General features: G+C 36.9%; 3 long non-coding RNA genes across 4 annotated transcripts; 1 reads left to right on the forward strand and 2 right to left on the reverse strand.

The window, feature by feature from the left end:
* Window positions 1–32,200: 32,200 nt before the first annotated feature.
* Window positions 32,201–143,696, forward strand: LOC116568983. Its single transcript, XR_004276805.1, has 4 exons — window positions 32,201–32,215; window positions 117,126–117,397; window positions 137,345–137,438; window positions 143,576–143,696. It is a non-coding gene; the product is annotated as an uncharacterized LOC116568983 (long non-coding RNA).
* On the reverse strand, window positions 109,863–117,136 carry LOC116568984. Of its 2 annotated transcripts, none has more exons than XR_004276807.1 (3): window positions 117,046–117,136; window positions 114,813–114,969; window positions 109,863–110,522 (listed from the first exon to the last, which is right to left on the reverse strand). It is a non-coding gene; the product is annotated as an uncharacterized LOC116568984 (long non-coding RNA). The 2 variants fall into 2 exon arrangements; XR_004276806.1 differs by lacking the exon at window positions 109,863–110,522 and adding an exon at window positions 113,690–113,994.
* A 14,360-nt stretch (window positions 143,697–158,056) lies between the features above and the next one.
* On the reverse strand, window positions 158,057–177,256 carry LOC116568986. The gene is made up of 3 exons (XR_004276810.1): window positions 177,246–177,256; window positions 163,569–163,574; window positions 158,057–158,169 (listed from the first exon to the last, which is right to left on the reverse strand). It is a non-coding gene; the product is annotated as an uncharacterized LOC116568986 (long non-coding RNA).
* Between the last annotated feature and the right edge of the window lie 111,102 nt (window positions 177,257–288,358).

Consider the following 288,358-nt stretch of genomic DNA (forward strand, 5'->3'; position numbering starts at 1 on the left):
ATTGCTACTGTTTGAAAAGAATTTTTGTAGCTTCTTTTATAAGTGTTCCTTGGCTAGAAAAAAGAATTATCATGGTTTCATGGAAAACCTAAGGGTTTATATTTAAATAAACCTAAAGATAGGGAGTTTTGAGAAGAGGATTTGCATTTTACCTAACTTCTCTCTACTGTTAGTTGGAATCTATATCTATTTTTAGCTATCTTTCTTTTTTAATCATTCCTATTCTCTTACATCCCCTACTTTTTCATTCAATTTTACTTATTTCTCTTGCACACTGGTAAAATAGGTACAGCTATTTCTCTGTTTCAGACCATTTCTCTGAGAACCCAAGAGGGTTTTAATAGCAGAGGCAGCATGACTGAACTGACTGAACAGAGTTTCATAGAAGAGATGTTTCCAGGTTCACTTCATATGAGAATGTCAATTCACATGGCCATTCAACTAAGAAATCTTTTGTTTAAAACTTTAAATACAAAAGCAACTTGGTTATTTTCTAGTTGTAATGGGTAGTATGGATTCTTCAGTACCAAATGGGTATGGAGGGGTATATACCCTGATGTTCCTATACTCCTTTGCAAAGCAATGCTCTGTTGGAAGAGATAATTGTTTAAGGGAACCAGGTAAGTCAGAGGGAACGCTTGGAATGTCAGATCCACCACTACATTCTCAGGAGACGTGAGGGGGTCTGACAACTTACTAAGTGCAGATTGAGTAATCGAGTCAGTGTGAGCACTAAATTTCTTCTGCACTTTTCTTTGGAACTATAGAAAATGTGGTAGAATGTACAAACATGGTTTTTAAAATACAAGTAAACTGGAAAGAGCTCAGAGAACAACAATTAAAAAAATTATAAAGGCTTTGTACAAGTCATTCTCTGGAAAATAAAAAAAAATGGAAATGAGACATAATAACAGCCTATAAACACAAACACACAAAGATGTTAAATAAGAGAGATTCCAATTACTCTCATTAGTCATCAATGAGCTTAAGCTTTAGGAGAGTCGTAAAATGTAAGATCTTTGAAAACAATTATCTTCTAAAGACTCAAAGACAGAAATAATAATTCCTGCAGTTCTCCAATCAAATCAGCAAAATTAGAAGTTACACATTTAGGATTGGATATCTTCATCATTTAGGTTTATGGCTCAAGCCTAAACCTTTCGGATAAATAGGCATTGTGTTGACAAAAATTACAATTTGGAGGAAGGAGAAATACAAACTCATCACCATGGGGATGATTTGAAATCTTAGAGGCACAAGGAGTAGGACACAAGCCAAGCATACTGACATATTAATACAAACTAATCAAAAGTAAGGTTGAGAAACAAGAGGGAACTAAACAGCATGGAAATCATTATGATAGTGAGTGTTCCTGTAAAGAACGAGAGAAGTTATTCACTGCAGAGAAGAAAAACCCTTGTAAAGTCATTAAGGCAGTTAAAAGTTACAGATGCAAAAAATCTTAGACCTTTGCAAGAGTTCTCAAGCCCCGTGATGGTTGTGACAACCGTGCTGAGAAAGCAGCGTTAATGATCTGCAGGAGTCTAGACGGTAGGGAAAGTCAAGAAGGATGAATAAACCACAGTGTACTGCTGAAACGAATCCTAGAAGCTGAGCAGAAAGTGGGTCAAAAAATTGATCTTGACAGATGTGTCAATCAGATTGAAAGTCTCTAAACAAGCGCAAAATGGAGCCATAAGAAAATCACAGAAGAAAAGCTAAAAATCAGAAGGTTTTGAAAACCCTACAGGATGCTATAGAAAGGAAAGGATATTAATACACACCATTACAAAGGACGAGTCTGTAGGGCTGACCAAAATTACAAAGAAAATCTCTCTGGAGTGATAATGGTAAAAAGGGACACAAAGATTCGAGGATATGGGCTCAGGATATATAGTCAGGGGACTTCGAGTAAGCTCACCACATGCAGGGAATTAAAGAGAGGGTGGCTGACAGAAAAGAATAAAACGTTATTAGGGAATGTGTCTCTTTGTGCCAAGTGCTATCTTCTGAATCCAAACAAGTGGGTGAGTGAAGGGAAGATTTGCAGTTGGATGAAGAGCCTTTAAAAGGTACATGCCTGAATCACAGAAATCAGACACTGGCAAACGCCTGTTGGGTGACGGAGTTCACCTTCTATCTCAGTGCACTGTCGCTCCCGGCAGGCGGCTGGCAAATGCTGTGTCCAGTCGGGTTCCAGGCTAGCAGAGCAGAGTCTTGTGCACAGCAGGCAACCTTTCAATTACTATATAAAAAACGGGACGTTAATACTCATGTATTAACCATTTTGACAGATAGAATAGAAGTTTAGGCCCTTTGGAATAATAGTACAGAGTCTCTGAGGAGAATGCTCAGGGAGACAGCATACACTCACTGTAACTGAAGTGAAAACAAATAAAAGGCCAGGAACAGAGGAAGACACCTGAGGGAAGAACTAGGGGACTTCATAGGTGCCTTAGTGAAACTATGAAAGCAGGTAGATGTTTAGTAGAGTGGAAACCACTCCATCAACACTGACAAGTGACTTGAATGAAAGATTCACCCTTAAACAAAATAAAATCTAATTTGGAATACTGATGAGTTCTCTAATAGCTGGTCCCTGCATATTTACTATTGTTAAAGAGGATGTATCATGATAGAGTGTTGATTTAAAATGATGGTGGAGTGGGTGAGATCATGATGTGTATTTGAGGAATTTTTTTTTAGAAACCACTCCCCCTGGCCCTCCCGCTCTCCCCCACCCTCAGGTACGAAATAGAACCTCTTTTATTTAGCACAGTGGGAACTCAGAGGGAAATGGTTATGGCAGTGCTTGGAGCAAACCTAGGGCAGCAAACAGAGTCGGCATTCCCAGCCTGTTATGTAACCAGGACAGAATTTTTCTGAAAAGGTTAGGAAGAAGCAAACATCCTTATGAATACTATTAATAGATAAACCCTGCTTCAAGGGAACTTGGAGCAACTGCATTTTCAATGACTGAGCAAACCCACCAAAAATCACAAGACCCTGGCATGAGAAAGAAAATCAGCAGAATTCAGAGGAAACGAGAATTCAGATCTTAGGAATGGGTGCTTTTGTTGTCTTTTTAACTATGTCAGTCGCCTAGTGCTACAAATGAATATGTGAATAGGACAAACTGATTATAGAAGTCAAAATTCTATTATGCAGAGGCGCAAAAGCTCAAGAATCAATGGGTGACACTCCAGGTCATCCTGTGACACACTTTGACTAAATCCACAATCTTGCTGGTGGGAGGATCTCTTAGCAAAAGACAGCAGTGATTTTTTTGAGACTTTATTTTCACTTTTATCTGTATTAAAAATCATCCAGAGATAATTTAGAGATTCAGAATTTCTTCACTCAGAATAGAGCTTGTGGCAGAATTCTTTTGTGGTCATATCCCTATGTATTTATGTTGCTTGGTCTAATTAACCATGATTGGCCACACCTTTCATGGAGACCTGAGCCCACGCTTGCAGCCAACTGTCCTTAGTCATGTGATCAAGACTTTATTCTTGGCTATACTCCACTCTTGCTATATAATGGGTGAAAAAGAATCCAAGTGTGTACCTTAGTTTCTGTATTTGTTAACTAGATATGAGAAACTAGATATTTCCCAGCCTTGGAAAGCTGCAGTGAAGGCTAAATGGGCAAATATAAAGCACTTTTAAATTACAACAACAATCATAATAACAGAAACAGCAATGTGCCAAAAATGAAAATAAAACCAAAGAGAGTACTGTAACATTATAGTTTTCAAAACTACAATAGAGAGGAAAAGTTCACTTTTGTTCCTTTAAGCGAAGAGGAGTATTTCATCCTGAGAACTATGGAGGTTTTTCCTGATAGAATGTCCCATGATTTGTAAGTTCAAAGATTTTCTGAATGATTATATTAGCAAAAAGTAAATAAAACACATCAGCATCTGATCTTGGAAAATTATCAGATTCTACATGTGTCTGCTGAATATTTTTCAAAACTGGACAATTCTGTAGCTTTAAAAACTATGCCTTTCTGGAGGCTCCTGGGAGTTGCAGTCGGTTAGGCAGCCGGCTCTTTGTTTCAGCTCAGGCCATGATCTCAGGGGACTGAGCCCCATGTCAGGCTCAATGCTCAGTATGGAGTCTGCTTGGGATTCTTTCTCCATACCCCTCTGTCCCTCCCCAACTTGTGCATGCATGCACATGTTCTCTCTCTCTCAAATAAATAAAATCTTAAGAAAACAAAACAAAAGAAAGCTATGCCTTCTCGAATATACCATACCACCAGCTGATTTCTGATTTCATAACAAATGATTGCAATTTACCTGGTCCCTCTAAACATTTTTGCTAATGTTATGGCAAGCATTGTTGATATGAGTCATAAAAATGTAATAACATCATGATTTGATTTTCTTCACTTGTGTACAGTATTAACCAACTTCAGTTTTCTAGATATAATCATACCCATTTATATCATAAATATTATAAATGTTAGGTAACAGAAGCTAACTGGCTTCTCTGATTGGTAAAACCATTCTCAATTGGGAAACACAATTCTAACAGTGATAATATAAGCCTCGTATTACCTTATTAGTTGACAATTCTGATCTTAAGTACTCTGTTACATTAAGCCATAGTACCATCCATGTCCGTCCAATGAACTTTGCATTTTATTAGCTTTCCCATTTATGAAGTTTTTGCAAGTTGATGGGGTAAAACCCGTTTTCATAGTGAACCAAAACATTAATTAATCAATATGTCTTCTTTTGCTCCCAAAAACATGAGGATCACAAACATCAATATGGCAAGATAACAAAATTTTGTGAGAAATTCTCAATGAAAAGAAAAGATAGGACAGCTAATGGGTCGAGGAATGAACTAGAAACAAAACGTTCACTTCTAAGCCCTATTTTGTTGTGAAAAATGGGCTTCAAATTAGGTTCCATCCTTTTTAAAAGCCAATGCAAAGAAAGAAATAGCCTCAGCTTTGCATGCCTCGGGTCTCTATGATAAATTTAAGCACACTGACTTAGAGAAGCACAACCATTTTGCATACTGAGATTAGAAAGAAGTTTCCTAAAGAATGCACACAAATTGTCCTGAACAACATGCTTAACATCAATCCTGGGAACAAGTTTTCCAGGGCTGTTCCTTAAAACATCCAGTGGAATCAATTTAGTAAAATTAATTTCATAAAGAAGATGAGGAGTGGGGGTTAGTTTCCTGGGAGCTGCTTCCTAAGTGCTTCGAAGGTTCACAAGTATAATTGCTATAGACACATAAGGATATTAATTCTCACTAATGAAAGTCTCATGAAATAACAGTAAAACAGCTTTCTATGCATATGAGTTATATTTAATATTCATTGAAAAATAGTAAGTGCTATCATTACCACTCTTCTTGATAAGCTTAAATATAAGTTTTTGGCTTTTTAAAATATATTATCTACTTTTAAAGATTGTTTACAAATGCCTTAAAAAAATAAACAAGAGATCTTGTGAATCTCCTTAATTAAAAAAAAAAAATCTCATTTTCCTAAATGTACGAGAGTAGGGTTAGGTTAAATACTCTTTAAGGTTTTTTTGCTTCAAGCATTTAATGGCTTCAATATATGTCATGATATCACTTTCTTTTTTTTTTTCTTTTTTTGTTTAAAGCAAATAACTGTTCTTATTTTCTCAGAAGCCTCAAAAGGCAAAGTAAAAATCAGTGTATTGATCCCTACAATGGATTCCAATGTTATCCTAGCTTTAGAAGGTGTCCAGTTACAGAGAAACATTTTAGTAATCGTAAGGTTCAGACAGACCTTATGTGACCCTATTCATTCCTGACCAGCAAATAGTTTTTGTTTCACTTCGAAAGAAACCAGACAAACCCTGCAAGGTTACTTGTAATCATGACACCATTCTTAGAATTGCCATGTGCTGGGAACATGCCTTCTTGCTTCCTCCTTCTATCTACAGTATAAATCTGAAGGACTTTGTTATGGCTCTTATACTTGGCACATCTTAGGCCTATTTAGAACATCAACACCATCAATCACAAAATATGGGGCCGACCAGCTGGATGAACCCTGGCTATCATGCGGGGGTTATTTGTCATCTGGGCATGTCTGTTTGGTATATAACACTCCTTCAGTCCCAGAACAATTTTCCCTCTCTGAAAATATTCTCTTTGATTCAGGAAACACGTGATTAATAAAGGACAAGGGTTTAAAGCTGGAGGTCAAGGCTAAAAGTCTTAACCAAACAAGTGCATTGCTTACTAACGTTTGCATCAGCAGTCAAAAATTCCCTTGAAGAACTCCTGCACTGAAGAAACACACGTCTATTCTTAAATGCCATAAATTTCAAGAGACTCCAGCAACTATGTTCATCTTGAGGGATTTATTTTAAAATAATGTTGCACATTTGAGAAATGTTTTGCTGAAGAATAATAACAGTGCATCAAGCATTTAAAAGGCCCATTACAAACATTTACAATTTAACATAATAAATTAAGGTTGAAAAGATGTAATTTAACCAATATGATATGTAAAGGAAATTTGTACTATAACATTAGGACAATTTGCATTAAAAATAAATTTTCCAAGATGTCTATTTATACTAAAATGGATTTAAAAGCAACACTCCTTCCCTCATACTTTTTGTCTTATTTATATGCCAATCTACAATACTTTATAGTACTTTTCCATTAGATAGGTTTCTTTTATTCTTGTTTCTCTTCCTTCCACCAAAAGAATCTTGTTTCATGTTTACAGAATATTGCATTTTTTTTCTTTCTAGGCATATTGTTACACACTTCCATCCTGTGATAGTATTTATTTGATATTTATGAATTGTTTTTGTTGCATGATGACAGAAAAAAAGCAAATTTGAACAACATAAATTTAGCAAGTCATTGTTGATCAAGAGTTAAAATTATCCTAACACTGACTAAACTGGAAGTGGCTCTATTTCTCACACTGGAGAAATGGATTAAAGAATGTTTATTTCACTAAAATTGCAAAAAGAGTCACAAACTCTTGTTGGAAATTGAAGAGAGTTTCTCAGAAGTACTCAGTAGACCGCATTATAGTGTTGATGATGTTGTAAGGCCTAAGAAGCATATGTCAGTCATCACTTTATTTAACTGTACAGACTTCTAAGTTCCTACACACACACACCACCTGAGGTAATCAGACTTGTTGGAATTCAGCTTTCTTTACCTCTCTGTCAAATGCCAAAGGAATAAAAATAGAAACCTATTGTTGTACAAAACACACTGTATTAAGAATATGTTACTGTTGAAATTCATACTGGCAATACATTCAACCTGTAGACTGCCTCAGAACCATGGCTTTGAGGGCATAAACAGGCTTTTGATGTCATCTGTCCTGATTCCTCCTATTGCTGTGGAAACTAAGCCTTCAGAGAGGAAGTGGTGAAGGTGAGACTGGAAACCACATCTCCCATTTCCCTGTCCAGTGTCCTCTGCGCCATGGTATAGATCCTTCTACTGCTCAACTGTTGGTTGGTGCAGAATCTTGAGATAAGTCTGACTTACAGCTGGGCCATCTGTTGCTCCACTACTTATGCTAATATGATAACATTGTATATTTGACTGTTGATGGGGTCTTCTTGGCACTCTACATGCATAATGCTCTCGGTTAACTCAGTTGACCTTGTTAAACAATGACAATATGTGTGAAGCCTGAGTTTGTTAGCATTCACTGTTACAAAAACAGGGGTACTGACCTTGTCATATTTAACAGTGTTGAGCAGACACAGCAATGTGGATCCTGAGGGCAAATAAAGAATTTCCAGAGGTGATGTAAGAACTATGCTAATTAGTCTCCCCCCTCCACTCTGCTTTTAGGCACTGAATAACTGTACAATTCAGCTAGAAGACTCACTGAGACTTGTACTAATAAATTCCAAGAATTTTTATAAATAATAATAAAAAACGTGTTTCAACAGGTCATTTCCTTTCAGAACAAGACTGGCTTTTGCAGAGCAACGTGCCTGGGGTGGAGGGGGAGTGTTCACTCAATTTTTTGCTGTTGTATCCCTGCCCCCAGTAGAATTAAAATGACAATGTATGTTGGTCTCCCACCCCCTAGAAAAGCACAAAAATAATCTTCTATCTATATTCCCTTAAAACCATTTTCTTAAAAATGAGTTGTTACTTTCTTTCTTCCCTTTATTTTTTTTAATGCTACCACACTATGCTAATACAAGAACTGTATGTGAGGACTGGTTTATATATCTAAGCATTTGGATGTGGATATTCTTGCTTCAGTAGAATAGCAAGCTAAGTTAATTTTTTAACAATGCAATATTACCTCGGTATATCTTGTTCTCTCTTTCCCTCGGGGTCTTACACGAATGAATCAGAAAATTGCTCCCTTATGTTAAGCCTGAGTCTGCACCTGTGTCAAATTCACATGGAACTGGAATTGGGGGTGGGGATAAATGTCAGCAAAACTAATAGGATGATATATCTGAGTCTGAATTCTCAAATGGACTAGCATCCAATGTAGAGACCATTGATGGGAATATTTTTGTAGGCATATTGTTTCACATCTAGAACTAAAATTAGAGATATATAATCATGTTGATCAGCTGTCTTCAAGTCCTCAAGTTTAAGATTATTAGACACATCTGGCTCCAGATTTTAGAAAACTCAGATTACCAGGTATTCTGGAAATTTTGACATGCAAATTTTTTACTTTACCTTCCTGGGTATCCTGAATTACTTCCCAAGTATTAAAACAACCTCCATGTTTTATATATCTTAAGAGAAATCATAAAAAAATAAGCAAGTCATTGAAGCAAAATATAGAAAATTATGAAGAGTTGAAAGAAGGGAAGAGATTAATGACCAGTAATGTTTGCAAAATAGAAAAGAATCAGATATTTTGATGTTCTGGACAGGTGGAAAGAATATGGGTCAGTAAAAAGTGAGAGGAATTTAAGTGAGAAAAACAGATATTTGGAGAGAGTTGTGTCTATGTTCTAAGTCTCCTCTTTATCCATGAATGGAAGTGGCTAAAACAAGTCAGTCTGCCTCACAATGAAGCAAACTTGTTAGTGGAAAGTTTAACATCTGCTTGTTTTCTATTGTGCAGTGCAGCATTGATGTTTTTAGGCAGTATTGGCCAGCATTTGAGATGCATTCTGGATGAAGCCCACTGTGCATCTGAAAGGTTTTGCTATCAGAGAAAGGAAGGAAATGAGAAAGAAGTTTGGGGCTCTGATAATACGACACCTTAGCTTTATCAGCCATGAAGTACACACTATAGAGGATGATTATTTGCATATTGCGATGGAGGCTGGTTAAGGTCCAATCAATTGAATCCAGATGTGGGTTTTTTGTGAGATCTTTTTCTTCCTCAAGTGAGGGTTGGCAAAACTTGTGAAGCAGAGACCACAGCTTATATAAGCCAACGGACTCTCAAAGTACCAGGAGCGTTTTTGGTTTATAAGAAATCCGACTTTAAGCTTGGTGTCTGAAATAGAATAAGCTGGTTTATGGTAAATTAATTAAAGATATTTACAAATGGCTGGTCCTTGCCTAAACAAAATCTTCCAAAACAACTCTACAAAAAGTGTTTCTGATATTCTGTCTAATCACAAATTTAGGGAACACCATACTGGTGGCTCATGCTCTTCTGGCAGGAAGCAAGCTCTAAGACAGCAACTGATGAGAATCCATCTCCCAGCACATGGGGATAATGAATGGAATTTGAATAACGTGCCAAAGGTCTGTTTTAAAGAGATCTGAATATTTATAGGAATCTCAAACTTAAGACACTAACAAGAAATTTTTTTAATCTTAGAAATTAGAAGAATTAATATATCACAATAACAAAAAACCCTGATAATCTGATCAAAAAAATGGGCACAGGATATAAACAGACATTTTTTCCAATGCAGATATACAGATGGCCAACAGACACATGACAAGATCTCCTTATTGCTAATCATCAAGGAAACACAAATCAACAATAATGAGCTATCACCTCACATCTGTCAGATGGTTATTACCAAAAAGACAAGAAATAACAAGTGTTGGTGAACATGAAGAGAAAGGGAAAATCCCATCCATTGTTGTGAGAATGTAAATCAGTGCAGCCACTATGGAAAACAGTACAGAAGTGCCTCAAAAATTGAAAATAGAACTATCATATGATCCAGCAATTCTGCTTCTGGGTATCCATCTGAAGAAAAGAAAAACATAAATTTGAAAAGATACACACCCATATGCTCATTTCAGCATGACTTACAATAGTCAAAATATAAAAACACCTAAGTGTCTATCAGTGGATGAACGGATACAGAAGATATCACACACACACACACACACACACACACACATACATACACACACACACACATGAATACTATTCATCCACAAAAAAGAATGAAATCTTGCTACTAGTAACCTTGAGATTACTACAATAAGTGAATAAGCCAGACAGATAAAGACAAATACCAAATGATTTCACTTAAAAGCAGAATCTAAGAGACAAAAGAAACAAAACAAAACAAAAAAATAAAACCCAGATTCACTGACACAGAGAATATAGTAATAAACTTAAGCAATGAGGTAAAAGACTTGTGCTCTGAAAACTAGAAGACACTGAAGAAAGAAACTGAAGATGACACAAAGAAATGGCAAGATGTGCTCTTGGATTGGAAGAATTAAAATTGTTAAAATGTCCATACTACTCAAAGCAATTTACAGATTCAAAGCAATTTCTATCAGAATATCAACGGCATTTTTCACAGAACTAGAATAAATAATCCTAAAATTTATATGGAATGACAAAAGACCCTAAATAGCCAAAGAAATCTTGAGAAAGAAAAACAGAGCTGGAGGTATCACAATTCCAGATTTCAAAATATACTACAAATCTGTAGTAATCAAAGCAGTATAGTACTGGCATAAAAATAGACACATAGGTCGAGAGAACAGAATAGGAGAGCCCAGAAATAAACCCACACTTATATGGTCAACTAATCTATGACAAAAGAGGCAAGAATGTACAATGGGAGAAAAGACAGTTTCTTCAGTAAGTGGTGCTGAGAAAAATGGGACAGCCACATGCAAAAGAATGAAACTGGACCAATTTCTAACACCATACACAAAAATAAGCTCAAGATGGATTAAAAACCTAAATATGAGACCTGAAACCACAGAGATCCTAGAGGAAAATACAGGTAGTAATTTCTCTGACATTGGCTGTAGCAACGTTTTCTAGATGTATCTCCTAAGGCAAGGGGAACAAAAGCAGAAATAAACAATTGGGACTGCTTCAGAATTAAAAGCTTTTGTACAGCTAAGGAAATTATCAACAAAACTAAAGGGCAACCTACTGAATGGGAGAAGACATCTGCAACTGATATATCTGATAAGAGGCTAATATCCAAAATATGTAAAGAACTAGAACCCAATATCAAAAAACAAATAATCCAATTAAAAATGGACAGAGGATGTAAATAGATATTTTTCCAAAGAAGACATACAGATGGACAAGAGACACATGAAAAGATGCTCAGCATAACTGATGATCAGGGAAATACAAATCAAAACCATAATGAGATACCATTTTACACCTGCCAGAATGACTGAAGTCAAAAAGATAAGAAATAACGAATGTTAATGAGGATATGGAGAAAAAGGATCTCTTACGTGCTATTGGTAGGAATGTAAATTGATGCAGCCACTGTGGCAAACAGTATGGAGGCCTCTCAAAAAATTAAAATAGAAATACCATATGACCCAGCATTTCTGCTACTGGTTATTCACCCAAAGAAAACAAAAAATACTAATTTGAAAAGATATAGACACTCCTATGTTTATTGCAGCATTATTTGCTATAACCAAGATATGGGAGCAACCTAAATGTCCATTAATAGATGTATGGAAAAAGAAGATATGGTTTATATGTGCAATGGGATATTAGTCATAAGAAGGATGAGATCATGCCATTTGCAACAACATGCTGGACAAACAGGAAATCATGCTAAGTGAAATGTTAGAAAAAGACAAGTAACATATGATCTCATATGTAGAATCTAAAAAAACAAAACAAAGGAATAGACAAACAACAAGCAGAAGGAGACCTATAAGTACAAAGAACAAACTGACGTTTGCCAGAGGGAAGAGCAGTGGCAGGATGGGTGAAAGGGAGTGGGAGATACAGTCTTCCTGGAATTATGGAATGAATAAGTTATCGGAATAAAAGGCCTAGCATAGGGAATATGATACTGTAATAGCATTGTATAGTGACAGATGGTAGATACAATTTTAATGAGCATAGAATAACACAGAGAGGTTAAATCACTATGTTTTACACCTGAAACTAATGTAACATTGTGTGTCGACTATACTCAAATACAAAATTTGCTTTAAAAAGGAACTTCTTAGGGGGCGCCTGGGTGGCTCAGTGGGTTAAGCCTCTGCCTTCAGCTCAGGTCATGATCTCAGGGTCCTGGGATCGAGCCCCGCATCGGGCTCTCTGCTCGGCAGGGACCCTGCTTCCCCTGCTCTCTCTGCCTGCCTCTCTGCCATCTCTGTCTGTAAAATAAACAAATAAAATCTTTAAAAAAAAAAAAAAAAAAGGAACTTCTTAGGGGGAAAAAAGGGGGTACATTTGGACACACAAAATGATAGGCACACACAGAGGGAATACCATGTAAGGACAAAGTAGGAAGATGGTTATCTTCAAGCCATAGAAGGTGACCTTAGAAGTGACCAACCTTGACGACACCTTGATCTTGGACTTCAAGCCTTCAGAACTGTGAGAAAATAAATTTCTGTTGTGTGAGTCACCCAATTGTTGTATTTTATTAGGGTAGTCCTAGCAAACTACTATGTCCACTAAGATGAATCCATCAATCTTCTGCTGGTCTAAAATATATAGTAACATAATTCTATCAAGTGTTACAAAAATAAAGAGTCCTCTATAAAAAGACATTTGGTGGGACTTGGAAATTCTGCCAGACAGAATTCCTACATTAGTAGAATAGGAGAATGAGAGAGAAAATGAGACAAGTCAAAAAGAAAACATTTAGGATACTATAGGTAAGGAACCTTTTAGTTGTTGCCGCTCATCTTTATATACGCATTTTATATAAACATATAATATATGGATAATATATGTTCATTGTTAAAACATTTTTTAAAAGCCTGAATAAGTGGAGTAAAAAATCTAGGTTTTCCTTTTCCCCTTTATTCCGTATCTCATTTCCCACCACAAAGGGAACCCCTGATAGGTATATTCTCTCAGATTATTTAAAAAATACATTTAAGGATTATACATATAATATTTCTATATGTGCTTAATTTTGATTATAAAACAAATGTGATTATATAATATATATTGCTTTAAGATTTATTTTTTAAGCTTATTTTTATTTATTTATTTTTTTTTTGAGAGAGAGAGAGAGTGAGGTGGGGAGGGACAGAGGGAGAAGGAAAGAGAGAATCTCAAGCAGGCCCCATGTCCATTGTGGAGCCCAACATGGGGCTCAATCTCATGACCTTGAGATCATGACCTGAGTTGAATTCAAGAGTTGGACATTTAATCAACTGAGCTACCCAGGTACCCCTGTGATTTATTTTATTTAGATTTCTAATTGTTGTATTTCTGAGTCACCTGTCTGATTTCACTTTTACTTCTGGATTTCTTTTTGGAATTTATGGCTAAGATTGTCCTTTCTTATCTGAGTTAGGAATGTGAAAATAGACTGAGGTGCTTTTTCTTTAATACCAATACAACTGTAGTTTTGTGTAATTTCCTGTTTCCCTGGTAGAGCATGAAGGAAGTGATTTAACTGTTGAAGTCATGTAGCATGCTGCACCAGGGGCCAGGGATGCAGTGGGCCGCAGAGGAAAGTTTAAGATGTTGATCTTAATACATAAGCTCTCTCTGGTTTGAAGCAGAAAAACAAGAATACTTTGAGCTGGGGCATGTCTCTGTGTCTTCTGTGAAGCAAGGGGACAGTGCTAACTCGGGATGACACTTAGGATTCTCTCTGGGACATGAATGTATGGTCTTTACTACTGAGGAGGTGCAGGAATATTTCGTTATAGAGTTTTGACAACTTTTCCTGATCTTAATGTTCCAGTTCAAGAGGCCCCTGCCTAATGAATGATGGTGTATTACCTCATGGCTCTACATAGCAACTAGTGGGACTTTTCCAAGGATAGCCAAGTTAGTATGACTGTGATTGAATAAATACAGTTTGTTTTTTTTTTTGAGATGTTGCTGTAAATAGGATACAATTTTTTTTTGTGTGTGGTAAAATACCCACGAAATTTGTCATTTTAAACATTTTATTTTTTTAAAGATTTTATGTATGTATGTATGTATTATTGAGAGGGAGCAGGGGAGGGGCAGAGGGAGAGGAGAGAGAGCATCTCAAGCGGGCTCCCCCCTGAGTGTGGAGCCCAATGCACAACTCAGTCTCACAATCCTGAGATCATGATCTGAGCTGAAATCAAGAGCTGGACACTTAACTGACTCAACCACCCAGATGCCCCATTTTAACCATTTTAAGTTACAGGTCAGTGGCATTAAGGCCATTCACATTGTTGCGCATCCATTACCACCATCTTTCCATCTCCAGAACTTGTTAATCTTCCCAAACTGAAACTCTGTACTCATTAAACAATAACTCCTCCTTCCTCCCTCTCCCCAGCTCCAGGAAACCACCATTCTACTTTCTGCCTCTATGAATTTGACTACTGCATATAACCTCATATAAGTGGAATCATGTTGGATTTGCCTTTCTGTGACTGGCTTATTCCACTTAGTATAATGCCTTCAAGGTACATCCATGTTGTAGCATCAGAATTTCCTTCCTTTTTAGAGCTAAATAATGTTTCGTTATTTGTCTACATTGCAGTTTATCAGTTCATCCATTGATGAACACGGGGTGTTTCCAGCTTCTGGGTTTTGTGACTAAAGCTGCTATAAACATTGTTATAGCGTGCTATTGTCAAAACATTCCTGAATTCACAACAGCTTTTTATCATTATACATACTTTCCATCCATGGTCCTAAAACTAAGACCTACCACTATGTAGGGATCAGCAGAAAAACTCACATTACAGGTGTCCTCATGTTTAAGGTCATTTCTTTCCACCATACAAAGTTAATGCAATATTACCAATTCTATTTCTCACCTGTACATGATGTCCCCATGACTTATTTTGTAACTTGAAGTTTGCACTTCTTGACCCTCTTTCCCACTTCACCCTCCTTTCCAGCCCTCCCATAGGTCAATATCCTCCCCTCTAGCAACCACCGATCTATTCTCTGTATCTATAAGTCTGGGTTTTGTTTTTAGATTTCACTTTCTCTGTCAGATTTATTTTACTTACCATGATACCCTCACGGTGCATCCATGGTGTCATAAATAGCAAGACTTCATTCTCTTTTTTTGGCTGAGTAGTATTCTGTTGTTATAACATCTCCTTTCCATTCATCTATTGATGGATGCCTAGCAGCCAGTTGATTGGTTGCTTCCATTTCTTGCTATTGTAAATAATATTGCAATGAACATAGAGAACATATATCTTTACAAATTAGTATTTTTGTTGTTTTTGTTTTCTTCAGAGAGATGCCCAGGTAGAATTTCTGGATCTCATGGTAGTTTTATTTTAAATTGTCTGAGGAACCTCCATATGTTTTCCATAGTGACTGCATCAATTTATATTCCTATCCACAGTGCATGGGGGTTTCTTTTCTCCATATCTTCACCAAAACTTGCAGTTTCTTGTCTTCTTGGTAACAGCCAATCTAACAGATGTGAGGTGATATCTCATTGTGGTCTTGATTTGCATTTCCCTGATGATTAGTGATGCTGAGCATCATTTCATGTGCCTTTTGGCCATCTGTATGTTGTTTTTTGAAAAAAAAATGTCTATTAATATCCTCTGCCCATTTTTTTAAAAAAATCAGATTTTTAAAAATTGTATGAGTTCTTTATATATTCTGTATATTAACTATTAACTCCTCATTGGATATATGATTTGCAAATACCCTCTCATTCAGTTGGTTGCCTTTTTTCATTGATCGTTCCCTTTCTTGCGCATAAGACTTTTAGTTTGATGCTATCCCATTTGTTTATACTTGCTTTTGTTACCTTTGTCTTTGGAGTCAGATAAAAAAAAAAAATTGCTAAGAATGACACCAAGGAGCTGACTGCCTATATTTTCTTCTAGGAATTTTATGGCTTTAGTTCTTACATTTAAGTCTTCAATCCATCTGAGTTAATTTTTGTGTATGGTGTAAGATAGTGGTCCAGTCTTATTCTTTTGCATATAGCTGTTCAATTTTCCCAACATAATTTTTTGAAGAGACTGTGCTTTCACCATTGCATATTCAATAAATCTAGTCTTTTAGTTAAAGAAATAAATAACTGGAATGACTTACTCTAATAGCCTAATGGACAAGAGGCAATCATAGTAAAGGACAATATTAAAGATTATAAGCATTTAAAGATGTGTTAAATATACTCTATCACTAGACTTTGGGCCTTCCTTCTTAAGCCTAAAATGTAATAATTCTGAAACTCTTCTTAGTGTCTAAAACCTTCCAGTCTTTGTTGTCCTTGGCAGAACATCAGCCCTCTTGGCTTTAGGCAGCAATTTGTCAAGGAGGCTTGCCATTTTGGCTTGCTTCACCTTTATTTCTCATTTCCTCCATCCACTCAGGCTTCAAAAGCCTCTAATTAGCTGTTTACCTTAATTATTCCAGTTAGGACTTCATCTGGTCTTGGGTTCTCCTACTTCTGAAATCTAAAGTGCCTGCACCTTCCCTATTAGGAAATCTACTTTTCTGAAAACTGCACTTCTTCGCCTCCACTCTGTGTCATGTGGCTTCCATTGCAGGGAGAGGAGGCCAGAAAGAAAACTGGCAGTAGTTTTGAGTGTCTGATTCTGAGCCACATCTAGTCCATTTAGAGAAAACTGAAATTTCTTACATATAGCCCCCAGCAGAACAAAGGGCTTCTGCTCAGGCCAGAATTCCCAGATGAGCTACTGAAGCAAACACAAGACCTCAGCATAGTCTAGGCTTAGCTCACTTTGGATCCCCAAGACACTGGGGGAATAGTGGGTTGGTGCCCTTTTTCTTTACCAGATATCCTTTTCTATAGTGTCTCTTAGCTCATGAGCATATAAAGGCAAACTAAGCTGCCATGTAACTTGAGAACAATGTCTAGTAGTTCTAAACTTGTTTTAGATCAGGAATAGATAGAGACTCCTTGGGTGCGTTGCTACTTACCAAATAAATAAACATGTGATTCTGGCTTTCCTTAGAATTTCCATAGAAACTAGACTCAGTTTACATAGATGTATTTGTTTACTAATGAACCATTAGCATCTTGATGAATAACATTCTTCACATTTAGATTTTTACTTATGGAAATGTTTTGACAAAAGATTTTGTCATTAGCTTGAACTCTGATTAACCCAAGAACTACCTTTCTCAGTAGGTGCACTGAGTTGACACAGCCTGGCCACTTACAAATTGGAATCTGAAAGAAGCTTTCTATCATGAAGCATTTTCACATCTTGGTACAAAATTTGAATTTAGAATTGACTTAAGCCCTGGGCCTTCCAAAACTCACAAGACAGAGTATCAAATGCATCATTTAGACCTCCCCAGGCAACACGGAGCATGAGTCCTACTGGTTACCTTTAAAATAGGGTTATTCTTAAAAGAGACCAACTGCTTGGTCCATCATGAGATGGTCCAGTTTGAGCATTCTGAAGGGTAGTCTGCCAATCACAAATCACACAAAAAGGAAAATTTCTAAAGATTATTTTAAGCATGATAATGTATTTTATGTAGATGTTTTCTACCCCTAAGTTCTTTAAAAATCCTCATATATTTTAAAATTTATTTAAAATTCAAATTCTCTATTTCTCATTTTATCACCACTTTAATTAGGCATAACAGATTGAAATTAGGTATCATAGAATAACTTTGCATGTTGAGATAAACAATACTGCAATTTATTCCATGTGATGATTTTCCCCCTGTACCTGAGTCACCAGGCATAAATAAATACGCAAAAAAAAAATCCGAATACTTTTGGGTTCTCAGATTCTGAAATAAGAAAATTAGTCATCTAGTTCCAAGACTTGTGAACCAACCCCAAGTACAGAAGTCTATATTTTGTGTGCAATGACTAAAAATCAAGTTTCGATGTGCTGCTGAAGAAGCACTCCATAAAATAACTGGTGCAGATAAAAAAATAAATAAATAAAAGGGAAAATATGCCACAAGCTATTTGCATATGATAATTTCATAAAACACTCCCCTTGAGAAATACCAGAGTGAAATTAATTCACAATCAGTAGGAACCCGGTGGGAATGAGTTTGTAGAAATAAATAATCCAAAATTATTCTTGGGCTGTGAAGTTTGTTTACTGCCTTAACTGAAGTGTGTATCAAACATAAGTGCATTAGCATTGGCTGTGGGTTGGGGTAGTCAGGCACAGCTTTCACCTCCAATGTTTTTCATTCATTCTGCTGTTTGTATTTCTTGGCAAGAGGTCCAAGCCACAAAAGGGTTTGTCCCAATGTTATGTGTGAGTTTGTGCAGACATATGTGTGTATGTGTCTTGTTCATAGTCATGGGCATTGCTTCTTTTCAAAAGGAACCTCAAAAATATGGATGAATTCTTGACAACTGAATAAGAGGTTGCTAATTCAAAAATTATCTTAGAACTTAACAACTCTATAGGCAAAGAGCAATGGTTATTTTTAGTCACAGAAATGTTTCTTCCCACACAGAAATTTGAAGGCTGCTTACCACTCCATATCTGTTCAGACCTATGTGTATGAATGTCTTATTTATTCAGTACCTCATGCCTGGCATTAGACCACGAAGAACTTGACAGATATTGCTTCCTTTAATTCTCACAATAATCCTGCAAGATATGTGTTATTATTCCCATTTGAGAGCTGAGAAGACAGACTCAGAATTAAGTACTTTGCCTGTGGTCTCCCAGCAATGAAGTAGCACAAGCAGGATTTAAATCCAGGTCTGTCTGTATTCCAAAGTCAGCATTCTTAACCATGATACACTCATGCTTTCTTTCCACTTTTCTCTCGCTGCATAATTCTCTTTGCAGAAATGTTTCCCTCTTGGTTGCCTTTTTCCCCTTTCAAGGCTGCCTTTGACTTCAATGTCCATCCTGACCAGATTTCACTTGTATAACAATGTTGCTGGGAGGAGTCCTATAGTGAGAATCCTGGGGATCTCAGATCTAGATGGATGGCTAGAAAGATGGATAGAGCATGAATGGTCAGACTTGCTTTCTTGGGACAGAGTGGCCTAGGAGCTGGGTGGGGATAATGCTATGTCACAGCACGTACTGCTTAGTCAAAGGACTAGTCAATGGCAAATAACAAATAGTTCCTTCAAAATGTCAATGGGTAAATGACACTAACAGTGAGTGATCTCATTAAAAGATACTGACTGGAAGAAACCAATTAGCAGAGAGACAGAATACTATAGTGGCTAAGAAGATGGATTTTGAAGACAGGATGACTGTCTTCAGAATGACTGGGTTTAAATCTTTATAATAATGTGTGATCTTGGCCAAGTTATTTATCCCATCTGTGCCTCCATCTCCCAATCTGTAAAATGGATATAATAATTGTACCTACCGTATGGGACTGTTGTAAGGAATATGAATATATAAACTATGTGCCTGGCACACAGTATGTACTATTTAAGTATTTGCTGGTATTAGTAGTAGTATAATGCCTTGAACTTGATCACTCCTCTCACCTGATACCTGATTGTGGCCATGGGTATCTGATATCAATTAACATTTAACTCTTGGTACCTCCTTAGTTGTTTTTGGGTTATTGCACACCCAATGCTCCTGCTATCAGCCCCCAACCCAAATATTCCAATCAAACGCCGAATGTACGGCTGTTTTAAAATATCTGGTAATGAGTTCCTTCTTCATGCCCAAACTGGGAATAAATCTATGGTTTTAAGCTCTCTTTAAGGATGGAAAGAGTTCTTCTCTGTGAAATATGAACCAAATAATAATAACAATAATAATACTAACAGTAAGAAAGCAAAGGAGGGAGGAAAGAAGGAATAAAAAAGAAAGTGAGAGTTAGGAATGGAGGGAGGGAAGGACAAAGGAAGGAAAGAAGAAAGGACAAAAGAAAAAATATGTTAGAGGAAAACATAGGGAGCTTGCATGGAGAGAAAAGAGTCTAATGCATAGTCAATTTCTGTAAGTCTTTAATGTAAGATGTTCCGAAACACAAACCATTTTAAGTGAAACTATGTATGTGTTTTCATGATGATGTCCTCCTAGTTATCCGAAGAGTTTCAAAGGGAAACCAACACTTCCTTGTGCAAAACGTGAGTGTTTCTTTCTTATTATTCCTAACAGGTCCTTCCCCAAATAAACGTCCACTCAATCCAATAAAATAACTGGAGATTTGATTGAATAATGTGACTTCATAAATTTAAGAAGCTATCCAAATTTGCAGTTTGGAAACCTTGGAGGAATCAGAAAATATACTCCAGGTGGTTTACTCTTATTGACATCCAATTCCATTTAACACTGTGAAAGGGCTTTCTAAGAAAATCCCATTAATATATTTTTGCAAATATGATCATCAACAAATAAATGCAAAACTGTGTTTAGAACATCACTAAATGCTTCTTTTTTTCTGCTAGTGTTTATTACGTATCTAAGCAGAAAAAATATGGGGAAAAGGATGATAAAGTTATAGTTTCTTTTAAGACAATTGCATGACTAGGATTTACACATAATTTTTCTAAGACTGCACAAAGAAGTGTTCTCAGTTAATTTCATGTCTTTGTATTGTAGCTTTACTCAATCATGTAAAAAAGCAATATCATTAATTACACAAGTGAAAGAAGGCATTGAAAAAATCCTGCATCCTTTCATTAACTTAACAAAAATACAATTAGTAATTATTAGTGATTTCCTGGAGAAAGTCCAGAGCTGAGTTAAAAATATCACTTCACTGGTCCCTTAAAGGAAAAAAAAATTGCACTATCATGAAGCTTATCTGATGTACTTGCTTTTAAACATTAAAGAACTAATTCATAAAGCAACCATACAACATTTGTAATGCTTTTAATTTTCTTTTGTGATCTCTGGGAAATGTGAAGAATGTTCCCTTCTCTAAGTAAAATGACTTGTAGCATCTAGTCTAGAATGAGAATGGTTATTTCTTCATTCAGAAGTCATGGATACTCTGCTTGATAATGGATAATGGATAATATATGGATAATAATGAATGGATAAAGAAGATGGCACACACACACACACACACACACACACACACACACACACGGAATACTACTCAGCCATAAAAAATAATGAAAACTTGCTATTTATGACAACATGGATGAACCTAGAGGGTATTATGTTAAGGGAAATAAAGTGGACAGAAAAATAGAAATAATGTATGATTTCACTTATATGTGGAATCCTAAAAAAAAAATGAGCAAAACAGAAAGAGACTCATAGATACAGGAAACAAAAACTCTTGCTTGCCAAAAGGGGAGAGTTGGCAGTAAGTGAGGAATGGGAAGGGGATTAATAGGTACAAAACTTCCAGTTATAAAATAAATAAGTCATGGGTATGCAATGTATAAAGGGAATATAGTTAATAATATTCTAATAGCTTTGCATGAGACATACAGTGACTAGACTTACATGGGGATTATTTTGTAATGTATAAAAACATCAGATCACTATGATGTATGCCTGATGGGATACTGTACATCAATTATACTTCAGTAAAAAAGGAAAACGTGACAGGATGTCCTCTATACCTTCACCCATGCCCACATCCATCTCTGTGAGAAGGAGTGACTTAGTACCATAACTCATGGATGTGATCCCTATGATGGTCCACCAGAATGGTTCATCTCTAAATCCTTCACTCTGAGTAATTTGAAGTTTCCAGACCACTGACCTCACGCTGTGTGGTGTCATCAACCTCCTCCATGAACTTATCAGAAATGCTGGTCTCTGTGGTCTTGAGTATGTGAGGTAGATGTAGGAAGCATACAAGGAGGATGGACCCATTATGGGTCAAGACTCAGGTGTTGGAGAAGGAAGAGGGAAGGAAACAAGGGAGGTTGGGATATCTAGGAGCCTATCTGAGGCCAACTTGATATAAACCAAAAGACAAACTGATAAGAGATTTTACACTATCCTTTGGGCCCCTTGTGCATTTGAGACTGGATGGCTGACATATTTTCTTTCTGGAAAGGGACTGTACCTTCACGCACCTCCAGAGATCTGAAGGCACTGATGCAGGTATAGATATATCCCCTGGGATTCCAAATAAAAGCTTAGGACTGTGATTTTACTGGTCTCTGTCAGCAGGGAATTTAACAGTTAAAAGTTAAATCTGGGTTGAGTTATACCAGATATACCCTAAACAAAATAAATACGATGTTAAATGGTCAGGTGTAGAATTCTCCAGTAATGGCTAAAACTCACCAACTACACAGGAACTCCTACCCCATAGGCCTAGATAGTTGCTGGCAGGCTAACAGGAGAGTAGAGATGTAGAGTATATTCAGAACAAAGGCCTTTTTGCAACCACATTTTTAAAAATTTAATTTTAGGGACCAAAATTAAGGCTTCCTTAAAGTAGTTTTACCATTCTGAAAAGAAGTGATTGTTCTAAAGCCTCACCTTGGTTACTTCCTCAGCAATTATTACAATGAAAGATCATTGTCAGATGCATGTTCAAAAGGAGGAAAGATACTCACATTGTAGTTTGCCTAGATTCTATAGGGGCTGGGGCCCTGGGGCAGCATATTTCATACTGACCTGGCAGAGTCCTTTTGGGCATGCCTCTCAATGCTGCTGCATGCTCTGAAGCCTGTAGACCCTTAGAGTTGTGAGCAAGAGCTTTTCAGTTTCAGAAATGGGAAGTCATGAGTTTAGCCATTTTGGACACACACACGCACACACACACACACACACACACACACTCTGATTGCTTTTAGTGGAGAAAACATCTGATCATGTAGACATTACCCAAATGTCCTGAACCCATTACAAACCTTGTAAGAAGATGTAGCCCCTGCCCAAGAAGCATCTTTCTTTTCATTCCCCAGTGGAGATATTGCATAAAAGGGTCCTTAAAATGGTATGACTTGTTATGTAAGTTCCTACTTAGATAACTACTGGTTTTGATGAAATGAAAGAAATAATATAAAAAGGAAGCAACCTCAAGCCTTCTATGTGGGACTTTATGAAAAAAAAAATGGCGGAAAGGATACATCTATTCTAGATATCAGAGACTTCAGTTTAAGTTTCAGTTCTATAATGAACTGGTGATGATTTTTTTCTGTATTGTCCTTAAACTGTTCCTTTATCTGTAAAATGGGCACATCAAAAACCATTTAGCTACTTCCCAAAGCTGTCATGAGAGGGTCAAGTGAAGACCACTATATTTGTCTGGTACTCGGAGAAAGAAAGTCAATAAGAGATATGCATGTATCTATATATATGCATGCTTTATATAATATTTCCTTAGTTTATATGTATTTATATGATTTTAAATTATATAATTTTAAATTTATATATACATATATAAATTTTCAATTTGATATATATATAGAGAGAGATTTGTTATGAGGAATTGGCTTTCATGGCCAGAGAGGCTGAGAAATCCCATGACCTGCTGTCTGAAAGCTGGAGAACTTTGAAAGGTGGTATTGTAATTCCAGTCCTAGTCCAAAAGCCTTAGAACCAGGAAAGCCAATGGTGTAAATCCCAGTGCAAGGGCGGGAGAAGATCAATGTCCTAACACAAGCATTGAGGAAGGAAAAAGGACAAATTCCTCCTTCCTCTGTCTTCCATAGTGCTCAGGCTCTCAGTGGGTTGGATGACGCCCACCCATATTGGAGAGGAGAGTCAACATTACTGAGTTCACCAATTCAAATGCTATCTAATCTGGAAACACTCTCACAGACACACCTGGAAATAATGTTTTATCTGGGAACCCCATGGAGCAGTCAGGTTGACATAAAATTAACTATCACAACCACTATATAAGGCACATGAATGTAAAACACTGGGATATAAATTACCCAGGTTGAAGTACAAATAAGTTGTCTGTGTTCAGTTCTAACTTGGTAGTAAATGAAAATGGCTGAGAAAGCAAGAGTGGCAATTTATTCTGCTGTAATTAGATGAAGCCTCCAACATACTTAATGCAGTTACAGGGAAGTTAACTTTGTGCCGTGAGATAAAAAAATAAACAAATATCCCCTCCCAAACAGAGTTATTCATCTAATACTAGTCTCCAAAATAAGTAAAATCTAAAGCTCTTTTTCTGTGATTTATTGACTTGCTAATAAAACAATTTTATCTCTGACTTTTGTCATTCTGGTATGTAATGGCCCTTGCAGACATTGTTGTGTGAAATCATGTATTTTTTATTCATTGAGCCAATCCTTGAAATATATCCTCAACTGAAGTAAGGACGCCAGACTTTATACCCTCTAAGCTGACCAGTCAGCACAGGTGGCTGCCCCAAGGGAGGGGACATAGCCTAGGGTAAGGCAGCATCCTTTCGTGTGGGAAAATTCCTGAAAAGGGACACAGCTGTGAGTTATCAAGAAGCAACACTCCTGGCAGCTTAGGGGAAAGAATTTTCAGTCCTAGTGGGTGATTTAGGGGAGTGCATCACAGCATCCATAGCAAAGTTTTCCAAAAGTTGGATTATAATTAGAAAGTATATATTTATATTTTAATATACATTTGCAGATTATTTTCCTTGAAAGTTATTGTAATTTGCACTTCCATCAATAATATAAGAGAATGTTTATTTCCCTGAATACTCACCAGCACTTGGTATTACTGCTTTTTAAAACATTTGACAATGATATATCATTATTTTAAGTTGCATTTCCTTGATAAATACTGAGTTTAAAGGTCTCTTCATTGGTGGCATGGGTTTTTGCTTTGGTGTTACTTATATGTATATCTTTAGTAATTTGTATGTTGTGTTTCCTTCTACTCAATTTACTAATCCATTGTAATGTACTGAGGTAGAGTTTTCTGGCTGTCTCTGAAAACCTGTCCCCCACTTCTTTGCCTAGGCACATTCTAGAACATATTCCCTAGTCTCCTTTGTACTCAAGTGTGATTATGTTTTAGATAGTAAATTATGAACCAAAATGTCTGTGCTATAATTCCTATTTGCATTTTTATCCTTTTCTGCTATGTGCAAGCAGGTGACAATGGGTAGGGTAAGGTCATGAGACAAAAGCCTGAATCCCTGAATCACTGTGTGAGATTGCTGCCTGCCAGCTCTGCATCCCCACTCTGAACTGTTAAGTTAGCAAGAAATAAACCTCAATTGCACTGGAAATCCAATATGTATTTGGGATGAACTAGCACAGGTGTATTGTCTACTTTTTCCCTAGGCTATCATTTGTAGTTGACCACACATCCATGGTATCTTTTTAAAGGCTGTTTAGAGCAAGTCTCAGAAGAGAGGCCAGGGAAATTGGAGGAAAACTAGGACAGAGGAAGAATCTAGGATCTAGGAAGTATCAAGGAAGCCAAGGGGAAAGATGCTTTAAGAAAAAAGCCATGATCAGTCATATTTCATGCTATAGAGAGGTATGTCTAAGAGGGTCTGAAACCTAACAGATGCTTTGATGATTGCTTGGTGTAAAGATGCCTCTGGAGGCAAGATTCCAACAGAGAAGTATTAGAAAGTTGACCTGCATTGAAGATATCTTATCTGGAAAAATGAATGCTGTCCTAAATGTCCATCTTCTGCTAATGAATGTGTCAAATCCATATAAGTCTGAAAGAAACCCACCCATGTCCTTGAATAAAATAAAAGCATAATTCAGTTCTAAAGTTTGATCCACACTTACCTGAAGCCTGGACATCTGGGTGATTCTAGCTCAGCCCACTAGGATGCATTGCAGGCAGGTCAAATGAACTGCCATTAATAAGTGTAGAAAGCCAAGTTGGCCATTCATATCTGAACTACCGCTGCCCTTCCTAAAAAGCACAACATTCATGAGCCTACTATTCCCTGTCTGAACATGACTTATCAACTTTACATTTTTCACCTACACCTCTCTTGTTTTCTCAGGTGAGTGCCTAAAATTACTTCTAGGAATAGAACATTCTGGGTTACTGAATCTCAGGAAAGAAATAAGTTCTCTTGTTTACAAGGAAAAACACTGTAAAATTCTACTGTACAATTCCAGCTCAGGGATTAAAACAAGAGGAATTATATTTTCATTCATCTTTTAAATTAAATGACCACAGAGATAATTTGCCCATCATAAAAGTGAGAGATGGACAGATATTCAGACATGTTGAAAGACATCAATACACGCATTTATTAAAAGTATATGGTACTGTACTTTAAAAACCTAGAACTAAAGGTGACTTTTCTAATTACCTATGACATGTGAAGTCAATCGTCCTTAATATGTTCAGAATGACACATTACGAATGAATAGATATTAGAGCTTTCTGCTCTGCTGCTCATAGAAACATCTGATGAAGGATAAGCAGTTGGATATGTCACCTTATGTCTTAGAAAAAAAGAAGAATGAAAAGATAACGATAGGAAAAGGTAGAGTCACTCTATGCTACATGCTTTTAGTAATTCTGAGCATGAAATTATCCTTTGAAGAAAAATTTTGTTTCTTAATTTAAGGTACATAACAAGTTTAAGCTACCTGAAGTTTAAGAACCTTCAATCCTACTTGATTCAAAATGCTTATTAGTTCCTGGCAATTAAACAGTTTATATGCTATCCATTTTAAGGTAATTTATCTCTAATTTATCTTCTAGTTTTTTCATGAAGACATTTAGAAAATCAAGGAGAATCTAGCAGTAGAAATAAAAATAGGGTTATTGGACATCTAGGTTCTTTCCATAGTTTGGCTATTGTGGACATTGCTGCTATAAACATTCGGGTGCACGTGCCCCTTTGGATCACTACGTTTGTATCTTTAGGGTAAATACCCAGTAGTGCAATTGCTGGGTCATAGGGCAGTTCTATTTTCAACATTTTGAGGAACCTCCATGCTGTTTTCCAGAGCGTTTGCACCAGCTTGCATTCCCACCAACAGTGTAGGAGGGTTCCCCTTTCTCCGCATCCTCGCCAGCATCTGTCATTTCCTGACTTGTTGATTTTAGCCATTCTGACTGGTGTGAGGTGATATCTCATTGTGGTTTTGATTTGTATTTCCCTGATGCCGAGTGATATGGAGCACTTTTTCATGTGTCTGTTGGCCATCTGGATGTCTTCTTTGCAGAAATGTCTGTTCATGTCCTCTGCCCATTTCTTGATTGGATTATTTGTTCTTTGGGTGTTGAGTTTGCTAAGTTCTTTATAGATTTTGGACACTAGTCCTTTATCTGATACGTCATTTGCAAATATCTTCTCCCATTCTGTCAGTTGTCTTTTGGTTTTGTTAACTGTTTCCTTTGCTGTGCAAAAGCTTTTGATCTTGATAAAACCCCAATAGTTCATTTTTGCCCTTGCTTCCCTTGCCTTTGGCGATGTTCCTAGGAAGATGTTGCTGCGGCTGATGAATGGATAAAGAAGATGTGGTATATATACACAATGGAATACTATGCAGCCATCAAAAGAAATGAAATCTTGCCATTTGCGACAACGTGGATGGAACTAGAGCGTATCATGCTTAGCGAAATAAGTCAAGCAGAGAAAGACAACTATCATATGATCTCCCTGATATGAGGAAGTGGTGATGCAACATGGGGGCTTAAGTGGATAGGAGAAGAATCAATGAAACAAGATGGGATTGGGAGGGAGACAAACCATAAGTGACTCTTAATCTCACAAAACAAACTGAGGGTTGCTGGGGGGAGGGAGGTTGGGAGAAGGGGGGTGGGGTTATGGACATTGGGGAGGGTATGTGCTTTGGTGAGTGCTGTGAAGTGTGTAAACCTGGCGATTCACAGACCTGTACCCCTGGGGATAAAAATATATGTTTATAAAAAATAAAAAATTATTTAAAAAAATAATAATAATAAAAAAATAGAGTTATTCTCTTACTTATGCCTGTCCACTATATATTAAGACTTTAAGGTATCTGTTTTCTTCCATAATCATTCTATAATTGATTCCTATTAATTATTAGCAAAGTAAGTGTTATTCACATTTTGAGCAATGGGAATTATCCAGGATTCCAAGACACTCATTTATTTCATATCATTTTGGATGGATTATACACAAACTTGCTCTGTTTTTGCATCTATAAAACATCTATACAATGTGAAAACATAGGCAAACAATCATAATATCATTTAAAAATCTTCAATCTGAAAAAAAATAAATATTGTCAATGTTTCTAGCCTTTATGTTTATCCTGGGCATTTGGTCAGATGTTTTTTGTATTGATCAGAATATCATGTAAGGAAACCAGGATAGTCTGTTGACTCTGGTACATCTGACACATGTACCATGTTGGTAAATAAATACTATTCTCTGGAAACCACCATACTTCATCTCTCCATCTCTTGCAGTGACTGCCCTTTCCTACTCTGTATTCTTGTTACTGCCAAATTTTTCTCCTTCTCTGGAGCATCAGCTTTTCTAGACAGACCCATATTTCATACCTTGCTCTGTCCCCCAAATCCCCTGAATGTAGCTGGCTCTCAACACATTTTGTTCAATAAATGACTTCTAAATTATCTAAAGCATATTCCATTTTGTTTTTTAATAAAATTAACACAAATAATTTTATATAGGAGCAATTCCCAATGATTTCCCTAGCAAATTCATTAAAACACTGTTTCTAGTCCTAAATAATTGGATTAGGAACAAGGAGGAAAACCAGAACAAATAATTAGGCACTGCAGTATTAATTTCACACCAGGATAGAAAACAGTTTGCATAGGATTATAGGGGAACCTAATTCATGGAGTTGATTTTGTCAATACTTAACATTTCCACACTGGTCTTTAGAAAAATCCTAAACAGGTGTACACAGTATATAGAGCTACCCTTTATTATTTGTGGTGGTTTTTCCAAATTCTTTGATAAAATATTACTGGTTTTATACACACAAATAGAAATATAATGTTTTTATTTAATATAATTCTTTCATGATTCCCTACTCTCTTCTGAGTCAGAATACATCTGTCTCCATGTCTATCTTTACATATTTAACTTTCTAAACACTCCTCTTGACCCAAATCCAATATGGTTGGATTTTTGCTCTTTGGAAGATTTTTATAAACAATGCAACTAATTGATTAATATACAAAAAGTCTTCCAGATGTTATTTACTCTCTTTACACCTTAATACGTTCTCTGTAATATCCCTTTTGTAGACTAGAACCATGAATGATGGATGTTTTAGAGGACAAACTATAACGTTTTCCAGCACTTCTTATAAATAAAGGTCATTGGCTAGGTTCCAATAAAATAAAATAGAGATGTTAATGTATTATGCCAAATTTCTTCCTAGGACAAATTACAGTACAGAAAAGATTTGACTTTTCCATTGACGTTCCTTTTGAATGACTGAAACATTGTTGTGTTGGTAGCCTTGAAATTACTTTTCCATGGCTACATTTACAAGCTGTGAGGACACCCTATAGGAGAATTGTGGCAGTTAATTTTATGCGTCCATGTGACTGGGCTAGAAGGGATGCCTAGATAGCTTAGTAAAACATTATTTCTGGATGTGTATGTGAGGGTGTTTCTAGAAGAGATTAGTATTTTAACTACACTGAATAAAGAAGATCCACCCTCACCACTTAATCTGCTAGAGGTCCAAACAGAACAGAAAGGCAGAAGAACAAATTTTCTCTCTCTGAGTTGGTCATCTATCTTCTCTTGCCCTTGGACATCAGAGCTCCTGATTCTTGGGCATATAGACTCTGGAATTTATACCAGTGCTGCCCATTCTCTTCTTTCTCAGGTCTTTGATTTTGGACTAGAAATTACACTATCACCTCCCCTGGTTCTCAGGCCTTCTGACTCCAACTAAATTATACCTACAGCTTTCCTTGTTCTCCAGTTTGTAGATGGCATATTATAGCATACCTCAGTCTCTGTAATTGTGTAAGCCAATTCGCATAGTGTGTGTATGTGTGTGTGTGTGTGTGTGTGTGTGTGTACACACATCTCATATTGGTTCAGCTTCACCAGAGAACTCTGACTAGTACAGGAATTCTAAGCTATATGATTCCACAGTTGAGCATGCAAGATAATTGGTCACTGGTGGCTATGAACTATACCATTCTTTTATGCATCTTTAACAGCCCTAAAGCTCATACAACTTCAGGCCCAAATGGAATCTGGAAGGTCATAAATTTACCCCACCTAATGTCTAAATAATCCAATTTTCACACGACAGTCTCATCTTTAAAATATTCAAAGACTTCATCATGTCATACTACCCTCTTCAGAGACTTCTCCAACTCAGATTAGCAGGTAAAATTTTTAACTTTTCCTCATGTTTTGTAGTTTTAATTCTCCTCACTTGTGGTTTACTGTCCCTGGAAAGCTCTCTAGTTCCCTTTAAAACAACACACTCTGGACAACTAGTAGTACCTTCACTTGCTCTTGATACCACATTCATTCTTTTGTCCAACAGCTGTTGAGGGTGCTGTGCTGAGTACAAGAGAGACATATATAAACACAACAGGTTCAGCATCTGTCATGATGGAGACCTCGATGAAACCAATCTGCTAATATAGGGCAAGAAGTAAGCTGAAGTTTGGTCACACATAGTAGTTTGAGGATTAAATGGTAAAGTTAATAGAGTAGAAAGAACGCAGGTCTCTGAATCAGACTGACCTAGATTAGAATGTTAGCTTTATAGTTTGCTATAGTGTGTGTTGTGTGCATGTATGTGTGCACACTCATGTGTATGTTTAACCTGTAAAAATGGGTTTAATAATATTTATCTCATTGGGTTAGGAGGATTAATTCCAATAATCAATACATGTAGTTGGTGCTTAGTAAGTATTCATTTCCTTCCCACTTTTTTTGTGATTTATAGAATGCTAATATTCTATGAAGAAAGGTGGTGTGGTCAAATTAGTTGGCAAAATAAATAGGGTTAAGCAAAGTTACTTAAGTTTTCTTTTTAATTAAAGCTCTTTTTAGAGCTTTTAACATGCCAATATGTTTTATGAATCTCTAAAAAAACATCGTTTCCAGCATTTCACAAATTTATTTGACCACAGAACCCTTTCTGGGTAGTACACAGAATAACATCTTGTGTTTTTTTCTGAATGTGGTGTGAGAAACACTGTCCTAGTGGGATCTTTGGATATGTTGCTCTGCCCCCTGGGCACGTCTGGAAGTAGGATTATCCCTCTGGGTCCTGGGAGTGGCCCGTGCAGGAAAATTTATTCTGAGCAAACACAAAGAGGACAAATATGTTCTGCTTTAAGTAAGAAAATGGAGTCAGCAATGAAGGAAAGGCTTTTAAGTCTTTTTGTTTCATCTGTGATATGCAAGTATAATCCTTAGGTTTCGGAAACCCTGAAAAAAATTATTGTTATGAAAATACTATGAGAAATAAATTAGCAGGAAGGAGGAAAAACTGAAGATATTATGTGGTGGGTTAGGCAGAGTCAAGCACGCTGTCCCCTTTCATGAAATTAAATATTTCTGTTTATATGATGGAAAATCTGTGCTGATTCATTCTCATTAAGGCTCAAGCAAGTTCATCAGAAAAGCTTTATAGAGACCTTGGGGAAAACTCAACAGGGGGGAATTTCCTGTTGGGGGCTGGAGGTGGGGAGAGAGTATTTTCCCTTTATTGGGGTTTGCATTGTTAATTGGTGTTTGAAGAAACCCCATTTCTTTCATAGTTGAAGCAAAACAGAATTAATGTTAATTTAAAAATCATGTCAGTGTTCCCAGAGCACACTGAACCCTCTAGTTGGGAAAAGGACTTGTCCAAAACACTGTTCTCATAGCTTTGTTTGCATGGGGAACTGAAGGGTGAGCAATTTCAACAGGGCAAGAAGAGGGAGCTGCCAGTTTATTTCTGGAACACAGCAGGATGTGTTTCAAAAGACACTCAAAATAAAGAACACACTACAAAGTACCCAAAATGATCTGCATTTTTTTTCCTTTTAAACCAAGGATAGAGCCAACTTTAGGTCTTGTGAAACAGGACGCTGTGTGAGAGTGTGTGTTGCCGGGCAGCCATGGGTGCAAGAAGGTAGGTGTTTATATTCATGATCTTCAGTATTCTAAAGAATGTGCAGTTTAAAAATCTTACTAGCGAAAAGTAAACTGTATTTTCATTTTCTTGTATAAATCTGTACCAGGGTCTTTCCACTGAATATTCTTTAAGGACTATTCTACTTCATCCACAGAGGACTTCAATAAATAGATACATTGCTATCAAATCCCTCAGGTCTGTGGACTTCCTCTGGGTATAATTAACTTCGATGGCTCACTAGATCTAAACAACTACCTCAAAACCGTACAAGGGGAAAAAGCAAAATACTGTATATAATTTTCTGCAAGTTCTGGAAGCCTCTGATTATTTTTTTAAGGTGTGAGTTACATGCTATAGAATAAGAATGTCTAAAATTGAGTTACATTTGGGTACAAGTAAACTATCACTAACAGAAATTCTGAAACATGAAATGACTTTCAAATTCAATGAAAATAATTATTAGGTTATTTGTTTATTTATATATTCCTCATTCTTTCTTAAAACATATGAAGTGACTTATAACCAAGATCACATATAAAATGAGTTTGATGAAATAAACCCAGGAATTAGAAATGGGATCCGTGGAAAGAGGTGATAGTAAATATGCTAACTTCACAGGCTGGTATGGCTGTTCTGACTGAGCATGGATTTTGATCTGAGTTTCCTGAAAGTCAGAATTTAAAGGGAAACATCAGAATGAAGTATGTCCGCAAATTCTTTTTTTGAAGGCAAAGTTTTTCTGGCACTAAATCCTAAAGGAAAGAAATTTCTTTGCACGTGGTTTTCTTTCAGCACATAATTTTTCTTTTGAAAATGGTTTTTCAGGTGCACAAAAGATTCTTGGGTATATTTATATAATGCAGAAATATACAGTTTAAAAAAGTTCAAGTTATCCTTCACCCTTTCAAACTCACTGTCCCATTTAGAGGCAATCTCTACTAAGTCTGGTGTGTATCATTCCTGACTTTTTTCTAAGGCCCCATTTCTGTCCCTCTAGTATAGTATGTATAATAATCAGACCATTTTTATGGATTATCCTTTAGCTGTCTTCCATTTATCAAAATGAGTTTATCAAAAAATTCTATGTTTGAGTTGCTTCCAAGTTTTCAATATTACAATGCTATAAGAACCGCCATTTATGCATTTAAATATTTTTGTGCTGTAGATATAATTGATACTTAGAAATGGGAAAACTGGATCAGAGGGTATGTGCATAATAAAATTTATAATTTTCAGACTTTTTGTGTGGGTGGTGTTCCTGTAGTGCCAGTGCTCTTTGGAGGATTTTCTTATACATTGCTGGAGATATTTCTATCATATGAGCACTTTTTCTATCATACAGCATGACAACATTTTATGTAGGTGATGTGACAACACACTATGAACTCACTTTTCAAAAAAGCCAAGCTGGCACACAAGGATCAGTTGTTTCTGGGGGTTTTTGTTTTTGTTTTTTCTCCCCTGCCCCCAGCTTTATTGAGATATAAGTGGCATATATCATTTTGTAAGTTTAAGGTGTATAATGTGGTGATTTGATACACTTATATATTACAAAATGATTACAACAATGTTAGTTAACATCCTCATAACCTCACATAATTACTTCTGGTATAAGTGTGTGTGTGTACGAGTGTGTGTGTGTGTACAAGTGTGTGTGTGTGTGTGTGTGTGTGTGATGAAAAGATTTGAGATCTATGGTCTTAGCAAACTTCAAGTATATAATACAGCATTAGTAACTATAGTCACCATGCTATACATTAAATCTGCAGAATTTACTCACTTTATAACTCAAGGTTTGGAGCACTTGACCAACATCTCCCTATTTCCTCCACATCCCAGCACCTTGCCACCACTATTCTATTCCCTGTTTCTATGAGTTTGGCTTTTTTAGATTTAACATGTAAGTGATATGATACAGTATTTGTCTTTCTCTGTATGACTTCCTTCATTAGCATAATTATTAATTCATCTGTCAATGTGATCATTTATTTCTTTTTAAAATTTAATTTAATTTATTTATTTGACAGAGAGAGATCACAAGTAGGCAGAGAGGAAGGCGGGGGGCAGGGGGGAGGGGGAAGCAGGCTCCCCCCCCCCAAGCAGAGAGCCCAATACAAGGCTCAATCCCAGGACACTGAGATCATGACCTGAGCCGAAGGCAGAGGCCTAACCCATTGAGCCACCCAAGTGCCCCTCATTTATTTCTTCACTTTAGCCTTATGAGCTATTTATTAACAGTATTAATAAATAAGAAGAAAAATGAATATTTTTTTATTTAGAGTGAAAAGATCCCTGTTGCTTCATTTTAGCAACAGAAAAATCTAAGTTCAGCATGTTTCAAGGGAAAATAGTTTGAGAACTAGTGCTCTAAACTGTGTCACAAAAATGAGAAAAAAAAATTTGTTTTACACATATCACCACTGAAATACCCATTTTATATTTTTATCCAGTGCCCCTTCAAAAAGATGTGATGTCCAAAAGGAGTTTATCATGTATTTTAGATGAACTCCAGGCTGAAAATATCTTTAATCTTTTCATAATTGTTTATATAGCTCTGAAATTTAATTTCTGCTTCCAAACCAGTCCATTTGAATATACACAAACAGGTTTTGATTCTGCATAGACAAACCCATGTCTTTAGCTGACATTTCTGACTTTTTTGTCAATGCCTGAGGAGCAGAATGACTTCTTCTAGCCAGGGGTCTAAACAATTCAAAAGAAATACTGAATAGAGAGCCACTGAAGCAAATTATAGCTCGCTTAAAAATCCTGGAGTTATTCCTGGTACAATTTGAGCATAAAAGAAATAGAACTTCAATCTTAAGGTAAAAACTAGCTTCTTCCAAATGCATGTTTCTTACACTCTCTGAATTTGATGTCTTCTAAAACAGAGATTCAAAGTGAGTTGTAATCTTCAGAAATCTTTGGGATTTAATGGGCTCAACAATTCCACTGATCCAATTTCCCTCTTTTAGCCACTTCATACCAGCTTTCTATATTAGCTTCATCCATTAATTATTCAGTTCATACTTTGAGTAAGGGACAAAATGCAATGGAGTCAGTCACTTCAGAACTACAGGCTTTACAAAATAGACAAGTGATGGATATCTCCACCAGCATATTTATTCACAATGCCCATAACCATAGAACAGCTACAAACATATGCCCTTGGCCTTTTTTTCCCTCTATACTGGCATGTAGTTCATTGGATGCTTTTAAGGATTTTGAATATTAATAGGAAAGAACACATCTCTTGTCTCTTATCCTATCCACATTTCCACAAGATATTTTCAGAGATTTTTACTTGGACGATTTAATGTGGGGAAACTCTGATTCAGGGTCTAAGACTATACTATACTTTGACTAGATTGACCTGGATTTTGCCTTCATTCCTAGATCTCTGATTTCTCATAGAAATCATTCTCCTAATAAAAATTTAGAAAATGAAAAAAATAGTGAAAAATAATAAAAATTTAAAAAGAGGGGCGCCTGGGTGGCTCTGGGTTAAGCCTCTGCCTTCGGCTCGGGTCATGATCTCGGGGTCCTGGGATTGAGCCCCACGTCAGGCTGTCTGCTCAGTGGGGAGGCTGCTTCCCCCTCTCTCTCTGCCTGCAGCTCTGCTTACTTGTGATTCTCTCTCTCTCTCTGTCAAATAAATAAAATCTTTAAAAAAAATAAAAAAGAAATTACTCTCATCTGGTTAGCCTTTTAAGATCAGAATCCAACAATGATCATCAGGAACTAACAAGAGAAAATTGTACCACTAATTCCTTTTCTTCTCAGATTTCCTTGGATTTAACCCCTACCTTGGTAATTTGAATCCCAGGACACAGTATTCCTGAGAACTGATTTTTACATCTATACAGTTTGCTAACATTACTTATGATTCCCCTGGACTACTATACAGGCAAATTGAACCATATATGTAAAAGTTGATCTGGGCTCTATTTTAGATGCCCTATGAATTCTCCATCATGTTTTCCACCACAACCACTGCACTGAGATTGATATGGATCCTAGCAGATCTCGTATATTGCCTTATGGAATTGACTCTGCTGACTAGCAAATTCCAAAGATTCCTCATGGGTATAAAGGAGCTACTGGCCATGTATTCCTCAGAGATTGCTGTGAGGACTAAATGAGGTAATGTACACAAGAAGCTTAGCACAGTACCTTAAAAGGGGTAAACATCTAACAATAGTAAGCCTGGAGATTAAAAAAAAAAGCAGATCCAAAGCAACTCCTGAAGTTCACTGAGGCAAATTTGTAGTGAAGGCTCATTTCCCCTTCTCTCTTTGCTCCTTGGATTCTGATTCATCTTATGTAATATAAAAGCGAACAAAAGGAGTTATGAAAGATTACTGATTCTCATCCCAATCATCATCTAATGCTCTCCCATCATCATCTAATGCTCTCCAATTTCTAAGACCAATAATGTACATTAATTGTCTATACCAAATGACCTCTGAGAGGCATACAAACTAGTTTGAATCTAGAGTGAAAAGCAAAGCTACCTTAGGACTCAGTACAGTCATTATGAGTAGAATGCTATTAGGAATGATGCAATACACTGGCCTTGCTCCAACAGTTTATAAAGGATCCCTTTGATATTATCTTGATTTACTCAGAGGACTTGGCCCAGCACATCGTGTATGTCTGCATGATTTGGGCCAGCCTCCAGTAGTGCAAGTTGCAAGGCAGGCTAGAGAAGTATTTACCTGGCCAGCAGAAGACCAGTTTCTGCAACACAACATCAGCCTGATGGGTATCCAGGGAGATCTTACAAGATCCTTATCCTCCTCTGACTTTAAGTCTAATGTGCTCCAGCAAGTTCTGGATTTCATTGACTAATGCAAAGAGTTCCTGTTCTACTTCTTCACCATGACAACATTCCTCAGCATAAGAATAATTATGCCTTTTTTTAGTCCAAAGCCTGCTCCATTTGAAGACCTGAAGAAACTGTGCCTCTGACTTATTCCTTCATTATGATCTGCAATGCTTCTTGCTGGTAAAAGTGTATAGTGCTAACATTGTAGCATGAGCAATCTTAACCCTGAATACAACTCACTTTCAATCTTTTTATGAATTCTTTTTCTATCACTTCATCTTCATAGAACAATGAACTGGAAAAAAATATTCTTGGAAACTAAGATCATATTAGAAGCCTGGCATGGACCATTCTATGTTCAAAATGAGGAACCTCCATACCATTTTCCAGAGCAGCTGTACCAGCTTGCATCACTATGAACAGTGTAAGAGGGTTCCTCTTTCTCTACATCCTCACCATTCATTGTTTCCTTTCTTTTTAATTTTAGCCATTCTGACTGGTGTAAGGCAAAATCTCATTGTGGGTTTTGATTTATACTTCCCTGATGCCGAGTTTGGTGGAGCATTTTTCATGTGTTTACAAAAATAGTGATCCAAAAGGGCAACCGCACCCCAACATTCATAGCAGCAATGTCCACAATAGCCAAGCTGTGGAAAAAGCCCAGATGTCCATCAACAGATAAACGGATAAAGAAGATGTGGAACACACACACACACACACAAATATTACTCAGCCAACAGAAAGGATGAATATTTACCATTTACATCGATATGGATGGAACTGGAGGTATTATGCTGAGCAAAATAAGTCAGTCAGAGAAAGACAATTATTATATAGTTTCATTTATATGTGGAATATAAGAAACAGCACAGATGATCACAGGGTAAGGGAGGGAAAAGTGAAGGGGAGGTCATCAGAAAGGGAGAAAAAACACGAGAGACTCCTAACTAAAGGAAACAAACTAAGGGTTGCTGGAGGGGAGGAAGATGGGGGAATGGGGATTGGGTGATGGGCATTAAGGAGGGCACGTGATGCGATGAGCACTGGGTGTTATAAGCAACTTATTTTATATATATTTATATATAGAGAGAGATATCTCTATATATCTCTCTCTATATATAAATATATATCTCTATAATATATATATTTATAAATATATCTCTCTATATATAAATATATATAATATATATAGAGATATATATCTCTCTATATATCTATAAATATCTATAAATATCTATAGATATATATACACTTTAAATATTATTATATGTATTATTATATTGAACACTATATCTGAAGCTAATGATGTGCTATATGTTGACTCATTGAACTTAAATAAAAATTTTTTTGGGGCGCCTGGGTGGCTCAGTGGGTTAAGCCGCTGCCTTCGGCTCAGGTCATGATCTCAGGGTCCTGGGATCGAGTCCCGCATCGGGCTCTCTGCTCAGCGGGGAGCCTGCTTCCTCCTCTCTCTCTCTCTGCCTGCCTCTCTGCCTACTTGTGATCTCTCTCTGTCAAATGAATAAAATAAAATCTTTAAAAAAAAATTTTTTTTAAATAAAACATAGGGATGATACAAGAGAAGAAATAGTGGGAGTACATGTCAAGAAGATTTCCTGGATCAGGAATGTAAGTATTCCATGTAGCCAAAGGAGAGGTTTAGGGAGGGACTTGCTGGGCAACGGCAACAACAATATATAAAAAGACTGAAATCTGAAATAGCAGAGTGACCTATGGCTACAGAATAAAGTGTAAAGGTCGAGTGGCAACAATGTCGAGGAGGCGGCAAGGGCTGCATCATGGAGAGTCCTGTTTGCCAAGTGACTCTGCGGGTGAAAGGCAGTCATTAAAAAGGTTTAAACAGGAGAGTTACACTTTTGTACTTCCAAATTATTCTTTTGGTGGCAATTGGGAGAATTAATTGAAAATAGGGAGGCTACAGGCAGGAGGTTGAATTAGGCTTCTATGTAGAAATCCAGGCAGGAAGTGGTGAGAGAATGACCCAAAAAATGGAGAGGAGCGGATGCTTTTAAGAAACACTTAAAGACAGAAATCAAGAAGATTTTGTGACTGCGTGTGGGGGATGAAGAAGAAGGAAGAGTTTGGGGCAAAGCTAGAAGTTAGGTCTAAAACACAAGAGTAATTCTGACAGAACTCTGACAGGTATAATCAGGTATAATCATCTGAACCAGGTATAATCATCCACCTAATAAATTAATAAATTTATCTTCTCTATGACCTGGCAAGAAGTTGGGTGGATTCATCATAGACCCCTTTCTTATCATCCCAGGCATCACACAGTACACATTTTCAACTTGACAACACTGGAGATCTTTTTAAAAATACCAATACCTTAGGGTGTCTGGGTAGTCAGCTGAGCATCTGACTCTTGATTCTGGGTTAGGTCATGATCTCAGCTCTGTGCTGAGTGTGGCACTTGCTTGAGATTCTCTCTTTCTCCCTCCCTCTGTCCCTCGCCCACCATTTGTGCTCTTTCTCTCTCTTTCTAGAAAGAAAAAAAAAATACCTTGGCTGTACCACAGTCTTATCTCTGCAGGTAGTACCTAGATATTTGTGTTTACTAAAATCTCAGTGACTCTAAAATGCAGCCACTGATTCATTGGTTTCCCTAAACTCAAAAGGTCTATAAATTGTTTTAATGCCTACTCTTTTACTTGGCCAAACACCATATCTACTTCTTATACTAGTAAGATAAGAAATAATTTGAGGTATAGACATTTGTATGCTCTAGGCACATAGATGAGCACACAGAAATTGATTCTGTCACAGTTAGGGAGCCTAGAAGTTCAAAATCAAGGCACTGGAAGTTTCATGCTTCCTCTGGATGTTCCAGAGAAGAATCTTTCTTTGACTTTTCCTACGTTCTGGTGATTGTAGGCATTTCTTGGTGTTCCTTTGTTCCTTGGCTTATAGTCACATAATTCCAATCTCTGCCTCCATGTTCACATGGCCTTCTCCTCTAATCCATTATGAATTCATCCTAACCTGATTACATCTGCAAAGATCCTACTTCCAAATGAGGCCACATTTATAGGTCCAGAGGTTAGGATTTAGATATATAATTTTGGGGGACACAATTCAACCCACAACAAAAGGATTACTTACGTATTCTGCTTCCTAGGAGAAATCCCTCTTATTGCCTTTCACTAACCTCCTGACTTCTCAGGTTTTGACATCTGCTAACTAACTATATAATTGCCTTTCCTGTCTCCCTCCACCCCAACTGACACTTCCATATCTCAAAGCAACAGATTTTCTGAAGTAGAATATTCTCGTCGGAACTTGAGCACACCATGGACATCTCTGTCTCAAACTCCGCCTCATTTGGCCACCTCTTCTTTTTTGACTCTGCTATCTTCCCACCCCTCCTTCATATAGCGGTTAGTCAGTATGCTACTTGGGCGCTTTTCATTAATCCATTAACCTCTCTTCTGAGTACTTACTGGCAAAACTTATTAATACCTGAGATGGGAAGTCTTAGTCTACCTTATACTCCAGGCCAAATCACAGTTTTCCTATAATCAATCTAGGTAGAAAGTCACAAAGATAAAAATTAAATGAGATCTCATTTCTGTGGTGACTCTATGCTATCAGCTTATTTTACCACACAGGGCATAAGAAAGCATACAAAGACGTGGGCTTGTTCCATAATTTGTATACCCCATTGCCTTGAACCCAAACAGGTTTCCTCTAAGCCAAATCCGCTTCCTCCTTGACCCCGGGTCCTCTGCTCTGGTTGCTGCTTGGAATATGATTAGATAACTTGGGATTAACTACATGAAAAGCAGTCTTCTATTTTTATGTTTGTTCTTTTGCATTAGAAATCCTAGGGGACACTGTGTTCACGCCTCACTGGGCCCATAACTGAAATACCACTGGGAGCTTTCCCCATATTTACTGACAGTTAGATTAACTGCTGTCTATTTTTGGCACTGAAATGACTTTTTTTTTCCCTGTGAACTTGAACAAATAGCTATTGTAAGTATTTCTCTTTCCTTATAAAATGATATGCTTATTGCCTGTGGATGTTGTTAGTCTTAACAAGGTTGTTACCAAGTGAATATACATTAGCCTAAATTATAAAACATTTTATGTGTATTTTTATTGGTTGTGCTGTAGAAAAGATCAATTCAGAAGGCATTTATATATTTATCTGGTACCTACTATGTAATAGCATTGTGCTACATGTTGTTGGTAATCTATAGCTTGCTAGGCAAATAATATATGTCCAATATATACTTGATCGATCAAAGTATAAGATATAGTCTCTGCTTTTAAGCAATCTAGAGCTTCTGTGGTTAGGAGTATGTTGCTTACCTTGAAAAAACAGCAATTTACTTAAAATGTTCTCAGACAAGTCTTGGCATTAGCAAGGATAAAACAAAGGGAAGGACAAGGAACTAATATTTAGTAAGTATTTAATGTTTACTAAATATTTTATCAACATTATACTTTTTTTAAAATTTTTTATTTTTTATAAACATATATTTTTATCCCCAGGGGTACAGGTCTGTGAATCGCCAGGTTTACACACTTCACAGCACTCACCAAAGCACATACCCTCCCCAATGTCCATTATCCCACCCCCTTCTCCCAACCCCCTTCCCCCCAGCAACCCTCAGTTTGTTTTGTGAGATTAAGAGTCACTTATGGTTTGTCTCCCTCCCAATCCCATCTTGTTTCATTGATTCTTCTCCTACCCATTTAAGCCCCCATGTTGCATCACCACTTCCTCATATCAGGGAGATCACATGATAATTGTCTTTCTCTGCTTGACTTATTTCGCTAAGCATGATATGCTCTAGTTCCATCCATGTCATCGCACATGGCAAGATTTCATTTCTTTTGATGGCTGCATAGTATTCCATTGTGTATATATACCACATCTTCTTTATCCTTTCATCTGTTGATGGACATCTAGGTTCTTTCCATAGTTTGGCTATTGTGGACATGCTGCTATAAACATTCGGGTGCACGTGCCCCTTCGGATCACTACGTTTGTATCTTTAGGGTAAATACCCATTAGTTATACTTTAAAGTTTTTTATTTTACTGTGGTAAGTGCACTTAACATGAGATCCAGTCTCTTAAATTTTTTGGTAACTTTTAAGTCAACAGTACTGTTGATTGTAAGTATAATGCTACAAAGTTGATCTCTAGAAGGCAACCTTTTGTTTAAATGAAAGTGTAGGGCTGTTGATTAGGAATTCACATTTTCTCCTTCTCCCATCCCCTGACAACCACCATACTACCCTTTAATTCTATGAATTTGGATATTTTAAATACTTCTTATAAGTGGAACCGTTCAGTGTGTGTCTTTTTGTGACTGGCTGATTTCACCTAGCATAATGTCCTCAAGGTTTACCCATGTTGTTACATATTGCGAAATTTCCTTATTTTTAAAGGCTAAGTAGTATTCCATTGTTCATGTATATAATACGTTTTCTTTTTTTTTTTTTTAAGATTTTATTTATTTATTTGACAGAGAGAAATCACAAGTAGATGGAGAGGCAGGCAGAGAGAGAGAGGGGGAAGCAGGCTCTCCGCTGAGCAGGGAGCCCGATGTGGGACTCGATCCCAGGACTCTGAGATCATGACCTGAGCCGAAGGCAGCGGCTTAACACACTGAGCCACCCAGGTGCCCTATAATACGTTTTCTTTAACAATTCAACTGCAATGGATATTTAACTTGTTTCCATAACTGTGAATAGTGTTATAATTAACAAGAAATGCTAATATCTCTTTGGGGTCCAATTTCAATTCTTTTGGATAAATACCCAGAAAGGATTGATGGATTATATGGTAGTTATATTTTTAATTTTTTGAGGAATCTCTATACTGTTTTTCACAGTCGCTGTATCATCTTGCATTCCCATCAACAGTGTGTAAGGGCTCCAATTTCTCCACATCCTCACCAACACTTCTTGTTTTTACTTTTTTGACTTTAAATAATAGTCACTTTGACAGATGGGCAGTAATATCCCATTGTGGCATTGGTTTGCATTTCCGGGATGATTAGTAACATTAAACACTTTACATATACCTGTTGGCCATTTTACGTCTTCTTTGGAGAAATGCCTATCCAAGTCCTCAAGCCATTTTTAAATTAGGCTATTACATTTTTTTTAATTGAGTTATAAGAGTTTTTACATATTTTAGATATTAACTTCTTATCAGATACATGGTTTTCAAATAATTTCTACTATTCTGTAAGTTGCCTTTTCATACTGTTGATTGGTTCCTTTGTTGTGCAGAAGCTTTATAGTTTAATATAGTCTCATTTGTTTATTTTTGTCCTTGTTGCCTATGACTTTGGTACCATATCCATAAAATCAATAGCAAGACCACTGTCATGAAGCTTTTCCTCTGTGTTTTCTTCTAGAGTTTTACAGTCTTAGGTCTTACGTGTAAGTCTTTAATTCATTCTTGAGTTGATTCTTTTGCAGGTGTTTATCTAGTTTTCCCAGTATCATTTGTTGGAAAGACTACTTTTCCTCATTGTATATTCTTGGCTCTCTTGTTAAAGATCAGTTGATCATATATGCATAGATCTATTTCTGGTTGCCCTATTCTGCTCTATTGGTCTATATGGTTTGTCTGTATGCCAGTACCACACACTGTTTTGATTCCAGTAACTCTAATATATTTTGAAATCAGGAAGTGTGACGCCTCCAATTTTGTTCCTTCTTCTCAACACTGCTTTGACTATTCTGAGTCTTTTGTGGTTCTCCATGAATTTTTGAATTGTTTTTTCTATCTGTAAAAAAAAAAAAAAATGCCATGAGCATTTTAAAAAGGATTGTAGTGAATCTGTCAGTTACTTGAGTAGTATGTACATTTTAACATTAAGTCTTCCAATCAATGAATGAAAGCTGTCTTTCCATTTGTTTGTGTCTTTAATTTCTTTCATCAATGTTTTATAGTTTTCAGGACAAGTCTTTTCATCTCCTTTAGTTAAGTTTATTCCTAAATATTTTGCTTTTTGTTCCATGATTAATGGCATTGTTTTCTTAATTTCCTTTTCAGATAGTTGACTGTTAGTATATAGAAATGCCACTGATTTTTGTATGTTGATCTTGTATCCTGTGATTTTACTGAATTCATTATTTCTAACAGTGTTTTTATGCAATCTTTAGGATCTTCTAAATAAAATATCATGTCATATGCAAAAAAGGCACAATTTTACTTCTTCCTTTCCATTTTGCATACCTTTCATTTCTTTTTCTTTCCTAAATTACTTTGGCTAGGATTTCCAGAACTATGTCTCATAAGAGTGGTGAAAGTGGGCATACATCCCTTGTTCCTAATCTTAAAACTTTCAGTTTTTTACCATTGAGTATAAATACTAGCTGTGAGCTTTATACATATGGCCTCTACTATATTAAGTTTGTTCAGTTATAATTATGAAAAAATGTTGAATTTTGCCCAATTCTTTTTATGCATCTATTGAGATTATCATGTGATTTTTACCCTTTGTTCTGTTAATGCAGTGCATCACATTAATTAATTTTCAGATTGAAATGTCCTTATACCACAGGAATAAATCCTACTTGGTCATGGTGTATAGCTCTTTTAATGTACTGTTGTGTTCTAATTGCTAGTATTTTTTTTCCAATTGCTAGTATTTTATTGAGTATTTTTGTATCTATATTCACCAAGGATATTGACCTGTCATTTTCTTTTCTTTTCTTTAAAGACTTTATTTATTTGACAGACAGATCACAAGTAGACAGAGAGGCAGGCAGAGAGAGAGAGAGGAGGAAGCAGGCTCCCTGCTGAGCAGAGATCCCAGGATCCTGGGATCATGACCTGAGCCGAAGGCAGAGGATTAATCCACTGAGCCACCCAGGCGCCTTGGCCTGTCATTTTCTTTACTTGTGGAGTCTTTCCCTTTGGTATCAGAATAATGCTGGCCTCATAAAATGAATTTATAATTATTCCCCCATCTTAAATTTTTTTAGAAGAGTTTGGGATGGGCTGGCATTAATTTTTCTTGAAATGTTTAGCAGTATTCACCAGAGAAGCCACTGTTTCCTTTGGTGTTAAATTTCTGATTACTGATTCGCTCTCCATATTAGTTATAGATCTGTTCACACTTCTATCTCTTCATAATTTAGTCTTGGTATGTTGTGTATTTCTAGGAATTTATCCATTTCTTCTAGTTACTCAATTCATTGGTATGTAATTATTCTTAGCAGTCTTTGTGATCTTTTTTATTGCTGTGGCATCAGTTCTAAAATCATCTCTTCCATTTCTGATGTTATTTTTTGAGTTTTCTTTTTTTCTTAGTCTAGCTAAGGGTTTGTCAATTTTATCTTTCAGAAAAACCAACTCTTATTGAATTGATCCCTTTACCATCATGTAATGCTATTCTCTATCTCTTGTTACAGTCTTTATTTTCAAGTCTATTTTACCTGATATAAATAATGCTACCACAGCTTATTTTTCTGTTTCCATTTTCATGGACTATCTTTTTCCATCCCTTCAGTTTCAGCATATGTGTGTCCTTAAATCTAAAGTATTTCTCTTGTAGAAAGCATAAAATTGGATGGTTTTGTTGTTGTTTTTATCCATTTGGCCACTCTATGCCTATGTTTGGATTGGAGAATTTAATCCATTTAAAGTAATTACTGATAGGGTAGGATTGACTATTGTCATTTTGTTATTTTCTAGTGTTAATAGTTCTTTTGTCTGTCGTTGCACTCTTGTTATGTTCATTTGTGTCTTCTTGATTTTTTTTTGTATTGATATGCATTGATTCCTTTCTCTTTTCCTTCTGTGTAACTTCCTAGGCGTGTGTGTGTGTGTGTGCGTGCGCGCACACGTGGTTACTCTGGGGGTTACATAAAATATTTCATAGTTATAATAGTCTAAGCTGATAACAACTTGCATTCAATTGCATACAAAAACTCCACTTTAACTTCTCCCCTAACATACACTTTTGTTATTTTTGCCACAATTTACATGTTTATATTGTGCATCATTTGACAATTTTTCAATTGTAGTTATATTTAATACTTTTATGTTCTAACTTTTCTATCAGAATTAGAAGTGATTTACCCATAATTGCAGTTAACATGGTATTCTCTATTTGTCTATAAATTTGTCTTTACCAACAAACATTATTATACTTTTCCTCAACATAATGCTCTGGGGCAGGTATTATTATCGTTCCCATTTCCAGATAAAGAAATGAAGCTCAGAGAAATTTGGGGACTTGCTCAATTTACAGCTAGTAAGTCAGGAATGAAAGTTCAAATGCACTGAATGCATTGAATACAGGTCTGTTTAACTACAAAGCTGGTGCCTTTATTACTATACTAGTGTGCTAAGGCTGGATGCCAAACCCTGGAGCATGATCCCATTGTTTAGTCCTCTTTGTTGCTGTTGAATTACAGGTCTTCAGAGTCTCCTGCTAATACATAACCATTCTCTGGAAACAACAGCTTAGTGCGCCTAAAGCATGATCATCCAGCTTCTTAGCTTTATGGTGCAATCTTGTTTTCTTGTTTTACTGGATGGCCCTTGCTTGTGTCATCTATCTCAGTTATTATCTCTATGCTGCCTGTCCCCATATCTCCCTTCTAGACATTCTGCCTTGAGATTTTTCAAATTCAGCACTTTAAAAATTGAACTCATTATCTTCTTGCCTCTCTAACTTTTCAATACCACAGTTAGGGAAACCATGCTTCTTTTCCTTCTCCTATTACTTTCTAGGTCAATGCAACCACTAGCCAAGTTTGTCCAAGATGGGAACGTCATTTTTGGTTCTTTGCCGTAGCTCATTCCTTCACTCATTCAACCAATCACCAAGTCCTATAGATTTTACCCATGATAGTTCCTGCCCCACCCATCCTGTTCCATGTCTTACTACAATTACCACAGTTCAGGCTCATGGACAATCATGAGAGTTTCTGCGTGTGAAATCTCTCCCTGTTCCATTCCACCACTGATCAACTCCACCCACACTACACACACTGCTGCCCTGGCTTACATTGCAAAGCCAGACCAGAGTCAATCCCAATCAGTTTTACCAGCCTTAGCACCCCACCTGTACCTTGACAGTTCTAAGTTCTAATGAAGCCAAAATTTCTTGCTGTTCCTTGAAGGCACCAAACTCTTTTGTACCTTGACCTTTGTCTTCTTAGCCTCAAGTAAATACCCCTTTTATTTTTCTCCTGAGTAAACATCTATATAACTTCAGAGATTGAACTCAAATGTAATCAGCTAATGAGGTCTTCTTTTACTCCTTGAGACAGTTCTTCTAAATAGCAGAGCCACTTCTTAGCATCAATTTTATTATGAAATATTTTAAGTATCACAGAAGTATGGTTAATAATATAATGAATATCAATGGACTCCCTTCTGGTTTTGTCATATTTGCTTCAGATCTTTTATAGTAAATAGAATATTACAGATAGATTGAAGACCTCTGTATACCTTCTCCCATCCCACTCCCTCTCTTGCCAGAAGTATTCACTACCCTAAATGTGCTGTCTCTCATGCCCACACACAGTTTTATGTTTTCTATATATGTTTGTATTCATAAATAATAATTTTGCAAGTTTTTAAAAAGGGTTTTTAAAAAAGATATCATCCTATATGTAGCCGTCTGCAAATGAATTTTTATTTTTGCTCACTATTGCGTTTTGGGGGCTTAGCCACATAGGTTGACAAGGTACTCCTTTACTTTAACTACTGTGCAGTATTGCTCTATGAACATAGTTTATCTGTTCTTTCATTGATCTTTAGGTCTTTTATGATTCTTAATGTCCATGTTCCCAAACACATATGAGAGTTTCTCTAGGGTTTAGGAGCACTGGGTCATAGGATATGAATATCTTTCACCTCAGGAGATATGACCACATTGATGGTCACAGTGGTTACACTTAATTTATATTCCTTCCAGCAATGCAGAGAATTTCTCCTGGCTCCCTTTAATCTTTATTGCTTAGCAAGAGTCTAGCATGCAGGAGATACACTGATTTGCCAACAGTGGCTAAATGAGCAAATAAATGGTATTGAATATATATATATATAGTAACTAGAAGCAGAAATACAAGTACTTTTAAATGAAGTCACCAATAATACAAGGTCTAGACCTCTACTATTCAAATAAATCAATTACAAGTAAAATTAGATTAAAAATTCAGTCCTTCAGTTGTGCTAGCTACATTTCAAGTGTTCAAATGTGGCTACTAGCTAGTGGCTACCAAACTGGATAGCATGGATATAGAACCTTTCCACCATGACAGAAAGTTCTATTGGACAGCTCTGGTCTATACTATAGATCTTTCTCTTTTCCCCTCCTCCCCTCACCTACCTTCTATTCTCCTCCACACGTAGTACTTTCATAGCACTATCTGGATGTCAAGAATTTCTACCACACATGCCTTTTAGGCTGGAGTCCATAATTAATAATTTCTTATCTTTTTATTCATTTCTTAAAATTGTGGTAAAATATACATAAAGCCTATCTACCATTCTAACTATTTTTAAGTGTACAATTCAGTGGCTTTAAGAACATTATATACTGGTATGCATCCATCACCATCATCCATCTCCAGAACTTTTTCATCTTCCCAGCTAAAACTCTGTAATCATTAAGGAATAACTACCTTTTTCTCCCTTCCCCCATGTCCCGGCAGTCACAATTCTTCCTTCTGTCTCTATGAATTTGACCACTCTAGGCACCCCATATATATGGAATCATACAATATTATCCTTTTGTAGCTGGCTTATTCCATTTAGTATAAATGTCTCAAATATCACCCATTTTGTATCATGTGTCAGAATTTTATTCCTTTCAAAGGCTGAATAATATTTCATCGTATGCACATAGCATTTTCATCTGATTTCACCTTTGTCTTTGTTCCCCAGGTACTAGCTGGGTGACTGCCTTGCCAAAAAAATGCAAATCACAGAATTAACAATGGATGAACATTTAATATTATGACCCTCCCAGATCCAACAGTGAAATGTAGTATCTTGGGAAGCATAAATATCCATGAATGAGGAGACAGGGATTCTGGTCCCCAGTCTCCTAGATGACGGCTAAGTTGCCTTGGAAAGCTATCTTGACTTTCTAAGCATTAGTTTTCTCATCTTATCTAAGAAATAAGACCTTTCTGTCATTCTGAAATCCTGCAGGTTTAAGAGTGTTCCTCAACACACTTGACTCAAAGTCAAGAAGGAAAGTGGATTTAAAGACATTACATCAAAATGAGTAAGGGAAAAAGTGGCTTCTAAAACTTTCTATTTCCACAAAGAGAGAGAGAGAGAAACAGCTTATATTAGGAACAAGGCCATAGTACATTAGATACTTCAGTGTCTAATGTTTCCTAGCTTAGAGTTATAGGCTGAGTCTTGAAGAATTCTTACATATTTCATTTAATTTTCAACTTCCTATTAGGGCTCTGAGATCTTCTATATATTAGTCCCACAGAATTTTTTTTTTAAGATTTTATTTATTTATTTGACAGACAGAGATCACAAGTAGGCAGAGAGACAGGCAGAGAGAGAGGAGGAAGTAGCTCCCCGCCGAGCAGAGAGCCCGATGTGGGGCTCGATCCCAGGACCCTGGGATCATGACCTGAGCCAAAGACAGAGGCTTTAACCTGCTGAGCCACCCAGGCGCCCCCCACAGAATATTTCAAAAGAATTGAAGTTTGATATATTTTGTATAGAATTGATTTTTTTATTCTATATTATTACTATTCTCTAGTTTATTTCCTTTTATTTTTTTCATTTATAAATTATTATGATTCTCTTATCATTACCCTTCGGAGATATGGTTATTCCCAAAAGCAGTTAAAAAAGGCCCTACAAAATAAACAGTAGTGATGTGGCCAAGAAAAGAGCGTGGATTGATGACATTCCCCTGACTATAAGCCAGCTAGAGAATGACACGGAAAGGAAGGAAAGAACTTTGAAAGTCTCACCTTCCTACACTTTCTAAATTTCATACCTAGTTGTAGTATTTACTTGTGTTATCAATGCCTTAGTTCAGGGCATCATGTTGGTCTTCCTGAAATAGTGTGCTTGGCCTGAAAGGGGGAAGAGAAATGAGTAAGAACCAGTTTAGTAAGGAATATGGGGTTTGGGTTGAGGCAGGTGTGGGAAAACATGGTAAGCAGAGGAAACAGGAGGTGTATAGGTCTTGTGCTGGAAGAGAGAGTGGTTGTTTTAGAGAGCAGGCCTATTTGGCTGGAACAAAGAGTGAAGGGAAAGAAGGCTTGAGCAGAACTCGAAACAATATAGGCCAAAGTACACAGAACTTTTTGGCTTTTACTCTAAGGTGAGGGAACACCATGGGCTTGGTTTAAGCTGGAAAGGGATACTATCATATTTGGCTTTCAAAACAAATTCAGGGGCTTCTACATGGAAAAGTCTTTGTTGGGATCCCTGATCCAGTTTTTGCTGAATCTATGAGGCTGAAGCTGAACATCTCATCACTGGCAGGACTCAGTCATTCTCTTGAAGAGTGATCTGAAATGAAGAAATGCTCTTCTGTAGAAGTATCTGCTTTTAAGGCAGGACGCACAGCAGAGTGAGTGAAAAGGCTTGATATCTTCTATGAAGTGGTATAAATCTTTAGCGAAAAAGAAAATGTAAAAGAGAAATCAAGATAAGGGAGACTCTACCTAGAGAAGAGAAAAAGAATGGGGAGGAAAGAAAGGCTAAGGGCCTGGCTCCATGAAAATTCTCTTGGCCAAGCCACTGGGTACAGAGATCAGGGTGAGTCAGGCAAAACACAGAGAGAAGGCACTAACAGAGACGTCAGTTGAAATTTTGAAGGAAAACATGGTTCTTTTGGCAATCCAGAGTGGACCAAATAGCTCACAAATTGCACAACACAGCAACTAAAATCCTATAGCCTCTGGGACTCAGCCCATGATTCATTCCTCCTCCTCCTTAGAAAATCAAAGGCATGATATACAGCTTATGGTACCAGTACTTTGTAATGGGTCCTGCTGGGTAACTAGCAAGCACCACTCCATGCCCCCCACCCCTAACTCTGGTCCCTGACTCAGTTCAGAAAACATACTTCACAACACTATGATGACTCTTAAAGAACCAACTTTCACTCCCCCTATTATTTAGCCCTGTGTTTTCTTCTTGTGCTTTGGGTGGGCATTTAGTTTCTAAGACAAAGAGAAAAAAAGAGTTCTGAAACTCAGTTTGCAGTGGGGGAAATACTGTGCAATCAGAGGGGTGAAAAAACTTTTCTGGAAAACAATGATTTTATTTGGCTTTTTCCAAAAGTATGAATAAGCATAAGAATGACTCAGACACTAACAAAAATACAGCCTCAGAGAAGAACCTGATTGAAGCATAATTGATTATGTTGGACAATTACAAATGCCGTTATTAAATAATTGCATTTAAACCACATGATAGTTTTATAACTGATTTATAAAAACAAAATTGTGAAAGTTTAAGTGACATAATTGTTCTCAGTATCACTACAATTTTCAAATGAAGCAATTTAGCCTTAGAAGCAATTTCACTTCTCATTGTAATGTTATTTTGGTGTCAAGCTGCAAGCTTTTGTTCCACTTTAGAGTTCTAGGAATAATGATTAACCCTTCCCTCTCCTTGGCCAAATCAGTGATGCATGTTTCTAGTGTATCAGTCTTTTGCCTTTTGCTGCAGACTCACTAGGTCATTAAAAAAATGGTTTGCAGGCCTCTGACTATGTATATGGTTTTAATTTAATGAGAATGTAGTAGCTTCTGCATGGATGTGGGAAATGTAAATCTTTCCTAGATTAGGGATACATGTGAATTCAGAATACAAATGGCAAAAACAAACTGCCTTATGTTTGAGGGTTTCAACAAATTAATACCAAGACTTTGCAGTTTTCTCTCAAAATTACATTCCCTACTGGAAGCAATCCAGGAAATGGCCTGGTATCTCTGGCACAACTCCTAGAACATTAATCAAAGGTCTATATTTTCAGGTGCATGAATAAAGGACCTTGGGACATTCAGCAGATAAAAGCCAATACCATTAACATTCCTTTATTGAGTTTATGTGAATTAAATAGTTTTATACAACTACTGTCTCAGTATCACACACACAACTCCCAAGGCATGTTCTATACTGGTAATAAGAGCTAAACCTGCTGTATTTCATTTCAGTCTTGCTGATAGCATTTATCAGCAAAATCTGGCTAAAAATGGAATATGCAACTTAAGCCTGATCATAACTGGGCTGCAGAGAAGGAAAGTGGGGGATTATCTGGGGACTGGGAGCACAAATATAAGATTGTATAGTCATTGTGTACTATAGGCCTTTTGGCAAACTGTAGTGTAAGCCCCAGCTGACAGGCCTTTTCACAACTGACAGAGGAAAATATGAAACTTAAATTCTTCATGACAGATAAATCTGCTGAATGAAAGGAAGACCAACAGGATAACTGTGGGACAAAAAACATACTGCTTTTGGGTAACTCCCTTAAATCTACCTCCTTTGTGAATATACAAAATAGGCATTCAATGAATATCTTCTAAACTCCTACCTACCAGCTTTGCTAAGCAAGCTGTTAAGTTGGAATGATAAAATAAGCATCTTTTCTTCAGCAGATGAATACAAAGTCTTATAAGACAGGGGTGGCAGATTAAATTTAATATGTAGGCATGAAAGACATTTCCTGGATGACTATCAACTGGAGTGGATTTCTTGAACCAAAGTTGACATGTTACTATTGTAGAAGGCTTATTTATTGAGATATTAAATGTACCTAATCCACCATGATGGGGATCTTTGTCAAATTAAAAAAAATATATGACTATAAGTAATTGTTCTTTTCTTTCAGTGGGTCCCAAGTCCATGAAATGTAACCAGAGACCATCTCTTAGGATTAATATCATTGGCCTTTCTACTGGTGATACATACCTTTTACCCTAGTCAAGGGCCTTGGGGCCTCCAGGGGTCTAGGGCTCTTTGCCTTTCCCATGCTGGTTTAGCACCATTTTTTTCCCCCTTGTTCATTCTGATCAGCTGTACTAGTTCTGTCCAATTCCGGTGGCAGTCCACGGAAAGCTATCTCAAACGATGAGAAGCTAGATTAAACTAAAAATTAAAGTTTCTTGTACAGTTGTTGTTGTTTTTTAATCCTTGCAGTTATTTAGTTATTTAGTGTATGACCTTACTGCTCTTTGGCATCTCCTCGAGAAAGCTTTCTGAGCAGCACTGCTTCTGGGGGAGAGGAGGGATTAATACAGCCTGCCTCTTTTATTAATGAATGGCTGGACTGCCTTGGCAAATCCCAGGTCAAGTTGATAGATGATACCTTGCTGAGATAGCCTGAAGCAAGTTTCAGAGCCCAAGAGCAGGTCTGCCTTGAACTGTCACTTTCCCTGGTTGCCATGCAATTCATGGCTAATCTCCACAAAAAAAAATCAAGGTAAGAACTAGACAGCAGTGGGGAGAGAGTGAGGGAGAAAGAGACTGAATGAGGGAAAGGAAAGAGGAAATTGATAAGAGATCATTTTTCTCTGAGACTTCACGCCCTGACCAGCGTGGATTCTTCCACCAGTCAGAAAGTTCTGGAGTGTCTGGCAGCAGGACTAGGGCACAGTGTTAGGCCATGGGAATCACCCACCAAGTCACAGGGAGGAAGAAGAAAGACAGTGAGAGGCAGAGTTAGAAAGACTATAAAAAGGAGGAGGAGGAAGAGGAGGAAGGGGAGGAGAAGGAGGAGGAGGAGGAGGAGGAGGGGAGCCAGCCTGGAGTCTGAGAGAAGAATCCAGGCGCCACGATGTTAACAGCTGCCTCAGGTATGCTAGCCAGTCTCAGCTCGTTCCCAGCTCTTCTTGGCAAGGCCAAGGCTCAGGCGCACACACGACATTGGCGCCACTGCGCCTGTGCACACACTCTGGGCTGTGTCTTGTAAAGAAGCTTCTGGCCTGTCTGCAGTGGTGTCTTTCAGATACTCACAGAGAGAGCTGGGCTTGTTGGGCACCGCTTTTCATAACTGTGGTAAAATTGCCTAAGACCTTGGTAAATAACAAAATCTACTCAGATACAAAAGGATTTAACTTACTCTAAAGATTATTATGTTTTGTCTGCTGGATTAGAATTGCTTCCAAAGTCATCAGAGAAACTCAACATTAGCACTTACTTTTCTATAAAGAAACAAACCACACACACACACAAAGGTGCAGCATTATACAGTGATTATCCAAAATGCTACCGCTTGGAATAATAAGGATGCTGTATGTTTACACATCATCTTTCTTCTCCTAAGAATTCAAATAGCTACACCACCCATACCCCATTATTCCTATCAACAGTCTTCAATGAGCTATGCGGGTGGCAAGGATAATTATCTGTATTACATAGCAGGAGTAACTGAGGCACAGAGAGGCATTCAGGATCACACAGTAAGGAAATAGCAATTCTGGAGTTACTATATAAAACATTAACTGCTAAGAGTTTTGATGTTAAAAATATATATTCCTCTTTTCCATCTTGATTTTCTTAAAACAATTTACAAAGAACATTTCCTCTTTGGGACTCATCTCTGACCCCTTCTTTGTGTGCAGTCTCTACCTTAGCACGTAATAGTGTGCTGTAATACTTCATTTATTTGCCTACGTCTTTCCTGATAATACCTTCTTGAAGGCCAGGACTTGCTCATCTCTGTATCTCCAGTTCTTGGAATATGGTTGATATTTCTTAAATGTCTACTGGTGAAATGAATGAAAGGAAAAAAAAATGAATGAATTAATGGACAATCTTCTAGGAAAAATTTCTGACAAAGTAACAATACATGCAAATTTGGGCCTAAACTAAATATGTCTGATCTGATTTTATCTTTGCTGTGACAAATATGTCCACCTCAGGAGCCTTCTTTTAAAAATCCAGTGCATACACTTGGAGCTAATTCCTTCCCTGCCTGGGCTGTTGAATTTATTGTTTAGAACAATAAACCGAGGCTCATGGAAATACTAGGGCTCCAGATGGTCTATTGTAATTATTTTCACCATAGCCCCCTCCTTTTTTCAATATCTAAGGGAAAGCATTTTAGGTGTGGAGGTTTTGAGGAGTATTAATATATAGTTATTACGCTGTCCCAAAACCCTTTCCTCTGTGTATTGAATCTTAAAGCCAGATTGTTTTGGGGGGAGGGGGTACAGACCCCAAAATAACAATAGGAACAATGATTGCTCTTCAAGGAGACTACAAATTTAACTCTCTTTTATACATTTTTTCGGTGATCAATACAAAAAAGGCAAGGTAATATATGTTAATCTTTACCAGATGTACTTTATGTATCCCCTTACGTTGGAAGCCTAGCAGGAGTAGAATGTCACAACAGACATTTACTGAAATACCTGGGGAAATGTAACAAAAAGTGTTAGAGGAAAATGGTCTTTCAGCTAAATTACCTAATATATTTGCTAATGGTATCTGATTTAAAAGCCATAAAAATACCAAGTTAAAAGCACATTAGAAGATGTGTTATATTTATAAGTGTTTGTCACCTTGGCAACAAAAGCTATATTCCAAATCTCACACTAGCTATGATGGGCCAAGACCTTTTAAAATTGGTAAATACTTCTTTATGGCAATGATCTGCTTTCAGCTACTGAATGTTAGAACTAGAAAAGGCAAGTTCTTCATTGCATAGCAAGTTTTTTGCTAGCTTTCTACTATGGATAAGCTTTTCTTTTCTATTAATAAGTATGGTTTATTCTTGACAGGAAAAACAATGCATTTTCAAATAAAGCATCAGCCTTAATTGCACTCAGAAATGCAGATATAATAGCTTGAAGATTTCTAAAAGTAAGAGTTTATCTATCAACTTCATATTTCAGTTTATCAACCATAGGACTGACCTTGGTTCATGTATGAAGTATCACTGGTGTATTCTATAAAATCGACCTTATCCTACAAAAACCTATCCTCCTAAATGACTGGGTGGAATATGTCTAGTTTCATAGGGATGATTTCCACATATCTTTACCTTCCAAATGAGTTGCAAGAGGACTGAAAAATTATCTGTCACCGTGTCTCACCAGAATTGTGCTTCCAAATTATATCTAATAAAATTAGGTGATTTGGTAATGGGAACTCATGCTTTAAAAGGTAGAGTTCAGGCAGACCTGAAAGAGGTTCAGACTGAACTCTTACTATTCTTTCCTCATTTTTTAAGTTGCAATCTGCTTTCCAAATCCTATAAAAAAAATGTTTGGGTTACGTGCCAGTCAAAGATTATAATTCCAAGAGTCTAACTAGATTCCCATGCGGTTGAACTAATTTTCAGAAGTAAACCATGGAAAAGGTCTGGGTAAACACACATTCTCTGTGGGCTGTGGCTGTTCACTGGGAGCCTAGACAAGTTGTCTCTACAGCCAGCTTGGGAAAACCCAAGCCCAACTCGTGATCTATAATCATGCTCAGCAGGTTCTCAGATAGAGGGGCAGATCAAAAGGTTAAAGACCATCACCCCCATGTAACTTTTCTAACACAAGGAGACCATATCCTTCCTCTACCCAGAAAAAAATCAATAAAAATTCCCTACCACATCAGCCCAAGCTAAATATTGCCAGGAAGTGTGTCATTGCTTCCTTTTTATTTTCCAAGAAATAAGGTCTTCTTGGGGAACATAAGAAAAAGCTTCAGTCTATGTGATGGAGATAATAATAGTGCATAAAGGGAACGTTATAAAAGACAGATGAGCGCCCAGTCTAGAGCTAATAAATCAAGGTAGCACCTTTGAGTTCAAATATAAATTATGTGAACAAAGCTGACAAAATACATTAAACATAGTTAACCAGATTTACTTTTCACATGGATTGACATGTATTCTAGTACTTAAACATATTTTTCTTCGACTGATAAATGCAACCCCTGAGAATGTGTTCTGATTATATCACCTTACCACTAAACCCTTTGTTTAACGCCTAATGAGTCAATTACTAAGCCATAATCTGTTGGTAAATTTAGAAGAAATTGTCTGTTTTTTATTATCTAAAACAAGTTTTAGATAGTCTAGATGGAAATTAAAGCCTCGTTTACAAATTATCATATATTATATTATTTAAACCATTGATTATATAATCTCATTTCACTCTCCAGAAAATATAAGCAAAAGACTATGGCCTGAATTTTATCAAGTGTAAAGACACAAGATAATTCGTAAAAACTACTTAAGCAGAGTGAAAATACAACATGCAGTATCACTCAACTTTCTTCCCAGGGGAATAATGGGCCTAAAAGGGAAGGGACTATTTTTCCCTCAACGTTATATCCTCTGCCTAGTAGCCAAGCAATAAATATTTCTACAATTATAAATTTCACACAAATGAACTTTATTAAGTCTATTTTATGTATTCCCCATGATATCCACAAATTGAGGAATGACCATGACCATGAAGAATGACCAATGACTACCTACACAAATAGGTAGCTAAGAAAAACTGTTAGAGGTAGAAGTAAAACAAAATAACATGGTTTATTTCCATTTTCTTGATATTTATGTGTAGATATGTTTGCTTTATGGACCTAGAAATGAGTAGAAACTAGGTAAAGAGAATGGGCCCACCAATATAACCCAAATTGGAAAGTAAGAATTAGCATGGCAGGAACATTAAGGAGACTTGCCTTGCTGGAGGAATGAAAATTGTAGGTTTAGAAGTGAGTAGGAAATGTGGTTAAGTAGGTAGAGTGGGGTCAGTTGAAAACCAAGGAAGGAAACTAACATGTGCTGAATGCCAGGCCTTGCATAGAGGTTCCCTCAGGTTGTTCTTCAGGACAAGACTGTGAAGTGGGTATGATTATCCTTACAGACTGGAGAAAGGCTCCAAAAGTTTAGATATCTGACTCAGTGGCTCTCAGAAAGTATGTGGTAGGGGCGCCTGGGTGGCTCAGTGGATTAAGCCGCTGCCTTCGGCTCAGGTCATGATCTCAGTGTCCTGGGATCGAGCCCCGCATCGGGCTCTTTGCTCAGCGGGAGCCTGCTTCTCTCTCTCTCTCTGCCTGACTCTCCACCTACTTGTGATTTCTCTCTCTGTCAAATAAATAAATAAAATATTTAAAAAAAAAAAAAAAAAAAAAAAAAAAGAAAGTATGTGGTAAAGATGAGCCATTTTCCTGTGATATTACATTGTATTGAAAACTGGGCAGAGCATCATTTAAAAAAAAAAAAAAAAGAAAGAAGTAAGTAAGAAAAAAAATAAAAGAAAAGAAAGAAAGAAATCTTGCCATTTGCAACAATGTGGATGGAACTAGAGGGTATTATGCTAAGCAAGATAAGTGAAACAGAGAAAGACAATTATATGATCTCTCTGATAGAAGGAATTTGAGGCAAGGTGGGGGTTGGTGGCAGAAGGGAAGAATAAAACAAGATGGGATGGGGAGGGAGACAAATTTAAGAGACTCTTAATCTCAGGAAACAAACTGAGGACTGCTGGGGTGGGGGACTGGAGAGGGACAGGTGGCTGGGTGATGGACATTGGGGAGGGTATGTGCTATGATGAGTGCTGTGAATTGTGTAAGCCTGATGATTCACAGACCTGTACCCCTGAAACAAATAATACATCATATGTTAATAAAAGAATAAATTAATTAATTAACTAAAATAAAGAAAGAAAACTGGGCAGAGGGATGCAGAGATTAACACACACAGAATGCAACAGCTTCTAAACCAAGTCCAGAAAAGTCGAATCTGAATAAATGATTTAAAAATACAAATGGCTTAATAGGACCCCTAACTGCCCTGGGATTTTTCCATGTGTGAAATGAGCAACATTATCACATAATCATGTTCTTAACCTCAACAGGGAGACTTGATTAATTTTCAGTTACAAATTTCAGAGTAGTACTGATTAAGAGTTTGCTGCTTAGGGTGTTACTGTTCATCATTCCAGAAAACCCCAGGTCTGATTTGGAAAACATAAAATATTCTAAAGGCAGATCTAGTTATGGAAATGCAGACATTGTCTTGTATTGGCAACCTGACAAATGTGCTGCTACCCTCCTCCCTTTGTGGTTTACATGCTGCTTCCATATACGACACTGGCATCCCATTTGGAAGTTGATTGTTGTGTTTTGGTTTATGTTTCATACAACAACTGCCCTGAGCCACTTCTAAGAGAGGATAATAATGACAAATTTGAAATTTTCTCCCCAGGAAAAGAGGCTGTGGTGAAAACACCAGACGACATTTAAGCAACTACCATTAAAGGCATTTTAATTTTCTGTTGACAAACATGATTTTCCAAATGATTTACAGTGAAGTTTCTGGGCTGACAGCCATATAGCCTGTCTAGGACTATGTTTTCTGGCTCTACAAAAGTGCTAATGAGATCTTCATTCTTCTGTGAGAGACTTAATGTCTTGAAAGCCACAGTGCTATTTAGGTTCCTGCTTCCCCAGATTCTGCTGTCACCTTCCTTCAGAGTCCCTTGGCTCCATATCTTAGATCAGGCTCTCCCAATCCCAAACTCCAATGTCAGACTCAAGAAAGATAGAGGTGCTTTGGGGAGCATTGGTTCCACAGTTGGCAGCAAGTCCATCTATCAGAGAAAGCAGCCTCCTTCTTAAACCCCCCACTTCTGCAGCCTGGAATTTCATCTGGTTCAAGGGATTCAGTCTCCTCTAAATTTAGTGTATCTTTTCCTGTCTTGAATGCTGTCTGTTTTATTAGCTTGCTAGATATTCAGTTTCTCTGAAGAGTAAAGCTCTGTTGTGCTCTAAGTTTTCCTCTCTGACTTGCTATTATACTCAGAGTCTGGAACTTGCCTGGTGCTTAAGGCCTGCCCTTCTGTTTGTCTGGATTTTCACTTTTGTTTTTGATATCATTTTGTACAATACTCTCATACTACAGACAAGAAAATAAAAATGTAATGAAGTTGGAAATTTGTCCAAGTTCTCAAGACTATTTGAACACAGGTCTACTAATTTTGAGACCTATATGCTTTTACATATTCAGACTAAGGTTATTAGATATCCTCTTTTAAGACATTATCCCCTCTATTTGTTATTTTATCTAACATGTAAGGAAATCTTTAAGAAGGAAAGCTGTTCCCCAATTTTTAAAAAATGTTAAAAAGCAAAATACCTGTCCTTGTTCAAGGATATTAGTCTATGCAAGGTTTTGTTTATGATGTTTTAAGAGATGCAGTGGTTTTTTTAAACATGAACTTGTTTTATCAGTCAACCTGTTTCTACACTGTTATTATGGATAGACTTCCATTTTATTAAAATGGTTTATTTTCCTTGGAAGAACTTTTGCAATAGTATAAAAACTGAAAAATAATTTTCCATGTCAAGGACATGGTTTTTGTTATTCTCGTACATGAATTCTAGCTGAGAGATTGCCCATTTTCATTTCTCCACTTCCATGTCTTGCCTTACAATTCTACTCTCCATCTCACCTACAACAGTCCTTTCATTCCAAGGAAGGGATCTGTCACCAGTTTGTTCCCCTCAGTCCTCAAAATGTCAATAGAGCCTTTTTTCAAGTCCATTACATTTTAAGATATTTTACATTATGCTGAAATACAGTAGACACTCAGTGGTTAAAAAAATCAGTAGCTATCTTAATGTTTTGAAGGACTCATATTTATGGGAATATATTTATGTATAACCATTATGTTCTACAAGGGTTTTCATTAAATAAAATTTATATTAAATAAAGCCACAAATCCATATTAGGTATCATATGACAGAAAATAAAAATAAGACATTACAATGAGATGTGATATGAAATTCCATGTTGAATTTTATCCTTCCTATACATCTTCTTTTTCTGGAATGGTAGTAAGTCTTCTTCATGTGGCACTCATCTGGCTGCGCTCCTACACACCTATTCTATACAACACCCTCTCTCAGTCTTTCACTCTGTGTTCCTGTTATGTCCCAGTCATTTGGACATGATTCTGCTGCGAGTATGATGTACCAGGAAGGACCAATATCTGAAGCATCTGACTTTTATCTGACTGGAATTCAGTGTCTTTCAGTGTCTGCAGTGAAAGGCAAGGCAAATCTTTTCTTTCATGGTTTTTAATGTTGCTATCTTATTGTCTTCTCTACTGAACCCTATCCAGAAGTCTTAACACTATTCTCTTTTCAAAGTTTTAAAATTTTGGAGTTTTGCTATTCATGGATAAATCACCAAACCATTCTGAAATGTGTGTGTGTGTGTGTGTGTGCACACATGTGTGTATGTTTGTGTAGAAAGAAAAAAAGAGTAAAGTATGACCCATCCTATAGCTAGTTTTCTCAGCATGTTGAAGTGGCTAGTTTACCTTCCACAGATCCTCATTGCCAGCCCTTCATATATGAAGTTTCCATATTGTGTGAGTCTCTATCTAGACATTCCATTCTTTTCTGTTAGTTTCCCCAAAGTAACAATACCACTTTACCTTATTGATCATTGCTCTGGAATAAATCTGTATCTGGTAAATCAAGTCTCTTTACCTTGTTCTACTAGTTCTTCAGGAGTATCTTGACTATTCTTAGTTTTCTTTTCTTCCAAATGTGTTTTAGAATTAACTTTTCAACTAAAAAACTGTCTGTAGTAACTATATTAATATTAGACAAAAATTATTATAATGAAATCATCTTATTTTGCCAAATTTGAATTCTTGTAACTCAGCACTTATTTATGTCTTACAAATTTTATAGTTACTGTATTCTTGATGACATAAGTACATTTCTGCTGATGATGAAATAGAGAAATTCAAGTACAAAATTAATTTGACCATCCTTAAAGTGCTCTTTGTCTTTAACTGGCTTTCTCATATAGGAAGTATATTTTGTATCCTCATCCATATATAACACCTATGAACCATACTTTTCAGAGAGCAACCTGATTTACACCTACCTGCCTTAGCTAATGTTTGCATCCATAAGGCCTGAAGCTGTCATGATGACAATGTGATTAAAAATTAATGACAAATGGAAATTCACAGGCCCCCAGAAAAGTTTCTCCCACACTACTCAGAAAATACTTCATGCCAACACACTGGAAAGTTGCTGACAAAGTGGAGATTGTAACCTACCACAGAAGTGTTCACCAAATCACCACCTTATTAGCAAGAAACCTCCAAAATAAATTCTAATGAAGATTCCAACATTTTGAAGGGTCAAAACCATTACCAATATGAGTTCCTTATTTGCTTGGCCATCAGTTGGGGAAGATCTAAAGGAAATTGCTTGTTTCCATACTCATTACCCCTTCTGCTTTCATCCTTTTTGATGATGGAATTACTGCTCCCAGTTCTTTGCTCTCTCTCCAGGATCTCCTATTTCCCCACCCCACTAATGCTCAGACTATGTGACCTTCTTTGACCCAGTGAGATATTTACAGATGTCATGGCATTTAGGCTTTTGACTGTTATTGCAGTGGAACTTGCTCTCTTTTGGGCCTCTGTCTTTGCCATGAAAAGAATATGGCATCTTTCTTAGATGGGAAAGATGGGGAGCATAGCCCCCAGGCTGACCTACAGATCTGCACCTTAAAGCTGAGAAGCCCAGTAGATCTCAAATAGCCTAGGGCAACTGACCTTGCACATGCATGAGCAAATCCAGCAGAAACCAGCAGAGTTGACCGAAAGATGCATGGTGAATTCATATTTACTGTTGCATGCCACTGGCACTTTGTTTTGTTTTATCCAGTGTTATTACAGTGGATAATGGGATTCATTATCCTTCTAATTCCCTCCCTTCTTTCTCTCCCTTTCTTTTTCTCTGTTTTTCTCCATTTTTCTCATCCTTGAGAAGTCTCCCTCCTCAGCTGGTGCTAGTCCAGTAGACATATCAACTGTCTACTAGATAGTAATACAAATCCCACGTAGTCTATTTTGAAGTTTATCACAACAAAGAAAAGAAGTCCATATAAAAGGATTTGAGTAGGCAATTCTTGCTAGCAATGCCTCTTCTCTAACAGGCATTTTTGAAATGTTTTTATTATTCACTTATGTATGTCACTATCATTGTGAATAACTTTCACTATAACACCATATATGACAAATTGAGTCATATAGTAAAAATGGTATTGAGAGTAACTGACTTGTAAACCATTCATCATCCCATATTACAGGATTTTCCAAGAGATAATCAAGGGAGAGGAATCTCAAAAGACCCAACCCCCACATGCAATATATAACATCTTTTCTTCTCCTTGATTTCTTGTTTGTTCTTTTTTTTTCTTTTTTCCCCCCAACCCATTATGGAGCAATTTGCCAGGCACAGAGTTACCATTCCCCCTTTACCATGTAAATGTCAGTTGAAAATATGCCAAGTTCCAGATACAATATAATCATAATACTACCACTGTGCCTCTGGATTAATTAATCATAATGAATGAAATTTTTCTTGATTTTGTATGCCAAGCCTGGAAGCATAATTCAATTTCATCTTTGACTTCTATAGCCTGAAGCAACCACTTAAACTCGGCTGTCATAAAGCTTTTGGAGGGAGATCAAAAAGCACTAAATAAATTTTAAAAAGATCCAACTTGCAAAAAGGCATAAAAGGAAGTAGGAAAATATTCTGTAACTATCTCAAAAGAAGGACATACATGTATGCATAAAAGAAGGGCACAATGAAATTGTTTGTTTCCAAATATGAGAATAAAATATGATGACACTGCCTTAAAAAAACTTTGGTTTTCTTCATTCCAAACCATCTGGAAATAGTGTTAGATATAAGCAAAACACACATTGGAACACTGGATGGGAACACTGAATAGGAACACTAAAAGTCTCAATGAAAACTAACTGAAATGTATCAGAACTTGTTTTCACCTTGAGAACCAGTAAATCATTATGAAGCCTCTAAATTACTACTTTGGAAACCATACAACTATAACATGGACTTTTTGTTCTGTTTGTTTCTTATAAGTCCAAACCCCTTGGTGGCCCTCTACATATGAAGTCAAATTGGCTGTGGCTTAATTTATAATATATATAACATTGTTTCATTCACTGTAAGAACAAAGATAACCATAAAGAAAAATATAAGAATCTTCTGTAATCCCAGCACTTAGAGATATCCCCGCTAATGTTTCGGTGTATGTTATTTAATTCTTTGTTCCCTGGGTTATGTGTGTGTGTCTGGTGTGCACGTAACAAAATTGGCGGGTCATAAAATGCACAAAGAATATTCCTTTAACAAGGTAGCAGGAACATCATTCCTTGTCATAAGGTTCAACTCCCTCCTTTTAATGGCCACCTATTTCAATGATATTTCATAGGGCCCCAAACTAAGATATGCTCAGAAAGAAATAGGTGATATTGATGGACATGTAGCAGAGAAGAAAGTACCAGGATGAATGCAGTTTGTGCTTGCACTTTGAGGATATATCTTGATCTCCAATATTCTTTGAATGACAACTACAAAATCTCAAACTTCAAGCTCATTCACTATGATTACAAGTCCCTGGACACTAGAAATTAGTAAGCTTCATATTTCTTGGAAAACAGTTCTACTCTGAAGAGGCTTTTTCTGAATCCTCTGAGGATGGTATTTCTGCATTCTTTGCCACTTCACTGCTGACACAAGTTAGACACAGCTTTCAGTATTACTCAAAGCATCCACCCGATCCCAGACATCCATTCTATTGTGACATGACAGAAGCCTAGAGATTTAAATGAACATCTCCATGCTTCTTAGCAGTAAAGAACTGGGGAGAGGCAGTAATAAATACACAGAAAACATATTGAACAGTCAACACCTTTTTTTCATCCATAGAATGATTCCTGGGCGGGATTAGTAGGGAGGAGATGAGAGGGAGTGCGTGCAAGTTTAAATCTTGCACAACAAAAGAGATGATGCAAAGAAGCATGAGCAAAATGGGATGGGAATAATTATCTGATAAGAACGATGAAAATAGAACACAGGAATCTTTTAGAGTTTAAGGGGGGAAAGTGTCAAAGAGCCAAATCAGTTACATTACAGGAATAGGGCTCAATACAGAGATTAGAGGTGATTTGGTAGTGAGTGGGGACCCCCCAGTGAAGCAAATCCACTCAATCTTTGATTACCAACTCTAGCCACATTGGAATAACTGTGGATTTAATTTTAGGTTGAATCTACAACTTCAGGAAACGTATTTGTTTCAAATTTTCACCCCATACAGATTTTTTTTTAAAGATTTTGTTCATTTATTTATTTGATAGACAGAGATCACAAGTAGGCAGAGAGGCAGGCAGAGAGAGAGGAGGAAGCAGGCTCCCTGCTGAGCAGAGAGCCCGATGCAGGGCTCGATCCCAGGACCCTGGGATCATGACCCGAGCCGAAGGCAGAGGCTTTAACCCACTGAGCCACCCAGGCACCCTCCCCCATACAGATTTTTAATAATTATTTTATAAAATGGTATGAACCCTGCCTAAACCCTTTCTCTATTGATGCTAGCACACAAAATACTGAATATAGAAGACATTTTCTCACGCTTTTTAAAAAAATGAAGAACTAAGTATCAGACTAGTATAGTTACATATGTATCCAAGTTCTCAAGGAAAAAAAAAATAATCCTACTGGTTTGTAAATTAGGAAACAACCATTGTGGCATTTCCCACCCATCTACTCCATAGTAGCTGTGAACCAATTCATTGTTCATTTGATGTAGCAATTTTCACAATACAGAATCCTATGGAAATCTGAAGCTGATTCCCAGTGAGATCCATGATTCTACGAAACTCAAAAACAAGTCCCAAAGAACACTGTTAAGGATTAGAAAAGTCTTCCTCTACCTCCAATGAGATTATTTACTTGCACTGTTCTTCTATCTGTTTCCAACAGAAAATAGCAACCAACAGTATTGGTAACTAACTAGCTAACTGCCCCTGGCAGGGTCTTTTTGCTACAGCACTTTTGTAGGCATTTCTGAGACATCATACCCATAACTGAATGGAAAATCCAAGACAATACTTTTCCCCATGGTGAATGGTTGGTAGCAACTTTAGCCCTGTGATCACACAAGACTTGGCAACAAAGTCCACCATCAAACCCACTCTGGTCTCATACATAATTTTAGAGGCCACTTCTTCTCCAGGAACACATGGGCTCTCTTTTCAGAGTTTCCAGAAAATTGGACTTTTTATTCTACTGCACTTGAAGTGGAATTTCAGTTTAAGGATAGGTGCCATAGGTTAAATTTTCCAGCCACAGTTGTTGATGTGGGCCAACTTAGTTACAATGTTCTCATTGTGATTACTCAGTGATGCTATGTCTTACATGTGATGCCTCCCTTCAGCATCTCCTTCTCGGTCCATCCTGGGAAAAGCAATGCCTATTAGATGCTAGATAAGCCACTCTTTACTGTTTCTGTCAGACATCATTCATTGGGGGTCAGTAATGTAGTTTGTGGAGACATGGTGAATTGTCTGCTTCATGGCACTAATCTGAAAGCACCCTTGAATTCAATTCAGTAGTCTGAGTGCCAGACATCTCTTGAAACCGTGTAAGAAAAAAGAAAGAATGAGATTCTTATCTAGGAAGTGCCCTACTGTAAAACTACAAGCATAAGGTGCTGACTGACTGACCAACTGATTAGTCGGTGGATTATGTTAAAGCCTTAATAGCAGAAACAGATTTGTTGGGATGAAAAAGAAAATGGCTTTATTTATTAAAATTTGCCTACCTGCATGCTTTCTAGTTTAATAGATTTTTTCCATTTTTATTAAAAAACAGATGGTTTTACCCCAAGCAAAACTATAAAGTGGTTGAATTTACCTCAGTCACACATCCCCTTTCCACCCACTTTCCTACTCAGAGAAGTCACTCGTTCACATCATGTTCTTTGTGGTTCTCCCACTTTATTTTATACTTTATTAACTGGCCCCCCTCCTACTTAAATATCATTTCAGGGAAAAATCTGATACTTTCACTCACATGGGAAATACAAGATCACTAGAAAGTGAGCTTTACAAGGGTGAGAGGGTGTCTTGATTATTTTATTTATTGGCAATCCCAAGCACCTAAAATGTACCTGGCACTTAGTAGATCCTAAACAAATACTTGTTGTTAAGTGATAATTGCCCAATACTTTTCCTGAACCATAGGAAAATGCAGGTTTTTTTACATATTTGTGTGTGTGTGTTTGCGCGCACACGTGCACACGTGAAAACACACACATGAGGGAGAGAGAGAAAAAAGAGGTTATGTGGGTTACAGAAGCTGAAAGCTTGAAATACCTTGAATCATTTACCTTTAGTGGTAAAATCAATGTGTACAAGACTAGACTGGGGGAATTTTCTCTTTTATAGCCTAGCCTGTTCTGTTACTCCTCAGAGAGTAGAGTGCTGTCTCAGGGTACCCCTATGAGGAGATGAGGCCACATTATGAGAAGCTAATGGGCATCCATGCTGTGGGCCTTTTCAAACCCAATAAAAAGACTGTGCCTGAAATTATGCCAAAGGCTGAACTCAACCTTTAGTATATCATGACCAAAAGTCCAACAAAAATCATGTAGGGGATAAAAAGAAATATTCTGGAAAAACTCCTTGGTACCACCTAGAACCTTCATTTCTGACATTGTCTACCTCTTCTTGGTTTCTGACTCAATTTCCCTATAAGCTTTGGATTTCTAGAACAACATCGGACAAAGCTCATGGTTTTTCTCCCATGATTCCCTTTTCCCCTCTCATGTCTCTGCTTCCTGGATTACAAATGTAAACTGACCCTGGTGATGTAGCTGTGATACTGTAACATATTCTAGGGCCTTGGCTCTGCTCCCATTCAGTGCAGGGGGCAGCAGGCAGGTGTAGGAACATGGACCTTTTGTCTCTAATTCCTGAGGAAAGGATACTCAAAATACTTTAAAATTTCATTTTCTTATAATTATTTGTGAAATGATCAATGATTTCAAGTGTAAAAGGGAAACTCGTGTAAATAAGGGCTACTAAAAGTTAATATAACAGCTAATATAAAAGTTAATATAACAGAAAAAAACTTAAGAAAGACTTATAGGAATAATTCATAGCTGTAAGCTTTTCTTCAAAATCTTCCCCTAACCCCAAAGTGGAGTGCGGATTCTGTTTGCCCAGCATCACTTCTCTTGGTAACAGAACCATTCTTGCCTCTTAGGGGAACTGCCTCTCCCCTACAAAATACTCATGAATAATACACATAGGTCTAAAACTAATGTAACATTGTGTGTCAACAATACTTGAATTAAAAAAAATACACATAGGCACTGCTCTGGTCCCTCACATGATCCTAGCAAACCTCAACACAGCATTTTCCAGGAAGACTCTATTTGCTTAGTATTTAATCTAAGTCCAGATGTACATGTCTTTGAGCTGGGGTTTTAGTTTACATTTGCCTTCTTAGTGCTTAGTGCAGTAGTTGGCACATAGTAGGTATTCAATAAACATTTGTTAAATAAATGAACGAATTCTGAGAAGATGGTGTGATGTTCTTGAGTTACAGGGGGAAGGCAGAATTATTTCTTATTTATTTATTTATTATAATTTTTATTATGTTATGTTAATCACCATACAGTACATCGTTAGTTTTTGATGTTGTGTTCTATGATTCATTATTGTGTATAACACCCAGTGCCCCACACAATACATGCCCTCCTTCATACTCATCATCAGGCTTACCCATCCCTCCATCCCCTTCTCCTCTAAAACCCTCAGTTTGATTCCTAGAGTCTATAGTCACTCATGGTTCATTTTTAATTTTCCTTTATCTTTTTTGGCAAGGAAAATGATTTCCAAACAAAGTGGCAGATGCGACTGATAGAGCAGTGGTTCTCAAAATATGGTCGTGGGACCAGCAGCATCACCATCACCCAGGAGCTAATTATAAATAAAAATTCTCAGGCCCCATCTCCGATCCATGTTTTTGCCCATGAGTCAGAAATTCTGATTGCATCTATGTTTTTTAAAAAACTCCATAGATGATTCTGATAATGCTAAAGTTTGAGGACCACTGGTCTATGGAGATAAAAGCAATAAGATAAAAAAAAATACAGCATCTCTCCATTTTTATGAATGAATATATCTGTGCCTAGACACTTTAAACTCCAGGGTGTGAAAGAACTGCAGGAGTGGTTTTCATGTCAACAGTCATTCTTTTGGGGACATCACGGAAAATAAGTGAGAGTCTTAAAGGGTCTTGATTTTAAAAGAAGGATGAAGATGAAAATTTTTGGAAATTGTCTAAAATGTGAAGTTGATTTCTAGTAAAATTTTAGAGTTGTTTGCTCTACAGATGATGCATGAGCACTCAGGAAATGATGGAGGGATCTGGGACTCAACACAGCTTAACTAAGAAAATTGATTCCTCAGTAATGTATCTTTTTTAATAGGGTTATACTGCTAGTCCATAAATCTATTTAACAGTAAATATGCCAAAGAATCTAATGATTTGTGTTCATTTGATCGTATTTTATTTTAATCTTGTTTTGTTCTCTTACACATCTCTCTTCCCCACGAGGCTCCTTTGTAGTCCCAATGTTAGCACAATTTCTGGCACATAATTCACATTCAAAATGTTTATGTAAATTGAATCAAGAGATATCCTTAGTTAGAAGATAAAAAATATAGGTTGGATAATCATAAGTGTAACTGAATTTTAGGCTGATTGAACAATAATAACCCAAAGTATTCATGAATATAATTTTATGTTTGGTACCTACTAAGTGTTTGATAAATAGCCATTAAAGAAATTATGTCAACATGAAGCTAGTTAAGTGTCTCAACAATTTTTGATCTGGTATTATTCAAATTTATATAATAACCTGGATATAGAAGATTAACTTCTCCATTGGTTATGGGACTTATTTTAAAGATGATAAAATAAAGATTCATATTTATTCCAGTGCCCTAGAATCCCAGTAGAAAACCAAGTAGGTGAAATTTAATAGGGACATATGTAATTAGTATTTGAAGACAACATGGCACAGTAACAAATGAAAAATATTAGGTGGCAGATATGGACATTAGCCTTTTTGCCTCCTATTATTGGTTCTCTATGGAAACTATCCTTTCCCACTCTTACTCCATGTGGTTCAGGTGGGGCTGAATCCACCTGTGAATTCTGGTAACTGACCAAGACTCAGGTCTGGCCCACCAGAACATTTCAGTCTCCCAGCCAGTATGCTCAGTTCAGAGATAGGCACATGACCCAAGACAGAACAGGGATAATTAGGCTATGATTTTTAATGTTCACCATGCTCGGCTATTAGTTGTATATTCTCTATTTGGGGATGATGTGCTCAGGGAAGCTCATCTTTAAAAAAATGGCAGAGCTTCTTGAGCTCATTTCCTAATTAAACCATCCCTTAGTTCTTTTTAGATACAAGATTACATGACTCTAAGGGTATAGGAACGAAACTATTGGTAGATGTGTGTGTGTGTGTGTGTGTGTGTGTGTGTGTGTGTGAGACAGAGAAAGAGAGAGAGAGAGAGAGAAAGAGAGGGAGAAAGAAAATCTCTTATGCCATCATCTGAACACCTGAAACCAGACATGTCTGAATATACACAAAGCCACCACACAACTACACAGGATGTATACTGCACAGGCTGCACAATTATATGTGGTAATTTTGTTTATAGAAGAAAATAAATTTTCTTTGACAATATGCAAAGTTCCATGTGTCTAAGAAATGAGGCCCATTACAATGTCTTGCTAAGCAGCATCTGCCTAAGAATCATCTTACTCTAGATATACACTGAAGTCCATAAAAACATGGTAGAAGCCATGCAATCGGAATTTAGTATTTCTCAGGAGTTTTGTCTTTACATTGAGTTAGGTCAAATTTTGGAGCAAAGCCTCTCCTATCTCCTTCCCCTGATCCTCACTCCTCCCCAACTCTGTAAGAGGAGGAGGGCAGCAAAATAATTCAATAATTCTTTGGAGCAAATTTCCAAAGAGTGAGGCAAAAAGTGAAGTGCTATCCTACTTACCCTTTGAAGGATTCGTAAGTTGAACGCTATTCACATTTATAGGCATTAAAAGAAGCTACTGAAAACCTGAGTGGAGAGAGCTGAGGGGACTATTCATCTGACATTTAAGTCAACTTCAAGTTTAGAGAATATATCTGAAGATTTAAAATAAGTGGGCCTTTATGCTTCTGTACATAACAGCTTACAAGACATTGTGATTTGGTCAGTCATCTGAGCGACTGGTCCTATCTTAGGGAGAGACAGAAGTGGGAGAAAGAAAAAGCAGTACCATCTACCTGATAAACTCTACCACCCCCACACTATCTTTCTTTTCTTTTTAGAGAGACAGTATTCGTGCCCACATGAGTAGGCTGGAGTTGTGGGTGAGCAGAGGGAGAGGAAGAGAGAGAATCTTGAGCAGGCTGCACACCTAGCACGGAGCCCGACTCCAGGCCTGATCTTACAACCCTGAGATCATGATCTGAGCTGAAATCAAGAGTTGCAGGGTGCCTGAGTGGCTCAGTCAGTTAAGCGTCTGCCTTTGGCTCGGGTCATGATCTCCGAGTCCTGGAATCAAGCCCCTCATTGGGTTCCCTGCTCAGCAGGTTGCCTGCTTCTCCCTCTCCCTCTGCTGCTGCCCCCGCTTATGCTTGCTGTCTCTTAAATAAATCAATATTTTAAAAAAGAAGAGTTGGACACACAAATGCTCTTATCTCCTCTCATTCTTAATCTAATTCCCTAAGAAAATTATCCTCATATCTGAAAATTCCAAAACTAATCTCTTTCCACCAAAATACCACCAATTAGACTTTTTAGGGCTCTTCCTGCTTGAATGAATTTAAAAGCAAACTTTTGAGGTTACTCTTCCTAATTTTGAGTAAGGAATTCCAAAGATGTTCATCTTAGTATCTTTCCCTACCACCAAGTACCATATCCACAATAGAAACTCAATAAATGTGTAACAGACAAAGGAAAACCCTTTCCATTTGGCTAAACAACCTCTTATAGTACCAATGATCTCTGAAAAAATTTTAACAAACATTACCATTTTTCTTACTTTTTACAGCTTCAATACATTTATTTCACTGAAAAGCCAGTTAGCTTTGGGGAGTTCAGGCCCCAATATGTTACAGAACAGGAATGATCTATCTCTGCCAGATATAGAAAGGACTCAGATTCAGAGGTCTGCAGTTACAAATGAATACAAGTCTCTTGGTGTTGAAATGTATTTATACTTGGCACATCATTGCTTCTTGTTTTTAGAATAAAAGTTTCTTTAAAAGGCTCAAAAAGCTTCTTTGACATCAACCAGCTTATAAAAAACACCATTTTGATTATTTAAATTTAAATGAATCAAAAACACATGGCTTAAATTTCCCTTAAAATACATATGGTTTTTAAAATGAGAGGAAAAGGTGCTTGGCAAAAAGCAGCTTGGGTTTTATTGAACCCAAAACTTTTCAAAAACAGTTTAAACTGCTTGATGAGCCCAAACCATGGTTATTTAACTTATGATTTTTAAAAAATGAAAGCCAAAAATATATTTAATAAAAATACTCAAATTCTGACCGTCTATAAAATATTGTTAATAAACAATTCGACTTTAAGAGAGTTCACACAATTTACTTAATGGATTCCACAGACTTACAGAACTCTTTGAAATTGTGACCCAAGAAAATTACATATGGCCTAATACCTTCAGACCTGTTCTTTTTTGTGAGCTATAGATTATCTTTAGCCTCTTTAAAGCATGGCAACATGCATTATCATTGGAAAGATTCCCAGACAAATCCGACACTTTGTGAAGCTATTTGGAAAGACATATTAGCTGTTATATTTTGTTGTCATCTACCTTTTAAAAAAAATTGTTAATTAATCCAAATTGCTTGGCTGACACCACCTAGTTCTCTTTATCCTTCACCACTGCTCCCTTCCCTTCTCATCCTATTTCTCCCACTCAACCAAAGAGTCTCTAAGAATATTTTCCCTAGGAAAATATCCATGGTGTTAATTTTATAGATTCATCATAACTCAGGGAGAAAAAAGTCTCTGTTTTCTATGGTCAGTGTCATCAGTCATTCGTTTGTCCAAACATAATTAAATGTATATACTATTTGTTTTATTGGGTTAGGCCTATTGGTGGTACAAAGATAGGCACAGACATTCAATATTTCACAAGGGGTCCTAAGTGAAATTTGAATTGACCACTGGCTCTCAAAAATGGCAAAAAGTTAATCTGGAAGTAGACTCAGACTTCTGGTCTTTTTTACCTATCAACAGCATCTTCTCCCTATCTTCTCCCTGACTCTCTTCCTCTTAGTTGAGGTTATTAGTGAGAGAAGCCTTTTTAAAAATTTGAGACATGTATCCATAGGGCTGGCCAACATAAGCCCAATTTTGCAGAGAGCACCACTATATATGATGTGTGTGGGGGCGGGTATATAATGTTTATGTGTGTTGGGGGGCAATGTATAATGTGTGTGTGTGTGTGTGTGTGTGTGTGTGTGTGTGTTGGCATAAGTTATGTTGCAATTACAAGAAATCTTAAATTCTCCATGGCCTATCCAAAAAAAAAAAAGTTTATTTCTTGCTTCTACTATTCATCTGTCACTGGCCACCTGTGACTACTCACTCTATTTTCTTCATTCTAGGACCCCAACTGAAAAAACAGTTCACCATCTGAAACATAACATAGTCTTTAGCAGAGGGAAAATAAAGAGGGCAAAGCCAAATAGTGGCATTTATTTATTTGTTTATTATTTATTTATTTATTTTAAAAATATTTTATTTATTCACTTTAGAGAGTGAGAACATAAGCAAAGACAGAGGCAGAGGGAGAGCAAGAAGCAGACAACCCCACTGAGCAGGGAGCCCTATGTGGGGCTGAATCCCAGCACCCTGGGATCATGAGCTGAGCCAAAGGCAGACTCTGAACCAACTGAGCCACCCAGGCGCCCCTCATCTAATGGCTTTTAAAGCTTTTGCTCTGATACGGCAATATCACTTTCGCCCATGTTTCACACTGGCCAAAGTCAGTCACCTAACCAGGTTTGACATCAATCTTCATAGAAAGAAAGTATTTTGAAGAATGATATACCTACCACACTATATGTAGATCTAGTTGTGGTATTTATCATAGTTAAAATACAACCAAAGATATATCTTAGGCCTATTTTTCAAAGGGTTTGGGAATTTGTATTTCAAAACTATATCAAAACTCCTTCTCGGGTTAAGTCAATGAGGTGTTATGGAGCTGGTTACTGTATACTTTTGTACAGGAAAGGATTTCTTCATGGACAGCTGCTTTTCCACTAGTACCTTAATTGTTCCATAGAACAATGTTGTTGTAAGAGATTTTTCTATTTGTCATCTCCAGTATCCTATCTTAACACTAATTTTTCCCTTAAGAAGCTTAAATTTAATTAATTTAAAGTCAGTAAAATCCTAGTTGAAAAAACCCTCTATTTTTCCAAGGTTGCTAATTTAAGTTTTGTCCTCAAGAATCATTATTATGCCAAACTGAACTTATTTTATGTTTCCACTATTCTTTATATACTTCAATGAGGTTGTTTTTCTAAAGCAATGAAAATTACTTTTTCCCCCTATTCCCACAACTCAGCAAGGTTTAACTGATTTTTTATTCATTTGCCTTAAAAAAAAATCCAACTCATCTTTTTAGCTTAAACCAAGCATGGAAAATTTTAGCCCCAAAGGAATATTTTGGAAAATAGTTGTATAAACAAAAGAAAAGAAAGAACTTGGATTAAAAAGGATTTTCACATTTAACTACAACAAACCAGCTAACTTAAGACCACAGAATAAACAAAGAAAACACAAGTTTGTTCTCAGTGATGATAATAATAAAAATAGTTAACTATATATAACACTATTAATAATAACAAAGTAGCTTTTATTGCACACTTACTGGGTATATTATCTCATTTAATCCTAATATCAATCATATGGGGTACCTTTATTATTTTATCACCCCTATTTTATTAAAAAAATCAAAGATTTGAGAGATCAAAAAATGCAACCAAATTTGCACAGTGAAAGAAACCAACGAAATGAAAAGGCAACCTACTGAATGGGAGAAGATGTTTACAGACGATATATCCTGTAAGAGGTTAATATCCAAAATATATAAAGAATTTATATAGCTCAACACACACAAACACACAAAAACTACTCAAATAGTCCAACTGACAAATGGGCAGAGGACCTGAATAGACATTTTTCCGAAGAAGACATATAGTTGGCAAACAGACACATGAAAAGATTCTCAACATCACTAAGGATCAGGGAAAAGTAAATCAAAACTACAATGAGTAGTGTCATAATGACTAGAAACAAAAATGACTACATAATGACTAGAAACAAGAAATAACAAGTGTTGGTGAGGCCATGGAGATAACAGGAACCCTCATGCACTATTGGTGAGAATGTAAATTAGCATAGCCCCTGTAGAAAACAATATGTAGGTTCCTCAAAAAAATTAAAAATAGAAATACCATATGATCCAATAATTCCCACTATTAGGCATTTACTCAAAGAAAATGAAAACAGTAATTTAAAAAGATATATGCATTCCTATGCTTGCTACAGCATTATTTACAATAGCCAACACATGGAAGCAACCTGTGTTCACTGAGAGATGAATGGATAAAGAAAATGTAAGATCTATATAGGTATCTATATATGTGTGTGTATGGGAATATCTATAATATAAATACATATCATATATATCATATACATATAAGGGAAAATTATGCAGCCATAAGAGAGGATGAGGTCTTGCCTTTTGTGACAACATGGATGGACCTAGATGGTATTACGCTAATGAAACAAGTTAGACTGAGAAGGACAAATACCATGTATTTTCACTCTTACAAAGAATCTAAAAAAATGAAACAAAGAAACAAACAAAAAAGCAGAAACAGACCTATAAATACTGAAAACAAACTAATAGTTGCCAAAGGGCAGAGGTGTGGGGGATGGGGAAGGGGAGTGGGAGATAGAGGCTTCTAGTTTTAGAATGAATAAATCATGGGGATAAAAGGTACAGCATAGGAAATACAGTCAATAGTATTATAATAGAATTGTACGGTGACAGATGGTAGCTACATTTGCAGTGAGCACAACATAACCTACAGGTTTATTGAATCACTATGTTGTACACCTGAAACTAATGTAATATTGTGTGTAAAATACACTTCAAAAAAATAAAATATACTTTCTAAGTGTCTACCAGTGGATTTATAATGCAATAATGGAAAACCATCTCTAAAAAGCAAACAAAGAAATATACTGACTTGTATTTTTTTTTCATTTTTTAAAAATTTCTTTTCAGTGTAACAGAATTCATTGTTTATGCACCATACCCAGTGCTCTATGCAATACATGCCCTCCTTAATACCCACCACCAGGCTCACCCAACCTCCCATACTGACTTGTATTTTTAAAAGAGAGAGAGAAATGCAACCAAGATTTCAAACTGAGTACATGGCTTGAGTAGATTTAACTAACCCTAGAATCTAAAACTAACCACTATCCCAGTGGTTCTTGAGAGCAGGCTATAGCAGTAGTAGTAGCAGCTGGGAACTTGCTAGAAATCCACATTCCTGGCCTCAATAACTGACCCAGCAATCAGGAATTCTAGGGGTTGCTTCAACAATCTGTGCTCTAACAATACAGACCTTCGGGGCACTTGGGTGGCTCAGTGGGGCCTCGGCCTTCAACTCAGGTCATGATCCCAGGGTTCTGGGATCGAGCCCCGCATCGGGCTCTCTGCTCAGCGGGGAGTCTGCTTCCCACTCTCTCTCTCTCTCTGCCTGCTTCTCTGCCTACTTGTGATCTCTCTCTGTCAAATAAATAAATAAAATCTTTAAAAAATTATTAAAAAAAATACAAACCTTCTGTGTAATCCTAAAAGTTTGATACACACTATATTCTATGCTTCCTACAGCAATACTTTTTACCAAAAATTCTTTTATCTTTTCACTTTATTATTGAGATATACATAAAGAGTATAAAGTATACTGTCTCTTGATTTTGACATGTCTAAGAATTTTTTAATGTTTGTCAGTTTCTGTAAATATTATGTTGTTTAGTGTTGGATTTTGCTGCCTTTCTTTACTTTTTTAATTATTTTATGTTAGTCACCATAGAGCACATCATTAGTTTTTAATGTAGTGTTCCATGATTCTTTGGTTGCATATAACACCCAGTGCTCCATGCAATACATGCCCTCCTTAATACCCATCAATGGACTCACCCATCCTTCCCCACCCCTACCCTCTAAAACCCTCACTTTTGTTTCTCAGAGTCTCTCATGGTTCATCTCCCCATCCAATTCCGCCCCCCTTCATTTTCCCCTTCCTTCTCCTAATGTCCTCCATGATATTCCTTATGTTCCACAAATAAGTGAAACCATATGATAATTGACTTTGTCTGCTTGACTTATTTCACTTAGCATAAATCTCCTCCAGTCCCATCCCTGTTGGTGTAAACCTGGATATTCATCCTTTCTGATGGCTAAGTAATATTCCATTGTATTTATGGACCACATCTTCTTTATCCATTCGTCTGCTGAAGAGCATCTCTGCTCTTTGCACAGTTTGGCTACTGTGGATATTACTGCTATGAACACTGGGGTGCATATGGCCTTTCTTTTCACTACATCTGTATCTTTGGGGTAAATACCCAGTAGTGCAATTGCTGGGTCATAGGGTAGCTCATTTTTAATTTTTTGAGGAACCTCCACACTGTTTTCCAAGGTGGCTGTAACAACTTTCATTCCCACCAACATTGTAAGAGGGTTCCCCTTTCTCCACAGCTTCTCCAACATTGTTTGTTTGTTGTTTCTTGCCTTGTCCATTTTTGCCATTCTAACTGGTGTAAGGTGGTATCTCAATGTCGTTTTGATTTGAATTTCCCTGATGGCTAATGATGATAAACATTTTTTCATGTGCCTTTTAGTCATTTCTATATCTTCTTTGAAGAAATGTCTGTTCATGTCTTCTGTCCATTTTTTGACTTGATTATTTCTGTTTTTTTGGGTGTTGAGTTTGGGAAGTTCTTTATGAACCTTGGATATCAGTCCTTTGTCTGTGGTGTCATTTGCAAATATCTTCTCCCATTCCCTGGGTTTCCTCTTTGTTTTGTTGACTGTTTCCTTTGCTGGGCAGAAGCTGTTTATCTTGATGAAGTCCCAAAAGTTCATTTCAGCTTTTGTTTCCCTTGCCTTTGGAGACATGTCTTGAAAGAAGCTGCTGTGGCCAATGTCAAAGAGGTTATTGCCTATGGTCTCCTCTAGGATTTTGATGGATTCCTGTCTCACATTGAGGTCTTTCATCCATTTTGAGTTTCCCTTTGTGTATGGTGTAAGAGAATGGTCAAGTTTCATTCTTCTGTATATAGCTGTCCAATTTTCCCAGCACCGTTTATTGAAAAGACTGTCTTTTTTCCATTGGATATTTTTTCCTGCTTTGTCAAAGATTAGTTGACCATAGAGTTGAGGGTCCATATCTGGGCTCTCTATTCTGTTCCACTGGTCTATGTGTCTGTTTTTGTGCCAGTTCCATGTTGTCTTGGTGATCACAGCTTTGTAATAAGCTTGAAACTAAGCAACAGGATACGCCCAGCTTTGTTTTTCTTTTTCTTCATTTCCTTGGTGATTTGGGGTCTTTTCTGGTTCCACACAAATTCTAGGATTATTGTTTCAGCACTCTGAAAAATGCCGATGGTATTTTCATCAGGATGGCATTGAAAGTATAGATTGCTCTGCGCTGCCTTTCTTTAAAGAACTTTTAATTAGTTCTGGTAGATTGTTAAATTAGTTGTATTTTATTTCAGTTTGATCTTTATGAGACGTGTTTTAAGAATTTTTAGAATGTGTCTACAGTAGCTGTTAGTGTTAGGATAGTTTAACCCCACCGTAATACAGGTGACCCTTCCAGGATCTCTATTGAATATTCCAATTAACTAGTAAGGAATGCCCAATTTCGCTGGTGGGAACTCAAACAATTCTAAACCCTGTGTGAATTCTGAGCAGTTTAGCTCATGGCTCCGTTGTTCTTTTTCTGAGCTCAGCGAGTTTTATCCTATGTGTGCAAATATTAGTGTTAAGCAAAAATCCAAGGCGGAACTCTATATAGATTTCTGAAACTGCTTCTGTTTAGCTGCCTCTCTTCTGGAATTCTTCCCTGCAAGATGCAGCTACTTCAGATTCCCAGAACTCTCATCTCTGTGTCAATTCAGCAAAGTTGCTGTGTTCTCTTTGACAACCTTCTTCCTATTCTATAATTCAGAATGTGCCTCTGAGGTGATTACCTGGCTCAGTTTATTTATTTTCCTTCTCTTGGGGACCACAGTCCTGAACCATCTGTTCTTCAGCGTCTGAAAAATAGAGTTGTATTTTGTAGAATCTTCCATATGGTTTCTTTTTTCTTCCTTCTTTTTTCCCCACATGGTTTAAATGAAAAAATAAATGTCATGCCTATTACTCCTTCATGAACAGTAACAGAATTTCAGCATTCAGTTTTAGAAAGGCATTGACAATCTGATTACAAAACTTATCATAAAACAAAGGATAAGAACAGCCAATACAATTTTTAAAAAGAACAAAGGTGGAAGACTTATACCATCTCATTTCAAGATGGATGATAAAGCTACAATTTGGTATTAGTATGAGAATAGATAATGCATTCTCAATGGGAGTAATATCACCTTCAAGCAGGTAGAAATTGGTTTTTGGAAGAAAATGTTCTTACTCTTTTCACATATAAAGCATACGTATACCTATGGTGCATAAAGTAATACACAATATGCATCTGACATTAAAAGTTCATGAGAGAAAGTGGTGATTAGGAATAAAAATGTCTAGGAAGTTTCGTTGGAGGGTAATAATAAAAAGGTTAAGAAACAATGAGTGGACAATCAGATAAATAGAAGAGAAAGTCCAGAAATAGACTCACATATAGTAGTCAACTGAATTCTAGTCAAGTCACCAAAGAGAAAAACATTTTTAACAAATATTGAACTAGATATTCACAAGGATGAAAATGAACCTCAACTCCTATCTTACTCTACCCACAAAACCCACTCAAAATCATTCATCATTCAAAATATAAAACTTGGAAACCTGAAGTTTCTCTAAGGAAACAGACTAGAGAATATCTTCACAAATTTGGGAAGATAAAAACAAAAGATTTTTTTCTTTTTAGAACACAAACGTATTAACCTAAAAAAAATATATCTCCACTAAGAAGGTCAATAAGTCACAGAGTAAGAGAAACATCTGCAACATATATATCTGATGAATGGATCATATACAGAACATGCAAAGAACTATAAAAATAATTAAAAGAACAATAACAATTGAAAATTGAGTAAAGGACAATGACTTAAAAGGCAAATATAATAAGAACACGATGCTCAATAGCATGAGTAACCATGAAAATCTAACAAGACACTGTTTACCTTCACTATAATTGTTAAAACAGAAATGATAGTACCAAACGCAGGCATATGTGTGGAGGAGTCACTATGACTCTCATGCATTGCTCTTGAAAGTATAAAATGGAACAAGCTCTTTGGAAAACAGGTTTTCAGTTATTTATAAAGTTAAGCATACATTTACACTATGACCCAGCAATTCCACTCCGGTATTTACCTAAGAACAATGAATACAAATGTATATAATAGTTTCTCAACTGAAGGTGAGTCTTGACACTCCCATGCCCCCCAGTCAAAGAATACTGGCAAGGTCTGGAGACTTTTTTTTTTTATTGCCACTACTGGGGAATACTAGCATCTAGTAGGTAGAAGACAAGGATCCTGCTAAAAATCTTACAATACACAGGCATAAATTAACAAAAAAGGTTTGCCACACTTAAAGTCAATAGTTTTGAAGCTGAGAAACTGCAGTCTACACAAAAAGTTGAAAATGAATATTTTTTAGATGAATGTTTAAATAGCCTTATTCTTAGAAGCCCCTAATGAAAAATCCCAAATATCCCCCAGCAGGTGACTAGATAAGCAAATTGTGGTGAATGTATGAATAGCAATTTGTAATATAAAAAAGCAATCTACTAACATATGCAACAATATGGATGAATTTGAAAAGCATTTTGTGGTTAAAAAAAAAAAAGCAAGACATAAAAGAGCATCTATTTGATTCCATTTATATGAATGTCTAGGAAAGACAAAATGGGGAGCAGATCAGCAGTTTCCTAAAACTCAGGCAGAGTGGTGACTGTAAAGTAGCATGAGGGAACTTTTGGGAATGATAAATAATGTTTTGTATCTCTTTTGAGGTGGTAGATACCCTGGAGTCTACTTTTTTTCAAACTTATTAAAATAAGTTGCACACACTTAAAATGTGTGCATCTTATTCTATGTTAATTTTTTCAAACTTATTAAAGTAAGTTGCACACACTTAAAATGTGTGCATCCTATTCTATGTTAATTTTGCCTCAATAAAGTTTATTTTTTAAAAATAGTCTTTAGGGACTGCATTGCATTTATAGATCAATTTGAGAAGAATGGATATGTAAAAAATACTGAGTCTTTAATCCACAGGTATGGTTTATTTTCCCACTTAGTTCCTTAATTTCTCTAAGAAAAGTTTTATAATTTCTAGAGTAGAAGTTTTTAAGTATCTTTACTAGATTTATTACTAGATATTTGATATTTGATGATGCTATTATAAACGATATTTCAAAAATTCCCACATGTTGTTAGGTCTGTTTGCTTTCACCTTACAAAGTTGTGGAGAACTAATGATAGGAAATTTTAAAATGCTCTACATAGGTATGGCAGCACTTTTTCAAAAACATGGATGAAGAGATCTGGTCTTTTTATAAGATGTGCACCAGCAAACATTATGCATTATATTTTATGCAACGTCAGCCAGGTTTCCAGTACATTCCCATTTCCTAATACACCAAAGTGTATTAGGTCACCTCACTTGTATAGTGAGGTGGCCTCACTAAAACAATGGTATTTTGTGTGATAGTCATGGGGGTTCCCTGGTCGTATCTCCCTTTGAGAAGCAGCTTCCCATTCATCTGCAGGAAACATGCTTAGTTAACATCTTCTGGCTGCAGAGCCTTCAGTATTCTCCTCAGTTTTTGTGCTGAGGCCATGTCTTCCGGGAAGTATTCCGCCAATGGCTGGGCATCGTTAGAGTATTAGGGCCTGGCCACTCTGCCTAACTCAGCCTCCTAAAGCCAGTTACTGGTGCTTGGAAGCTCCCTGCTGGGTGAGCCAAGACACTGTTAGATTTCTATCATGGTCTGAGGTTCTTCCTGCTGAATTCAGTTTCCCCAGATTCTTTTCCTCGTATAGATGTCAGAACCACATTTTAGTCTGAAGGCTTTCCCTGGCCAAGTCAGCTTCCTCCCTCCTTTATCTTCCCTAACTTATATTCCTCCTCCATTCCCTGGCCTGCCAATACCACTAGAACTGCACTTCATCTTAGCATCTGCTTCTCATGGGCCGCAAATGACAATTACACAATACGTTTAAAGAAATTAGAATCTTTGCTCCCTGCCTTCAAGCCCACCAAATTTTAACATTTCTTTTACAATGAAGCAGCCTTTCTCTTCCTTTGAACATAAAAGCTCTTCCCCTTCTTAAGCATTTATACCCAAGCATGTGGACAAACACAGACCTCAGTTCTGGGGTTACTGTGTGAGATTCCTGCTCTTTTTCCAGAAGAGAGCTCTGAAGAGTTCTCCTGCACAGATTATAAATCTCATCCAATGAGTCTGTCTTGCACATGGATCCTTAGGTCTCTTCCCAAAGACTATATTTTATATTACCAATGAGTCAATTTATACTACATAGCTCCCAAATTAATATCTCTTCCCATCATGCTACAAAACCACTCTCTTGTTGGCCGGGAACACTGTTGAACTTTCTATCTTTCATCACAGGAAGGCTTTTTTTCTCTTTAAAAAAAAAAAAAAAAAAAAAAAAAAAGTACTGCCAATTCTTTATGCTTGGTTTGAGTTGTAAGGCTAAGATTAAGAAAGGGAAAAAAAACATAGTATTTTTCTCTTCAAAAGTTCTTTCTTTAATGGAATACGTTGTTTGAAGGCTTTTGTCCAAGTCTCTGGGGTCTATAGAAGTAAAAGATTTCTGGATTTCTCATTGCTCATTGAGTTTCTGAAAATGCCTGAGACATATATTGGTTCTTATTTAGACTCTAACAACATTGCCTTGCTCTCCTTCCATTCCTGTGTGGTCTTTTCAGGAAAGAGTAATTGCCCTGTGGCTTCCCCACTACCATTCATTCATTCAACAAATATTTATTCAACGCCTATCGTGTGCCAGGCATTTTAATGCATATTTCACTTTATTAGACAAAATAAAACTAAAAAGAAAAATTAAAGCATAGCACAATCGTCATGTGAATTTTAAAACTTGGAAGAAAAAAGTTTTTTTTGTTTTGTTTTATACCAACAGGTCAATGGGAGGTTGTATAATGTGGGGGGAGGGCAGTTAGGGAAAGGAGAATTAGAAGATCTGGTGTTCACTCCATGCCTTGTAGTGTAGAAGCTTCTATGCCAAACTGCATCTCAAAATTCACTTATCCAAAATGGAGCTTCTGATATGCATACCCCAAGTCCCCTCATCTCACAAAATCCCCTATTTTAGTAAATGTAAACTCCACAGTTGCTGCTCAAAAAATATTTGTTGAGTGAGTGAATCTAAGATAATATTAGCAAAATCCCAGAGTGGAATGTATTTTGATTTTTTGTTTATATACTGCAAGCTCAAAGTCATCTACTTGTTTTTGTTTTTAAACAAAATCAAAATCAATGCTTTATAAAATTTATATGCATAGCACCTTGCACTATACTTATAAGTCCTACTTTTAAAAATCTCTGTAGGAGATCCCACAATTCTCTTGCTCAGGCCCCCAGCCTCTAGTGACTTGACTTCTAGAGCGGCCACCCTAATAGTCCTGCCTCATAACAATCTCCACACTGCTCACAATGGCCTCAGAAGAAAAAAAAAAGTCTAGATTCTTCTAAGCAGTCTAGAAGGCATTTCTTGATCTGGCTTCTACCTCTCTGTCCAGCCTAATTCACCACTTAATCCTCCCTCACCTTGTACTTCAGATTCTGGTTACTGAATTGACTATAGAGTTTTCTGAGTAGACCACAACCTCATACTTTATTGTTTCTGTTTACGATGTTTCCTTTGTCTAGACTGTGTTCTCCCAACTCATCTGCCTGATTTTAATATTTGGGAAAAGTAGTCTTTGAAGAGACTCAATATAGAATATCCCCCTTCCCTACCATCTGTTCTGGATAAACTGAAAAATAAAATAAAGGATGAAAGGGTTAAGATCAAAATAGTCCTCTGCTTACTGTTGGAGCCCTAATCGGAGGTCATGGCTTTAGGTGTGTGAACCTAGTTAGGACGCTAATGAAGAACCCTTGAGTTGGGCAGCTCACCAGCTGAAGTGATGGGACTGGATTGGATTAAGCTTCCCCCCATGACTAAGGAAGACCCTACAGAAGACCCTACCCTGGTGACCAAGGAGGACCCTGGAGAAGTACTATCACATGTATACCCTGAAGGCAGCAGATCCCAAGATGAGAAAAAAGAACCTGAGCCTGTTAAGGCCAGGGATCTTTTGTAAACTTTCCAATCAGGCCAGTCACTTCATTTTCTTTAGGACAGAGTAAATAAATAAAGAGGCAAGGAGAGGCCAGGAATGTGAATGTGCTTTTACAAATCCTTCTACATGGACACTAGAAGTGGGAGAAATGCAGTCCTTCCTAATATTTTCATGTCTTCCTCTAGTCTTTATTCCTGTGTATTCCCTAGTTTTTGCTAAGAGATTTAGAGGCGCTTTTCTCTAGTCAGTGTTTTTCAACTAGGGGTGAATTCCCACCCCCTCCTCTACAAGGGGACAACTGGCAATGTCTGGAGACATTTTTGAGTATCTCAGCCTGGAGTGGGGATTCTACCAGTGGTTAGTAGGTAAGATCAGGGATGCTGCTAAACATCCTACAACCCGTGGGATAGCTCCCCAAATAAAGAATTATCCAGCTCAAAATGCCAAGGCTGGGAAACCTTGCCCTACACATATACTGCTCCTAATTTGTACTTTCTATACTTACCTTATCCTTACTTCCTTACCAAAGGCACACTATGTGTTTCAACTTTGGATTCTCAATACTTACTAAGGTGATCAATAAACATTTGCTGAATGACTTAATGAATGAATGAGCCAGGTTATAAACATGAAAACTGCAAGAAAATAGTCAACTAACCCTATGGATGACCTAGAGATCATTTATACCTTTAGGGTTGCTAATTTGGAGGCTGAATGCATGGTGTCTGTAAACTTCTAAAATTATATGTAAAATGGTGTGTGTTCATACTTGTACTTTCCTGAGGTAGAAGGACTAGATTTTACCAGATTCTAAAAGAAGTCTATTACTCCAACAATATTAAAAACCACATTTAAGATGCCAGTTAAAAAACTCATACCATGAGAATCAGTGCATCAGCCCCTCTCTCTAGGAAAGGTCTGGTCATACCTGTTTGTCATGGAAAGATTACCTTGTGGTTCTGACTCATTATACCCAAATTTAAGAACCACAATTGCTTGTTTTTAAGCCCAGAGCCTCTTGCCTTTGACTTTCTCATTGTTCTGTTATTGTTCATGAGCCTTATGTTACATTTGCTGTGCTGACACATAGATAGCCTTCAAATATTATAACCTGGGCATTTTCTTAATCTCATTCTATTTTGCTTCTAATTATGCATTAATTTACCAGGAGCACATTAAACTTTAATAAAGACATTAGAAATTATCTGTCCAGGGCAGTCATTTTATAGATGACAAAATGAAAGCCCAAAAGAGGTAAACCAACTGCTCAATACCAGGACTGCAATTATCTCCTGTTTCGTGGTTTAGTGAGCTTTTTAGGACATAAACTAGGGTTTTAATTATCATGACTTCCTGATATGATTGTCCATATACATCTTTCTCCAATGGTCATAGCTTCTTAAGAAATTTTAGCTCTGGTACATAATGGAAACTGCCCAACATATTTTAAGACTTGCTCACAGCAAAAATAAAATGAGAGAGAGAGAGAAAGGAAAGAAAGAGGATAATAGAAAACACAATGACTAGTAATAACTATTGACCTTGGAACAAACCCCAAAGAGTTACTTGCACAGTGTAGTGTCTTAACTCACAGTTCTTAGAAAATAGGGTTGCTTGGATGCTCTCTCCTCTTGGGTGAAAACAGAACTTAGTACCAGACCAAACAGATCCCTAGGGCTGACAATGCATTGAAGTCTGGCTTGAACAGGTCTAATGAGCTGGGGCCTCATATCATGAGTTCCAGAGGGCTCGAAAGGCATGTAGAATGGAGGTCAAAATTTTGATCAGGTAAGCTAATCGGCAGCAGGGGAACAGAAGCTTGTGCCTACTGGGAAGAGGCATGACTCCACAAATCACCTTCTTTTCAACTTAGAGTTAATACTACAGTTCAGAATTAGCTCCTCTGCCATTACATACATATACAAAGGATTTCCTGTGAGAGAAAGGAAACACCTCTTAAATCTGGTTGTTGTTGTTGTTTTTCATCATTTTGGCCATTTAGTAGCTATATAATCTCAGCTAAATACTTTCTATTTCTAAGCCTCAGTTTCCTCATTTGTTAAAAAAAAAAAAAAGATGATAATAACAACCACCTGATAAGGTGCCAGCAGGATGCTCAGCTATTGTAAGCTCTTAATAAATATTAACTATTCCTACTTGAATATTTTAATGGTATTGTTTTGGAAAGTAGCAATACTCCAACTAACTGTATTTTCAGTTTCTCAAGTAGTTAATAAACTCTGCTTTCTCTTTCGATGATTTTGATGAAACATCTTCTTGACATTTTAGACAAGAATTTTACCACTGAGCAAAAGTTTGGGGTTTAATTTCCTGTTGGCATCTACTAATCGAAATTGCTGCTTGCTTACCTGATTCCCCAAATAACCTGCACCAAGAAGGTTCAGTACATGGAGTGGGTATATTTGACCAAATTAATTTGAATTTTATCTTCACAAGTTCCTTTTCAGCCTTTAATATTATTGATTCACTAAAGTTGTGGGGAGTAACTGATGTGGGGTGTGATGCTGACAGGGCAGAGAAATCTGTGTAAGGAGAAGAGGAAAATAAAAGCATAAACCAGTTTAACTGCATTAATTGATTTAACTAGTTGTTAGACACAAAAATAAGGTCTTCCAGGTAAGGCTTTAAAAGCGTTTTTGTCTGGTTTGGGTCCTTCAGGGTGTGGGTGTGTGTGTACATGCACATGTGTATGTTTACATCTTATATTTTGAAATTGTGGGAGAATTTGTGTCAGCAACCAGACAAGGCATCGGGACTTTTTTTCTTTGGGACACCAGAAGCACTTTTGTGTTCATTACACTCAATTCCTGGCTCTATGCCAATCGTCTCTCTTGTTTTATTTCTATTTTTTTTTTTTTTTTCCCTTTCAACCCCAATGCCTGCTCCTTCACCAAGATCGCCATTCTACTTTGCTTAAGATGCCCCTGGATATGCACATGCTTTTGTCACTTAACACTGTGTTTTTAGGATCTATCCATGTTGCTGTATGTACACTGAGAGTATGCTTCTATCCACTGTATGGTATTTTAAATGCATCTGCTACATTTTATTTATACATTTTCCTGGTGATTGCACCTACATCCCCTCCAGGCACTTACCAAGTAACTTATCACATACCACTTCATATGAACATCCTTATATATAACTTCTAAAGATCTGTGAGTGTATCTTCTTTTTTTTTATTTTAAAGATTTTATTCATTTATTTGACAGACAGAAATCACAAGTAGGCGGAGAGGCAGGCAGAGAGAGAGAGGAGAAAGCAGGCTCCCCGCTGAGCAGAGAGCCCGATGCGGGCCTTGATTCCAGAACGCTGGGATCATGACCTGAGCTGAAGGCAGAGGCTTTAACCCACTGAGCCACCAGGCGCCCCTGTGAGTGTATCTTCTAAGGTATAAACTCAGGAATGGGATTGATAGGTCAGCAAATAGAGAATATAGATGCAATTTATATAATTAAATATATGTTTTTTAGTATTTAAACATAAGTAGTGACAGACTATTCTCCAGAATGGCTATTCCTGTTTCCATTCCTCCCAGCAGTGCTCTTGTTTTCCTATTTCCACGTATATCTCACCAATACTTAATATTATCCTATTTCTGGTTTTTGTCTCTCTGGTTAGTAAAATATGACCTTTCATGTTGTTTGAATTTCCTTTGTTTTCTCTTGATTACTAATGAGGTTGAGCATTTCTTCATCTATTCATTGGCTATCTTCCATTTTGTGTATCACTTCTATAGGCATGATTCCTTTTCTATATATATATATATATTTTTTTTTTTTTTTTTTTAGTTACTAGAAACTCTCTTTAGAGTTAGCAAACATTTTCTTCCAGTGACCTCTCTATTAGCCTTGTATATGGTGCCCTTCACTGAATAGAAATTGTTAAATTTTATACAGCTATGGACATCAATTTTGGCAATATTGTGTATACTTCCTTGATCCAAGAAACCATTCCTTAGGAAGAAGTTAGAAAACATTCCTTTACATTCTATTTATTAGCTTTATAGTTTAATATGTAAGCTTTATAGTTTATAGTGTATGATGTGAAGTAGAGAGCTACTTTATTCTTTATATGGTAAATCAGCACAGTCAGAATCATATGTTAAAAAATCTAGCTTTCTCTACTGCTTTGTAATGCTTTCTCAATCATATTCTAGTTTTTATATGTTCATGGGTCTGTTTATAAACACTCTGTTCAATCCTACCAGTCTCTGTTCTTCTACCAAAACTGTATTGTTTCTATTGCTAAGAGTCCACGGTTTATCTTAATGTCTGAGGTGAGTCATTTAAAAATGACTTTGCTTTTCCTTTTAAAAATTTTCCTTTTAAAACTTGGGAACTTGTATTCCTTCATATATCTTATAATCAGTTGCTTAAATTCCTAAAAACATACTGCTAGAATTTTATTAACACTTTCAGGTCAATACTGAAAGAAAAAAATGTTATGTTGTCATTTTATCTATTTACTAAGATTTTCTTTTACATTCTTAATAGAATTCTAAAATTTTCCATTAAGTTTTACACATTATATACTTTAGTTCTTAGGCACTATGGTTTGAATGTTACTGTAAATGGCATCTCCTTCCTCTTAATATTTTTAAGCTAATTATTGCTGGTTGAAATTTCTAAACTGTTTTTGTTTGACAGATTTGCCAAACTCTCAAAAAACTCCTAATACTTTAATATTTTGTCTGCTAATCCCTTTGAGCTTTTTTTAATGTAGATACAAAAAAACAATACTTGTTTTTTCCATTTTAATCCTATACCTCTTATTTTGTTTCAAATATTATTTTTTGGCCGGAACTTCTGGTATTGTATCAAATAATGGTACACTGCAGCCAACATCCAAAATTTCTCTATTCAGTATAATGTTGGTTGTAAAGTTTTAGTAAATAAACTTTATTTAGGGAAAAAAATTTTAACAGTTTTTAAAAATCATATTTATCAAATTCTTTTTCTACAGCTATTTGAATGACATAAATCTTTTTCTTTTAGTCTCTCAATGTGTACATTTTCTTATGTTGAATGACCTTTGTATTCTCAAGAGAAAAACTTATTGCGATGGTATTTTTTTTAACAGATAGAATCCTTCCATTAGCTAATAATTTTATTTAGAATTTTCTTACCTATATTCATAAGTAAGGTGTATCTACATATTTTTTTCTTAAACTGTTTTCATCTGGGTTTGAAATCAAGGTTTTATTGGCTTTACCAAATTACTTGAGCAGTTTTCCCTCGTTTTGTATTTTCTGGGATAACTCATAAAGTTTAACAGTTCTTTAATAATTTAGTAAAACTCAACTGTAAAATTGTAAAAAAAAAAAGCTTTGATTACCACAAAAAATGTAACTGTATCAGTCTACTAAACTTTTCTATTTCTTCTTGGGCCAATTATGCTTTTTTTGTGTGTTTTTTTTCCCCAAATTATAAATTTTATCCAGGTTTTATTACTAGTCTCTATTTCATTGCTTTGTTGTTTTTTCCCCTTTGATTAAAATTCTTAGCTCATGTGTTTTTAGACTTTCTTCTTTTCTGATGAATATATTTAAATCTATTTCCCATATTAGTTATGTTTTGATTGCCTTCTGGTCACCCCTTTGGTGAGGGAAGGATTTTCCCACCCTAAATTAGTATGAGATGGCCAAACAAAAGACACCTGACTTGAGACATATGAGATTGATAGCAGTGTATTGGACATATATTCACAAACCAGGAGAGGAGGATACCACACACCACTGGGGGCCACAAGAGTTGCATTTGGGAGCAGAGTGATCGATTTTTTTCCTACTGGAAATATCTGTCCAAGGGTACATTTTATGGGAATATTATCATTTTATTAACCTTACATTACTGAGAATATCATAAAACCCTAAGTTCAAGGACTTCCTTTAATACTCTATGTTAACTGTAACACAAATATTACTCTACTGTCTTCTTCCATCTAGGAAAAGTTTGATAATAAAATAGTTAACACTTAAAGAATGTTTACTATGCAAGGGAATGTTTGATGCAATTTACATACATTAACTCATTTAATGTTGGTAATAGCAACCTCATTCTTGTTTCTTGATAGGTATAATACCCTGTGTCTAGCCCTCACCCCCATTTTAGAAGCTTGTAGAGTTTTTCTTTTTTGGTTGATGGTCTTAAATGTTAGTATATTATGCCTAGTTATGATTTCTTTTTTCATCTACTCTATTTAGTAGTTCATGGTGATTTTTATCTAAGGTCTTTGACATTTCTTCAGTTTTGAAAAATTTTTGTTATTATCTCCTCAAATATTTCCTTTCCTTCATTTATTTGGTTTAGTTCCCCACCCCCAGCTTTACTGAGATATGATTGACCGGGAACATTGGTTTAAGATGGATGTGATGATTTGATACACATATATTATGAAATGATCATCACAATAAGGTTAGTTAACACATTCATTACCTCACATAATTACCTTTTTGTGTGTGTTATGAAAAATTTAAGATCTACTCTTAGTAACTTTAAGGAATACAATTTTTTTTTTAAGATTTTATTTATTTATTGGACATACAGAGATCACAAGCAGGCAGAGAGGCAGGCAGAGAGTGGGGGGAAGCAGGCTCCTTGCTGAGCAGAGAGCCCAATGCAGGACTGGATCCCAGGACCCTGAGATCATGACCTGAGCTGAAGGCTGAGACTTAACCCACTGAACCACCCAGCCCCCCTACAATACTGTTAATGATAGTCACCATATTGTACATTAGATCCCAGAATTCACCTTATAACTGGAAGTTTTTACCCTTTGACCATTTTTGTCACTCCCAGCTCTTGGCAACCATCCTTCTACTGTTTCTATGTGTCTGGCTTTTTTAGATTCCACATGTAAGTTATACCATACAGTATTTGACTTTCTCTGTTAGACTTATTTCACTAATCACAATCTAAACGTCTATCCATAGTGTTGCAAACGGCAAGACTTCCTTCCTCCATTTATTTGTTCCCTCTTCTCAAGACTCCTATTTATAGATCTCAACTTTTTTTTAAACTTCTATTCTCTGTATATCTTACCTTTCCTTTTATATTTTCTTGCCTGTTGCTTCCTAGGAGAGTTCTTCAGCTAATCTTCCAGTTCACTAATTTATTTTCAGATATATTGAGTTCTTTATTTCAAGTTTCATGTTTTGATGCCCAGCTTCTTTCACTGGTTCATTTTTATAATGATTTTTGTTTGTTTTGTGTTCCTAATAATCTCCCTTATTTTTTTGAAAATCTTTATCATGCTTTAAAAATCTTTTTCTTCTACCTGGTGCATTAATAGTGCTTCATCTAGCACAGGTTGTTAAGTTTGTCTTCTTTTATAGTGCTTACATCTTGGAAAGTTTCTGCTTTGGCTGGTAATGTTTCCACGCTGAAGCAGCAAAAGCCTAGGCCCTGTCTAGCACTCATCTGACTGTATTTGGCAGTGGGGAGGGAATGCTCTTCTTAGAAGGTCGTTGGTGTAAAATTCACCCTCTATCACTCATCCCACTTGTTCTCTCCACCATCAACTTGGCAACTGGCTTTGAAACATTCCTATCCCTTGGCCTATGGCACTATTCTTTGTCAAAAGCTAGCTCTCTGAACGACAATCACCTCTCTCATGGCATATTGAAAGGAAAGGGGGAGAGGGAGAGCTCAATGATTAAGGACTAATCTCCGGTATGTATGAGTTTTGTTCATTGGCTTGCTTTTTATCACTCTCCATCCAAACTAGAGAGCATTTCCCTATCTGACTCTGATCCAAAGCACAGGATGGCCCCTTGCTTTTGAGTTGATATGTTCCTCACACCTGGACCTAATCTCCTTCTGTCTCCCAGGAGCTCCTTAAGTTTCAATGTCAGGTTCTAGGATTCCTCAACCTTTTCTCTTCTCTTTTGGCATCCCCAGAAGTTGGTTAGGGGAAATCCAGCTCCTTTACTCTCTTAGAGCTACTTTACTCTCTTAACAGAACCAGCTGAGTACTAGGTACTCCCAGCTGTATCCTAGTCTTCATTTGTAAAATACGTCTAGGAAAATTTGTCTAAGAAAGACGTTAAAGCTGAGTTTTTATAATGATAGAAGAGGGTATTTCACAGACTTGAGGTGGCAGTTTTGTGCCAAGGTGTGTGGCTTTTAGAAGGAATATAGCTGGGGCACCTATGGTGGCTTAGTAGGTTAAGCATCTGTCTTTGGCTGAAGTCATGATCCCCGCATCCTGGGATTGAGCCCTGCATCCAACTCCCTGCTCAGCAGGGGAGCTTGCTTCTCCCTCTCCTCCCTGCTCCTGCTCTCTCTCTCTCTCATAAATAAATAAAATCTTAGAGGGGAAAAAAAGCCCAGAAAGAACATAGCCAGGGTAAGACAGTATGACAAACCTTGATACATACACCTCAGCCATATTTATTGATCTCCAGTAACCCTATAGAGAATTTTTCATTCATTTTCCTCTTTTTCTCTTTCTTCTCTTCTCCCCACTCCCACCCCCCTTCCCTCCTTCCTGCCCTTTTTTTCTGCATGTGAAATAATCAGAAGCTGCTTGCCCACAGCAATATGAATCCACACAGTGGGACACAGGTAAAAGCGGATTTGCAGCAGGAAGTTTGGTGGAAGGGCAAAGAAGCACTTTCCTCCATAGTCAGAGGATTATGTCTAGACAAGGATGAGTGATTTGACTTCCAAATTAAAATATTGCAATGCAATTTCCCCAGCAACAATAGGTGATTCTTATAAGCAAAGCATTATATAGTTCTTCCTTGCTCTTCTAATTGTAATGTCCCCTCTGATTTCTTCTATTAATGTGCTTCTTGCCAGAAGCAAGCCAGATAATTGAGTAAAGACAGCTGGATTAGTCACTCCAAATTACCTATAGTCTACAAAAGAAAAAAAAATTACCAGAAATTGGCAGTCAATTTTTATTTTCTCCCAAAGTAAAAATGTGCAGAGGACTATTCAAAAATGTTATTTTATTTGCATTCTACGTTTATGTAAATTCACAAGAATAAAATGTTTTCAAGTGACATCATCTTCCCTCCTAAGTAGATAATTAACTAACTGGTACACTTTCCAAAAGAAGGATTTGACCAAATAAGGACCATTGCGAATGCAAATGCATAAAGGAAACACTTGCTGAATAGAAAAATAAATCTACCCCCAGAAGAGAAAGAATATACCTAAGTGACTGCTTCTTAAGAATAATAATGTTATTCATTTACTTCAGATTTTCTTATTCAGATAGTCTCGATTTATTCAATAAAGGAAAAAAGGTTTTTAAAGCTATTCTTTTCCATTTTTTAACATAAATTTATTTCATTATGGCCAGAGCCTGTTTCAACCAATTAATTTATCCTTTAAAAATATATCATAATCATTCCCCTCCTTCTTTCTATACCACTATCACATCCTTAGCCCCTGTATCAGCTACTATTGCTGTATAACAAACACACCAAAACCCAATGGCTTAAAAAAAATATTTAGTATTTATCATGTGTTTGTGGGCTGCCTGAGGTCAGCTGGGGCTCAACTGCTTCCCACCTCTCTCTCTCTCTCTCTCTCTCTCTCTCTCTCTCTCGGCTAGCTAAGACATGTTCTTCTCTTGATGACCGCTGAAGTAAATCCAATCACACAAGAGCTTCTCAAGTCCTACTAATATTCTAGCAGCCAAAGCAGATCATATCATCAAGTCCTGAGCCAAGAGGTGAGAAATGTAGGTTGGAAGAGAGAAGGAATGAATATTTGGAATAGCAATTTAATTTACCTCATCTCCTTATTCATATGTTATGGTACATTGACCTCTTAACTGCCTTTCAGTATGTAGAACCATCCTTGTCCAGTGTTTTCTGTATACATTTCCCAGATCAATCTTCTTTAAAAAGTACTTTTATTAAGTCATTCATTTGTTCTAAAATCATGAATGGGTCTCAATTTCAACTATACTATGTCTAAAAACCCTGTCTTTCAAAACCCTTCATAATCTGGCCATTCTTCATTTTCTCAGCATATATCCTCCACTCTAATAAAGCCAGATTCTTCAATATTTTATGAACATCTTTTACCTAGTCTCATCTAGATACTTTTGTTCAGACAGTTCCTCCTGCCATAAATGCCACCCCATCTGCCCAGTCCTAATTTCATCTTCTCCACAAAGTTTCTGAGGTAATTTCCCCTAATTTGTGTGCCTTTTCTGCTGTTGAATCAATATGTTACTTCTCCCAGGGGAAGATCTGTTTTTCACTTATGGATTCAACAAGGTTTTACTTAGTATTTACTAGGCATTGCCAGGCATTATAGTAAATGTTGGGGATAACACAGGGAAAAACACCCAGTCCCTATATATACAACAGTAAACTGGATAACCTAGAAGAAATGGATAAATTCCTAGAAATACCCAACCTTCCAAAACTGAATCAAAAAGAAATAGAAAGCCCGAATAGACTAGTTACAAGTGATAAAACTGAATCAGTAATTAAAAAGCTCCTAAAAAACAAAAGCCCGGGACCAGACTACCTCACAGGTGAATTCTACCAAACATATAAAAAGCTAATATCTATCTTTCTCCAATTATTCCAAAAAATTGAAGAGGAAGGAACACCTCAAGGCCAGCATTATCCTGATACCAAAACCAAAGACCCCACAAAAAGAAAATTACAGGCTAATATCCCTGATAAATATATATGTAAAAATTCTCAATAAATGAATGGATATGCATATACCTATTATATCTGTATGTATGTATGTATCTATCTATCTATATATACACATACATGCAACACACAATGGAATATCACTCACCATAAGAGAGACCATAAAAGAGAATGAAACCCATAAAAAGAGAATGAAATCTTCCTGTTTGCAACAACATGGATGAATCTAGAGGGCATTATGCTAAGTGAAGTAAGTTGGAGAAATCTAGATTTCTAAATATGTAGAATCTAAAAAACAGTTGAATAAAACAAAACAGACTTGTAGATAGAGGAAAGAAACTCCTGGTTATCAATCGGATCAGGGTTTAGGGAGCGGGCAAAACAGGTGAAGGAGATTAAGAAGTAAAAACTTCCAGTTATAAAAAAATAAGTCATGAAGATGTAATAATGTACAACATAGGGAATACAGTCAGTAATATTACAAAAACTCTGTATGGTGACAGACAGTAACTAGAATTATTATGAAGATTATTTCATAATATATAAAAATAAAATCTTCATGATATATACTTGAAACTAATAGGATATTATATGTCCATTTTACTTCAATAAAAAGTAAAATATAAATAAAAATCAATAAATACATTAGTTTTTTAAAAAGTCCCAGTCACTGGGATATGCTGGTTCACAATCTCTTAGGAAATATTAAGGTGTGATAGAGCTACAGAGAGGTGAACATACAGGGAGGCACAGAGGTACACAGGAATGGCATTTAATCCTGCCTTGGGGGACTATGGAAAGACCTGGAGAACAAGTTATCTAGAGTTAAATCTACGTGGTAAGTGACAATTATTCAGTTGAAAAAGGATCAGTAGAAAGCATTAAGGTTGAAGGAACTAAGATGAAGAAGAAATAGCCAGCATATTTAAAGTGCTTCCCATAATTGTGTGTGGCTGGGGCACTGAATGTAAAACAGAGAGAGAGGAAAGCCATGTGGAGGGAATATGAAACTCACTGAAGTCAGCAGGAAGGTAAGCAATGTGCTTAAGAAGGGACTTGACATAATCAGGTTCCTGTTTGGATTTTTAATTTTATTTTGCTTTCTTCGATTGAGATATTATTAAAATATAACATTATATTAGTTTCGGGTGGACAACATAATGATTCAATTTTGTATATATTACGGTATGATCACCACAAATCTACTTAATATCCATCACCATACATAGTTACAATTCCTTAAAAAGATTTTTTTATTTGAAAGAGAGAGCACGTGCATGTCTGCTCAGGGGGAGGAGCAGAAAGGGTGAGGGACAGGGAAAGAATCTCAAGCTGACTTTCCACTTATTATGGAACCCATCGCAGGGCTCAACCTCATGACCCTGAGATCATAACCTGAGCTGAAATCAGGAGTTGGATGCTTAACCAACTGAGCCACCCAGGTGCCCCATTCTTAATTTTTTTCTTATGATGAGAACTTTTAACATCCACTCTCTTAGTAATTTTTACAATAGGGTATTGTTAACTGTAGTCGCCATTCTGTACAATCACATCCCCACGTCTGATTTATTTTATATTGGCAGTTTTTATCTTTTGACCTCTTTCACCCATTTCACGTCTCACTACCACCCACTTCTGGCCATCACAAATCTGTTCTCAATATTTATGAGCTAATTTTAAAAATTCCATCTATAAGTGAGATCATATGGCATTTGCCTGTCTTTGACTTATTTCACTTAGTATAATGACCTCAAGGTCCATCATGGTATTGCAAATGACAGGATTTCCTTTTATATGTCTGCATTCCATTTTATTTATATGTATATACATATATACATATATATATACACAAACTACACATTTATGTTATAATTACATATATTATAGCACATATAAATATTATAGATATATTATAAACATTATAAGTTATTTATATTAGATATATTATGATGAATAATATAATAATCATACATAATATACATATAGCATTTTCTTTATCCATTAATCCATTGATGGACACTTAGTCTGTCTTCATGTCTTGGCTTTTGTAAATAAAGCTGCAGTGAATACATGGGTGGAGATTTCTTTTTGAGTTGGTATATTCATTTCCTTTGGATACAGAATTCCAGAAGTGAAATTACCAGATCATGTGCACAAGTCCACAAGTGTTCTCTTTTCTCCATATTCTTCCCTGTTTTAAATCTTTTAACACAGATTAGTGTTTTAAAGTATCTCCTTGGCTGCTCTGTGGACCACGGATTAAAGGGAGATAAGAAGAGAAGCAAGACCAGTTCAGGAGGCTGTTGTAATAACCCACGAGAAAGATGAGTGTGAATCAAACTATAGTAGTAGAGAAGAGTAGATTATTTTAGAGATATTTGGAAGTGGATTTAACAGGTCTTGGCTATTAAAATGAAATAAGGGTAGAGAGCAAACAGCAATGCCCCCAAATCGTTTGGGGAGCTTGAGAGGAAAAAGAGAAGATACAAGGAAGTAGAAAGTAGGATGGGAGCAGGATGAAGAGGTGGATGATAAGAGCGGGGGGGGGGGGGGGGATGATGTCACACCTTGGTGCTAATTAAAGAAAGATATTTGTTGCAGATATGGCCAAGCAAGCAGATAAGGAGGACCTTCCTAGCACCTCTGAAATCACTCCACATAGGTGGCCACCTAGCCTGCTCATGAATGGGTGTAGGTTCAAGTTGGAATGGGTCTAGGAGGAGTGCTATGGCCCAATGTTGCCTGAGATCCAGAGCAGCCCAGTTGTGGATACTACAGCAGGGGTACAAAGTTGCTGAAGCCAAGACTATGAATCTGTGTGCACCTTCTCCCTATTTGACTTAAAAGAGTGATAGTTAACTATTCCTCATTCCTTAAATACACTGGTTGGGTTCCTGAGACTTGCAGCTAATCCTTACTCACTCAATGTTACTAAACTAATAGCATTCTACCAAAAAAGAAATTAAATAATTAACTCCAAAAAGTCAAATTTATATTCCTTTTAAAGAAACTGAAATTAATAATTAGTCCTTTATATCTGGAGAAATAAAATTTTCTTTGCTGGAAGAATGATCAAAATATATACACTGGATCTTAAAAACAAAGACAGACATGGAATCTTTATGGTAATATCAGTGATACTGGAAGGTTGCCACCCCCCCCAAAATAGTGCCTATGAGAATGACAGTTACACACTCAAGGGAGGGAACTGTATACCTAGTGGTTTACAATGTGTTCAATTACTGGGTAGAACAGCAACTCAAGTCTCTTAGCAGTGCAAAAGTCTATTAGATCACTTACCACCCTCCCCCCATACTTCCACCACTGTAGGATTCTTCTCTCTGGTATGTTCATAAGGACTCTGTTCAGTCTCGTTTTAATCACCTTCTTTAGAAGACTCTTCCCTCCTACCATAGGAAATATGTCCTTAAGGGAAATTGACTGATACTTAACCCATATTTTACTTGTTATAATTTCCTATTACTCTAATTAATACCTTTCTCTGAGCTTTTCCTTGTGACTCACCTACCATGTATCACCTCTTCCTCTGTGGTGTTTTGCTATTTAGATCCCTTGCATGTGGACAGTTATTCTGAGTCTCTAGTCAGTCTTAATAGTTAGGAAATGTTTAAGCCTGTAGTACTAATAAATCAGCTCAAGGTATAATTAGAGGCTTAACTCTGTGAAGAGAAGATGTAACCCATTTGTTAATAACATCACTTAGGTCTTTTGAAAACATTCCTACCTAAAATAACTGAGTCAAATTAAGAACTAGCCTTAGACAAAATGTCAAAATAATGGCCTTCGAGGACATTAAGAGCCCAATTTCTCTATTGAAAGCATAGCTAAGAATGCTCTGAAGCTTTCTGCTAGTTATTACATAGGCAAGTTGACTTTCAGCTTCTTCAGAGTTGATTAAAATCCAGATGAAATTAATATTAATTTATGTGCTAGATGCTTTTATTTAATCCTTACATTATAGTCATCTTACAGACAACTACACCACAGCTAAGAGATGTTAAGTAATGTTTACAATGTCACACAGTAGATAATGACAGACTCAGGATATAGACTCAGGCTATAGACCCAGGTCTTTTGACTCCAAATCCTGAGCTCTTAAAGTCATTCACCTGATTCAGAGATGATAACACTATTACTTAGATTTGAGTCTCTCCACCACACCATGAGGCTTTAGCAAAATATCTGCTTTGTATTTTCTGCTGTGCCATAAAGCATATGGGCATGAAAAACAAACATGTTTATAGATGTATAAGAGCTATGGAATTCATATTCTCCACCTTGTAGTAATAATGCCTCCTTGCTCAACCTACTTCACATTTAATCCTCTTGTGTTCTTATACATATGCCCACTGCCCCCTTTTATGGACAAGATATTCTCAAAATTTTTCCAAAGAGCACTTATTAGAAAGTGGCTAAGTTCAAAATCAAACACAAATCTCTCTAAAGTCCTTCCTTCATTTGTTGAAAAGTGATTGAAGGAAGCCCTACTTCTCTTCCTCATTAGGAATGGTTGGGGGGGGGAGATAACGAAAAGGAATTGCAACATGTTTTGCAAAGTAAAATATGCTAGTGAACTGATTGTATCAACCTGCTCCAGAGGAATCCTGTACATGATAAACATTAAGACTCACTAAACCAGTTTTTCTGTTGTGTAATTCCTCCTCCTGTCACCCTCCTAAATATGCAATGTCATCTCTTATGTACTCTAATCTGTTCAGTGATCGCTAGTTCTAATTCTATTGCTATTTGGATAAATTATGTTTAAAATTAAAGTTAAGAATTTTTAATAACAAGAATATTCTCTATGATCAAATGAAAATTTAAAAGAGCATGTAACCTGACAAACACTACATCAGCTAGGTGGTCAAGGTGATCAACAGTGATAAACCATGGGATTAAATTGGCACTTTCTATCTGTGGTCTTGCTTCTAAATTTTGTTAACTTCCATCTAATTAAGAGAAAAAATATTAGAAAAATCTCAATAGAAGGACATTTTACAAGATACCTAATAGAGATATAGATATAGCTGAAACCAAAATACCTAAGTATTCCTCAAAACTCTCAAGGTCATCAAAAACCGAGAAAGTCTAAGAAATTGTCACTGTCAATAGAAGCTTAAGGAGACAGGATAACTAAAGGTAATGTGACATCCTGGATGATATCCTGGAATAGATAAAGGACAATAGGTAAAAACTAAGAAAACCTGAGTAAAGGACAGACTTCAATTAAAAATAATGTATTGATATTGGTTCACTAATTGTGACAAAAAGACCATACTAAGGTAAGATGCTAATGACAGGGCAAACTACTAGTGGGTTATGTGGGAATCTCCATGCTCTCCTCATGATTTTTCTATAAATCTAAAACTGTTCCAGAAAATAAAGTTTATTAGAAAAATAACTAAAATGAAAGAGCATGTAAATAGGGTTTTGTTTTGAATAAACTCCTTAAAAGTCATGTTCTTCTCCCATTCTCATGTTTTTTAAACATCACAAGCACACAGAAAAAAATAGCATTTTAAAAAATTCATCGGAAATGTTTCTATCATGGAAGTATAATAAATTACTTTTCCCATCTTGCCATCATGAACAGAGATTAAGAAATTCAGGGTTATTTTTTCTTTAGGTTTATTATTGATTATGATCTTTAAAAAGTCATGTTTCCATTTGTAAAACAGATAAAATTTTACCTCATGGGAGGGTTATAAAGTTTAATGCAAGGATGCAAAGAAATAGATAAACAGTTTATAAAAAGAATTACTTTAGGGCTAACATTATAATATCAGAGCTTTTTAAAATAAAATTTTCATCCATCTCACCCAGTGACCAGAGTATTTGACTTTCCTGACAATGATGATGTCTATAATAATTTTATTCTTTTGTTGAATTTTCTTCACACAAATCAGCATGCACTTAAACTTTGCTTAAATACCAAGACATGCTGACACAGGCTGGGGACAGAATTACATAGATAGTCCACACCCTGGCTCCTGCTCAGTTTTTTAAATCCAGGACACGGTGTAACCCAGCAAGTCACTGTTTCATGAATCAGCCCCTCGATGTGAGGGAAGAAAGTCTTTGGCAACCTCACTGTGCTGTTCTAAGGTAAGAGAAGTGATTGCCTAGGGACAAGACATCACGGCCACCACATGTACAGACTTGCTCTGCCCAGGATGTGGGGAATTTTACTTTGCTTGGAATCAGCCCCAGAATTCAAAATTAAGCTAACTACAGCTTGCTTTTCTAATATCCTAAAAATGCATGCTTTTTCTAAGACCCTAGGTCCTGGCTTTCACTATCCATGCTTGCTTTGCCTCTGCTCACCATCCCTGAGCCACTGGAGTTGATACACCATTGCTTGATCTTGTCAGGTAACGTGAAACAGAGTGAGGCAATCAGCTATTCAATTCAGTCACAGGTCTGAGTGTAGAAACAACCCCACATGAAATCAGAAGTCACAAGACAGTAAAGGTGACCGCAGGCTCTGAAAAGAGACCTAAGTCTATACCAGAAAGTAGGCAGCCAGGGGTATGGTAATCAACTTCTGTGGTGTCTGTTTTCTTACGGTTTGTTCTATCACTGCCTAATTCAAGAGAATCTCACTTGGTTGGCCCAACAGAAGACAGGCAGGCTATTCTTCTGTGGAACCTGCTGGGTCCAGTCTCTGGCCTAAGGTAATTTCCAACTGCGCCTTTTCTTCCCTCATGTAGGTCCATGGAACTCATGGTGATTAAGACTTAGGATGGTAGCTACTGACCAAGAATTTTATGGAACATAAATTCATCACATGATTTTAAAGTTTTAAGACTTGAATTCCATAGCTTGCATTCCTTTTCTCTTTAATACTGCATCTATCCCTGGAGATTCCTGTTTCTTCTCATCTCTAAGACTGGCTGTGAGTGGATCATGTACTCCCTAGTACTTTCTTGTCAACTGTATGGACATGAACACCATTTTTGCTTTAGAAGTTTAGACTTAAGTACTATAGGAATGCTGACACCAGAAAAGAATGTAATAAGCATGGCAGAAGTTGTAAAAACTAATAAATTAAATAAAAGTCTTCCATTCATAGTTCCTAGTCTGCAAACAAACCCTTTGTTTGCAGTTCTTGTTCATAAGAGTGAAGTTCATAAAAAATAATAAGGAAAAATGTTGATTGGATTCTTATTTGGGGGAAATGTGTATTTTTCAGGAACTTTCAACCGTATGTTACCAAATTCGGTGGGCATTTTCACAGAAATAGGTATTTAAAGAATTACTACCTCCCTTAAACATACTGAGATACTTACATCTCTATACAGAATTCTTTGAATGCTAAGGAGTTATTAATTTACTCAAAAAGAAGAATCTGACTCCAAATTTTATTTCTATCATTTGACTCATTATAGTAACTAATGATAATTTTATTAAATATATATGTGATTCTGAAACAAATGTACAAGGCTCTGTGGCTTAGTTTCTAATTTCATTATCATATTCTACTCAGCAATGTTGCTTGGACTAAATGCTAGTCTAGGATTTTTTCCTTAGTCCTTAGATCCAGAACTTCATCTAATGGAGTTTAGGTTTAGTTCCACAAAGTCACTAGAAAACTTTGTTCATTTATAATGCAAACCATTTACACTAAGAATTTTTTTCTCTCCAGATATCAACCTCAGAAATGAACCAAGGACAGACATAGGCTTAATGACTATGGAGGCAGGGAATAAAGCAAAAAGAATGCTTTAAAGCTGATGATGAAACTTCCCCTTAGAATTATGGCACCACAGACATATATCTGCTTAGGAGCCTAACTATTCCTGTCACTGGTCTGGGAGCCCTTAGTCTAGGGACACACCAAAACATTCTTACTTTAAAATTCTCATCTCTCTGGATGCCACATGTACCCACACCTTTGTAACTCTATATCTTTACCCTTACTGCAACCTTCTTACAACATTTGGACAATGTGTTTTATATTCCATTTAGCTGACTTCCTATGGAAAGGAATTATCTACATACATTAATTGCTGTCAGTCCCACAATAGGACTTGCCTTTTTTCTTTCCTTTCTAAAACTTTTTTCCCTAGCATTTATCTTATTCTTGTCTCTTTTGTATATTCATTACTACAGTAGTATATAGCAATAACTCACCACATTTCAGATTTGTAGTTATATCAGATGAATAGGTACCATAAGCACAAACAAGAGCGAGATGGTATTATAAAATCACAAAGGAGAATCATATAGGATAAACATTCCTTTTTCCCTCATCCTCTATATGCAAATGGGAGAATTAATACAGGTTGACATAATGGCAGGGATGTTGGTACTTTAATACGTAACAGTAAATGAAGAACTGCAATTGAACAAACCTATCTTGTGGTCAGTCATTACCGACTTGAAGTTTTAGTTCACAGGACATTTGTTTTGTTCTACATACAGTGTTTACAAAGCTTTGATAGAATTGCAGAGAAGCACCAAGAGGGGAAAATAGTATTGTAATTAATATTAATAAGTAGCCATAATTAATACCACCTCTGAAATATTTTTATCTAAATTTTAAAAGGATCCTATGATCAACAAATGGTGCTGGTATAACTGGATAGCCATATGATAAAGAATACAGTTGGACCCTTATTTCACACCATGTATAAAAACTAACTGAAAATGGATCACTGACCTAAACTTTCATGACCTTGGATTAAGCAGTGGTTTCTAGATGTGACCTAAAAGCACAAGTGATAAAAAACAGATAAATTGGATTTCATCAAAATTAAAAACTTAATGATAACTATGTGAGGAGATATGTTATTCTGTTTAATTGTAGTAATCATTTCACCATGTATATGTACACCATGTATATGTACAAAATTATCATGTTGTGTACTTAAATATATATAGTTGCTATTTTAAAAAATATATAAATTACAAGATTAAAAACTTTTTGCTTCAATGGACACTGTCAAGAAAGTGAAAAGACAACCCACAGAGTGGGAGAAATTGCAAATCATATATATCTAATAAGGAACTTGTACCCAGAATACATAAAGAATCGTTCTACCACAAAAATAAAAAACAACCCAATTTAAAAATGGGCAAAGGATTTGAATAGACATTTCTCCAAAGAAGATATACACATGTCCAATAAGCATTTTAAAAAAAATGAACATCATTAGTCATCAGACAAATGCAAATCAAAACCATAATGAGACAATACTTCATACCCACTAGGATGGCTGTAATCAAAATGACAATGACAAATGTTGGCAAAGTTATGGAAAAACTGGAGTCTTCATATATTGCCAATGGTAACGTAAAATAGTACAATGGTTTAGAAATAGTTTGATAATTCGTCAAAAAGTTAAATATAGAGTTACCATATGAGTCAGCAATTCTATTCCTACTGGATCCACTCCTAGTTATATCCCATGAAAAAATGAAAACAAATCCACACAAATTCATAATAACCAAAAAGGGGAAACAACCCAAATGTGCATCAACTGAGAAATGGGCAAAATCTGTGCAACACAAAAAATGGTACAATTTTGTATTATTTGGCCATAAAATTAAGTATAAATAGATGTTAAAATATGGATGAACCCTGAAAACATGATGGTAAGGGAAAAGAAGTCAGACAAAAAGACCACACATTATATTACTTCATTTGCATGAAATGTCCAGAATAGGCAAATCGATAGAGAAAGAAAGTATATTAGTGGTTGTCAGAGCCTGGGAGAGAGGGAAACGGAATGACTGCTAACAGGTACTGAGTTTCTTTTTGGAGTGATGGAAATATTTGGGAATTAGATAGCAACAATAGTGGCAAAATCGTAAACATACTAAAACCGTGGAGTTGTACTCTTTAAAATGGTAAACTTTCTGGTATATGAAATATCCACAGTTTAAGGTAAAGAAATTATGGTTCGAAAAGGCTGAAGACTCCATTAACATTGGAGGCTGGTGGTATAAGTGCACTGAATTAGGCTAATGGTTCTCAAAATGTGGTTTGTAAATCAGCAGCATCAGTGTCACCTGGAAATTCGTTAGGTATGCACATTCTCAGGTTACACCCCAGATCAAATAAGTCAGAACCTCAGGAGAGGGAGCTCAGCAATCTGTGTTTTAACAAGTTCTACCGGTGATTTTGATGAAAATCAGGATTTTGACTCTCTCAAAACCTGATTTTGACTCTCAGGTGTTGAGAGTCACTGGATTAGTTACAACTTTAAAGCCTTCCTGCTCTCCTGGTTGCTAGATGTGTAGCCTTTGGCAAGTTTCTTGACCTTTCAGTGCCTCAAATTACTCAACCAGAGAAATCATTCCTCACAGGGTTATTATGAGCACTAAATGTTTAAATACAAGTAATCTGCTTGGAAGAGAGTTTGCCACTCAATGAGCAGAGTACTCATAATAAGCTATTATTATGCAATAGTACTGAGCTGACACAGGAAACAAATACAGATCCCCTCTTTTGGGGAAATTAAGCCACAGATCTAAGTTTAAATTTTCTAGTAGCCACATCTAAAAAGTAAAAAGAACTAAGATAAAGTAATAGCATATTTTATTTAACCCAATGTATTAAAAGTATTATTATTTCTTTGGGTACCTGGGTGGCTCAGTGAGTTAAAGCCTCTGCCTTCGGCTCAGGGCTCAGGTCATGTTCTCAAGGTCCTGGGATGGAGCCCTGCATCAGGCCTCCCTGCTGAGCAGGGAGTCTGCTTCCCCTCCCTGCCACCCCCCCCCCCACCCCGCCACCTCTCTGCCTACTTGTGATCTCTGTCAAATAAATAAATAAAATCTTTTTTAAAAATTTAAAAAATAAAAATATTATCATTTCAACATGTAATCAACATAAAAAATGTTTAGATAGCTTGCATTCTCTTTTTCAAACTGAATCATCAAAATCCTGTATATTTTTTACTTAGAGAACATCTCAATTTGGACTAGCCACATTTCAATTGCCCAGTAGTCACCCATGGCTGATGCCTGGTGTATAGGACCACCACAAAGCTCTTAATTCAAATGCAGTGCTCTTTTCCTCGCCTAAAGTTCCTAAGACTTCAGCATGTTGTCTGCCTGAGGGGAATAACTAGATGGGGAAAAGTCACAAAGCATCCTTTCTTGACATATTCCATCTTAAAAGGTGATACTGGTTTGCAGATGAGCCTCCAACCTATGTCCTCAACTGCATATTGTTACACAAGGATGATCTGGTGAACTGCCTGAGGAGAATCTTAAGGGAGAAACATAGTAGGCTGCAGGCTTTCCTGAACTGCTCCCTCTTTTATCCATAGAGTCTAGAAAACTTGTCAGATACAAAGCAGGCACTCCGCACAATTTTTTCAATTAATGAATAAACATTAAGAGTGCTTTTCTAACTGAATTTTTAATTTTATAATTTTTCAAATACCTGAAAACATCTAATAATTTCTTTCATAATGTCTTTACTTCTCATAAGCAGATCCAGTTTTTTTTAATTGATTTGCTTATGCTTCTCCTTAAATTTAAATATTCATCAAGTGCTTAATAAAGATTAGGTTTCAAAAGCATGAGCCCATAATAGTATTGCTGATATTAGGGGTGTATTTTCTGTTACAGAAGACATATTTCATATATATGTAAATAACATACAAATATCACAAATATAATTTTGTTTGGATTTTTTTATTGTGATCTAAGAATAAACAGAAGGAAATATCCAGAGTTTCAGTATTGATGAGCATTCCTCATTCTCAGTAGTAGTAACTACAGGACATATTTTTACATTAAGGGGCCATATACCTGGATAAAGCTGACATTACTACAGCAAGTAACCTGCAGAAACACTGTTGATATGTGGGTGGAGTGGTTTCCCAGGGAGGATGCTACCTGGCATAAATTAGTTTCTTACTGAGTTCCTAGGATCCTAGAAGCAAGATGTTGTGGGTAGTTGACTCAGAGTAAAAGACAAGGTCCTAATAACAACCCAGAAGGTTTCTTTGACTCACTCTGTACTTTTCCTTATGCTCGTTCTCCTCCAGCCACACTAGCCTCCTTCCTGTTCCTCAGATACACCAGGTTTTCTCCAACCTTCCTGCTATGTTGAATGTTCTCCCCCTGCCACAAATCTACCTGGCTACCTCCTTTCACTTTCAACCTTGCTCAGATGTCACCTCCCTGAGTTCTATCCTGATTGCACTATTAAATACAGTCACTTCCCCACATTCCACCCCCAACCCCTCATTTTCTTAAGCCTACTTTTTACCCCACTTAGCACTTACCACCCCTTAGTATATGACACACCACCCTGTGTCGTTCCTCATATAAGTATCTCAAGGTCAGAGATCTTGTCTGTTTTGTTCACCTGTACCGTTTCCTAGAGTAGTGGCTGGTGTACAGCAGGCACTCCATAAATCCTTGTTGAATGAACAGTTCACTCACAGAACAGATTCTTTAATAGATTTTTTCTTCCTTTTCACTTTTTAAGCCTGCTCTGGTATTAAGATCATCTGGGAGGTTTTGCAAGCCTGACTGAGAAGTTGAACTCTCCCCACTTTTTGGTTGGGCTTGCTCACTGAAGGGTCCTGTCTCTGGAATTCATTTCTCTGGGCAGGTTGCCAGAGCCTGAATTTGTCGTCTTTGGTGTATGATGCAAGATTTAGGGTTTTTGTTTTTCTTTTTGGAGGGGCGTGTTTTAATTTTGGCTACCTTTATTGTTTTGTCTGGGGTTTTATTCTTGTGCTGAGTTTTGTTTGTCTGGGTTGATCAAGCAATTTAGCAACTATTCTTCAGAGCTGTGGAATACTAGAAATTAGAGCTGGAAAAGACCTCATGGTTGATCCAGTCCATCCCCCTTGCCATTGAAGTCTTGCTCTCCATAATACAATGTCCATGGCTTTGTTCAATGAGGTTTTAAATGTCCTCAGAGATTCCTTTAGGCGCCGACTCAACTAACCTAATACTCTCAACAATTAACAAAAATTCCCAGAGTATGTCTAAACTCTCCCTTTCATATTTTCATTTTATTTGTATCTGTAGTCCAAGGTAGCAGGCCTTTTCTCTTACAGGATTTTACATCTTTCAAAGAAGTGTGGACTTAAATTTCTGCTCTTAACAGTTCTTTAGCCGAACTCTACATGTGTTCCTACTTTTCTTCATTCTCTTCAATTTTGGTTTTGCTTAGTAAATTCTTTCAAACTCCTCACCTTGATTTTTAGTATGTGTAGTTTCACTAGTCATCCACTGAATGACTGTAAAACAATGATTTTCCTTCTGAAACCTTAAGACAATGCACTGCCATCTACCATATGAAATTGCAAATATATCCAATTTGCTGCCATAATCAAGCTAGGCTGTTTTTATTTTATTCATCAGAATACTAAACAAGTTCTGTGCAATGCTCTTCCCTTGCCTTTAAAATTTTGATGGTAATTGTGTAATATCAGACATCTCACTTAAGCCCTTTGTACTTTTGTTTTTATATCTGCAAAAGGAGAGAATAACAGCAGCAGCCTCCTTTGCTATAATCTTACGAAAATAAAGATGTTATTATAGGGCTAGAAAGAGACCTTTCAGAGATAAAAACCTTTCATTTCCTAGCTTTCAGACAGAATCACATAGGATAAATTATTTTCAATACTATGAAGTTCAAATGGCACTTTTTTCCTCCTGGTTTATAGTAATTTATGCTAAATCAGTGCAACTCAAACTAATTGAAGTGAAGGGCAAATTTCACAAGTTTCCAAATGCCACGGACTGATTTTTGTAAAATACAAAAATCACAGAGTTGGGTGAAGTGGCAATGTCAAAGTGCTCTAAAGAGTCACTTTTTGTATTTATCTTTTCCTAGACAGGCACTGGTCCACAGACCCTATTTTGAGTGGCCCTAACAATCATTTTCCTCATTTTCAGATTCAGATACTTTATAAATATTTCTCTTCTGAAGATTAACATAATACTTGCTTTTACTTTTCAGCTTGTTTTCTGCCTCACTTAAAAATCAACTTTTAGAAAACAGAAGAGCCAATCAATTAATCATTTTCCCAAAACATTTGGTTACATATTTCCCATTTATTTTCACTTTTTCCAAAGTGTAATAATCCCTAGTTTACTTCGTAAAATCAAATCTAATGAAAAATACTTTTACAAAAGAAAAAAAAAAAATCTCGGGGTTTATACCAAGTCAGTACTCTACAGGACAGTCTCTTGGTCAAACAACATCAGCAGCCTCACTTCTCAGACTGCCCCTAGTCTCTAGCAATCCTGACCGATGCTAGAGCAACACTGTTAACAGCAGAAATCCACCAACCCAAGAAGGTAAAAAACACTCTCACTTATTCCACCCTGCCTGGCACTCTGCCATCAACCTGCACTTTTTGGATTTAAGACACAGATTATATGTCAGCAATAACTGGAGTAGCTATTACATAAGCTGGTTATGAGATGCCATGTGCTTTCAACTGGCATCTTTTATAGTTTGGACATTACAAAAATTTAGTTTTAGCACTCTTTTCTGAAATAAGCTTCTCTTATTTTTAGTGGGTTTTAATTACTTTGAGAGGGAATTAAAGAAAAATATACTGAAATATCATTTCTCCAGGGAATAAAAAAAAAATAAAGTTTATAGGAAAACATGAAATGTGAGGAAATATTAAATATAGTAAACTGCACAAATGTAATACATAACTTACACATTGGGCCTTTTATGATCTAAAAATCTATTCCAAGAAAAAGAAAAAGTGAAATTTGAAGACTTAGGAGCTTGTTTCAAAAAATACTAAAAATAAGTTCCAGCTGGTGTGAGAACATGGCAAAGGTATAACATGGTACCAGGGTAAATAATAGCACAGGATGGGTGAGGCACTGGAGAGGGAAACTTTAAATGCAGAACATTTTATACTGCTTTTTAAAGGAATTTTTACAAAAGTAAGAAAACATATATACACACATCAATAGCAGAGAAAATGTACTAAAACAATGTATCAGATGATGTTTTCTTTACACAATTTTCCAAGGGTAAGCACATGGCTAATATGGATTAATCACTAATGAATTTAATAAAGTGAATAGATTATTAGGTCCTAGAGCCAGTTATTTCATTTTCTAATGTTTCAATGTGCCAGATGTTTCATAAAAATAGTTTTTACTATTTAAAATGATTTATGAAGCTAGAATGCCCAATTTTTATTTCTGTGTTAAAATGTAAGAGTTAAAAATCATTAACAAACAGAATTTGCAGTTCAGTTAGCAGTCACTGAATGTAAAAAGAGTTCTTAAAATGCTCCTCTTCAGAGCCATTCTCGTTCCCATAGAAACCAATGTGAGATCCTGGAAAACAAGGTAAGTTCTAAAATAATCACCATTATAAATACCCATTATATAAATGTAAATACAGGCAATTGAAATGATTTAGATGATTTTGAAATTGCATATCATTTCCCAAACCATAATGATTCCTTCAGAGTGGTTCTTGTCTGTCATATAAATACAGCATTTACAAAATTTTTAAAATTCTTATGATTTACTTGTAAGACCATAATCGCCTTTTCAAACAAGTCTTGGGCATGCAAATATCGATTTTTGAACATGTATTTTGGTGCAAGATGGAAATTTTGGCTGGGCTTTTCCTTTGTGGTAGATTAAGTACTTATCATTATTAGTATTTCAATTTTATATAACCATTTCTTTATTCATTATTAATTGTTCTACAATGAGATCTAGATTTTTGGAGAATTATTTTACAATTATAATTTTCACATTTTTACTTATGCAAGCATTTTGTCATATTAAAAGAGCCAACAACTCTTCTTTTATTGAGATAGTAATTCTTCCGAGAGTCCAGAACCAGCCACTGAGTATACAGCACTCATAATATTAATGAAGATGTGAGTGTGTGTTCACAGATATACATACACATCTAATAGATAAGCTCCTAGGGATAGGAGCAAGAGCATTTCAGGGGTAAAGCTCTAATACCAAGAAACAAGCATTTTAATTTAGTATGGCTGTTGAAGGAGTTCTGGACATGCCACTCCAAAACATGTCACTTTGGTATAGTGATTATTTTGAGGGAAAGGCACCTGAAAAACAACAGATATAGGGGGAGGTTTCCTTTGAACTTCCCTTATCGGCCTAAAGACAGAGCCTTCAAAAGAATTCATTTGTCATAAATCCCCTTCCTGGGATTGACTCCTACCACTGGGAGGGAACTAGAAGTCAAGTCAACACACAGACACACTTTGTCATAAATTATCATATTTCCTATCTATTCTTCTAACAGCCCATTCATCTTTCCTAAAAATAACTTCTTCTCTCCTAAATTGCCTATATCCCCGCCTTCCACTGTTAAAGATGGCATACAAGCTCTCAAATCTCACCACTTCTTTGGGTATTCACTTTTTCTTTTCCTGTGAGGCCCTGGTGTGCATAATAATAAAAATTAATAAGTTTGTTTACCTTTGCTCCTGTTAATCTGCCTGTTGTCAATTTATTTTATAGACCCAGTTATTGAACCTAGGAGAACAAAGGGAAAGCCTTTTCTCCCCTACACCATTAAAAGAGCAAGTTATAGACTAGTCATGCAGTATTGTTAGCTGGATCAATGATCATAAAGTCAGGTATTTTCTCTTAATTTCATCTAAACACTTGCTTCTTAAATGTAGTCTCCAGGCCAGCAAAATGAAAGCTTGTTAAAAATGTAGAATTTCAGGGGTGCCTGCGTGGCTCAGTGGGTTAAGCCTCTGTCTTTGGCTCCAGTCATGATCTCAGGGTCCTGGGATGGAGCCCTGCATGGGGCTCTCTGTTCAGCGGGGAGCCTACTCCCAACCCCCCGCATCCCGCCGCCTCTCTGCCTGCCTCTCTGCCTACCTGTGATCTCTCTCTCTCTCTAATAAATAAATGAATAAAATTTTTTTTTTTTAAAAATGTAGAACTTCAGGCCCTAGGTAGACCAGCTGATTCAGAAGCTGCATTTTAATAAGATCGCCAGAGCTGAATGCATATTTAAGTTTAGAAACATAGCCAGTCTCAAATATTTGCTCCAAACAAATTCTAGCTTTATTCCAGGTGAACTGATGGAAGCTAAAAAACCTACTAGGATGTAAGCTCTAAGAGGGGAGGGGCTATGTCTGTATGTGGCATCTGCATATCATATAGTTTAGAGCAAAATCCATAAACAATGTTAAATAACTTTGAGAAAAGAGAATGGAAAATATCCCTTTATTTCAAAAATGACATATTTCAGGTTTTATGTTTGAAAAAAGTTCTTATATTTCATTTTGTTTTTACTCACTCCCTCAAACCAAACCATTATACATACATCACATACAAAAATCAACTCAAAGTGGATGAAAGATTTAAATGTAAGACCTGAAGTGGTGAAATTCCTGAAAGAAAATGTAGTCAAGAGCTACATGACATTGGTCTAGGCAGTAATTTCTTGGATATGACACCAAAAGTACAAGCCATAAAGCAAAAATAGAAAAAAGGGACTACATCAAACTAAAAAATTCTGCACAGAAAAAAATAATCCAGAGAGGCAAGTTACAGAATGGGGGAAAATATGTGCAACCTATAGGTAACTAATAAGGCATTAATCCCCAAAATATATATGAACTCCTTACAATTCAATAGCAAAAACCCCAAAAACCAAATTAAGAAATGGGCAAAGGGGGGCACCTGAGGGTGGCTCAGTCAGTTAAGCTTTTGACTGTTGACTTTGGCTCAGTTCATGACCTGAGTGTCATAAGATCAAGTCCCACACTGAGTTCTGCATTGGGTGTGGGGCCTGCTTAAGATTCTCTCTCTGCCTCTGCCTCTCTCTCCACCTCATACATGCATGCTCTCTTGCTCAAAAAAAAAGAAAAAGAAAAAGAAAAATGAGCAAAGGACTTTAATAGACATTTCCCTAAAGAAAACATACAAATGACCAATCGGTATGTGAAAATATAAACAACATCATGAAACATCAAGGAAATGCAAATAAAAACCACAATGAGATATCACCATCTCACATCTATTTGTCAGGGTGGCAATAATAACAATAATGATAATGATGATAATAATAATAATAATAGTAATAATAAAAAAGTAACATGTATTGACAAGGATGTGGAGAAAGTATAACCCTTATGTACTGTTCTGGGGAATGTAAAATGATGCGGCCCCTAGATCTTTCCAAAAATTACAAATAGAACTATTATACAGTCCAGCAATTCCACTTCTGGGAATTTATTTGAAAGAACTGAAATCAGGATCTCAAGAAAATATCTGCATTCCCATGGTTTTTTGCAGCACTGTTCACAGTAACGAAGATATAGAAACAACCTAAATTCCCATTGACAGGAAAAGGGATGGAATATTACTCAGCCTTAAAAAAGAAGGAAATTTTGCCATATTCAACAACATGGATGAACCTGGAGAACATTATGATAAATAAAATATGCCAGTCACAGAAGGACAAATATTCCATGATTCCACTTACATGAGGTGTTTATAATAGTCAAACTCATAAAAACAGAATAAAATGGTGATTGCCAGGGTTGGAAAAAGAGAGAAATGCGGAATTGCTGTTAAAGTTTCAATTATTCAAAATGAGTAAGTTCTAGAGATCTGCTGTACAGCACCATGACTATAGTTAATACTGTATTGTGCATTCAAAAATGTAAAAGGGTAGATATATTAAGTGCTCTTACCACAATAAATTTAAAAAAGTAGATCACAGCAGGGCTTACAGCTAGCTGCAGGTGTTCAGAGCCTGACCTCACAGTTATAGTCCACTTTTCTTAAAGACCTTCAAGATCTGTTTTAGGGGAAGGTGAATAAATTTTAAAGGCCCAGAAAGAATGAAAATGTGAACACGGAGCTATAGATTTATATGAAATAAAAGATGTTCTACAAAAGATATACTGAAGTCTACTTTCTATATCTCATCCTTTCTACATTTCCTTGCTTTTAGGTCCCTTGTCACAAATTGTATATGTTTTAGTATGCCCCACCCTTTCAAATTTCCATTTTCTCCTAACAGACTTACACTTGCCTTTATCACAAATATATGTAAAATTTTGATGATCTTGTTGGTTAAATGCCTGAATGTTGTGACCTGGTGGGAAGAGAAAGGTCCTGAAGGTCTGCTTTATGGATTTAATTTCATCTAGGACCTGTCCTTTGGACACTTAGAGGCTCTAGCAAACAACTGTGTTCTGGAGGTTAGAAAGGACAGATTAAAAGATAGATAGGGCACAGCAAAAGCTGAGTTTTTCTTGATGACAAGCACAGCTGGAATTAATTTTTTTTCTAACCTCAAGAAGTGGTGTGAATTGCTAGAGGGTAGGAATCAACATCGTCATTCTTTTGATTTCAAACTATTACTTTTTATTGCTTCAAACTCTTACTATTTATTGTTCATCGTATGTCAGGCATCCTTCTGAGTGTGTTTTATATGAAATAGTTTATTTAATCCTTCCCACAACCTCATGGAGAAAGTAATTGATTACTCCCATATCAAAGATGAGTGAACTGAGGCCCAAGAGGGAAAGTAATTTTCTAGGGCCCCATAGCTGGTAAGCAGCAGAGCCTGAATTAACTCGAGTGATTCCATCACCAAAGCTTTTTACATACCCGGGAAGGACATCCTAGAAACTTGATGTGTAGACCTGTCTCCTCAGTTCTTCATGGCTGGCTAATTAGCTGTACCTTCCTGAGGTCAAATGAAGTGACTCTGAAATCAGTCCTTCCTCCAGATATCAGGCATTTAGCAGTCCCTGGCCATTTCTCCCTGGATAGAGATAAATATTAGAAAGATCAATCTTACAGAATCCATTCTGCCTAGTTACTGATAGTCATTCTACAGGAAACTTAAGGATTCAGGTATTTGTGGTATAACTATAATTATAGAGATCCCAAACAGGACTTCGAGGAAAAAAAAAAATTTGCTAGAGACAAATTCAATCATCTACTATAAAATATGCTATCTTGATTTCTTGTGAAGTTAAATATAATCGACCAGTTATAGATATGATATATAGGAAAAGGCATAATTGTGACTGCAGTGCTTCTCTCTAATGTTATAGAGGGTTTCCTTGCTACACACAGCTAAGACAATCTTAAGATTCCATTTTCTTCCTCATTCTACCTCTTTGCCCTCTCTACTTTTGTCTACATTTATGTATTTCTGCCATTTTCCTACAAATGTACATGTTCAGTAGTGTTAGAAAGAAATGATTTCAGGGGTTCTTGTGTCAACTATCTGTCTCTACACACTGAGGTGGTTTTTTTTTTCTTTATTCTTTAAAAAGCCAAATTTTTTATAGCACTTTAAAAAATTCAGATACACTTCACATAACATAAAATTTATCATTTTAAAGTGTACACTTCAGTAGTTTTTAGTATATTCACTGTTTTGCAGCCATCATCATTACCTAATTCCAAAATATTTTTATCATCCCACAAACCTCATACCTATTAGCGGTTAGTCCCAATTCCCCCCTTCCTCATCTCCTGGCAGCCATTAATTTTTCTGTCTCTATGGATACATCCTCAGGCAAATCTTTTATCTCTGTGCAAAATGGCTGTCTCAGATCTATGATTTGTTTTTTATTCTTTGCTGCCTAAATCAAACCGCCTGCCCAAAGCTTTACCTTGGTGTGTCGTTTTCAGTGGCATATGTAATATATATGACAGACAGCATGAAAGTACAAAATTTTAAGAGGTCCCATCAGAGTTAGCAAATGCTGCCATACTTAAAAATTTTAATATGAAGAAATATACCATATATTTTCTATATTTCCACTGTCCACATTTACTTAGAGTTTTAGTTTACTTCTAATTTTAATTCCAATTTTAGATTTTCCTCATCTTTTCCTTCTCTTCTTTTGGTGTTTATTCATATAACATGTCAAATTACATACATTTTGAACTTAATTTGAAGGCTGCTAATGTTTTCAGTAATCACTACAAATCAAAATAGTATTAATAAGGGACATCTCATTTTTTTTTAATATTTACATCTAATTGAGGTTCCCAAATTCTGGTCCATATCTGTGCTATATTTACTTGCTGTATTCTCTGTACATCCATACGCTCTGTTCATTTCTCAGATAATTTCCATTTAAAATAGAAATTCAAATGTATTACTATGTTCCACTGTGATTTATCTGTTTACATGTCTCTGAGTGGACTCTGAACTCCTGGAACAGAGGGACTTTGTTTACACCTGTTTGATTTCCAATATGGTGCCTGGTGCATGGCATGAACTAATACACCTACTGTTGTTGAATGAAGGAACACGATTTAAATATACAAGCAAGCATATGTGTCAAAATTTATACACCTAATTATATGTTATATTACATTATAATATTACATACACAACATACATAAGTTTTATAAGCTCACAGCTACATTAAAAATACTTAATATTTGAAAAATTCAAAATGATATATGTGAACACCATAAAGTATTAAATATATCGATTTTTACATTGTTTGACTTTATAATAACCTTAAAACTAGTTATTTCACACAGAAACACACAGCATAATTGCAAGATGGAGGAACGACGGAGAGGGCAGAGTGGAGATGCAAGTCAGGTAAACAAACCTGTATTTGGACTGTGTAGCACTACTTGACTGACTTTGGCTATTTTTTTCTGAATCTGAATTTTCTGTGACGTGGAGATATTTAATACGATGCTTAGGAATCGGTTTAAGATTGGGGCTAATCAGTATGAAGGGCCCGACACTTAGCAGGCCCTTCGGGAATCTTATCGGGCACTTTATCCCTCAGACTTAGACTAAGTAAAGGTGTTTAATTTTTCTACACATTGTGAGTCTTTTCCAATGAGAAAAACCTACCCGGATGCCAAATTTGCCAATTCAGAGAGCCCCGATAAAACAATAAAGGTATAAAATGATCCATCTCTTAACTCTGACAGATTGCTACACCCGCAGGAAGCGCTGGGCGGACCTCCAGTATCCCAGCATTCCTTGCGCTGCTCCCGTAACTCTTCTACCGCGTCTCGATGGTAGAGCCGGCCTCAGAGGCGCCTCGGCGTTGGCGGCTTCGGTGAGGAAAAGTGAGAGTTCCAACTTTCCTCTTGGCCTGAGAGGTTTTTGGCGCAGAGCATCGTCATGTCAGAGAAAAAGCAGCCGGTGGATTTGGGTCTCTTGGAGGAGGACGACGAGTTCGAGGAGTTCCCTGCCGAAGGTAACCGGCTGGGCCCCGGCCTCTGGGCCGCGCGGGCGGTGACTCAGGCCTCCGGGTAGAGTCGGCGCGGATGCTTGGGCTCGGCCCGGGGGCGCCGGCGGGAAGTCCAGACCCCTGCGGCCGGCTCTCGAGGCTCTGCACGCGCGACCTTCAGTGCGACCGGCTTTGGGTTCGGCGTGTCTGGGTGGGCCTCGCTAGTGAGGCTGAATGCCTTCTGCTTCCTCATTGGGAGGAGCCATGGTGACCCGAGCCTCTAGCTCCGAGTCCGGGATGGTTGGTCTTTTTTTTTTTTTTTTTTAACCCGTCACCTCGTTCATATCTACATATATCTCTTTTTTCTTTACTTTCTTATAGTGTAGCAGCGTTCCTTTGTCCTTAAACCACCCAGAATTCAATTGCTGTACCTGGTTAGGCCAGTATTGCTTACTTTTAGGACTTCACAAATGAAGCCACTTAAGTAGGATCAGGTGTTGGTGGATAATAACACGTTGTTACCTTATCCTTGTTTCTCATTTTTGATCACTTCAAACTAACAGAATCCTAAAGCTTTATATTTTTATTAGTTTCATGGTTACCAAGAGTAGTTTTCTCATTGTAAGTGATAGCAAATAGCTAATATTTATCGAGTAATTACTTGTCTAAGTGCTTTGCTTGTATTCATTTTAACAATTCTAGCAACTAGGTACCGGTATTACCATTTTTCAGATTAAAAAAAAATTGAAGTTTGGAACTATTAAGAAAGTTTGTCGAATGTCATATAGCTGGCTAGAAATGATGGATACCTTCTAGGAATGATGTACTGTTTCTGTTTATCTTTTTATAAATAAAGACCAAAATTTATTAATTGTTGTTTCCAGGTAGGTTTCCAGAATGACTTCCTTTATTATTTGTTATGTGTAGGATAAATATTTGTTCTTGTAAATAAAGGCTGCTATTGGTAGCCTTTCTGAAGGTGGTAGGAAGAGAATTGTGATTAATAGTGTACCGATCTGTTATGTTAAGCAATTACAACTTCGCTAAAATTGTCCTAAGGTGTCTACCCCATTGTGATCCTATTGTGCATAAAAAACCACATAGCTTGAACATTTTTTCTTCTTATTTATGGTGTACTCTGTTATTTTGCTTAGTGGAAGAAGACATTAGTGTTCATAGGACCCCTACACTAACCCAAAGCACATTTCAGTTATGGGATTCATTATGTATTGAGAGTTTTGTTTTTGTTGTTGTTGTTGTTGTTGTTTTGGTAGTGATTTATCTGTCCAGACATGTTTTCTCTCTCTCTCTCTTTTTTTTTTTAAAGTAAGATTTTATTTATTTATTTATTTGAGAGAGACTGCACAAGTGGGGTTGGGGGAGGGACAGAGTGAAGACAGAGAAGCACACTCCCGGCTGAACAGGGAGCTGGAGCAGGTTTGGATCCTAGGACCCAGGACCCCAGGATCATGACCTAAGCTGAAGGTAGATGCTTAACCCACTGAGCTACCCAGGCCCCCCAGACATGTTTCCTTTACCTCACTGTCAAGTTGGTTTGTAATCTAATACTGAGCTCTTCAGTAGAGAACTGGCTTATTGAGGGCAGGATCAACTTTTTACTCAGACTTCATATTTCATATAGCTTTTACCCATTGTTTATCACATACAAGGTACAATGGTAGACACTTTGTTTACATTTTATAGTGTAACTGTCACTACAGCTGTGAGGAAATCCATGCTTAGATTTCAAAAGCTTGCCATTAAGTAGTAAAGCCAGGATCTGAAAGGTCTGTGTGACTCCCCAACACAAGCTTTATTTTTAACATTTAACAAAGTGCCTGACACATAGTAAGTGGTTAATAAATGCTTGTTGAGGTGCACCTGGGTGGCTCAGTCATTAAGCCTCTGCCTTCGGCTCAGGTCATGATCCCAGGACGCTGGGATCAAGTCCTACATCAGGCTCTCTGCTCAGCGGGAAGCCTGCTTCTCCCTTTCCCACTCCTGCTAGTGTTCTGTCTCTCACTGTGTGTCTATCTGTCAAGTAAATAAAATCTTTAAAAATAAATAAATAAATGCATGCTCGTTTAATGAATAAACTTGCATTTTAAAGTAAGTAGGTGAGGGACACCTGGGTAGCTCAGTTGGTTAAGCCACTGCCTTTGGTTCAAGTCATGATCCCAGGGTCCTGAGATCGAGTCCTGCTTTGGGCTCCTTGCTCAGCAGGGAGCCTGCTTCTCTCTCTGCCTTTGCCTGCCACTCTGCCTGCTTGTGCTTCTCTCTCTCTCTCTCTGACAAATAAATAAATAAAATCTTAAAAAAAAAAAAGTAAGTAGTTGAGAATTGACTGCTTAGAGAGTTCTAGAGATAACTGAGTACCTAATGATACACATTTTTCTCAGCAACTTTGATTTCAGCAGCTTTTTGCAGAATATGTAGTTTGTTCTTATTTGAAGTTTATGTTGTGAGGAGCAATTTGTTCAAAGTCTTGGTAGTTATATAGTAAAGAATTCATTAAAGTTAAGAGAAAAAGCAGAGAATGTTTTTTAGGAAGGAGGATCTTAGGGAGAGAGAATTTTAAGCAGGCTCTATGTCCAGCACAGAGCCTGATACAGGTCTTGATCTCACCGTCCTGAGATCATGACCTGAGAGTCGGTTGATTAACTGATGGAGCCATCCAGATACCCTGAGAATTCTACCTATTTATTTATTTATTTATTTATTTTTAAGACAAGAGCCTGTTGAGATCAACCAGTTTATTAAAATTAAGTAACTCAGCACTTAACTGGTCTTTATAGGATATTTGTTGTCTTCAGGTTTGAATGTGTAAAACCCAATTCATTTAGGAATATTTCCATTTAGAGTAAGAAATAACATTGAAATGCCATTGTTTTGCTTAGGTTTCTGTGTTTCTTCTATGGTTCATAATTTAGACAGGTTTTCCTTTCATGTTAATTTGAATTAAGATTTTGGTGGGTACAAAATTAGCCCAATAGGTGAAACCAATAAATATTTACTAATAAAAACTGCTCTTATAAAAAAAAAAAAACTAAGAGAAAAAACCTGGGAAAATATCACCAAGGAATTACTGAATTATTTCCCTTTTGAAACTGTATGGTTTTTGTTCATTTTTTATGGCCAAGTCATGTTTCAGTCTTCATTGCTGTTCATTGTGATCCATAGACCAGCAGTTTTGGCATTAACTGGCGGCTTATTAGAAATGCAGTTTCTCAACCTAGGCCTACTGAATTAGTGTGGACTTTACCAAGATCCTTTAAAGATTTGTATACACTTTACAGTTGGAGAATAACTAAATGGCCCATTTTGAATTTTTTAGTATTTGAATTTTCAGTTCAGTGATTATGACCTGAATTATTTTCCAGGTTCTCTGCTTTCTTTGGAGATTCTCTTTCTTGTGGTTGTCTTTATAGTAAATGTGCCATTGTCAGACATAGTAACAGATACAACATAAAATGGGCTATAATCCTCTTTTCTATCTGTAGGAGGTCTGATTTTCACAGGCCTTGTTGCCTCATTGCTCCAGAAAGTGGGTGATGGGGGATACCCATTGTGTAGGGTAGCTCGCAGTTACGAGAGACTGCTGCATGAATACCATTACTGAAGTTTGGTATTCCTGGTTTGAGTAATGGATTATCCATCTATCCCAGATAAGAACTTGTTTGGTAGGATGTCATTCAGTCATTTTAAGGAAGGAGAATTTCTGTTTTAAAACGGAAGCTACGGTAATGTGTTTTTATGGAGCCTCTTTGTTTCTTTTGAATAGTGTGAGGTATACTGGTGGTGGGAGGGGTGATTCTCTGAAGGTCCAGAGAAACAAATGCTTCTTTTTAAAAACTTGTTATTTAGTCTGTGGATCTGTGTTACATTGGCAGTTCCTCACAGTTACTCTAACTGATGGGTATATAATCTGGTCATTAAGAACTGTTTAGGAGCACCTGGGTGGCTCATTGGATTAAAGCCTCTGCCTTGGGTTCAGGTCGTGGTCCCGGGGTCCTGGGATCAAGCCCCACATCGGGCTCTCTGCTCGGCAGGGAGCCTGCTTTCCCCTCTCTCTCTCTGCCTGCTTGTGATCTCTCTGTCAAAAGGATAAATAAAATCTTAAAAAAAAAAAAAAGAACTGTTTAAAAATCATGTTTAGGATCTTTGTGAAATGCGCTCTGCAGCTTTTTGGCTATTTAAACTGAGAATAGGCTTTGTTCGGAGGACACTCAACATAATGTGTGTGATTGATTATAATTAATTTTGGAGGCTTTGGCATGATTAGAACTGGGAAGCAACTTAAAATCTAGAGAAGATAAAACTTGTCAAGCTTGTATGGCTAAGTTGGTAGTTACTAGAGCAGGGTCTAAAACTGAAATACTTTATAATTTATTTCAAATGTCAAAAAAAATTTCATCAGAGAGATATTAAAAGGATACTTAAAATATTTTCATTAATCACCTTCCTCTGACAATCAGAAGTGGGTGAGAAAAGAAGAGTGGAAAGAACAAGTGGGCCTTTTGGTTCTTTTTAATCTCTTCTTTCTGTGCCAGAATTGAGAGGGGTTTTTTTGGGTTTGTTTGTTTTTTTTTTTAGGGGAAAACTTTTTAGAATATTTAAAAGGAAACTGAGTTTGCCTCCAGAAGTAATGATATTTACAAGAGAATTCTATTATATTAAGTATTCTATAATTTTTCTATGATCAGTGAAACTGCTTTGTTATCTGATGAATTCAAGAGCAGTGTACTACCTGCCTTCCAACTCTCCTTGAAAAATTGCTGGGTAAGAGACTGTTACTGATGGAAATCTGTCTGTTGAGGCAGACAATAAAGAAGCTGGTGGTTCCCTCTGGAATAACTGAGCTACTCTCACCTAACAAAGTAAGACATCTTACACTGGTTCTTATCCAGGAAAGTATTTTTGGACATCACATTTACCTGACAGATGCAAATGTGAAGTAATGACATTTAGGGGTTAGAGGCCAAGGATTTTAAATGCTTGTTTTGTATAGACCAGTATTGCATAAGAATTGTCCAGTGAAAAATGTCATGGAGAAATATTTACATTGATTGGATACCAATTGGACTAAATCATCAATGGGATTCCTGAAAATTATAAATATAAGGATAGATAAAACTGATAATGTGTCATATAATATATTAGTTAACTAATGCTCAGAGGACTCTGCTATTTTCAGTTATTAAATGTAATATAGTGGACACATACATAACACTATCACACATTTAAATTAGTTACGTGGTGGTGGCAAGAAATGGAGAAATTGTGTTACTAAAAATAAAAAATAAATATGATGAATGGCAGAGTGCTTGTTGCATGTCCATTCATGGTAATTATATGCAAGAAGAAAGTTTTTGAACCCTAGGGTAGAAAAAACACAGTGAATCTAAGATCAGACCTAGTTTCAGAATCCATCTCTCATCAACTTGTAGCTTATCAGTTCATGTTAGTTACTTAATTTCTTTAAAATGCTTTTATAGTATTACGCATATGATAATTGTACAAGTAGCTGCTTATAGCAAAAATTTAAACCTATAAAAGGGCATAAAGTAAAAAGTAAAAGCATTTACTTGCCTTTCCCCCAAATCATTCGCCATACACCAGGGATAGCCACTGTTAACTAGATTTTTTTAGCATCTTTCCAAAATTTATGTATATATTGTGTGTGTTTATATATATATTTTTTAAAAATACAGAGGACCATATTATATATAGTATTTTTCATTCTAGAGCAATTCTCACTTTGTCTTTGACTTTCATGATTTTGACACTTTTGAAGTTTACAGACCAGTTATTTTGTAGGATGTTCCTTACTTGAATTTCTCTGATGTTTTCACCTGATTTCAATTCAGGTTCTACACCTTGGTTATCAGGAATATCATAGTTGCGATTTTGTGTTCTCATTACATCCTATCAGATAGAATATGATTCACATTTGTTGTATTACTGAAGAAGTTCACCTCAATCACTTTATTAAGGTATTTTCTATGAGGCTCTTCCAAAATTAGATTACTCATTTTCCCTTTGTAATTAATAGGCATTTTGTGAAACTATGGAAATACTAAATTCCACTCATTATCAAACTTTCAGTTTATTAATTTGGTTATTTATATCCATACAGACTCGGATTATCATTTAAGGGGTTATAATATGGTGCTATTATTTATTTTGATCCTCAGATTGTCCTATATTTGAACATGGGGAGCCCTGTCATACCTTTGACCTTTTGACATTTCGCCATCAATTGTGCGTTTCCAAGCATTCTGACACAAAAAGATATTCAAAGTTATTCTTGTTCTTTCCCTGCTCTAATCCTTGAATCAGCTCTTTCTCCAAGGAGCATTTCTTTTAGTGGAGAATAATATTCAGAAAGCAGGATCTCAGCTCCAGCTGTGCTAGTTGCTTTGGGGACCCTCTCAGTGGAAGGAACGAAGTACACAAATGTGTACATAAATTTATACACTTGTATTTGTATGTGTGTATATATAAAACCATAAGTTCACACAGTGTCTCCAGTTACAATTCAGCACTACGGGGTTCATTCTAGCTCATTTTCTTTCCGTATTTGTATCTCCCTTCCCTAACAGGGAGAAATCTGGCTTTTACTGTCTTAAATATATTGTCTGTTTGGTCATCCTGCTCCCTAGCCAATCTTTGTTGATCCCTCCACCCACAGTTACCTTCCTTATGTCGCTTGGGCTTCAACATTCTTTGCCAGACCACCCTCTCCTCTCCTCGCTAAAGCACTGCATGACTACTTATCCGTGTTCACTCTATGTTCTGCCTCTGTAGGAATGCCCTCTTGGCTCTGCCACCTCATTTGCTACCAGGTGCATTTTGAATTTTGACATAGAGCCTTAAATTGCCTTTGAGAGTGGCTATACCAATTAAAATTTCTATCACAGTTTACTTTTTCCCTCATAAGGTTGCCTATTGTCCATATTTAGCATTTTAGTCATTGTGAACCTGGGATGAAAAATGAAATGTCATCATTTTGATTTTGGGATTGAATTAAGTGAGATTGACTGTTATTTTTTCCTTGAATTTTTACTGTCTTTTTTTTTTTTTAAGAGTTTATTTATTTATTTGAGAGAGAGAACGTGCCTGCACACAACCAGGGGGAGTCGCAGGGAGAGGGAGAAACAGACTCCCAGCTGAGCAAGGAGCCCTGTGCAGGGCTGGATCCCAGGACCCTGGGATCATGACCTGAACCAAAGGCAGATACTTAGTGGATTGAGCCACCCAGGCACCCCAGCTGTTACCATCGAGGGGCCATAGCAAAATACTGTAGATTGAGTGACTTAAACAATGGAAGTTTATTTTCTCAGCATTCTGGGGGCTGGGAAGTCCAAGATCGAGGTGTTGGCTGATTCAGTGACTGATGAGAACTCTCTTTCTGGCTTGCAGACTGCCGCCTTCTTATTGTGTCCTCACAGGGTGAAGAGAGAAAGAGTGAGCTGTTTGGTGTCTCTTCCTGTAATGGCAGTAATCACATCTTGAGGACTCCACCCTCATGACCTTACACAATCTTAATTACCTTCCAAAGACCCCATCTCCGGATACCATTACATTGGGGTTAGGGCTTCAACGTAACTGTTTCGAGATGGAGAAGGACACACACATAACAATGATACATATGAAATGGCATAGCACAGAGTTTCATACAAAATGGTATTCAGTAAATGTTAGTTCCCTTTTCTTCCCTCCAGTCTCCTTAGGGAGTTGGATTTTGGATATTTGGAATTTACTTAGAATTTGAATTGACAGATATTTTATTTGTAATTTTAGGAATATCCAAAATAAAGCTTGACTTCGTTGGTTATTTAAAAATTGATTAGTTTTCTAGTATTGAAAACTTTTAAATTAATTTCCAAAAGTGCTCTAAAAATAGTGTATTCATATAAAATATAAAGATACATAAAATAATAGCAAACAGTTGTTTAAGGATGCATACAGATGTGCAGGAGGTATAAAGAAATACAGTGAAGTTAAGAAAACAAAAAAATCAAGATACTGGTGCTTGGGGACACCTAGGTGGCTCAGTGGGTTAAGTGTCTGCCTTCAACTAAGGTCATGATTCCAGGTTCTAGGATTGAGTCCCACATTGGGCCACCTGCTCAGTGGGGAGCTTGCTTCTCCCTTTGCCTGCTGTTCTCCCTGCTTTTTGCTCGCTCTGTCTGACAAATAAAATCTTTTAAAAATTCTTAAAAAAATATATATATATATAGTGCTACACACACACACACACACACACACGTATATGTATGTGCTTGGGAGGATTTAGTGAGAGGCGTACTCCAGGATATTAAACAGTAAAAATTACTTCGAAAAACTATTTGGATTAGCTGTTTCACTGATCCTATAGAATAAACAAGCAGTAAGCAATTGCAACTTCAGTATTTAACATTATTACTGGATTGTTGTTAAACATCACTCAGTGAAAGATGTGATGAATTGTTGAAAACATTGAGGAGAAAATAAAAGTTTCAAAGACTATATTTAAACTCTTCTGAAGTATTAAAAGTTCACCAAATACATTTTTTTCCTGTGTTGTGTACATGTAATGTTTGGTAGAAATAGTATTGTCTTTATTCTGGAACATGTTTTCCTTCTTACTTTCCTTACTCCACAACTTCTTGTGAGGTGATTGGTGCATAATAAGTGATTTATTCATTCAGTATGTATTTGTTGAGTGCTTCCTATAAATGTGGTAGTGAATGGTGCAGAGAGAATGATGTTAGCTGCCATTTATCAATAGTAAGTGCTTTAGATACATGGTCTCACTTAATTCACATAGCAGATTTATAAAGGTTTTATGCTTGGGGCTCTGCAAAATTTGGTAATTTACCAAGTCACAGTTAACTAGATGCTGTACTGAGGCAAATTTGACTCCTTAGGTGATAACTTACCTTTGAACTTAGAAATACCATGGAGTCAGGGCACAGTGATTTTCATAGTAAGCTTGAGATTTTTAGTATTTTGGAGGTGCTTATCTTGGGAGTGGAACTCTAAGTCCTTCCCTCAATACTCCCAATTAAATCAGAGCAATTTTGCTTTTGCTTATCTTTATCTGTTGGGCTTCTGGGTAAGATTTCATTGAGTTTCCTTCCAGTGGTGGGGGCCGGGATAGGGAGGGCAGGGAATTAAACAGCTGGTAGTAAAGTGTAACTAACAGAAGTTGAAAAGAAGGGGAAATCATTTCCAGTTCTGTACAAGCTGAGATAGCAACATTTGAACAAAGCTTTCGAAAGACAGAAGTGTAGAACAAGGGTTTCCAAAAGAACGGGAAAAGAGTAGATACTTGGAGGTGAAAAAATAATACTTGTGTTTTATTTGACTATGAAATAGTGGTTGTAAATGCAGGTAGTTTGGGGCCTAATATTGTAAAATTTTAAACCAAAAGTCCAGTTTGGACTTTATCCTTTAGATACATGAGAAGTAGATTTTTGTTTGTTTGTTTGTTTGATATGTGTGGGCCTCCTTTAAGCTGTAGGTAGTTTAAGATCAACTCAGCTAAATTAATTTGGAAAGATAGAAAAGAGACTTGAGTCAGGGAAACTGATTAGCAAAATGTTTAAATAGCTTGACTGAGGATTAAGGGCCTGAGAAAGGTTGTTATTAGGAAAGAAGTGAAGAGAGTGACACAAGAATAACAAGTGAGCTTTGGCAACTGGTTTGATAAGGACTGTTGGGAATAAGAAATTGGAGGTTGTGATTTTGCACTTGCATGTCTAGTGGAAGACAGGTGCTGGGGTTCACATCTTAACTCATTCATATGAAGGATCAGAATGAGGGAATTGCGACAAGTGTGGGCATGAGGCCTTGCAAAAAATGAGAGTAATGGCTTTCGGCAGTTTTATAAAAGTACAGAGAAAAACTAAGCGCTAATAAAGAGAAGCAAAGTCAGCATGACTTTATTGTGGAACCATTCTCCCAGAGGCATGTATTTTTAAATTATCGATGAAAGGAATTGTGTTTGAATTTCCTTCTTTTAAAATATATGAAAAATTATAAATGATTATTTAGCTTATTTTGAGCCTCTTTCAGACTGCTGACCACAAATAACTGAAAGCTTACCAGTAGTCTGGTAGCAACATCATTTATGACTTGCATTTGGTTGGTTGGTCTAAAGTTCCTCACTGACATTTTTGGTCCTTATTGGAGAAAATGCAGTAATAATATGGTGCTGTGCTAGGTACTGATTTTTTAGCTATTGAATAAACATTAGATCTCTAGGGTACAGTTGTTTTTGTATCATGATAACCTGTAAAACTTAAATTTTTGTTTTAATCTATTTTATACAGTTTAAGCAGGGACATGTATATTCATCTCAAAATGACTAGATTTAGGGTGTCTTCATTGTTGAATTCATGAGCAGAATGATGGTTTTGTAACGTTGCTGTTCTCTTTCACTTACCTATGATGGTAGGTAGTTCTCTGTATACTCTACTGTGATGGTAAGTGTACAATTAAGAATTTTTCAAACTTCCATATGTTTTTAAAAATCTTTTTCTTCATATAATGTTCTGCATATAAATGCTCAATTTTTATTTGAAGACACTTTGTTGAAGATTAGTTTGTTTATACTGAGGGTAGCTTTAGTATAAAGGATTAAATGAAAATTTGATGCTCCTACACATTGGTATAGAATAAGGCATTTGCAACCCTATTTAATATAACGAGAATTTCTTTTTCACTTTTCTTCAAATAGTATACTTTATACTTTTAGGGAAATTTTGAAATGTGTATTGGAGAGTGGGGAGAGTAATTTCAAAATACTAAGTTGAGAGAATTCCCTTTCCCATACTTAAATTTCAAGGTGATACTTAGAAGAAGTATGTAGGATCTTTGATGGTTCAGATTTGTGAAACTTAAGGCTAGTCACAGATATAATTCTCACTGGCAGATGTGAACAAAGCCATATCTGGGGGAAAGTCTTAAATAATTTTCTAGAATTCCTAGAAACTTATGTATTAGGCATCTGTTACTGGTTACTTCCAATTCTTCTTAAAATATTTTTTTTTTTTTTTTTTTTTTTTTTTACCAGTACACATCTGGAGGCCTGCACACTGAAGTAAACACAGCTGTGGTTATTTAAATGATTAATCACAATCCTGGCAATGCAGTTAGTGTTGAAGATAAAGTATATACTTTATAAAGTCAGCTATGTATTGAAGGAAAGCATTAGACATGAATCAGGTATCCTTTGTTTCATTTTATTATTTTGCCCTCTATTTGGGTTTAAGCCTTTAAAAAGGAGTGATTAAATAAAATTACATAGTTATCAGTTTAGAGTTATAGTTGAAAATTAAAACACAAATCAGGGATATATTGCAAGAAATGCCAGATACTGGAGATTACAACATCATTGCTTTTTAATTTACACATTCACTTAGTATGAGTATACATATATTGCAATTTATAAATAATGTAACATATGTACAGTATGGAGGATTTATAAGTGTTTGGAAATAATACTTGGGTGTTATTTTACCTTATAACTTAAACTTTTTACATAATATATTCAGTACATTTGTTAATAAAATCTTTAAAGTTTCCACCTAAAATAGATTATGGATTCCCATTTGTCAGTGTGAATGAACACATATTTCTTCATTGGTGCTTTTGTTAAATAGTTTAAAGTGCTTAATAAGTTGTAATTCAAAAGATTATATATTGGATTCTTCACCTGTGATAATTGGAAAGATAGTTCACTTCATACAGAGTTCAGTGTGTCTTACTCCTAAGATAAGGCATTAAGGTTAAAGAGTAATACATTGAATTTCATATGATGATTTGTGAAGAATTTAACCAGCTTTTCTAAATTTGTATATCTGTATACTCAATAGTATCAAAATTATAAAGTACTGTATAATACTACTAAAGAAATACAGAACTATCATTATGAATATTTTTGTGTGTATTCTACCAAAAATTTTGCTCACAGTACTGTCGTGCCCAACCCTCATGAGCTGCTTTCCTTTTTTTTTTTTTTTTAACTTTATTTTTACCTTCTTTTTCCTTTCCTTGCCATTAAAATAGCACAAGATGGTTTTTAAAGGAGGGAGAGATACTTTATCTGTATGCTAAATTATCATCAGAATTCACCTCTTCTTTTTTTTTTTTTTTTAAGATTTTATTTATTTATGACAGAGATAGTGAGAGAGGAACACAAGCACAGAGTAGTGAGAAAGGGAGAAGCCGGGTCCCTGCTGAGCAGGGAGTGTTATATGGAGCTCTCAATCCCAGGACCTTCGGATCATGATCTGAAGCTGAAGGGAGACACTTAACTGAGCCACCCATGCATCCCAGAATTCAACTTTTTAAACCCAACCTTGTACCACTCTAAGTTTTTAAGACACTCTTCAAACTAGTGTCTTTCATGGTAAGAATTTTGACTTTTTCTATCCTATGTAGAGTTAAGAATTGGGAGCTTCTATAAAACAAGTTATTGAATCTGTTGTTTCTTATTGGTGATTCTCTGAGGAAGTTGGATAGGTATTAACAATTTGATTTTGTGTTTTGTTTTGTTTTGTTTTTGTTTTTTTAGTCTCTTTAGTTAAAAATTCTTTTTTTTTTTTTAAAGATTTTAATTATTTATTTGACAGAGAGATTACAAGTAGGCAGAGAGGCAGGCAGAGAGAGAGAGGAGGAAGCAGGCTCCCTGCTGAGCAGAGAGCCCGATGCGGGACTCGATCCCAGGACCCTGAGATCATGACCTGAGCCGAAGGCAGCGGCTTAACCCACTGAGCCACCCAGGCGCCCTAGTTAAAAATTCTTGAGTTAAAAGCCAGCTTGAAGACATTTGAATGACATCAAATAATAACAGTACTGAAATCAGCATTTTGAATCAAGTCATAGTAAGATTAAAAGTTCCTGGGGCAGGGGGAAAACTATGTTTTTACTCTTCTTGAAAGGGTAGGCCTACAAGATTAGCAGAGAAATGTGAAATAAATATTCTTTTATTTTATATTTCTAACAAATCTTTTGACACATTATTGTTTATTAGGGAGTAGTATAAATAGAAATAACTTGGTTATGTTTAATTAGAAGTATTGTGGGCTGGTAAGAGACTTTGTGTCTTAGAACTTTAAAACAGTTCAGTTGTTACTTAGTTATATCACCCCCTTTCTCAAGAACATATTATTTAGTCTTAATATTTTCAGATTATTTTGTGGAACATTATACCCCATTAGATATCTTTATGAAGAATGCTTAAAGTATCAGTAAAATAAACGTAATTTAGCATTTCCTGTTTCTTGGCTCAATACAAATATCAATGTTTAAAGCCTAGGATTTTGAAATATTGATAGAAAAAGTTAAATATTTTCTTGTAAACAATATTTACCTTCTTGTAGTGGTAATGGCGGTGGTTTTCAAATGAAGGGGGGTATGATGTGCTGTGATTTCCAAGAGTTTCTCTAAAATTCTGATTTTAAACAGTACTTCATCTTAGACATTTTATAAAAAAACTTGAAGTGTAGAGCCATATCTTGCTACATTGCAGTGTAATGATATAGTTAGTTTTATGTGGATTTTTTATACTGGAAAGCCTTAGTGTGTGCAATTAGCACAACACAAGAATCATAAAATCCTAGACTGTCCATTAATACTGTTAGGTAGTTATGGAACTATAGGTTATAGTAAGACTGGAGAGGATGTGGATGAATGCATATAGTCAGTGTTCACTTGCCATAAAATGAATTATGAATTTAGTTGTCCCAATACAAGTTCAACATACAAGAATACATATTTCTATGAAAGTTAAATTTGAGATCATTTGAAGTGCTTTATTTAGTTTTAATTTTAAAATGAAAATCATTCAGTATTGTAGAGAGATATATCTACTGTTTGAAATGAGGCTCCTTTTTAATTTAAAATTTTATCTGAGCTACACCCAGTACCACCTTTACTTAATGTTCCTCTCATGTACTTAACATTGCAGTTTCTGCCCCTTTGTATTTCCCTTAGAATACCTTACTTTCTGAGATTTTCCTCTTAGAAGAATAAAAAGTTTATTCATAATATTATGACGTATATAATGAACAGTTTATTATTGATTGCAATGGCAGTATGGGAATTAACAATACTATTTTATCCCAGTACCTGATGATTAACTCTTAACTAAGTCACTTTTCTGGTCTATAAAGGTGCAAAATGTTTTTCTCTCAGTTTATTTTAGCTTTGGGAGTGCGTGTGTGTGTGTGTGTAAAAATGGGTTGGGTGCCTTGGTGGCTCAGTTGGTTAAGCATCTGCCTTGAGCTCGGGTCACGATTCCAGGGTCCTGGGATTGAGTCCTACCTCAGGCTCCCTGCTCAGTGGGAGTCTGCTTCTCCTTCAGCCCCTTTCCTTGCTCGTGCGCACTCTTTTTCTCTCAAATAGATGAATAAAATCTTTTAAAAAGTAAAAATAAAAGTGGGTTGCAGTAGCTTTCTAATCACACTTCCACAGACTAAGGGAATGTGGCTCCTTTAATGTGGTTCCCCAATTTTTTTTAACGTCTTAATCTACTCATGATAAAATATAGTTAGTTTTACAAACAGAATAAAAATTTTCAGTTTGAGTTGCAAGGTACTATAGGAAATGTAAGGCTATTTCTAGCCCAGTCATTTGAGATATAATTAATACTGCTGTTAAGTATTATTGTTGTTAAGGACCTCAGAGAATAGTTAGGATATGAATTTAGGTAATTATAGTATTCTCTGCTTGAGAATAATATGCTAAGAGGTACATGAAAATTTATTTGTGTAGGGGCGCCTGGGTGGCTCAGTGGGTTGAGCCGCTGCCTTCGGCTCAGGTCATGATCTCAGGGTCCTGGGATCGAGTCCCGCATCGGGCTCTCTGCTCAGCAGGGAGCCTGTTCCCTCTCTCTCTCTCTGCCTGCCTCTCCGTCTACTTGTGATTTCTCTCTGTCAAATAAATAAATAAAATCTTTAAAAAAAAAAAAAAGAAAATTTATTTGTGTAAAAATACTTTTGATTATTGAGAACTTTTATTAATGAATATACATTCACTGCCCTATATCCAATAATTAAAGATGGGTATACATCGTGTGTGTGTATGTGTGTGTGGGGGGGGTTAAGATTTTATTTATCTATTTGGCAGAGAGAGATCACAAGCAGGCAGAGAGAGAGGAAGAAGCAGGCTCCCCACTGAGCAGAGAGCCCGATGCGGGGCTCGATCCCAGGACCCTGGGATCATGACCTGAGCTAAAGGCAGAGACTTTAACCCACTGAGCCACCCAGGCGCCCCTGTGTGTGTGTGTTTTAAGTAAGCTCTGCACCCATGATGGAGTTTGAACTCAGAGATCAAGAATTGCATGCTCTGGGGTGCCTGGGTAGCTCAGTGGGTTAAGTGTCTGCCTTTGGCTCAGGTCATGACCTTAGCGTGCTGGGATGTCATCGAGCTCCCTCCTCAGCAGGAAGTCTGCTTCTCCTTCTGCCACTCCCCCTGCTTATGATCTTTCTTGCTCTATCTCGCAAATAAATAAATAAAAATTTTTTTAAAAATCACATGTTCTACCAACTGAGCTAGCCAGGTGCCCTAACGTTGGGTATACATTTAACTGAGCTTCTTAACAATCTGAATTAAATTGCCTAAGGAAACTTTTTCATGTTTTCAGGCACTAGGGTCTTAAGTTTCCCCCATGATTTTTCCTTGGGGAGCATTGGATGAAGTTATCACTATTCTCAAAGACATTCTCAAAGTATAATTGAGAATTTTACATTACCAGTTCATGGCTTTACTGAGATCACACTGGCCTCTGTTTTCTTGAGATTGACCACACAGAGGGCACTTGAGAAATATAGTCCATTTACCCAGTGTTTTATTGAGTGTCTGTGGTGTGCCCAGCACTCAACTAATCATATCAGAGTTGCAGATTTAATAAAATGTGGTTCCAACCTGTAGGTTTTGAATTAGTAATGGACAGAAATGGCAGTTGCATTTTAGGCATTGGTGGTGGAATGGTATAAACTGTGTACCACTGGGGAGGAGGGGACAGAAAGAAGACTACAGTATTATTTATGAAGGGAATAACCCTAAATTAATAAGTGGCAGTAAGAATAGGGAAGGGGAGACTTATTCTGGAGATAACTGGGAGTTGAAATGGAAGGGTCATAATGAGTGATTGTGGTAGTGGAAGGAGAAAGAGTAGTTACGATGCCTCCTAAGTTTTATCTGGTCCTGTCTTGGGGGACCAGATAAATAGACGTACTTTCTTCTATTCTTAAATCATGATGATGACATGTATTGCATTCAAAAATTTTTGTTAGGTATATAACATAATGAGTAATATGGGCATATTACTCATTATGTTATATACCTAACAAAAATTTTGTTAATATGGGTATATTACTCATTATGTTATATACCTAACAAAAATTGTTGAATAGATTTTAATTTATATGTACAAGAAAAACCTAAATCATACGTTTTGTTATTTTTCTTTTCAAGTTGAAATGTTCTTAGCCATGTCTCTAATAATTAATTACTAAAGTGAAACTTAGGCTAAGACATACTTACGAGAGAGTATAACTGTTTTGGGTAGGGAGGGGGTTATACAACAATATACAAGGTCTGGTTTAGAGTTTTATTTTTCATAGCCATTTGTTGTGCATGACGCTAGGTACTGTTTGTAGTTTAAGAATACAAAGGTAGGGGTGTCTGGGCGGCTCAGTGGGTTAAGCCTCTGCCTTCGGCTCAGGTCATGATCTCAGGGTCCTGGGATCGAGCCCCGCATCGCATCGGGCTCTCTGCTCAGCGGGGAGCCTGCTTCTTCCTCTCTCTCTCTCTCTCTCTCTCTCTGCCTGTCTCTTTGCCTACTTGTGATCTCTGTCAAGTAAATAAATAAAATCTTTTAAAAAAATTAAAAAAAAAAAGAATACAAAGGTAAATAACACAAAGTTATTGTTAAGGAGCTCAGACTCCAGTAATGGACATAGACATATAAACTGATCATTATGGTTGTACAGTATGTAATTGCTGTAATAGAGATAGACACAAAAGAGGGGTCCTAATCCCCGAGGGTAAGGAGGAGGAGATGGGCATAGGGAAGGCTTCCAGAGTTGATTTCCAAAGTCATTTTTTTTTTCTTTCTGTTATTTGACACAGAGAGAGATCACAAGTAGGCAGAGAAAGAGGGGGAAGCAGGCTCCCCACTGTGCACAGAGCCCGATGTGGGGCTTGATCCCAGGACCCTGGGACCACGAAGGCAGAGGCTTAACCCACTGAGCCACCCAGGTGCCCCCAAAGTGATTTTTTTTTTTAACTATTTTCCCCACCATTTAATTTTGAAACTTTCAACCCTATAGAAAAGTATTAAAAAAGACAAGGTGGGGCTGAGCAAAATGGATGAGGGGTCAAAAGGTACAAACTTCCAGTTACAAAATAAATAAGTCATGGAATTTACTGTATATAGCATGGTGACTATAGTTAATAATACTGTATTGCATATTCAAAAGTTGCTAAGAGAGTAAATCTCTCAAAATTACTCATCACAAAAAATTTTGTAACTATGTATGGTGATGGGTGTAACTATACTTACTGTGGTTATCATTTTGCAAAATATACAATTATTGAATCATTATATTTATACCTGAAACTAATGCAATGTTATATGTCAGTTGTGTGTCAGTTAAAAAAAGGCAACAAATACCTAAGGATTATCAGTTGCTAGTATTTTGCCCTGTTTACTTTACTTGTATCATATATATCAAATATATTTGAGAACCACCTGCGAATAAACTGTTGACAAAATGACACAACTCTTACATATTTTAGCATACATGTTTTAGTGGGGGACATGTTCCTCTAAAACAGTTTTACAGTCATGTTTAAGAAACTTAACATTAATTCATTGTCATCCAGATACAGAGTCCATATCCAGATTTTACCAACTGTTGTAGAAAATGTCTCATCACTTTTCCCCCATCCAGTACAGCCCCTTCCTTTTTTTTTTTTTGTTCTTTTTTGTTTGTTTGTTTGTTTTTTATCACATTAACTTATTTGAAGGTACCAGTTATAAAGAATTTCACATTCTGGATTTGCCTGGTATTTCCTTCATGATTAGATTAAAGGCCAGCATTTTTAATGAAATCTACATAGATGATATTTATTTCTCACTGAATTACATCAAAAGATACATGTCAAGTTGTCAAAATTTATTGGTGATGTTAAGTGTAATCATTGGTTAAGGTTGTGATTTCCAGATCTTTCCAATTTTCCCCTCATTTAGTAAGTACATAATCTTGTATAGTTTCAGCTTTTTCACTCAATAGTTTTAGTATCCGTTGCTGATCCTTGCCTGAATTGTACTGAGGGTTGCAAAGTGGTGATTTTCTAATTCTGTCATTCTTTCTCCATTTATGTACCTGAGAATTGTAAAGAGCATCCCCTTCCAACAACCCATCCCCCAAAATACTGCTATGGACTCATGGGTTTTTTCATTTAATTCAGTATGTCATTCTTTGTGATTCTAAAGTTGCTCCAGATTTGGCCAGTAGAAACAACTTTAACCCAGTTTTAGTACCTTCTGACATGTTTATAAAAAGGAATCCCAAACTTACCTGTTAACTTCCTTATTCCAGATCTGATATTAGCCATTTCTTCAGGGATCTATTGTTCCTTTTATTGGGGAATGGTATTTTAACTAATTAAGGTATTTTAATTAAGTAGATGTCAGGCCAACTAATAGGTTCGAAAGATGGCAGAAAGTAAAAGAAATGAGGAACAGCATATGTTTGATGACTAGAAAATTTTAAGCAATTTCAAAATGTGAAGTAAAGTTAGAACTGAATAAAAAGGAAAATTTTGTGAATTGCTCTTCACTGTTATTTTTTACAAGGGGGAAATGTGTATAAGAGGGTACTTGAAGCTGCATGACTAACATGAGTGAATCATCCCAGTGGATTTAAATTTAAATAATTAAAATACTTGTTTTAAAACAAATACATTATGCAAAATCATACAATTTTTTGTAATAAAGCTATGTCAAGATTATAGCAGGCGGTGCATCTTAAATAGGACAACATACTCTGTTGCATAAACTCTCTTCTGGGATGGTTTGATGACATTAAAAAAAAAAAGAAGAATATATAATGACATTATAACCCAGGAGGCTAGATTTTTATCAGGATCAAGAGAGTAGAAGCAAGAAGAGCCTGATAGAAGAATATTGCCATTATATAGGTAAGAAATGATAATGCAAATGTCTGAGGTAGTAGGGAAGGAGATGTTAGTTTCATAGGTTTTCTGAGTATTCTAAACAAAAGCTAAAATTTAACCCCTCTCCCCATCGTCAAAAGGGAAGAAAGCAAAAAAGGAAATTGAGAAAACTAAAAACTAAAAACGGAGATGTTAGTTTCATAGGTTTTCTGAGTATTCTAAACAAAAGCTAAAATTTAACCCCTCTCCCCATCGTCAAAAGGGAAGAAAGCAAAAAAGGAAATTGAGAAAACTAAAAACGGTAGCATTCCTCTTTGTACATATCTATATTTGTCCTCCCTTTAAAAATTTTCTATTGTTGATAGGCAAATGTTAGTGATGCTTGTAATTTGGTCCATTTTTTATGTATGAGTTATCATTTTTTATGTTTAGCAGTTTCTCCTCAGTTTACTTTCACATCCTTGGTGCTGTATTTTAGAAGTTTGTGAAATAGACCTTATAAAAATTAGCCCAAGGTAAAAATCAGGAAAGTAAATATCCTCTTGAAATTACAATACATTTTCATGGCAAATAGAATTTTTTTTGTATTAACTTCTGCTTTAGATTTTCTGCAAATTCAAGAATTGAGAGAACACGACAGCATAAATTGAGATTTAAGGAGGAGGGTTACCATTTCTTATAGATATGGTATTAGATGTTTTGAATTGTGTCTTAAGTGGCAAACTTTCTGAAGTTTCTGTATTTATGGAAATAACATGTGAGAAGTATTTAGACAGCATCTGTTTCTGTTTTTAGACTGGGCTGGTTTAGATGAAGATGAAGATGCACATGTCTGGGAGGATAATTGGGATGATGACAATGTAGAGGATGACTTCTCCAATCAGTTACGGTGAGTTTTAAGTCAGATTTTATATAGCTTAGTATTAATTGTAAAGATGGAATATGTAACTTACATATGATGATTGACCTCTTTAAAAGATCATTAATCTTTGAAATACATTTTTGAATTACGAAAAGGAAAATCTACTACCTTCATCTGTGTTTCTGAACATGAATACTTTGTGTAATTGCATAGAACTTTTATTCTTTCTAGTTTCCTTACAAAGGTAGTTAAATAGAAGCATATTTGCTATTTTTTATTTTTGTGGGTTTAATTCTGTCAACATTAATTTTCTACCAATGTTGAATAACTCCGCAGAAATTAGAACCAGAATGCCAGGACCAAAAGATTGGTGATTCTCAAACTGGAAAGGAGATTGGGGTGATGGGAGTGTACTTTTTCATATTCATGTGCAAATTTACCTAATATGATTGATTGAAGTAAAATTCATATATCACAAAACTGATCATTTAGTGTATAATTCAGTGGCATTTTGTATATTCACACTGTTCTGCAGCTATCATCTCTATGTAATTCCAAAGCATTTCTATCACTCCAAAAGGAAACACCATACCTGTTAAGCAGTCACTCTGCATTCTTTTCCTGGCCCCTGGCAACTACTAATTTCCTGTCTATAGATTTGCCTGTTTTAGATAAGTCATAAAAACAGAATCATACAATAAGTGATCTTGTGTGTCTAGTTTCTTACAGTTAGCATAATGTTCTCACCTTTCATTCATGCCACAGCATGTATTAGTACTTTGTTTCTTTTAATGGCTGAATAATATTTCATTGTATGATATGCCACAGTTTGTTTATCCATTCATCAGTTGATGGACTTTTGGGTTGTTTCCAGCTTTTGACTACTGTGAACTGTGTTACTATGAGTATTCATGAACAAGTTTTTGTTTGAATATCTATTTCCAGCTTTGGGGGATATAATCCTAGGAGTGGAATTTCTGGGTCGTATCATAATTCTCTTTAACTTTTTGAGGAACTGCCAAATTGTTTTCCACAGCAGCTGCACAATTTTACATTACTACCAATAGTGTATGAAGGTCCTAAATTGTCCACATTCTCATCAAAACTTTATTTTTTTATTTTAACCATCCTAGTGGTGTGGATTGGTATCTCACTGTGGTTTTGATTTGCATTTCCCAAATGACTAATGAAGAGCCTTTTTTCGTGTATTTGTTGTCAATTTTTATATCTTCTTTTGAAAAATAATCTAGTTAAGTCCTCTGCCCATTTTTAAGTTGGGTTGATATTCTTTTTGTTGTTGAGCTGTCAGAGTTCTTTATATATTCTGAGTACTAAGCCCTTATCAGACCTATTACTTACAGTTATTTTCTCTCATTCTGCTCATTTCTCTTTTCATTTTCCTCATAGCGTTCTCTGTACATAAGTTTTTAATTCAGATGAAGTCCAGTTTATCTACTTTTTAAGAATTTATTGCCAAATTCAAGGAAAATTTATCCACATATTTTCTTCTAACAGTTTTAGAATTTTAGTTCTTACATTAGGTCTAAGATCCATTTAAAATTAATTTTTGGGGGCGCCTGGGTGGCTCAGTGGGTTAAGCCTGTGCCTTCGGCTCAGGTCATGATCTCAGGGTCCTGGGATCGAGCCCCACATCAGGCTCTCTGCTCAGCAGGGAGCCTGCTTCCTTCTCTCTCTCTGCCTGCCTCTCTGCCTACATGTAATCTGTCTGTCAAATAAATAAACAAAATCTTTAAAAAAAAATAAAATTAAATTAATTTTTGTACATGGTTTGAAATGAGTCTAACTTCATTCTTTTGTTATACCAGTACCATTTGTTGTAGAGATAATTCTTACCTCCCCAATTTTATTTTGATTCAATCCATAGTAGCTATCTTGGCCACAGAGTTATCTAAGTAAACTGTCATGCTTTGCTCAAATCAAGATCTAGCAGTTCTCCTGCAGTCTTCTAATTTTCTAGTCTAGTACATTTATTCAAAAAGAGAGATGTTTTATAATAAATTTAATGATGCAGTACCTTTTGTTCTACACTGCATTTTTCACGGGCTCAAAAACCCTACATTCTAAAGATATTTTAGGATTTTGCTGGAGACTAATAACAATTTTATCTATCACCTTTTTCCCCTTTTTGGAAATAGCACAATTTACCTTTCCCTTTTATTCTGGTACTTTTACAATTCTCCATGATTTCTCAAAATGGCTGACTCTTTTTTGACTGTGTCTTTTCATTCTTTCAGTACGCTGAGATGTAATTATTCAGAGCCTAGAGATTTTAAGCTGCTTTAATTCAGTTTAGAGTTATCTAAACTGTCTTAGTTTTCAATTTTGTATTAATTATGTTCTTCCTATTGCAGTTTTATGAACAAGATAGGAACAACACTGTTGAACAATAATTCTGCTTTTTCTCTGAGTCTGTTAATATTACATCTCTTCCAAGCATTGGATCTGTTCTCATTTCTTTTTATTCATATATGGCTCTCACCTTTTTTGTTCTTTCTATAGCTCTCAATCCATTCTGGGGTTAAATTCTGTGTGCATAAGTTCTTGCCACTTTTTGCATTAATTTTTGGTTCATATTTTAAAACTGAGCAACATCAGAGAACACCCTGCTACTTTTCTTTTCTTTTTTTTTTTTTCTTTTTTTCTTTTCTTCTTTTTTCATTATTTCTTTTAGTAGGCATCCCCCTCTTTCTTCCCTCACTAGAATCACATTATACTCTTAGAATATTTTCAGGCCTTCCGGCTCTGTTGATCCCCATTCGGAGTTCTTATCATTATCATTTGTTTTCTTTTCTGTTATCTTAAAACTTTTCAGGTTGGAGCTGAATGAGTTTTCTTCCTTTGCTATTCATAAATTAAATTTCTTCAAAATGTTTTCCTTTTTTATCTTTCAAAGTCAGAAAATAGCACTTTTCTCGTAAAAAATTAAACTAAGACATTATTAAATACTGGGTCACCTGGGTGGCTCAGTCGGTTGTGTCAGCCTTTGGCTCAGGTTATGATCCCAGGGTCCTGGGATTGAGCCCCACATTCAGGTTCTCCACTCTCCCTCTGCCTCTCCCCCTGCTCATGTGTGCGCGCTCTCAAAATAAATAAATAAATAAATAAATGATTTTTTTAAAAGGCGTTATTAAGTACAATGATCTTACCAGGAGACTTTTAGTAGTAAATACATTGATAATTGGATTTCTTGCCACTACTGCATCTTACCTTTTTTCTAGCTTGGAAGTAGAGCATTATTCATATACTATTTGTGCCCTGTTGTTTTTATAATACACTTACACAATTCTTATGTTCTCTTTTGTTCTGCCTTTATGTTTGTGGATTTCTATAAGAGTATAAGTTTTGATACCTTTATTAGTGAATAAGATTTATTAGTGAATAAGATTTTTCTTTTTATTTTCCTGTTTGAATCATGAGTTTTTTTTTCCACATGTGGGTTGATACATCTCATCAGCACTATAAAATAGAACTTCTTATATTGATAGAAATGTTTTGTAAGCTGCCCTATCCAGTACAGAAGCCAGCAGTCACATGTGGCTCTTGAGCACATTGAAATGTAGCTAGTGCAGCTGATGAACTGAATTTTTCATCTTACTTAATTTTAATAAATAGCCATATGTGATTTCGGTATTGGACATTGCAGTGTCAGATAATATTTTTATCTTTGCTTTAAAAAGGTTGTCTTGATTAACTAGCTCTGCAAAGATGTTCTTCTTAGTCTTTGTAAAATATCTGGAGGTCCTTAATGTGATATTATAAGCCATAATAAAGAACATATTTTGCTGTGTTCTGATATTGTAAATAGGTTCTAATCCCTAGCTTTGGAGAGGCAGTACATTTTCTAGAGTCACTGTGATTCCCTGGGTTCCAACTCTGAATCTGCCTTTTATTAGCTACATGTCTTAGCCTTCTGCTTTCCATGTTTTTCTCTTTCACTGTAAATATCTGTAACAAGTAGAAGTAGAAAGAAAAAGGTCACCTGTATCTCCAAGTAACTAAAAGTCATAGAGAAACAAATAATCAGAAGCAGCAAAAACAATGACTCTTAGTTCTTCTTGGAGTTATTTAGAGACACATTCAGTAGAAATGGGTGGGATTAGTTTTCCTGACCTTGCATCACATGTTACATAAAAAAAGCCAAGAAGCCAATATTGTTCTGATTTCCATGTCAAATATAGCCACTGTCCTATAGCAGTGTAGTTTCTTGGATAATAAGAGAGTTCTCAAACCTACCAGTGGCTATTTGTCTTTCTGTTTTTGTTGAAAAAGGAAAGGTGCTGTTTTTGTTTCAAATAGTGTGTAGTCACTATATGTGTCCTGTGATCCTGTTCCAGTTGTGCTGGATTTCTTTCTCATCTCTGTTAGATTGTATAGATTAGATTGTATAATTTTGTGCTTTGTACTTAGTACCTTGATTTGTTTTTCCTTTTGATTTTTTATATGTCTTAAATTCTAGCAAAAAACCTTTTCATCTTTAAAAATAGAGAAGCATATCATATTCTCCTTTGTATGTGTTAATAATTTACAAATGTAATTAGTCACTACCTCCTTTCAGGAAGGCAGATGCAAACCTGGACAGATTTGGTGTACCTGTTAACTAAATTGTAGGCTGACTTTCCAGGATTTTTGTTGTTGTAGAATAAGAGAATTTGAATAATCCACATTGATTCTGTTAAAGACGGCAGAAGACTGTTAAGAAACTTTAAAAATTATTTCCTTTTTAAGTAGAAAACATGAAGGACAGATAAAATCTTTTAATCTCCTGGAAGGGGATGGGGTGGGGGGGCAAAGGAAGCATTTTGGTTAAATTTAGCAAAGGAAGGAGCAGAAACCTGGGCTGATCTGGGCTGATCTGTTGACTTCTAAAGGGGTGATTTACCACTGGCCCATACTATTCTCTACACCTGAGCAGAAGATAAAAATGTTTTTTCTGAATAATCTCTGGATTTAATATTATTCATGGACTTTAGATCCATGTTTGTATTATAAGTAACTGTAAATATTTTAGTGACATTTGGGTAAATGAATAGTAAATATATATCATTCCTACATGTGTTTTTTTTGTGTTGTGTTTACATTGGAGAGTGTGATAGTGTCCAAGCTAAATTATACTTGAGAACAAATGTCAATTTATCTTACTAGATATAATGGCATGGGGCACATTAATCATACTTTACATTTATACAGTGTTTTATCATACTTTGGCCCTGAAATAATTTTGTTATAAACTTCTATAAAATTGGATTGTGTCAGAGAAGTTACCGATCATATTTGGAGTAGTAGTTTAGCTGAAATTGACTATAGAGCTAAACTTTTTTGTGCATCTGTTTTATGCAAAGCAGATGAAAAGTTGCAGTATATAAGGACGACTGAAAGTTCAGGTTGAATAAATTACTTAAATTATAAAATATCTATATTTATATAAAATATAAATTAAATTTATGTTGCATATTTATCATATATATTTGTATATATTGGGTATATATTTATAAATTTTTGAGGTCTTTAATACACATTTAAAAATTTTTTAAGTAAAATCTTGTTTAGTATTTTATAACTTATTATATATGTTTTGTCTACATAAAGTTAATGCAGAATAAGTCCCATGTACTTTTAAATTTAATAAGTTTTGTCTGGGTTAGAGCAGTAGATATATGTCAATATGGAAAGCAGTCTGTTTATTCTTTATGTGTAAATAGCAGTAATACCTACTAGGATTATAAAATTCCTAAAAATTTGATACCAGATGTCTTGTGTTCTTAGCCTTATGGTTGATAATTCTTAAAATTTCTTTAAATATTAGGAACAGGACATTTGTATGGTATTTCAAAGATGTTTGGAAGATAGTAGTTAATCTATCACATCTTTTCCTTAAATAGATTTATTAGAAAATTAAGGAATATAAAATTAGGTTTACTTATGGGAAAGCAGAATTTTATTAGCATTAATGTTTATTCACATTCAGCTTCCTTCTTGCACAGATTTCTTTTAAGGGTGTAAAGTAAAAGTTACTTGGTAGTGTTTTATATTTGTGCCTAGGCTTAGCTCATTGTTTAATTAATTTTATTTCTAAAAACATTGTTTCTTTAATTTATCATAAAGAATGTCCAGTGATGTTGTTCTTCTTTTGTGTTTTATTATAGAGCTGAACTAGAGAAACATGGTTATAAGATGGAGACCTCATAGCATCCAGAAGAAGTGTTGAAGCAACCTAAACTTGAACTGTACTAAATTCTAAGTCAGAGAACCCAGGATGGGACACTTAAAAAAAAAAAAAAGTTTATTTCATTACCTGCTGGGATTTATTTTTGTTTTTGTAACACACAAAAAAATAAATGTTTTGATCTAATCTTGGTTTGGTTCAGAAGTCTTGATCTTTTGCTTCCCGTCATTAATTTTCTCACACTATTTATGATTTTCTAGGACTTTATTATATAGAGACAGTAAATTCATCTGATCCCAGATTCAACACTTTTTTTTAACCACATCAATTTAATGTTGATCTTATTCATAAGGTTACTTCTTTTAAGTTACATTTAACCTTAATCTCATCTGTATTTTGAAAGCTTAGGAAACATGCTGACATCTCTAAGATGACCCTTTAAAACCTGTGTTTTAAAAATATTAATCGTTTTCAATTGATGTAATTAGTTCCTGAGCCATTAATAATAGTATTAATAGGTGATAGAGTATTATTAGTACTGAAAACCAAGTGGTTTGATCAGAGTCAGTGTCCTCTGTCAAAATTGGTGAAGTAGGATCAAGAGACTTTGTTAACAGGCATATTCTCAGGTACTACATAATAGATTCATTTAGTATAAGATTCTACAAAGTGATTATCATTGCCACATTTACTTTTGTGAGTGGGAGATATAATTTAGTTGGTAAAAGGATTCTTCCTCGTTAAGTCTTAGAATGAAGCCAATGTACAGGTTTTATGAGGAATATTTTCAAACTTGAATGTGTTACTTATTTAGAAGGAGAATTAGCAGAACTGTTGAGTAATTTAAAATGTAAAATTTATGTAACATGATGTATTAACACCAAAATAAAATTGGGTGCCTGAAATACACTTTAAGTTATGCCTCAAAATGATTTTGAACATGTTTTTCTCCTAAGACAAGCTTATATCTGTCTTGCCTACCTGGAGAACTGCTGGGTGATTTAGGTAGACTAAGGAATAAGAACGAACTTTGGAAAGTGTAAAAACATCTTACATTTTTGTAATCCTGTAGTGCAGCACAGGCAGCCATGCTACTGTTGTGGCAAGTGAAGAAATATTTTGATTTATATGTTCTCAGTACTCTGGTGGGTGGTTATCTTTAGATGCCATATCAGTAGTCACTTTGACAGTGTCAGATATTACCCGGGAGGGTTGCCACCTCATGTGACTTTAATTTGGTGCAAGGTACAATTTTGAAACCTTATTGGAATTGGGCAGAGGCTTTAATGGGCTTTCATTAGTATCTGGTGTTTTGTTCTTAATGAAATTTCAAAATTTAGTTTGGGTATTCTTTTCTGTTAAGGATTGAGTACCTGAAAATTGGTATTTAGTATCAGGATGATGAAGCCGTCAATGGTAGAAAGACAAGCAGCTGAAGAAAATTATTTTTGTGGGACTTTATAGTTAATAGATTTCTTTAATTTTGATCTTCACAACAGCCCTGCCAAGGCAGGTAGGAAGGGCCTGTCTATTGTAAACATTTCATCAAATAGAAAACCACCTTGGAAAATAAGGCAGTGAAAAGGGTTATGGTTGTATAGCTTGTAGGTGTCAGATAAAGCCTAGCATCCAGGGTTGTTTTTTTTTTTTCTTTGTCGTTTTCCATAATCACTTAATTCCACTTGAAATAGTTTTGAATTCAAATTGTAGATATAATAATCGTCAGTATTTTTCATCAGGCCTTGGATCAGAATTGCCACCGCTGGATGCCATGTCTCTTCTTCCTATTTCTACTAAATGTTTAATTTAAAGAATTATAATAATGAGCCAACACTCTTGAAAAATTGTATGGTATGTTAAAAATGCCATGTTATGGCGTATCATGATCTATTCTGTACTTTTTAAAGATAGCCATATCATTTCTGCTCCACAGCTAAGTTGAGAGAGGGAACATCTTCCATTCTTTTAGCAGAGAGCTAATAATTTTCGCCACTCTCTGTCTACTCACACAGAAGATGCTGGGAGTTAGACTTGAGTTTTCTAGCTGCCTTAATGGCTCTAGTTGTATTCCAACTTTAAATCTTGGCATAGGTCTAGATTCTATCCTGTATCTACTTCTTGCTCTATTACCCATACTATATTCTCTTCAGTAATTTTGTCCAGTCTCAGTTGCTTAAAAAAGAAAAACAAAACTGCATATGTATGATTTCATTCTCTATTTTCAGTCTTTGCCTCTCCTTGAAGTCCTAAATTTTCTTAACCACTAACAACTTGATCACTTGATAAAGGGTATCTCAAAGTTAACTGGGTAGAAATGGAAGAAATGGTAGAAATGGAAGATTTGATTACTCTTCTCTAACCTTATCTTTCATCCAGTCTTTACCATCTCAGTAAATACCCCATCTTCTTCCCAATTGCTGAAGCCAACACTATTAAGAACTGTTCTTGAAATCTTCTCTTGGTATTTAATCTAGTGGCAAGCCCTGTCAACTCCACCTTCAAAGTATATCGGGTTGATAGCACTGCTTGCCTACCCAGCATCCATTTCCCCTTACTCTTCAAACAAATCATTTTTTTCCCCCACATACTACCTATTCATATATGCCATCTAACTCAAGGCAAGTCAACTCCATTCCCAGTTCATGATGGGCTCTGCTTTAGTCAGTCATAACTCCATCTCATACAGATGAGTGGATGATGGATGGGCAAGTTTAAATAAATATGGGCCAATAAACAATTGGCTAGGGGCATCTGGCAAAGAGGGATCTTGGCTTTTGAAATAGCAAGCCTCTCTATAGGTGTGAATAAGGAGCATGAAGTCTTAATTGCTAGTGGCAGTTACCTAAGAACTATTCCACTTTGAGGCCAAAGATAATTAGTCTGGAAGAATGTGATTCTTCGATAATATCCTTGAGGCTGCTCTGGCACTAAGCTTCCTGCAAAATAAGCAAATATAAGGCATCTTTGGTTGGATATTTGGTTACTGGTATCCAGAAATAACTGATAATTTCAGAATCTATCTACTCCCACTTTCTAGTACCTTAATCTAAACCATCATTCACTAGGATTTTCTATAATGATCACCTGACTAGTCTCCCTGCTTTTACTTTCTCTGCCCTACTGTCTTTTCCTGTTAAAAATAGGGATCTTGTTGAAATTTAGACCATGTCATCCCTTTCTTTAAATGCCATCAAGGACTTCTTAAAGCATCATAAAACTGAACTCAAAGCCGAATATAATTAGCCTCTGCCTATCTCAGCTTACATCACTTGATTTTCAGTTAGTGTCATATTTTGGTCACTTTTGAAAAGTAAATGAAAGTTAAATCACTAAGCAGAAAGTCATTATACTCAATTGCTTGACTGCACCAGGGGCCTTTCCACCAGTTGGTACCTGGAAGGCTTGCCCCCCCTCATCCTCACAAGTCATTCCTGAGCTCAGAAGGGTCCAGCAGAGTCAGTATAAATGAGGAGATAGAGGAGAGACTTTTTTTTTTTTTTTAAACAGAGAGATGACTTTTGCCTTCCTTCTTGCTTGTAAGACACAAATCCTTGTAATTGGCCCATGTCATCTCATTGGTTGTACCTAGACAATTCAAAACTTGTATCTTGCCAGAAGAGGTCAGTAGGATCACCAATGACTGAAATATATTTTTTTGTTATTTCCTGCAGTGAATATCTTACAGAAAAATCTTCATAACTTTTTACTTTGCCCAAAATATGACATCATTTTTCACTAATTATTCAATACATTAATTACATGAATCTTATGTTTTCAAGAGTAATCCTTTACCTAAGGTAATGTTCTCTTCTGTACATTAGTGTTAATAAAGATAATAAGGATGGGACACCTGGGTGGCTCAGTGGGTTAAAGCCTCTACCTTCAGCTCAGGTCATGGTCTCAGAGTCCAGGGATCGAGCCCCGAATTGTGCTCTCTGCTCAGCAGGGAACCTGCTTACCCCTCTCTGCCTGCCTCTCTGCCTACTTGTGATCTCTGTCTGTCATATAAATAAAATCCTAAAAAAAAAAAAAAAAAAGATAATAAGGATGTTTGAACTTTGCAGATCTCATACTCAAATACTCATTGCATTGTGTGTGTAGAAACCTGTGGTCTAAGTTGATAGGGTATATCTTACTGATTTTGATTATCATATTTCCAAGTCGAGGAATGGATAGATTTTATGAGAAGAGCAATTGTTCTTTGGTAGGGCTAAGGTCACTATCTAGTCACAAAGATGACAGTTTGTGTTTATGTCATTTAATATTTTTCAGTAATTTCCCCTTTGGTGATAAGAACAGGATGTTCTCTACATATAGATAGAGATATATACAGATATATAGGTAGATACAGATACATAGATACAGATATGGCAAATTACTTTGGCTTTGGAGATATGCATCTTTCCTCTGAAGCAGGACTGTAGGAAAAACATTTAGTGGGATAAAGAAGTCATGCTGTAAGTGTACAAAAATTGTAAGCAAAGTTTTAAAATACTTACGATTTATATATTGGAGAGGTTTCTTCTTACAATTTAGCTTGTTAAATTATTAAAACATTTTGGAAGCTTAAGTTTTCACTGATAAAATAGTCTCAATCTGTGTATTACTAGTTGACAGTAGCATAGGAGATTAACTGCTGTTAGGTTTTATTTTGTTTTCAAATTAAAATTGCTGATAGACTAACAATTATCTCTTTTAATATCATTGAAACAGAGCATATATACTTTTCCTTAATTTTTCTTGCATGAATGAAATTGGTAATCTCATTTTAGAACGGTCACAATGCACAGAAAAGTCTAGGATATTCAGTCAAATTTGATGAGGGATTTCTAATAGTATTCCTAGGAGCTTGTGGATTAAGGCGTGAGGATAGGGGTCCACAGATCCCTCTTTGTTTCATTTGGACCTTTTTGACCTTTACTTGTGTTAGACATTGAGATTCAATGTAGGATTTCATTTGAAAAATCGGTTTCATTGCCTTTTTTTAAAGTTTGATAACAGTGATCTAGATTTTCTATGATATTGGCAATTTCTCCTAAGTACTACCAAGTAAGTTAGGTTTTGCTTTCTGTCCAGATTCAGGGTAAAACCACTACATACTGTGAAAATTATAAACATTTTTTTTTCTAAATTTGCTGAGTCTTTGTCATCTTTATATTTCTGACCATGATGTTAGATTTACAGAATTGGACAGATTCTTAAAGAGCATCTACCTCTACCACTTCATTTTGCAGTTAAAGAAATAAACCCAAAGCCATTATGACCTGTCCCCAAGGTCACATAGGGAGAAGCAAGAAAAACTCCAGTACTCTCCTCACTGCATTGAACTTTCTTTTTTGGGGGTTCTACTTCATCAATCTAGAATAAGGGATACTTAATAAAAGGAAATATAAATGGCATAAAGGAAGGATGAGAACAAATAGCACTGAAGAAGAAATTCATTCAAAAAAATATTTATTGAGGGATGCCAGGGTGGCTCAGTCATTAAATGTCTCCCTTTGGCTCAGTTCTCGATCCAGGGTCCTGGGATGGTGCCCTGTATTGGGCTCCCTGCTCTACGGGAAGCATGCTTCTCCCCTTCCCACTCCCTCTGCTTGTATTCCCTCTCTCTCGCTGTCTTTCTCTCTGTCAAATACATAAATAAAATATTTTTTAAAAATTGAGTAGCTACCATGCATCAGGCACTGTGTATTCGCTGAAACTAAGTTGTGCTCTTTGGGTCAAAAAAATTTCTGTTTTAACGCCATAGTGGACATTGTTTTCACCTTGGCCACCTACAATACTATGCCCCTTATGTTGATAACAATACCCAAAATTCTTTATGGGTAATTAACATCACCACCTCTCCACCATCCCCCTCCAGTCTTCATGAAACCAAGAATTGAGGTCCCCTGTTCAGTCCAAGCCAAAAGGATGAAAAGTCTATGGCCAATTCTAGGCCAATTAGACTCTTTTCTCATAATTTCTATCTCAGATCAAAAGATGGGGAAAACTGTCAGAATTCATTCCTGCTTCTGAGACTCTTCTCCCTAACAGGGCATCTTGGATTCTTTTTCAAACTTGGGAATTCAACATCGTCTTTGATTCTCTTAACTCTCACTTCCATTAAAGTCCCTTTCAAGTTAGGTAAAGTTAGTTTCTTTAACTTAGAACCTGTTAACCCCAACTGGTGTCCATGTTTGTGAAAGATACTGCAATTCCTTATTGCATATGACAACACAAACTGCTAGAGAAGAACGGGACCTGTGAAAGCTTAGGCTCTTTGTCTCAAAGTCCAGTACCTGAGTCACTGTACTGAGAGATGGTAACCCTAACCTCCAAATGAAACTTTTAGCTCTTTGTTGCATGAACTGACTTAGTACCAGAAGACCTGCATAATAAAGATAATTCCCTTCCCTCAATCATCCCCATTCCTGCTTAGAGGCAACTTCATAAGAAGCCATACTAGGCCTCTTAGGACTGTGAAGCACAGCCAGTTTTTCCCCCCAGTCTTGCTAAGTACTATTGCACCAATCCTCTGTGGAGTGTTGTTGACCTTGCTCGCTGATTGCTTTTAGTGATTCTTTTCGTGATTGGTGGAATGACTGGACAGTAATGAAAACAAAGTTGGTTCACTTTATCTTACCAGGATTAAAGCCTGAAAACAAATCTAATTTCCTTTTATGGGAAGGAGAAGTAGAAACAAAAGATTTTGATCATCTTAAAGTAAATTGAAAAGAAGAATGGAGGATTTAATGAAATGGTAAAAGGAAAAGTAGCATAACTGTTAGATTCTTAATGGAAGAACTGGTGGTACTCTAATTTCCTTGTTAACAATAAATGTCATTTGCATACCAGGTATGGTATAAATGCTTGAGAGTCTCCAGATAAATCTGTGATCTAAAAGACATGTGAGAAATGTAAAAAAGTATCATGGGAATTGAAGAGATTAGGATAAGAGTTTGGACAGCATAATTGGAGAATTTTCTCTTTCTACAGTATCTCTATAAAATTGGAAAAATTTAGTTTATAGGAAATTAAAATACTTGGGAAGTTCTTGAGTTCTTTGAGTTGTTTTTCTACCAGTGGTGATGAATATGAAGGGTTAATTCAAAAACTGGTATAACACAGAATGTTAGATATTTGTAAATATATTTTTAATTAAAATTCCAACCATATTAATACTTGAATGCAAATTATAAGTACCTGGGACTGTGGTAAGCTCAGTTATAGAAAGATGAATTGTACAAGAACATTCTTGTCCTTTCACATTTACCTTGCAGGAATAAATAGGTGGTTCAACCTACAGGTAGAGAGGCAGCAGAATAGTCCATTGTAGTATTATTGCATCACTGTAATCATAGTTTATATGTCAATGACTTAATCTCTAGGCCTCTGTTTTACAACTGAAAAAAGGGGATATATCAGTCAGGGGAAGGGCCCCTGCCCACCTATAAATGCCTCTAAGGAAATTGGAAAATGCCACCCTTTCCTTTAGAAGAATATAGCCCCACAAACTCAGCAAGTGGAGCACAGGCTGGATTTTAGCCACACTTTCTTTTGCTGGGTTTGCTTGTACAAAGTAAAATTTCGATAGCTGTATATAGCAGCCATGGTCTGAGTTCTTGGCTGCCTGCAACAAAGATCAACCCTAAATATCTTAAGTCAAAGGAGAATTCACTGGCAGGGATTTGGGGCTGTAGGACTATAAGAAAGTGACAAGAGCTAGGGCATCTCTGGCATCAGTATCTTAGTTAACCAAAGTTTCAACTCAGGAGCTTCCTGATTCTTGGGCCCTGAATTTGACCCAATGAATTTGGCCTCTGTTTGTGCCCTCTTCCTTTTCATTGCTCACTCACTGGGATTTACAGCCCTAAGAGTGATGTTTAATTGCCTGGTACAGGGTGTACCAGGTAGTTAGTGAAGGAAGGAATAAAGGAAGAAATAGGCTCCCTCTTTGGAAATGGGAAATGGTAGTGAGAGATGGCACTCGGTGCCCCATAAGACTACACACCACTTGAATTATCCCCAAGGGGAGATGCTATTAGGAGGGTGGATATATGTGGATACATTTGGGTGCTAGATAAATACAAAATGGTAAATGTCTGGTATAGGACTTAGGTATTTATATTTGCTTTTTTTGCTTAGGTTAACATATTATCTATTCCCATCTTCTATCAGATTCAGAACCTTCCAAATGACCCTGTCCCCACTCCTTTCTACTGTGAAATACCACTAGTGCTTGTAGACAGGGTTACCAAAATGAAAGAATAGTAACAGTGATCTGGTTTTCAGTACTAGCCCAAGACTTTGATGATTTTCCTCTTAGATGTGAATTTTTTATACCCTTGAGTTTCTTCTGTGTACAGAACTTTTGTAGTCAAGTCTCTGTACAAATTTCTAGCCTAGCACCTAGTCCAGTGGGATTTGTCTTTCTAATGCCATTGCCCATATTATGGAACAACAGACTTCCTTCTTCTTACATGTAATTCTTTTGACAGAATGATGTTCATTTACTAAAAAAACGAAAAGCATTGTTCTAAGACCTAGTGATGTTCTAAGTTCTATTTTATCTTTTTTTTATTTATAAGACCATCTAGGTTTTACTTATTTTTTTAATAAGTAAAACCTAGATGGTCTTATAGATTTCTTGTGTGTTACATTCAGTCTACTGATAGAGACAAGAAAAAATAAGTGGACATATTTATAAATATGCAAGTATAAATTATGAGGAGAATAATTTTAAGTAAAAAATGGCTCAAAAATATAGGATATCAACGGTGAGATCTTAAGAAAGGATGGCCATTAGACTTCTCCAAGAACAGATGAGTCATGATCTGAAGATTGACAAGAAACCTCTCAGACAGGTGGGTGGTGAGGTAGAGGTCAAGGATGTAAGGAGTAAGTTTAGGGTGGGGTTGGGATGTAAGTAGTGTATATTATTCAGTGTGGGTCAGGCTTAAGCTATGGTAATAAGTAGCACCAAAATCATAGTATCTTAACCCTTGAAAGTTTATTTCTTGCTTATGCAAAGTCTTTTCTCTGGGACAACTATACACTTTTGGTGACTCAGGTCTATCACTTGGACCCCCATAAACACACGTGGCTGTCATGTTCTCCACCAAAATGGAAGAGCAAGGGGGAACGTTATGCAGTGCTTTTCTCCACTGTTAACAGACCATTGACCTGAATGAGTTCATAGCCCTATTTAACTGCAGTAAGCTGGGATGCTGAGGGATGAATGGAAAGCTGTGTATTGTGGGGCATTAGTTATGCTTTTCTCAAAGAGTATGAGCATAAGGGGGGAGCTAGAGCATTCCAGGCAGAAAGAAAAGCCTGGAAGAAGGTCTGGAAATAGGATTATGATTAGCATACTGCAGTACTGTTGGATTGTAAGAGATCATGCCGCCTTCTGTAGTCATGTAGAAAGTGCACTTGAAGAATTGTTCCAGTTACTGGAATTCAGTGGAAAAATCACGTCTTTCATATAAAAATATGGCTTCTAGGACTTCTGGGGAAGATGACAGAGTAACAGGATCCTAAGCTCACTTTGTCCCATGGATACACCTAGATAATGCCTACATTAGTGTAAATAACACAGAAAATGACCTGAAAACTGGCAGAACAGACTCTGCACAGCTAAATTAGAGAAGAAGCCATAAATTAGAGAAGAAGGGAAAGCGGAGATGTGGTTGGAAACCAAGCTGACCTGTGAGAATATCCACAGGAGGGAGAGACATTGCAGGCACAGAGAAGGAAGATGAGCAAACCCCACACCAGGCACCCCATGCCAGGGGGAACCTGTATTGAGAAGATGAATCCCATAACATTTGGAGGATTAAAAAACAGAGGGGATTTAACATCACGAGTTCTTAAAATCAGTGACACTTAACACCTAGAATGTTAAAAATCAGCAGGCTTGGCTCTGGAAGAACCTGAAGGTGATAGGAAACTGAATCCTGCCGTTAAAGAGAGAGTAGAACAAACAGCCTTGCTGAGATGCAGCATAGAAATGTCAGTTTGGAAAACACTTGGGATATATGGGAGGGAGATTTGTTTACTAATCTCAGACTCTGTGTTGGAGGGGCAGTGATATTGGGAGACATATCCAAGAACAAAGGAGCTGGAGGGCACCGTTTTCCTCCCCTACCTCCCAGACTAGATACATGGACACCTGTGGGAACCAGCACAGGGCAAAATTTCTCTAACTAGTTTGCTAACAACATACCCTGCCCCTGTGCTTTTTTATGGACCCATCACCTCCAACCCAACCTCAGAAAGTGTTCTCCAAAATGGCTATAGAGCCCCTCCTATACCAGACCTGCTCAAACATTACTAACACAGGGCATCGCACCTGTGTGTTCTCTTGTGGACCCACCCCCTCCAACACACCCTTGGCAGAAGCCAATCCAAAGCATCTCCACAAGCCTGGCAGTGTGTAAGTAGTCACAGTGGGGCCAGCACCAATCCAAAGTAACTCCTGTCCTGGGGAAAGAAGAGGATAACCACACACATTATTTAGACTGCAGCCCTAACAGTGGGCTGGGGCAGATGTCTGGTCTGACTCCAGGCCCTGCCCACTTACAAAAGCTTCTCAGGAGACAACACAGGGAGAGCTCCCTGCAATTTAGTGTGTCTGGAGTTCTGTCAAATGCCTCGTCTGACCCAACTCAAGCCAAAGGTAGCCCCAGACTGGCCCATTAACAACACAGGGATGAAACCCTACTCACAATAGGTAAAGAGAGCATTGCAGATGGGACTGAATTGAAGGCAAACACAGCTCAGCCACAATAGTAGGACACATGCAATACAAACAGGAGACACCCATGAAATTCAGGGTTCTGGTGAACAGGTGGCATTGCACTGCAGGGCAGTACAAGACCTCTATTTCTTGAATCCAGTACTTCAAGAGCAGGAGACATAACTAATTTACCTAAAACATAGATAGAGACCTAAGGAGTTAGACAAAATGAGAAGACAGAGGGATATGTCCCAAATGAAAGAACAGGACAAAAATCACAAGAGAATTAAATGGAGATAAATAATATGCCTGATAGAGAATGTAAAATAATGGTCATAAATATATTCACTGGACTTGAGAAAAGAGTGAAAGATCTCAGTGAGATCCTCAACAATGAGGTAGAAAATATAAAAAAGGATGAGTCAGAATGAAGAAATAAATAACTGAAATAAAAAAATACATCTAATGGAATAAATAGTAAACTCGAGGATGCAGAAGGATGGATCAGCAACCTAGGAAGATAGAGTAATGGAAAACAAACAAGCTGAACAGGAGAAAGAAAAAGGATAATAAAAAATGAAAATAGATTAAGGGAATTCAGCAACATCTTCAAGCATGACATTTGCATCATAGGGATCCCAGAAGGAGAAGAGTGATAAAAGGGGGCAGAAAATTTATTTGAATAAATAATAGCTGAAAACTTTCCTAATCTGGGGAAGGAAACAGGGATCCAGACCCAGGAAACACAGAGAGACCCCAACAAAATTAACCCAAGAAGTCCATATCAAGACACACAGTAATTAAAATGGCAAAAAGTAGTGATAGAGAATTTTAAAAGTAGCAAGAGAAAAGAAAACATTTACATTTAAAGGAAACCCCATAAGGCTATTAGCTGATTTTTCATAGAAACTTTGAAATGCCAGAAGAGAGTGGCATGATATATTCAAAATGCTGGAAGAAAATAAACCTGCAACTAGGAATACTCTCTCTAGCAAATCTATCATTCAGAATAGGCAAGATACAGTTTCTCAGACAAAGTCAGAGGAATTCATCACCACTAAACCAACCTTATAATAAATGTTGAAAGGAACTCTGAGTAGAAAGGAAAGGCCATAAACAAGAGTAAGAAAAGTAGGAAGCACAAAAGTAAAATGAAGTATACCTATAAAAATCAGCCACGGGGTTCACAAAATGAAGGGATATAAAGTACAGTACCATATATTTAAGATGTGCAGGGGACAAAGAGGTAAAAATTTGGTATTTTAAGAATGGGTCCAAACTTAAGGGACCATCAACTTAATATAGACTGCTATATCCATAAGATGTTATATACAAAATTAATGGTAACCACAAATCAAAAAATAGACAAGGAATGCAAAAAAATAAAGAGAAAGGAATCTCTATATCTCTATAGAAAGCCAGGACACTGTGAGAGGAGAGAGCAAGAGAAGAACTACAAAAACAATCATGTAACAAGTTACAAATGACAATAAATACATAATTATTTTGAATGTAATGGACTAAATGTTCAATCAAAAGATGTAGGATGATGAAATGGATTAAAGAAGCAAAACCTATCTATATGCTGCCTACAAGAGACTTATTTCCAACATAAAGACACATGAAGATTGAAGGTGAAGGGATGGAAAAGCATTTGTCATGCAAGTGGAAGTGAAAAGAAACCTGGGGCAGCAATACTTACATCATACAAAATAGACTTTAAGACAAAGACTGTAACAAGAGACAAAGAAGGACACTATATAATCATAAAGGGAACAATTCAACAAGAAGTTCTAACAATTATAAATAGATACACACCCAACATGGGAGTACCCAAATACTTAAAACTGTTGATAACAAACATAAAGGAACTAATCCATGCTAATACAATAATAGTAAGGGACTTTGGTACCTCACTTACATCAATGGATATATCATCCAAACAGAAAATCAACAAGTAAACAGTGGCTTTGAATGACATATTTGACCGAATGGATCTATATGCAGAACATTTCATCCTAAAACAAGAGAATACATAATTTCATGGAACATCTCCAAAATAGATCACGTATTGGCCCACAAAACAAATTGAAAAATGTTGAAGTCTTACTATGCATCCTTTCTGATCATAATGCTATGAAATTAGAAATCAATCACAAGAAAAAATCTGGAGAGAGCACAAATTTATGGAAGTTGAATAGCATTATACTAAACAATGAATGACCAACCAAAAAATTAATGAGGAAATCAAAAATACAGAGACCATTGAAAATGAAAGTACAATGGTCCAAAACTTTGGGATATAGCAAAACCTGTCCCAAGAGGGAGGTTTATAGTAATACAGGTGTACCTCAAGAAAAATCTCAAATAAACAACCTAATCTTACACGTAAAGAAGCTAGAAAAAGAACGACAAGCAAAACCCAAAATGAGTTGAAGGCAGGAAATCAGAGATTAGAGCAGAAATAAATGAAATAGAAACAAACAAACAAACAAAACCACAATAGAAAAGATCAATGAAACCAGGAGCTGGTTCTTTGAAAAGATCAACAAAATTGATAAACCTTTAGCCAGGCTCATCAAAATAAAAGAGAGAGGGAGAGTGAGAGAGGACTCAAATACACAAAATCAGAAATGAAAGAGGTGAAGGCCCCCTGGGTGGCTCAGTTATTAAGCGTCTGCCTTCAGCTCAGGTCTAGATCCCAGGGTCATGGGATCAAACCCTGCATTGGGTTCCCTGGTCTGTGGGAAGTCTGCTTCTCCCTCTGTCACTACCCCTGCTTGTATTCCCTCTCTCACTGTCTCCCTCACTCTGTCAAATAGATAAAATAAATAAAAGAAGAGAAATAACAACCAACACTACAGATATATAAAGGATTATGACAGAATATTATGAAAAATTATATGCCAAAAATTTGACAAGTTTGAAGGAATGGGTCAATTCCTGGCAACATATAACCTTTCCAAATTGAATCAGGAAGAAATAGAAAATTTGAACAGACCAGTTACTGGCAGTGAAATTGAATCAGTAATCAAAGAACTCCCAATAAACAAAAATCCAAAACCAGATGGCTTCACAGGTGGAATCTACCAAACATTTAAAGAAGAGTGAATATCTATTCTTCTCAAACTATTCCAAAAAATAGAAAAGGAAGGAAAACTTCCAAGTTCATTCTATGAGGACAGCACTACCCTGAGACCAAAACCAGATAAAGATACTGCAAAAAAAAAAAAAAAAGGGAGAGAGAGAGAGAGAGAACAACAGGCCAATATCTCTGATGAATATAGATGCAAAAATCCTCAACAATTTTCAAGCACTTAATATTTGAAGTAATTGAGTTTCTATTTGTCTTTCCTGGTATTACAGCAAGCTTTCAGTCAAAGATGGCACTGACCTGAGAGCAGGCAAGAGCCATGTCACCAACCAGGAGAAAAAGGAGCATTTTAGTTTTCTAAAAACAAATCAAGTTTTTATTTTATGTTCACAACACAGTGGTTTTTGATGTAGTGCTCCATGATTCATTGTTTGCATATAATACCCAGCACTCCATGCAGTACATGCCCTTCTTAATACCCATCACTGGGCTTACCCATCCCTCCAGCCTTCTCCCCTCTAAAACCCTCAGTTTGTTTCCCAGAGTCCATGGTCTCTCATGCTTCATCTTCCCTCCGATCCCCCACCACTTCATTTTTCCCTTCCTTCTCCTAATGTCCTCTGTGCTATTCTTTATGTTCCACAAATAAGTGAAACCATATGATATTCAACTTTCTTCGCTTGACCTATTTCAGTTAGCATAATCTCCTTCAGTCCTATCCACGTTGATGCAAAAGCTTGATATTCGTGCTTTCTGATGGCTAAGTAATATTCCATTGTATTTATGGACCACATCTTTATCCATTTGTTTCTGTTCTTTCCACAGTTTGGCTATTGTGGATATTACTGCTATGAACATTGGGGTGTATATGGCCCTTCTTTTCACTACATCTGTATCTTTGAGGTAAATACCCAGTAGTGCAATTGCTGGGTCATAAGGTAGCTCATTTTTAATTTTTTGAGAACCTCCACACTGTTTTCCAAGGTGGCTGTAACAACTTGCATTCCCACCAACAGTGTAAGGGGGTTCCCCTTTCTCCACAGCCTCTCCAACATTTGTTGTTTCTTACCTTGTCAATTTTTGCCATTCTAACTGGTGTAAGGTAATATCTCAATGTGGTTTTTATTTGAATTTCCTTGATGGCTAATGATGATGAATGTTTTTTCCTGTGTCTTTTAGTCATTTCTATCTCTTCTTTGGAGAAGTGTCTGTTCATGTCTTCTGTCCATTTTTTGACTTGATTATTTGTGTTTTTTTGGGTGCTGAGTTTGAGAAGTTCTTTATGGACCTTGGATATCAGCCCTTTGTCTGTAGTGTCATTTGCAAATATCTTCTCCCATTCCCTGGGTTTCCTTTTTGTTTTGTTGGCTGTTTCCTTTGCTATGCAGAAGCTGTTTATCTTGATGAAGTCCCAAAAGTTCATTTCAGCTTTTGTTTCCCTTGCCTTTGGAGACATGTCTTGAAAGAAGCTGCTGTGGCCTATGTTAAAGAGGTTACTGCCTATGGTCTCCTCTAGGATTTTGACAGATTCCTGTATCACATTGAGGTCTTTCATCCATTCTGAGTTTATCTTTTTGTGTGGTATAAGAGAATGATTGAGTTTCATTCTTCTGTATGTAGCTGTCTAATTTTCCCAGCATCATTTATTGAAAAGACTGTCTTTTTTCCATTGGATAATTTTTCCTGCTTTGTCGAAATTTAGTTGACCATAGAGTTGAGGGTCCATATCTGGGGTCTCTATTCTATTCCATTGATCTGTGTGTCTGTTTTATGCCAGTATCATGCTGTCTTGGTGATCACAGCTTTATAATATAGCTTTGAAATCAGGCAACATGATGCCCCCAGTTTCATTTTTCTTTTTCAGACTTTCCTTGGTGATTCAGGGTCTCTTCTGGTTCCATAAAAATTTTAGGATTGTTTGTTCCAGCACTCTGAAAAATGCTGATGGTATTTTGATGGGATGGCATTGAACGTATAGATTGCTCAGGGCAGCATAGACATTTTAACAATGTTTATTCTTCTGATCCATGAGTATAGAATGTTTTTCCATACTTTTGTGTCTTCTTTGATTTTTTCATGAGTGTTCTGTAGTTCCTAGAATATAGATCCTTTACCTCTGTGGTTAGGTTTATTCCAAGTTATCTTATGGTTTTTGGTGCTATTGTAAATGGAATTGATTCTCTAATTTCTCTTTCTATAATTTCATAGTTAGTGTATAAGAAAGTAACTGATTTCTGTGCATTGATTTTGTATCCTGCCACATTACTGAATTGCTGGACGAGATCTAGTAACTGGGGCATGGAGTCTTTTGGGTTTTCCCATAAAGTATCATGTCATCTATGAAGAGAGAGAGTTTGACTTCTCCTTTGCTAATTTGAATACATTTTATTTCTTTTCATTGTCTGATTGCTGTTGCTAGGACTTATAATACTATGTTGAACAAGAGTGGTGAGAGTGGACATCCTTGTCATGTTCCTGATCTTAAGGGAAATTCTCTCAGCTTTTCCTCATTGAGAATGATATTCACTGTGGGTTTTTCATATATGGGTTCTATGATATTGAGGAATGTTCCCTCTATCCCAATACTCTGAAGAGTTTTAATCTTGAAATGATGTATTTTCTCAAATGCTTTTTCTACATCAATTGAGAGGACCATGTGATTCTTCTCTCTTCTCTTATTAATGTGTTCTATCACATTGACTTGTGAATGTTGAACCACCCTTGCATCCCAGGGATAAATCCCACCTGGTCATGGTGGATAATCCTTTTAATGTACTGTTGGATCCCATTAGCTAGGATCTTGTTGAGAATTTTGGCATCCATATTCATCAGGGATATTGGTCTGAAATTCTACTTTTTGATGGGGTCCTTGCCTGGTTTTGAGATCAAAGTAATGCTGGCCTTAGAAAAAGAGTCTGGAAGTTTTCCTTCTTTTTTTTTTTTTTTTTTTTTTTAAAGATTTTATTTATTTATTTGACAGAGAGAAATCACAAGTAGGCAGAGAGGCAGGCAGAGAGAGAGAGAGAGGAGGAAGCAGGCTCCCTGCTGAGCAGAGAGCCTGATGCGGGACTCAATCCCAGGACCCTGAGATCATGACCTGAGCCGAAGGCAGCGGCTTAACCACTGAGCCACCCAGGCGCCCCAGGAAGTTTTCCTTCTGTTTCTATTTTTTGAAACAGCTTGAGAAGAGCAGCTATTATTTCTTCTTTGAATGTTTGGTAGAATTCCCCGGGGAATCCATCAGGTCCTGGACTCTTGTTTTTTGGGAGGTTCTGGATCACTGTTTCAATCTCATTACTGGTTATTGGTCTATTTGGGCTGTGAATTTCTTCCTGTTTCAGTCTTGGAAGTTTATAGGTTTCCAGGAATGCATCCATTTCTTCTAGGTTGCTTAACTTTTTGGCATATAGCTGTTGATAATAATTTCTGATCATTGTTTCTATTTCCTTTGTCTTAGCCGTGATCTCTCCTCTTTCATTCATAATTCTATTAATTTGGGTCCTTTTTCTTTTCTTTTGGATAAGTCTGGCCTGTGGCTTATCGATCTTATTAATTCTTTCAAAGAACCAGCTTCTACACTTGATCTTAGCCCAAAGAACCAGCTTCTAGTTTCATTAATGTGTTTTACTATATTTCTGGTTTCTAATTCATTGATCTCTTCTCTAATCTTAATTATTTCCCTTCTTGTGTGTGGGTTAGGCTTAATTTGTTGTTGATTATCTGGTTCTTTGAGGTTTAAAGATAGTTTGTGTATTCGGGATTTTTCTGTTTTTTTTGAGTGAGGTTTGGAATACTATGTATTTCCCACTTAGGACCACCTTTGCCATATCCCATAGGTTTTCAACTGCTGTGTGTTCATCCTCATTAGTTTCCATGAATTGTTTAAGTTCTTCGATTTCCTGGTTCACCCAAACATTCTTGAGAAGGATGGTCTTTAGTTTCCTAGTGTTTGAATTTCTTCCAAACTTTTTCTTGTGATTGAGTTCCAGTTTCAAAACACTGTGGTCTGAGAATATGCTGAGAATAATCTCGGTCTTTTGGTGTTTGTTGAGACCTGATTTGTGACACAGTATGTGGTCTCTTCTGGAGAAAGTTCCATGTGCGCTTGAGAAGAATGAGTATTCTGTTGTTTTATGGTGGAACGTTCTGTATATCTATGATGTCCATCTTGTCCAGTGTGTCATTCAAAGCTCTTGTTTCTTTGTTGATTTTCTGCTTAGACGATCTGTCTGTTGCTGAGAATGGAGTATGAAAGTCTCCTACAATTAATGTATTACTATCAATATGTCTCTTTATTTTGATTAACAGTTGGCTTATGTAGTTGGCTGCTTCCATGTTGGGAGCATAAATATTTACAATTGTTAGAACTTATTGTGGATAGACCCTTTAAGAATGATACAGTGTCCTTCTGTATCTCTGACCACTGTCTTTACCTTAAAATCTAATTTGTCTAATAGGAGAATTGCTAGCTCAGCTTTCTTTTGTGATCTTTTGGCATGAAAGATGGTTCTCCATATCTTCACTTTCAGTTTGGATGCATTTTTATATGCAAAATTAGTCTCTTGTAGACAGCATATGGGTGGGTCCTGTCTTTTTATTCAATCTGCAACCTTCTGGTGTTTTATAGGAACATTTAGGCCATTCACATTGAGAGTGATTATTGAAAGATATGATTTTATTGACATCATGTTGCCTGTGAGGACTTTGTTTCTATGGATTGTACAGTTCTGTTCTATATCACTCTTGGGGTCTTTCTCCTTTTATAGAACCTCCCTTAATATTTCTTGCAGGGCTGGCTTAGTGGTCACATATTCTTTCAGTTTTGTTTTTTTTTAAGATTTTATTTATTTGACACAGGGAGAGAGAGAGAGAGAGAGAGAGATCACAAGCAGGCGGAGAGGCAGACAGAGAGAGAGGGGGAAGGAGACTCCCCGCAGAGCAGAGAGCCCATTGTGGAGCTCGGTCCCAGGACCCTGAGATCATGACCTGAGCCAAAGGCAGAGGCCTAACCCACTGAGCCACCGAGGCACCCCTTCGTTCAGTTTTTGCCAGTCTTGGAAGCTCTTTATCTTTCCATCCATTCTAAATGACAGCCTTGCTGCATGTTCATCTCATTTAGTACCCTGAATATGTCTTGTCAGCCATTTCTGGTTTGCCAGCTCTCTGTGGACAGGTCTGACATTATTCTGATATTCCTCTCTCTGTACGTAAGGAATCTCTTCTCCCTACTGCCTTTAAGATGGTTTCATTTGTTTTAAGATTTGCAAGTTTTACTATTACATTCCCGGACATCGGTTTAATCTCCTTGATCTTGGAAGCTGTTCTCCGTGCCTCTAGGACACAAATGCTTGTTTCAGTCCCCAGATTAGGGAAGTTCTCAGCTAGGATTTGCTTAAATATATCTTCTAGTCTCTAGTGGAGGTCCCTCTCCACTCCCTCAGGGATCCCACTAATTCTGACATGGGAATGTTTCATGGCATCATTTATTTCTCTAATTCTGTTTTCATTGATTCTAAGCTGTTTGTTTCAGGTCTCCTCCTGATTCTTCTTTTCTATCAGTTTGTCTTCTAGCTCACTAATTTATTCTTCTGCCTCATTTACCCTTATTAGAATATCCATTTTAGATTGGATCTCATTGATAGCATTTTTAAGTTCTGCCAGATCAGGTCTCACTTCTGCCCTTAGAGAAAGTATGTTGCCATTAATGGTTTTCTCCAGCCTAGCTATTGTCCACATAAATTTTATGCTGAAGTCTATTTCTGACATCTTGCTTATATCCATATCCATCTGTTTTGTGTCAGAGGTCATAGTCTCTGAATTTCTCCTGTATTGGGTGTTCCTCCTCTTAGTCATCTTGTTTAGGGGTGGTTGAGGGAATATACAGAGTCCAGATTATTGACCACAACCCAAGCAAGATGCACCTCTTTTATAGGGACCTTAGAATCATTAGCCTCTTGATCTTTCATCCTGTCTTCTGGGGGAGGGGTCTATGGTGCTGTTACTTAGGCAACCCAGTTTGGGCAGAGTTGTCTTGCCCCCTGAGGGGGCTGTTGGGCTAAATGAAAACCAGTTTGGGGGGACTTTTGTTCTCTGGGGTCTTTCCCTAGTGACTTTCTGCATTTCTTCTCAGAGTCAGAGCAGAAGTAACCATAACCAAACTTTCATCTCAGAACAGAGAGATTGCAGATGAGCCCTCCAAGCCACACTGCCTCTGTTTTTGTCTGTGCTGCTAAAAAACTGCAGCATCCTGGGTTGTGTACCCCACAGCAGCACTCCCAGCCCTCACTTCCGTCTATAGGTCCAGGGTATGTCTCTGCCCTTTGTGCTGCTTCTTCTTCCTCTTCTTCTTTTTCTTTTTTTCAATAATCTTTCTAATGTTGAATTGATCAAAAATTTTTTGAAGGAATATAAACTTCCTTTTTTTTTTTTAAGACTTTATTCACTTATTTGACAAAGAGAGACACAGCAAGAGAAGTAACATAAGTAGGGGGAATGGGAAGGGGAGAAGAAGCCTTCCTGCCAAGTAGGGAAACTGATTTGGGGCCCAATCCCAAGATTGGGATCACGACCTGAGCTGAAGGCACATGCTTAATGAATGAGCCACCCAAGCACCCCTGCCTGCCCTTTGTGCTTCTAAAACCACCAGTTGTCCCCTGTTTGCATACATGCCCTGGCAGCTCCAGGTTTCGTTCTGTGAGGCTGCCCTAAAGTCCTTTCCCTGCCACTACTGGTCTTTGAGTCTGTGCCCAGTGCCCAGTGGGAGAGGCTTTTGCACTCTGGCAGCGCAGGATCCCAAAGGCTCCCTCCCCCTTCCATTTATCTTCCAATATCTGCCCACAGAATCATGACTCCCTGCTTCATACCTTGAAACCAACCGCCGGAGATATTCTACTGGTATAGATCAGGATATATCTTCTTACATTTCAGGCTGATTTCATGAGTCTTCAGAGTGGTCTGGTAGACATCCAGCTTAATTCAGGGGACCAGTTGAAATAGGGTCCCCTACTCCTTCACCATCTTGCCATATCGTCAAAATAAATCAATTTTCATAGACGTTCTAGGACCAAATTCTTCATCCTGATAAGGGCATCATATAATAATGATAGGTTTCCCAGTTACAGCTTATCCTATGAATTTAAAATTTTTAAATAGCATTGTCCAGACACTTAATTTTTCGTATTTAGGAAGGCCATGAATTAGAGTTTTCAGGCCAGTAGTTCTGGTCCCTTTTCTCAGAGCACACTCTCCCAACTTTCTTTGGTGTTGTCCCTTCTCCTGCAGTTTGCCAGGCTGTGATACTCTTTCCTTTTTTCTTTAACTGGCTAAATCCTTTTGCCCCTTCAGGACTCCTTTTAGGCATCATCCCCTCCTGGAGGCCTTTTTTGGACTTCCAGGTTGTGCTCAGTGCCCCTCTTCCAGCTTCCCCTGGCACTCAATACCTTTATCTTATCCTTTAGCTTCACTTAATTGAAATTAACTGCTTTGAGAGCTCTTCCTCCCCCTTCATTAGAATCTCAAGTCCTTATGTGTAGGGTCTGTCTTTATTTAGCCTTTTCACTTCTAGATCTAGTAAAGTCCTTAATAAATAGCAGTTGAGGGGTACTGGGGTGGCTCCATCAGTTAAGCATCTGCTTTCAGCTCAGGTCATGATCCCAGGGTCCTAGGATTGAGCCCAGCATTGAGTCCATGTCTGGCTCCCTACTTAGTGGGGAGTCCCTCTCCCTCTGTCCCTCCCTTCCCCTGCTCATGCTCTCTCTCTCTCTCAAATAAATTAATCAAATGCTTAAATAACTAAATAGTTTAAATAAATAAATAGTCAGTTGAACCACATTAAGTGGGCAAAAGCTGGTTTCCAGTAAGATGCTGTGAAAGTTCCATAATTCTGTTGTAGCTGTGGAAGTGAGAACTGATTATATATAGCCATCATTGAAACAATGAAGTCAAAACTAAGCTTCAAAATCTTGCCATCCCAGAGAAGGTAACTAGAAGACACTGAATCTTATTGCTGACTTTAATTCTAACCTGTTTTGAAGCAAATTGTTTATTTTGTATGTCTTAATTTGCACAACTTCAAAATAGCTGTGAATATTGCAAAAAACATAGCACATACAGCTTAATCAATGCAGAAGACCAAGAGTCTTGGATCAGTTGTACTGATTTGACATTTTCCTGGAATCGAAAAGGAGGATGTATTTTCATGTGGCAAGCTGCTAGATCTGCTCCCCCCTCCAAATTTCAAGTTATAAACACTCTTCTCGTTGACATTTATTAGAAAGTAACACAAAGCAGATTGCTGTGTTTGCACTCTGTGGACATTTTATATAAGGCATATTGTGTGTTCTCTGCATGCCAGGCATGATGGCATCCTTGGAGGTTAAGCCTTCAAATCCTGTTCTACTATTTTAATAATTTCATTGACTTAACCTTTATATAGATGAAGTGTATGATTTCCTCAAAGAATACTTTGCTGCTCTGTGCTTGCTGAAAGAATGCTTCAGGTTAGAAATTTGGTCTGTGATCTGTCAGGTGATGATACAAAAGGTTTAACTTAAACACAAACACTAGGTCACAGAGGGACAGGATCCAGATGGTTTTGTATATGATTACAACATCCTCCCTCTCCCTGGCATCTCTATCCTTTCTTCTCTTTTCTGCCATCTGTCAGTGCACTTGAATGAGGAACTTAATCACATAGGGTAACAAGAAGTTGGTTGTTGTTGTTGTTGTTGTTTTTCCTGCTAACTGTTCTTTCATTGGGTGGTAAGAAAAGGGTATACAAAATAGTATCTAGTTTTACATATGTATTCTGTTTTCCTCAGAAAAAAAGTAGTTTAAGACCAAGGCTGGGCATTTGCTTGTGTAATTCCAGTATTGGAGGCAAAGAAATAAAATGTTACATTTGATCTAATTTAATGACTAGAATGAGGTACACTTCTTTATTCTTTGTTGTTTTCATGATTAGTAGATTTGATTATTTTTTTCAAGTTTTTATTTAAATTCCATTTAGCTAATATATAGTATAATTTTAGTTTCAGGTGTACAATACAGTGATTCAACACTTCCATACAACACCTGGTGCTCATCACAAGTGCACTTCTTAGTCCCCATGTAGATTTGATTATTAATGGTCATTATTTATTTGTTATTAATAAAATTGTGGGGTTCATTATTAATTATGAGAAATTATAATTTATTATAGTAAGTTACAATATATTTTTGGAATTTGAACATTTAAAATTAACCTTAACAAGAAACTAACAACAGTATATAAAGCAGTTTAAATCACAAACCTAATAGTAGGAATCACCTGATTTATTCCTGGCTCAGTTATGTATTAACTATGTGGCCTCAGGCAAATTACTTAATCTTTCTAAGCCTTATCTCTAAAGGGGATAAATGACTGTGTAACTCAAGGGATTATTGTACAATTAATGAGATAACTGTGTACAGCATTTAACAGAGTAGTTGGGACTCTATAATTATTCAATAAATGGTCATATTTGTTCTATTAAACTAACTTTTATCACTAAAGAGATAAAGTAATGAAATGTAGTTTTTTAAAAAAACTATTATGTAGCCAAATTATGGAAAGAGCCAAATGTCCATTGGCTGACGAATGGATAAAGAAGATGTGGTATATATATACAATGGAATATTACTCAGTCATATAAAAGAATGAAATCTTGCCATTTAAAATGACGTGAATGGAGCTAGAGAGTGTTATGCTAAGTGAAATAAGTCAGAGAAAGACACATATGATTTGATTTCACTCATATGTGGAATTTAAGAAACAAAAACAGATGAACATAGGCAAAAAAAGAGACAGAGAGAGAAAGGCAAACCAGGAAACAGAATCTTAACTAAAGAGAGCAAACTGAGGGTTTTTAGAGTAGAGGGGAGTGGGAAGAAGGGCTAAATGGGTGACGGGTATTAAGGAGGGCACTGTTGTGATGAGCACTGATGTTAAGTGATGAATCACTAAATTCTACACCTGAAGCTAATATGACACTGCATGTTAACTGATGTTTAAATAAAAACTTGAAAAAATATGCATTTTAAAATATGATAGTTTTATAAAAATAGTTTTATTATGGAGAAATATAGTTTTCTGATCATAATTATCAGCATCCACATGAGGTCATGTTGCATAGCTCATGTATCTTGTATAAAAGGTTGCATATAGATTTTCTATTATGCTTTCTACCAAGTTGGCCAAATTTATGTTAACAACTTGAAGCAGGGTTTTGCAAACTGTAGCCTGCAGACCAAATATAATCCCCTGCCTGTTTTTGTGTGGCCTGGAAGCTAAGAATGATTGTTGTATTTCTGTGTGGTGGGGAAAATTTTCTTTTAGAGAACAGTATTATGTGATATAAGGAAATTAAATGAAATTCAAACTTTAATATCCAATAAGTAAAGTTTTATTGGAACACAGCCACACTTGTTTATTTATTTATTGTCTATGACTTTTTTTTTTTAAGATTTTATTTATTTATTTGTCAGAGAGAGAAAGAGCACAAATAGGCAGAGTGACAGGCAGAGGCAGAGAGAAGCAGTCTCCCCACCAAACAAGGAGCATGATGTGGGACTCGATCCCAGTACTCTGAGATCATGACCTGAGCCCAAGGCAGCGGCCCAACCGACTGAGCCACCCAGGCGTCCCTGTCTATGACATTTTTGATCAGCAGAACTATTTGTGACAGAAACCACATGACCTGCAAAACTTAAAATATTTATTACTTGGCCCTTTAAAGAAAAAGTTTGTGGACCCCTGAATTCAAATAATAAATGTATATTTGTGGATGAATCTTGCAGAGTCCAGCCCTCTCAGTTTAAAGATTGTGTTTGAATTTCCTAGGGTTGCCAAAACAAAGTATTACAAACTAGATAGTTCAAGACAACAGAAATTTACTGTCTTTTAGTTCTAGAGTCTAGAAGCCTCAAACCAAGGTATGGACAGGGCCATGCTCTCTCTGAAATCTGTAGGGGATTCCTTCCTTGCCAATTCCTAGCTTCTAGTTGTTTGGTGACAATCTTTGGTGACAATCTTTGATATTTCTTGGCTTGCGACTCTTTAAGTCCAATTTCTGCCTTTATTGTCACATGGTGTTCTCCATGTGTGCTTGTCTTCAATGGTGGTCTTCTTATAAGGATACTAGTCATGTTGGGTCAGATGTTCCTCCTAATCCAGTATGATCTCAACTTAACACTAAATAGGGCAAGGGCCCTATTTCCAAATAATGTTATATTATTAGGTAGTGAGGTTAAGATTTCAATATATCTTTATTTCTATAGGGTTGGGGAGTACACAATTCATGCCATAACTGTCAGGAAGTTGGATCCCCAAAATGTGAAAGGATTCATCCCATGTCACAAAGAGAGTTAGTGACAGAACCAAGATGAGACTTGCAAGTCATATGGGCTTTTTTTTTTTTTAAGATTTTATTTATTTATTTGAGAGAAAGAGCTAGCAAGCACAAATGTAGGGGAAGGGGCAGAGGCAGAAGGAGAAGTGGATTACCCACTGAACAGGGAGCTAGATGTGGGGGCTTTATTCCCAGATCCTGAGATCATGATCTGAACCGAAGGCAACCAACTGAGCTGCCCAGGCACCCCTGAAGTCATAAGGACTTTAACCAGAATCTGGGAAGCTGAATTTCTAATTGATGAATAAGCTTTCCGCTATACCATAGGGGTTCAAAGTGATTTAATCTCTGATATCTAATGTATATGCAATACAGAACTGTTTTAAGTCCTTTTAGGACATATATATTTATGCATTACTAATGAAAAACACAATTTAAAATTGTGGACTAAAATTGGCTAAAATAGTCAGTACTGTAAGTTTTATTTATTCATACCAAGGGAGATGAGTATTACGAGTTCTTTTTTTTTTTTTTTCCCTTTCTATTTCAGGTGTCAGCTAGCCATTCTAGAAAACAGAATAGAATATATTCCCAACCTACATTAGGTGGTGACACTTTAATATTCTACTAAACTGTCAAAAGTTTATTCTTATTCAAAAGTGACATGGGTGTGAAACAATATTAAGAAGGAAAATCAGTAATATAAGTAATAATTTATTTAACTTCTCTTAGGAATAGTGTATCTGCTAGCTGCAAAATTTCTTTCTTTTCCCAATGGCTATCATTTTTATCAACTATAAAAACTCAAGCTTAAAGTAATGTCTTTCTCAAAGCAACTGTAAAAGTAGTTTTTGTAGGTGGAGTCCTACTTATGTAACTGTTCATGATTATATGCAAGGAGCAAGTAAAATTTCTCAGTGTTAAAAATCATGAAAATATGGAGTATGGGAAAAAGATTCCTTTAGGACCCAAAGTAATAGAAAAATGGGAAATAATGAAATATATTGGTGTTAACCTTAGGACTAAAAGCAGAGATGGACTTTGTTTACCTGTGAATATCAAACTAATATTCTTTAGAATATTTCTCAAATGGTATCAGATTTTAAAAAAGATTTAAAAAAATGGTATCAGATTCTTATATTATGGGGAAGCCTGGACACTTTAAAGAAAGCCACCAGGATGATTTAGCAATGCTATTCTCTTGAACTGAATCCAGGCTTTTGGTTTAATATTTTGGAAGATGCTGTTGCCTCCATCAGCCAGCCCTAAGGCATTTGGATATGTGGCTTAGTAACCCTAGAGGGAAAAAACCCCTGAATGAACCTCCAGCTGTAATGTTCAGACATCCCAAACCCAAAGTATCCTAAAGTATTCCTATACTTTGGAGGAAAAAAGCTGACAATAGCTTTGTTACTACATGGAAAGTTCTGAGTTTACTGTGGCCATGGGGTTAATTAATTGTCATAACATATGCCTTTGAAGTAGTTGGAAGAAAGGAAAAATTACCCCATTTGACTGATTGAAAAACTGAGACAAGGGCAGCTAACTTGTTTGTGGTCACCCAGGGAATAGTTGGCTGAGACTCCAGGATTCCTGACTCCAAATTCATTGCCGTAACCACCAGACTGAAACCGGCCGCCAAAGGCTGTAATTTGGTCTTGAGGCCGTGGCTATAGTTTAGAACCACAATAGTGAGGGAAACACACTTTAAGGAGGACCTTGAAAGTCTCTCAAGGGGATTATGTCTCTTTATCTATGTTGATTATGCAGTGATTCGAATAAATGAGCGTTCTGGCCCCACCATGTTTGTGGCTTTGGGTTAGACTGGAGTCCCTCTTAGGAAGCTGGGAAAGTTTACCTTACCCTTGAACGTAAATTGTGTTGAGTTTATGATGCACAAATCAATGAATGTGTTAACATTATGTTTTTATTTGGCAGAAGTTATAGGATTGGTTACCATGGATATAGCAGGATGGGCCAGAGAGAAGAGGATTAGAAACTTGGAGACTGTGACAGCATCTTTCTTGGGGGTCACGCGGCGATCTGGAACAGACTTGAGGTGGGTGATCTGCAGGGATCTGAATGGGCATAGTCTTTGCTTTGAGATACTTCAATTATCTCCAGAAGACAGAGCATAGCAGAAGTGGGTTGTGACTGTGGGTACCAGGCTAACGTTCTAGAGGGCAAGCTTCAGATGCCATAGGGGTTGGGCTGTACATCCTTGGGGTTGAGGATCAAAGAATGTGTTTCAATGGCAACATTGAAGCTATTTTTGGAAAGAATAAAAACACTGTTAATTGGAACAGGGGTACCGGGTATATCATTATATTCATATCAATAATAACTATGTCACATTTATTCTTTATTGAATACCTACTATTTATTATCTTGTTCATTCATCTCTACAGACCTATAATATAGATTTTATTTTTTACATTTTATAAATGTAGAAATTGAGACTTGGAGAGGTTAACTGACTTGTCCAAAGTCACAAGGATGCATAGTAGGGGGAAAAGGTTTGAACCCAAGGCTCTGATCCCACTGCCCATGCTTTATGCTCATATTAACTGGAAATAGGGGACAGGTCAATACATTGGTCCATAAAGCAAGAGCCTAGTTAACAGGTCCCAGTAATAAGGTTGATGTATGCACTGGGCAAACTTCATATTTCTTTAAAGAACAAGATTGGTCCTAGAGATTAGGCCTTGGCTATGTCTTCATGTAGGAATGGAATGGCTCTAGAATGGGAAATTGAAATTGTTAAGCAGGTCCTTATCTATATTTAAGTGTTCTTCCCCAAAATGACAGCTTTTCCTCACTTACTAATAGTTAAGTACATGGTCTTTTTTTTTTTTTTTAAAGATTTTATTTATTTATTTGACAGAGATCACAAGTAGATGGAGAGGCAGGCAGAGAGAGAGAGAGAGAGAGAGAGAGAGGAGGAAGCAGGCTCCCTGCTGAGCAGAGAGCCCGATGTGGGACTCGATCCCAGGACCCTGAGACCATGACCTGAGCTGAAGGCAGCGGCTTTAACCCACTGAGCCACCCAGGCGCCCAGTACATGGTCTTTGAAGTAATACAGATTCAATTTCAAATTTTGTTTCGGACCTTTACTAGCTGTGTGCTCAGGGGCTGGCTCCTCAGGGGTGGTTGGGGTAGAGCTGCCTTTCTGGGGTAGGGGATTGTGGGGACAGCAGTTGGGAAATTGTGCAGCCGATGCCTGTAGGGGTACTGAGAGTTTAGAACTGAGAGCCCAGAGGTAAATGCTGAGTCCACTGAGCAGGTATGGGATTGTAAAGGACGGAGTCTGAATGGAAACTGAGTTGAATCAGGAGGAGGTTGGAAATAACAGAAACAAGCAGGTTGGAAACAAGTAAAGAGATTGCAAAATGATTGTCTCAAATGCCACTGTGTATCTACTGCTCAACTCTGGGTGTTGGGCTGGTTTAATGGTCAAGTTGGGTTCATGATAAAAAGATATATATCATGGTGCTTAAATTACTCTATGACCAGTAATTTTAAAAAATTACCAACTGGCCTAGAAATAGTTTCCGTAACTGATGGAAGAAACTAGTTGTTAAAAGTGCACAGAATGGAGTGAAATTAGGGTGACTATTCATCCTGACTTAACAGGTATGCTTTAATTATAAATGGGACTCTTCCTCATTCTCAAAGGTGTCCTGATTTGGCACCCAAAATTATGTGCCCCCCCCCCGTATAATAGTCTTGGGGCTCCAAATTCTTCTAAATTGGAACTGACTACAATAACTCTACAAATATACTTAATTCAAATTGCAGAAATTAGAGTCTGACAAACTGTGAGGAGAAAGGTAAAAATTATTCACCAAAATTTTTTGATATTTTGAGGGCGCAATTTAATTTAAAGAGTTGAAAACTCTTTATAGAGTAGGTGGTAGCAAAAATTATGTTTCATTCCTTTGGTCAAATTTATCTATTTCTGTGTCAACACCACACTACTCTAATTAATACAGTATATAATAATTATGGTGGGCAAGCCATTCTTGTTCTTCTTCAGGAATGTCTTAGGATTATTGACCATTTGCTCCTTTAACATAAATTTTAGCATCATTTTGTTGAATTCCTAGAAGATTTTGAGATTTTGATTGAAATTACATTGAACTTAAAGAACAATTTTGGAGAGAATTGATATCTTAATGATTTCTAAGAAATCAGAAATGTCTGTCCCATTAATTTATTAGGTATGAATATCTTTCTTTTTTTGTAATTTTAAAAAAGATTTTATTTATTTATTTGTCAGAGAGAGAAAGAGCCAGCGAGCATAAGCAGAGGGAGTAGCAGGCAGAGGGAGAAGCAGGCTCCCTGCTGAGCTGAGAGCCTGATGTGGCACTTGATCCCAGGACCTTGGGATCATGACCTGAGCCACCCAGGTGTCCATTTCTCCCTCCCTCCCTTCTTCCCTCCTTCCTTTCATTCTTTCTTTCTCTCTCTCTCTCTTTCTTTCTTTCCTTCTTATTTCAAGAATTTGTTTATTTATTTGACAGGGGGAGAGAGAAATAGCAAGAGAAAGCACAAGCAGGGGAAGCAGCACAGGGAGAGGGAGAAGCAGGCTCCCCACAGAGCAAGGTGCCTGCTAAGGGCTCAATCCCTAAGGGCTCACCCTGGGTTCAGGACCCAAGATGAAGGCAGACACTTAGCCGCTGAACTGTCTGAGTCACCCAGGTGCTTCTGTGAATGCGTTCTATAAAGCTTTATGGATTTCCCCAGAAAGATCTCACAGTCTTTAGAGAAGTGGCAAAGAATAGGGGGTAAGCGTGTGGAATCTGGCCCTGAACTGCCTGGATTTGAATCCTGCCATTTACCAGCTGTGTAAACTTATATAACCTCTCTGTGTCTCATTTTCTTCGTCTTTAAAATGGGGATAATAATTATACTCACTTCAAAGGAGTAAGTAGTAAATTAATTAGTAGTAATTTAATTTAGTAGACTAGTATATAAAGTACATATGAACAATTCTGGAAAATAATAAGAAGCATGTAAATACTTGTTGCTAAGTTCCTTTTATTTTTCATCAAATGACATGGAAGTTTTTTTGGTAATAACATTTTTATATTTCTGTGTATAGACATCACTTTTATGTATTGATTTTAAGCTCAATTTTGTTGTGGTCACATACCAGTTATTAGAATAAATTTCTTGAAAATTGCTTTTTGGCCTACATTTGGTCAGTTTTCATAAATACTCCATGAGTTCTGTGGAAGAATGCTTATGTTATTAGACACAGATTTTGTTCTATGCTCACTAAATCAAATTTATAAATTGTGTTGTTCAAATCTTCTATGTTAATATATTTAAAGTGAGTGGGTTTCACTAGGTTAGTGGATAAAATTCGGTTATAATATAGAAGATCTCTAAAAAATTTAAAATTTTCAAAATGCCTACTGGAAATTATGCATACAATAGCATGAGGCTTCTGAACTATAGAAAGCATAAGCTTCCTTGCTTTTTACCGGGCTTAGATAAAGTCCATATGTTCAGAGTGGCAGTTATTTGTATTTTTTATTTAAAACATGAAATAATGACACAACAAAATGCCACTGAATCTCTACTACTTTTTTTAATCTCTTTGACCTATCAGGAATTGAAAGAGGTGTGTTGAAGTCTCCCACTATGAGAAAGGATTTGTCCATTTCGCTCTATGATTCTATCAACTTTTGATTTATATCATTTGAAGCTATTTTATTAGTTATATGCAATTTTAGAATTGTTACATCTTCCTGGGGAGTTGAAATGTTTCTTCTGATATTGGGACATTCTCTATCCATACGAATGTTTTGTTTTGTTTTGTTTTTTATCTCAAAGTCTATCTCATCCACTACTATTACACCTATCCCAATTCTGTTTTGACTAGTATCGGCATGGTTAGTTTCCCTTTCCTTTTATTTTCCATAGACATTTATTTTCCAAGGACCATGCTACGTCCTTAGGTATGTTTTTTGTGTACTACTTATAAACAACATACAATTGGATTTTATTGTTCTAGTCTAATACTCTTACTTTTAACTGGCAAGATTAACAGTTACACTTGTTGTGATTACTGATATATTTGGGCTGCTTTGTTTTTTTTTTTTGAATTTAATTTTTTATTTTTTATAAACATATATTTTTATCCCCAGGGGTACAGGTCTATGAATCACCAGGTTTACACACTTCACAGCACTCACCAAAGCACATACCCTCCCCAATGTCCATAATCCCACCCCCTTCTCCCAAACCCCCTCCCCCCAGCAACCCTCAGTTTGTTTTGTGAGATTAAGAGTTACTTATGGTTTGTCTCCCTCCCAATCCCATCTTGTTTCATTTATTCTTCTCCTACCCACTTAAGCCCCCATGTTGCATCACCACTTCCTCATATCAGGGAGATCATATGATAGTTGTCTTTCTCTGCTTGACTTATTTCACTAAGCATGATACGCTCTAGTTCCATCCATGTTGTCGCAAATGGCAAGATTTCATTTCTTTTGATGGCTGCATAGTATTCCATTGTGTATATAAACCACATCTTCTTTATCCATTCATCTGTTGATGGACATCTAGGTTCTTTCCATAGTTTGGCTATTGTGGACATTGCTGCTATAAACATTCGGGTGCATGTGCCTCTTTGGATCACTACGTTTGTATCTTTAGGGTAAATACCCAATAGTGCAATTGCTGGGTCATAGGGCAGTTCTATTTTCAACATTTTGAGGAACCTCCATGCTATTTTCCAGAGTGGCTGCACCAGCTTGCATTCCCACCAACAGTGTAGGAGGGTTCCCCTTTCTCCGCATCCTCGCCAGCATCTGTCATTTCCTGACTTGTTGATTTTAGCCATTCTGACTGGTGTGAGGTGATATCTCATTGTGGTTTTGATTTGTATTTCCCTGATGCCGAGTGATATGGAGCACTTTCTCATGTGTCTGTTGGCCATCTGGATGTCTTCTTTGCAGAAATGTCTGTTCATGTCCTCTGCCCATTTCTTGATTGGATTATTTGTTCTTTGGGTGTTGAGTTTGCTAACTTCTTTATAGATTCTGGACACTAGTCCTTTATCTGATATGTCGTTTGCAAATATCTTCTCCCATTCTGTCAGTTGTCTTTTGATTTTGTTAACTGTTTCCTTTGCTGTGCAAAAGCTTTTGATCTTGATGAAATCCCAATAGTTCATTTTTGCCCTTGCTTCCCTTGCCTTTGGCGTTGTTCCTAGGAAGATGTTGCTGCGGCTGAGGTCGAAGAGGTTGCTGCCTGTGTTCTCCTCAAGGATTTTGATGGATTCCTTTCGCACATTGAGGTCCTTCATCCATTTTGAGTCTATTTTTGTGTGTAGTGTAAGGAAATGGTCCAATTTCATTTTTCTGCATGTGGCTGTCCAATTTTCCCAGAACCATTTATTGAAGAGGCTGTCTTTTTTCCATTGGACAGTCTTTCCTGCTTTGTCGAAGATTAGTTGACCATAGAGCTGAGGGTCTATTTCTGGGCTCTCTATTCTGTTCCATTGATCTATGTTTCTGTTTTTGTGCCAGTACCATGCTGTCTTGATGATGACAGCTTTGTAATAGAGCTTGAAGTCTGGAATTGTGATGCCACCAACGTTGGCTTTCTTTTTCAATATCCCTTTGGCTATTGGAGGTCTTTTCTGGTTCCATATAAATTTTAGAATTATTTGTTCCATTTCTTTGAAAAATATGGATGATACTTTGATAGGAATTGCATTAAATGTGTAGATTGCTTTAGGTAGCATAGACATTTTCACAATATTTATTCTTCCAATCCAGGAGCATGGAACATTTTTCCATTTCTTTGTGTCTTTCTCAATTTCTTTCATGAGTAGTTTATAGTTTTCTGAGTATAGATTCTGTGCCTCTTTGGTTAGGTTTATTCCTAGGTATCTTATGGTTTTGGGTGTGATTGTAAATGGGATTGACTCCTTAATTTCTCTTTCTTCTGTCTTGTTGTTGGTGTAGAGAAATGCAACTGGTTTCTGTGCATTGATTTTATATCCTGACACTTTACTGAATTCCTGTACAAGTTCTAGCAGTTTTGGAGTGGAGTCTTTTGGGTTTTCCACATATAGTATCATATCATCTGCGAAGAGTGATAGTTTGACTTCTTCTTTGCCGATTTGGATGCCTTTAATTTCCTTTTGTTGTCTGATTGCTGAGGCTAGGACCTCTAGTACTATGTTGAATAGCAGTGGTGATAATGGACATCCCTGCCGTGTTCCTGACCTTAGCGGAAAAGCTTTCAGTTTTTCTCCATTGAGAATGATATTTGCGGTGGGTTTTTCATAGATGGCTTTGATGATATTGAGGTATGTCCCCTCTATCCCTACACTTTGAAGAGTTTTGATCAGGAAGGGATGCTGTACTTTGTCAAATGCTTTTTCAGCATCTATTGAGAGTATCATATGGTTCTTGTTCTTTCTTTTATTGATGTGTTGTATCACATTGACTGATTTGTGGATGTTGAACCAACCTTGCAGCCCTGGAATAAATCCCACTTGGTCGTGGTGAATAATCCTTTTAATGTACTGTTGAATCCTATTGGCTAGTATTTTGTTGAGTATTTTCGCATCTGTGTTCATCAAGGATATTGGTCTATAGCTCTCTTTTTTGATGGGATCCTTGTCTGGTTTGGGGATCAAGGTGATGCTGGCCTCATAAAATGAGTTTGGAAGTTTTCCTTCCATTTCTATTTTTTGGAACAGTTTCAGGAGAATAGGAATTAGTTCTTCTTTAAATGTTTGGTAGAATTCCCCTGGGAAGCCGTCTGGCCCTGGGCTTTTGTTTGTTTGGAGATTTTTAATGACTGTTTCAATCTCCTTACTGGTTATGGGTCTGTTCAGGCTTTCTATTTCTTCCTGGTTCAGTTGTGGTAGTTTATATGTTTCTAGGAATGCATCCATTTCTTCCAGATTGTCAAATTTGTTGGCGTAGAGTTGCTCATAGTATGTTCTTATAATAGTTTGTATTTCTTTGGTGTTAGTTGTGATCTCTCCTCTTTCATTCATGATTTTATTTATTTGGGTCCTTTCTCTTTTCTTTTTGATAAGTCTGGCCAGGGCTTTATCAATTTTATTAATTCTTTCAAAGAACCAGCTCCTAGTTTCGTTGATTTGTTCTATTGTTTTTTTGGTTTCTATTTCATTGATTTCTGCTCTGATCTTTATGATTTCTCTTCTCCTGCTGGGCTTAGGGTTTCTTTCTTGTTCTTTCTCCAGCTCCTTTAGGTGTAGGGTTAGGTTGTGTACCTGAGACCTTTCTTGTTTCTTGAGAAAGGCTTGTACCGCTATATATTTTCCTCTCAGGACTGCCTTTGTTGGTCCCACAGATTTTGAACCGTTGTATTTTCATTGTCATTTGTTTCCGTGATTTTTTTCAATTCTTCTTTAATTTCCCGGTTGACCCATTCATTCTTTAGAAGGATGCTGTTTAGTCTCCATGTATTTGGGTTCTTTTCAAACTTTCTTTTGTGGTTGAGTTCTAGCTTTAGAGCATTGTGGTCTGAAAATATGCAGGGAATGATCCCAATCTTTTGATACCGGTTGAGTCCTGATTTAGGACCGAGGATGTGATCTATTCTGGAGAATGTTCCATGTGCACTAGAGAAGAATGTGTATTCTGTTGCTTTGGGATGAAATGTTCTGAATATATCTGTGATGTCCATCTGGTCCAGTGTGTCATTTAAGGCCTTTATTTCCTTGCTGATCTTTTGCTTGGATGATCTGTCCATTTCAGTGAGGGGAGTGTTAATGTCTCCTACCATTATTGTATTATTGTTGATGTGTTTCTTTGATTTTGTTATTAATTGGTTTATATAGTTGGCTGCTCCCATGTTGGGGGCATAGATATTTAAAATTGTTAAATCTTCTTGTTGGAAAGACCCTTTGAGTATGATATAGTGTCCTTCCTCATCTCTTATTATACTCTTTGGGTTAAAATCTAATTGATCTGATATAAGGATTGCCACTCCTGCTTTCTTCTGATGTCCATTAGCATGGTAAATTCTTTTCCACCCCCTCACTTTAAATCTGGAGGTGTCTTCGGGTTTAAAATGAGTTTCTTGGAGGCAACATATAGATGGGTTTTGGTTTTTTATCCATTCTGATGCCCTGTGTCTCTTGACAGGGGCATTTAGCCCATTAACATTCAGGGTAACTATTGAGAGATATGAATTTAGTGCCATTGTATTGCCTGTAAGGTGACTGTTACTGTATATGGTCTCTGTTCCTTTCTGATCTACCACTTGTAGGCTCTCTCTTTGCTTAGAGGACCCCTTTCAATATTTCCTGTAGAGCTGGTTTGGTGTTTGCAAATTCTTTCAGTTTTTGTTTGTCCTGGAAGCTTTTAATCTCTCCTTCTATTTTCAATGATAGCCTAGCTGGATATAGTATTCTCGGCTGCATGTTTTTCTCATTTAGTGCTCTGAAAATATCATGCCAGCTCTTTCTGGCCTGCCAGGTCTCTGTGGACAAGTCAGCTGCCAATCTAATATTTTTACCATTGTATGTTACAGACTTCTTTTCCCGGGCTGCTTTCAGGATTTTCTCTTTGTCACTGAGACTTGTAAATTTTACTATTAGGTGACGGGGTGTGGGCCTATTCTTATTGATTTTGAGGGGCGTTCTCTGAACCTCCTGAATTTTGATGCTCGTTCCCTTTGCCATATTGGGGAAATTCTCCCCAATAATTCTCTCCAGTATACCTTCTGCTCCCCTCTCTCTTTCTTCTTCTTCTGGAATCCCAATTATTCTAATGTTGTTTCATCTTATGGTGTCACTTATCTCTCGAATTCTCCCCTCGTGGTCCAGTAGCTGTTTGTCCCTCTTTTGCTCAGCTTCTTTATTCTCTGTCATTTGGTCTTCTATATCACTAATTCTTTCTTCTGCCTCGTTTATCCTAGCAGTGAGAGCCTCCATTTTTGATTGCACCTCATTAATAGCTTATTTGATTTCAACTTGGTTAGATTTTAGTTCTTTTATTTCTCCAGAAAGGGCTTTTATATCTCTCGAGAGGGTTTCTCTAATATCTTCCATGCCTTTTTCGAGCCCGGCTAGAACCTTGAGAATTGTCATTCTGAACTCTAGATCTGACATATTACCAATGTCTGTATTGATTAGGTCCCTAGCCTTCGGTACTGCCTCTTGTTCTTTTTTTTGTGTTGAATTTTTCCATCTTGTCATTTTGTCCAGATAAGAATATATGAAGGAGCAAGTAAAATACTAAAAGGGTGGCAACAACCCCAGGAAAATATGCTTTAACCAAATTAGAAGAGATCCCAAATCGTGAGGGGGGAGAAAGGGGATAAAAAGAGGTTCAAAAAGGAAGAAAGAAAAAAAAAGAAAAGAAAAGAATTTAAAAAAAGAAAACAAATAAGAAAAATATAAAAAAGAAAAAATATATATATTGGATAAACTAGTTAAAAAAACGTTAAAAAAGAAAAAGGTAAAAGTTAAAAAAAAATTACCAGAAGGTGAGAAAAAAACAAAAAATGAAAAAGAAAAAAATTAAATTAACTGCAAGACTAAAAAAAAATCACAGGGAAAAAGCCATGAGTTCCGTGCTCTGCTTTCTCCTCTTCTGGAATTTTGCTGCTCTCCTTGGTATTGAAACCGCACTCCTTGGTAGGTGAACTTGGTCTTGGCTGGATTTCTTGTTGATCTTCTGGGGGAGGGGCCTGTTGTAGTGATTCTCAAGTGTCTTTGCCCCAGGCGGAATTGCACCGCCCTTACCCAGGGCTGGGGTGAGTAATCCGCTCGGGTTTGCTTTCAGGAGCTTTTGTTCCCTGAGCGCTTTCCGTAGAGTTCCGGAGGACGGGAATACAAATGGCAGCCTCCTGTTCTCCGGCCCGGAGGAGCCGAGAGCCTGGTGCCCCACTACTTAGTGCGCCCTCAGAGAACAGCACCCAGTAACTCCCGTCTGCCTGACCTCCGGCCGCGCTCCGAGCTCACCGAGCCTGCGGCCGGTTCAAGGTAACACCGAGCTGTGAGCTTACTGTCGGCTCTGTCTCTGTAGCCGGCTTTCCCGTTCCAATACCCGCAAGCTCTGCGACACTCAGACACCCCCGATCCTTCTGTGACCCTGCGGGACCTGAGGCCACGCTGACCCCGCGTGGGCTTCGACCCAGTTTAGCCTCTGGAGCGATGTCCCTCAGCGGAACAGACTTTTAAAAGTCCTGATTTTGTGCGCCGTTGCTCCGCCGCTTGCCGGAGCCGGCCCCAACCCCCGGGGTCTATCTTCCCGTCACTTTGGATTCACTTCTCCGCCGGTCCTACCTTTCAGAAAGTGGTTGTTTTTCTGTTTCCAGAACTGCTGTTCTTCTTCTCTTCGATCTGCCGATGGATTTTCAGGTGTTTGCAATCTTTAGATAAGCTATCTAGCTGATCTCCGGCTAGCTGAAGTAGTCTCAGCCTGCCACTTCTCCGCCATCTTGACTCGTCCCCCCTGGGCTGCTTTGTTTTTAACTATCTCACTATGTCCCTTCTATTTTATTCATATTTACTATATTTCTTCCATTTGTCTTCTTGGCTTTTGAGGGTGGATGGAATATTTTGTTTGTTTTTTTTATTCACCCACTTTTCCCTGGAGGAAAGTTTGAAAGTTATCATTTTACTTCTGTTGTTTTAGTGATCACCCTTGAAATTTGGAAGTAAGCTTGGCAAAGTCAATAATCAATGCCTTAGTCTCTCTCCCTCTGGAAGAATAGATAGATTCTTAATATACTTTAATTCTAATAACTCTCTCATCTTGAGTGTTTCTGTCTTTTTTAAGCCATCAAATTAGATTTTGTTACTATTTTATACAAGTGGTATTATCTAGATTTACCTCCCCGTTTAAACTATCTTTTTTCACCTTTCTTCCTGTGTCTCTTAGATTTTCCTTCTTGGGATCATTTTTCTTCTTCCTGATAATTATCCTGTGGACCTTTTTTCATAAAGATCTTTTAGTGATGATTGCAACTTTTGTTTGCAACTTTTGATTGCAAATTTGTTTTGCTTTTGTGACTGAAAGACAGCTGTGTCTTTCCTCAAGGATGTAAGTTGGCAATTATTTTCTGTCAGCACTTTGAAAATATTATTTCACTGTTTTCTGGCTTCTCTTATTGCAGTAACAGGTCTACCTGTAATTTGTGGATTATTTTTTCATGTTGCTTTTAGGATTTTCCCTTTGTTTTTGGTGTTTTTCAATTTCACTAAAATAAATCCAGGTGTGGATTTCTTTTTATTTATTTTGCTTGGCTTGTGTCCTGCTTTTTGTGTCTGTGAACTCATGTTTCCTCAATTTTGGAAAATTCCGAGCCTTACTTTGGATGTTGACTTTTTCCATGCTGTCTTTTATCTCTTTCTGGGGTTCATTGCAAGTAGTCTAGAGATGTTTGTTCAGAATTTGTTACAAGTAGTTCAGAGATAGTCACTATAATACAACAAAGCACAACTACAGGTCCTGTATTTGGTCATATAGTGCCTTTTTGCAAATTTGAAAAAAATGCCCCATTCGGGCAGATTTGGAGCATTTTATTTAGCAGCCAAGAAGCAGCCTCAGGGTGGATTTTAGTCACTCCTTGCTTCCTTAGTTGGGTAGTTTTAGCCAATCACAGCACCCCTGAAGTGGCGGGACTTGTGGTGGCTAGCTTCAGTGTGTGAGGATCAAAGGTATGGGGAAGGAGTCCCAAAGGGCTACAGAACAACAGAGTAATCTTCAGGTTGTCCATTACAGAAAGACAGCTTTATGATAGGCTGGTGTCTTCAACACCACTTGCACACAGAGACCCTGCCCTTGTTTGTGGATCACATTCTTATATAAAGACTGGTTATATGTCCTGTCTTCTAGGAATTGCTTAGCTCCTGTGTATGAGTTTAACATTTGTTTTTGCTTTTGTTTTTTTCTTTTTATCTGCACTCATTCTCAGAGGGCCTGTGTACATATATAAACAAATTATTTAGATATTTTTACTACTGAAAAACATCTATATGATTTGACCATTTGAATCCGTAAAGAAATGAAAAGACTGTACATTAGAGATGTTCAGCATTTGTTCATTATATAAAAGGTATACACAAAGCATTCCTGATCACCCAAGTGGATGCTTAGTGCTGACCAAATCCAGAGAAAAGAAGGGCCTTGAGATTTATACTCAGTCATTTTTCACTGGGTGCTCATTCTGTGCCCAAGACCAGGCTGGCACCAAGCATTGCACTACAAAGCTACAAAGGGAATATTAGCAAAATACCAACATGGCAGTCCTTAGGCTCTGAAGCCAGGAGAGTTGCAAGCCATTGAATCACACCTCCTATTCTCTGATTTCACTCGGGATTCATCAACCTAAATAACCTAATTGAGTGTCATAATTGATTTGGGAGACTCATTTCCTTCTCTGGAAATCATTAAAGGTGGCCAAGTCTTGCTTGAAGCAGCACTTTCTCTAATGGAATCCCCTGGACTCCTTCAAGAGGAAGAAAAGCCCTGTCAGCAGGTGGCTGCTCAGCCCTGCTGGCCTGAGACCTGCCCAGACCTGCCCTCGTCACAAAGGCAGTCAGTAGCTCCACAGGCTTCCCCACTGGGTGCCTTTCAGAGTACACAAAAAGGGCATATTGCCATTCCTAATGGAGGCAGCCACCTTGGGCAAAAGGCTGACCACTGACGTCCTCTTGGCCATCATCCCAATTAGCAAGACACACTCTTTGCCACTAAAGAATTTTCAGCAGGAAACTCTTTTGTGAGTGGCTTGACTTCTTCCTTGTGTGAAATACCTAGATATTGTGACTTCTTTTTCGAAGCCAATGTTAAATTCCCAATTAATTCCTTACCTTTGAGATTTTTCAGCCAACTGAGAAAACCCACTAGAGGTGGCTCTAAAGAATGTGGGATGCCTTCTCTTTGCTTTCACTAGGAAGAGGTGAAGCTTGGAGCAGCCTCTGTGCTCAACATGCCTTTGGAGTTGCAAGAGGTGGTTCTCCTTTCCCAAAATATTAATCTCTCTTCTACTTTTTAAAAGTTTATTTATTTATAATCTCTACCCCCAATGTGGGCCTCAAACTCACAACCCTGAAATCAAGAGTTGCATGCTCTTGCTACTGAGCCAGCGAGGCACTCCTAATCTCTCTTCTACTGAACGAAAATCTGAAGGAGCAACATCAAGTTCCAATAAATATGCTGAAGGTTAGGGTCACAAATGGAAAAATATCTGAGATTTAGTTTTGCGACATTCATTCATATTTGCAAGTGCTCTATTCTTAAGTATGCATCTCTGACTACAGTAGTAATTTCTATTTTAAGTATACCCCCTACAAGTATAAGCCAATCTCAATTTGGAATCATCTTCATGGCCCTGAGATAGCCTCAACCCTATAAATGGCCTTTCTACAGTCATCCAAGAAAAATGTCTGTCTCATTGGTGTGACGGAAAGGCTACTCCAACCTGTTCATTGCCTTGGCCATTTTCACTGTTCTTCCATGCGTACAGCTTAAATATTCTTTCCACCATTGAAATGTCTTATCTCTCTGGAAATGAATAATAGTTGTTCCATATTTCTCAAGGCTTAAAGGCAATATTTTTTTTAGGATATATAATCATAGTTTTATACTGTAGATGGCATATTTTTATAAACACAACTATAGCCCAATTTATAAGTTGGCCCAACTTGCAAATAGGCCCAACTTACATACTTCATATATTTTATTTTTTTTTTTTATTTTTTTTTTTTTTTATTTTTTTTTTATTTTTTAAAGATTTTATTTATTTATTTGAGAGAGAAACAGTGAGAGAGAGCATGAGCGAGGAGAAGGTCAGAGAGCGAAGCAGACTCCCCATAGAGCTGGGAGCCTGATGCGGGACTCGATCCCGGGACTCCGGGATCATGACCTGAGCCGAAGGCAGTCGTCCAACCAACTGAGCCACCCAGGCGTCCCACTTCATATATTTTAAAAATTTATTTTTATATTTTGCATATTTTTAACATGTACACTCTTCAACTGGGCTGTACTAGCCCCAATAATTAAAGAGTACACAAGTTAAAAGTGCTTAAGTGTGGCATTCTCCTTCATACCTCTCTCCCTTACAGATTTTACAGGATTCAGAGCATATTTTTCTCATGTCTTCTTGTATCACTAATTAAATAAATATAAATGATTCATTCTTGATTTACAAAAACAGATTTCTAAACACTGATCCTGCATTTGGATGATAGAATTCTGTTTTGTTTTCTAGATCCTAAACTGACTCTTGAAGATTAAAGAAAAAAGTATAATCTATCATGTAAGCTGCTTAAATGCAAAATTAATTAGGCTAGGGGAGGATGGACATGGGGATTAAACTATCATGCTGGGATTTGGATGGTTGGTGACAGACCAGGTGGGACAGGAAGCCAGGATGGGGTGGGGGTTGATGTGTCCCATATATCTGAGGCTGATAGAGGGAATTTGACTGACGCAGCAATCATTTGTCAAGGGACTCTCTGGAGAGACTTGGCCTGGGTAGATGAGCCAGGTTGGGAGGGAAGAATATTTGGGCACTAGGAATGGGGACGACTTTTGGACAACCAAAGGTCAAGAACTGAGATCAGAAAAATTAGGCAGCATCCTCTATGTGTAGCAGATGCTAGCACCAAAAGGAAAAATGGGATTTGATTTTGAACACAGGATTTGGCGGGGGTGGGTGTGGGGGGGCTTTATATGCTCCTGCTCAGGCCAGAGTCTGTCTCTGAGAGAAGACTAGTCTGAGTCTGTGGAAGCATGGAGACTCAAGATGGGGAACAAAAGGACATGGGCTGGAAGTACTAACATAACAAGTTTTCTTACTGAATAATACCATTGAAGGCTGAATGGTATCTGTTGTGGGGATGTGGCTCAAAGTTTCTGTCATCAAGATTAATGGCTAATTAATATGTAGCCAGTTCTATTTATATTTTTCCCTATTAATATTGTATGTCTAGTCCTTTGTTTTAAATCACTAATCCTCGAAATATTCTGTTTTTGAGGATAGCTTTGTATTTATTATGGAGTTGATAAAATGGAAGCTAAGTAACTTGTTCAAAGCCAGGAACCTAAGTCATAAATTATGAAAAGGGTAAAAGGACCAAATCAAGACACCCAGCATCTGTTGTGATGAAGAATGGGCTGGATTGCCAAGGAGCATGAGAGCACTTTGGGGGGTAATGGACTTGCTCATTAGCTTGCGTTTCACAGGTGTGGACATATGTCAGAACTTTTCAGATTGTGCAATTTAAATATTTGCAGTTGATTGTATGTCAAACATACTTCAGTAAGGCTGTTCAAGATATGAAAAAAATAACTGATAGTACCAACAATTGATGACTGTAAGCTGATATAAGCTGTAGTTTTTCAATAATCACATGGCAGTGCAAATGGGAGCCTTTGGGTACTAGATCCCTTTCCATTCTTGCTGTCAACAAGACTGATGGAAACATTTTAATAAGAGGTAAGGGTTAACTTGTCTACGATTGACCCCCCTGCTTGCTGGCCTCCCTGAAAAAAGTTGGCCTCCTGCAAAGCTCCATGGAAAGAGACTAGGCTCTAGTGCTTAGAGTAATCAATCATCCCTGGTCAACTACCAGGCATGGAGTCCAACCTCTCCCTTTTCTGTCAAGGGAGGGCATGGTGTTTCACAGCTATGAACACTGATGTGATGCATGTTCCAGACAGCTTGCCATATCCTATAGCTATAACTCAAAGTGTAGACCTCAACCCCTGATCACAACAGAGAAGCAGCCTTGGACCTTCTGTCATGAACCCTGGAGTTGGTAGGCTAGGCTTATGCCAAGGTTCCATCACACTATGTAGTTTTTGTATCCTGGCCCCTGGTTATGATGATGCTTTCTAAAGAAGCTTAAAAGTTCAGATCCCTTTCCTCAAATCTGAAACCTGGCCAGGCTAGGTCTCTCTACAGTGCTATAGAATTAAGTGAGAGATGGGGACCATGTCTCCTGTTCCCATGAATTTCCTCCGGTGAGTACTGGTGTGAGTGCTTCTTGGCCCGTTATCATTGTTTTCACAACATTGGGTAACTGTGCTGATTGGCTCCAGTACAATTATAAGGCTTTCTTCCTCACCTGCACTCTCACGGTTGCTCTGTAAACTCCTAACTCTTCTCTAGTTAGCTCCCAGGTAGATGTGAATGTTTACAACTTTCTTCAAATTTCCTACCCAATCATACTCCTACACTTTGGGGAAATAGCCTATCTTCTAACTTCGCGGAGAAACAGACACCATTAAGTGTAATTTCTCCCCCACAGACAAATGTATCTTTGTCCTTTCCTATTACACTTTCATTCCTACCTCTTTCAGAAGAAAAAGAGGAGACTATTGTATAATGGTTAGAGATCGATGGCGGGGTTCCTGTCTTGTCTGGCATGGTGACCTTGGAAAGGTTATGTAATCTGTCTCAGTGCCCTCATCTGTAATGCAGGAGGAATATAGTATTGGTCTCCTAAATTACTGGAAGGAATAAATAAAGTGAAGATTAGTGTACTACCTGGCCTATGACGTGTACTCAACCTGTACGACTGTTATGACAACTCCTTTCTAAGCTAACTCCACCGGCCCTCCTGACGCTGTTTGTGCCCCCATTTCTGGGTCTTGGCTCTAACAGTCACTTCTCTCCTACATTTCTTCCCACTCTCAGCTGAAATGTCACCTCTTCTGTGAAACGTTGTTTCCTGGCAAAATAAATTACATTTTATTTATTTGTATATTAGTCTCCTCTGTTACAATCTGAACTTGGGCCAGATAATCATCTCTTAGAGACCGTAATACTTAAGTGTGTGATTTGTTAAGTAAATCAGATTTAGGAAGCAGATTTCCTCCCATCTCTCTATTAGGAATCTGTCTCCTGTGTTAAAAAGGCAAATGTGCTAATAACTCCCTTTACTGTTTTGTTCAGTTTAGAGAGGCAGTATAGCATAGTGGTACCTTGGTTTGGAGCCAGTGAGTCTGGGTGGGAGTCATTGCCCTGCCACTTACTAGCCTTTTCACTTTTGTCACATGACTGTTTAAGCCTCTGATGCTTCCATTTGTTCATGTATAAAATGGAGCTCATCACAGTAACACCATGCAGGCCAATGCTTGGCATATTAGCCATTTCTATTATTATTGTTATTAGAATTGAGGAATTTCCAAAGCTATGGTACTATAGCTGCTAGGGAATCCATGCAGATCATGCTTGTATGTCAACACTAATGGTGCTGTCAAAACTGCAGAAGGAGTTGAAATAAAAAAAGAAAAGGGGAAACATTTTTATTCTGTTCACAGGCTCTCTTTTCAATGCATGCTTGAATGAGTATCTATATGAGTGTGTGTTTAAAGTTTAATTCATACAATTAGCTTTTCATTTTACAACTCCAATAATTTGAGTACTATACTTTCTTCCTTTAGTATATACAACTGATGATGAAAAAGGAAGTTTTTCTAAGGTAGCTTAAATTTTACTTGGGATGGATTTTACTTTTAAATAGTATCATACATGAAATCTATTACACTTTCAAAGTTTTTTAAAATTGATATTTGGTCACCATAAAATTAAAATAACCCAAATAATGGATTGGATTATTTATACAGTATATGTGACCTTGAAATGGTCAGTTATATAAAATTCTCCCTTTTCTCTTTGTGTTGGTGATTATTTTTCTGTAATTACTCTTCATTTTTAGCAAAAAGAGAAAGTATTTCATCATATCCTGAACATTATATTTTTTATTTTATTTTTTAAAAGATTTTATTTTTTATTTGACAGAGAGAGAGACCACAAGTAGACCGGGGGTGGGGAGAAGGGAGCAGGCTCCCTGCTGAGCAGAGAGCCGGATGTGGGGCTTGATCCCAGGACCCTGAGATCATGACCCTGATATCATGACCCTGATATTATGACCTGAGCCAAAGACAGAGCAGAGGCTTAACCCACCAAGCCACCCAGGCGCCCCATCCTAAACATTCTAAAACAAGCTTACCAAAATAAATGCAACATATTTATATAGAATGCAAAGGATCTTTATCCTATAGAATTAGCTCATAAGAATCAGTAAGAAAAATACGAATGTTCTCATATAACAAATGGGCAACAGTTTTACACCATAAGAAATACAAATGTCCAGTAAACAATAAAGCAACAAATATTATTTTAATATAAAAAGTTTACTTGACTTGGGCATTCATTTTACCATGAAATTCTTCGTGATTCAATGGCATTTAAACTAGGTCTGCTGATTAAGAGACATTCTGTCTTTTTGGACAACTTTGCATCAGTTTTACATTCTATCCAAAACTCATTTAAAAAATGAAATAAAAAGAGATGGAAGTAGATACAAAGTAAAATAAAAAGTGGAAATACTTTAAATATTAAAAACTGAGGCCCATCTGCTCTTCTCTGAAGTCCCTGGATAAAGTAATTTTCAGCCTCTTCCCAAACTTTGAGTTTGGTGAATTCATGACCCATCTTTTTGTATCTTAAAACCCTTTCATCGTCTTGTTCTTCATTAGCCCTATAGGTAGAAGCTTCTTTTTCAGTCTTGGTGATCACAAGTGCCATTACCCATGAGCAGAGACCCTGGCTTCCACTATGACCTGGTTCTTAACTATGTCTATGGTTCTGTCTCTCAAGTGCACTTAATATGAATTACATATAATGGTGTAGATAATCCAGAAAGACCTCCTTGGTAATTGTCTTATACTTACTTAAAGTAACAATAGTTTATCTTTTAAGTATATCATTTGTCATTTTAATGAGATATGGGAAATCGTGTGTATGTGTGTGTGTGTGTGTGTGTGTGTGTGTGTGTGTGTGTGTGTTAAATAAGAATCTTAAAGGAAGAGCCTAACGCCTTTTCCAGTGTGGAATTTTAAGTTCTCTTGATCCCTAATTTATTACCACTCTGGCCACTGAGATGACATTTCCTATAAGGTTTAGAAAATTTACAGCAATACTAATAAAAACCAATCCTTGACTTGCCACCCACGCGTTGTTTGAAGCTGTTCTTCTGGAGAACCTGGAAACTGTGGCATCTTAAATTCCTAACTTTGTGTTATTCATCTCACCCACCCTTCATTTTTCTCCATGAGTAACTGCTTTCCTCTCAGTTCTAGTAATCCAGAGGCACAGAAATCCAAAGGCAACAGTCAAATGGAAACATAAATCACATATCCTCACCTGATCATACCATAGACAAACTGACTGCCAGACTAACTCTGGGAAGCAACTGCTGTCAGATTGCAAGGATGAGACTAACTTTACATATAGAGAAAAAAAGTCACTGCCTAAAAGGAAAAAAAAAAAAAAAAAATATATATATATATATATATATATATATATATATATATATATTTTTTTTTTTTTTTTTAATGGTTACAGCTAGCAGGTCAGTTTTTAAGAATATTGTGTATTAGGGACGCCTGGGTGGCTCAGTGGGTTAGGCCGCTGCCTTCAGCTCAGGTCATGATCTCAGGGTCCTGGGATTGAGTCCCGCATCGGGTTCTCTGCTCAGCGGGGAGCCTGCTTCCCTCTCTCTCTCTGTCTGCCTTTCCGTCTACTTGTGATTTCTCTCTGTCAAATAAATAAATAAAATCTTTAAAAAAAAAAAAAAAAAAAGAATATTGTGTCTTAGGTGCCTGGGTGGCTCAGTGGTTTAAGCTTCTGCCTTTGGCTCGGGCCATGGTCTCAGGGTCTTGGGATCAAGCCCCGCATCAGGCTCTCTGCTCAGCAGGGAGCCTTCTCCCCCCTCCACCTCTTTGCCTACTTGTGATCTCTCTCTGTCAAATCTTTAAAAAAAAAAAGGACTGTTGTGTCTTATCTGCAGTTTTGAGTGTATATAATTTCTTCCATTGGCTTTTTTCATTTAAAAGTTAGTAGTCCTTATTGGAATTCTAAGTAATGCCTTTCAAAGACAGAACAGCCCTACAATGTTATTATTATTTGCTTTTATTGTTATCTTTTTCCTCCAGATTTTTTATTGTTTTATCTCTTCATATTAAGGCTGCTATTGTGATGAGCACTGAGTGTTATACACAACTAATGAGTCATTGAACACTACATCAAAAACAAATGATGTACTATATGCTGCCTAACTGAACATAATAAAAAATATGTATTTTTTTAATAAAGTTGCCAGAAAAAGCCCCCAAACTCTGTCTCCTCAAATGGCTGTACCTCCTAGCACTGGCTTGGTATGACTGAATGAGATGAAGGACCAACTGGCAAAGAATCTCCTTTGCTTCCTGGAGAGCACACCTCGAAGACTGGAAGAGCCTGTTCTCCATTTTAATGAAAACCTGTCTTCTCATCAACTTGAAAGGTAAGGGTGTAACACACCAGGCCAAAGTGGATTTTCTGACATCTGGCTGAGGGAGGATTGTATTGAGTCTTGTGCAGCAGAGTTTCCATCCTTTGCTCTGTGGGTCTTTAGTTTTGTGAGATGCCCATAGAAAAAAGATTTTTTTTAGAAGATTTTATTTATTTATTTGACAGAGATCACAAGTAGGCAGAAAGGCAGGCAGAGAGGAAGGGAAGCAGGCTCCCTGCTGAGCAGAGAGCCCAATGCGGGGCTCAATCCCAGAACCCTGAGACCATGACCTGAGCCGAAGGCAGAGGCTCAACCCACTGAGCCACCCAGGTGCCCCGGAAAAAAAGATTTTTTTGCAGTCAAGTCACTTATGGAAGCCTATGCCTTGGAGCTGTTTATAGATTCACAATGCACATTAGCATGGGCATATTTTGAGACTTCCTGTTTTTTAAAAAAAAAAAAAAAACCTTCTGTTTAACTTTGTTTAGCCTAGTGATTTCTAAATTTGTTTGACCACAGAATCTTTCTTGGGGAAACAGTATTAATATTTCGTGGAACTGGCAGGCTACAGAAGACACACAGGATGAACTGATGGACAGTGTTAGGTGCATGGATCAAATATATAATGGGAAGAAGAATTGATTTGGAGTCACAGACATATGGGCAAATCAAATCTGCCCTTTGCCAAAAAATACGACAATTTTTAATTTAGATCTCTAGCCCTCTCTAATCCTCCTTTTCTTCATCTGAAAATTAAAAATAATAATTGTTTACTACACGGAATCTGGTAGGTGAAAGGAGGTAGGGTGTGAGAGGACACGGGATTCGTGCTTGGTACGATTTTGGTCGAATCTGATTCTTCTGGAGGAGTGAACACTAAGGCCAAATGACACACTGGGAGATCTAGCACAGTGTGGTCTCCAGAAATCCCGCTGGGGTCTTACATGCACATGTAGCCTCTGTCGTGATGGCTTTGTACAAGGTAGCAAGTGGCACCGTACTGATGAGCTGGGTGCACCGAAAGGATACAGGCCTTTCTATGCCAGCAAGCTGGCTGTCTTCAGAATCAGAGACTGGCCATCGTACAATCACAAAGGATTAGACTTACAGCTCCCAACACTGGACCAACTGTATGTTTCACTAAAGGTCAACAAGATGACTGTGGCTATTTAGTAGCCTCTTTCTTCAGAAAACAAAACACAGATTTTCCAATCCCAGCTGTGGTTTGGGATATTTTCCTGGTACAATCAGGAATAATCAGGATATTTTCATGGTACAATCAAGCAGCTATCATTAACCAGGAGATCTTTTGTTGAACGTTTTGTGATTTTTTTTTTCATAGTTTTATGGACTATTTTTGTCTAAATATTTGTTGTACTTTAAAAAATTATTTTAGCCTTCTAACTTCTAATTTAAACCAAACGGATTAGTTTATGGGATAGTTCAGTACTAGCCAGTGAAGTACCCAGGACTTCGGCTGTGTATAGTTAACGCCTCAGCAGTCCATTGCTAGATCTCTCTGCTGAATTTCTGCTCACCTTCATTAATGATGCTTGAGTTAGGAATTCTCAAAGAGCCTTACAAATAAATTTGATTGACATAGATCTGTACTTCCCAGAGCCTCTTCCTGGGATGTGCTGCTACCCAACATCAAGGAGAGTCTTCAGTTCTTAGTTCCTAAAGGGCAAATCTCAGTTGCAGAGAGCCTTCTGACTAGAGGTCACGTGATTGTCCTTCTCATGACTGTCCACAGCCAATGACTGATCCAAGCAGGGGTGAAAGCACTTGCCATTGGGGCCCAGTGTGAGACAGCCATGATGACTACTATGTGCTTGATCACCCCCTGCTGGTTGGGCCAAGGCTTTAAGAGGGCCTGAATTGCAGTTGGCAATGGTCTGCAAAAGAACCGCAGTTTGACCTGTGCTCAGTCCTACTTCTTCACAGGAAGAGATTCTCCAAATCTAAACATCTGCTTCTGGAGAAACCAATCTGTGCCTGAGGTTGGCATTCCTCTCGATCTCCTAAATGTCTATTCAGTGTTTCATGAATATAGTGTGTTCTGTTTCTCACTTGCTTGTAACTTTTTTGGGGCAAGAACTCTTGGAGACTTCTACATATGTGCCACAGTTTTTTTTTTTGCTGTGCCATGGACTTGGAAGATAGATGTTAAATACATTACCAGTGAAATGACATATTTATTAGGCAGGTGGACAGCATGCCTCCATTGTAGAGAGACTTCTGTGCTATACAAATGGTCACAAATAAGAAAGCCATGTTAGAACTCTGGAAATCCTCTCAATCTTACTCACCTTTTTAGTGGCTCTCTCAATGTTCATTTACTCTATAAAAATTTCCAGTATGTGGTTCTCGCTCCCTTTCTTTCTTTTCTTTTTGCATTTAGAGCTAACACTGATGTCCAGAATTCTTCCATCTATAGCCTTCCATATTCATCTATGATAGCTGAAATGATATTTTTCTTTATGAATTGTTATTTGCAGCAACCTTCTTGACTAATGCATTCAAAAATTGTGAGTGCCATTTTCCCCTTAAATAGGATCCTTTAGACAAGTAACTGCTAAGCAGTTTTCCCTGTGAATATGTAAATAGGTTAAAAATGAGGATGCAGTCAGTGTTGTGTGAATATTATTCCAACATTACACTTAAGATCCTTTCAGCACCATTTGCTAACATTTTGTAGTCCTAGCCAAAGTGCCAAAAATTGTTCTCTCCTCATGCAATTTTCAGAAATTTCGCTGGCACAAAAATGAAGTAAAATCTCTATCTGCAGGAGAGAGCAAACTTCATTTAGCGTGTTTTACAAAGTGCTAAATAGGTTTTCTATTTTGGGAGTGGAGTGGCCGAATGTGTGCTTCCTGCTCTCCTGATCAAATGTTCGAGGTTCCATCCCTGCACAGACTGCACATTCCAGGTTTTCTTCAGCTGTATTCACATAATGCTTTTTTTTTTTTAATTGAAATGAAAAAAAAAAACCCAATTACAATATGTTTAAGGGATGTGATGTCAGTACTGGGAGGTTATTCTTCCCTGTCTTTAATTTTTTTATTATTTAAAATAAAATAGTGAATATGGCCCCTGTGAGAGGTTTTTGTATGCAACTGGTTTCAAAGTTAAAACTCTTATTTCCTATTTTCTAGTACAACATTCAGAAAAAAAAGTGACGTGGTCTCTCTGCTAAGAAATTTAGGACCCTGGATCCCTAGCATTATTTCAAATAGTCCACCAAATCTGTGTCTGAAAGAAACGATGCATGACTAAATAGTCGCTGGATATATTTTCCAGGAAGAAAAGTAAATGTCTTATAACATAACAACAAAATACTAATATTGACTGATTGCTCATAGTGCTCCAGGCATTACTCTAAGAACCTGACCTGTATTATATCTTGAAATCCTGACATCTACTCTCCGAGGTAGTACTGTTATTGTCCCCATTTTATAGATGAGAAACTAAGACAGAGGAATTAAAGAACCAGGGCAAGTAAGTGACTGGTGGGCTGGGATTTAGAACTTGTTTTGACTCCAGACCCAGCATTCATTACTACAGGCTCACAAACCAGAGTGTGCAATGATAGTCACTTTACCCCCAATGGAGTTTACCATTCAGCCCATTAGCAAAGTCGACTGAGAGAGAATAGAAACAGCGAATTTGGGAGGAAGATGGAGAGAACATAAGAAATGGATATATATGGTTTCTTTGTAAATGTTCTCCATATTTACATCATAAAATACATATCCTGAGAGTCTGCACATTTTCCAGCCCTTCCCAATGCTTAATATGTGGCTTTTGTCAACAGCCATTGTTTGAAAGGAAAGAAAGTTCCTTCAATGCCAGTAAAGGTTGGAGAATTGACCTAGGCAATTAAGTTTTGGAGAGTAATGATACTTGTGAACATTAGCTTTTATAGGTATCTGCTGACTCACCTTCTCAGAAGAAGTTAATAAAAAGAAGAGATAAATTATGGTTCTGAGATGGGGCTCCAATTGCATCATTAATCCACAGAGCTGTCTCCAAAGTGTGTACCACCTTTGTGCCCAAGTATCCCAAAACAATGTTGTCCTTATCACTGGAGAGAGCTTGGCAGTGGGTGGGGCTAGGAGCAGGCAAGCAGTGCCAGTGAGGAACCTAGAAACATTCTGCACAGTACCTAGAATTGTGCCTTGAATATTGTAGATAGCCAGCAAATAGTTTTTGCAAATGGTCCCTGTTTTCAAAAAGCTTACATTTGTAATTGGTATTTAAAAAAAAAAAAAAACCTATGCTTATAGGAAGAGAAGAAAACTCAAGATCATATATAATAAGAGAGCTAAAATATGTGTGGCCCAGTTCTGAACTACAGTTCAGAAGAAAGAGAAAGAGCACTGTGATCTGGGAACTCAAGAGAAACTGAACTAGGCTTTTATGGATGAAACGGATTTGGAATACATTACCAATGAAATGATAGGTGAGGGGTCAGCGAACTTTTTATGTAAAGAACCAGATAAATATTTCAGGCTTTGTGGGCCTGATATTGTGTCTGTTGCAGCTACTGAACTCTGCCATTATAGTATAAAAGGAGCTAGAGACAAATATGTAAATATTGTCTGGGCTGTGTTCTAATAAAATTTTACAAAAAAGAGACAGTAGGTCATATGTGGCATGCAGGCCATAGTTTGCTGACCCCTGGTCTGCATCATGGAAAAGTTTGTTGTAGGGAACAAGCATTTTCAAATGTGTAGGGAAGTATATCCCTGGGACAACGAAGAATGGGCAAGAGATGATGAATCAGTGACACGTTCTTATGTGTGAAAGAAACCATGCATGATTGCATAGTCACAGTGTATATTTTCTTCTTGTGGAAGTTAGATGTCGCATCATCTCTACCCATGAAAGATCACATTCTACTAGACTGAGAAGAATGCTACCTCCACTCCCTGAGTTCAGACCTTCATCAACGTTACTCCTGAACTATTGAAACAGCCCCACTGGCTCCCCAATTAGTCTCATTCCCACCTGTCCATAGTCCTTCTATCTGTCCAGGAATGGGCCATGTAAAATACAAATCTGAGGAGGGATATGTCTTAAGCTCATTCAGTGTCTCCATGTAGCCTGAAGATTGAAAACCAAACTTCTGTTCATGGCATATACACTTAATGTGCTCTAATCATATCAAACTACCTGCAGTTCCTTGTGTATGCTTTGGTCTCTCATTCTTTTTTTTTTTTTAAATAAAGATTTTATTTATTTATTTGACAGAGAGAGTGATCACAAGTAGGCAGAGAGGCAAGCAGAGAGAGAGGGAGAAGCAGGCTCCCTGCTGAGCAGAGAGCCCGATGTGGGGCTCGATCCCTGGACCCTGGGATGATAACCCAAGCCGAAGGCAGAGGCTTAACCCACTGAGCCACCCAGGTGCCCCTGGTCTCTCATTCTTTGTTCTCTTGTCTATCTAATAAGATAAAAGCAATAAAAGATAAAAGTGTATATAAAAAACTGTTGATATCAACAAATTAAAAATGGAATTGGTCTGGCTACCCTGAGGTGGCCTCTTCCGACTTCCCCTTGAATGCCTATGAAGACAAAGAAAAAAATATAAAAATAGCAAGACTGAAAACTAAGCCTTACAGAAAGTCTATTGACAAACTCTGGGAGCAGTCTCAAGACACTATAAGACTGAGAGTGCTTGGTCAGAATAATCCAGTTCTCCCTTTGATTGGTGGCATTGTTTTGCCTCGTGAAACAGAGACCATGACCCAGAGAACCAGAGCTTACTCTAGCCAGAAACTGTGGAGTCGTATCTTCACCACATAGTTGCCTCTTCTGGAGGTTTCCTAAGCATTCTCCAAGTTGTTTTCCACCTTCCACATCACTTAGAGGAGTAGCTCCAGGAAACCGTGGGAATAAGGAGTCGTGGCCAGTGGCTTGTTATGACCTAGGATGTAACACAGACCTAGGATATAACCACAAAGGAGTGGGGGATAGGAATGAAGACTTGTAAGACCTGGGATTGGGGTTGGGGCAGTGAACATCATAACGCAGGTTTCCAGCTAGAGATTTAGATATTTGCAGTTAACAAGGAAAAAGAGGTGAATGAAACGCAACCCTTTATTGTGAAATACAAGTTCTTTGTTATTCTTCCTTATCTAAGGATACTTTTTTTTTCTTTTTAAATTAGAGCCCAAAATAAGGGACAGAAAATGCCATGCTGAGGACTTGGAAAAATAGAGACTGCTTATCACTAAAAAGGACTAACTGTAGAATCCTAGAGGGGAAAAGTTCAGAAAATAGTTTGGAATTTTCAACTAAAACAAAGAAAAGAGAAAGTAAAAGCAATAAAGAAAATAGAGATTAAGAAAAAATGCAGGAGGATAAAATGAAGAAGTTAATGAATCTGATGAGAAGGAATTGTAAGAACTAAAAATAAAATAATGGGATTAGAATCCATATGTTTACAGAAAAAAAAAACATAATTTGGCACACAGGAAATAAGGTCAGAGATATGAAGGACTAACTTGGAACCTTTCTTGGGAAGGTATAATAAGAGACAAAAGAGAAAAAAAGAGGACAAAAAACAGAAACCCAAACCAAGGAAGAAGTTGGAATAGCTGGAGGGGGAGAACAAAGCATTTTTTAAAGACATAATTGAAGACAGTTTTCCTGAGCTGAGACTACTTTGCACATACAGACTGATACTTCAAACTGGAATCTACAGTTACAAACTGAGATTTTAAAATTCTATAAACTCTAGGTAGAAAAATTTTATTTTATAAAGGAATAAAAGACAGAAGTATTCAATTTTCTTCTTTGAACTCCAGAAGTCAGTGAATCAATATTTAAACTTAGTGCTGTTCAAGAGAACTTTCTGTGATGATAGGAGTGTTCTATATCCATATTGTACAATATGGTAGGCCACTAGCCATGTGTAAGTATAGAACTCTTACAATGTGAGTAGTAAATTGAGTTTTTCATTTTATTCAATTAATTTAGATTAGCTCCATGTGGTTAGCACCAGTATGATGGACAGTGCAAACTTAAAGTTTTAAGGTTAAGAGATTGATTTAGATTTTTATTTCCATCAAGGCTATCTTTCTCATATGATGGAAATAAGACTTTTTTGCATATCCAGGACTTAGAAAATACACCACCCATGAACTTTGAAAAAAAAAAAAAATCTTCAAAGAGCTATTCAAACCCTAATAAAAATAAAGAATTAAGAACTCAAGAGTGGGGAAATTTTATTATAAAAGGCCTAACAGTGACCACTGAAAAAATACATATTATATAAAATCTGAACATGTTCATGATTGGTGCCTACATCTCCAAATTATTTTAGCAAAAACAAAAAGAGGTAGGAGACATGCTAAATTATTTCTTTAAATTAGATCTATTTATTTATTTGAGAGAGAGAGAGAGAGAGAATGAGAGCAAGAACGGGAGGAGGGGCAGAGACAGAAGGAGAGGGACAAGTGGGCTTGTGCTGAACATGGAGCCCAAGGGAGGGCTCCATCCCAGGTCCCTGAGATCATGACCTGAGCCACAACCAAGAGGTGGATGCCTAACCAACTGTGCCACCCAGGTGACCCTAAATTCTTTTTTTTTTTTAAGATGCAATTTTACTTCTTAATCAGATAAGAAGAGGAATATAGAATGTTTCGCATATGTACATGTTATATTTAAAACCCAATATGTCTATAAAAAACTGGAAAAAGATAAAAGTAAAAAAATACATTCTCCTCCACTCAGAAAAATTCAATGCTTTTATTATTTTTAATGATTTTATTACTAAAGACCAAAGAATTAAAATAATCCAAGCATTCAATTCAAGAACTTAGGAAAAGTGCAACAAAGCAATTCTAAGGAAAGTGGAGGATAGGAATACTAGAATATTAAAGCAAAAATGAATACACCAGAAAAATAGAAAGATGGTAGGATAAAACTAAACCAGAGAATTGGTTGTTTGGGGACAAAACTAATAAACAAACCTCTAGCTAGCTTATTGAAAGAAAAAAAGAGAATAAAAATAGCCACATTATGAATGGGAAAGGAAATATGATGGTGGAAAAAATTCAATTTATTTTTAGAGAGAGAGAATATTACATCACAATTCTGAAAGAAATTTAGGAAAGTGTAAGTTACCAAACTTAATTTAAGAAGAAGTAGAAAATTTGATAACTGTAGGAAAAAAATTTAAGTATTTAAAATGTTACTTCAGAAAATCTGGTCTGAAAGAAGGAAGGAAGGAAGGAGAAAGAAAGAAAAAGAAAGAAAGAAAGACGGCTAAGAAGCATAGTTGGTCTTGGAAGTTTCAAGTGAGTTCTTTCAAAGCTTTAAGGAAGACATTTCTCTGAGTTAATTGTTTCAGAACTTAGGAAGAAAAATGTGAAAATGTAAGTTCACTTTAAAAAGGCCATATAATTTTGATACTAAACCTGTCAAAAACTACATAATGAAAAAAAAAAAAAAGAAACAAACAAACTGGAAATCAGTCCTACTTCTAGAGATGAGAAAACTCACTGTATGAGGGCATGACAAAGTAGGGTACTTTTAGGATGGAAAAGCAATGACAAACACATAACACTTGTTATAATCTAAGATCTGCTCATGTTTTAGCTCAATTCTTACAACAATAAATGAAGTTGTTCCATTATTGTATTCTTTTACAGATGAGGAAGTGGAAATATGGAAAGAGTAAGTAACTTGCCCAAAGTCATACAGTGAGTAAGAGCAGAGCCAGCCTCAAGTCCAGGCAGTCTGACTCCAGTCACATTCTTACCCCCAGCTATATTCCCTTTTATGTCAATAGATTTTTAGAAGAAACCAAAGCACACATCTCAATAGTTGTAGAGAGGGCATGTGATAACATTCAGAATCTATTCCTGACTTAAAAAAGAAAACCCTTAAACTAGGAGAGAAGGTTATGTTATTCTTAATATGACAAAGAAAGTCTTTTATTTTATTTTATTTCTTTTCAGTGTTCCAGAATTCATTGTTTATGCACCACACCCAGTGCTCCATGCAATACGTGCCCTCCATAATATCCATCACCAGGCTCACCCAACCCCCTCCCTCTATCCCCTCCAAAACCCTCAGTTTGTTTCTCAGAGTCCACAGTCTCTCATGGTTAAGTTTATTTAAAAAACAAAAACAAAACCCAATATATTTTTTTTTAAGATTTTATTTATTTATTTGACAGACAGAGATCACAAGCAGGCAGAGAGGCAGGCAGAGAGAGAGAGAGGAGGAAGCAGGCTCCCTGCAGAGCAGAGAGCCCGATGTAGGGCTCGATCCCAGGACCCTGGGATCATGACCTGAGCCGAAGGCAGAGGCTTTAACCCATTGAGCCACCCAGGTGCCCCAAAACCCAATATTTTAAGCGACAAGTCAGTGAAGACACAACAGTGAATGCGGCAGATGAGATTTTGTTTCTCTTTCCATTCTGGTGGGAGAGATAAGGAATTACAAATATACCAAAAATAAGAAAGGAAAATCAAGATAATCCAAGTAGGGGGGTATAATAGTGACTTGAGGAGGGGATATTTAAGTTGATAAATGAATCATTAGAAGGAGTGATCCATATGTAATTCAAGGGTAACCTTTCAGAGTAAAGGAGTATCATGTTCTTCTCAAAATTATCAGTCTTGTTATGTTCAAGAAACAGAAAGAAGGCCAGTATGAGTGGAAGAGAATAGGCAAGTAGGAAATAGTACAATGTGATTTTGGCAGGAGCTAGATCTTGTAAGACTTTGCACTCAAGATAAGGAGGTTGAATTTTGTTTTTAAGTATAATATGAAAACATTGAGAGACTTTAAACCAGAGGAGTGACAGAGTATGATTTGTAATTTATAAATATCACTCTGGTTTTTATTTGTAGAACTTATTACCAGCAAGGCAGTAGGTGACCAGTTAGGAACCTATCCAAGTTGTCAGGAGAGATGAAGGAGGATGGGTTTAGGTGGTAGGTAATAGTGGAATTGGAAAGAAGTGGATGGATTTGGAATATGTTTTGGTTGTAGAGTTAAAAGCATTGGATTGGGAAACTGAGGAAAAGAAAGGAATCAATGGGTAATTTCTAATTATGGGCTAAATGAACTGGATAAATGATATTAGGAAGACTGGAGGAAAACCAGGATTGGGTTTAGTATAGGGAATCAAAGGTTTCAAATATATCAAGTTTTAGATGTCAGACATTGCGAGAAGTTAAGTAGGCAGTAGAATATAGAAATCTGGTGTTCTGATGAGAAGCTGGGCTTGAAACAACCATTTGGATAATAATCAGTATATTGATGATATTTAAAGCCAGGGCACACAGGAGAAGGTTAGAGAAGCAGATGAGGCCAAGAAAGGAGCCCTGGGCACTCTGACATTTGTAGGGCAGGCAGAAAAGGAGCAAGGCTGCAACAGAAACAGGGAAGACATGGCTGACAAGGCTGAAGGAAACCAGCTAGGCATGGAAGCTGAGAGAAGAAAGCATTTCGTGATGGAACAGTTGACTCTGATAAGTATTGTTCTGAGTTTAAGTAGATAAGAATAAAATGATGATTATTGTCGAGCCTGAAAGGAGCAATCTTAGTGAGGTTGGTTGACAGGGGATTGCTATGAGAATGAGAAGTAGAGGAGACCACTCCTTTTGACAACTTTTTCAATATAATTAAAGTGACATTTCAACCATTTCAATTCAATAAAAAAAATATTTCAGTTTACTAAAGGTGACAGTTCAAATCAGTTGGGAGAATAAGGATTATTTCATAAATGATCTTGCTACAATTCCTTACTATTTGGGACAAAAAGGAAATAGTTTGATTGCAGTGTTTTAGGAAAAAAAGTGAACCTCAAGAGGATAATAAGCCTTATCTCTAAGAGGGGTATAAGGAATTTTCCTTTTGTAGTTAAATATTTTTGTATTTTAATTTTACTTATATATATAAGTAAAATTAAAATATATATATATTATATATATATATATATATATATATATATATATATATCTCAAAAGAATCACTGTCTCTTCATGAAAACCAACAAACCAACAAACCAACAATCTCTAGCAGGCCGCTAAGTTCAAAACAAATTAAATGAACTCATTTCAACAGACTATTGGCTTTGCAACTTAGTGTACCATCTAGAAAGGTGCAAAATATAAGAACCTTAAGACTTAAAACACAAAAGTGAAGGGAGTGAATGTCCCAAGTGAAATAAAGCACCTAAGACAAGTCAGAAGAAGGGCTCATAACTCTTGGTTTCTGATCATCTAGTTAAACTCTGAATTGAAAGGGGTTGACAAATGGAAGCCTGTAGTGACAGGGTCATCTGAGTAGCATCATGGAGTGGGAAGGAAGAACTTGTACCTCATTGAGTAACCCTGTGGGAGAAATCCACAGGATGTGGTAAATGACCAGCCATTACCCGAAGAGCTTGCCAGGGAAGTTAGTAACAGGGAAGAAACCCTAGCGGCTCTTTTTCTTTTCCCTCAGGAATGTTTGCTCATCAATTCAATAGCGAACAAGCTGGTAGCATGGATAACCAAAGATCTCTGAAGTGTGTGTGTGCACATGTGTGTCTCCAGTCACCATGGGAGATCATAATCAGCTGTTTGCAAACAGCCCTGCAGTCTTTCAGGACCTTGTTTCAGTGCTCAAGTAGCTTGTCCAAGACTAATTAGAGATAGGTTAGCTCTGATTAAGGTTTAAAAAATGTGGTTAGTGAAAGAGGCCACAAAACAGAGACTTCAGAACTGGAACTGGGTGGAGACACCGCTCCTCTCTGTTTTACACAGTGGTTGTGATTGCTGTGGGTTGTGGAGATTCGCTGGATTGGCCCATCACTCACATTCAAGTCCACCGAGTACTGCATGTTACAAAGATGCAGAGGATCTGGGTTTCTGTGTCTGACTCAGTGGTGGATGGAGGTGCCTCCTTGCAACTGAGACAAGTACTCTCTGGGTATATAGAAGATAAAAAGAAAAAGTATGCAAGCAAGAGATGATTCAAATTCTACTCGTTTGTGATTCAGAAGCAATGAATCTAAGGCTACTGCTGGCTACTTTCCTTGTCTTTCCACAGTCCCTCAGTGGGTGCTGCTTAGGAAAGATCTGATGACTACAATGCTTCTATCGGGAAACCGTGAGGTTGCCAGGGTGCACTTAGACACAGACAAAGAAGATTTTTAAATTCAGTGGCATTACTCACATGTCTTTTCTTGCTGTCTCAGTGTGTTTTTCATCCTCACAGAGATTGACCCATGTTCCCCTGCTCCCTGACCAAAAATAGAACACACTTCTCATTTCAGCTCTCAAACTATGGAACGGTGTGTCCATAATCTTTTTCAATTCAAACCCTGAGGTCAGCATAAACCAAGTGTTATCTGGGTGCTTTCATTATGTTTAGGTACTTGGAACTTTTATATAAATTATTTTCCCTTGAGATGCTTCTCATTGCTGGCAAGTCCTGTTCTTCTGCTTATATTTCCCTTTATTTAACTTTATTTTGATGCCAAAGGGTTGTAGGCTTGACTGTATTTTCTGTTTAATTGCACGATGTTGGGCTCTTAGTAAAGCATAATGAGGAGCCCGATTCACTCCCAGTTCAAGTGTTGCATAATGTGCTTCTGCATGAGACGAAAGGGATTCATCTCTTATGCCTGCCCTCACTCTAGCTGTTCTGCCTGTGAAACAGCTGGGCATGGGCAAATGGCCTCTGTTTGAACCTTCCTCTGACAATCATCTCCTTCCCTCTTATAACCCTAATTCTTACTTAGACTCCTGATGTGTACCTTGGGCTGAATGTGGTTGCTGGATTTACTCAGACTTTCTTCTCCAACTTAACATCCTTCATTTTCTCTCTCTACCTGCATCTTCCCTGAGCTTCCAAGGGAATGACAAGGTTATCTACATTCTTCTCTAGTAATCTGGTCACAAAAAACCCTACTTAGCTACACTCCTCTAATCTACCTGTTTCCAGATGACTTATGATCAAGATTTTTCTTGGAATATTTCAGAGAAGACAAAAGCCAAGAATTGGTACTTAAGCTTTATTCCTTAAGCACCCTCTTTGCTCTGTTATTTTCATATGGTGCCACAAATTCCTCTCCACTCTAGGGCATGAAAGAACTGCTTCTTGTTGGAGAAACACCGAATTCTGGAAACACGTAATTCTTATTTGGACTAACTCATTCTTACTTTACATTTGACCTATCATATTTTTTCTTCATTTGGGCAAGCTTTGATTTTTAAGCAATATATTGTTTTTCTAACTACAGAATAAATACATATGTGGCAAATTCAGAAAATATGAAAAGTTCTAGTGAACAGAGAACCACCTGTAATCTTCCCATTTATTATTAATTGCTTTTTATCTTCCTAACTCCCTTTTTACATAGTAAACAATTAGGATCATATTGTACATACTATTTATATTTTATTTTCACTCAACAATTCATCATTAATATTTTCCCATAGTTATAAATATTATACTATATTTTGGTTGTTAATGATTACATAAGGTACAATACTCCCTAATTTAATAAATCAAATCCCTGATGCATTTTAATTAACTTGATTGAAAATCATTTTACAGCATATATGTATATCAAATCATCATGTTGTATACATTAAATGTATACAATTTTATTTGTCAATTATACCTCAATAAAGTTGAGGGGAAAAAAAGAAAATGAAATAATAACAAAAATAAATCAAATGTCTTAAGTTGTTTCCAACTTAATGATATTATAGATGATGCTTGAGTTAGCATTTCTGCCCATACCTTTTGGTATTCATCTTTAATTCCATTGAGCCACTATTTGCTCGTGGAATCAAGCTCCACATCGTCCTCGCTATTGTCCTCATTTGCCTTGCCAGTTAAATGGACAATATTTCTGTACTGGTCTTTATCTTCTTCAACTAAGGCATGACGATTGGCTGGGGTGGGGGAGGTGGGAGGTAGTGCATAAACTAAGGTTGTTTTAAAACAATCCCCAGATTTCTTACAAATTCTCTGATATCCACCTTTTGTAGTTCACCTATCCAAAATCAGGTACTACATGATGAATGTTATAAGCTTCCTCCTCATTAGAATTTGGTACTTATGGTCCTAATTGTATAATGATCATGATTACGAACTGGCTTACATAGAAATTCTGCCTGCACCAATTCCTCTCCATTCTTTAGAGCCAAGTCCAAGATATGCCTTTTCCATATGTATTCAAAGAGCATTTATGCCAGAGGCTGTGTTTCTTATTCAAACATCGTGTCCACAGTTAGTCTCCAGGATGGGCTCTGCCATTTTGGATGTGGCTACTGATCTAGAATCCAATTTTGCAGTCTCCCAATGTCAATATTTCTAGGCCTGCCTTGTGATTTCTACCTCAAAGCTTTGTAATGTAATATATCCACATTATTGCCATACATTTATTGTTTCTGTATAAAATCCACCCAAGGAAATGTTATAATATTGTCTTTATCTGGTAGCCATTGAATATTGACCTTGTACTCATTATGTAAAACATTGTGCTGTTTTCACTCTGTAAATAAGCAGATTAAAGGAAGGTTTATTTATTTATTTTATTTTACTTTTTAAGATTTTATTGATTTATTTGACAGAGAGACAGCAAGAGAGGGAACACAAGCAGGGGGAGTGGGCAGAGGGAGAAGCAGGCTTCCTGCTGAGCAGGGAGCCTAATGTGGGGCTTGATCCCGGAACCCTGGGATCTTGACCTGAGCCGAAGGTACTGCTTAATGACAGCCACACAGGCACCCCTAAGAAGGTTTATTTATTTATATTTTTTAAAGGAGGGTTTAAATATGGATGTGCTCATCGAAACCCATCCTTAATGTTACTCCAATCCCATCATCATCAACCAAATGGATTTATTATTCCCAAATACAAAAGCAAGTAGTTATTGTACTATATATGTGTGTTCATGGCTGTCATATTCTCTCCTTCTAAGCTATGTTTTCTCCTTCTATGACAATTAAAGATGTTTAGTTCCTTCTTGCAACATCTACAATAGTGACTCTTAACATGGTTGCATGTAAGAATCAGCTAAAATCTGAAATATTCTAATCTCTGCGTCCTTCCTTAAACCAGTTAAATCCAGACTTCCAAGGTAAGTCCCAAGCAGTGCTATTTAAAAGCTCTCTAGAAAATTCTGACATTCAGATAGTAGAGTCACTTGGTATTGAACAAAAAACACTTTGAGTCTGGCCCTGGATGACCTCAAGGAAGTCAATATCATCTGTACTATTGATTCTCGAATTTACTAATGAGTTGAAACACTGGGGAGCTTTTAAAAATTTTAATGCCCAGGTCACACTCAAGAACTAGTAAGAATTTCTGGGGTAATAGGCATGTTTTATACTTCCAAATAGATAGCTAAATTTAAGAACCAGGGTGCTTTCTACTCTTGGAACTGGAAGTGTTCCCCCTGATCCAAAAGCATTGGCATCACCTGGGAGCTTGTTAGTAATGCTGGGTCTCAGGTCTACCATATCAGCAGATGATTTTTGCCACATTAAAGTTTCAGTGGCACTGCTTATGCAAAGGATTTTAACACTGAGGCTTAGAAGCCTAATCTTTAAGTCTTGTTATTTTATCATTTTAATTCATTTAGTGGGGAGTGGAAAGTAACAAAAAGAAGCAGTTCCAGGGCACCTGGGTGGCTCAGTGGGTTAAGCCTCTGTCTTCAGCTCAGGTCATGATCTCAGGGTCCTGGGTCCAAGCCCCGCATGGGGCTCTCTGCTCAGCGGAGAGCATCCTTCCCCGCCTCTCTCTCCGCCTACTTGTGATTTCTCTCACTGTGTGTCAAATAAATAAATAAAATCTTCAAAAAAAAAAAAAAAAGCAGTTCCAAAGATTTGTTTCAAAAATCATTTAGACCTTTTCAGGGAACTGCATATCTCCTTGGCATTTGCTCTTGCTGGTTTCATCTTTAAGTTTTTGTTGTAGTTCTTTCCTTTCTTTTGGTTTTGATCTTGTGCATGTTGGCTGACTGCAAGATGTTGAGGAAAAGTATGATGATAAGTGAGAAGGGAGGGAGGCAAAAGCCTTCATGCTCTTGATCTAGAAATGGAATGACACCCTAAATATGAAGTACGGATTACCTGGAGATGCACCCACATCCGGAGATGTGGGAGAAGAAGATGGAAGCCATAGCACTCCACCGGAGCAGAGTTAGCTCCAATCCCAGTTGGAAAAATGGGGTTCCCTAATTGCATGATCACACCTGAGCCTCTTCCAACACTACACAAGCAGCAACCTCTTCACTGGGCAGAGGGAGTTGGTCTTAAATAAGTGTTTTATCATGGATTGAGAAACAACATTTCCATTTATGTTGAGTAATAGTTACTTAGTTACATTCAATGTGACTTAGACATAACAGGTGCTTTGGGGATTTTGCATTAACTCCTTCTCCTTACTCCTTAACTCCTTCTATATTATGGCTAAGAATCTGGTGCTGAGCAATGGCTATTAGGAGACTGCCCAAATGCCCACAGGAGCTTTCCTTGTTTTCAGACCCCCCCCCCCCCGTTTCTTTAGTCACTTGCCTTATTCTCCCCCACCCCCGGGCCTGTCCTCAGCCCCTACACAACTATCTAACTCCCTCATCCCAGAATGCTCCTCAAGGAACTCCTGAACACACACATACACAAACACACACACGCAGTAGGCCTTCTGTGTCTCCTTCCTAAGACTGTCTCTCTTAGCAACCAGTGGGCCTTCTTAACATACAAGGAATCTTTTCTGTAGCAGATAGTAGGTTGAGGTGTAGATTCCCTTCCTTGTATCCAAAACAAGGGTAATCATATTTTCACAGTGGATCATATAGGCAGAAATCTCACAGAAGTCAACATAATAATGAAATAGGTAGGGGCACCTGGGTGGCTCAGTGGATTAAGCCTCTGCCTTCGGCTCAGGTCATGATCTCAGGATCCTGGGTCCAAGCCCCGCATCAGGCTCTCTGCTCAGCAGGAAGCCTGTTTCCCCCTTTCTGCCTAATTGTGATCTCTCTCTCTCTCTCTCTCTGTCAAATAAATAAATAAATAAATAAAATTTTAAAAAGATTTTATTTATTTGACAGACAGAGGTCATAAGTAGGCAGAGAGGCAGGCAGGGGGTGGGGGAGCTGGCTCCCTGCTGAGCAGAGAGCCCAATGTGAGGCTCAATCCCAGGACCCTGGGATCATTACCTGAGCTGAAGGCAGAGGCTTAACCCACTGAGCCACCCAGGTGCCCCAATAAATAAAATTTAAAAAAAAAAAAAGTGAAATAGCTAAAATTTGTTAGGACCTTCTATTTGCCAGGCACTTCACAAGCACTATTTCATTTAACTCTCACAGAAACTGTCCAAAACTGTCCAAAGTTATTATTTTTATCACCATTTTATAGATGGAAAAAAGTAAGCAACTGACCCAAGATTTCACAGCTAGTCAGTGTCAAGCCTGGCAGGATGCAGACCCAGGCATTCTGACCGCAGAGCCCACACCCCTGTCTTGTAACCTAAGACAACTTCTAAGTGAGGCTCTCCTGAAACATGAGGGATTTATAGTTGGTTTAGTATGAAAGTTTTAAGTGTACAAAGATTAGAAGGAATAGGATAATGAACTCTTATCTACGACCTAGATTTATCAGTCCTTAACCTTTGTCTTCTTTACTCATCCACATTTATTTTTATTGAATTGTTTAAAAGTAAATTTCAGAAAATGATAATTTACCCATGTAATGGGTTGAATGGTGACCCCCAAAAAGTATCGTATTATTTTATATGGTAAAAGGTCGAATATTACTTTATTTGGAAAATGGGTCTTTGCAGATATAATTAATTTAAGAATCTTGAGGTGAGGAGATCATCCTGGCTTATCCTGTGAGGGGCGGCTACATCCAATGACAAGTGTCCATTTAAGAGAAAATCAGAGGGAGAGTTGATAGAGACAGTAGAGAAGAAGGTACACACAGATGAGGGGAGGATGGCAGGCAAAAATCAGAGTTCTGTGGCCACAAGCCCCGGACTACCTGGAGCTACCAGAAGCTCTAAGAAGCAGGGGAGTTATCTCCCCTAGAGTCATCTGAGAGAGGACAGGCCTGCCAACATCTTGATTTTGAACTTCTAGCCTTGAGAACTATGAACAGATTTTTGTTGTTTTAAGCCTCCAAGTTTGTGGTGATTTATTATGGCAGCTCTAAGAAACTCGTACAACCCATGAATACCTTACATGTATCACCAAGAAAATAAGGATACTCTCCTACATAGCCACCATACAGTGATCACACCTAGAAAAAGTAACACTAATTCCTTAATGCCATCTAATATGAAGCTTATAATCAAATTGTACTCCAGAGGTATTTTAGGGCAGGTTTGTTCACATAGGGTCCAATGAAGGACCATGTATGGTATTTCATTATTGTTCCTTACAAATCTGTTTTAATCTAGAAATCTTCTCTCTTCCTTCTTCCCCTTCCATGGCATTGGCTTATGGAAGAGCCTATAGAATGATTCATATTCTGGATTTGTCTGGTTGCTAGAATGGGGGACTTTTGCACACTAACAGTTCTGCTGAGCAAAGGTTTTGTCAAAGCCCTCTTGGATCCCCCTCTATTTATAGTGCCTGCCTGTGGGCAGAGCTGATGGGAGGTAATGACACAGTGGGGAGGTATGCCACTGGCTGCATCTTCCTGAGGCTTCCTCCATGGGCTGATGTCTCTCCTTTCTCACATAAGAAGACGTTAGAGTTTCGTGCTCCTCCCGGAGAAAAGGTGGGAATAGGGGCTTGTTCCCACTAAACTGGAAGTGATTTGTGGCAGCCTGGAGAAGTAGACAGTTTTGTTTCAGGGATTTTCACTGGCACTGACCCTAAAGCACTTGTACTCCAAGTACAAGTGGGAGGGGAAACTGAGGCTGGAATTCCACCTTTTGAGATGCTTGTAATTGTGTAAATGTTGCGTGCTCCCTTTGAAAACATCGTTTCCCCAGGCGATTGTTACCAGCACAGTGGGATGAATTGGTTTTATATTGATATTTGTGGCTTTGCCACTAATCAGGTGGTCGAGAGGGATTTGAGGCTGATGGATGTTTGACAAAGAAAGCCTTCCCCTACTTTCCAGTTTTGCTGATGGCTGATACCTAGAACTGGAGGACTATAGAGAATTGCCAATACCAAAGTCAGGCTTCACACTGATCATACAGCAGCTAGTGGAGAGGAAGCGGAAAGTACCAAGTCCCTTGCCATATGAGAATTTCCATCAACTATGGAAGAAGACAGAAAGGAAAATGACACATCCTTTGGAAATTGCCACTGGTGTCTTTACAGGTTACTTCCACATCAACTATAGGTTTCCCCCACTATCCAAAAGTAGAGCATTCCTATAAAACCTTTTGTGAGCTGAAATGGTATAAAGTGAAGAAGCAATTGCCATTTCAAAAGTGAAAATCCTCTTCACATTTTTTTCAGTTAACAAAAATCAGGTTCTAATGTAAAAGCAAAGTGGTGTAAAGTGAAATTTCTGGTAGCGGGGCGGGGATGGGGAGGCCTGCCCAGTTCTTACCCCCAGCAATTTGAAGCCAAGGAAACATTTTCTCATCACTGTGTATCTCAAAGCTCTGAAATAAGGCATCCTTTCCTGTCTTTTATTTGATTTAAGGTCTGCTTTGGGCATTTATTGAACTGATTAGCACATTAGTTTTATTATTCTCTTCCATGTCCTTTTATGTTCTGGTGAGTTTATTAGGTGAGGCCAGTTTCCTTCTGAGAGTTTAATCCAAAGGCCTTTACTAGAAGGCTAGCTTATTTCCTTTTCCCATAAAGATAAGAAAATGTCAACAGGCACAACAAAGATAGCAGACCATCTGAGTCTGAGCTACGAAAAGGACTCCATGTCAAACTTGCCAGTGAGATTGACTTCAACACTTGCTGGCTTACTTCTCCTGGTTACTGGTTCACAACTGAGATAAGTAATCCCCTGAGGAGGGAGCTGGTCGTATTCTGTTGATTACTCATGGATCTGGGTTATTTTATTTTATTTTGGTTTTGGTAGAAAAGTCATAGAATGTGAGAGAATGAGATAAATCAAAGGTGTCTATAGAATTTTACACTTCAGCAAAAGAGAGGGTAGGAATTTTATTTGCTGGGATGGAGTAGACTGATGAAAGAAAGTCTTTCATTTAGGGGAGGAAGAGTATGGGGCAGGGATGGGGGAGGGTGGTATCAGGGATTTGATTTTGAACATATTAAGTTTAAGACACCTAATATATATCCAAACTGAGATATACAGCTGGGTAAACAAGGCTGAAGTTCAGGGAGTCATCATCATATGCGTGCTGCTTGAAGTCATGTGAGGAAGAGTATATATAGAAGAGAAGAGGCTCTCTATTGTTTACAGTAGGGACCAGCAATCTTTTTCTGTAAAAGCCAAGACTGAAGATAGTTTAGACTTTACAAGCTGTGCAGTCTCTGTCACAATTATTCATCTCTGCCTTTACAGTGATAGCAGCCATGTGCAGTATGGGAAGTAATGGATATGACTGTGTTCCTAATAAAACTAGTTATATAGAGATAGCCAGCAGGCCAGATTTGGCCCAAGTGCTCTAATTTGCCAACCCTTGGTTTAGAGGTCAGATTTAGAGTCTCATAAGAAGGAAAAATAAAAATTTTGAGCTTATCCTTCAAACTTTTCCTCTCTAAACAAAGAAATTATGTGTGTGTGTGTGTGTGTGTGTGTGTGTGCGCACATGCACATGCATGTGCCATATATTTATGTAAAAGACAAGATGAATATCTCTATGTACCAGACAGAGCACCCAGAGTTCTGTAGCCATGAGATTATAGAGAACCCAAAGTTCCACATGCATGGGGAAAGACCTGAGTTGGACTCATGGCCTAAAATCAGAAGCTGGGTAGGGCTTCCCTGCCCAAGAAAGGAAGGCTAAAAAAAAGTGATACTACTCTCTTTGGCTCTGGCTTTCAGTGAGTATAAGTTATGGTAAGAAGAAGCAAAAAAATACTCTTTGGAAAGTTCAGGTCTGGACAGAGCTTCCTGCTGGCTGAGGGAATGCATCTTGATATCATAGTTCATCTTGAAACTGGTTTAAGATCTGGTTTTGGTTCTGGACTGGGGAATTTTAGCAGGAGATTTACAAAGAACAAAGTGACACCACAGACAAGGAACACAAAACAATGAACATGCTTTCCATTCAAGGCAGAACTACAAAAGTAGGTTATCTGAAATTTTAAAGCATTAGGAAATTTAATATCAAGAATGAGACCAGCAAAAGAGAGGATAAATAGATAAATTCACACATGGCAAAATGTAAACATTTGAACAATTTCAATATGACTTTAAAATAAGATTCTTAAATAGATACAGATAAGAATTTTATATAGAGAGAGAATTATGAAAATAAAATAAATTGAAATGAGTCAAAAACCAATTAGAAATCCTGGAAATGAAAGTATAATTGGAATAATAGTCTTATTAAACAGAGTGATTTCTAAACTAGACCTAGTTAAAGAAAGAATTAGAAAGTGAAAATTAGTATAGAGAAAATCACCCAGAATTCATTTGAGAGATATAAAGGTGAGAAATATGAGTAAGGCATTAAGAGACACAGAACCACTGAAAGATTTATATATATATATATATATATATATATATATATATTTTTATATATACATAAAATAAGTGTCTTAGGGAGAAAAAATGGTGAAGAAATTTGAAATTGGGTTTTTTAAAAAAGGCAACTATATTCTGTTTACAAAATTCACATATAAAATAAAATGATGGGTTGGAAATTTTAAAAATATGGAAATAAGTATTCAAACACTAAACAAAAGAAAGCTAATAATAACATTGGGCACAATGAAATTAAAGGGAAAAAAAGCACTAATTCCTATAATAGCTGAAAAGGTGGTTTTTTTTTAAGATTTTATTTATTTTTTTGACAGATAGAGATCATAAGTAGGCAGAGAGGCAGGCAGAGAGAGAGAGGGGAGGAAGCAGGCTCCCTGCAGAGCAGAGAGCCCAATGTGGGGCTTGATCCCAGACCCTGGGATCATGACCTGAACTGAAGGCAGAGGCTTTAACCCACTGAGCCACCCAGGCGCCCCCTGAAAAGGTTTTAACACTGAGAAAAGAATGAGTCTTCAGATTCAAGGTATGTACAAAATGCTGAAAGTGGTAAAAGAAAAAAAATTCCCTACTCAATTTATTATACTGAAATAGCAAAACCTCAAAGATTAAGGGAAAAAAAAACCTCAAAAGCTAACAGAATGTAAAAAGAATGTTAAAAACTACAAAGAAAAGCAGTTAGATAAAAAGCAGATTTTTCATGAGAAAAATAAATACTTGAGAAGGTGGAATAATATCTTCAAAGTGCTAAGGGTATGTAGTTACTAACCTAAAATGTTATATCCAGCTAAACTAACTTTTAGGAATAAGAATAAACTGAAGATTTTTTCAGAAGTACAAAGACAATCAGAATGTAACCTCTAGGAATTCTTTGTGAGAGACTCTCCATTTTTTAGCAAAAGGAAAAGTGGACTGGGAATGAGATAAAATGTGATGCAAGAAAAAATTGGAAACATGGAAATTGGTAAAATATGTTTATATATTATTAGCTAAAATCTATAAAAGAGAGCAACAACAATAATTTTGAGTTTATAGTTGTTGAAGTGAAAGTTTAAAAATAAAATGAAACTTTAATGTCTAGACCAGAGGTTGGAAAACTTTTTCTGCAAAGAACCGTATATTAAATATTTTTGACTTTGTAAGTCATGTGGTCTCTGTTATGACTATTCAACTCTGCCACTGTATGAGGTAAACAGCTATAGATAACATGTAAACAAATGAGAGTGGCCATGTTCCAATAACACTTTTTTTATGGACATTGAAATTTGAATTTCATACAATTTGATGTCATGAACATGACATCTTTTATCTTCTTTTGATTAAAAAAATCATTTAAAAATGTGATATCATTTCCTAGCTCATGAGCTATATAACATAGGTAGCAGACAGGATTTGGCCTGTTGCCTGCAGTTTATTATCTATAGTAGCAAGAAAGATGGGCAGTGTGAGAGGTAGGTAAAAAGGGACTATTTAATAGATAGGTTGAGATTAGGAAGGCTAAAGATAGTCATTATTAGAAAATTAAGAGTAACCACTAAAGGGGCACCTGGGTGGCTCAGTTGGTTAAGTGACTGCCTTCGGCTCAGGTCCTGATCCTGGAGTCCCAACATCAAGTCCCGCATCAGGCTCCCGGCTCAGCAGGGAGTCTGCTTCTCCCTCTGACCCTCCCCCTTCTCATGTTGTCTCTCAATCGCTCTCATGCTCACTCTCTGTTATTCTCTCTCTCAAATAAATAAAATCTAAAAAAAAGAAGAAAAAAAGAGTAACCACTAAAATAATAAAATAATAGGAATGGAGTCTACAGCTTCAAAACCAGCAGCGGAAAGTGAAATAAAGAGTGTTTATAAAAACCACAGAAGATAAGAAATGAGATAAAAAGAGAAAAACAAAACAACTGCAAAGTGAATTGGTATTAGTAAGTCTAAATATATTACCTATGAATGTAAATAGATTAAATGCACCTAAAAGGAAGGACTATAAAACTGGATTTTTCCCAAAAGGCAACTATATTTTTTAAACAAAAGTCACATATAAAATATAACGTCAAGTTGAAAATTAAAAAAAAAAAATGGAAAGAGGTATTCAAACACAACGAAAGGAAGCTAATAGTAACATTTGGCACAATGAAACTTAAGGGAAAAAGCACTAATTCCTGTAATAGTATTAACTAAAATAAAGAGGAACATTATATAGTAAGGAAAATCAACATACACCAATAGGTGAAATAATAATAAAATTATATGCATTCGACAACATAGCCCAGAAACACTGGCAAAATTACAAAGAGAAATGTATAACCATAGTGGGAGATTTAAAAAAAATTTTTTTATTTTTATTTATTTTTTTTTAAGATTTTATTTATTTATTTGATAGAGATCACAAGGAGGCAGAGACAATCACAAGGAGATGACAGGAGGCAGGCAGAGATTTTAAAGTTTTATTCATTTATTTGACAGAGAGATCACAAGTAGGCAGAGAGGCAGGCAGAGAGAGAGGGAAGCAGGCTCCCTGCTGAGCAGAGGACCCTGGGATCATGACCTGAGCCGAAGGCAGAGGCTTTAACCCACTGAGCCACCCAGGTGCCCCATTTTTTTTTTTTTTAATGTTATGCTAGTCACCATACAGTACATCATTAGTTTTTGATGCAGAGTTCCATGATTCATTGTTTACGAATAAAACCCAGTGCTCCATGCAATACGTGCCCTCCTCAATATCCATCCATAGTGGGAGATTTTAATACTTTCATCTCAAATTTCAAATTTTGTCTCAAAAACTCAAACAAAAAAATTCTGCCTATTCTTTTGCCTATATAGTGTATATATGTATGTGTGTATGTATGTATTGTTTGTGTGTGTTTACCAAATGGAACATTTATGTAAAAATGTTTAAGACTCACTAAGGAGGTTGTATATAGATCAATGTCTTATATAGATCACATTTCCTAACAACAATGCAGTTAAATTAGAACTCTAACATAAAATAGTAACAAAACCCAACCCATATATTTCGAAACTAAAAATTATGCTTTTAAAGAATTCATGAAGTTAGGCAGGAAATCAAAACAAAAACAACTGTAAAATACTAAGATTGAACAATAATGAAGTAGTACCTTTCAAAATATGAGGGCATGATTAATATACAGTGCATAATCAAGGAAAGAAAGTAAAAGGAAGGACAAAAGATAATAACAGACTTTAGTAACATTAAAAAAACAAGTCAACAACAATGAAAATAATAAGAAACAGCACAATCAAGCATTTATTTCTAGGGAAAGGAAAAAAAGACAAGTGAAGAAAACATGGAAAGGATGAAAATAAACAATTTAAGAAATGAAAAGTGTGGGCATAATTAACATACAGTAAAGAAAAAGTCCATATAGAAAACTGAAAAACTTGAGGCCAGAAAATTGTAAGGCAAATAGAATAGATATTGTTTTGGAAAAATAAATTATAAAGTTAATCTTAAAACAGCAAGTATACCACTTGTCATTAAAGACATTGATTACATATATCAGTATGAACAGATCTCAAATATTTATTAAGTTAAAAAGTAAGTTGTGGAATTTCACATAGAGTATTATATTAAAGTCTATTTTTGAAATGAATACTACTTTTTTTGAGTATGTATATATTAAAGGAAGGTAGAAGATATAACTCATATTGACACCAAATTCATGATAGTGGTTGCCTCTGTGAAGAGAAGAAGGTAAGGAGCAAAATGACATTTTCTGTAGGGGTTTATTAAAAAACAAAACAATGTTCTGAAAAAAACTGTTAAGAGATAATTTTCAAAAAACTGTAAAGTCCCAACTCTCATATTCATGTGAAATGAACACGTTTTATAGATTTTCATTAGCTTAATCACGGCGGGAACCAGTCAGATGTTAAAATGGGTTTAAAAGAGAATCCAGGAACAGATACATTTATAGATCAGCAATATTGAAATGTGTGTAAATTGGTTTTTCTGGGGCAAAAAGAAGAGACAGGATTTATTTTCTGTAGATAAGAATTATTTTGCATTGCTATCATTATCTACAATATAAAAAGTTGTATAGTGGTTCCCATAAAATCAGAATCTGATAACCCTGAAAGATCTCCTCTAGAGTCTAGACAATGCCTAGTTTACAATTAAAGCACTCTTTTTCTCTACACAACCATAATAACATTTGCTCATTTTACTTTCAGATATATGTGTTTTTGTTATATTATTTTCTATACTTTTCTTTATTTAAAAACAATTCAATATTTTAAATTTAAAAGACTATATTCTTGCCACATCACCTCACCACTCACCCCAGCCCCAAACTGCAAAGATTCTGATTCTGTAGGTCTGGAGGTGTTTGTTATTTTAAAAACTACTTTAAGGGGCGCCTGGGTGGCTCAGTGGGTTAAAGCCTCTGCCTTTGGCTCAGGTCATGATCTCAGGGTGTTGGGATTGAGCCCCACGTCGGGCTCTCTGCTCTGCAGGGAGCCTGCTTCCTCCTCTTTCTCTGCCTGCCTCTCTGCCTACTTGTGATCTCAGTCTGTCAAAATATAAATAAATAAAATCTTTAAAGAAAATAAAAATTTAAAAATATATATTTTAAAAACTAACCCAAGTTATTCTGAGATGCATCTATGTTTGAGCATCTCTCATTAGATGGTAACTAACATTCCTCCCAGATCTGAGATTCAGACTTGTGCCTTTGTTCTCTGGCTTGGGGGCAGAAGTGGGATTGAGGACTGGGCTACGGAAGGGCAAATAAGAGAAATGCTGAAGCCTTGACCTGGAGAGGGAAGATTCAGCAGCCCCTCCTGCGCCTAGGTACCAGGATGTACAAATCAGATGACAGGCATTTTTATAGATGAATTTGCCATTTCCATTGAGCAGAATTAGGACAATAGTCATTCGGTACAATATCTGGGCAAGTCTCTTTAATTGTGCTATACCTCTTTCTCATTATAAGGATCATAAGCTGTGCCCTGTCTACTTCAGAGGGCTACTATGCGAATGTATCTGAAACTACTTTATAACTGCAAAGTGCTATGCAACTAAAAAATGTTAAAATGATGTTTACTGATAGTGGTCATCATTTTAACAAACTAGTTACAACAGAGGATGAGTGAGAGTACTATGATTAGTCCAAGGGGGTAGTGTGAAAGGGAAAAAATAGAAGCTCTTTCTTATCAGCATAAAAATGTATTTTAAAATATTGGGGCACCTGGGTGGCTCAGTGGGTTAAAGCCTCTGCCTTCAGCTCAGGTCAGGATCCTGGGGTCCTGCGATCGAGCCCTGCATTGGACTCTCTGCTCAGTGGGGAGCCTGCTTCCTCCTCTCTCTCTCTGCCTGCCTCTCTGCCTACTTGTGATCTATCAAATAAATAAATAAAAATCTTTTAAAAAAATATTGAGCAAAAACCCATGAGTCTTATCAATTTAGGGACTCAATGTAAGTATGATAGTAATTTATATTGAAATAGAGTTGGGGCCGGTTATCATTGGATGGGAAAACTTTGTACTTGATAGGGGTTGTTCAAAAATAGAATGGGATCACATTATTTAAACAGGGGATTCTGCGATTGTTTCATAAGTTAGTTTGATCCAAAAGTTCTTATGAGAATAAACAAGTAAAACTATCAAAAAACAGACAATATTCACTGAACTCATCTCTATGACCTTTTGTTATCCTCTTATGGTTATTTGAATTCTACTTAATTTTCAGACCCACTGTATTTCTGTGTGGATTTTTCTTTGACTGCCCACCATAGCTCAGATCCTTTCTCCTTCTGAACTCCAAGTAGCACTTCTGGTCTCCATCACTCATGATTTTGGCTCATACCCCGTGACTGTTGTGGATGACTTAACAGTTCTTTTTACCTATTTTTTCTCTTCCTCCTCACGTAATAAGTGATGTAAGGCCAACAGCAGTGCTGTATACATCTTAGGATCTCCCATAGCCCCAGCCTAGTATTTTACGAAAGGGACTGGAGACTCTGGCCACCTCCTTAAATTATTTGAGCCATTGACCAACTCCTGAAACATCTCATCTTCTCTTGGAAGAGGATGAGATATATAGTCTTTGCAAGGTTTATGGCATAGATTAGTTTTAGGAATTCACTTGATCTTTCATATTTTAAAAAATCTTGTTACTGATCAAGTAGCTGAATCTCAAGACAATTTAAGCCAGAGATTTGAGCACAGCCAGGGCTTTGACTCTCTCTTCTCTTATCTAGCTTATCTTTGGTGTCCATATTATTCAGTTTCATAGCAGAAAATTCTTTTCCACGTTGTGGAAACCCTGATTATAAAGTTACTGGAATTTAAAACTTATGGTTTTTATCAGTGGGAAGGGATTGACATGATTTGTCTTTATCAAGTTCACAATCACTGGGAAATGTCTTTAATTGGTCCAGCTTTGGTCAGGTGATCATGGCAATCTACTTTTTAAAAAAATTCAAGTGTAGGGACACCTGGGTGGCTCAGTGGGTTAAGCCTCTGCCTTTGGCTCAGGTTGTGATCTCAGGGTCCTGGGATCGAGCCCCGCATTGGGCTCTCTGCTCAGCAGGGAGCCTGCTTCCTCCTCTCTCTCTGCCTGCCTCTCTGCCTACTTGTGATTCTCTCTGTCAAATAAATAAATAAAAACCTTAAAAAAAAATTCAAGTGTAATTAACACAGTGTTATATTAGTTTCAGGGGTACAAAAATGGCAATGTACTTTAGTCAGAAGTGAGAGTCAAGTGACTCACATTAAAACACAGATTCTTTTATCTGAACCATGTGGCTGGAATAGGAGGAGAAACAATTCCCAAGAGAAGGGTGGAGGGTCTTGGTTCTCAAAAGACAAAATAATAGGTTTCAATCATACTTTCAAATTGCATTTTCCACTATTCTTAATTGGAATCAAACCCCTTTGTTGTCCTTACACATCTTGTAACACATATGAGATCGGGCCTGCTGGCTTCTGTTACTTTATTCAATTAAATTATGAAGTCTTTAAGGACAGGGCTATAATTTCTTCTGTTATATGTTTCATAGATATGCCACAACTATTTGTTAAACCAATTTTACCCTAAACTTCCTCCTTAAAAAAATGAACATTCTACTTCCTTTTTTACTGATTCATAACTCTAACTCCTTCAAAAATAAAATGTAAAACGCAGGAAAGTAATTCTCTTCCAATTTAAGGTAGATACTGTGGATTTGTGGGAGAATACTCTATCATTGAAGAACGAACTCAAATTGTGAAACCAAGTGAAAGGAAAAATTGTGTCCGTCATCGTAGCAACATGACAGATCGCTCATACATTCATTTGTGTATTTGTTACAGGCTATCTTTCCACGCTAATAGGTAAGCTCTGTGAGACTCATGATTTTTATCTGTTTGGTTCACCGAGGTATCCTGAGTGTTTGAAATTCCAGGCTTATAATAGTACTTGTTAAATAAGATGACAACAGGGAAAGAAGAGAGGAGGAATGGAGGGAAAGATGACCTTTATGTATGGAAATGTGTAAAAACCAGGAATGAGTCCTGGATCAATCTTACTTAACATTGCTATAAATGAAAAAAATGCCTGCTAGAATAAAATTTTCTGCAGAGCTCTCTGTATAGTGACATACCAAGGCAATAAGAATAAACTGAAAAAGGAAATAACTTGGCCATATGAGTGAGCAGAAAAATGGCAAATAAGCTTCATGTAGACTGATGTAAGATGATAACACATTATGGGAAAATGGCACAAATGTGCCTATAAGATAATGGCATCTAACTATCAGATCTGAACCAGGAACGAATCTGAAGTGTTGTTGAATGCAACCTACTTTGTGCCCAGGGGTTACACTTCAACTTCAGTGCAGTGAAAGAAATAAGTCTCATATTATTTTAATTATGTCTCAGGACTTGGGTGAAAACTGTCTGTGAAAAATAAATAAATCTTTTTGTAATGGCTATATCACAATTTTCTCTCTACTCTTTCTATATCCTCAATTCTGGCCTGCTATATATGGATATGGGCCTGCTTTTTTTTTTTTTCTCCAAAAAGGCAGGTATAGGCTCAGTTCAGGTGGCATAATTAGGGTGCCTGTTCTGCAGGAAGGGTTCCCACAGCTCTTGCTGTGGTACCTCAGCTGCTTTGAACAAGAAGGACCCACTACCCTCTGATTGAAGCTGATGAGAATCTAAGCAGGATTTACTATCCACATATTTTCCCCTTATGCCCTATATAAATCTAAGTTACTTAAAGTTGGCCTGAGTAGGTTTCTATTTATTGCAATGAAAGAAACCCCAGCTATCAGGAGGAAATGTATTTCAAGAAGAAAAACACATCCCCTATCCGATCTTGCATAAAACTTTACATAAATCAACTCAACTGGTAAAGAGGCTTGGAAGCAGATTCTGAAGACTGAGGTTAGAAGCAGTCCCAACTCAAAGGTACCTTGGCCTGTATCTGAAGAGCCTTTGTTTATCATTCAACTCTGACATGAGGAAGTCTGAGGGGATCTCCTAGCCAACTCCCCAGGTGTTGCTATCTAATCCCCAAGGTGGAAAGTAGAGTTACTTTTGTGTCAACAAATTTTGACCTGCCAATATAGGCCTCTATATGATTTTACTACTGTTTTCCATTGTTGGTTATTATAGTAATGCTCTCTAGAGAAACAGAACAAATAGGATATACCTATATGTCCAACTCTCCATAGATAGCAAGAGATTTATTATAAGGTATTGTCTCTCATTATCGTGGAAGCTGAGCAGTCTCAAAATCTACCGTCTTGTAGCTGGAGAACCAGCAAAGCCAGAGATGTAGTTCAAAGGCCTTAGAGCAGGAGAGCTGTTGGTGTAAATTACAGCCCATGTCTGAAGGCCTGAGAAGCGGGAGCACAGAGGGCACAAGATCTATGTCCTAGATCAACAGTCAGGCAGAGAATGAATTCAGCCTTCTCCCACCTTTTTAATCTGTTCATGCTCTCAGTGGACTGGATGGTGGCCACTCACATTAGGAAGGGCCATTTGCTTTATTTAGTCCACCAACTCAAATGCTTATCTCTTCTGGAAGCACCTTCAGGGACATACCCAGAAATAATATTTAGCTACCTGGGAATCCCTGGGCCCAATCAAATTAACGGACAAAATTAACCATCACACCTTTCCTGGTAAATCTTTATTTTGGAAAAAAAAATAAGGACAGCATTGTTTGTCTTAATTTAATTCTGGTTTCTGCACCCCATGAGTAACAATATAGAACTGAAGATTGAAGAGGGATCAGGATGACTGGAGGAACAGATGGTCTCCACACTAACTCAATTTTATTTTAAAGGATTATAACATGAAGCTTGAGATTTTGAGAGGGGTAGTTTTTATAACCAATAAATTAAGGAATACCATGTAATTTATGTGAATTTATTTAGTTCTCATAACAATACTATAATAAAAATAAAAATATGATTATTATCCTTATATCCACACATGGGAGGTAAGGTAATTTGCCTAAGGTCTCTTAATGGAAAAGCTGGGACTTAACTCTAGCCAGTCTGGCACTAGAGTTTCCGATTTTAGCTGCCACACTTGATGACCTCTCATGAATATTGAATGAAGCTCAACTGTTTGAATACTTAAAAAACATAAATTTATAGAACTCTTAAATACCAAGATGTGACAATGGCTGCAAATATAAATAGGCAGGAATAATAAACTTATGAATGTTAAATTTATAATGTAACACGAAGGATATGAAAAAACTGGAGAATATCAGCCTGTAGATGCTGATGATCTCGGGACAACCACAGTGTCTTCCCAAATTCTGCCCAAGACTCTGTTCCAGACAAACCAGAGAGACATGTGGAAACCAGGTCTAATCCAGTTCACAATGTCTCATGCTCCTACTGTATGTCATAAAAACTAGAGAAAGGATATTTTAAAGATCTTAAAGCTTCCCCTGCAGCTGACCACTCCCATTGCTGGTAATGGAAGACGCAGAACAGTCAATAGTTGATAAAATGTCAATAGGCCTGGTCCTGATGGCTTTCTCATGCATGTTTTCATGCTGGACACCCTCCTGCTGCTTTACCTCTTTGCTGAGTGAAATGGGTATTTGCTTTTATCTTGGTTTTTAAACCCTACTTATCATCTATGGAATAAAGTATGGAATACTTTATAATCAAAATTAAAATGATAAAATCTATTTTAAAAATAATTTTTATTTAACAAATTGAAAAAAATTTATCAGGTGTGACAATCCTATAATTTCACATGCAGTCACGAATGCAAAATAGATGGTATCTGACTGAGGCCTGAGGCCTCTATTAAAAAGCTGTCCTATAAATGTCAGTGTCCATTAAATATGAGAAAATAAGCTTAGTGAATGAGTTTTTAAATTTCTCTCCTTCCCAAATATGGAAAAACTGAAGTAAAAGACTTAAAAGCTTTTTAAAAAAGAAAAAAAAAAAAAAAAACCAGAGATAGGGTTGGGGAGAAAGAGGAGAGCTATTGGGAGAGATTTGGCTTGCTGACTGTTGCCATAGGAACCATTTATCAATTGTTCAAGATATCAATTCCTGAGGAAGACAAGAGTAGCAAACAAAGTAAAACCAACAAATAAAGGAAACAAAGGGATCTGGCACTAGAAAGTATTAAACACCTTTTTAGGTGCATGCATTTGAGAAGATGGTATTTTTTTGAGAGAGAGAGGGCAGGGTAAGATGCCCAAAATGTGATGATCATTTCTCTTACGAAGAGCAGATAGTAATGTGTTAGGAGGAGGCCCTGATTGGCTCCACATTCTCCACCAAAGTTCATGACCACTCCATGGGTCAGTCTTGAGAAAGACCAAAAACCTTGATTGCAAATCCTTTTTTTTTTAAACTAGACTACAGAACCGTATAGTAGGCGTTCATTAGGTTTAATGACTGGTCAAACATTCTCCCATGTAGAGGTTTCTCAAGATTGCCTTTAAGAGCAATGAAGACAGAATCTCAGCACAGGGATATGTACTTGAAATCTCAAAGGAGAAAATAATTTCTTCTTCAAAATCTGACAGCCAAATACATTTCTTTGAAGTTACAGCTCATTTGCAATTTCCTATTTGCTCAACACATGGATCCACATTCCAAGTGAATTATCAGGTTAAAAACTAAACTTACTATTTTTTACTTTCTAATTAATACACACTTTTATGCTGCTATGCAGGCAAAGTAATCATGCTTGAAGCCTAGTGCCTTAACATTTCAGATGTAACTGGACACCTCATCCTGATTATTTCTCAATCCATTGTTCTCCCCTTGATTTCTTTGCCTTCACGCTACCCGTACATGACCCTCCTTTGATTGTTTATAAGATCTTGGCTGCTACTCAAAGCTGACTGAGATTGAGGTAGCACTTTGAGTTCTTGAACAGAAGAAAAGACTGAAATGCCCACTAATAAATTCTTTGTACCTCAGTGCCAATCTTTCTCTTTCTCTGGGTAAGAATGTCAAACTCAGATTTACCAATGGACCAGATATCTTTTCATGAAGATGCTGGCTGGATTTCCCAAATAAAATTATGGGAAAATCTAGATTGGTTCAAGGTAGCTATTATTACCCTTAGGTTAGAGATAGAAATGTTAGTACCATCTGTGTTTGTAGGTCTATACCAGGACTGACAAACTCAAAGTTCCCCTCCCCAAGTCCAAGCAGGTAATGTGAATGAATAAAACCAGCCTGATGGAGAGATTGGTGAGCCTAGGAGCACATACCCCTGTCTAAATGCACCAGATTGTATGTGTGTGTGTGGGGGGGGGACGTGTAGAGGAGAAAGGTCAACAGTGATTCAGTTCCAGCTGATTGATGACGTGCAGAAATGTAGACTCAGAGTCGCCATATCATCCCATTTTCAAGAGAAGACAGAAATCTGGAAATTTTTGAAACATTTCTCCACTTGCCAAATTTCTTAACATTAGAGTTTTTAGTCCTTTTTTCACTCTACTCACTCTTTTGCAATGTCATTCAGGCTCATATCTTCAAAAACCATCTTTGCCAGTGGCTTCCAAATTTATGTCTTCGGTTCAGATCACTTTCTTGAACTCTGACTTGCGTATCTGCCTCTCTCTCCAACATCTCCATTGGGATATCTAATAGATATTGCTAACATTACATGGACAAAACTCAACTCCTGATCTTTCCTATAAAGTCTGCTCTTAATCACAATGACAAAATGTCATTCTCAGGCTAGAAGCCTAAGTCATCTTTTTATTTTGAAATATATTTTTAATTCCCAGATTTAATTCATATGTGAAGAATAAAGATGCTTTTTATTTCAAAACTTCTGCTTTTCTGAAATTACAACCCTTACTTTTTCCCCAGACTCAGTTGCTTTCTAAAAATTTTTTAGCTGTGGTAAAGTACATATAACATAAAATTTACCATCCTAACCCTGACATTTTTGTGCAGTCAATCTCCAGAACTCATTTCATCTTGCAAACAAACTCCGTTATCTATTAAATAAAAACTCCCATTTTTCCTGAACCCCCAACCCCTGAAAACTGCTATTCTACTTTTTGTCTCTGAATTTGATGACTGTAGATATTTCATATAAGTGAAATCATACAGTATTTGTCTTTTTGTGACAGTGTCACAAAGTATTTAACTTATTTCACTTTGCATATTATCTTTTAAGTTCAACCATGTCATAGCATATGTCAGAATCTCCTTTTTTTTTTAAAGACCGAATAATATTCCATTGCATGTGTGTACCACATTTTGTTTTTCCATTCATCCTTTGATGAAAATTATTATTATGAATAATGCTGCTATGGGCATGGGTATACAAATACCTCTTTGAGACGCTACTTTCAATTACTCTAGGTATATACCCAGAAGTGAACTTGTTGGATCATATGGTAATTCTGTCTGTAACTTTATGAAGAACCTCTGTTTTCCACAGCAGCTGCACCAGTTACATTCCCACCAGCAGTTCACAAGCGTTAAATTTCTCCACATCCTTGCCCACACTTACTACCTTGCGGCCATCTTTTACCTTTCTCCATATCCAATCTGAAAGGATATCTTGTTGCTTTGAACTTCAAAACATTTTCACACTGTTTTTCATAACGTTCACTGGTACCTTCCAAACCAGCATGATTTCTCATCTGGAGCATTTCAAAAGATTCCTAATTGACCTTCCTGAGTCTATCCTTACTTCCTTTCTACATCCATTCTCAAAACAGTAATGAGAGTAATTCTTTTCATTGTATGTTAAATCGTGTCACTCCTCTGCTCAAACTCCTGCATGGCTCCTGATTTCAATCACGTGAAAGTCAATCCTTAGAAAAGCTTGTAAGGCCCTGGTTCATCTGGGCTTTCATCAGTTCTCTACCTTGTTTCTTACTATCTTTTCATTTGTTCACACCAGTGTGGGCCCACTGGCTTCCTTGTTACTCCTTAGACAAGCACTCATGCTCCCACCTTTGAGACTGGGGGATTTATGTCCTCATCCTGGAACATTCCTCACACCTCCATTTTCCCATAGCTAACTCCGTATCTTCCTGCAAGTGTTTATTCAAATGCTACTTTCTCAATGAAGCTTCCAACCAACGACCCCACCTTTCTTCTAAAGGCCCATTACCCTCATTTACTTTTCTTCTTAGCTGTTACTTCCTAAGATCCTATATGTTAATCATTTATTATGTATATCATTTATTGTCTCTCGCTGCTAGAATGGAAATTTCATGAGGGTGGTTTTGTCTGTTTGATTCTTTCATGAATCTGAAGCTCCAAGAATAGCACCAGGCACATGCCCAGTAGGTACTTGTGGAATGAATTTTGAGTGTTGGCAGCTATTTAAATAAACAGTGCGTGGGCTATATAAAACAGCCCATAGTCCAAATGGACTACCTATTGGTGGCCTCTGGTTATGAAAAACCAGCCTGTACATGTCTCTTCTCCCAGTGTCCCTGATCTACCCAGTCTGTATAAGCATCTCTTCTATTCCAAATTGTCAAAAGCAGATAGTAAATAAAACTTACTGGTGGCAGGTGTTGGCTCTAGACATATCCTTGGCTTCCTTCCTTTCTACCTCCTAATTCTCCCACTGCTCTTTCCAAACTTGTTGTATCTAGGGGACTACATTGCAGACTTTGAACTGTAGACCAAGTTCCCTATGGAGAAATCCAGGCAGAATACTACATACCTATTGTGAAATCTGTCTATCTACCTCCTCCAATAGTTGAGACCAGAACTAAGCATGAACTAAGTTGAGACCAGAACTAAGGAGCCAGAGTTCACACATGAAGAAAACACATCACTGGTGTTTTAAGTTATATTTTACAATAACTGTATGAAAACAAGGAGAACATAGCATGGTGGTAAGCTCCTGAGCAGACCCATAGAGTTGGAATTCTGGCTCTGCCACTTACATTGGTCACCTTACTCATTCTTGCTGAGCTGTAAATTCCTTGGCTGTTAAGCCCGAGTCATCATATTTTCTGAGAATTAAATGAGATAGTAAGTGCCAATTGAGTGGCATATTGGTATTCAATTGATGATTGCTTCCTTTCTTTCTGCCAAGCCAGATGTTTGCTAAAACCATTCTAGGGAATTTGGTTCCTCCCCTTCTCTTAAATCTCTTTCAGCATTACCCTTATTCTTTTTGAATATAGTATTTTCAAAATATTATGATTTTTTTTCCTCAATCTGTTATCCATACCATAAGTATTTCCTAGATTTTGAAGCCTCCTGTCAAATACTTATTTGCAAACCATTTTTAAAAAATTCTGTTTCTCTCACTTAACCAAAAATTATTGATATTGCTACTGGAGAGTTAATCTTTTGGTCTTTACTTTCAAAGGCTTTGATGGTTTCTATATATTTGCTACCTAAAGATTTCAGCAGAAAATCCAACTATAAAGATGGATTAAAATAAAACAAAAGCAGGAATGGCATCTAAAAGTAGGTGAATTCACATATTTTGAGTTTCTTAAACATGAACTGATTTTTAAAGCATTCTCTGCCTCACCTCAAAATATTTGGTTGGTTACTGGTTTCTGTCTAAATGAATCCAGTAGCAATAGACCTGCATGTTCCCGTGTGACCTGGAAATTCCCAAGTAATCACTTTTGAGTAGCAGATGTTTAGATAAGCTAACAAGTTCTTAAGGAAATAAATCCTTTTATGATTATTGCAGAAGGAATCTGTATGTTTGATTCAATGCTTTAGTGGAACTGCATTCTCAACAGGTGAAAATAAATACATGCAGAGCTAGTGTTTAAACCAAGAGAAGGGGATCTGACACCTATTTTCTAGAGACTATATAAAGACAGGATAAGGGCTGACCCCAGGATGGATGTGGGTCAGAAGGGCAGGAAGGGAATCTGCTGGTCTTCTTGTTCTCTTTTAAAGTCTTGTAAGAGCAAAATACGTATAATTTTAAAAGGAGGCCTGGGAAAGGAAGCATTGTAAGAATTTAACTTAATACAGTACTTACAAAGATGACATTATCGTGTCATGGGTAGAACCAAGTGGGGCAATAATATCATCTGCTTTCAGTAACATCAGCAAATATTTATTACATATCCTTGGGGATGACACAAGCAACAGGCACTTAAGGGAGTGTTGGAGTGACCATGTGTATTTAGGTAAATAGGTAAGTAGTGAACTATTTATTATTACTTGCTTTTTTCTAGTCCTCTTTTCTTTCCATTTTTGCATTAGAAGGTTTTGAATCCCCAGTACTTTTGTAAAAAAAAGAGAGAGAGAGAGAGAGAGAGGGAGAACATTACTCTTTAGCCTTTTCCTTCAAGCAAAACCACATGCTTATGCTTTTGCTCTCAACACCAGATAAAATGCTCCATCTTCCATTTTGATAGGAGGCAAAGACAGACACAGTTAACCTCAGTTCCATATTATTCCCTCTTTCCTTCCTTCTTTCTTCCCTCTTTCCCTTCCTTCCTTTTTCTGTTTTTCTTACTCTCTGATGACACTGCTACATTCTTGATTGTATTTCTCTTTGAACTTTTCTAATACTCCAGGGTTATCCATAAACTTCATATGAGTCTTTAAAGAGAGACAAATTATATTAATCTCAATAAGGGACTACACATGCATACACAAATTTGCCCGTATCAGGATAGAGGTTTTAAAAAAAAAAATATTTAACAGGGAAACAGCAACAGCAACCGAGATTATGGACCCTAAGTTTTTCACAAAGTGAACATATAAACTCAGTGGTCTGGGGCCCATGGTCAAAAAGACATCATAGTTCTACACTCTTCAGATCTTTCCAATTAGAACTTGAAAGCCCATTTTCCTCCCAGAGAAATGCCAGATGCATTCTTCTTTAATGAGCTTAGGACCCAAACTGCAATATGATCTCCTGCTTCAGGTGGAACATGGATAACAACTCAGAAAGAAAGGAGAATGGGGTCTGGAAGAGGATGTAGATTGAAGGATTACCTTAATTAAATGTAAAAGTAGGATCAGAGAGGTAGAAAGACCTTAAAGAAACACTAGTTTTGTGGTCTGAGAGACAAAGCCCTGTAGGGCAGCTGCTCCCATGTTTAGAAAAAAATCAAAGTAAGTCTGGATGTTTATACAATATTTAAAGAAAATAAGGTGGGCATGAAAAACACCCCATAGAATATGGGCAACTCAAGACAAAAGCCTACCAAGAACTAATAATATCTTAAATGTTTTTAGTTGAGTCTATGTTCTAATTCCATGCATTTTATCTCACTCAAATTTCTAAATCAGGTTATTCTTTCAAATAATCTTTGACTCCACAGATCTCTATTTTCTGGACTCTTAATAATTCAAGCCACAGGCAAATAAAACTTTAGTTTGGATGTGAATACAAATGGAAGTACATGGAACTTGCCACATCATGTTTTTGAATAGAGTTTCGAAGAGTGACCCGGACTTAAAAAGGCTGCGATTTGGATTAAGTAAATTATAATCCATTCAAACAATGAGATATTATACAGTTATAAAAATAAGTGAGGAAACCATTTCTTTCAATGATTTATTTAAAAATAAATGAGGAAACCAGATTTTGTTTTAAAAAAATCTCCAATATATTATATCAAGTGAAAAAGTAAGATAGGGAACAGTGTGCAGAGTATATGACTTTTGCATTAAAATAGGTGAAACCAATATATATGGATGGGTTTACTTGGATATTAGAAAAAGAAAACACAGAAAAATATACAAGAAACTACTATTAAGAGTGGATATTTAGGGCAGGAAGATACTGAACCGGTTGGACCTAGGAGTAGGGAGACATTTTACTATAGACAATTTTTAAACTGTTAGATCCTAGAACCATGTGACTGTATTAGCTATATATGTATACTTTCAAAAGTTCTTTATTATACCAAAAAATAAAAGAAAATGCAATGCAACCATGTAAAATAAAATTGTAAGCTGATGAATCTTTAGGGGGAATCTGTATGACCTGTATTTTATTTGCAGGCTCTGTCATCTTGTGTCTTGCTAACATCTCAAATGCTTACAGTTTGACCCCTAGGTAAAAGGAGAGATCAGGAAACTTCAGAAAACACAACCCCCTGATAATCTTCTTAGAAGCATTTGGAACTGCTCAGTGATCCATGAATGTCAAGGCAAAACTCTGATATGCCTCTTTCAGGTTCCATATAAATCTCTTTATCTAAGGTAAACTTTGGGTCAATAAGAAATACCCATGACCTTTGTTTGATGTTTTTGTTTTAGAGGCATTGTTTTGCGTATCTTCCTAATAGCTTGAGAAATACACAGAGTTTCTAATATCTTTTCATAAAGAGAGGTGTTAAGGCATTGAACAATCCAGCTCTGACCGATGTGGTAAGTGCTAAAGGAGAGCAAACGTTTGTTTGGATTCCTAGCCAGACAGTTACAAAGATTCATACATTTTCCCCCAAAAAACATTTTCTGTTCTCCAATTTCAGTGCCAGCTCCAGTGTCATTTTAAGCTCATTTCTTATGTACCTAGATTCCTTTCTTTTCTTCAAATGGCAAATTTGCCTCTATCCGATATCTGGGGAACGCTTATCATTGGAATTTTTAAAGCATACAAGCTGACACAACAAACCACCAATTTGTTATTTTGATGAAAATATTTTTATATTTTCAGCAGATGGCTAAAAATGTTGCTTTTGTTATACATTCTTTGTTTTGACAAAGACAAAAAAAGAGGAAAAAAGCTCTGGATTATTTTTCCTGTGAAACTTAATCTAAAACCAAACAATTTGGCACGTGACTTCCGAGCGTGTTCCATGTTTCATTTCTAGAGCCCATTTCCCTGGCAACCTCCACCCTCTACCAGCTGTAGAGGTCAACACAATAGACTTGTCACAGGTTTTAAGTCGGGTAACCACTTTTAATTTGGAGAAATTATTACCCGGGGAGAAAATAGGCTGGTCCTGTACTTCAAAGAAAAAAAATAGAAATCAAGATGCACACAGTCTCCTGAATTGGACTGACTCTTAATGTTGCTGTGTGCCTCTTAAGCAGCTGTTCAAATAAGTAGCTGCCCGAGGAAATGTATATTCAAATACTCCTTGTCCTTCGCCTCTCCTAGCTTCACACCTAAAAACCAGATGCAAGCTCTTCCAGGGCTAACAAATAGATGCCTTCTGGTGGCTCATTATGGTAATTACTGGCCATATATTACTGCCAGGTGAAAAGGGTTGGGATGCAGGCTAGCCCAGGGGCATTTACAAGTGGTTTATTTGTGTTGAGCTATTAAGAATCTTGGAGTTATCAGATCAACCACTGCTCTTTGGCTTTTACAAGCAAGTTGTTCCTTAACAATCTGATCCTTCATCTGCTACCTTTGTGATATGTTTAAGCACCACTTAGGGAGCTGACATGCTGCTCAGGAGAGTTACTTTACCTGTTTACAAAGAGTTTCTCAAGTCCACTGGGTCCCTTGCACATTTTCTGCATGCCTCCTTTCCAACAACTACCTCCCAACCCCCAAAGGCTGCTTTCTCCATTCTTTGATCTTCACCAGGACTACACACCTCTTTGTTGGCCACAAACACCTTCTTGGTGTAAATGAATGTTGATGCAACTGAGCTTTATGGGTTTGGACAATGTCAGGGTTGAATCCAAGTTCTATAGGTTCTGAAGCTCATACAAGTCAGGGCAGGCCCTCCTTAACAAAAAGAATAGAAAGCATGTGTACAAAAATTGGATACAAAAAGGAATATTCAGAAAGAGGAATACATACAAAGTTTAGAAAGCTAACAAATCAACAGATATAATAAAAATCTAAAAACAATAAAACCAAAACATGACTTTAAAATCAGCTACCTGGCTCTATAAACCATTTTTCTTACTTTTTGGCAGGGAGAGGAGCAGCAGACTCTTTGCTTTTTCCTATGATAATGAGTTTATAATTTTTTATAGAGCAGAAAGAAATTTGGTCTTTCCTCTAGAACATTGGTTGAAAGAAAATTTTTTTTAGCACTTAGTTTAAAGAATTATTTCAGCTTCACACCTTGTTATAGGTAAAGTCCTGTAAATTTTTAGAATTTTTGTTAAATTTGGGGAAATGTTTTTAAAATTTTTTCATACACAGCTGTATTAAGGGGAATCTCAACTTTTATTTTGCAATGACTAATCTTAAATACACTTTGAATTGAAATATACTCACTAACCAGCTCATTGTAGATGACACCACTGAAAGACATCTTTCTTCATTACTGCTTTTGTTTTAATGTTAAAGTTCTTTTTGTTTACATTGCTTCTGTATAGCAGTAATTTCTATTGATGTTATCACTTAACTTTATTCCTTTTAATTTCATATTTCATTAATTTTTTCTGAATTTCTTTTTACTTTTAAAATATATCTACAGGGACGCCTGGGTGGCTCAGTTGGTTGGACGAATGCCTTCGGCTCAGGTCATGATCCCGGAGTCCTGGGATCGAGTCCCGCATCAGGCTCCCAGCTCCACGGAGAGTCTGCTTCTCCCTCTGACCTTCTCCTCACTTATGCTCTCTCTCACTGTCTCTCTCTCAAATAAATAAATAAAATATTAAAAAAAATAATAAAATATATCTACAGATGAAAAAAAAAATGGTACCCCTTCATAAACATTCAAATCAGGACATTGGAGATAAATTTTCACTTATCTAATGGAAGCATTTCAAAATGTCTCTCCAAATTTTTTCTCCATGTTAGAGTAATTTTTGCAAATTTTCAAAAACAAAATGTTTGGCAGATGCCCATGCAAGTAAGAGGCCATAAAGCTTAAGCTTCATTACTATCAGGAAAAATCTGCCTTTGAGCACCTCTGAGAGAAGACCCATGTGCTATGGAGAATAGGTCCTGCCTTATTCCTTAGCGCATCTCTGCTTGATGCAGTATGTAGTTAATATGTAGCTATAAATTTAAATTTAGTAAAAAGGTTTAAGCTAATATCTGGGGGTGGGGAGGGAGTTATAGCTGGGAAAATCTCTCATATCCCCAGAATCCTCAGAGAATAAGTAATGGGGAATGGAGTGGAAAGAAGCTGTTGGCTAGGAGGCAGGGGCATTAGAAGAAATGGCTTTGGGGATTGTCCCCCTTTCAGCCTGCTGTCAGGACCCATAAGCTTATAGCCTACTTCTAGTACCAGGCATTTGGTTATTATGGTCGTGTGTATCCTCTTCCCATAAGAGGTAGGACATTCAGCAAATCCCTTTTGGCCGACATATTATCTCACTCCAAGGACAAGTATTGACTAAATACATTATTATACATCCACACATGGATACACAGAACTTCTAAAAATGTTCTGTAACAGTATATTTATTGGTTTAAAAATCAGTTACAGGATATTTTTTGCATGAAACAGGATGCAAAGCAATATGAATGGTAAAATCCCAGTTTTGTTTAAAGAGAAATCTTTATGTACATAAGTAGATATGGACATACATATACCAAACTGTTGATAGCAGTTGTCCTTGTGCAGATATAAGATTTGCATTTTTATTAAAAACATTTATTTGTATCATGAAGAATTTCTTCCCCAATGACCATCTTTTATTTTGGTAATAAGAAAATAATGTTTTTAATGAAAAAAAAAAAGTATCACTGAAGTGTTGAATTTCTTTTCTTTCCCAATAAAATAAATGGCCTGAAATTTAAACTTTTATATTCAGTTCAATGCTCAAGTTAAAACCCCATTTCCAAGAGGCATAACCCATTTATAAGAAGGATGACTCTGTAGGATTTACTGTATAGGTCTGTGTCCTATGTGACTCACTAAGATTTGTAAATTCCATTCAAGTGGTAGGGGGATTGTTAACAAACCAGTGACTTCCAGGGGCTATAAAAGAAAGGTCTTAGGCTTAATTGAATTTTTCTAGAGTGTGGATATGTATATATTATATCCATAGTGTTTTCTGGAAAAGGTTATATTTCTTCCTTCACACTTAGACATGTACAATTGGGAAAGTATGGTGCCTCTTGAGAAATGTGTAGGTGTAGGGCTGTGTGAGGATAAACTGCATGAATTTGAGTTGCCACCAAGCAATATTTCTTGTTGTGAATGCAATGTGAACCAACATCAAGAATCTACACAGCTCAGAACACATATGTTGGCATCCTCTCATTCTATTCTTCCAAGAGAGTGGTTCTCACTCCTCGATACCCAAAGGAACCCCCTGAGGAAACTTGGTAAAATGCAGATTCCAAGGCCCGACTCTTAGATACTCTGATTCAGTACAACTGGGGTGGGCCCAGGAATGGGCACTTTAGCCCAAGGCTCAAATTTGGAGACACACCATTTTAAGGAAATATGCCTCTTTTAATACTGGGAAAATTAGAGCAGAGGAGGGGGAAAAAAAAGCTCGCCCTATAGCTCCAAGGTCTGTGATGTGTGGAAAAGAGATGAGCAGCGTTGCCTCTGCTCCTACATGCTTTCTCCACCCCTCCTTCTGACCAAGGAGCCCCCTCAGCTGTGTAATGTGAACTCTTTGCCCAAATTAATCAATGCCTCAGAACTGGCCCTCTGGTACTTAATGAAACCATACTGTGTGGAAAAAACAATTCCTTTTCCCTCAGAGTAGCTTGAAACCCTGTTAAGATAATGACTTGAGCCTCACTTAAAAACCTGCTACATTCAACCTTCTCAGTCTACGCTCCTACAGATTGCTGCCCTGAGTACATGTGCTTTGTCTCTGCTGGCGCTAATGGTTTTCTATGTTCTGCTCTAGACACGTGACAGCCCAGTGTCATAGTGCTGCTGTAAAATGCATTCTCCGTGCCCAGGAAGAACCTGTATAAATATTCTCAATAAATAAATAACAGTTGTCATTTTCAGAATATGACAATCTCCAGCTGCCTGTGCTTAAAGTGAGCGACGTGTCATTTATCCTAATAGATGTGAATGCATGTATTGTACATACCAGCGAGTCACCTAATTCTTATTCAGTCTAGCCTTGGTCTCAGTTGGGGGCAAGTTGCCTCTAACAGGGTATGGCTGGATCAAATCACAAGCTGAAAAATCTTGGTCAATTATAGAAGCCTGAGGCTAAGGAGGGAGTTGTCTTTTCAGACCTCGCAGACCCCTCCTCTTCCCAGGCTTACTGAAGATGCCAGTCAACCTCCCATCTGTGGAATTTCTGGTACTCTTTCTCCCCCCTGTAATTTAATGTGACTCAGTTGTTCTCAGTCCTGATAATACAAGTGGTGAGAAAGTCTCCTAATCCCACTGGCATCCCCTCTTGTCAGCACCTCTTTATTTCCCTCTTTAAAGGCTCAACATGTTTTGATTTACAATCCTTACCAAGATAACTGCAGGTGCCCTCTTTAAAAAGCAAGGTTAACTCACCTGAGATGAATTCTTTTATTGAAAACAAAAGCAACACATGAGCAGGAAATACAATTAATACAGGTGCTTCCCTGAAACTTAGCAAATGCCTGTTGTCTTGAAAAGGAGGGGGGAAAAAAGGTCTTCACCAAGGCCCCAGAGATTTTTTCCATGCTCTTTCAGTGAAGAAGGAAGGACTTAAATTAGAATATCCTTGAAGGGGAAAGTAATACCCCTCTATGTTCAGGAGAAGCCCCAGGAGAGACCCCATGTGAGGAGCTATAAATTGTTTAAGGACTTTGGTTATTCAGGAGTAAAATGTTGAACAAAACTGATCCTTACGTTAGCATTTGGGGACAAAACCTATTCAGTGAAATCATCAGTTTTATATGTTTAGAGGTATCGTCTTGCTGAGTAACTTTTTTAAGTACTCCAGTTAAGGCACCTGTGGTAGAACTTGTCATTTGATTTTCCTTGAAAATGTATATGTATATTAGTTCCAGGAACGTGGTTTAAATTCTGTTAGATGGAGGCAGATGTGATAACTTGATCTTCAGGTTGAGGTTCAGAGTTCGTTATGCTGATAGTTGACCATTCTTTACTTTAAACCTTCAGAAGTTAATTGATTGTCATTTTCTAGTGATGCGTAGGTAACTCTTTTCAGGCGGTGGTAAAGATATTTCCTGTTCATGTTAGGAAATGATCAGGAAGAAAATCAAGCAAAATAAATGTGCAGTCCTACTAAACAGCTTACTTTAGTAAGTCTTATGTAGTTAAAGAAAATTAAGACTAAAAGCCATGAAAAACCAAAGGGGGAAACAGTAGACTTAGCCAGAACACCTGACAAATAGTTATAATTAAATTGCCAAGTATTGCCATCTATTTTTTTAAATCTTGATCACTTCTCTAAACAAGTATCTTCTAATTCCTGGATCTGATACTCTTAATTCTGATAGTTTCATCAAGCAAATTGTTCGTTTTCAACCTCCGCTGGAGGACTTTCTAGTATGAATTCACCTGGAAGGCTACATCCCTGTGTTTACAACCTGGATCCTCTCTCTGACAATCTCCTCCTTCCCCAGAGCACATACAAAATAGGGTTTCAGCAAATGCATTTGGCATAGTCACACTTCCTCAATGGCAGAATCTACCTGTACAATGACAAGATGACAAGACTGCATGCTCAATTACACCTTCTCTTTTTAAGTAATTGCCTTAGATCTTGCCAAATTATGTGCTAGTTTTCTCAGGCACTCTAATTTAAATTAGAATGAAGGTGCTAAACTTTTGTTAATTACTGCAGCCTGATTGTTTGAAGCAATGTCCTTTTGTTTTCCAGAATTCAACTATATTTCATGACCCAACTAGAAATAACTAAAGATTCCCGCTATTTTGGACCCCTGTATTTGTTACCATTGTGTTTCTTTCTGCATATTCTGTATATAAACTAGTATCCTATATTTGGATTTTTATGTAACAAAAAACAGTGCTACTTTATGGTAGATGTAGAAAATGATGTCGAAATAAAAACAATGAAGGACTTAAGCAGGGCCAGATTTAGCAAATAAAAATACAACATGCTTAGCTGAGCCTGAATTTCTGATAAATAATCAATTATTTATTAGTATATGTTTCATGCAGTATTTGGGAAGTAATTATACTAAAAAAAAATCTGAAACTCAAATTTAGCCAGGTGCCCTCTAATTTTATCTGGCAACTCTAGGGTTGAGTAAAGGCAAAATTGATTTATGTATTTGTGTTTTTTATGAATTACATTTTATTGGGAAGGAAAAGAATGTATTATATTTCAATTTAGGTATGGGGGAAATAAGACCAATTTAAATGATAGGTAAAAATAAGATATTCTTGGCAGAACATATTAACCCGAATGGGGATTTCATGCCTTTTTTCACATTCTAGTAAAATATAAAAGTTGCCCCTGTTTATAAACTTGAAACTCCATTGTTTTCTGCCTTAATTAGGATTTGCTATTTTTGTGCATAGATCTTTAAAACCCCTTGCATAACTCAAGTCATCTTTAGTCACTCAAAACCGGTGAAGCCTTATGAATAGCAAACAGGGGAATAGTGGCCTGCTTAAAATTAGCTCAGTTCAAGAAAGAAGGAACTCAGCCTTAAAATGCACTTGTCGTATTGAAATATTAGGAAAGACATACTTCAGGTAATTTTCAGACTCCAACAAAAATGTACTAAAGACGATTTCTTTTCAAAATCATAATTATAGTATCAGAAATGTCTTAATTTTTATTTTTATGATTCATGATTATTAGCAAGATAGTTACAAAATCAACTGAATGTAAGTTTCATTTCTTTCATCACAAATTCTATAATACAAACCAATTAAAGAATATTAATTGAGTTAAAAAAGTGCTACAAATTATTTTGATTAATATTAGAATTTTGCATATTTCAAGTTTTCTAATGTGTGCTAATATTTACCCTATGCATGAATTGAAATATATTTCTAATCTTATAATTAAATGTATTTTTTTTTCTATAAACTATTTCTAGCCCTGGTCTGTTATAAAAATTTCTAGTTTTTTTTTCTTCCTTACTCTTAAGGTAAATAGACTTCAAAATAGAAAGAAGAGTGTTTAGTACTTTTTATTATTGTGATAGGATGGGCTTTTATGATCAAATAATACACCTATCCGGTTAAACCTAGTGTTGTTGTTATAATGTGATGTTCCTAACATGAAATGCCTTACTTCTTAATTGGCTCAGTGAAATGTAAGGCAGTGACAGTACTTCAAGAAGTGAACAATGACTTATAACATGCAGTGCTTCTTAGTTGACATGATGAAGTATAGGCACTGGATCCACTGGTAAAAGTTTTCACAACCATCATTTTATCTAGCTGTCCACAATGTTCAATATTATGTGTTTAATAGCTCTTCAGTGTCTGTAGGAAAATGCAAAATGTACTGTGCAAGGTTCCAACATAATGTGCGATATATCTAATTTAATCTAAGCTAACTGAAGGATCTGTTAATTTACCATAAACTGTTCAGCTTCTGGTGTTATCAAGACAGATCAGACCAGCCAGAAGCAAGACACACACTCAGTTTTCACTGAGGCTATAGAAACAAACCTACTCTCACCAAAGCTGGGAATGAGAGAGAGATTCCCAGAAAAGAAGAAAGGAAAAAAAGGAACAGGAAATTTTTTAAAAAGAAAGAAAAGGAAAGGAATGGTCAAAGGGGACAGTGGAATGCAAGGGTAGAAATGGATCAGAAGCAGCAGTGGCACAAAATTAAGACATCTCCAAGGAAAGAGGACAAAAGCATCACCCAGAAAAGAGAGAGAGTATTATTTCTCCAACTGGGTTCTGGGAAATTAGTGTCCAAAAAATACGAAGGGTGTGCCATGGGGGGGAAATAGTTTCCTTGATTAAATATACCTGAGAAATGTATATACTCCCATTTGGAGTACAATTCATAATTGAATATTACAATTCCCGAGAGGCACTACTGTTTAAAAAGATCTTTTAAATATTGTTAATAAGTGTATGTATGTTTAATATTAATAAATATTAATTACGGGCAGCTGAGTGGTTCAGTCAGGTAAGCAGCTGCCTTTGGCTCAGGTCATGATCTCAGGGTCCTGGGATTAAGCCTAGCATTTGGTTCTCTGCTCCAAGGGGAGTCTGCTTCTCCCTCTTCCTTTGCCCTTTCCACTGACCCTCCTCAGCTTGTGCTCTATCTCTCTCTCAAATAAGTAAAATCTTTTTTTTAATATATAATTTTTTATTTTTTTAATAAGTAAATATATATATATATATATATATATTTTTTTTGTGTGTGTGTGTGAAGTGTGTAAACCTGGCGATTCACAGACCTGTACCCCTGGGGATAAAAAAATATATATATTTAGTAAAATCTTTTTTTAAAAAATTAATTAACAAATAGCATGGAGGTCATGGGGAGTTAGAGAGGAGAAGGGAGTTGGGGGAAATTGGAAGGGGAGGTGAACCATGAGAGACTATGGACTCTGAAAAACAATCTGAGGGTTTTGAAGGGGGGGGGGGGTTGGGGTACCAGGTGGTGGGTATTATAGAGGGCACGGATTGCATGGAGCACTGGGTGTGGTGAAAAAATAATGAATACTGTTATGCTGAAAATAAATTAAAAATAAATTTAAAAATTAATTAAGTAATATTAATATTTAATATTAATAAAACTTATATGGCTATGAAATTATTTTTCAGACCACATGGTAACATTCTTTATTGTATAAGTAGATGAAGTAATGAACTCTAGAGTTCTGTGGTTATTGGTTATTTGGAAACTTGGATCTGGATAATACCTATATCTTGATGGTACCTGAAGACATTGCTTTATTATTGGTAGTGACCAGAATTGCAAAGCCATTAAGAGCAGAGCTGCAAATTGAGAATCCCTGAGTTCAATTATTAGGTCTTGTACTTGGCTCAGTAAGGTCCCTGACCTATTTAAGTGTCAGTTTCAAAGAGGAAAGAAATAACAATGAAAACAGAGCTTGTTCTATAGGTTGTTGTTGGGGTGAGGGAGGGGAATCAGGTGAGAGAGTCCTTGTAAACCACGTGACTTAATGCTCAGTACTTAGGAAACAACCTTAATATGAATGATCTGGTGCTCAAATCTCTGTGAGTTCTGCAAGTAGAGTTTTTATCTGGCTACTCAAATGTTTTTTGAAGATCAAATGAATGCTGGATTTCTGAGCAAGGCAATTGTTGCCTGGGCCTATGGCCAAATAAAAATAAATATGATCTTATCAGTCCCATGGTGAGTTGAGGGGATTCCATGAGATCACATGCATAAAGGGCTTAATGATTTGATGGGCAGTAGCAGGTATGGCTCTTTAACTGTAGCAGGGATGAACTGCCTGGCAATATAAATGAGATAAGTTGGATTTCTTCACTCCTTATGTTGCTCTGTCCACAAAATTTCAATATCTGCTTTGCAGAGATGTGTATAGGCTCTGGAATTTATTTCTGTGAGCTCAAGGGAAACAAACTTTCTTACCACTGGCTGTTGGCCTTGTAAAGGAGAGATGGGACCAAATGGGAGAGGTATTCAACCCTCAGAATGGAGATCAGTAGACCAAGCCTGCACTTCATTTTCCCGAGGGTTGAAGAATCATACCCATCTTCATCCTTCTTAAAATTGGGAGATGAGGAAATAAATTTTTAGAAACCTTTTGTTTAGAGATAACCATGGATACGCTGGAAGTTACAGGGATATTACAGAAAAGTCCTGTGTATCTTCACTAGTTTCCCCCCATTGATTACTTCTTAGGTAACTCTACTACAACATCAAAACCAGGAAACTTGAGATTGGTATAAAGAGTGTGGAGAGCTCTATGTCATTTTATGACATTCACCACCACAATCAAGATACACAACTTAAGATTTTATTTTACCCTTTTTTTCCCTTTTCAAGGGGCAAAGCAAAAACAGTTCATGTTACTCTGAACATTAATTATTTTTAGTAATTATATTTCAACTTTCACAGCTGGAGATAGGCATAAGCACAAAGTAGTTACTTGAGGGCTTCGATACTACGATTCAGGATTTTTGTAGGACTGAATATTTCTTCTGTGGTTGCAGTGTGCTTTCCCTTTTCTCTGTAAATCTGGTCATCATATGTAAATACTTTGTGAAGTAACTTTACATTTTAATTTGGTTCCTCTCTTCTGTCATCATTTATGATTGCATCAGCGGAAATGTATGTGTTTTTCAAAAAGCAAAATGTGCTAAAGAAAAAACCAAATGGTGAAACAGATCCCATTTTAAAAGGCCATAAACAAACTTACATCAGTAAGTGGTGACATGAATAAATTGCTTTTGCAAGAAAATTCAGACTTAATATCATTACTAAGCCACAGTTGAAAGGCATAACTATATTTCAACTGGTAGTAATGACTGGCACCAGTGGGTTAGAAATGATCTCATAACGGCATCATAATGACTTTTTCTTATTTAAAAAAAAAAGAAGAAAAGAAACTTGGAATTTCACCATGATGGTTAAGGAAGTAAAAATTCAATGATAATATAACTTGTTTTATATTATTTTCTTTGTGATGTTCTCCTCTGGTCTTTAATACAATTATGTCTAGATTTAAGAGACCAGTTCTCATGGTTTTGGTATAGTTCTGGCTCCTAGTTTGTTATAAGGCATACTCATGACATACGTAGTTTAGTAAATTGATCTCCAAATTGGTTGAATACTATTATAACAAATAATGTTTTCCATATAATGAGCTATTTACACTAAGTACAGAGCAAAGTTTTATTGAAATAGAGAGGTGGGCACCTGTACTTACTAACATACCAACATAGAGGCTACCTCTGGCACCTAACTGGTATTAATTAGCAGCATTTCCCTGAACATATTTCATAAAATAGGATCATCTCCTAAGATGCTCTACGAAAAGAACTGTATTTTTAATAGCCCAACCAAAACATAATTGTTTTTAATACAGATCTACCTACATGTTCACCAAGGTCTCCAGATTCCTTCTTACATCTAAGCCCTTCCTTTGGGGATCATTTTTCCGTGTCTCAAATTTCTTAGAAATTTCTTTAGAAGAGAGATTTTTTAGTTTGTGAGAAAAGTGCTAATTTCACAGAGAGAGATATTTCACTGGCTACATGGCTAGGCTGACAATCATCTTCTCTTAGTATTTTGAAGATATTATCCCATCTTCTGATTGTCTCAAATTGTCAAACTGTGTTTTTTACTCTCTAGCTTCTTTTAAGAACTTCTCTTTGTCTTTGGCAATCTGCAGTTTCACTTTGTATAAGGGTGTCTGTTTCTTTTCCCATTATTTTATTTTAATTTCACTGGGATTTTGAATCTGAGGTTTTGTGTTTTCATCATTCTGAAAAATTTTCAGCCAATGTTATTTTGAATATTACCTTTTCCTAATTCTATTATCTGCTTCAGGAAATCTGATTAGATTTTTGTTTGACCTCCTTACTCTGCCCTTTCTGTTCCCTGATTTCCTCTTTACTATTTTCAATCAGCTATTAGAGTTCAATCTATTTAGTTCACTGAGATTCTAATTTGATTTCCAAAACCTCTTTGGTACATTTTTTGTTTTGCCTGTCATTTTCATAGTCTTTTACTTCATAGTTATACTGGAGTCTCATATTTCTGTAAACATTAAGCATACCTATTTTATATCCCATAGGTAATAATTTCTAGTCTTGTGGTCTTAGTGTGTCTAATGTAGTAGGGGTTTTTTTTTTCATTCTATTAATTTTTGCTCACAGTGGTTTATTTCTCACTTAATATGATATTTTTCATTCAAAACTCACGTTCTTTGGGATTTTAGCTATGGGAATTTTTTGAGGCTCAAGTTAAAGTGTTTTCCTTTAAATATGATATATTTTTCTTCTGACAGTCATCTGGGGACATTACCTAGCCAGGGCAAGTTCAAATTAAATTCTTAGCTCTGGGTTTTTCAGGTCACTGAATTCTTTGAAATCCATCTCCAAACCCATGCAAAGACTTGCTTGTGGTCTTGAATTCTCAGGCAAGAATTTTCCTGAACTCCTCTACCTAGAGCCATATCTAAGACCTCTCTTTCCTAATACCTTCTGCTGGGTATTTTGTGTTGTTATATCAATTAATGAATATAATATAAACCAATAGACTATAATATATAATATAAAATTATAGTAGTAATAGTAGTAGTAGTATCTTTACCCTTTCACTGAAAGAGTCACTTTGAGAGGTTCTGGATTCATGCAGGATTCTCTCATCCAAAACTTCTTCCTTAGCCTTTAATCCCCTAAACAGAAGTGTCCCATTAATTCCTAAGGTCTAGGCTACCAAGAAATATTGTATACTCCCAGAGCTGCTGCTAATGATGATACTGTATTTACTCTCTGGGCTATATTTTCTCATGATTAGAGATTCATTTTCTTGTCCATTTAGATACTTATATAAAGATTAAATGTTGTACCCAGCATTTCTAATTGTTCTGTACTAGGAATATTTTTATATTCCTAACTAGTTTACCATATCACCTAAAACAGAATTCAGAATATCATTTAAAGGTGTTCAGAAAACTACTAGAAGAACTAAGGATAATCATATAATCATATAACAAATTAAATGGTAGAGTGAAGGGAAGAGAAGTAGAAGGAAGTGAAAGTTTATTTAATTTGCTTATTAATCATAGTATTCATAGTGTTATTCATACTATTATTCATAGTAGAAAGTCATGATATTGTGTCTTAAAAATAGAATTAAACATATTATATGCAATTGTTTATAAAGGTGAACACTGGAAACTTTAAAAAGGGTGACAAACCTTTCAAATTTCAAAGAACAATATACACAAAAACAAGGTAATGCAAACACAGACCATTGAGTAGAAAGTGAAAGGCAAAAGGAGAAACAGATTCAAGAAAAGGAAACTCAGACAACACAGTAAAATAGAAAAGACAAAGGGAGAACAAAAATCAGAATTAAAATACAATGACAGAATCAAAACAAACACACAGTAAAGGCAAATGTTGTAAACTCATCTATGAAAACACTTTCAGATTGAATCGCAAATAGAAATTCAAATATATGCTAACCATAAGAGATGCTGCTAAAACAAGGTATCTCATAATGGTTGAAAGTAAAAGGATAAACACATTGTATCATGTGTATGAAAACAGAAAATTATTCATGGGCTAAGATATTAGACAAGGTTGAATTCACAGCAAAGAAACATTAAATAAGACTAAGAAAGCCTTGTGTAATGACAAATAATATCCACAGGAAGGTACAATAGTCATGAATACTTATCTACCGAATAACATAGCATAAAGATTCTAAAGCAAAGCTATAACAAATATAAATACCTATTCTGTATACCTGGGCAATATACAATAGTAGATGTTCATTTATCTTCATCCCATAAATAATCAAGTAGACCAAAGTGAGCAAAAATATAAAATAACAAAATTGATAAAATAAGTCTAATTGGTATATTAAACTCCATACAGACAATATGCATTTTTTTGCAAATACACATAGAAATTTTTTAAGAATGACCAATTATAATGACATAAAAATCTGAATAAATTTCAAAAGTATTAGCTTTTTAAAATCCGTGATGAAATAAAACTAGTAGTTAATACCTATATTACAAAAGTTTAAAAACTTAAGGTTTTCCAAAATTTTTAAGTATTATTTAAAATACTCTCAGATGAGAGAAGAAATCAAAACCAAAAATGCTGAAAACACTACCCACTGAAATCTGTAGGATTTATAAATAAGGTTATCAGAGGAACAACCAACTTCAAAGAAAAATTGTGAAATAAGTATCTAAAATAAAGCATTCAAAATAAGAAATTGTGGTCATTAACAAAATAAATCTAAGGAAATCAGAATTGAGGAACTGTTACAGAAAATGAGAAATATCTGAATAACTACAACAACCAAAATAAAAAAAAGAATAAACTAATAAATTTAAGAAACTGTCATTTTTTTTAAGTTAGTAAGATAGGTAAGCCGTTAACATAAGTTTTTAAATGGTGAGAGATGAAAAAAGTACAAGTATTTAGAATGAGCAATTAGCTTGAGGACATAAGTGCAGTTATTGAAGAAATTAAGAATTAAGATATATCTTTGTTTAAACCTAAGCATAATGGGGGCACCTCGGTGGTTCAGTCTGTTAAACTCCTGCCTTTGGCTCAGCAGGGACACTGCTTCTCATGCTCCCTCTACTGTTTCTCCCCTTGTGCTCTATGGCTCTCTCTCTCTCTCTCAAATAAATAAATAAAATCTTAAATAAAAAACAAAACTGATGCATAAGGATTTGAAAAATCTAAATAAAATGAATGATATTTCTAGGAAACTTAAATCACCAAAAATGACTTCAGAAGGCATAGGAAATTTAAATAGACGATTTCAGAATAATTATGAAAGTTATCAAAAGTTGTAGGCCTCAGGCTAGGTTACACTATATGTGAAGTCTACCAAAAACTTTAAGGAACAAAAACTCCAGTGCTATTGAAATGACTCTAGAGGAGAGATTAAAGAAAAATCCTTTTTCTTGGTATTACCTATCATAGTAATCATACCAAAATGTGCTGGTATAGTAAAAGAAAACTACCTATCAATCTTTCATATGAATATTTATCTGAAAACCCAGAAGAATACATTAACAATCAGAATCCAGCATTATTTTAAGAGTACATCATGATTAAGAAAGGAAATCAGCAGTATTAGGAAATTATTTATATTAATATACTGTAATATAATATATAATTTGAATTACTATTATATCAGAAAAGTAGTATGATCATGCTCAGAAAGACTATAAAGGTATTTAAGTTTGATATCCATTGCTGATAAAACTCTTGATAAAACAATAATAAGTAGATATTTTTTAATATATGTCTGGTCTATAGCCAAAAGCCTACCTGTGCTGAATGGTGAAACTGCTAGAAATATTTTCAAAAGAAGAAAAGTAACAATGTTTACTATTACAATTATTATTGAATATTATTGTAGAGGTCCTAGCCTTGCATTTAGAGAGGAGAAACAAATACAAATTTAAAGAGATGGAAGAATTATCATTATTTATGTATATAGTTAAATTGCATAGCTGGAAAACAAAAAAAACTTGCAAAAATCATTACCAACAGTAATTAATATAGTTGGATATAGTATTAATACACACAAACCAGTTATTTTCATATAGACAAGTAATAATTGAAATATAAAGGAGTAAAAGTAGCATTTATTGTAAGAACAAAATGATAAAATGTAACAGGAACAACCTTAAGAAATGGTCAGCATAGACATGACGGACTTTAAAAGAACATAGAGGGAAAAAGTAAGAATTGAACAAATATGTATTTTTTCATTAAGAAGATTCAGTATTTTGAAGGTGGGAATGCTCCCTTTATTAAACTTTATATTAATATTATCCCAATAAAACTAATAAACAGTTTTTAGAATACACAATTTAGAAATAAGATTTTTGAGGGAAAATTAGTTTTGCAAGGTATTAATATATAATGCTACATTAATTAAAATACATCATCCATCAAGCCCATCCCCTTGCCCTCCTCCCCTCCAGCAACCCTCTGTTTGTAATAAAAAAAAAAATCAGTGACAAGCTGAGAGAATATTTGTAAGATACTATGTAACAAATGACTCTCTTTCTTAATATATTGAGTGTTCTTAAGGATCAATCAGAAAAATATTTTAAAACTTGCAGTAAAATCGGGAAAGGTCATGAGCAGTTAGTTTATTGAAAAGTAATATTCAAACAACTCTTATTTTATTTTTAAAATATTTTATTTAAATTCAATTTAGTTAACATATAGTGTCTTATTAGTGTCAGAGGTAGAATTTAGTGATTCATCAGTTGCCTGTAACACCTAGTGCTCATTACATCAAGTGCCCTCCTTAATGCACACTACCCAATTACCCCATCTCCCCACTCACTGCCCCTCCAGCAACCTTCAGTTTGTTTCCTAGAGATAAGAGTCTCTTATGGGGGGTGGCTGGGTGGCTCAGTCGGTTAAGCGGCTGCCTTTAGCTCAAGTCATGATCCCAGGGGCCTGGGATTGAGCCCCGTGTTCAGTGGGGAACCTGCTTCTCCCTCTCCTGCTCCCCCTGCTTGTGCTCTCACTCTCTCTCTCTCCCTGTCAAATAAATAAATTCTTAAAAAAAAAAAGTCTCTTATGGTTTGCCTCCCTCTCTGTTTTTATCTTATTTTATCTTCCCTTTTCTTCTTCAAATTTCCTCTGTTTTGTTTCTTAAATTCCATACATGAGTGAAATCATATGGTATTTGTCTTTCTCTGACTGACTTATTTCACTCAGTGCAATATCCTCTAGTTCCATCCATGTCTTTGCAAATGGCAAGATTTCATTCTTTTTGATGGCAGAGTGATAACCCATTGTATGTACAATGTTGATCACAATCAACACTGAAGAAATACAATTATAGGAGAATATTATGATCTATTATAAGCCAACACATTTGACAATCTGGAAGAAATGGATAAATTCCTAGAAACATATAAACTGCCAAAACTGAAACAGGAAGAAATAGAAAACCTGAACAGACCCATAACCAGCAAAGAAATTGAAGCAGTAGTAAAAAAATCTTCCAACAAATAGGAGTCCAGGGCCAGATGGCTTCCCAAGGGAATTCTACCAAATATTTTAAAAAGAATTAATACAGTTTCTCTGAAACTGTTCAAAAAATAGAAATGAAAGGAAAACTTCCAAACCCATTTTATGAGGCCAGCATTACCTTTATCCCAAAACCAGATAAAGGCTCTACTAAAAAGGAGAATTACAGACCAATATTCCTGATGAAGATGGATGCAAAAATTCTCACCAAGATACTAGCTAATAGAATACAACAGTACATTAAAAGGATTATTCAAACAGCTCTTAATTAAATGAAAATATGTTCAGTCTTATCAGTCATTAAGAAAATGTTCATTCAATGAATACCCAACTTTTGAATCAACATGGATGGGACTGGAAGAGATTATGCTGAGTGAAATAAGTAAAGCAGAGAGAGTCAATTATCATATGGTTTCACTTATTTGTGGAGCATAACAAATAACATGGAGGACATAGGGAGGTGGAGAGGAGAAGGGAGTTGAGGGAAATTGGAAGGGGAGATGAACCATGAGAGACTATGGACTCTGAAAAACAATCTGAGGGTTTTGAAGGGGCAGGGGGGGTGGGAGGTTGGGGGAGCCTGGTGGTGGGTATTATGGAGGGCACATAATGCATGGAGCACGGGGTGTGGTGCATAAACAATGAATTCTGTTATGCTGAAAAGAAATTAATTTAAAAAAAGAGAAAATGTTCATTCAAATAACAATAATATATTATTTAAACCCATCAGATTGAGACATATTAAAATATGTATGCATGTATGAGTGTATCCACATAAGATCTCTCTGGGGTGAATCATCTTAAGATGTTAATAGTATTTGCTTCTATGGAGTCCAACCAGGAGTCAGTGAGATGAACACATACTTTTTTACAGCACACTATATTTCATATTTAAATTTTTTAACCATATGTGTATTATTTTTAGAAAATAAAATAATTACCTCAAAATACAAATTGAAGCCAGAGAAATTAAGTAGATTAATTAATGTCATACTATTAATAGAATATGTCACACAGTTAAGTAGAAAGTGTTTTACTCAAGCCGAGGGCAACACAATTTCAACAAAAGTGCATTGGCATTAATTGTTGACAGTAATTTTCATTGTCATTTCCAAACTTTTGTCAATTAATTCAACATGGCAAGGATACTGTGCATAAAGTCTTCCTCCCAAACAAACACTTGCTGGGAGATTGATATTTTTATTCTTTTTGTACTGTTTTCTTTTTATATTTTATTTTATAGAGATAAGAAACAACTTGTGACATTCATTTTTAATGAACATCTCCAATCGATCTAGGGTTTTTTTTTTATTAAATCTTTTAAAGACCTTTTTAAGCCTTTTCTTCATTAGTAAAATTAGCAGTGTGTGTGGGTGTGTGTGTGTGTGTGTGAATAAATGTGTATAATCATAACTCAAAGTGTAGTCTATTCGAATCCAAAACCTAGATTGAGAATAAAAATTAATCTTGGTATCCTATTTGGCTAGATGAGCTAAGTAACTCTGAGGGAATGAATTTATCTTTGGAACATTATAGAGTATCTCTGTGTGACTTGAACTGGGAAAAGAATCTTCTCCTTCTCCTCTTCCTCCTCCTTCTCTTTTTAATCACAAACCCATTTATTAAAGTTGTGCTTCACAGAGCACTGACCTTTGGACTATAATGGCTTCCTTGGGCCAGTACAACTCATAGGGCAAATAAATGTCTTTCAATCTTTCAACCCACAAGTGAAGGTTACAAAGTTTTAGAGCACCAAGTACCTAACTTTTTACTGCAAATTCTCTCCTTACCCCCACCCGCTCTGGGAACTTTAAGTGTATGAAGTGACATTCTTAAAAATCAAATTTATCTTTTAGTAAGTATTTTTTTTAAGAGTAATATCCTAAAATAACAGGTTTGACTGAAAGCCTGAAGGCCACTGAGCAAAACCTCCTGCTTTGATTAGGATTCCTAGACTGTTTTCTAACTGAATTTGTAAAGAGAGGGGACTAGTTTTTGTTTTGTTCAATCTCTTTGTAAAAGTATACATCAAAATTTAAATTATCATCTGCTTATACTCCTCCAATGGCTTTCCTCATACTTGGGGTAAAAATGGAACTCCTTAAACCCACTTTGCAAAGCTATCTATAATCTGGCCCCTAACCATCTATTGCAAGTCATCTTGTATGATGTTCCATCTTGTTCACATATTCCACTCACAATGGCCTTCCAATACTACCCATCCTATGGCTTTGTTCCAGTTTTGCTGTCAAGCTATAAGATTCTTTCCTTGATATTCATGTGAGGATGCCCCTCTTTCCATTCATATTTTGGCTTGAAGCTATGTTCACAGAGAAGTTTCCGTGACCCTCTAATCCAAAAGAGGCAATGTTTATCGTAGCATTCCTTTAAATCTTAGTATAGCACTTATCACTCAGTATATGATACTTTTCTTATTTATTCCTTATTTATCAACTTTTTAAATCTCTTCCACTAAATTTTGACCTCCATCTTAGCATGAACTTTCCCCCTGCTGTATATCCCTAGCACAGAGAACAGCACATTATATTAGGCATTCAATAAATATGAATGAATAAGTAATAAATGAAGGAGTGGAAATTCTTCTAACTTACTTTTAAACAAATTCCAATTTAGGTAAGTCAAACTTCTCACTAAGATATATGTTTCATTGCCTTACTTTAACAAATTAATGTAATTTTAAATATGTTTTGTACATATTTTAAATTCATTGCAAGGGAATGATTCTATTTAACACTCTCTAAACTTCAGTTTTACTGAAGGGATTACATGTGGTTAATAGGAATCACAATTAATGGCATGACTTGGATCTCTTCCATGCTGTAGATGTAAAAAGAAACCAATGGTAAATATTCTACACTTTTAGTGAATAATGATAATACAAATGTACCAGGCATAGTTATAAGGAGAGAGTCCTCACTTTTCCATCTCAGATGCTGAGGACATGTAAATGTAACTTGAGAAATTCAGACCACCAGAGCTTTCTCCTTTTACCCAAGGAAAGTGAGTTCCTATGTACTTGTCACCTCTCCATCTATAGCACATCTTTAATGTTTCACATTTTATATTTCCTTCAGAGTATGGAAATGTTTAGTTACTTAAATGGTTCCAAAGCTACTGTTAAGTGAAAATACTCAAATGTGGAACAGATGTTCAAGTATTGGGATAATAAAGATATTATTTAGGGCAGCAGAGAAGCAGATAAAAGGATAGAGGAGATCGACTCATGATGGATGAGCACCTGCAGCCAAAGCAACTGCAGCAAGATGCAGCAGGCTATTGGTATCCAAAGGTCTGGGAGCCTCTGCCATGTTGTGAGGGGACAAAAGCCATCAGTCTAGAAAAAAAGACCATGAGGCTCATCTGTTTCTGGTTGCCTCATGACATTTACTGATGGAAAAGAGTGTGTTTTAGAGCAGGAGGAATTCCCAGGACAGTGGTTTCTCAAATTGTTCCTCCAAAGTTGCATCAAGACTACTGTGGGTGGATGAGTAGATAGGACTTAACGCCCCCCCCATCTCCATTGCTTCAACCTAAGCACTTCTTCAGAAGATTTCATTTGTGTAATAAATATTTTGTTGTATGGAACTTTACAAATTTATTCTAATTCATCTTGAAGAATGAATGTAGAAATATAGCTATGAAAGTTCTTCTTCTTTTTTTTTTTTTTAAAGTAATGGGGAGGAGGATTTGCCCTGTTTACTCTAAACTTATAATAAATAAAATGGCATAGGGACGCCTGGGTGGTTCAGTGGGTTAAAGCCTCTGCTTTCGGCTCAGGTCATGATCCCAGGGTCCTGGGATGGAGCCCCGCATCAGGCTGTCTGCTCAGTGGGGAGCCTGCTTCCTCCTCTCTCTCTGCCTGCCTCTCTGCCTGCTTGTGATCAAATAAATAAATAAGATCTTAAAAAAAAATATATATATATATATATATATGAAAAAAATAAACCTCATTAACAAAGACATTAATTTTAAAAGCTTTGATTGATAATGTACAATTTTGTCAAAAATACATAATAAAATTACTCTAATGCCCTCTAGGTAGCTTTACTTGATTTGGATACAACTTCTGTTGGGGTGCAATTAGTTAATTTCTATCAAAGGTTAAAGTGTGCATACATTTTAGCCCAGAAATTATATTTCTAGGAATTTATTCTAAGGAAATAATCAGATAAATTTGCAAAAAAATTTAAATAATATAGAACATATATTAATTATGTAAGTATATTAATTAACAATTAAAACATATATATGTATATAAAGATGTGCATTACAGAACTGCTTATAATGAGGAATTTGAAATAACCTGTGTGCAGATATGGAATATTACCCTGTATATTAAGATAAGCTAGACTATGTTGCTATAACAAGCAAATTCTGAAATCATGGAAGCTTTACAATCTAATGTTTTTCCTTGCTCACACAGAGTGTAGTGTGAGTCTGGTGATCTCCTCAGGGCAGCTACTTCTCCAGGCTATCTCTGTCCTATATCTCCAACATTTCTGTTAATGACACTCAGGCAGGGCTGAAGGATAATGCAAAGGTTCTTCACATATAAGGGACACACATCATTTCCACTTAGAGCTAATTGGCCAGAACTAATCACATGGCTCAGCCTAACTTCAAGGCAACTGGGATGTGTATTCTTATGTGTTCTTGGAAGAAGAGAACAAGATATGGGTGAGTCTAGTAATCGCTACCATATTTGGCATTAAAAGTGGCATAGGTCCTTATTTACTAACACAAAAAGATGTCCATAACATATTATGTAGGGAGAAACACACATTTTTGGTAATTCATTTGTGTAGGGGATGGGGTAAGTGACAGCCCAGACTGGGAAAGTATGGCAGTATACATCTCCACCTACAAATTGAAAAAATATGGAAGGAGTTATATACTAAAAAGTTAATAGTAATTTTTAACTGATGGGATTGTGGATACCTAAGTGTAGTTATCAGATTTAGATGGTAGCACAATTCTCAATCAAGCACAGTAACTAACACTGTGGAGCACTTTAGTTTACACTGTGCATTAATATAGTCGAGCTCATTTAAGCCTCTCAGTAACTGTGACATTTATTTATTTATATCTCTATTTAACACATGGAAATCTACCTCAGAATTTGAGTGACTTAGGCTTTATTAATCAATGAGTAGAGTTGCAAGGATTTATCAGCTCTAAATACTATGCCCCTTATTTATTTATCAATATATGTAATAATTTCTTTTGGGTCCAGATTAAATCTGTTATTCCAGAAGACTAGGGTTTCCTGGATTCTTGCCATACAGATTCTGCTCTGGGTCTGAGGTTAACCAAGAGATGTGATTTTTAATAAAATAAACAAATGTGGGGTTCAGGAAGACCTTATCTCTTTATGTTTTTGTCCACATTTCCCTTCAGATTCATCCCACACATTTTGAAACCTCTTCTCCCTTGATCGCTCTCTTTTTATAGACAGTTTTTCTTTTTTTTTTTTTATAGACAGTTTTTCTAGAAACTACAAGGCCAAAATCTTTACTTTGTTATCTTTTTAAAAATATTAATTCCAGTATAATTAACATACAGTGTTATATTAGTTTCAAGTGTACAATATAGTCATTCAATAATTCTGTATATTTTTAAAGATTATTTATTTATTTATTTAGTTGACAGACAGATCACAAGTAGGCAGAGAGGCAGGCAGAGAAAGAGGAGGAAGCACGTTCCCCACTGAGCAGAGAGCCTGACGCCCGGCTTCATCCCAGGACCCTGGGATCATGACCTGAGCCGAAGGCACAGACTTTAACCCACTGAGCCACCTAGGCACCCCTCAATAATTCTGTATATTACTCATTGCTCATCACAATATGTGTACTCTTCATTTTCCCCCACCCCACCTCCCCTCTGGAAACCATCAGTTTGTTCTCTACAGTTGAGTCTTTTTTTGTTGTTTCTTTTTTTTTTCTTTTTTAATTTTGTTTCTTAAACTCCACCTATGAGTAAAATCATTAGGTATTTGTCTTTTCCTGACTGAATTATTTTACTTAGCATTATACCCTTTAGATCCATCCATGTTGTTGCAAATGGCAAAATTTCATTCTTTTTTATGACCAAGTAATAATATTCATATATGTATATGAATATATGTGTGTGTATCATCTTAATCCACTCCTGTATCAATGGACATTTAGCCTGCTTTCATATCTTGGCTATTGTAAATAATGCTGCAATAAACATAGGGACATATATATCTTTTTTTTTTTTAGTACTTATTTATTTGGCAGAGAGGGAGAGAGCATGAGCAAGGGGAGGGGCAGAAAAAGAGGGAGAGAGAGAACTTCAAGAAGTATCCCCACTGAGCCCTGACACCCCCCCACAACATGGGGCTCAGTCCCAGGACCCTGAGATCCTGACTTGAGCCAAAATCAAGGGTTGGCCCCTAAACCAACTGAGCCACCCAGGTGCCCCGGGCACATGTATCTTTTCAAATTAGTGAAAATATATAATTTATAAAATAAATTAGAGTTGCTCCAACTACTTTGGGTAAGTACCCAGTAGTGGAATTACTGAATCATTTGGTAATTCTATTTTTAACTTTCTGAGAAGTCTATGCACTGTTTTCCACAGTGGCTGCACCAGTCTGCATTCCCACCAGGTGAGCACAAGGGTTCCTTTTTCTCCCTATCTCACCAACATGTTGTTTCTTGTGGTTTTGATTTTGGTCATTTTGACAGGTGTGAGGTGATATCACATGGTGGTTTTGATTTGCATTTTCCTGATGATGAGTGATGTAGGACATCTTTTCATGTATCTGATATCCACCTATAGGTCTTCTTTGGCGAAATGTCTGTTCATGTCTTCTGCCCATTTTTTAATTGGATTATTTAGTTTTTTGGTGTTGAGTTGTATAAGTTCTTTATATATTCTGGATACTAACCCTTTATCAGATATGACATTTGCAAATATCTTCTCCCATTTAGTAGCTTGTCTTTTTGTTTTGTTGATAGTTTCCTCTGCTGCACAAAAACTTTTTATTTTATTGTAGTCCCAATAGGTTATTTTTTATTTTATTTCCCTTGCCTCAGGAGACATATCTAGAAAAATAATGCTACAGTTAATGTCAGAGAAATTACTGCCTGTGCTGTCTTTTAGGCTTTTATGGTTTCAGGTCTCACATTTAGGTCTTTAATCTATTTTGAGTTTACTTTTATGTATGGTAAAAGAAAGCAGTCTAATTTCATTCTTTTGCATATAGTTGTCCAGTTTTCCCAACACCATTTGTTGAAGAGACTGTCTTTTCCCATGGCATATTCTTACCTCCTTTTTCAAAGATTAATTGACCATGTAATTGTGGGTTTATTTCTGGGCTGTCTATTCTATTCCATTGATCTGTGTGTCTATTTTTGTGCCATACCATACTGTTTTGATTACTACAGCTTTGTGGTATATCTTGAAATCTGGGATTGTGATATCTCTAGTTTTGTTCTTCTTTTTCAAGATTGTGTTGACTATTCAGGGTCTTCTGTGGTTCCATTACAAACTTCAAAATCATTTGTTCCTCTTCTGTGAAAAATGCCGTTGCTATTTTGATAAAGTTGCATTCAATATGTAGATTGCTTTGGATAGTATGGACCTTGTAACAGTATTTGTTCTCCCAATCCATGAGCATGGAAGATTTTCCATTTGTTTGTATTGTCTCCAATTTCTTTCATCAATATTTTGTAGTTTTCAGAGTAGGTCATTCACCTCCGTGGTTAAGTTTATTCCTAGTTTTTGGCACAACTGTAAATGGGACTGTTTTCTTAATTTCTTTTTCTGAAAACTCATTATTAGTGTATAGACATGCAAATAATTGATTTTATATCCTGCAACCTTACTGGATTCATTTATCAGTTCTAGTACTATTTTGATGGAGTCTTCAGAATTTTCTCTATATAGTATCATGGTATCTTTGCTTTCTTTTTTAACCTTCTTGTTGGTCCTCTGTGCTGGCACCCATTCAATTCATCGTACTTCCTATTCAATGTATGAGTGTAGCACTTCCTTTGTTGAAAGAGCCTTCCCAGATTCAACTCATTCTAGGCTGACCCTTCCATGGTTTTGAATTCCCTTAGAATTCATCTATCAATGATCCTGCTTTATCACCTATATGCTTGTATTTTCATGTGTGCAACATCCATTGGTTTACCAACTAAGCTTCTGGAAAGCAAAGACTGTATTTTCTACTCTTTGTTTCTTTGATATTCCTAGCATGGCATTTGTGGACCTGCATCACCTGGATCTCCTTCAAGAGAAACTTGTGGCAAGCATAGACAAATGACAATCCAAGCTGCCACTCTTCTGGATCTATTGTTGCATTCATGGTGAGGTTTTGCTTCCACTGGGCTGCTCTTAGCTAATGACAGTGAAAGGGTGCCAGTGCTGGCCCATTCCTGTGGGATGCAGGACTCATCTAATGAGCACCTCTGACTCAGTTCGTAGTTTTCCTGTGGATGCCATAACAAACTGCAAGCTAGGTAGCTCATAACAACACAACTATATTCTCTCACAGTTTTGGGGCCAGAAGTCTGAAATCAAGGTGTTGGCAAGGTTGGTTTCTTCCGGAGGTTTTGTGGGAAACCATTTCAGTCTTCTCTCGTAGCTTCTGGTCGGTGTTGGCAATCCTTTAGTTTCTCTGACTTGTAGCTAAATAACCCCAATATCTGCCTCTGTTTTTACATGATCTTCTGTTCTGTGTATCTGTGTTTCCTCTTCTTGTTAGGAAACTTGTCATTTGATCTAGAGACTGAATGGATAGTCCAAGACTATCTGATCTTGATATCCTTAATTATGTCTGCCAAGGACCGTTTTTCCAAATAAGATCACATTCACAGGCCCTGAGGGTAGACATATTTTCCGGGGTGGGGAGGAGGCACCACTGAATCCACAATACTTGGGGACCCCCAGCTGAACTGCCTAAAACTTCCTCAGAATTACAGTATGGACAGAGACCTTTACACTTAATCCTTCTTCCTTCTCTATTTTTATATGTGTCAGACCTGTATTATTCTGAAGCCCCTCTCTCTCTATTTCTACTCCTTTTCTTTTTGTTCTGCATAAGCATTTCTCCCAATAAATCTCTTGCCTGCCTATCTCATCTTGGTGAGCACTTCTTCTTCTTCTTTTTATTATTATTATTATTCTGTTTATTTAAACAAAACAAAACAAAATGGAGCTCTGAATGTTAAAGTGATGTAATTCAGTGAAGCATGGGTAAATGACAGGTATAACCATGACTCTCCTAAGATGAGTGCTTTTTGAAAGATCTGAACTGCCTGCCACACATAGTTTCTCATTAATGCTTAATAACCATTTCTGAACGAACACTGGTACAGAGTTTCTTTCCACTGCACTTCAGTGCAGGAGTAAATTGGATTTTACATATTGCATCCTACTTTTCCTCCTTCATAATTCTTTCTTTGTGACAAATGTAGACCAGTCATTCTTAAGGTTTTTTTTTTTTCTTCCCAGGATGCACTATCTTTCCATGTATCACAATCCCTAGACAGCTGTACAAAAATGTATAGGATAGCTATGGACAATTCTTCCATGCTAGCTCAAAATTCATTCCTTTTCTCTTTCTCAAGAGAGCACAGCATAATAAAATGGCCTGTATAATCTGGAGCAACTCTAATCTATTTTAAAAAGTAAATAATATAGAAACTTTGGACTCCTTTCCTATTATTAGTTACAACTTCTTTCAACATACTTCATAATTGATTCTGACATACCAACGTGTATTGCAACATCCCAGTTATGAATACTGCTATAATCACAAGAAAATAGTCTACAAGTGTCCAACAAATGAGTGAGCAAGAATAAAATCATGCTTTGTGAATGAAATCATAAACCATTTTGCAATCAAAGTAATATATGTAATTCAGAAAATATTAATGCACTTCAATTGGTAATTGCATTTGTCATTATCAAGTGCTCTATAATATAGTACTTAGTTATTCTAAAGTCACTCAGGTATGTTAAACAATTAAACACTAGTCTGGGAAATAGCTTTATTTAGCCTTCTTCAACTATAGAACTATGTATCATGTTCAGTGTTTTCTATATGAAGTACATGAGACAATACTATTTTAAAACACAGTGAGAATATATAAAAATACATACTTTTATAATAAAACAATTATTCCTTCAAATAATTTTTACTCCTATCTCCTAAATTTTCTATGTCTTGCTGGATTTATTTTAAGAAATAAAATATTTAAACCCTAGATGTTTTTCATTGATAAAAACCTATTTTTAAATTCAAGAACGTTTAGCTTTGAACAGTCCTGTTATCTGTGAGTGGTGACCACTGGCCACTATGGCAACAGCCTCACAACAAAAATGTGAGGCTCAGACCATCTGTAGATTAAATTATTAAGTACTTTATTTAGTTACATAGCTGAATATTTTTGTATATATATAAAAGCATTTCAACTGAAGTAAAGCATTTTATGATGAAATAATAATAATAATAATAATAAAATAATGATGAAATAATCTAGTTCTGGATTTCAAACACCACAGTCCCATCCTATTCCATCCCATCTATCTTTTTCTTTGTTTTTTGGAGGAAGAATAACTAAATGAGCACATTTGGAAATAGCAGTCATACAAATTATATCTGGAAATGAATTTAATTTGGGAAAATTACCCCTTTAGCTTTAACGCACGAAAGCATTTCTGGCAAGGTTCTGCTCAGGTGTTGGGGCAGGTACTTTAAAGATAACCCGAATTTTAGCCTTTTGGGGGCAACTTTTGGGGGCAACTTCTGATGAAAAAACTAAGATTTCTAAGGTAGTACCAGTAAGTGAGCAATTCTCTTTTGAGAAAAAGGCCCGTTGCTGGCCACTTTTATCAAAGAGACAAAAATAAAAGATTCCTTCGTGAAATTAATGGGATTTAAGCCCCCTTCCCATGGGTGGACTTAAGAGATCCACCTCTAGGTAATTTTTTGCTCTTGGACATTCTTGGTTGGATCACAAAAGTGCACTAAATATCTAAATGTCTGTCAAAGTCCCCAAGCCCTTCACCCTTTGACAGAGATTCTCAGCAGATATGATACTCCAGTAAATATTCAAATAGGGTGAGCAACTTTTCCACTTTTCCCTGGGACTGAGGGGTTTCCTGAGACATAAAAGTTTTAGTTCTAAAATCAGTGCAGTCCCGAGCAAACCAGAATGGGTTGGTCACCCTACCAAGACTCAGACTCCTGAACCTCCCTGGTTGTTTATCCAGTAGTCCATGTGGGGTAGTATTCTCAAGGAATGTTTTAGCTCAACTGGGATGCATTATATCTTGCAGCAAGACTGACAATTTTGAGAAAAATAAACAAATAAGACTGACAACTGCCATTCTTTAAAAATCTGGGGGAGGAAAGTTGAAGCCCCGCTTCTTCCCTAGACAGTCAAGGTTTCCTCTGAGACTAGCGAAACAGTATGACCTCTGAACTCCTAAACTACCTGTCTCAATTTCTCCCTTACCTGCATGCCCCAGGTATGGTATGCTGAGGTTCTGAGAAAATCCCATGGGATTATGGAACTTGACATGCTAGGCCTTTGTTACTACATACACATTTTATCTACAGTGGGTCATTTCTTTAATTCAACAGTTATTTATTGAATGTTAATGTGTGGTGACACTGTTCCACATACTGTAGATACTGTAATAAACAAAACAGAAGCACCTGTACTCAAAGAGCTTATATTTTAGGGAGAGAGAGAGTGAAGTGGTCAATAAAAAAATATATAAACAAATAAAAGAACTGGATATTTCTACTGATCATAAATGCTCTGTATTCAAAAAAATATAGTCATGGTCATTAGCAACCACTAATAAATAGCAGTCAAATAATAAATTTCTAGAGTAGAGCTTCTCAAACCTAACCGTGCATGTGATTTGCCTGAGGAGCTTGTTAAAGTGCAGATTCTGGTTTAGTAGGTCTGGAGTAGATCCTGTGTTTCCAACAGCTTTCCAGGTGATGCTAATATTCCTGGTCCACGAACTATACTTTGAGTAGCAAGATTCTGAAGACATGATAGGGAATTATGCTTGGAATTATACTTGCAAGGGAATGGTGCTCCTCTCAGCAGCACATATATATTTGGAAGGGAATGCTCAAACTAGGCCCTAACTAGGCAGATAGGCTCAGAATGAGCGTTGCTCTCAGTTTCCTAGAAAATCCTGACTATCAGATGGGATTTGAAATTGAAAATGAAAAACATGGGAAGTTCTGAGAGGGCAGGATGATTTGTCCAAAAAAAATTTTTTTTAGAAAGTAGAATTTTAAAAAAGATTTTATTTATTTGACAGAGAGAGGGAGAGAGAGAGAGAGCACAAGCAAGGGGAGCAGCAGGCAGAGAGGGAGAAGCAAGCTCCCCACTGAACAAAGAGCTCAACACAGTGCTGGATCCCAGGACCCTTAAATGATGACCAGAGCCTAACGCAGATGTTTAACTGACTGAGCCACCCAGGCGTCCCTAGGATGCTTTTTCAAAGGGCAGAGGAAGCCATAGCATTCTATCGCATTCCATCTAGCTGTAAACACTAAAAGCAATTCTTATATTGTTCACAGATAGGCATCTACCACATTCAGGCTTTCTTAGTTCTTTAAAACCATAGCTTAATGTTAGAAAGCAGAAAGTGAGTCAAATACAACCCTCTTGTTCTGCCCATTGTACCTCCCCACCTCAACTTTGACCTAATGTATGTCTTACAAATAAACAACAGGATTGTGGGGAGAGGTACAAGTAGACAGATCACCAATATCCACAGGACATATGTCCCTAGAAACAACTTCCTTTGCAACCCTCTTTTTAACTGATCTGTGAGAAAGGGCAGTAGAGTAGCAGTGAGTAAGCATGAGTCCTATGTGTGTGGAAGATCTGGGCCCACTGTGGCTCATCTAGGCACCACTTTACAAGTCCCATCATCACATCAGCAGAACCACAACAAGCTCCATGCAAGCCAAAGGGGAAAGTGTCATTGTGTAACTGAAGACAGCTGCTTCCATAATAGAACTAATTGCACACTGCATCCAGAACTAAATTAGTAGTGAAAACAGTTATAAAACCCAACAGACAGTGAAACATGACTCACTTAAGAACTGCTGCCAGTCAGGCACATTGTCATTGGCCACTGTTCCAAAACCCACACCTGCATTTTTTGAATAGTAAACATATAAGATGTAATTACTAGTAAAACGTATGCCACTTTTCGGATGTGACAATGCTATGTTTTTTCCCCTGGGACCATGAGTGGCTTGGGACTAAACTGACCACATTACTTATTCATCCCCAGGAGTCTTAGCAGATGAACTAAAGCATAACCAAACGTTCTGAGCCCCTATTCAGACATAAAAAACTGACTTCAGCCTAAGCAGTTCTAAGGGATCTGTTTTACTGGCAGGATTCTTGTGTATCTTCTGGACTGTCAATCAAGGAAAAATTAACATGGAGATAGAAGAAATATCAATTCTAAAATGCATATGAATGTATGGCTCAATTGAAATATTCAAGCTTCAGTGAGTTGGGGTGTCTTCCCTGGCTTCCCTCACAGCTACACAGTAATTGCTATCTCGATAAAAACCAGCTGTGCTGAGACGTCATCTGTTCCTGCAGAGCAAACTCATTTCTGCCTCCTCCTCTGCAATGTGCATTAGAGAATTTGCAGGTTCCCCACACAGTACATCTATCCTTCATGCCAGATACCTGATTTAAATCCTGTGGAGGCTGCTCCTCCACAATGGGTAGGTGGTTACTCCTGATAGCAAATAAATTCACTGGCTTCTGACCAGCAAGGTGGAAGGTACCACTGGGGAAATGCGCTTTGGGCTAGGGCATGGTGGTTTATCCTTACACAACAGTTCATGTCCTCATCTGATGTTTTTTAAGTATTTGAATTGTGCTGAACCACATATATCAGCAAAAAAGGTGAGTAGAATTTCATTCTGAAACAAATTGCAGGACAAAATCTGTTCAATGTCCTCGTGAGGATCGTGCTGTAGAATGTTCCTGCTTTCGCTCATGGAGCCCTGGAGTTGCTGATGAGTTGTAAAACTATATAGTGTCTAATCCTTCTTGCTCCTGTTCAATTAATTCATCAAACCTAAACAATAAATCCAGAAACACTTAAAAGAATTCTGCCCATTTTTGTCGGCACATAAGATGTGGGTACTAAAAACGATCAGTGTTTTCTTTGTGCAAAAGACAGTGGAGAGTTACAGAAGTATTTTTCCAAAGGTCCTATTACTTCACGAGTTCTAAAGATGCTTATGTAAGCAAAAGGAGGGATGTGACAATTGGTTTGAGAGTGTGAGGAGCGTGTATTCCGTTTTAGATGAGGAACGGCTGTGTAGCATTTATAACTTATGTTGTCATTGGTTACTTCCTCGCTTTTGTTCAAATAGTGAGTTCCTTGAAGATAGGAACCATCTTATTCATCCTACTTTTTTTTTTAAAAAGGCAAGGCACTAGAGTAGGCCTAGGGGAGATGAAGATGAGTGAAATCGACCACTGTGTCCTTAAGAACCTTACCATGGAAAAGAAAACCCCTCCCACCAATGTCTCTGACCTGTAAAATATTTCTCCCAACCTCCCATTGCTATATCCTAAACTTCCAGTCTTTATTATTTTATTATTTTATTGAGATATAATGGACAATATAGAAAACATTGTATTAGTTTCATGTGTACAACACAATGATTTGATATACATGTATATTGTGAAATGATTACCACAAGATGTCCAGTTAATATCCATCACAAGACATAGTTACAAATGTTTTTCTTGCAGTGAGGACTTTTCAGATCTACTCTCTTAGCAACTTCCAAATATTCAATACAGATTATTAACTGTATTCATCATGCTGTGTATTATATTCCCGGAACTTACTTATAACTGGAAGTTTGTACCCTTTGATCATCTTCACCCAAATCACCATCTTATTCATCTTTGAGTCTCCAACACTCAGCTGTCCGTCCAGTCCATCTTGATGTTTGTAGAGTCCTTCTTATCTGAATTTGCCTCATTGGTCACTCCCAGATTCAAAATGATTGACAGGCTTGGCTCAGGAGCAGCTTGCTGCTCCAGAAGCCAGAGCAGAGCAGCTGCTCATCCTACAGGGTGACTCAAAGGGTACAGGGTAGGCTAATTAGATTCTCAGGTCTCATTCTTCAGGGGCCATTTCTGACGGAGGCAGGAGGAGGATCTGTTAGGCTGAAGTGTCTCATTAGCCTATAACACTGCTAGCCCAGTCCCTGAAATGGAAGCATGACAGTTTGGATCCCAGATCTCTTTCCAGCTTTATCAGTTGTTAACAGAGTTGAAATGTTAAGCTGGAGGATTTAAAGCAGAGACTAGAAACATTCATCCTATTGTTTCTATTTATCTGCATGAACCAAATGTGGGTAGCCTCTGGGACACGTAAATGTGCACTAGTGAAAGTTCAGAGCTATGTGCCTGACTCTGAAATAACTAAGGTAAATGTTTAAGAAGCCTAGATTTTCTGGGGATATTTACCATTAAAGTATGAAGCACTAAGGAGTTAATGTATTTGTCAAGCATCGAAAATCTTTCAGAAATCGTGTTATCAGTTTCTTGGGAGAAATAACATCAAACATGGTGCTGGCCAAGAGCTCACGAGTAGTCTTTTATGCTGGCAGCACACTAATTCCTCCGTCTTAAATGTTTTCTTTCTCACATGGCAGTATTTCAGCAAGCTGTTGGGTTTTACTACTTCAGCTTTGGGAACTGCTACTTCCAAGGCATGGGGAGCTCTGAGCATCTTGTGATTTCCCTCATTTAATCTTTCTTTAAAAGCAGGAACTGTTACTAGTTTTTAAATAAAATTAGTAAGAAAATTAGAAAACATTGGTCTAAATTTTTGAAATATCAGTTCACTAAAAGAATAGCACCTCTACAATCCCAGGATCTGGAAGTGGGGTTTCCTTTCAGACCATTAAAAAACAGCCCCAAATGCCACGAGTGGAAAGGTTGAGAATGGAGCACTTCTGCTTCCTAACTTTGCTCCCTCCCAGAGGTCCTACAAGCGAACGACACCGTGGCAAGTTAGGAACAGACCCAGGAGATTCTAAGACCATCGTGTGGCTTGGGATGGAACCAAGGGTGAGCCTAAACACGTAGCCTGCTCAGCGGAGTTTCTGAAATGTCCTCTCCATTCTGCCATCATTGCCCTAGTTGGGTTATAAGATCTTTCCATACCATTTCCCAGTCTCTATTCTCTACTGTGCCACCAAAACAGTCTTATAAAAATCAAGTCTGACAACATCATTAAAACTCCTGGGTGGGGGGAGCACCTGGGTGGCTCAGTGGGTTAAAGCCTCTGCCTTCGGCTCAGGTCATGATCCCAGGGTCCTGGGATTGAGCCCCGCATCGGGCTTTCTGCTATGCGGGGAGCTTGCTTCCTCCTCTCTCTCTCTCTGTGCCTGCCTCCTCTCTCTCTCTGTGCCTGCCTCTCTGCCTACTTGTGATCTCTGTCTGTCAAATAAATAAAAATATTAAAAACAAAACAAAACAAAACAAAACCCCCTCCTGTGTGGCTCCTTATCACTAAAAGACTTCCAGACTGCTTAGCATGAGGTAGGACTTGTCCAAGCCTCCCCTTCCCTGTGTGCTCAGGTCCTTTATGCTTTGGCAGTGCAGGTTTGCAAGCTGTCCCCCAAATTTATCATGCGTTTTGGGTCTTCATGGCTTCTCAGGGCTGTTTTCTCTGCCTGGAAATTCTTTTCTCAGGAGATCCTATCCTCTAGAAGTTCTTGCTGAAAATTACTCCCTTTCCTATCCTCCACCCACCTTTCCCTCCCCCACCTAATTAAATTAAACTCCATCTTTGTGTATTTCTCTAATTGGAGAAAACTTCAACTACTGCACTCTTACTATTATTATTACTATTACCATTATTATAATTAGGAGTGGTCTTCCTTTTCCTTCTCTCTTTTTTTAAAGATTTTATTGATATTGAGAGAGAAAACATGAGTGGGGGGGGGCAGAGGGAGAGAGAGAATCTCAAGCAGGACGTGATTCTACAACCATGAGACCATGAGCTGAGCCAAAATCAAGAGTTGGACTTAACCGACTTAAGTCTGGACTTAAATCAAGAGTCGGCTTAACCGACTGAACCACCTAGGTGTCCCTGCTCTTCCTTTTTTAGAATCAGTTTCTAGAGGGCATTGGAGACATTTTTTCTTGCCCTTCCCTACACATCTGCCCCGTGCACCCACCCCCACCAACAACCACATACAGTGCCTGGGACAAAGCAGCTGTTCAGTACATGTTTTAATAAAGTCCCAGAGTAACTAAATGGCATGGCAATCAACTATCAAAAGGAATAATCTCAAACCATGCTATATGCCATAGAGACTTCGAAGTCAGTCTCATATTAGAAAACAAAACTCACATGTTTTCTTTGTTAGCCAACACAAACAATTTCATAATGCCTTTTTAAATTTGGCTGCCTGGAATCTTGGTTATCAGTTTCATTTCTCCAGGATTAATTGAAACATCTTTAGCCCTTCATTCTGTTACGCATCTCCTAGTCATTCTTATTTGGCCCTTCCTTTTCCTTTTTATTGGTCTGTACTTGTGTATTTATTTTTATGATGATGCCTTAAATATTTTCAAAGTAACCCATAACAAAATCTCAGAAAAGAATAAAGAAATCAGATTTCCCAAAAGTGGTATGAAGTATAAGTAATAGTTAAGAAAGACAGATAGAATGAAGTTGAATAGGACAAGGAAAGGGAAATAGTAGAGCATAGGGAAAGAGAGGAAATAAAGGCAAAATATTTATTATTCCAAGTGTGAATGTTTGTCTTGCATGGGTCAGTCAGTGTAGACTATAAAATAAGTGTGACATACATAATTAATTAAGCATCTAGTAGGTAGGAAATGCTAAGAGCTGGAAATATCTTAATTGTGCAGATTCCAGAATGATAAATAGAAGGAAATTTACTTTCCTCTTTGTCAAACAAGCAGGTAACACATGTAGCTAACAGGACTAGCAGGCAGGTCTTGAACACTCCTTTGAAAGGTTCAGTAATTATTTTATGGAGAAGTAGTTAAACATAAAGGACCATGAATAGCCTTTAAAATTTGGTTAATACCCACTAATCTTAAATCTTAAAGATAGTTTCCTAAATAAAAGAATATTCAAGAGCATTTTTAAAGAATCTGTTAAGAATCATTTATGGGAGAAAACAAAGATAATTTATTTAAACAATGATTTGTTTTTCTATAGCACTTTAAATTTACATTATACTCATCTTATCCTTATAAAAATCCTATGAAAAAAGTAGAGCATATGTTAACAAATTTTACAGAGGGAGAAGTATAGTAGATGCTCAATACTGTACCTGAACGTATCATGTTTCTCTGTTATTGGTGGAGATGATTAAAAAATTGATTTATTTGGAACTGAGGTATTTATGTTGAACATGAAAAATTTATACTATGACAAATTATAAAATAAAGGAATAGGCTAGCAAAGGTAGTTGTGGGATTGTGTTTCTTAGAGACCTTTCAAAAATAAGGGATTCTCATTTCATTGTCATGGCTTAAAACTGATGAATCAAAAATACAAGAGCAAGGAGTAAATGATTTCTCTAGGTTTCATCCTATGATACATAAACCATTATATTTAGGCAACAGTGGAAAAAGAAAACTAAGAAAATTTTCAAATCCATAATAAACATAAAATGCAATTTGATTTAAAGACTTAAGATTTGTTATAGAAGTGATATATGTTTTAAAGAATTTTAGAAATTAGCCCAAATCAAAAACATGATAAATCAACCATAATTTTATCATCCAGAAGACCACTGGCAGCATATATATATATATATATATATATATATATATATATATATGGCATGATGGGGGAGAAGATCTTGTTTAATAGATGTATTTTCTTTATAATTAAACATTAAGATAGTGCATTTGTTGCAATTGATGAACCAACATCAATACACTATTATCAACTAGATACCATACATTTTTTTTCAATATTCCAAGATTTATTGTTTATGCACCACACCCAGTTCTCCATGCAATATGTGCCCTCCTTAATACCCACCACCAGGCTGACCAAACCCCCAACCCAACCCTCCCCTCCAAAACCCTCAGTTTGCTTCTCAGAGTCCACAGTCTCATGGTTCATCTTCCCCTCCAGTTTCCCCCAACTCACTTTTCCTCTCCTTCTCCTAATATCCTCCATGTTATTCCTTGTGCTCCACAGAAAGTAAAACCATAGGATAATTGACTCTCTCTGCTTGTCTTATTTCACTCAGCATAATCTCCTCCAGTTTTGTGCATGTTGATACAAAAGTTGGGTATTCATCCTTTCTCATGGAGGCATAATACTCCATTGTATAGATGGACCATATCTTCTTTATCTGTTTCGTCTGTTGAAGGGGATCTTGGCTCTTTCCACAGTTTGGTGACTGTAGCCATTGCTGCTATGAACATTGGGGTACAGGTGGCCCTTCTTTTCACTACATCTGTACCTTTGGGGTAAATACTCAGTAGTGCAATTGCAGGGTCATAGGGTAGCTGTATTTTTAATTTTTTGAGGAATCTCCATACTGTTTTGCAAAGTGGCTGCACCAACTTTCATTCCCACCAATAGTGTAAGAATGTTCCCCTTTCTCCACATCCTCCCCAATACTTGCTATTTCCTATCCTGTTAATTTTGGCCATTCTCCAGCTAGCATCTTTATAATCATCCTTCTGAACTCTAGTTGTGACATCTTACTAATGTCCATATTGATTAGGTCCCCAGCAGTCAGTACTGCCTCTTGTTCTTTTTGGGGGGTTAGTTTTTCCACCTTGTGATTTTTTCCAGAGAAGAATAGATGAATGAGAGAACAAAAAGCTAAAATGGTAACAAGAACCCCAGAAAAAATATACATTAATCAAATCAGAAGAGACCCAAAACCAGGGGGAGAAGAAAGGAAAGAAAGAGGAAAAAATATATAGACTGGTGAATAGAACAGAGCCACACACTTGATTTTGGGTGTATTATACTTTGGTCTGTTAGAAGAAACTGCCTCCCAAAATTTTAAAGAACGAAAGAAAAAAAAAAATATATATATATATATACATATGTAAACACGATGAAAGGTTGTGATATGACTGTAAAGATGAAAATTTTAAAAGATTTTTAAAAAGGAATTGATAAGTTGATTTAAAAAAAAAAAAAAGTAGAGAATGTGATTGGGCTGGAGACTGGAACAAAGCCCTGTGCTAGATTTAAGGTATATTTTGGTCTATTAGAAGAATCTGTTCCCCAAAATTTTAAAGAAAGCAAAATTTCTATGTATACAAAAAAAAAAGGTTAAATACAGTGTAGGGATAGAATGTGGGTATAAAAGTGAAAATTTAAAAAGATTTTTAAAAAGATACTGATAAGATAAAATAGTTGAAATAGTTTAAAATAGGAAAAAGAAAAACTTTTAAAAAAGAAAATAGAAAAAGAAAAAAATAGCAAAATTTTAGAAAATTTTACTTTGAAAGATTAAAGAATCATGGGGAAAAACCCATGAATGCTACATGCTGCATTCCCCTATCTCTCGAGTTCTGCTGTTCTCATTGGTCGGTGAACTTGGTCTTGGCTGGATGTTCTTGCTGATCTTCTGGGGGAGGGTCCTCTTGCAGTGAGTCTCAAATGTCTTTGCCCAAGGTGGAATTGCACCGCCCTAGCCAGGGGCCGGGCTAAGTAATCTGCTCAGGTTCACTTTCAGGAGCTTTTGTTTCCATAGAGCTGTGGTGGAGGAGAATAAAGATGGCAGCCTCCTAATCTCTGGCCTGGAGGAGCTGAGAGCTCAGGGCCTCACTCCTCAGTGCACCCTCAGAGAAAAGCAGTCAATCCCTCCCATCTCCCTGGTCTCTGGCAGCACTCCATGCTCACCCAGCCTGTGACTGAACATTTCTATCTCTGGCACATGGCCCTGTTTGGAGTCTCTAAACCCAGCAGATTCCTGCAGTGTACTCCCATGCCACTCCTCCTGGTGGAGGTCTGCCTGGATCCCTGGATCTGCCACTTGTGGGGTCCCTGCTAAAAGAGTAGTGGCCCTACGGTGCCTCAGACCATGGTTTAAGGTGATCCCCAACTGAGAATCCTCCTTGGCTCCATCTCTGCAGCCAGCCTCCCCACTCTGCTATCTGGGAGCTCTGCCACACTTAGGCATCCCTAGTCTTTCTGTGACCCCAAGGGTCCTGAGACCCTTGTCTCAGAGAGGGCTTCACCCCTACTTAGCCTCTGGAGCAGAGGTCCCTCAGTGGAGCAGACTTCTAAAAGTTCCAAATTTGTGCTCTGCTACTCTCTCACTTGCCAGGAGCTGGTTCTTCCTCCTGCAGTCTATCTCCCATATATCACTTTGGATTATGGATTTTTCCAAATCCAGAAATCCATAAATCCTAAATCTAATCCATTTATTTTAGTTTTGTCTTTTTCACTTTCTTTCATTACTGTCTTTCAGTTTTTTGTATAAAGGCTTTTCTCTTCCTTGGTTAAATTTATTCCTAAGTATTTTATTTTATTTTATTTTTTTATATTTTATTCTTTTGGGTGCAATTGTAAATGGAATTGTTTTCTCAATTTTTTTCTGGCAGTTCATGATTAGTGTATAGCAACACAACAGATTTTTTTTAAAGAGTTTGTTTATTTATTTGAGAGAGAGAGAATGAGAGAGAGAGAGAGCACAAGCGGGGGGAGGGTCAGAGGGAGAAGCAGACCACCTGCTGAGCAGGGAGCCCAATGTAGTACTCAATCCTGGGACTCCAGGATCATGACCTGGGCCACTTAACCAACTGAGCCACACAGACAACCCTACAACAATGGATTTTTAATTTTTGTATCGATTTTATATCCTACAACTTTACTGAATTCATTTATTAGTTCTAACAGTTTTCCTTTCAAGTCTTTAGTGATTGTAATTACAATATCATGTCATTTGCACATTGTGATAGTTTTGCTTTTTTTTTTTTTTTTCCCCAGTTTGGTTGTCTCTTTTTTCTTTTTCTTGACTAATTGCTCTGGTTAGGATTTCCAGTACTATGTTGAATAAAAGTGGTGAGAATGCACATCCCTGTCCTGTTCCTAATCTTAGAGGGAAAGCTTTCAGCTTTTTACCATTAAATATCATGTCAGCTGTGGGCTTGTCATATGTGGCCTTTTTAATGTTGAAGTACTTTTCTCCTTTGTTGAGAATTTTTATCATAAATAGGTGTTGAATTTTTTTTTCAAATGATTTTTCTGCATCTACTGGATGATCATATGATTTTATCCTTCATTTTGTTAACATAGTGTATTACACTGGTTGATTTGCCATTATGAATCATCCTTATATCCCTAAAATAAACCCTTCTTGGTTATGGTGTATGATCCTTTAAATGTATTGTTGAATTTGCTTTGCTAATATTTTATTGAGCATTTTTTGCAGTTATGTTCATCAGGAATATTGCCTTTACTTTTCTTATGATATCCTTGTCTGGTTTTGGTATCAGGGTAATGCTGGTTTCATAAAATGAGATTGGAAGGTACTTTCCTCTTTACTTTTTTTAAAAGAGCTTGAGAAGGATTCTTTATTAATTTTTCTTTGAATGTTAGGTAGAATTCATCAGCAAAGCTGTCTGGTCTGTCGTCAATAAGCACATACCTATCATTAATTATTTTAACTGTAAATGGACTAAATTCTCCAATCAAAAGACATAGAGTGGCTAAATACATAAAGAAATAAGACTTATCTATATACAGAAGACTCACTTCAGATGTGAGGATACATAAAGACTGAAAGTGAAAGAATGGAAAAAGGTATTCCATGAAAGTAGAAATCAAAAGAAAGCTGGAATAGTTATTCTTATAAAAAAATCATAAAAAAATCATATCATAAAAATATGATATCTATCTTATCATAAAAAATAGATTTTAAAACAAAGACTGTAGTAAGAGATAAAGAAATGTATTATGTAGTGATCAATCCAACAAGAAGATAGAAAATTTCTAAATATTTATGTACCCAACATAAAAGCAACTAAATATATACAGCAAATATTAACAGACCTAAAGGGAAAAATAGACAGCAATACAATAATGGTAGAGGACTTTAATATCACACTTAAACCATTGAATAGATCATTCAGATGGAAGATCAATATGGAAACATTGGCCTAAAATGACACATTAGATCAGATAGACTTAACAGATATTTTGCACTTTGTATGGCTCTTTTATTAATGTCTAATTTTATAACACCATGCATTGGTCATTTGGAAAATGTTGCTTCATTGATTTATACAGATTTTCTAAATGTTGACACATTTTCTAATTCAGTATCAACAAATCACATTCATTAATATCTCACCAGTCTTATCTGAAAAGCCTTTAAGTATCGGGAAGCTGTCAAGCTCACCGTGGCAGATACAAATTTTCCAAAATTCTAATTTTTGCTTGATAGCTCAAATTTTATTGTCGGCAACAAATACTGTCAGTTGTTTTCCTTGAAGTGACAAGCTCACTTTGTTCATTTTTGACAAAATGTCTGCCAGATACCCAAGTCTGAATAACCATAGTTTGTCAGTCATTCTTTCAAGCAAAAATGGCATTCTATTTAAAAAAAAAAAAAAAAGAAAAAGAAAAAAAAAGCTAGTTTAGCTCTCAACTCAAATATCTGCATATCATACTTCTGTATGCAGCAGAAGTGCTTTATATATACTTCCCCTTTTGTCATATTGAAAAGAAGCATGTCAAGGGCTGGGACCTAATAAAATAATTTTTACTACTTCATCAAAGATATCCTTAAATGACAGTGGCTATTTTTTTTCTTGCAAGTACATAATGATGAAAAATATGACTCTAATTAATTGTCTTGGTGCCTCTGCTTCTATCTGGACCGAAGCACAGGCACTTACACTTGCCATTGCTTTTGCACTGTCAGTGCAAATGTCAACACAGTAAAAAAGGTAGATAATGTCTTAGTATTTTTATGAAAATCGTTTTGATTCCATAGACTTCTTGAAGGGGACCCCACAGACTTCAAAAATTGCTATGTAGGGAGATCCATGAAGAAAATAAAAACACCTGTGTCATTCATGTCCAGATAATTCAGTTCCTGCTCTGTCACCATCATAAGGATATGAAAATCTTATGAGGTAGCATCTGTAGGCATGGAGAAACTAAGGTAGAAGTTACCATAATACATGAATGTGAGGGGTTCTGATTCTATCAGAGGGAAATTGTAAAAGAGGGTAGTAATCTAAACAGCCTAGAGATTCAGGGTAACAGTATACTATGGTCATTGTGCAGGTGACTATTCTACAAAGTAATTATAACCCTTTAGTTTTGTAAAATTGTAAGATTGAAGGAGATGTTGGGGAGAGAAACTGCTTTTTAGGAGAAATGTGGGAAGAATACACTAGCAATGGAGTTCAGGCCAATGACACAGTCCTGTCATTTCTGAAAATGCACACAGCAAACAGTTAATGAAATGTTGGGCACAACTTCATTTTGGTGAAAAAAGAGGAGAGTACATGTGAGTTGACATGACAGTGTTAAGAATGTGGCTTGTTCAGATATCTGTGGTTTTGGATATCAGCTTGTTTTGCCCTTACAGTCATATTGCTCTGTCTATAAGAAACATAACCTCTGTTGAGGAAGTGGTGAGTTAAAGGCAAGTGAAAGATATTGATGCATTCTGAATGTCTGAGGGATGCATTAGTGTAAGTAGTAATACCAGTCTGTAGCAGGAGCACAGGCCCTTTCCTATTAACAAACATGGCTGAGGGCATATTAACCAATACCTCGGCCTCCTCCAGTCAACTGTTTTAATCTTCCTTCTCAGTTTTAGAGAAAAAAAATCGTCCAGGGCTGAAGTAAAAGCAGAATTGGATGTAAACAAAATTAAAAAGTCAGGTTTTCAGGCCGTATCTGTAATAAGCTTTCAGCTGAAATGAAATGTAATTAGAAAGCACGATAATGCAGTTTGCTTCATTTAGCTCTTCAGTGGGTTTATAAACAAATTCTATCGGTTAACTTGTAAAGCAGATGCATCCACTTACACTCTGGCTAAGCACGTTAAAGAAGACAGACTTATGCAGGTGCAAGGGAAACGAGGGGATGGTCCATTTTTCAATTTACCAGTTGGGGATGTTGACAGCAACGAACATGCACCATTTTTAAATGCTCCCCAGTAGAGAAAGTTAAGAAATATTTCATCTTAGGGATTAAGGAAGAAAAACTGGGGAGCAGCACTCAAATTCTCAAAGTAAACACTAATGTTTAGTTTGTAATGCTCCCATGAAGATAACCTCAAGTGTCATTTGGGGTCTGAGCATACATTTAGTAACTGAATGCTATTTATGCCTACCAAAATATTAGCAGTGAGTACAAAGTGGGACTGAGATATTTTTCAAACATTTCTGTATTTTTATATTTTATGCATATTACCTTTATGATGAAAAAAAAATTTATTTGAAAAAGTGAATAAAAACAAAACTTTGGGGCTTATCCCAGAAAAGATTTTAAAATACTAATAATGAATTACTCTTTTAAATAACTTTTTGCCTATTCGGATTTGGAAAAATCAAATCCTCTCATATTGGGATGGTCACGAGGAAGCCACTGAAAATAAACTATCCTATTTTTTATGAAAATAATCTGATCAGCATGCTTGGTTAACATGAGAAGAAGTTCTATTTTTTTCTACATTTTCATTCATGTCAAATGAATTAGGGAGTCAGTACATTGAAGGGCAGAGTGTACATCCAGCTATTTTGTAGGAAAAAGAAATCAAGAAGTTTTAAGCAACTGAGAATTATCCTCCCAGTAAATCAGAAGACTAGTTAAAAGATGTGGCTAGCCTAGAAGAAAAACTCTTCCATCTTTATTTTCCCAATTTTTCTCAAAACTTAGATCAAATTCTAACTCCCCCAATTTAACCTCCACCAACTCTCATTCTCACTTCTTTCTGGAAAATTCTATGGCTCTTCCTATCTGTGCTATTTCTCTGGCCCTCAACCCAGCTGCCCTATGCTTTTTTAATTTTTTTTAATTTATTAATTTATTTTCAGCATAACAGTATTCATTATTTTTTCACCACATCCAGTGCTCCATGCAATCCGTGTCCTCTCCAATACCCACCACCTGATACCCCAACCTCACACCCCCCCCACCACTTCAAACCCCTCAGATTGTTTTTCAGAGTCCATAGTCTCTCATGATTCACCTTCCCTTCGAATTTCCCCCAACTCCCTTCTCCTCTCTAACTCCCCATGTCCTCCATGCTATTTGTTATGCTCCTCAAATAAGTGAAACCATATGATAATTGACTCTCTCTGCTGACTTATTTCACTCAGCATATTCTCTTCGAGTCCCGTCCATGTAGCAACATGTTGCTACATGGACGGGACTCGAAGAGATTATGCCCTATGCTTTTTATGTGCATGTCCCATCTCCCCAACAAGATGGAGCAGAAACCATGATTAATCTTTTTTGGCATTCTTAGTGGCTAGTGCCATGCTCTATGTTCGGGAATCACATATATAGTGATGGCGAAATAAAAGAAAAGAGTATGTGTGTATCTGTAGGACTGGCTCGGAGAGACCTGGAAGTGATTTTTAACCGAGTGGACTTCTTAACCAAAATTTCCCAACAGGTTAGATAATATAAATGCTGGTCATATCTCTTCATCTAGATGGATTTAGCCTCAACAATGGCTATAAAACAGCAAGTTGTAAATAATGATTATATTCTACTTATGTAAAAGCCTTCAACTAAAGTGAAAAAAACACACTTATAAGAGAAAATATAGGCACCCTAGGATGTCAGCCTAAAATTGTTCATCAGAAATAATTGTGATTGTTTCTTTAAAAAGCTTTGTTAGGACTGGCTCTGTCCTGTGAAACATCTTTACCAAAATACCTTGTATTAGATTTGTAATGTCTAAATAGTAGATGCATTGTATAGTCTGACTCTTGATGCCCAAAGTTGTAGGGTAATACTGTCCATCTCTTTGGTAACCTATTAATGTGCAAATCTGTAAACTTATCTAAATCTTTGAGTCTACTTTTCCTAGTCAACAAAACAATAACAACCAAATGCTTTTGACAAGTCCTTACTCATTAATATATTTATTCAATAAATATGCATTGCCCAACTACTATGTCCCTGCTCTTGCTTTTGGCATTCAGGATATAGAAATGAACAAAAGAAGGAAAAAATTCTTGCCTCCATCGTGTTCATTCTATTGAGGAAGAAAAACAATGAGCAAACATAACATACACTGTCAGAAAAATAGAACAAGGTAAGAGAAAAATGGGGGCATTAGGCTGGGGTAGGAGTTCACTTTTAGTAGAATTAATCAAAATAGTGAGATAACGACACTTAAGCCAACACTTGAAAGAAGTGGGAGTTAGCCATGAAAATATATTCTCTAATTTTCTAATAGTATTTGAAATTTTACGTCTAGTTCAAGCATTAAGTCTATGTAGTTGGTCTTAGCACACACATCTCACATTGTCAACTTGCTTTTTTATTCCTTTATTTAACAAACATTTACTGGACATAGATGCGCCACATAGTCCCTGTATCAAAACCTAATGGGTGAGGTGGACAAATGGATAAATAAGTTATCATGCTCTGAGAGAACTGAGCAGAGGCCATGGGATCCTGAGAAAGGGGAGAGTAACTTCCCAGAAAAATTAGGAAGTCTTCATAGAGAAGATGGTAGCATTTCAGTGAGATCTGTAAAAACTCTTAATAGGGATAAAAATCCAAGATGATAAGATATTGGGAATTAAATAGTACCTTGGTTCTTATAGACACAGCAAATACATAGGATTGCCATTCATAATATTTTCTAGAAAGTACATAGAAATGCTGAAATGTCTAGATTCTTGCCATATTAGCTCTCAGTAATAATAGGGTAAATGTTAACATTTCTTTAACACTGAGCATCTGCATGTTCTGATCCTTGTCATGTATTCTTATGTCAACTCTTAGGAAGTTTTCTTTCAAAGATTGATAGGCATATGAACAATTATTGTGCATTTTCAATGCCAAGCCATTAGACTGGATCTCGCACAGAGAATCTTCACTTATATTTTTCCTATCACTGTTTCATATATGAATTATTTGGTTGTCTTTCTATCCCTTATGACCATTTTGTCCACATTATCTCCAACATGTCTTAGTTCTGAGATACTAAAATCTCTAGAAGATAGGCTTTCTTCCTTTCCTCAGCTAAATGCTATAATACAAATCCAGATTATTACAACAGTTTTGCTTATTGTGGGCATCTAGCATTGTGCTAAGAGAAATCTGTGTGCTAAATAAATGTTTCTTTTCCCTTCCTCCCTGAGGGAAATTATCATATCCTTTAAGACCCAATTCAGCTTACTAGAACTAAGAATCTTTTTGCCCTACTCTACCCCACATAGATTGTACTCTAAATTGTGCATAATGTCATCTCTTTGCATCTTCTCTTTCCCACCCAATGTCTCATCTCAGCTTTTTAAAATATACTCTCAGGTATCTTACAGGCTCTGTAGTGGACCAGTTTTTCTCCAGCTCCATCCAGCTCCATTTCTGTGGAATTCAATGTTACATTGAATTTTTTTCTGGTTTCTGGTTTGGGTCACTAGAAGAGGGATCACTGGAATTTTTTGTCCTTCATTGGGTCATTGATGCAAGAAGCATGGTCAAATGACACCCAAGCTACCATGTTCTCAAACAGACTTCTCAGAAACACACTGGAATCATGGCACATATTCTGACTCATCTAGCAGTCTTGGCCCTGATTTCCCAAATGCCCAGATGTGACACCCATGTTGCCTTTACTTATGATGGATGTGGACAAGCTGTTATGTTATGTCCTGGGCACTGCTTTATAGCCTACCATAACCCCGATCACAGCAATAGCTCTTTCCTTGTAGTCCCTTAAATTATTGCTAATTCCCTTCCTGCTGCCTCCCTTCCACCGCTATCTACCCACTGCCACCCTACCTCTTTCCACTTCTCCCCTCACTTCCAGGCGGTTATTGTCAGTCCAGACAAGCTATGTTCCTATAGACCCTTTATTCACACTCATTTCTTCCCTCAGCCTTAGAGGCTAACCCTGCTGTGATCTTGGTCTTTCCTTATTGCCATGCTGTAGCTATAACATGAGCTGGAGCCATGAAGAACAGCTGCCCTAGAATCAACTCTAAGACAAACCAAAACACGACATCCACAGAGATCTGTGAATATTAATTAAGAATTTTTGCATCACTAACGGACTGTCTTCTGCAGAGTGTTTCAGGGGAAGCAGAACAACTATTTTTACCCTAGGAGCTAGGGATTCCCAGAGCTGCTCCACAGTAATTCAGAATGCATTAGTACCACCGTGAAAGCTTTTCCTATACATATCACCAAGGGAATTTTTAGACTCAAAGTGTGTATTTGTTTTTAGAAGAGGATCACAGTTACTATACATGAAAAACATTTTATTTGTATCTCCCCAAAGATGGCTGAAGTTAGTGTAAAACACCTGGAAAACTATTTCTGTAAAGTGATGGTCCTTTTTAGAAGTGCTACTTTTCCTTGCTTAAAATAATTCTGAGACTCTTTCTCCAAGAACTACAATCAAGCCATCTTTCTTTCTTTCTTTCTTTCTTTCTTTCTTTCTTTCTTTCTTTCCTTCTTTCTTTCTGCATATGCTTCAGCTGGGGATATTAATAAAGTACAGATTCTGCTTTAGTAGATTTTGGATTTCTAACAAGCTGTTAGGTGATGCCAACTCTGCTGATTCAGAGACCACACTATGAGTAGAAGGCCTAGAAGTAAAAATTGCTTTATACTAGATATAGGGAGCATCTTGCATAAATTTGGGAGACTCTTCTTGACTCAAGAAACTTGGCATCCTTGTCTAATATATCTTATAGCTTAATTTTGCCCATTTCAGTCAAGTCCCCTCAAATTTGTACAAAATTATTGGGCGAATGAGCATATATCCAATTGGCAAGTAATTTTTATTAACATGGTTCTAGTCTGGGTGCACAAAAACTCCTATCCATATGCTATAAACTGTCCCCAAGGGATAAAGAGCAGTTCTGATTCTACTAGATTTAAGCCTGAGAGTCTGAGTTTTACAAATTAGCTAAGTTCAGGGAAACTATCCTGCAAGGAGCTGACATTATGAACCACACTTACTCCTATTGTGAGAATTATTGGCAAAAGCAGAAGGAAAGAATACTTTCTTGGAGACTTTAATTATTTCCAAAGAGTAATAAACAAAAATAACACAGAACATACCATCTGGGGCATGGGACTTAGGACAAATGGGGTTTACTTTCTATGAATGGTACTCAGGAGAGAAACCAACAGCTAAGCATGGTAGCTTGAGAGCCAACAGCTCGCACGTTTCACTATCTCATGAAAAGCATAATTTACAGAGTTGTGGTAATAATAACAATGATCATGATGTGAATTAATAAACTCACCAGTAAAACCACCATTCACATATACTTTCGGTAATTTAATTAGCCTTGGCTGCACTTTCTCTGTCAATCCCAAACTTACAAGGATTGAATTGTTAAGTACATTTTTCACTCAGTGATTCTGAGAAGTTTATTTTTACCTGGCAAATTATTTTAAATGTGAGACAAAGCAGGGCCGTGGTAGTGAAACCATATAGGAAGTCTGCGTTCCTGCTCCCTGGGCCTGGGCCCTGGCTGCCCTGGACCCTGGTGTACAAAGAGCTGGTGTGAATTTCAAATCCTGGGTCTGCTCTAAATCACAGGAACTGGAGAAATTAGAAATGACACCATTTACCCAGGGGCCTTTGCTGAAGAGTATTTTTTTTGGAACTTTTACATCAGCCTCCGAACTCACTGGCTTCATTAAGTCATGTGTGTCATTGTGTTAGGAAGGAAGGAAAGAACATATTATTAGCGAGGGATTTTTTTTTTCCTTTGGCCTCCCTCAGTCTCCTTTCTCAATTTCATTGCATGTGGTATTTCCCCTCCCTTTCAAGATATCATTTATATCTTTTATCTTAAGATTCTTGATGCAGCCACCTATGTTCACTTTCCTGGCTCATGTTCTGAGGAAATATATTTCTTTATGTGAACATAGTTTTAGAAGTAAACTCCACAGGGTCAGCTGAGAGATAGTACCATGGGTCATCCCTTCCCTGTTGTCATAGTCTTTTTCTTCTCTTAACCATATTCTTCATTCCTTTTCTCTTTAAAATTTGCATATTCAGAACAAGGAGAGAAATCATGAGAAATAATGTGTGTGTGTGTGTGTGTGTGTGTGTGTGTGTGTTTTAGGATGATTGTCATTGAAACTGATATGTCTAGTCGATAAAAAAAAAACTGCCCTAGCCTCCCACAGAACGCAAGCCCCGAGGGCTGGAAGAAACAAAGCCATCCTCAGAAATGAGTGGGGAGGGATGTGGGGTCAGGCACAGCCTCTCATCCCTGTGGCACCAGCCAGAGCCCACAAACCATTTTATCATCCTCCTGCCCCTAAGAGATCAAGGAAGGCAATGTTTGGAAAGTTCACTTCAAGGCTGAGTTAAATATTCCAGTCTTTTGTTTGTCCTATTTTGTCCCCTGACTTTTTCTAGGACATTCATTGAGTTAGAGGCCTTCATGCAGCATTCCCTGATTGGCTTCCATGCCTCCCTATCTCCTGTGTAAATTTGGACCTTTTACTAATAGTTGGGAATAAGGAGAAATTCTTTTCTCTTTACACTGGGGACCCTGTTCACCTCCACATCAAAAGCAGCTTTGACTATTGTTTGCAGAAACTGCACATACTCTATGTATTTTGAAAAGTTAAAAAAAAAAAGTTCTAGGGATGCTGGGTGCCTCAGGTCATGATCTTGGTTTTGGCTCAGGTTGTGATCTAAGAGTTGTGAGTTCGAGACCCCGGTGAGGCTCTGAGTTCAGTGTGGAGTCTGCTTAAGTTTCTCCCTCTTCTTCTGCCTCTCCCCTCCACTTACTCACATGCTTATTCTCTCTCTCTCAAAGAAATAAATAAATCTTAAAAAAGAAAAAGTTCTAGGCTTAGGGAAATACCTCTGATCTAGAGAGATGTTTTACTATTGCTAAGATTAATATCTGGAAAATATATTTTGCCTTAATATGGTTAATGATACTATTTCTGAAATTGCTAGTAACAAAATGTCCATCTTAAAAATAAAATGAGTTTTGGGGGAGATTGAGGCCACTGGCAGTGACCACTAATAAGTATAGGATTTCCTTTGGGGGTGACGAAAGTGTTTTAAAATTGAGGTGTTGGATTGTACAACTCTAAAAATAATAAAAAAAAAAAAAAAAAAAAAAAACTTAATTGTGTATTTTATAGGATCACCTGGAGAGCTTTTAAAACTTACTAAGTTCCAAGTCACACCTAAGAGCAAAAAAATTAAAATGGGTCTGGGGAAGAGCCCATTAGTACATTATAAATATCTTCCTCTTTTTTAAAAATTTGAGTTGAACGTTTAAGTGATTCCAAAAGTATAGCAATGTAAAGATTCTCACCTCCAGCTATGTCTCCATCTACCCTGTCCCCTGTCCCTACACTACACAGAGGTAACCCTTTTTATTGGTTTTTGTGTATCTTTCAAGTGCACTTTTCTGTAAGCTAGTAGTTTTCAAACTATAGCATGCATCAGGATCACGTGGAGGGCTTGTGAAAACACAGATAGTGGGGCCCCACCCTTACAATTTCTGATTCAGTAGGTGCGGGGTGAGGCTGAGAATTACATTTCTTTTTTTTTTTTTTTTTTTAAAGATTTTATTTATTCATTTGAGAGAGAGAGAGAGTGAGAGAGAGAGCATGAACGAGGAGAAGGTCAGAGGAAGAAGCAGACTCCCCATGGAGCTGGGAGCCCGATGCGGGACTCGATCCCGGGACTCCAGGATCATGACCTGAGCCGAAGGCAGTCGTCCAACCAACTGAGCCACCCAGGCGTCCCGAGAATTACATTTCTAACAAGTCTTCAGGTGACGTTGCTGCTGGCTTGTCTGCCAGTATGACTGCTACGAAATGAATGACTCCTACAAAAAGGAAGAAATCACAACAAGGAGAAACCACTGATAGAAATAAAAAAGGTTAGGGGGATTAACAAATGAAATAAGGGAGGCTGGTAGGTTGGTAGGGAGGGTTTAGAGGAGCAGTGTAGATGAGGTAAGTGGTTAGTTAGTTAGTTAGTTAGTTAGATGAGTTAGTGGTTAAGGTGTTTGGTAGGGAGGGTTTAGAGGAGCATGTAGATGAGGTTAGTGGTTAGTTAGTTAGTTAGTTAGTTAGATGAGTTAGTGGTTAAGGAAGATGTGTCTTCCATAGACAGCCTACTGAGGGGAGAGTAAGACTCAAGATATCGAATGTCCTGAGGCTGGGGAGAAGTTCACACCATTCATTTAACACTATCCAATATGGCAGCTACCAGCCACATGTGACTTTTGAACATGTGAAATGTAGCCAATGTGACTGAGGAAACAAAATTTTAATTTCATTTAATTTTAATTAATTAAAAATAAAGAAAAAAGCTGATATTTGATTCATTTAATGGCAAACTTTTAAAACTGGAAATTTAGTCTGTGGATCTGTGTTTTTAACTGTAAATATTGTGAAATCTTAATACAGATCAAATAGTTCTAACAAAAATCTAATGTCTGAACTGATATGTGCTAGAAGCATAAAATATATCATAAGATTATTAGCACTAGATATTATTAACATGAAAATAATACAGCCCTCATTAATTTTTATATTGGTTGCATATTAGAATGATAATATTTTAATGCCTTGCATTAAAGAAAATATATTGAATATATGAAAGTAATATTGTTACTTATATAAAATTAATTTCTACTATTTCTCTTTATTCTTTTAATGTAGCTATTAGAAAGTTTGGGATTACATAAGGACAGCACTGATCTATATGATATCTGGTAGTGTAGCCTCTAATTACCTATTTTTATTTGAATTTTAATTAAAATGAAATAAAATTTAATATTCAGTACCTCAGTCCCACTAGCCACATTTCAAGTGTTCAATGGCTAGACATGCTCAGTGGCTACCCTACTGGACAGTATAGGTATAAGACATTTACATAACCACAGGGAATTCTATTGAATGGCTTTGGTTTACATCTTTTCAATGAATTAAGAGGAGATATCCTTTCCGAAGGATGATGTTGGGAATTTTGACGAGAAGAGTAAAGGTCTGAAACCACAGATGTAGGAAACGCTTCAGGGAATTCTCAAGAGTTGAATAAAGGAATTGGAAGTATAGCTATGAAACCCTCACTAAGGCAAGGCAGTTGAAAGTTGCCAGAGATATAATGGCAGCATGTCAAGGGATTCTACCTGGGAAGCAAGTGCGTTGTTTAATAGGCCAACCAGAACTCCAGGCCAGGAAAAGAAATAACCAGAGCCAAAACTGGGGTGCAGGTAGTACGAGATTGTTAAGGACCAAGGGGCAGAATGAAGACTGCAATGCGGACAAAGAATTAAAGTTAGTTAAAAGTAAGATGATAAGAGAAATGGAAGGGGGTGAGGGGCATCATCTGACAGAGAAATTTTTAACTTGCATTTCTGGAGTGGAACAATTTCAAGTGGTGATAAAGGCTAACGTCTGACTTTTTAAGTGGGTAGCTGAGTTTAGAGTTGATAATAAAGGGTGGAACCAGTGTACTTGAATGATAATAATGTGATTGCTAGAGTTTCTGAGGATGATAGTAAGAAAGAGAGATCTGCTAGGAGTTAGTGGGTGGATGTGGGTCAGAAGAGAGAAAAGTTGGTATAAAGCGATGATCAGAACCCCAAAGGAGAAGCTGTGGAGGAGAGACATGTGAATGATGATCAGGAGTGATACAGGAAGCAAGAAGAATGCTTCTTCATAAAGCCACTCTGAACTTCCACCATCAAATGTAATCTTTCCCACTTTTGAACCCTGAGGCACTCTGAATTTCTTTGGTAAACGTTTCGCATGCATTGAACTGTGACTGTTTATATACTCACAGAAACACTCCCCCTACTCAGCACCCCAACTCCCCTCTCCTTTACCCCTGCCTTCATCTGATACACACACATGTATTCTTCATTTGACTGGAAGTTCTTCAAAGGTTGGAACAATGGTTTCCTCTTTTATTCCAGTTTCTGGATATCAATAAATACACAATGAATTAAGTTCAAATGAGTTCCTTATAAACAAAAATATGGAGCCTAGATCTACCAATTTAAGTGAAAATCAAATGAACATCTGTAGTGGAACATCCCAGAGCTCTGGCCTCTATGTCTTCTTGTTCATTATTTTCATCAGATATTTGAATGAAGACATCCTTAGGTGGGTAACAAAAAGCTGACCCACAGTACATCATTACACATTTTAAGGCAGGAGAAATCTAGTGCCAAATTGCAGGATGGATTAATGACAAAGACTCAGGAATAAGGGTATAAGCATCTCAGTACCATTTACTCAGCATCTTTTTGTACAAGGTACTGTGCTTGGCTGTGCATATGTACATGGTTATGGCAATGGTCCCAGGGCAGAGTACTAATGGTGCAGGTGCAGTGTAGGAATATTTCTGCAAAGGCAGAAAAGCAGTGAACCCCAGTGTCCTGGTCCTCAGGTCAGTGTCAACTAGTTGACCTGCATGTTCCATTGTTAGAGCAAACGAAAAGTCCAGGGACACAGAGAGCCAAATAGAAGTTAACATCCACCTACAAAAGAACAACAGTTTGAACCCTGTGACTGATATTTTAATCCCCCAGCCCTCAGAGGTCAGGGCTTTACATGCCAGGAATGGATCAGTTACACAAACGTAATGGTAATATAGAGCATGTGCTTGGGGCAGTGTGTCAGTCCATGTCACCTTGGATGTCTCAGAGACTGCACATGACATATGCCAGGATATCCAAAATGCTAACATTGACTTCCTTCTTACTGTACTTCACATACTTTTAAGGAAAATTCGCAATTTGGCAAAACTGATTTTGAGGGAAAACAAAGACAAAATTTTATTTACTCTTTTCCTTCTTTCTCCCCAAGATCTGTTTCCCTCTGTGCTCCTTGCAGTTCAAGTTCACTTGGTAGACAGTTGAGTCTCATTCTGCTCTTGAATTTGGGGAACTTTATAGTTTAAGGGCCATCTGTGAGTCCCCTATCTACGTTTGCATAACTCGGACCATCAAGAGGAAAATGCAGCCTAGTGAATTCTGCGTAAATCTCTGGAAAGAGCATGGCAGCCCTCTGGAAGTGGAATGGAAAAACTTAGTTGGCCCAGGGAGGCCTCCATTTTGGGCTGCAAATTTGGGTATTTGGAGCCAAATCCTCATTCCATGTGACTCCAGGGGAGCTTTGGTCAGTGTGTAATTCAGTGTGGGTTGGGCAAGGAAAAGACAGAAGAAAATGAAGCTGCCAAGTTTGAGGCCTATTACGCATTTGTGACCTGACCTAGAATATGGTGCCGAGTTGTGTGTGGGTAACTCAACCATAAAAAGGCAGCTGTGGTCTTATTAGTCGTGAACTTGAGATCATTTTAGTAGAAGACGAATTGCCCTTAGATGATTGATCTGGTATTCAGAGGAAATGCTGTTCTCCCCGCTTCTCCCAAATGGAGACACTAACCAGACGCTTGTCCCACACCCAGAATGTTATTTGTGGTGTGGCTGGTACTGTGGCCTGCTGGGGAATGATGACCTTGGACTGACAGTTCCCCTTTAAGTAGCAAACTTATGTTTTTCATCTTAACATGATATGCCAGAGGCACTGAATAACAACCTACATCCTTCCACACACCTCATGTATGTGCCAGGTTTAAGCTGATAAAAGCTGGAGCAAGTGTTTTCTAGCCTGACCAAGGCTAGAAATAAGGATATTCAATAAGAGACATAAAGTCTTTTTTTTTTATTTTCTCTTAGACCCCCCTCAAAGAAAATCATAAAGACATTCTGTGAGCTTAGACTCAAAGTAGCTTAAAATTTCAAGCCAAGGGAAATGTCCCTCCCCTTTCTTTGTGAGGTTTTGCAGCAAAATCACCTGTTTGCTCGAGAGATTAGATTTGTCAGCTTCAGCATTGCATGGGAAGGTCTGACCTTGAGAATTATGGGGCTCTCAGGGAAATCAGCAGTGGAGGAGAAAAGCAAGCCTGCGGCCACGATCACCTGGCCAAGCTCTCATCTGATAAGAACCCGGAAGAGGAGAGTCAGGGAAAAGGTGAGCCCAGCCTACCTGCTTCTGTCTTTTTCCAAGCCACAGAAAAATAAAAATCCTGGATCAGATGCTCAAATAGTTCCCCCAAAACACAGATGTGGCACCCTTTTATTTCTGTTCTAGAAAAAAAAGAAGTAGAACATGGATTTTCTTCCTATGCTGCTTCCTAATCTATGTGATGGTGCTAGATTTTCTCCTTTTCCACTTTTTTTTTCTTTTTCCTACTCTTTAACCATTACAGCTTGTGTCAGGGTGGAGGGCCAAGTGGCCAGTAAACCAGCAGGACCTGAGGTTAGTTTCATCCTGAAAGTGCAGGTTATTTCCAGATGTGAAATAAAAAGAATCAAATGTTATTGTAGGTATTTGATGAGAATAAAAGCCTTGAAAATAACAATATCTTCTGTTGGGATAGCATTTGATTATTTACAGAACAGTTTCTCCTTTGACCTCATTTGATTCTCACAATAGCCCTCTGAAGGTTTGTCCAGGTGTTGTTATTTCCCAATTTTACAGATAAACTGAGTCCTCAGCTGATTCTGTAACTAGCCAGAAGTATGTGGAAGAGCAGGTGTGGTCTGGGGACCTCATCATTCCACACTGTCCTCTGCCAAAGTCTTATCTCAGCCTGCAAAATAACAAGTGATGATGAGTGTCCCATGACATCCTCTTGCTTCATGCTTCTTCTGTGACCCCTTCTACTAGGGAGATTATAACATCTTCCTTCTGGCTACATAACGCCTCACCTCCAGGAATCCATCCAAATCCTTTCTAGTAGGACCTTCTTGGTAGACTACATTGGACTATGGTGGGTTTCACTTTCCTTGAGATGGAAGCCAAAGTGCCAGTGAAGAAGTCCATCACGAAGCCCCTTTCTCTTCTACCTCCTTGTCTTGTAAGTACACACCTGTCAGATGAGCCTTTGATCCTTTTCATTATCAGTCAACAAATAATCTTTCTTTTCTTTGTTCTTTACATATGATTTAAAACTCCAGTAACAAATATCCATTACCTTTACTTTTTTGGCCAGCACAGGGAGGCTTTGGAAATCTTTACAGAAGAGTTTTTGTGTCTATTATTTTTAAAAACAGAAAACTTTTACAATCGCAGATATGCAAGGGTCTTGTACTGGTGGCTGTCTCTATCTGGAAGGTTCTGTCACCACAAACCCAGGTAGCCCCCTCCCACACCTCCCTCAAGCCTTCACTCCAGTCTCCTCAATGAGTCCCTCTTCCCTACCACCAGCCTATTTTAAAATGTCAACCTACCACCCACCCACCCTCTGTATGCCCAGTCCCACTCACCTTGTTCTACCATTTCTTTTTCCATAGATGTATCACCTCCTAAAATACCATATAGTTTACTTCTTCACCAATCACAATTTCTTTACACCAAATAGCTCCAAACCACTGATTTGCCTCCACTTGTGAATATTCCCATTTGTATTATCTACCATGCCAATTATAATACCTTTGGGGCTACTTAGGCATCAAAGGACCAGAAGGTACCTCAGTTTTGCAGATGTACAAATTCTTTATTCAGCCACATTTGCTTAGACCTTGCAAAAAATGCAAGGTTTTTGTGGGGACCCAAACCACATCAGACCAAGAATTATCATTTCCAGGGCCGATTTTCATGTCTTGATAAACTATGGAAAGCTTTGCCTTGGTCTTTCATGATCTTTCTCCCTCTTCTCTACTTCCTTTCATAATAAATAGCAGAACATGTGTGTAACACAGAATGCCACCTATAGGCCAATGGATATCATTAGGTAAAAGTAAGAAAAAGAAAAGCTATTCAGTCTTTGTTAGCATAAGGATAGAATAATATTTGATGGGGGCATATGGATGGTGAAGGCACATAATAGACTAGAGGGGCCCTTTTCCCTACCAGTGGGAACCCATTGGGCTTTCCCTACCAACAGGACCCTTTCCCTCCTAAGGGAACAGTTAGTAGAGGGGGAAAAAAAAAAGGTGATGTAAAACATCATCTTCCTTTACTAAAAGATTGAATAATTTAAAAAGAGACACTTTTCTGCCAAGCTAATCAGAATATTGATACTGGTTAAGTTAAACATTGCCTTCCCAGTAGGGTAATATGCTTAGGATACAAAATTATCAAGGGCTGATATCTAAGATCTATAAAGGACTCCTCAAACTCAACACACACAAAACAAATAATCATGTCAAAAAATGGGCAGAAGACATGAACAAACACTTCTCCAAAGAAGACATACAAATGACTAACAGACACATGAAAAAATGTTCATCATCATTAGCCATCAGGGAGATTCAAATCAAATCAAAATCACATTGAGATACCACCTTACACCAATTAGAATGGCCAAAATCAACAAGACAGTAAACAACAAGTGTTGGAGAAGATGTGGAGAAAGGGGAACCCTCTTACACTGTTGGTGGGAATGCAGGTTGGTGCAGCCACTTTGCAAAACAGTGTGGAGACCCCTTAAGAAATTAAAAATAGAGCTACCCTATGACCCTGCAATTGCACTGGTTATTTACCTCAAAGATACAGATGTAGTGAAAAGAAGGGCCATCTGTACCCCAGTGTTCTTAGCAGCAATGGCTACAGTCACCAAACTGTGGAAAGAGCCAAGATGCCCCTTAACAAATGAATGGATAAAGAAGATATGTCCAAATGGAGTATTATGCCTCCATGAGAAAGGATGAATACCCAACTTTTGTATCAATATGAATGGGACTGGAGGAGATTATGCTGAATGAAATAAGTCAAGCAGAGAGATTCAATTATCATATGGTTTCACTTACTTGTGGAGCATAAGGAATAACACGGAGGACATTGGGAGATGGAGAGGAGAAAGGAGTTGGGGAAATCGGAGGGGGAGACAAACCATGAGAGGCTGTGGACTCTGAAAAGCAAACTGAGGGTTTTGGAGGAGAAGGTGGGTGGGAGATTGGGTGAGCCTGGTGGTAGGTATTACGGAGGACACATATTGCATGGAGCATGGGGTGTGGTGCATAAACAATGAATTTTGGAACACTGAAAAAATTAAATTAAATTAAATTTTAAAAAATGAAAGGAAAAAAACAAAATTATGAACTAAAGTTTGCAAGATGAATATAAATTCAGAGCAAAGGAGCTTAGTTGTCTTTGGCAGCAGTGATATCCCAACTCCAGTAACTAGATACAGATGGTCTACACTAGAGATACAGACAGTGGACCAGATAGTCACACCAATGGTCACTTGGTTATGTCTACAACTACCACAGACACAGTGACATTGGTTTCCAGCCTTAATTTTTTGTTCTTGATTTAGTGATAACATTATACTTTGTTGTATATGTGTATGTATGTATATGTGCATGTTGTACTTATCACTCTATCACTTTCTCATCTTAATATGTACATGGATTTCATTTATATGTTTCAGTTTAGAAGCTCTCAGTTTAGTATACAGGCTGGTATACCTTATGCCTTTTGCTAACTGGAGACAATGTGCAAACCCTTTTCTTCCCAGACCCCCATCTGAGTAAGGGGAATATGAGGTGGCTCCCG

Source organism: Mustela erminea, chromosome 11 (genome assembly GCF_009829155.1).
Source record: "Mustela erminea isolate mMusErm1 chromosome 11, mMusErm1.Pri, whole genome shotgun sequence".
Taxonomy (NCBI): Eukaryota; Metazoa; Chordata; class Mammalia; order Carnivora; family Mustelidae; genus Mustela; species Mustela erminea.